At 37.3% G+C, this 288,358-nt stretch overlaps 9 protein-coding genes and 1 long non-coding RNA gene across 16 annotated transcripts; 5 read left to right on the top strand and 5 right to left on the bottom strand.

Moving 5' to 3' along the window:
- The first annotated feature begins 407 nt into the window (after positions 1-407).
- On the top strand, positions 408-18,130 carry lck (LCK proto-oncogene, Src family tyrosine kinase). Its single transcript, XM_081393773.1, has 13 exons — positions 408-678; positions 3,654-3,757; positions 5,660-5,723; positions 5,809-5,899; positions 6,045-6,146; positions 6,666-6,769; positions 7,102-7,251; positions 7,389-7,541; positions 9,707-9,886; positions 13,778-13,854; positions 16,365-16,518; positions 16,661-16,792; positions 16,880-18,130. The coding sequence occupies exons 2-13, from the start codon at positions 3,659-3,661 to the stop codon at positions 17,083-17,085; spliced, it is 1,512 nt and encodes a 503-aa protein (XP_081249899.1). The 5' UTR covers positions 408-678; positions 3,654-3,658; the 3' UTR covers positions 17,086-18,130.
- Positions 18,131-18,603: 473 nt separating this feature from the next.
- tmem54a (transmembrane protein 54a) lies at positions 18,604-28,067 on the bottom strand. Of its 3 annotated transcripts, none has more exons than XM_081393777.1 (6): positions 27,623-27,958; positions 21,037-21,233; positions 20,764-20,823; positions 20,397-20,588; positions 19,239-19,373; positions 18,604-19,088 (listed from the first exon to the last, which is right to left on the bottom strand). In XM_081393777.1, the coding sequence occupies exons 1-6, from the start codon at positions 27,672-27,674 to the stop codon at positions 18,978-18,980; spliced, it is 747 nt and encodes a 248-aa protein (XP_081249903.1). In that variant the 5' UTR covers positions 27,675-27,958; the 3' UTR covers positions 18,604-18,977. The 3 variants fall into 3 exon arrangements, with proteins under 3 accessions (XP_081249903.1, XP_081249904.1, XP_081249905.1); XM_081393778.1 differs by having other exon boundaries at positions 18,620-19,088; positions 27,541-28,067; XM_081393779.1 differs by having other exon boundaries at positions 18,620-19,088; positions 21,037-21,217; positions 27,623-27,716.
- LOC308707371 lies at positions 23,659-25,775 on the top strand. Its single transcript, XR_014032163.1, has 4 exons — positions 23,659-23,730; positions 24,209-24,265; positions 24,722-24,796; positions 24,876-25,775. It is a non-coding gene; the product is annotated as an uncharacterized lncRNA (long non-coding RNA).
- On the top strand, positions 28,059-30,729 carry zpcx (zona pellucida protein C). The gene is made up of 6 exons (XM_081393771.1): positions 28,059-28,494; positions 28,569-28,740; positions 28,823-28,919; positions 29,002-29,087; positions 29,177-29,259; positions 29,662-30,729. The coding sequence occupies exons 1-6, from the start codon at positions 28,203-28,205 to the stop codon at positions 30,609-30,611; spliced, it is 1,680 nt and encodes a 559-aa protein (XP_081249897.1). The 5' UTR covers positions 28,059-28,202; the 3' UTR covers positions 30,612-30,729.
- Positions 30,730-31,553: 824 nt separating this feature from the next.
- On the top strand, positions 31,554-45,948 carry pabpc4 (poly(A) binding protein, cytoplasmic 4 (inducible form)). Of its 2 annotated transcripts, none has more exons than XM_081393767.1 (14): positions 31,554-32,221; positions 37,272-37,465; positions 37,790-37,905; positions 38,284-38,423; positions 38,506-38,600; positions 38,801-38,938; positions 39,046-39,141; positions 40,364-40,633; positions 41,356-41,569; positions 41,953-42,086; positions 43,075-43,165; positions 43,366-43,496; positions 45,339-45,440; positions 45,564-45,948. In XM_081393767.1, the coding sequence occupies exons 1-13, from the start codon at positions 32,026-32,028 to the stop codon at positions 45,435-45,437; spliced, it is 1,914 nt and encodes a 637-aa protein (XP_081249893.1). In that variant the 5' UTR covers positions 31,554-32,025; the 3' UTR covers positions 45,438-45,440; positions 45,564-45,948. The 2 variants fall into 2 exon arrangements, with proteins under 2 accessions (XP_081249893.1, XP_081249892.1); XM_081393766.1 differs by having other exon boundaries at positions 31,643-32,221; positions 41,356-41,554.
- Positions 45,949-48,187: 2,239 nt separating this feature from the next.
- Positions 48,188-54,247, top strand: ppie (peptidylprolyl isomerase E (cyclophilin E)). The gene is made up of 10 exons (XM_081393741.1): positions 48,188-48,291; positions 48,511-48,609; positions 48,714-48,757; positions 49,021-49,047; positions 49,157-49,238; positions 49,357-49,460; positions 49,639-49,762; positions 51,821-52,006; positions 53,436-53,578; positions 54,061-54,247. The coding sequence occupies exons 1-10, from the start codon at positions 48,261-48,263 to the stop codon at positions 54,127-54,129; spliced, it is 909 nt and encodes a 302-aa protein (XP_081249867.1). The 5' UTR covers positions 48,188-48,260; the 3' UTR covers positions 54,130-54,247.
- A 2,460-nt stretch (positions 54,248-56,707) lies between these two features.
- On the bottom strand, positions 56,708-63,195 carry kbtbd11 (kelch repeat and BTB (POZ) domain containing 11). 2 transcript variants are annotated; one of them, XR_014032215.1, is made up of 3 exons: positions 62,874-63,195; positions 57,135-62,161; positions 56,908-56,982 (listed from the first exon to the last, which is right to left on the bottom strand). XR_014032215.1 is itself a non-coding variant. In XM_081394420.1 (2 exons), the coding sequence occupies exon 2, from the start codon at positions 61,849-61,851 to the stop codon at positions 59,722-59,724; it is 2,130 nt and encodes a 709-aa protein (XP_081250546.1). In that variant the 5' UTR covers positions 61,852-62,161; positions 62,874-63,195; the 3' UTR covers positions 56,708-59,721. The 2 variants fall into 2 exon arrangements, 1 of the variants encoding a protein (XP_081250546.1); XM_081394420.1 differs by having other exon boundaries at positions 56,708-62,161.
- A 1,031-nt stretch (positions 63,196-64,226) lies between these two features.
- arhgef10 (Rho guanine nucleotide exchange factor (GEF) 10) lies at positions 64,227-114,664 on the bottom strand. 2 transcript variants are annotated; one of them, XM_081394038.1, is made up of 30 exons: positions 114,475-114,664; positions 106,094-106,195; positions 100,620-100,994; positions 99,505-99,798; positions 98,565-98,601; positions 98,274-98,362; positions 97,951-98,007; positions 97,064-97,251; positions 95,585-95,701; positions 94,741-94,852; positions 94,506-94,615; positions 93,662-93,739; positions 93,327-93,506; positions 92,853-92,969; positions 91,282-91,374; positions 90,860-91,030; positions 89,160-89,305; positions 88,806-88,996; positions 84,719-84,834; positions 84,495-84,622; positions 82,673-82,773; positions 82,217-82,338; positions 82,050-82,136; positions 81,354-81,565; positions 81,078-81,235; positions 78,484-78,626; positions 77,284-77,458; positions 67,107-67,229; positions 65,499-66,001; positions 64,227-65,387 (listed from the first exon to the last, which is right to left on the bottom strand). In XM_081394038.1, exons 2-29 carry the CDS (start codon positions 106,128-106,130, stop codon positions 65,523-65,525), a joined length of 4,236 nt encoding a protein of 1,411 aa, XP_081250164.1. In that variant the 5' UTR covers positions 106,131-106,195; positions 114,475-114,664; the 3' UTR covers positions 64,227-65,387; positions 65,499-65,522. The 2 variants fall into 2 exon arrangements, with proteins under 2 accessions (XP_081250164.1, XP_081250165.1); XM_081394039.1 differs by lacking the exon at positions 99,505-99,798.
- Positions 114,665-117,529: 2,865 nt separating this feature from the next.
- On the bottom strand, positions 117,530-122,033 carry cln8 (CLN8 transmembrane ER and ERGIC protein). Of its 2 annotated transcripts, none has more exons than XM_081394280.1 (4): positions 121,813-122,033; positions 121,255-121,486; positions 120,775-121,134; positions 117,530-119,671 (listed from the first exon to the last, which is right to left on the bottom strand). In XM_081394280.1, the coding sequence occupies exons 2-4, from the start codon at positions 121,441-121,443 to the stop codon at positions 119,351-119,353; spliced, it is 870 nt and encodes a 289-aa protein (XP_081250406.1). In that variant the 5' UTR covers positions 121,444-121,486; positions 121,813-122,033; the 3' UTR covers positions 117,530-119,350. The 2 variants fall into 2 exon arrangements, with proteins under 2 accessions (XP_081250406.1, XP_081250407.1); XM_081394281.1 differs by having other exon boundaries at positions 119,090-119,671; positions 121,255-121,431; positions 121,813-121,990.
- Positions 122,034-125,097: 3,064 nt separating this feature from the next.
- On the bottom strand, positions 125,098-179,229 carry dlgap2a (discs, large homolog-associated protein 2a; the record flags this gene model as incomplete). The annotated part of the gene is given in 14 exon segments (XM_081348000.1): positions 125,098-126,348; positions 127,933-128,085; positions 130,156-130,247; positions 131,607-132,061; positions 132,204-132,289; positions 142,263-142,501; positions 143,829-143,993; positions 145,982-146,041; positions 154,113-154,332; positions 155,135-155,274; positions 155,277-155,290; positions 157,202-157,270; positions 163,231-163,424; positions 178,165-179,229. Coding segments are annotated over 14 exon segments (3,153 nt in total). The 3' UTR covers positions 125,098-126,147.
- Between the last annotated feature and the right edge of the window lie 109,129 nt (positions 179,230-288,358).

The following is a 288,358-nucleotide window of genomic DNA, read 5'->3' on the forward strand; positions in this document are numbered from 1 at the left end:
ATTAGGCCTACTCTGTAACAGAGCAAATGATGTTTGATTCAAAGTGAATCAGAGGCTTGATTTTTGTGTGTGCAAATGGGCACAAAGGCTGCTTAGAATAGCAATGTACGTAACACTTTTAAGCATGAGTATTCAAATGTTACGTTTTGTGGCTCTATTTAGAGTACAAGTACAAGCCAAAAACCCATGAGTGCCGTTAACATTTCCACTCTTTGACATAATGGCGCGACAAAACCAGGTGACAAGTGGAGTCCTGACCCAGAATCCTTCACTCCAATGACACCAGCTGCTCAGAGTAGTGTGCACCTGCTTCAAAAAATGTTAAATATCAGCTCAAACACCTCAACGACAGGAAGCTCTATCATCAGCTTGCTCTGCACCACTGTGGTGTGTGTGCGTGTGCGTGTGTGTGAGAGAGCAAGAGTGATGCTTTCACAAATTATGTGCCTTTGTTAAGGTGGGAAGTCAAACTCTGACGTGACTTACACAACTTGACACTTCAGCAGCACATGTCATCGAAGCACGCCGAAGATTTACAGATCTCGTTGTTTTGTTCGTAATCTTGGTTAAGATGCTCTGTGGAAAAATGTGTTCTTCGTAAAATATAAAGCTAAAGACATGGCAATGCCTGCTGAACTGGCCCATCACTGATATCAGCATCTTCTGTCAACAGAAAAGGTGAGTTTTACACTTGAGTCATCAATATATTGCATCATATTATAAGTTCACAATACTCATATGTATTGATTTTTAAACTTAAATGGTTTGCCGCAATCAGTTTCCTCAATCGGTTTGAGTTGAGTTAACTTGTTGGGTTTTACAGTGTAGCGGGTTGCTACTTTTTCTTCACTTAAATCGAGGCCCAGATGAATTTGAATGAGTACAGGTTATCAGACCGGTAGGCTTCTCTCGGGCAATCATTGAATGATTTATTGGATGAGACTTTTTTCAAGGTAAACCTAAAGCCTGAGACAGACTGAGATAGATGGGGCAGATTATACTACTTTAAAAATCATTTTATAAGGCTTGAAATATAAGAAAAAAAAAGAAAAGAAATCAAAAAGAGTTTGAGATGAGCTCATAATATTTGCTAATATATTTGATATTTTAATTTCTCAAAAAAAATGCAGCAGAACACTCAGTGAATTAATAATGTAAAATTTAAATGCAGGTATAAAATGTTACTATTCTGAAGCAGAAAAGTAGAGAACTGCACAGTTCAAATCGAAATTTCTAGAACACGTTTGCGCTGTCGGCTGCTTAGCGATTAAAAATTGTTAAATTTGTTATTTAATTTGCAAAGTAATTCACAAAGGAAATATGCCATAGTGATAATATAATGTATGTCATCACTGGTTGTGTTGTTTTCGTATTCGACCTAAAGGTCAGTCAAGAAAAATCGCATGATTTAAATTAAAATTTTGATTTCATCACTAGGGGTGATTTTGGATGGGGTTTTCACATAATATTATAACAGTAAAATAGAAAATGGCGGCATTTTTTCATTTTTTTTATGAAAATGGGATTTTCAAAAATGCTGGGGAAGCGATTATAAGAAGGGAAATCCCTGCCTTCCTACTAGGTAAAGGCAGTTACTTTAAATTTTCATTTACAAATTACATTCTTGCCATATTCCTAATCCAAATCAAACTATCATGATGTTTATGTTAAGATCATTTATTCATTTATTTATTTAGGGTAAGTGTCAGTCATAAAATAGTAGCTACACTACAATAGTAGCAGGAGAACCGCTAAAACATTGAGGTAAAATAAAATAACATAAAAACAACAGCTCTGTATATAATAAAGAAGGCAAAATCCCCCCAAAATTTTGGCTTAACTTTGACTGTTTGGTGTGAATCAGTGAAGTTTATCCCTCATGTCTCAACCTCTTGACCTCTGTTTACTCTCCAGTATAATGCTGAGACAGTGCACAGTGATATGTGAAAAACTTGTGATTGGGATTCCAGAGGTATTTGATATCTTTGACTTTATTATCGATTTATAAAACAACATTGGACCGCACTGACTATCCCTTTAAGTGATTAGGAACACCTATGTCATACAAACTATTAACTATGTTTGGTTCTTCATAAAGCAATCTGAACCCAAAACATTTGAGCGCTGCATCTCTCGAGACTCATTTGCACTGATACTGGTCGGGTCAGCTACAGGCCGGAGGTCAGCGGAAAGTCTTGTCTCTGTTTAGAGATCCTGCTTTGATTTGGGCTGTTCTCTCAAACAGTCCCAGGAGCTCACAGTGTTCAGTTTGACCCAGAGGGTTGAGCTTTTCCTGACCCAACAACAGTTTCTCACGGGTCCAAAGCCCACAGAGACATACACATTTGTGTTAGCACATGAACTCTGATTATTTGTCTGTTTAATGGAAATGAAAATGCTTTTGGGCTTGTGTGTTTACATATGGATAAACTACATCGCTGCAGTCTTACAAACACTTATGTACATGGATTTTTCAATGAATGTTCTATATTCGTAATGCAAAACACATAATGTTCAAGACAAGTGAAAAATACACCCAAATCGTTCACTAAGAAAACTGTCTGAAACTTATGTGTCTGAGTTGGAAAAAGGGTCTAGAATTCATTAAGAGGATTAACCTCCTTTACAGATCTGGTCCAGAACTTTGTGTTAAAACAGACAGCTTAACCCACGGACACAAAGAAATGGTAAAATATATAAACCGAATGGTTTTTGCTCTATTTTTTTCTGATAAAACAGGAAATACACTCTCCATTAATTCCCTCTTTGTTTTAAAGTGAGCAGTCCTACACATTATTTAATGTAACAACAGTAATTAAACTTAAAGAGAAAGCATGCCAACACTATAAAAAATGGCTGTGAAATCTACAGTTATTTACTGTAGATTTCACAGTAACATTACTGTATAAGATTTTTACAGTAGAATATTGTAAAGTTTACATCAGAGTGATACAGTATTTAAATTGTACAGAGAGAAACTGAATTTACAGTGATTAGCTGTTATCTACTGTTTATAGTACTGTATTGCATACAATACATAAAAAAACAGTGCTTAACTGTTTTTTGTATGTAAATGCAATTGAAATCACAGTATTTATTTTTTTCTTCTACAGTAAAACACTCAATACTGTAAATACAACTAAAATCACAGTGTTTAATTGTTTTTTATTTTACAGTGAATACACAAAATACTGTTAATGTAAGTACAGTACCCTTACTGTAAAACATATTCACAGTAACTTACTGGCAACAATTAGCCAGTAAGTTACTGTAAATACAACTAAAATCACAGTATTTAATTGTTTTTGATTTCACAGTGTATACATAAAATACTGTAAATGGAAGTACAGTACCCTTACTGTAAAAAGTATTCACAGTAACTTACTGGCTAATTGTTGCCATTAAGTTACTGTAAATTTTACGGTATTTTTTTTTACAGTGAACAAATAAAAAATATACACACAATAAATTTCAAAACATATTTATTTATTACCCATTTGTTTATTTAGCCACTACCCTGATTTTGTTTGCCAGAAGCTAGATCGATGCACTTATTGCATTTACGAATGTATATCCATGAATTTATTTAGGCTATATTACAGTCAGAATTATGATAGTTGTCATCTTCATCTTCCGTTTTCTCTCATTTTTAGTAAATATGGGGAACTGCGGCTCTTTTGATCCTGATGACGAATTCTCCTACCATCCAGATGAATGGTGTGATCAATGTAACTGTCCAAAGCCTCCAGTCAGTCAGGTACGTCTGTGTCTGCTAAAGAGAATATTATGGCACAGTTAACTACAATTCTTCTTTTTATCTTTTCACGTGAAATTTATATCAATAACCACTAAGTTAGATTATAATTTGGGTTAAACAGACGCTCGCGAAAAGAAATTGTAACCATAGCAACTCTTGGCTCTAGGATCCGTTTCAAAGTGGAAGGGAAAAAGTCTCGGCAGGTATAGCGACAAAGCCTACTGTGCTTTCCTTGTTTTCCACAATATTATAGATTTACACGTCACAAAAACACTATATTAAAAATTATATTTGCCATCATCTCCCATTCACCGCTATAGAAGTTTACACAAAATGGTGATTTCCGCTTCTGAGAACCTCGGAAATGTGAGAAGGGTCTATTCAGTGGTTTGTTATCTAAACCTATGTAAGATCGTTTACGGTTAGCCAGCTGTGCTAGTGTCGTTAAGAGATATTTAGCTTGAAGAACCAAGATCTCTGGACCCCACAAAAATTCTGGTAGGAATCCCCATGGGAGTCATTGAATAATTCACAAACTGAGCATTAGAAAAAATGTTTTTCAATTGATATATTGTTTCGGAATTGTAAGACTGTTAAGAGCAGGCAGGCTGTAATGTGAGACAGTGACAGAAGTCACTAAATATGTAGGGAGACGAGAGAGAAAGGAAGTGGTGGAGCCGTTCTCGACACTAAAGACATGCATTACAAATTTCTGTGGTTTATAACATAAGGCAAAACACAACAATGTCTCACAAAGTGCTACACAAAGCATTTTTGAAAAATGCCTTTAGCTGAAAGTGAAATTAAATATGTGTGTTTTCAGGTGATCTTTCAATATGAAACGGCAAGATGTTTAATTTAGTTGAGTCAAAAAAAAATTTGGAAAAAGATTTATGATACTGATAAACGACGACCTTTGGTTTGAGAAGGGGAGAAGATGAAAGTCCTAAATGCGGAAGCAAGGCCTATGTTAACAGACTGACAATCTCAGTAGATCTTCTAAACATGGTTAAATATGGTTGACCACTGACCCACACTCTTAAAACTGGTGTGATAAAAATAACTCAACCTGGGTTATTTTTTAACACATCTGTGTCTACGGCAACACATTTTGTTTTACTTTTAACTCAAGCAATTTGTCAGGGGATATCTTAATCTGAAATTGCCTGATGTTTAATTTAGTGTAGTTAAAAAATGTGGATAATTACTTATTTCATTTAATTTCTGATTAAATTAGGCTCGAATACACATTCTTTGTGGCTAAAACACTTAATTAAAATTTTGAATTAATTGTATCTGTTCCTTCTGTGGTCTGTCTGCGATGATGTGACTCTTTGTTTAGATGGGTCAACCCATTAAGGGTTACATAATTTGAGGGAAATGTGCCTTTGTGTTGGTTATCAATTGGAGACTAAAACTTCTAGCTATAAATCTGAGACACATTTCCTCGTGATTTGTTTTTAGATATTAAAGAGAACAACACATGTTGTTATTGCATAATGAGAATGACGGAATGTTTACTTATACTGTGGTAGTTGTTTCATAGGCTGTGAGAGAAGTAAATGAGAACATCTCCACCCTGTTTAAAGGGAAGTGGCTTTGTTTGGTTTATGACATTATTAAATTATTGACATTAATGAAAGGATCCAGATATTGAGTTTTGATATCATAAAGAGCTCATAAGGGAAATTGCTAATCATAATCAAATAACTAAAACTGCTATCCCTCAGTACATATACATACATATATATATAATATAATGATTACAATTCTAAAAACACAAATATTAAATAAGCTTTAAAAAAAGTACTTAGGGATAGCAGTTTTAGTATTTAGTTTTAACAGTTAATATTATTATTATTATTATTTTTGACATTGTGCTCTGTTCTCTCTCTCACACAGAACTTTGATCCTCTGATTCCGTATCCATCCCAGTACACGCCTCCACCATCATCTCCTCTTCCAGGTGAGATGATACGTTACACCTGTCCTACATTTTTCACTTTAATGTGTGTTTCAGATAGCTCACTCTTGTCATCTTTGTATTCCAGAAAACATAGTGGTAGCCGTATACAAATATGAGCCATGCCACAGTGACGACCTTGGGTTTGAGAAAGGGGAGAAGATGAAAATCCTAAATGCGTAAGCAAAGCCTATGTTGACACTCTGTGCCAAATTATCTAACATTGTTGACTTCTGGGTTTTTGAGAAGTTGAAATGAACTAAATGTTTCCCTGTTTAAATTTGTATGTGCTTAAAACACTGTCTGTATATGTGTGTTTCTTAGCGATGATCCTGAATGGTACATGGCAGAGTCTCTGTTTACCGGGCAGAAGGGATACATACCACAGAATTTTGTAGCAAAACTGAACAGTATTGAGACAGAACCGTAAGTAATGTAACGTTTAATTGCATTCGGAGCGCACACACATGTATACCCAAACAAATCCACAAATACTCATGTATATCCAAACATATCCACACAATCACAATTAAATGTATGCAGATCAGCTGCTGTGGGTTTTGAAAAGAAAAGTTCAAATCAACTTCCCCCACAATGAGATTTGGGAAATGACGTCCAAAACTGTGGCTGAAAGGTGATTCATTCAGGGTATCCCTTGTCGCTTATGACAGATCATTTACGGGGTGTCAGTAATGGAAAGAGAAGAAAAAAAATACTCCCACAATTCACACAAGTTTCTGAGCATCACTATGCTAAACCACTCCAGTACTTGCTGATGCCACATTTCTGCGTATGTTCAGTGTCTCTCTTCTGAGCGTGGATGAATTCTGAGAGAAACGCCCCAACCCTGTAACTTCAGAACAATTTAAACTCAAAATAAATGATCCAAATGAGATACTTAATGAGCCAAAGCTCTAATAAAATGACAATAATGTTGTGTTGCAGGTGGTTCTTTAAAAATCTCTCCAGGAACGACGCCATGAGGCAATTACTGGCCCCTGGTAACACGCAGGGCTCCTTCCTCATCAGAGAGAGTGAGACCAACCCAGGTGTGAAACAACTCATTGCTTCTCACACAACAACAAAAACACACACAAAAGCATGAGGCCACATCAGACCGTGCCACAATCCCATAGTCCTGATACCAAGACACATGACTAAATAAAATAGTAAATAAAATAATAATAATTTTAAATATTTAAACAAGTTATTGTGTCAGGAAACTTTTTAGGATAATTCAAGGGTGAATTTTAGAACATTTTCTACATGTCATTAACTGTAAAATGCCTCCGGTCTAGAAATTCTCAGTGTTGTGAAAGTAGATGTGTGACTGTACGTGCACTTGGCAGCCTCTGATTGTCTTCTTGTTCTGGTGCCTCAGGTAGTTTTTCCCTATCTGTGCGAGACCTTGACCAAACACAGGGCGACATCATCAAGCACTACAGAATCCGCAACCTGGACGCAGGCGGATTCTACATCACCACCAAGATCTCCTTCACTTCCCTCTCAGAGCTGGTCAAACATTATTCACGTATGTTTGGGTGTTCATATGTGCTTTAGACAAATTGCTTGTCAGGTTATTTATAAAAGACTTAAGACAAGTTCAATCAGGCTGTTTATAAGAGCTCAAATGAAGTGTTTGAGATTTGTTTATCTTTCTCTGTGCAGGAGAGGCTGATGGACTATGCACCCGCCTGGTGAAACCGTGTCAGACCCGAGCCCCTCAGAAGCCCTGGTGGCAGGATGAGTGGGAAGTTCCCCGTGAGTCTCTCAATCTAGAGCGCAGGCTGGGGCAGGGGCAGTTTGGAGAAGTATGGATGGGTAAGAAGCTTTTTACTTCCTATTTCTCAACAACTGAATTGAGTATTTTTACAGTGGGGATTAATGGTAATCGATTTAGTTACTTTCTTGATGAATAAACAAAGCATATTTTCACATATTTTTATGGACATTGAGACCATGTCAGACCACTTGGAACACCAGTATAAGAATACCCCCACCCCCACCCCAAAAAAATGCATTTCAGCATCCAGGTGCCTGGCCAGGTCTGTCTGTGCTTGTCTGGAAATGTTTGTGAGTGTGAGCAAACATTGTGAATTGGACCATCATAAAAGGGTATTGATAAACATGCATCTACAGGCTAAAGAGTATGTGCTGCTCTTTGAGTGTCTCAGCAACCGCCGGGCATATCATAACTGTAAATACAGTAAGCTTGTTGAAACGTTTGACAAATGTTCAGCATTGAAGTCAGTCAGAGCACTGTAAATTGGCAGATTCAGCATTTTGGTCTCACTCATCCTGTGATCTAAGACATTCATACTCATTCGTAACTCATTCGGCATTCGTAACTCACCTTGAATAACTTTTAAAGATGAATTTTGGGTGAAATTAACACATTTGTGGTAGCTATTGTATTTATCTATCTAGAACAGAGATTCTTAACCGTTTAGACCATTTTTTGTGTTGGACAAAATTCATAGCCCCGCCATATAGGCTAAGATATTTTCCTTATTTCTGATGTAATTATGACAAAGCTGCTTGTTTTCCAAACAGAAACTGGTAGTATTAATACAGTATGTTATAATACGTCATAAAACGAAAGTTCTTTTCTTCTCAATTGTGACGTATATCTGAGTGAAATAAACAAGAATAAATGTAGGGCGGGGCTTGATTTTGTCCAGTGAGAATTGATTGGTTTGTTGTGGTTTGCTATAGCTGTGATCTCATGAGTGACAAGTTGTCTTGGGGCCAGTCGCTTAAACAGTCACTAAGTTAAGACTGTGTCTGATGAACTAGCAATTAGTTAGGGCTAATCAGTCTTTCTTTTCGGATTCAAATTAGACCAATCTATCTTTTAATGTAATTGACCAGTCTTGAAGAAAAAAATGAGAAGACATTTGGTTCTCAGTGGTTCTCAACCAATGGGCCTGATCAGTTGAGAACTGATCTAGAATTATTAATTATGATACACATTTTTGTTAGTTACCAACAGGATGCTTCAGTTTTGTATACGGCCTACACTCTTTATGTTCATATGTCGAGATTTAAATGTGTCCAGTCTTCAAACATAAACAAACTACAGCAGTGAAATCATGCTTGTCTTGTGTTGACCCTAAAAATAGAACTATGGAAGTCACATCAATGCTTGAGTTTTTACCACTTCCTGTCCCTGGTTGCCATAGCAACTGACTTGTTATCATCACTGCCTGTCAGCTCCGTGACCACGAGAGCCCGCACCATAGCTCCCATTTTGTTTTTTTGTTTTTTGCAGTGAATGACTTTCTTTATTCAAATGAAAGAACTGTTCCGTGTAATGGGCCGTTCTGTTCATTAAACCTCAGTTATTTTCGTTGGTGAGATAACATCACACAAATCAAGCCCATAGAAATAAAGTCAACCGGTTATCAAGCAGTCAGACAATGTGAAGCCAAAGAAACTCAGTGAAGGAAAACATTGTGAATTTCTCACACAGCAAATTCTTTACAAACATCCTTGTGCAAAAACACTCTCATGATAAGGAAGTAGCAGTAGTTTTCACATGGCCACTTATTTCTAAATTATTTTAGAAGTATGTGATCCAAACAGAAAGATTAAATACAGACCTTAATGAAATAGTTTGTTTCAAGTAAATCATTCTTGGTGATTTACATTACACATTACACTTCTACATGTTTATTTTTGAGAATCAGATTATTGAGCCTAAAAGGGATAGTTCAAACACACAAAAAATAAAATTCTATCATAATTTACTCACCCTCATGTTCCAAAACAATATGACTGTTCTTCTGTGGAAAACAAAAGAAGAAATTTTGAGATTGTTTTTTGTCCATTTACAATGGAAATCAATGGGCATGGTTGGCAACATTTTTCTTTTGTGTCATACAGGTTTGAAACAACATGAGAAACTTGATGACTTGATTTTCATATGGGTGAACTACCCCTTTAAAATAAGACATAAATCATTTATTCTCTCTCTCCTTTTATAGGGCTGTATAACAACAACCGTCGAGTGGCTATCAAGAGTCTCAAGCCAGGTACCATGTCCATGAGTGCTTTCCTGGCTGAAGCAAACCTGATGAAGACCCTGCAGCACCCTCGACTGGTGCGACTTTTCGCTGTGGTTACACAGGAGCCCATTTATATCATCACAGAGTACATGGAGAACGGTGAGACACACAGATGCACTTACACACTCGTTCAAACAAAGGAGGGGAAAGTTCAATGAAATGACAAATCCTTCATAGCACTAAATGATTCATCCCTGCATTTCACCTGAACGAGCTTTACAAAACACAGACACTCTCATTGAGTGACTTCCGTTTAAATTTTCATCAGGTTTTCATGATCTAACAAGTCTGAGGAGTATCAGGGCCGTGAGCACTGTCTGAGCGTTGTTTGAGTGTGTTAAAACCCACAGCAGTTCAACAGTTGTGTCCGCTCTATGAAAACAAAGCTTTCTCACGGCTTTGAAGATACTGGCATCTCAAAATGCGTCCCTCAGTCACCTGAATGACTGTTTTTGAATGAGTATTTTTGAGGGGCAACTTTTTTCAGTCTCTTTCATTGACCGCAGTGTTTTTACATCTACAAACATGTGGTCTGCCTCTTTTTCTTATATGGATGAATGCACAGCCAGTGTTGGGGAAAGTTACTTTGAAAAGTAATGCATTACAATATTGTGGTACTCCTTTAAAAAGTAACTAATTGCGTTACTTAGTTACTTTTTTTAGAAAAGTAATGCGTTACGTTACTTTTGCATAACTTTTTTTCTCACCTGGGCTGGGCTTGTTTTTTTATAACAACATTTTTATATTGTTGGGCAAATGTAAAGACCCTTTCACACCAAAAGTGGAATAATAAGCCCCAGGCTGAAGGAAATGTAAATTCACGCGTGTACAGTAGAGGGCGCAGCTCAAGTAAACCTTTCAGCTGTGCTGCCATTCTGGATAATAGAAGAATAGGATGCAGGAGAAAAAAAGTTTTTCTTATACTTACCTACTTACTTAGATTAAAATGTATTGTCATTTTTGCTTCAGGTTTTACCTGAATCATCGAAGGTCTGAAGCAAGTACATTGGTCAATAAATTTAGATTAAATGCATAAAAAAAGTATGTTTTATTTAAAATATTTAGTTATTGGAGGTTCGCATAGTATTCTGATTCTGCACTGATTGTATTCATTTTGAGGAATACTGAGTTTTTGTGCAAGTGAGATTTAGTCACATTTAGTCTAGAACTACAATAACCATCATGTTTACACACAACGCCACTGCACTTCAGTTAATTTACCACTTTATTTACAAAATATTAATCTTAAACGGGCGTTGGACATATTTTATAAAGAAAGAACTAACCCTTCAATATTTTTTTGGGAAACCATGATACATTTTTTGGGGATTATCATTTGTAACAATGTAAAAGTTTCAGTCCATTTAATTTGATTCTTGCTAAATAAAAAATCACCTTTGAACAGTAGCTAGTGTGAATTTTCAAGATTAAGAAGGGACAGGGACCAAAAGTAAAATTTACAGATAATCTCAAACTTACAGTAAAACTCAACCTCTAATCTAATTATTTGGGGGGACATGTCCCCGTCAAGGTGGTTGTTACGGCCCTGATGTTTATTCCTTCATAATGCCAGTCATTGTTCACTAAGCGGTTCTGACGTCTCTCGTAACACTCTTGTAAATAGCATGCATGCAGAGCTTGTGTTTCATATCTGGCATTCCCACCTTGAGTGTTCTATCTAGAACATAAAATGACCCACTTCAGTTTTGTAGAACGCATGTCCAATTCCTTGTGTTTTGTGTCACATCATTCTATTTTAGTTTACTCAGGTCTGATGCACATTTGAGAAATTTTTATTTCTTCAAAACATTTTTAAACAATTTTCCATCCCTGTTACCACTCCTTTCTTCAATATTAGTTCACCCAAAATTGAAAATTCTGTCATCATTCACTTAGCCTTGTTCATAACCAATATGACCTTCTTTCTTCTGTAGAGCACCAAAGATGTTTAACAGAATGTTTATGCTGCTTTTTTCTGTTGTCAAGCTCAAAAAAGGCATAAAACCACTTCAAATGAAATGGAAAATGTTGCACAAGTCCTAAGGACTACTTTTATGGTGCTTTTAGAATCTTTCTGTCATTTTTGGAGCTTGACAGACGTTGGTTTCCATTCGCTTTCACTATACTGAGAAGTGCAGCGTGAACCTTCCTCAAAATGTCTCCTTCAGAGAGAGAAATGTGTTCCACTAAAGAAAGAAAACCATGCAGGTTTAAAGCACCATGATGAGTTTTTAAGTCTAGGTGAACCATTTCTTTAAACTAAAGGCTTGAGATGCTATAATATTGTTTGGTTCCCTTTTATTTTTGCGATATCTCCTGAGAAACCTTTAATCATGAGAAGCAAATGCGCCCTTACAGCAGTTTGTCTCAGTCAGAGGAGCTAAAGATCTTTATAGCTGTTGCGTTATGTTTCTCTAACTACTAATGCATAATAAAACCCTCATACAAACACAGCATCTCACTGCAACCTACTTAGAACAATGCACAGCACCATCAAAACAGGCCTCACATAGGGTCACAGTTATAGCGTGAATTCCATCACATTAAAAAGAGACAGAGAGCGAGGCAGAAAGCAGACGGACAGAGAAAGTGAGAGAGCGAGCGAGAGAGAGAGAGAGAGGAAAGGGCAGATACAATGTGAGGTATAGAAAGAAAGTCTTTGTTCCATAGGCTAGTATCGGGAATGCTTTCTAATTCAGAGCCAACCCAGAAACTCACTACAACAAATCAGACTCATAAATGGCAACCATGGTCACAGGTGTTCACAGAAAAGACATCCACACCCTATCTTTTCTCTTTTTAACGCAACAATAGCACCTTGGGTCGTCATCACGAGCGTATCGCGATGCACGGTATTCCATATGTAACCCAGTATGTATTGTTTGTTGGTCTCATTGCCCTAAGAGGACTGTTGAGCCTCCAGAATGTCATATTGACGCCGACAGTAACAAAAGACTCTTAAGAGGAACAGCCACGTTACTACAACGTCAGCGAGCTGATGGCAGAGCTCGTGAATGCTCCCGCTTTGTGTTCCCTCTTAAAGGAAGCTGATGGAACACTATGCTCAGCTTGTAAACCTCCCAATTCTTTGTTTGGAATCCATGTGATGTGTTTAAAAGTCCAATTGTTGTCTGTGTTGTTATTTTAAAGAAGAGGTTGATATGCCCCTTTTCCACCCCTCTGTCATTTTAACAATGGAGACAATGACAGAATGATTCAAAAACACTGGAACTTCATCTAAACTTAACCCACGACCTTGAATTTTACACCCTAATGCGATCTGAGATCAAAGGAATGTGTACGGCGCATGATATTAGAGTTCCTAACGGGGCATTTTCCGCTGCACCTTTGTGGGAATTTCCTTCAGGGTCAGTCAGTTCTTCTTTTTCCAACACAGCCTGTCGTCTCAAAAGCAACAACTTTGGCCTTTAACATTAAACGTCTCAGCGACTGATCCAAACTGGCTACACTAATTTCCTGCTGTTGTTATGTTCTAGTTCTTGGATCTAATCTGAGTGCCGTTGTTTTCGCTTCTCGGTAACTTTAAGAAGAGCTTACAGAACGTTTTAAGCACCAAAATAACAGCATTCATCCATCTGCTGTTTCCTTTTGCCTTTGAACTAAAATGACTGATGGCGAGAGCGTGCTTCCGGTAACATTCAGTTGTGGTAAAAGCGTGTTTAAAAAAAGGCTGCTGAAGACAAGACAGAAGACTTACGAACTATAAATAAAATGTGTAAAAAGATCGAAGCTTTTTTGAAACATTTAACCTTCTATTCAGACTATTGCAGTGCATGCCGGGAGTGGAAAATACCCTGGTCAATCTCACTAGCGCCAACTAGTGTCTAGGTTTCATAGTTTCAAGCCAATTTAGTTATTCAAGCACATTTAACATTTTTTGGTTTACGGTGCAAAGTCACTAAATTCTGTCATAGCTTGTTTTGCTGTATATAAAATATATGTATGTTAAAATGTCGTGTTGACTTTTAGGCAGCCTGGTGGATTTTTTGAAGACTCCAGAAGGATGTAATTTAACCATCAATGCGCTGATCGACATGTCCGCCCAGGTAGGCTGACCATATCATTTTTGGTGGGGGTGGGGGTGTCAATACTGCGCTCAAAACATCAGGGGTGAGACATTTGTGCCCCACAGGAAACAAACTGTCCCAACTTTCTACTTATTACAAACTCAAGTCTACATTTCAGACTCTTGTATAGTCCGTTTATAACTCATTCCTCTATTTCACCGGTCTCTAAGCTGGTGACGTCAGCATTACTCAGCAGCTGTTCTGCTTCCTAATCTTATGGTTAACAATGAGCACGACTGTGTGTGCTGGAGCAAGTCTAGACTTTTTAATACAACAACTACCCACACCAATCTATAAACCGACTAGATGAACAGACAATATAATGTGTTCACGTATACTGTAGAAAATAAATTCTTACTTTACATTTACATTCACCGGGCAAACATACAGTTCTTTGACTGTTTGCAGGGAAATATTGTACACATAGATTGTGAGGACCTGATTTAGGTCACAGTAATTCAGTAATTAATGACACCCCATACTTAATTGAGAATATCTAATTACTATGGGAACAGTTCTGGCTGGAACGGTATGTAGAATCTGATAATCTGAGTCCATGAACTATTGACATGCAGACTGTAATTTTCTTAGTAGAGTTTTCGCTTTGATTCAGCTCTGGGTTTACTCCTAGAATTGACTGATTGGGTTAAAAATTAGGCTATCAGATGGTCATGATCACTCATGGTATGAATGTCTTTAATAGTGTCTCATGCGCTCAGTGTGTAAGTGATTGGAGTGTGAAGATGAGAAAACACTGACGTTTTTGAGCAGTGTTGGAGGTCAGAGGTTCACAGGGATCATGTGACACGGGATAGATGTTAGGAGATGGACTCTCTCTTTCTTGGTAATGTGAAGAAACGATGGTATCGTTTTTCAAGATATTCAATGAAATTTTGGCGGAGAAAGGATAAGGGAAAGTGAGAGATGGAATGTTTTAAAGCATTAAAAATAGACGTTTTGCTTTAGGGATCAGCTTAGATGCCGTGTGATATTTTTCAGCTATTCTTCTCCATAAAGTGAATGAGATCATTTAGGGCTTTTAAAAGGTCCTGGCGAAATGACTACTTATATACTTACATGCCTCTTATCAACACACAGACACAGACATGCCCGCATTTATGCAAAACTGTCAGGCACTTTCACATTAAACCAACAGGTTTTTGACGGTCTATGTAACACTTCCTTGAACAAGCATGCACATGGTGTCATAGTGCAACATCCTCTATAAAAAAAACAGTACGGCATTGCAACAAATGCAAAATCACACTATCATCATGCATCATTCACCCATAACGCATCTGCACACACACACACACACGATAGTGTCTGGCCACTATCACAGATCACAGTCTAATTTTATGTGAAAGAGTTTTAGAGCATGGCAGGAACACCAAAGAGCTGATCTGGGAGAACCATTGTCCTTCCCTCTCATTCTGCGCATCTGGGTCAGAAATAGCAGACCTCTGAGAAGCTCAGCAGCCATCACTGTTCTGAGATCAGTCAAGACTTGAGCTAGCTTAAACATGGGGAAAATAAGAAAGATGATGCACCAGGCATCAGGAAGTATAGCAGCAAACCAACCTTCTGAATGAAACCTATGGGTTTGTGCTGGGTGGAGTGGAGCAGTGGAGGTTAAAAGTCAAATCAAAGGAAGTTAAAGCAAAACCCTCCCTGTTTCAGGAACTGACCTCTGTCTGTCTGTGCAACGTGCGTTATGTTCGGAATTAAATACTTGCCTACTGTGTACGGTTTTGTAAAAATAGTATGTGAAACTTTTATGCTACAATAAACTGTTATAGAATGCAATATTGTTGTCACTTGACCATGTTGTTGCACATTCCATCATTTACAAAAAAAAAAAAAAAAGGAATTTAATACTTTTATTCAGCAAGAATGTGTTAAACTGATCAAAAGTGAGATTAAAGGCACTTATAATTTTTTTTACAAAAGATTTCCATTTCAAATAAATGCTGTTCTATTGAACGTTGTTTATCAAAGAATCGTATATCACGGCTGCTATCAAATCAGCTTTGTCATCACAGGAATAACTGACATTTAAAAAACATTAATACAAAAAAAACTGTTGTTTTGAATTGTAATAATTAACAGCATTACTGATTTTATTGTATTTTTGTATAAAATGAATGCAGCCTTGGTGAGGGGGGTAATTAAAATAAAATGTTTTACAGTCATTTGACTTTTCTAAAATAATGATTCAAGGAGGAGATATAAAACATTTTTTAGCAAATATTAATTGCAGTTTTTTTTATTCTGGAAATAGAAGGTCAAGTAAAGCACAGCGCATTGTGAGATACAGCATCTAGTGCAGTATTCTCTATTATATAAACCAAATGTCGTATGTCATCTTAGTATTTCATGAATACTTTGCATGTTATACATAAACACTGCAGAAATAATTGCATGGTAGTATGCTATTCTAAACATAGCCATAAATCACACACTTATTAACACTTTACTGCTCCCTGCAGGTCGCAGAGGGAATGGCTTACATTGAGCAGAAGAACTATATCCATAGAGACCTGAGAGCTGCCAACATTTTGGTGTCTGATGAGCTCATTTGCAAGATCGCTGACTTTGGCCTCGCCCGCCTCATCGAAAATAATGAATACACTGCCAGAGAGGGTAAGGTAGCATCAGCTGACCATGCTTTGTTCTGTCAATTTACCTTAGGATTACATCACCACAGTATCTCCGTATATGCGAGAAAGTCTGGCTGCTAAACTTTAAAAGACACCTAAAAATATGCCTTTTAAAAATCACACAGGTGCAAAGTTTCCTATCAAATGGACTGCACCTGAGGCCATAAACTACGGCACCTTTTCGATCAAATCGGATGTCTGGTCGTTTGGGGTACTGCTGACAGAGATTGTTACTTATGGAAGAATCCCATACCCAGGTAACAAACCAGCTCAATGTGCTTCCTGTTTGACCTCATTTTGCCATATCTCAGAATTTCTTTTCACTGTTACTCCTGATCTTTCAGGGATGACAAACCCAGAGGTGATCGCAAACCTTGAGAGAGGGTACCGCATGCCTTGCCCCGATAACTGCCCAGAGGCTCTCTATAACGTCATGAAACACTGCTGGACAGAGAGCCCAGACAACCGGCCCACCTTTGAGTACCTGCGCAGTGTTCTAGAGGACTTTTTCACCGCCACAGAGAGACAGTACCAGGAGCAGCCCTGCTGAAAAGATTCATCTTATGAACAGCAGAATTTGAAAAAAAATGACAGCCCATGGGGTCACATTAAAGACTCAATGTTGTTAATGAAATATTTCAAAATACAGTTTTAAGTGTAGTAAAAAGACAAAAGAAACAGACATTTTGATGAGAATAAGCCAATGATTAACAGTGAAAATGAAAATTGGGTCATTAATTACCAGACTTTCGTTCATCTTTGGAACACAAATGAAGACCTTTTTGATGAAATCTGAGCAATTTCTGTCTCACAGTTGACAGCTTTGATGCTTCAAAAAGATCATAAAATGAATCCATGTGAATTAAGTGGTTTAGTCCAAATTTTCTGAAGACACTCGATCGCTTTATGAACAGATTGAATTTAGGCTTTTATTTCACATATAAACATTGATCAGCGAACAAAAACAGAAGCTCAACCAAACCTGATTGACATGCGAGCTTATGTGGAAGCTCAAACGTGCTGCGTAACACGAGAATGAATCTCATTGGTTGTTGCTGAAGCTCAAACGTGCTTCTTAACACGAGAATGAATCTCATTGGTTCTTGCTGAAGCTCAAACGTGCTGTGTAACACGAGAATGAACCTCATCGGTTCTTCTCACACGTCAAGTGAACATGCTTGAGCTTCCGTTTACCACAAATGATATGTGAATAAAAGCCTAAATTCAATCTGTTTATCATATAAAACAATTTTCTCTCTTCAGAAAATTTTGGACTAAACCGCTCAATTCATATGGAGTCATTTTATGATCTCTTTATGAACTTTTTGTAGCTGTCAATGGAGGGACAGAAATCAAAATGTTTGGGTGAACTATACCTTTTAACATGGATTTGTGGAAAAACTTTGGCTACAATTCATCAGTTGTAAGTGTGCTCTCAATGCATGAGTTAATGTCCTGCTTTGTGTTCACCCTTTGAGCTTTTAGCATTTCTGCTTTCTGTGCATTCTGCTATTTTACTTGTCTTTTTTTTTTTATAAATAACTGCATCATGAACTACTGAACCAGTAAAACAGTCCAAGAGATAAATTGGCCTCATGCTGTCTCGTTTCATCTATTTAGACAACTGTTTTACAGATTCACTGACCGCTGCTTGTTTTATTTAACCGACTTAAAGTGAAATTTCTATTAGTTTCATTCTCGACCTCACAACTTTGATGTTAACAGGTTATCAAAAGGTCATAGGAAAATCTAGAGTGGGTCAAGATCAAGCATCAACAACCCAACAATTCTTACCAGGGCTGCGTTTCCCAAAAGCATAAGTTTATCGTAGAGATCATTGGCGGTAATTGTTCTACTATCAACTTAGGCTTACGATGCTTTTAGGAAACGCAGCCAGGCTAAAAATTAAACCAAGGAACATCACTTCCTAAGCATGGCCAATTATATTCCTATGAAACAACAGAGCCACACAGCCTTTGAAGAAAAAAAAAAAAAACTGTTTTTAAATATAAATATGTAGTAGTTTTAGAATATAAAATAGTTTTATAAATATTTATCAAAAATTATAGACTGTCCAAGCAATTCAGTTTTGAATAGAAAAGTCTTTTTTTAATATAAATGTAACGAGGAAACCCATCAGTGCAGAAAATGTAACATTAAACACGCACATCAAACAGACAAACATGTTCATGAGGTTAATATATAAAACATGCACTTTACAATAGTACTTGGTCACGCAGTCTGACCCTTTAAGACTGAACAATAACACTCATCATTAGTGCTTCATTAGATGCCGGAGCACCGCCTCCCTTCACCTGCTAGCCACTTCAGTGAGAAACACACTTTTATGTTTTATGTGCATTGGCACTTGGTATTTCTTGGTCCACTGTCATGCAGCGTTTTTGAAAAGCATGTATTGTTCATGTAATGTTTACTTTTGAATTACAGTTCACTCGTCTCCACAGCAAGTAGGTCATGTTGTTCTGCTGGGTCCACCTCATTTGGATCATCTACTGGTGGCAGTGAGGTTTCTTCTGGCAGCTGGACACGCACCTAAACCCCAACATTTACATTACATTCAAAGAACACAAAGGTTTATCAAGTTTAATGTGGAGCTGGCATGCAAAATTGCTCTTAAAACAATCTGTAACCCAAAATGATTTCATATCGAAGTCTTGATTACACACATATAGTTCTATTTACCCTTTTATTGACAGCTCTTCTCCACGGGCAGCGCATCCGGAGGAACGACGTGCAGGCCAAGAAACAGCGGCAGGAGAACACAACCTCCACCACTGACATCAGAATCAATGGAAACCATAGGATTAATGTAGTACCCTGGAGAGAGAAATATATTTTAAATATACTGTTTTAAATATTGTAAATATATATTGTCTTCATTTGTTTTTTTTAGGAGTTCCTTTCATTTGCTTATTTTGCATTATGTCCCATGGGGTTCCAACACCATTTTACCAATGAATTTCCATGACTTTTGCATGACATTTTTATGCATTTGTGAATAGATTTTTGTAGCAATTTTAGCCAAATATTTAGAGCTGAGAATAAATATTTTTTTCAATTTTAAAATTCCATGCCGAAACCTAAGGCCTTATTTATAAAGTCGTCCATAGAATCATCCTAAATGTTAGCATATGTAAGGGATAATGTACATCCAGCCGGTTATCATCTCAGAATAAACCCAGACAGGTTGATCAGGACCCCGACGTGAAGCGGATGCAAGTTTTGATGATGTGGCGATGCCACAGTTCTTCTAGATTTAGACTGTCTCAGTTTTTTCTGTTTCTGTTTTTACTTGATGACTGTGAGATCAGATCTCCGTGTGGAGCACAGGCTGTTGACAGACTCCTTGTGCATACAAAAATCTCACTGGATTAATGGTAAAAGGAATGTTTGGTAATGTAAACTGACATTTCCTACTGATTCACTACAGCAAAAGATATAAATAACTGGCTTAAAAACTTTTTTTTTTTGGTGTAAATACTAACGTTTTTATTTTAATTAACGATGTTGTAATATTTTAATACTGGTATATGAGTGCAAAAGGTTTATACACATGCACTTAAGTTGGCGTACACATTAGAACATTTGCACATTTGTTTTTACCTTTATGCCTTTGTTCCTCACTTTTAACATAGGATCAAATTCAGGATAAAATCTGATCGTACATGAGTTTTATAATATATTTATTTTGCTTTGCTTTAGTGGCTTGAGATGCATTCAAGTCACCAAAACAGTTGCACACTAAAACATAGAAAAACTCTTAAAAAAGGCATTTATTAGACTCATATCAGTCATTTGCATTACACAAGGACTCATCAGACTGCAGATAAATTGACTTACATAGATGCGTGTGGGGTCAAAGGGGCATTCATCTGTGATGCTGTACAAATTTATTATGGCAGACTGGTTGCAGTGGGCAAACAGAGTCTCCCCATCCAGATATATGACCCTCACTGTAGCAACACTGATTCCCACTGCAGAGGCGGCACCCAAAAGAATAGCCAGGACACTCATAACTAGTAGAAACCAACTCTGCAGCAAAGATAGAATGTGTTCAGAAATAAATAATACATGAATACTCCATTTTGTTCTATAGAAAGACACTTTTTGAAGTGGCAGCAAATAAACCTCATGTAGCAAAAAGACATAAATAACAAATGTGATCATAACAAAAAGGACAGCACTGAGTGTGGGTATGTGTACTCACCAGCAGCTGGTTTTTCTTGTTTTTTGAGAGAACAATAGCTGAAATTCCACCAATGATTGCCTGCAGGTTATAACATGGTCAGATGTATGAATTACAGTGTGGATTCATTCAGTGCAAGGGGTTAGTTTAAAGTTTCAACTAACACACCTGGTTATGCCTCATCTACCACATCACTGGCAACTGGATAATGATCACAAACAAAATCTAATGTCCATAACAGAAATGTGGAGATAATAAGCAAGCAATAGGTTACAGTTTTGAGGACAGACATACCATGAGTCCTGCCACAAGAGCAATGACATTGGAGATGGGATAGACGAGTTTCCGGTTCCAAATGAACACACTTATGTGTCGGAGCACAGCTCCGTGTACCAGTGCCCCCAATAAGAAGTTCACATGACCAACTAGCACCAGTCCCAAACCCATCTTCATCAGGATCTTGTCATCCTTCAGACTGCCACAACAAAGACCTAAAGCAAACACACACAACATCAAGGAACCATAAACACAGAAACAGCAGGACATTGATGATAAAGGACCAGACAACAAATCATCATTTAAATTAAATGTCAAGGAACTTTGTGCACCATGAAATCCAGATTAATTTGAGACTACACTTTTCATGTGCCATGCCCATGACTTCACTAAAAAGCAAATAACTGTGATGAAATAACTGTCAGACTCAGATGTAATGGAGATTCCCACACCTGAATTCCCATGACTTGTGCATGACACTTCCAAGCATTTGTGATTACTGGATTTTTAAAAATCAGAGTAATTGTAGACAATTGATTAAATATTTTAAACCAGTAAATGAATGAAGGAAATAATAAATTAATTAAATATTTTTATTAAATAATATTAAATATATTTATCACAATTTACAGCTGTATTGTACACTTTCAACCAGGTCATAATTTAGATTTTTAGGAGATAATTTAGGAGAATAATACTATTAAATCATCACAGTAATGGTTAAATCGACATTTACTCCACCTCATGTTGTTCCTTTTATGGCACAATAAAAAAAAAATCATCATTAACATGTTAAATGCAATATCAATGGTGATTGAAAAAGTCAATCATCAAAAGGGACGCAAACCCATCATTAGTGACACCGCAATGTTTACGAACAAGCAAAGATGCGTTACGATTATCAGATTTTACTGCTGAATAAAATGTTATTGACAAGCGGTCTTTAGGCTTTTTTCTAGAAGAGGAGCTGTACTTGCAATATGACTGGAAATCGAAAGAGTTTGGATCGGTTTTGGAGTTTGCATAGAATGTGATTTGAGTCAGCGTAAATGTCTGTTTTTAAGGCTCCAGAAGGCTTGACGTGTGGACATGAATATGCAGGGCCGGATCTAGACATTTGGAGGCCCTAGGCAAAATTCATGTTGGAGGCCCCCCCCACCCCCAATAAAACACACTTGAAACAAATATGATTCCTAACCTTTTTATTTATACAACATTTAACTTTAAATTTAGTATATTTTTACTTACACAGTACATAAGTTTGGACAAATTACTATTTGTAATGTTTTTGAAAGAAGTCTATAAATCCTCATCAAGCCTGGATTTATTTGATCAAAAATACAGAAAAATAATATAGTGAAATATTATTACAATTTAAAATAATGGTTTTCTATTTTACTAGGCTATACTTTAAAATATATTTCTGTGATGCAAAGCTGAATTTAGTGTCACGTGATCCTTCAGAAAACTGATTTATTATCAAATGTTAGAAATGGTGCTTAATATTTATTTTATAACATGTGATACTTTTTTTCATGATTCTTTGATTATTAAAAAGTTCTTTTAAAAAAGTCTTCAATATCACTTTTATAAATTTAACACATCCTTGCTGAATATTCCTGTTTTTTTTCTGTATTTTTGATCAAATAAATGCAGGCTTGTAGCATAATAATAAACTTCTTTCAAAAACATTAAAAATAGTAATGGGTCCAGACTTGTTACTGCACTGTAAAAACTAAAGGAGCCTCAAGTATCCTGTTGGATACTCAAGGAACTTCAAAATGTAATTTAGGTGCCTCAAAGCTCTTTTTCCTATAGAAGGGTAACTGGAGGAGCATTGACAATCTTTGAGGTTCTTGCTGGAACTTATGGGATCCTTTAAGCACTTTGTATTTACTTCAGAGGTTCTGGAGTCACCTTTTCATTACTATGAGACCTCGAAGTGCTTTGGGGGAAAATAGAGGAACTTGAATGCGATAGAAGGGTTATTGGAAGATCTTTTAACATTTAAGTGGTTCCTGGAAGATCTCTTAAGTTAAAGCCAGCATCTGGAGGAACCCAATGGTTCAATGAGGCCTGAATTAGATTATTATTCTATTATTATTATTATTAGGCCTATCCTATTATTATTATTATTATTATAGGCTACTTAAGTTTGATTCAGTATACATACCCAGGTGAAAAAGACGTACTATTAAATGTATTAAAAATGTACTTGAGTGTGTTTTTAGTAGACCTACATTACAAATATACTTTAATGCATTTTTATTATTATTATTATAGGCAAGTTTGATTCAGGATACATACCCAGGTGAAAAAGATGTACTATTAAATGTATTAAAAATGTACTTGAGTGTGTTTTTAGTAGACCTACAATACAAATATACTTTAATGCATTTTTAATACATTTAACAGTAACCTAGTCTTTTTCACTTGGGTAGCTTACTTATATTTAGTATAGGCCTATTTTATTAAGTCATTTAAACCTTAAACAACAACACTAAATAATAATAATAATATATGAAGAAGAAGAAGCAGGAGGAGAGAAGTTTTATTCAGTCACGAAACTGCTGCTATTCCTCTGCTGTCGTCGCTTCAGTGATCCTCGCGCTGCTCGCGCGCAACAAAGCTCAGCTGATCGACGTCATCGGTTTGAAAGTAACGGCTCCTCTCATCAAAGCTTCCGCCGTTTGTTCGGCTCTCCATTACAAGGTTTGTAAACTCGCCAAATAAATATAAATACAGAGTCTACTCACTATATATTTAAACACACACATATATATATATAAACTAAATTTATTATACATTACTACGTTTTTACAGTGTTTACCACTCGTTTATTGCACAGTATCTGGTTTTAGCCGCGATGCTAACTAACTACGTTGATCTAATGAACAAATGGAAATTATTGACTTATTGTCTTAGATTGATTTAGTCATTCAATTCAACATATTTTGTACAACTGTCTTCAAATTGCTGATATAGCCTAACTAATTTAGAAAATTCTCTGATTCTTGGCGTTTGTTATGAATAACAAAAACAGGTTATAGTTTGCTCTGTTTTTGTTTAGCCTAACGTCAACTTTACTTACTACAGGTGCCCTCATTCTCTCGAATACCATTTTAAAGCCATTTACTGGTCAATAAATATTATGTTGTGAATAATCAGCTTTGTTCTTTTGTTTCCCCAGAACAACCATTACATTTCTAAAATAATCTGAACATTTCAGTGGCAACATTGAATTACAGTAAGTTACCTGAACCACATGCAGTACTTTATTACTATGAACTTTCTCTGTGTGCAATTGTATTGTTTGACTGTGTACTTGTGTTTTTTTAATCAGTTACTCTCTGAAAATATTTTCTCATGATCTCAAATCTCATTCATGTTACTCAGAAAAATAATATCACAGGTTTGATTCACAAAAAATGCTATAGACATTTTAACTCTGAATTATAACTTCAAGTTTAGTCTTTTTCGACAAAAAAAAAGGAAAAAGCTATTAGGCTTCAGAAGACTTGCAACACAACCCATAACACATGAGTTGTGAACTCATTGATTATTTTTAGGATCTTTTCTGGGACATTTTTGGAGCTTAACCATTTTTACATAAATTGTTGCATTGAATTGAACTAGACAAGTGTACATAAGAATGGTTTCATGAATGATTTACACATTTGTTTTCTTCTTGTGTTTCATGCAGTGAAATTGAATGGTGACTGGGGTTGCATTATGCCTGAGATCTGCTTTTGGTTTCCACAGACAGAGAGTCAAACAGGTTTGGAACGTCACAATTATTTAAATTTCACAACTATCACTTTAATAACATTACTAACAGTAAATTTTGTACTTTGCAGGGATCTCAGTAAGCTGAAATACAAGTTTGATCAAGAATAAAAATCCTCCTGTAGACCTGAAAATCATTGAAGTGCCTGGACCATCCACCAGAAAAGAAGAAAAACAAACGGAAAACGATGCTGTACCTTTTCACTTTTCTAACTCGTTAAGTATCTCATACCAACTTGGTCCCATAGTGACATTTTTGACCACAAACGAAATTGCTGATCGTGTGGATTCTTAGTGAAATGACTGGAATTCACCAGTGAACATTCACAGAACAACAGATCATTTTACTGCACCTTAACTCTGTTTCCGGGTCGAAGCCTCTACTTCCTCTATCTTGTTTCATGAGAATACTCAACAACCATTTATGAACACTGTTGATTCAAGTCACACATTTAAGATTTTCAAAAGCCATAGTGTACATTACAGTCTCCAGTCTAACGGCATCCCAGACTTAAACATTTTATGATTCAAAATAGCTGAATAACTAACCATCAGAGATTTCAGTATAGAGATAAAGGTTACAGCACAATGAGTGTATATTAGCACTGTTGTTTGTTTTTGGCATCTGATAGAGCTTTTGGACTTGGAAACAGTGATGTCAGACTTACCATCGGACTGAAACACAAATGTTTTAAAGTTAAGTATGATGGACATTTTTAATTAGTTCAAATGTAATTTTATTTACATTGATTTATTTCGTGGAACATATGTGTTTCCATGCATTTTGTTGAGATGTCTTTTCTTGTTTATCTATTGTATATACATGGTTGATTATTCATGTTGCTTATGTATTATACTATTTTTTTGTGTATTCATTGATATTAATCTGTAGTTAGCTTTTTTCCCCATGTGCATGGAAGTGTATGTATAAAAATGAATATCAAATATGTAATAAACAATTCTTATTTTGTATTTGGTTCAATTTGTTTATTATAATAGATGTCAAAGGTAACCATAGTAACAACATGAAATTAAATGTAAAAAAAAAAATGAAATTTGGTTCCTGGAGGCACCCAAAGTGGTTCCACACAGTGCCTAATATAAGAGTTCCTCAGGAAACCTGTGTGGTTCCTCAGAGAACCGCCCCTTTTTAAAGGGTGCCTAGAGGATCTACAGACGGTTCCGCCGGTGTGGCAAAGTGAAGAACCCCAAAAGGTTCCTCCAGGCACCTTTAATTTTTACAGTGTGGTAGCCTATCAAACTTTATCTAAGCTAATCTCTTTTTTGTTTAATGAAGATGTTATTGTTCTTGTTGTTATTTTGCTGTTTTATTCAGTTTATTCACAGTTCCAGAATACAACTTCAGTAGATGAACATGAACGTGCTTTTATAATTTGTCTGCGTTATGGGCAGGATTTTTCCCTCCCATTTAATCAATAATGACTGCAGATATTGTCATATTATTAATATCAGTAATATGTTATTATGTATTGCATTGCTACCTTAAATATGCTATACACAAATCAAGTGGAAGAGAAAGACACGATCGCTACTGAGCAGGAAAAAAAATCTAAACTAATATTCGTATAGGCTATGATGTCAGGGTATTATCTAATCATCAGCATCAGAATATAGAAGATAGACCCATATGAGATCCTTTATTTGAAACATTTAAAAATGTTGCAGTGTGTTGGTTTTTTAACTTTGAATACAAACGTCTTGTCTTTTACTTTTGTAGCTTTTTTACTAGTCAGCTCTGGACGCGATGTTATTCACTGATTGTACGCGCAAATTCAAAGCGTCGCGTCTGGGCACGTTAATGACGCTCGCGCTCTTTTAAACTCACAAAGCGGTGAATGATTTTTCCAGAAATGACGCTGATCTACAGTAGCCCACAAGTTTATATTTAAAATACATTGCAATCACACCAAAATCGATGACCTGCATTACGAGCTGTGCTTCTTTGCGTGCCTATTTCTGCTTTTGCTTCGCACTCGCAGCACCTGATGGATGCGTTCGTTGACCGCCTCTGATCGCCTCTGACGTCTCCTCGGACTAAACTGGCTGGCGCCTCTATACAGTCATGGGCTGGCGTTAATGTGACGTAATGTAACAGTCTATGGTTAAGATAAACATCGTTACTATTTTTAGTTGATTAATAGGCTACATTTTGAAATAAATTGTAGATAGGACATTTAGGCTAAATTTTTTTTTTTTTTGTCCCTCTGTCTGGGCCCCATCCCGCCAATCGGGCCCTAGGCACGTGCCTAGTTTGCCTTTGCGTTAATCCGGCTCTGTGAATATGGACTACGTCTATAGTGTTTTTGCTCCACATTTTCAGTTAATATTAACTGTTATTGTATGGAAAATATAGGCTATTATGTATTGTGCTCCACAGAAGTCCTAGGACAAAGTCCAACTAGTTTGGAAGGACTAGGGTGAGTAAATGAAGACGAATGAATTTTCATTTTCTGTCAAGAGCATTTATAATAACACAAAACAAATCAAATCTATAAAAAGACATCAGGTCCGAAATAAACAGTAAATCCTTTATGTTGTAGGCAACATTAGTTGAAATGCCGGCCATTACTAAACTCGTAACATTCAGCGAGAGAGCGCTGCGTTGATATATTATCAAGATAGACATGACCACACCCAACGTTCGCGAGCCTGTTCATACTCCCACCTCATGAAATGAAACGAACACTTTACTTGTGTAAATGATGCCCAACTCACCCGAATTCACCATCCTGGAGTCCTTCTTTCAGACGAAGTCATAATTAAAGGTTTAACATGTTCAAGGATCTTCTCCTCTTACCGTGCCTCTCAGGCTGTGTTCCTTCTTCCCGTTCACCTGCGTGTGCGTGCATGGCCACTCCCTCTCCGCGCGCTCACCTGATGCTGGCCGCCCTGCAGGTGTCGCTGTAACCTACATGGAGTTTATAGCGTCTCCAATGCGAGCACTGTGATGTCATTAGATTAATTTAGCCTATGTGAATCAGAATTGCCATATAATATATATGTAATAGTCTTGGTGGGTTTGCTGGATCTATTAACTTTTTTTTTAAACAATGAAAATAAGGTTTAGTTTTAATTTATGAATAGCAAAATTGGTATTTACTTCTGAAAATGCTGTCCAGTTTATTAAAAAATCAAATAAACAAAAGATTTAATAAGAAAAATAAAGAAGCCCAATCAGTAGCCAGCAATGATGAGCTGATGAGGTAAACCTGAACACCTGGACTTGATAAGCTGACTCTCATTCATGCATTAACCTGCACATTGTAATCCACCTCTCAGCTTCAATTTAAAGGAAGGCAAGACAAGGAAGACAAGGAAAGTGGCTGTGTAAATTACTCTGTATTGGTTCTCTCTCAGATCAAAACTGAAGGATTGGGATGGCGGTGGATTTTGTTGTCTTCTGTTGCGCTATAGCGTGTCTAGCGCTGCCAGTTACATCTAACGGGAATGATTTTAATGGCCGCATTTCAGCATACTCACCGGGAATGATAAATGATGTCTGGCATGTTTCTGACTTTCCTGGCATTGCTGAAGATGGACCTTTCTTGGATGGTTTTCCTCAGCCTCAGCCTCACACTTTTGATGGGTTTGCATCTGGTTTCCCAATGCCATATGATATACTGGGTCTACTGGAGAGAAGAAATGGTTTTTCATTAAGGATCATGAACTGTATGTTATCAAAATGATCTTAATCCTATTAGGTGTAGTTAGTGTCTTACTGTCTAATATTTGTTTTGCTTTAGCATCTTGGAATGATCCAGCAGATACTAACGTGTTCTACAAAGGAGAGCAGTTGCATCTACAGGTGTCTGCCTCGCCTGCCCCTGGTCAACAGCTTTATATCCAGTCCTGCCATGCTTCCTCCTCCCCAAACCCTGCTGTGAAACCTGAAGTTGCCCTTATCATTAACAAAGGGTAGATCAACTCAACAAATGCTGTTTTCTCTACATTTTACTTCTGAAATAATTTAGCCTTCCTTTTTTTTTTTGTTTACCAGCTGTGTGGCCTCCAAAGAGTCTTTGGTGAAGTTTGTGTTGCGACGTAGTGATGTAGTCAATTTGGTTGTTCGTACGTCTAGTTTAAAGTTTTCTGAGGTGAGTTTATTCCCAGTTAGGATTATTACAATCCTACAAACTGACAATAGCTTGCTCTGTAATGCTCTCCTGTTTGCTTTAGATTTATCTTCACTGCGGAGTCTATCTTTCTGATGTGGGTCTGACATCGGTCACTAAATTCTGCAATTACAACAAGCTCAAATCAAGGTAGGTTTGAATCCGATCTTGCTCTTATTTGGGCTCTGACCTTTGTCCTAATAGGCTTTTGGAACTTAAAAAAACCCTCCTGTTTTCAGATGGGTTGACCTGGGTGGCCAAACCTCCATATGTGATTGTTGTGGGAAAAGGTGCAGAAGTTTGGAGCATGCAGAACTTCTTGGTTAGTTGGAACTCAAATGAACAAAGTACCCATGTCCAGGCTCAAGATTAAGGATAGCCTGCTGAGAGGTTCAAGCCAGTTAACCATACTATTGCTTGCCATTTTGGTTAAATGTTACATTATGTTGATCTTTTAAAAAAAAGTCATATTGGCTCACAGTGCGTCAATGTGAAGATTCAACTCCTAGTTGATACTACATTTAAGTAAAGTTAATGCATTTAAAAAAAACTGGTTCATGTGACCAAAGAAACTTGGTGTTCCCAATATTTCTGGCAAATGAGAAATGAAACCGCTCATTCACCAATTATTAGAGCTGCTGGACCAACTGAAAAAAATGCTTGCTTAGCCCTGTACGTTTTGCTTTGAAATGAACCTCCACACTCTCTTTTACTGTTTCTCTAGACCTGCGTGCAGTAGTAAGCACCGGCCCCCTGATTATTAAGGATCAGCCATCTGCACCACAGGCCACATCACTGTCAGACTACAGTGCTACAAAGTCCAGCCCTACAGCCGAAAACTTGTCTGATAAAAGATTGATCATGGCAGGTGCCTCTTTCTCCGGGAGCTCAATGCAAAACATTGGTGACGTCTCCCCCTGGCCTGTTCAGCCTAGCTTTGGAGGAGGTTTGGTTCTAATCAGCCAGGGACAGGGAGGGGATTTCTCAATGTGGCTACCAGACATCATGGAGCTTGAGTTGCCACCAGTGGTGCAAGTGGGAATTGGTTATCCAGAAAACCATGCTGTTGATGTAACCCTTCAAAGTGACGAACCCTTTAGAAAGCTGAAACCAGATGAAAGCACTGAGATGAGTCAGACGGTTGCTGTGAATGAAGGAAAAGCTAAAGTAGAAGCTGTGGATTTGCATGATGTTGCAGAAGACCGATTGGGTATGTGGCATCTTAAAGACGTTGCCCACTTGCATGCGATTGAGGGAAACCCTGTTGTGACAGAAGTACATCACCTAGTGCAGCCTCAACTGAATCTTGAATTTGACTTTCCTTCTAATGACAACTCCCTGGTCAACCCTACATCAGATAAGCTCTCTGAGAGTGCTGAGGATAAGGGTAAAGTTATTTTCAGACAGGCTGAGATGGTCTTTAAAAGCTCTAAAGGAGACAAATTATTGGAGCCAGTTCTCTACTCTAAACTAAGTCTGAAACAAGCTGCAGATGGGTCCAGTTCTCTCAATTATGAAGAACAGAAACGGCCTAGCATGAGCAAACAGGACAAGACTCTGCAATTAGAGAAGAATGGTGAGAAAAGAGAAAAGGATGAGCGGGTGGAGGACTCCTCTCAAATTAAAGGTCTAGTTTCATCCCTATTAGATCAACTGCGGTCAATGGACTGGTGATTATGATCTTATTAAAGATGCATCAGTGACCTGTGTTTTGCCTTTGTGTGAAATGATTCCAATGTATTTACTGAAATTTCAACCAAAATAAAGCTGTTTTTCATTCAAATTTTCCTTTGTCATTTAATAACTACCTGGATTTCAGGGCAATTTATTTAGGGTTTTACATGAAATTTGGTAGGGGGGAAAGTAACTTAAAATTGGTTAACATAAAGATGTCTTGTAATGTGCCTTTTTTATATAGCCTAGTGACCTGCAGCTTTTCACATTGCTCTTCAGATGTTCAGCAAACACTGAAGGTTAGTGCTTCTAATGGTTATGTTTATAATCTTGACATACTGATCATAAAGGACAAATTCTGTTCTACAATCTAGATTACCCTCTCAAGTTCACGGAGTAGACCAACGTCAGTACATTTTATTTTGATTCCACTTCTCAGTAATTTCCAATGCTTAAGTGCAAAACAGCCATGCTGTACTTTAATTTTAACCTTGGAAGTACTTTTCCTATAGTCTTTGTTTTGTCAATGTATTTACTATTGACAAAACCAATGACATGTAAATTATCGGGACAGATATTTTTTTAAGCTGCAAATTTGAGTTAATGTAAAAACATGTTATGACTTATCACGTTCTTTACATGAAATATATAAACAACTGTAAATGTCATGGTAAACAGTCTACCTGGTGAACTTGGTTTTCTTTTTCTGATTTGCAAATATGCTGAACTTTAGCATAAAATATCAGGTCAGAGAATATGCCATTTATGTGGGAGTTAATTATTTATAAGTCTTTATGATTCAATGAATGTTTGTCAGTATTTTGAGGATGACTCGTGTTCATGTAAAAGAAACCTTGTGCTGTAGACTGCAACACCCAGATGTCGCTGTTGGATGTTCCTTGTTGAATGTAGGCTACTGTCATGTTACACCGCATGCTCGGTGCGCGTGTTTTTTCTGTTATCCAGAGTGCGACCCTGGCTGCTATTTCCTCCGCTCGAGCTATAAAGTGCCCGTGCGTTTCCCACGCACCCTCTTTCCCCGGCCACCACACCGTGAGTGTATAACTCACTGTTCTTCAGTACCTTTAAAAAAGAAAAAAAAAGAAACATAAAAAATACAAAATACCAAAAACCTCAAAAAATAACTACTTTAAAACAACTTTTTTTTTAAAAGGGCAAACTTTTTTTTTTTAAAGACAAGGTCTCCAACTACCCGGACGATTTCTGAAGCCAGTTCCTCGCGACCGGACTCCATATGCTGTAGCTGTCAGTAATACCGACATCGTTTATCTGGAGAGTAGCGTAAAAGTTTAATAGACTAATTTGTCCCTCTGGTTCTAGGACACTCTTTACGCACTGTCATTTCAGCACTAGACAAAACACACGAGCTCAAAGGCTTGAACGACACCGAGATATGAACGCAGCGACCGCGGGGAGTTATCCGATGGCTTCTCTCTATGTGGGCGACCTGCACCCTGATATCACGGAGGCTATGCTGTATGAGAAATTCAGTCCGGCCGGCCCGGTGCTGTCCATCCGCGTGTGTCGGGATATGATCACGCGGCGCTCGCTGGGCTATGCCTACGTCAACTTCCAGCAGCCTGCGGACGGTAAGACATGAAAGACGGCGCCCTGTCGTCCTGGGTGACTTTAAACGTGATGCACAGGGCTGTCAGAGTAACGGGAATAATGTGACATGCTTCGTGCGTAAATGTAGGGACACTGGAGGTGATATGTAGCGTGTGTGCGGGCGAGCTATCTCGATCTCCTGTGTGCTGCTGTCACATGTATTTCTGAGATACCCACAGCACGCTGTTCTTCCCTGCTATAACCATCTTTAACAAATTAAAGAGATCGCTTTATTCTCCTAATATGGCCTATTGTGTGAAAGTCAGGGTTTAGTGACTGCACTGTCACACCGCATTAGCCTATGTCCAGCCATTATGGCAAGCTGCTTTAACATTTTCCTTTAAACGAATTAGTAGGCTATCTTTTTATTATTATTAAGTAATTAACACTAGATTTAGTTTGATTTCTGTTTTCAAAAATGGTCTTGAATCCATTCAATCTGTCACATATTCAGATATAACGTGTTCATACTAGTCACCATTTAGTGACAAGAACCTATTTCATTGTTATTATTAGTAGGCCTAATAGTTTTGCCATTGAAATCTATGGGGATCAGTGGTTCAGAAATCAACTAATTACTTCTGACAAGTTGCAAATATATTCCAGTTGTTGCTGATACATATTCCAGTTTAACTATCCTTAAGATACTAGTACTTTTTTCTTAGTTACTAGTTACTATACCAATAGTTACAACTATCTATTCCAATTTTATGTAGTATTATTTAATATTTTACTCTCTAGTACTATTTAAAAGAGTAAAAGCAAAATGCTAGCAATTATTTCTCAGTTATAATATTTATAGACTAATATAATTTTAAGACTAATAGTATGTTAAAAGTAAAAAATAAAGTACTAGCACTTATTTCTTAGTTACTAGTATCCCAATATACAATAGTTATGACTCTACATTTTCTGTAGCTCAAGAGCATGGCGCTAGCAATACCAAGGTCATAGGTTTGATTCCCAGGGAATGCATGAACCAATAAATGTGTACCTTCAATGCGATGTAAGGTCGCTTTGGATAAAACCATCTGCCGAATGTTAATCTATTCCATTTTTATTCATAAATAGCCTATAGTAACATTAAATAGATGTTAAGATGTTGCTGAAATTAACCAAGGAAGATTTTGTTGCCATTATCACACTTGGTTTGCTCACTCTGGGATTTGTAAGGCACTCACATTATGCGTTGTGAAAAGCACCATACAAATAAAACTCAATTGCTTTTAAAGGAGCAAATATTAAATAGAGCTACAGGCTGTATCATTTCCCTTGTCCTGATTTAATATCATCACTTCGATATAAGTACGTGATACAAAGTTTAAATATGCAGCATGGCATGTATGTATGTATCATTTAAGCTGGGCACCCTGTGAAGGACTGATATTTTGTTCTGTTGAGCTTGCCTTGCCTAGCATGTCCATTCCTGGAAAACATCAAGTTCCAGAGAAAAACATTCAAACATTCTGTTGAAAATCTTCCTTAAAATATTGGCAAAATTGTGAAAATTTTAATGGAAAAGCTCAAGACTCTCTATAATAAGGCTTAATTATAGTCTATAATCGGAATAAAGAACTAGAATAGAATTGAATGTACTGGTTGACCCATATAGTCAAAGTGGCCTAAATCTACCATAAACCTTGATATGAGACATTCTACACAGAAGCAAACATGAACATTAGGATACCTCCATTTTTTAGTTATCTGACAAATACTGGAGGAACATTGCTAGTGTGTGTGTGTGTGTGTGTGTGTGTGTGTGTGTGAGCCCACATTTTGCAACCTGGCATGACCTATTTGTGCTATTTAAAGTGTCAGGAGGGGATAATACCATTGTGGAGCACCTTCAGCTTTATTTCAGAATCTAATGATTCAAAGAAGACAAGAATAAGTGTTAACTGGCCATTTTTGTTCATTCCTACATTTCAACTTACCTGCACAGTTTTACAACTTTTGAATAACATATATGTTTAGTTTTTTTCATTCCTTTCTGAGTTAATAGTCTTCAGGGTAAAACATTTGATTGTTCAATCAGCTCAAATTATGCAATACATAATGAGTGAATGTACATTACTGTTCAAAAGTTTGGGGTCGGTATGTTTTTTGTAAGGTTTTTGAAAGAAGTCTCTTATGCTCTCCAAGGCAGCATTTATTTGATCAAAAATTAAATAAAAACACTAATACTGTAAAAAATGATTACAATTTAAAAAACCTGTATTGTATTTTATTATATTTTAAAAATGTAATTTATTTAACAGATTGGTAGTTTGCTGGATCTGAAATGTGTGCTATTAAATGCTCGATTCTGTCCTCTTCTTTCACAGCAGAAAGGTTAAAAGGTCAGAGTTGAACTCACTCACCTTCATTTAGAAACTCAGAATGGCAACTGATAGTAAACATGTTTACATATAAGAGACAAAAAACAGTTTGTGATCACTGCAGGATGCACATCTAGAATTCAGGACTTGAGATTGTATTGCGCATGTTTTTGCACAGTGTTTCAGTGCAATAGTATATTGCAACATGCTTGGCAAATGTGCTCAAGCATATGGTTCGGTTTTCAGCATGTAACAGCTGCATTTGTAAACAGTTGCCGGCACTGGTAAGCTTCAGCCACACACATTCCAGTGTCTCAGCCCCATCAATGGACACAGAGCCTTGAACACATGCTGCCTGCCAGCACATTGCTCAAAGGACCCAAACTGCTAAATATAGAGCCAGTGAGGGCTGCCTTCACTGTGCCTGTCTTTTCTGAGGGGTGCTTTGAAGAAACAAGCAGACAGGCAAATTTATGGGACAGCCACACCATGTTTCTGCTTATTCTGTTTTCTCCAACGATGAAAGCTTACTACTATTACTTTGACAACAATATGCTGTAAATGCATGTGCATCCTAACTAATAATTCTAATCCTCATAAAATATAACAACGTTTTGCTTGATACCAACAAATCACTACATTGGTGGTAAAAAAAGTTTGTGTGTCCTGTGCTATGTTGGCTGGAAGTTGTTATTTGCTCGCTCTCTCTCTCTCTCTCTCTCTCTCTCTCTCTCTCTCTCTCTCTCTCTCTCTCTCTCTCTCTCTCTCTCTCTCTCTCTCTCTCTCTCTCTCTCTCTCTCTCTTCTCTCTCTCTCTCTCTCTCTCTCTCTCTCTCTCTCTCTCTCTCTCTCTCTCTCTCTCTCTCTCTCTCTCTCTCTCTCTCTCTCTCTCTCTCTCTCTCTCTCTCTCTCTCTCTCTCTCTCTCTCTCTCTCTCTCTCTCTCTCTCTCTCTCTCTCTCTCTCTCTCTCTCTCTCTCTCTCTCTCTCTCTCTCTCTCTCTCTCTCTCTCTCTCTCTCTCTCTCTCTCTCTCTCTCTCTCTCTCTCTCTCTCTCTCTCTCTCTCTCTCTCTCTCTCTCTCTCTCTCTCTCTCTCTCTCTCTCTCTCTCTCTCTCTCTCTCTCTGGATGATCCCACCAGCCCTGAGCTCCATGTTCAATACAATTACACTGCAAACTGCTGAGTGCAGCAGACACAAGGCTGCTCCATTTTGTCACCAGACATTTTTAGTGCTTAGTGTGTGTGTATGCTGGGGGGAGGGCTATGAGGAACAGAAAGAGAGAGAAAGAGAGAAACAGATCATAATGCATTACAATAGGTGACAGGTCCCTCAGAGTTTCATATGCCATCAATTTGATAGAAAAACAGACAAAAACTGACAAACCTTAAACCTGACATTCATGTTTCACATGACTTTTCCAGACGTGTATATTTAAATTTATATTTAGTCCACATTGTGTATTAAATATAAAGAAATGTCTATGAATGTTAAAGATCTGTAAAAATGTTTTACATATTTAAACGTTTTTTTTTTCTGTGACATTTTATTTATGCCTTAAAATAGCTTGAATGTTACTCTATACCCTTACTTCATTTAGTATACGCGGATCCATGAATATGCAAATCAGCCCTGCCTACACTCAATCACTCACACCAGCACAGAGATCCACTTGGTCAGCTTTACTGTAGTAGACGCTGCACAATGGCAACTTGAAATACTGGTTTAATTCACCCATATATGTTTGAACCAGAAACTGATTCAGAAGAAGAAATGGAAGAGTGAATTATACAGGCTCATACACAAGTCGATGTATCAGAATGGTAATGCGTTTTATGTAACTGTATGCTCTCTACAACGTCGGACACATAACATCAATTAATATGATTAGCCTTTTGCTTGACTACGTTATTAAACAGCTAATAATGTGTTGCTAATGTTACACGTTACTGTTCGCCATCTCAGAGTCAGCATCCTCACAAACGCTTTGAACAACTTAGAACATCAGTGGAGAAAGGCATATAGTTTATCATAACATTGTAATATACATCACATAATTCACTCGCTATATTGCTAAATGTACCCGATTTTTGATATCAACAGAAAGGTATACCAGGATAACCTGGCTTCTCTCGAGACTCCTGCTTCGCAGTCATAGGTAATGATATGCTAAAGCCCTCCGGTACGTTGATGTGATTGGTTACAAGGTGGTTTGTAACGTAAGAAACACCGGCAATTTCAAATCATGTTTCAAACTGTCATTTTTTTCACTGCAGTTTTAAGGTGAAAATACTCAGCAATGGTGTTGACTTTGCACATGGTTTGTCTTAAAACATATTAAAAACACCATATAGACCATATTAAAAACTTGAGTTTAGTAACCTATTTGAGTCGATGTGATAAAATAAGGAAATTTTTATACTTTAAAATTAACAGATCTTATCATCCTAAAATATCTGGGCAGTAGCACCTCAACAGTCCTGTAATTATTAGATAACAGTGAGGCTCTTTATGATATGCTAGCATTAGCAAAGTCTCAGCTAACAAGCTTCAAGCTTGTTTGAAGTGGTTACTATGTTTGAGTATCTCAACATATACCAATTCAAAGACTTTTGCTGGTTAAGACATGTCTTAATCCTCTAGTAATTGTTTGTAATTTAAGTGCTAAGGTAGAGACCATGCAGAGATGTCTTATGTCTCATGTTTTTTTGGTTTCAGCGGAGAGAGCTTTAGACACAATGAACTTCGATGTGGTTAAAGGAAAACCAATCAGAATCATGTGGTCACAAAGGGATCCATCCCTTAGGAAATCCGGGGTTGGAAATGTCTTCATCAAAAATCTGGACAAGTCCATTGACAACAAGGCCCTGTATGATACCTTCTCTGCTTTCGGAAACATCCTGTCCTGCAAGGTGAGTAGTGACTTTTATATTTTTGAAAGCTGTAAAAAAATAATTGATACATTAAAGGTACACTATGCAACTTTTGGCCCTCTTATAAACAAAACTGCATGCATGGAAGAACATTGTTTTGGTTGTGCTTCGGCTCTGCGTGACTGTGTGGATATAAAATGAATACTAGGCTTAAGAGATATAGCCATTTTAGATGGAAAGGATCTAAAGCTGACTAGCTGAAGACGTTACTGTAGCTATACCCATTGAGAAGCTGTGTAGATCAGCTGTATAAGAAAAGACTCTCTGATTCTTGAGGTTGTCTCATCCCATGTCTGTTTACAGGTGGTGTGCGACGAGAATGGATCTAAGGGCTACGCCTTTGTGCATTTTGAAACTCAGGACGCAGCCGACCGTGCCATCGAGAAGATGAACGGCATGCTGCTGAACGACCGCAAGGTGTGAGTGTCTGAGCATGAGTCATGTGACAGGAAGGATGGTCATTGGTTTGTAGATTGACCAGGATGATATGTAGTTGTCAATTACAGATGTTCCAGAGAGGAACTCTAAGTGAAAGTTTGCTGACCAATCAGAGCCAAAGGATCAGAATCATTTACTCAAATTCATGTTGATCCAAAACTGAGTGACTTTCTTATTTCTGTGGAACACTAAAGAAGATATTTCGAAAAAAGTTTTTTTGCCTGTGCAGTGTTTAAATTTAAAGTCAGATTTGTCCCTGCTGCAGCTGTTTCTTGTCTGTGGTTGGTCCGCAGCTGTCGGTCTGAGATTGTATTGCATTTCTGTATCAGTCACATTTCTGTCTCCATTGTTATTTGTAGGTTTGTGGGCCGTTTCAAGTCCAGGAAGGAGAGGGAAGCAGAGATGGGCGCCAAAGCCAAAGAGTTCACCAATGTTTACATCAAGAACTTCGGCGACGACATGGATGATGAGAGACTGAAGGAGCTCTTTGATAAATACGGTGAGTTTGAGAGTATAAAGGGGTTGTGGTGGTAGTCTTGAGACCTATAATTTTTCTCTGAAGATTTTGTTTCTACCTGCAGGTAAAACACTGAGTGTTAAGGTCATGACTGACCCCACAGGGAAATCTCGCGGATTTGGGTTTGTTAGCTACGAGATGCATGAGGATGCTAACAAGGTACAGTGAATTTGTATTATGATTTGCTGATAATGCTAATCAGCTGAAGCTAAAACATGTTTAAAATTAGCATTAGTGTAAATGACTATATTGATACACTGACATTTTCATTGAACTGGGAGATTGGCTAGATGGATGGATGGATGGACTGACAGTTAAGCAGATGAACAGAAAGGTGATTGACTGTGATGCTGTTTCAGGCTGTGGAAGAGATGAACGGTACAGAGCTTAACGGCAAGACAGTGTTTGTTGGCCGAGCACAGAAAAAGATGGAGAGACAAGCAGAACTCAAGAGAAAGTTTGAACAGCTCAAACAGGAAAGAATCAGCAGATATCAGGTAAATGAATTGCTGTGTTTTGTCTTTGTGTGTGCGCTTGTGTTTAGTTTAGTAATAAAAAAACTATTCATTTTGATCAATTCATTTTGATATATTTGTGTTTGCAGGGTGTAAACTTGTATATAAAGAATCTTGATGACACCATTGATGATGAGAAACTGCGTAAAGAGTTCTCTCCTTTCGGCTCCATTACCAGTACCAAGGTGGGTCAAAAGTCTATTTCTTAGAGATGCACCGGTCAACCAGCCAGGGACCGGAATCAGACGATTTTCCGCATGATCCGTTTTGTTGTCAGCGGCACGGGCAATAACGTCAACTGCTCGTTCTCGCTCTCTTTTCTCCGACGGTGAAGTGATACACACCCGCCTCCTCTCACTCACTCGTCTCATTCGCACTGGTTAAATAGTGCTTGTATAGAGCGCATCATTTTACTAATTCCCTCAGGTTTCGCACTCACACCAAAAACACATGCACCACTGATCTATATAAGTAGAGCACACATAAGCCGCCTCTCAGTCTCAAGCAACTTTTGAGTCATAAGTACCAAAATGAGTGGCTTACTGTGCTTAAACGGTCAAATACACACAAAATTATGTCAAAATGCCTGTCTTGGCGAGTATTCAGTTAAACACAGTCCGTTTTGGAACCTAGTAATTAGTTGTGATTGTAACTTACTGTAATGCAAGTTACAGTAACAGTATATTGGATCCGTGCAGTAGCTCTTAAAGTGACAGCAGCCTAATAAACCTGCTGCTGTCTGTCATGTTAATCAAAGAACAAAAGACTAAGAGAATCACTCTCTGCTCTTGAAGTTTTGTAACTAACTGTAAGCATTGATCTGTATCTAATTTTTACAACAAAGATTATCTAATGTTATTTTACATTTGATTCCTAATTTCTGTAGTATTTCATACCTGAATATACTGTATACCCAGCTGAAAAACTTAAAACTTTATTTCATATTTCTCTTTATTTTATTGCATTTATTTGTGCTGTTGTTTTAAATGTGTTTATTTGTTCTTATTTTATTAGTATTTTTACTATGAAAATAAAATTTTGATCACTGATCCAATTCAGTAAATATTTTTTTCTGGCTGCAAAGGATAGAATATTATAAAATGTTTCTACTAGAAGATGTAGTAATGTGTCCATTAGTTATATACAACACCAGTAGGACTGGGTCAAAATCCAACTGAAATCATTGAATTTCTCCATTTCACCCAGCACCAAAAACTAATACCTTTGCAGTCTATTACATGGCCACAAACAATGTGTTAAAGTACCTATTTTATATTTACATTTTAGACACTTAGGTGCTAGAAAGGGGTTGAATTATGCAGTATTCTGCTTTATGAGATTTATATTTTTGGTTTAAACTGTTCTCTGATGGAGGTGAGATCTTATACAATGTACATCTTGCTGTAGGTGATGTTGGAGGACGGCAGGTCCAAAGGTTTTGGCTTTGTGTGTTTCTCCTCACCTGAGGAGGCCACAAAGGCTGTGACAGAGATGAATGGGCGTATTGTGGGCTCCAAACCACTGTACGTGGCCCTGGCCCAACGTAAAGAAGAACGCAAAGCTCATTTGACCAACCAGTACATGCAGCGCATCGCTGGCATGAGAGCCATGCCCGCCAACGCCATCATCAACCAGTTCCAACCTGCCGGTGGTTACTTCATGCCAGCTGTGCCTCAGGTGGGTGAGCTACAAAAGTCTGAGATGATAATAAAATCTGGGATTTAATTCCATTTAAACCTGGAAAAATGAAATGGTATTATGATACATTTTTATTTTATTTTTTTTTCCGATATTTTCATTATTTTTACACAACCTCACTGTATATTATGGAATGTCAATTTCTGTCAAACAAGAAAAAAGTCATAATTAAAACTTCTATGTCAAAATTATAATAAAAAAATATATAATTTTTTTTGGAAATACAAAATTCTGAAATAAAAAGTAAAAAAATTATATAATATATTATATTATAAATATATAATAAAAATTAAAAGAATGAACTCCAAATTATGACAAGAAAAGTAATAATTATGACAAAAATAAATTTTACCTCATTATTTTATCTCATAATTATGTCCTTTTGTCATAATTTTGACTTTTTATGTCATAACTATGAGTTAGCATATCAAAGTTTTGAATTTTATCTCATAATTTCAACATATAGGTTATAATTATGATTCACCAAAACACATTATTTTCTTATGTGTCCGAAATGGACTTATTATATATATAACGTAGTATTATAGTATACTTCATAGTATATTATACATATAGAGATAATAAATACATTTACGAGGGCTCTAAATTAGTAAAATGTTCAATTAAAAGATTTATAATCTCTCTGATTATTTTTTATTTTTTTTTCAAATGCATCTAATGAATTCTATTATGCTTCACAGGCCCAGAACAGAACAACATACTACGCACCAAACCAGCTGACCCAGATTCGTCCGAACCCTCGCTGGCAGCAGCAGGGTGGCAGAGGTCAGGGTGGCTTCCAGGGCATGCCCGGCTCCTTGCGCCAGCCAGGGCCCCGTGCCAACATTCGCCACCTGGCACCCAATGCATCCGGCCAAGGCCCACGCGGGATCCCCACAGGTGCACAGAGAGTGGGTGAGAAAACCCACCCACTAATGATGTGATGCCCTATAATGGCAAACTTTGACCTGTTTTACAGACCCAGAGGCCTGAAAAGTTTCTCTGTATCATCTCACATTAAATTTTTAAGAGTTGCATAGTTGGTTGAAGGTGTCAGAGATTATAATTCAGGTTTTAGTTTATTTTAATGTTTCATAATAATAATAACAATAATAAATAATGTATAATATATCTGTTGGCTTTAGTTCATATTTAACTGATCATTATGTAATTCCCTTGAATAACACCACAAACTACACATTTAATGATTACAAGTGTGTTTGGTGTTCATTCTGTCCTGATCATAGCTTTAATACTCATTTCCTCTTCCCACTTGCCCTCTTCCTATTTCCCACTAGGAGGCACTGGCCAACCAATGGGTCCTCGCCCTGCCATGGGGGTGACGACCCCACGTGCCATGCCCCCATACAAGTACGCCACCACCATACGAAACACTCAGCCTCAGGTAGTGCAGCCCATTACACTGCAACAGGTAATATATGCTGATAGATGTAAATAAAAACTACACCAAATATTCACAAATACAAAGCTAATTCTAGCTTATTTAGTAATAAATTAGCTTCGCTATTGAATAGCTACATTATATTTCTCAGCAAGGAGGAGGTTACATCGCTATTTTGAAGTAATTAAATTCACAGCTTAGAGACGCAGACACAGGTACGAATCTCTCTCTCTCTCTCTCTCTCTCTCTCTCTCTCTCTCTCTCTCTCTCTCTCTCTCTCTCTCTCTCTCTCTCTCTCTCTCTCGATAATTATTCAAATGAATGCTACAGTTCATTCATTCAAATAAATGTAATCTTACTACTTTATCTCTGTGTCTGATTCAAAGCGGGCAGAATTCTAGATCTAACGAGCCGTAACTGACAAAAATAACTGTAAATTTTACCCTTCCGGTCAAATATTGTGCTGCAAACATTAATAACAGCTTTAAGTTGTCAGTACTGGCAAATGAGCATGGTATAAGCGGGATAATCCACTCTTCGCATCGGGCGGTTCTTTGCCTCCACGTCGTACATTAAAATAGTTTAATGCACAGCTAGCCATGGATTATCCCTTACATATTTAGCAGTATCAGTTGGTAACTTGGTATTGGATATATATCTGATATATCTATAATATATATACTGTATGTCTGTCAAAATTTAATTGTGCTAAATTTTTTCATTAAGGTTACCTTTGCTATCATCCATTTAAAGTTATTAATCTTTAAAAACACCGTTAAATGTAATATTTATCAAATCTTAAAATTAATTGGGGTTTTTTTTCATAATGTACATTATTATGTAATGCCTAATTCATTTAAAACTGTTGCATTTTAAATGATTGATTTTATTTTTATTTGTTTATACAGAATTGTATGAATTTTTAAACTGGCCATTTGTCAGTTATTGGCCAGAATGTGAAAATTATTATTGGCTTCGACAAACACAATAATATTTTGCGGTTTATTGTCTTGGTCAGGCACAGCCAGCAGTTCATGTGCAGGGTCAGGAGCCTCTCACTGCCTCCATGTTAGCTGCCGCCCCTCCTCAGGAACAGAAACAGATGCTTGGTGAGATGAGGAGGCTGTAAGCACGTTCAGCCTTTCTAAACATATCTTTACACTCTCAAGGACGTTTTTTGGGCATGCCTAATGAGTATTTTTGGGCAGCCTATTGAGTATTAATTACTTGCTTATTTTACTCTTCCCTGTAACCATCTCAAACTGTTTATTTTCTGTCTTGCGTGTGCCTGTTCTGTTTTTCCCTTTAGGTGAGCGATTGTTCCCTCTCATCCAGGCAATGCACCCCAGTCTAGCCGGGAAGATCACAGGAATGCTGCTTGAGATCGACAACTCTGAGCTGCTCCACATGCTGGAGTCCCACGAGTCTCTGCGCTCCAAGGTGACAGTCGTTAACTATGATAAAAGCCTCCAGCAACCGACACTAGCTCTGCTGTTATGTGCAGTAATGGGAAAAGTCACAAGCTTTTAACAATGCAAAGCATATTGACTGAACCAGGGACATAATATGCATTCATTTATTAAGATTTATGCCTTGCCTAGCACAGACTAGAGATGTAATCTATATATAATAATGGCGTTTTATCAGTTAAAAGATAAGTTCACCAAAAAAATTCTGTCATTAGTTACTCACCCTCATGTCGTCCCAAACCCGTAAGACTTTCGTTCATCCTCGAAACACAAATGAAGGTATATTTAATGAAATCTGAGATTTATGTCCCTCCATTGACAGTCTACGCAACAACCACTTTGACGTTCATAAAGAGATCATAAAACTAATCCATATGAATTGAATAAATGAAATTTTCTGAAGAGACACAATCGCTTTACAGTATATGATGAACAGATTGAATTTAGGCTTTTATTCACATATAAACATTAATCAGTGAACATAAACAGAAGCTCAACCGAACCTGCTTGACATGCATGAACAAACCTCTTGCAGAAGCTCAAACGTGCTGTGTAACACGAGAATGAACTTCATTGTTTCTTGAAGCTCAAACGTGCTGTGTAACACGAGAATGAACCTAATTGGTTCTTGCAGAAGCTCAAACGTGCTGCGTAAGACGAGAATGAATCTCATTGGTTCTTGCAGAAGCTCAAATGTGCTGCGTAAGACGAGAATGAATCTCATTGGTTCTTGCAGAAGCTCAAACGTGCTGTGTAACACAAGAATGAACCTCATTAATGAGGTATTTTCATGATTTGTTATCACAACTTTTAATCTTTTGTCAAATCAACTTAGATAATTAATGTGGTTCAGATAACATATATTTTGAGGTTCTATTTATTAAACCATAATCTTTTGTCAAATCAACTTAGATAATGCGGTTCAGATAACATATATTTTGAGTTTCTATTTATTAAACCAATCTCTTTGTTGCATTAACTCAATTTTTTAATTTCAATGAACTCAAAATTTTAAGGCAACCAGGTAACTTACATTTTAAAAAAAATTGAGTTCATTGAAATTAAAAAATTGCGTTAATGCAACAAAGAGATTGGTTTAATAAATAAATAGAAACTCAAAATATATGTTATCTGAACCACATTATCTAAGTTGATTTGACAAAAGATTATGGTTTAATAAATAGCTGCGTAACACGAGAATGAACCTCATTGGTTCTTGAAGCTCAAACGTGCTGCGTAACAAAAGAATGAATCTCATTGGTTCTTGCAGAAGCTCAAACGTGCTGTGTAACACGAGAACGAACCTCATTGGTTCTTGCTGAAGCTCAAACGTGCTGTGTAACACGAGAACGAACCTCATTGGTTCTTGCTGAAGCTCAAACGTGCTGTGTAACACGAGAATGAACCTCATTGGTTCTTGCATGTCAAGTGAACATGCTTGAGCTTCCGTTTACCACAAATTATGTGTGAGTTGAATGTTTATATGTGAATTAAAGCCTAAATTCAATCTGTTCATTTAAAATCGATCGTGTCTCTTCAGAAAATTTGGACTAAACCGCTCAATTCATATGGATTAGTTTTACAATCTCTTTATGAACTTTTTTAAAGCACCAAAGTGTCAGTTAGACTGTCAATGGAGGAACAGAAATCTCTCAGATTTCATTAAAACTATCTTCATCTGTGTTCTGAGGATGTACGAAAGTTTTACGGCAACATGAGGGTGAGTAAATGATGGCAGAATTTTATGAGAGCCATGAATCTCTGTGGTTAAGATGGCGAGGGCATTGCAGGACTGATTTGTTTGTGCTGTCAGGTGGAGGAGGCTGTTGCAGTTCTTCAGGCTCATCAGGCCAAGAAAGACGCGACACAGAAAGTGGGAGTCACTGCTGTGACCGCAGCTGCAACATCCTGACGAGTAACTTTTATTATTATCAGTAGTATTATAATGACTGTGCTTATAATGGCTAGGCTATTTCTCTGTTTGTTTAAAATTATTCTGAAAAAGTAAATTGTTTTAATTTGAAATTGTTTTCTGTAGGGTGAAGCTGAAAGACTGAAGAGAGATCATCCCTGTCTGGTGTCGTCTGGTGGCAACCAATAGGAACACAAAAAAGAAAACATGAAAAAAAAAAGAAAAATACAAAATAATACTTGAACATAAAGAAAACAATTTTGTTGCAGGGTTAATATTTTTTACCTCTGTGATGATTTTTATCACCTAAAGTTAATAAAAAAAAAAAAAGTCAATTCTGTGAGGGAAGAGCCTCTGTATTGTGGCCAGGACTGACTTTTTCTATGAGGAAGTGGAAGCTTGGTTCTTCTGTGAGATGTGTGTTTGCTGGTTTGATTGGACCTCACTTGTCCCATGACAATAACCCGAGTGGTGTGGCACTCTAAATAAAGGAATGACTATTTAAAATGAACTATGCTGTGTTCTTCATTTTTATTTACTTAGCAAAGACAAAGGCCATGTTACAGACACTTTTTATCCCAATTGACTTGCGGTAGGACCTTTAGAGGTTAAATGTTCTGCTCAAGGACCCAATAGAGCTGGCAAGTCCCGACCATCCGTAAAACCCCAAGTGGACCTCTAGGTTGAAAAATCGTCAATGCAAGTGAATGGGAGAAAATTATTATTTTCTGGTCCCGTTTGAATTGTGCCATGAATGTGAACATATGTTGTCTGTGAATTTTTTATATAATTTTGCTGGCACAACTGGCCGATGGATTGGAGAAGGAGAGGAAGCGGAAAAGAACCAAGGCCCAATACAAAGGCCCCCGCTTCATTGGCTTCCTCAGGCCTGGGGAGAAGGCAGGCAATGAGGACAGATGTTTAGGGATCCTAGGTACAGCAAAGGACTGGGAGATGAGAGTTGACCTCGGAAGGCAACTCAAGTTTCCGGAGGAGATTACCGTAACCAACCTCCGACCAGACATTGTGCTCTGGTCCCAGGCAACAAGGCAGATTGCCCTAATAGAGCTGACGGTACCCTGGGAGGAAAGGATCGAGGAGGCACATGAACGCAAGCTAGGGAAGTATCAGTCCCTCATTTCTGACAGCCAGCAGAGGGGTTGGAGAGCCTGGAATCTACCAGTGGAGGTGGGTTGCAGGGGGTTCCCAGGACAGTCACTTTGGAGGGCATTGGGGACTCTTGGGGTTAGAGGGGCAACTCGCAAGGATCTGGTGAATAATATATCAAAGCAGGCAGAGGCAGCATCCAGGTGGCTGTGGTTGAAGAGGAGTGAGCGGTGGCTAAACCAGGCTGGCAGAGAGGGTGGGGGTCAGAGCTGAGTGGTGAAGTCCTGAATGACTGAGGGAGCAGATCCAGGACGCTGGTTTTGCTGTCAAGCCCCATTGAGGTGTCGTGGGCTAGTTGATGAAACACCGGTGAAGTGGGGTGCCCACTTGAAAACCCAGTGAAGCCAACAGGTCTGAACCATGCAGCTCTGCCCTCAGTTGAAAACGTCTGAGGGGAGCGACTTCTATGCTAGCCACCCACATAAGGAGCAGGACGTAACTCCTGCCAAGTGAGGTGGCTGCGATATACCCTATCGTTTAAAGACATTCATGTTACGAGTTTGACAGTATATGGTATGATTCTTCGGCTAGCAGTTGTGGAAAATACATAAGGAGAAAGACTACATGTCGCCTATGTGACGTCACCCCATAAAGTTGACTTACCCGTGGTTTTCGCCAACCTCAACAATTTTGTCCTCTCCCTGAAAGAAGGCGGTGAAGTGCACCAAAGACACGCAGCCATGTTTAGCGGGATTCGTGAGCTAGTGTCCGTGTTCGAGTGGTGGTGACGTTTCAAACGCGTCGAAAGCAGCGAAGAGTTGTAGTCCACAAAGTGCTCTCACACAAAGTCTAACCGTATCAAACTTCTACCCGCTAAATTGTAGCATTCTTTACACGAAAAGTTATATAAAAAATTCACAGACAACATATGTTCACATTCATGGCACCAGAAAATAATTATTTTCTCCCATTCACTTGCATTGACGATTTTTCAACCTAGAGGTCCAGTGGGGTTAGCAGAAGGGACGGGACTTACCAGCTCAGAAATGTAAATAAACATTACATTTCACCTTTACCTGGGACTACTCACATGACCAAAGCCATTTACTGTAACTCCAGTTTGCCTCCTTCTGAAAGTTGATGTCAAACTACTGTAAAATTATATCCATAGAGCTACCATATTTAATGGTTCTGTCAATTATATAATTATATCAATAATCAATGAATGCATATAATTAATGCATATAAGTTAATTCATGCATATAAATTAATGCATATAAGTAGGCAATATCAATTATATGCATTATCAAGATATAAATCATGATCACAAAACATGTAAACATCATCCAATTTAAGTAACAAATTGATTCACATAAAAAATAAATAAATTAGAGAATTGTTACATAAATAAAAACTAAGCTTTTTGGACTCTGTGGTTTACCAACTTTTACATTAGTGACTGGTAAATATTTTTTAAATAAAAACGTTTTACTTTTATATGGTATGTAGTTTGTTTCACAGAGCGAGCCAATGAGTAATATATATATGTTTCCACTTAGCTAAGAAAATTCAAGTAAAAAACTAACTAACTAAAAAAAGTAAAGCTGTTAATCCAGAGTTGAACCCTATGTTATTTTGTCCTCCGCATCACTAGAGGGCGAGACAACGACCCGCAGTGGCGAACAAAACAGTCAAAAGTCAGAGGTTACAAGCAAGATGGCGTCCAGCAAACGTGTTCTTTATGTTGGTAAGAAAAGCATCAAAATTATAATCAAAATAACAAACCCTTCGTTCTTACATTGCGCTAGTTCAACCCTGCAGCCTCGTGCATGTTTAGGAATGCGATTCCGGTTATCAGCTGTAGCCAGGAAAGGGGCAAAAGATGAAATATCAGCTTGAATTGCGCGGTCAATGAGTTTTTAACATGAAATATTAAAATAAGTGGTATATGTTTTGTTTATCTCAGGGGGTCTCGCGGAGGAGGTGGATGAGAAAGTGCTGCACGCGGCATTCATTCCCTTCGGTGACATCACGGATATACAGATCCCGTTAGATTATGAGACGGGTAACTAACACACATAAATCAAAATACACTCCCATCATTATAAAAATAAAAAGTTTTATGACTTGAAAATATCGCACATCATGTTTGACTCTTTTTGTCCACAGAGAAACACAGGGGCTTTGCATTCATCGAGTTTGAGCTGGCAGAGGTGAATACGTGCTAAATCTGTCTTCACTTAAGAACACATCCTCGACTCAATCAAAATAAGATGGAAAATATTAAGCATTGGAATAACTTGTATCTTTTATTATTAATTCATTCTGGTTCACTTTTGTAACCAATGTTGCTTCTCATAGTGTACACAAGTCACCCATACATGACTGGTTTGTTTGCCTCTACAAAAGAAAAAAAAAAGGATGCTTAAATACACCAATAATTCACTTTCTCAAACTTCTGTCTGCTTTTTCCCAGGATGCAGCTGCTGCCATTGATAATATGGTGAGTTAATGAACCACTCATTTCTGTAGTCTCAGAAAACCTGATGTATGTCAGTTTTCCTCAGAGCTGGAAGTCTAGGTTAATATCTATTCGACTTCGTGTCCTGCAGAATGAGTCGGAGCTGTTTGGGAGAACCATCAGGGTGAACATCGCCAAACCCATGAGAATTAAAGAGGGCTCCTCTCGACCAGGTGAGATTTTTTTATTGCAATGGGTTGCTATGATAAACTCTCACTCATTATGCTGTTAACTTATTTCTTGCATGTCCTTGAAACACAAATCTGAATTCCATTGCTGCTCTGCTCATAGTGTGGTCTGAAGATGACTGGTTGAAGAAGTTCTCAGGGAAGACTGTTGAGGAGAGTGAGGAAGCGGAGTCAGCTGCGGAATCAGCCACTACAAACACTCAGGAGGTGGGAATGTTGTAATAACATTGTTTGGTTATAGTATGTAATGATATTAAATGTCTTGCATGCCATATTTGTATAAGTTTATATACATTTTTGCTCAGTGTTGTATGATCTGTATAGATTTTACATTCTGATATTTATCATTAATGTTTTCTGATTGGTATTTTGTGTTTCTGAACAGGGAGAGCCTCCAGCGAAAAAAGGCAGAACTAACCCTCAGGTCTACATGGACATCAAGATTGGCAACAAACCTGCAGGCCGACTGCGCTTCCTTCTACGAGCAGACGTTGTGCCTATGACTGCAGGTCAGACTCTGTAAATTATCTTTAGAGGTTCCAATTTTAAAATGCATTGTGAACAATTCAGCCATGCATATTTCATTTGAAATTTTTGGGCCTGATGTTTTTTAATCAATTTAAAAACTGGTGAAATGACAGACTCTGGTGACGTATACTGAACTTCTCCAATCATTTAGTCCACATAAACTCCACCTGTTTCTTACAATTGACTTTAAGCTTGCTTTCAGATCTGCCTCCATCAACAATCGATGGACAGAGCCAAATACTTTTTTCCGTTTTCGATAAGTTGTTGCATGGTCCAGGACATCACAGCACATTATAGTGATGCGCGTATCTGCGAACGCTAAGGATAATCCGCGAGTAATAAAAACATTCCTTACATCCAAACTTTCCTTGCTTACCACCTAATCTGGTATGGGAAGATTTTCTTATGATTAATAGTTTTCAAAAGGCACTTATTTCCAGGATTTATTGTCAGCTTTTTGACTTATTGATGATTGCTCTATTGCTAACTTAAAGTGCCTGGGAACATGAGTTGGGTTAAAGGTCCCGTTGCATGCGATTCCATGTTTCAAACTTTAGTTAGTGTGTAATGTTGCTGTTAGAGCATAAATAATATCTGTAAAATTATAAAGCTCAAAGTTCAATGCCAAGCGAGATATTTTATTTAACAGAAGTTGACTACAAAAAACGGCTCGATTGGACTACACCCCTCTACATCCTGCATTAGTGACATCACCAGAACCGTTTCTTGACTAACCTCCGCCCACAGGAATGCTCCCTCAACTCTACTGGCTACTTGCGCACTTCTTATAACTTAGCCTACTGTGTTTACTCAGCTCTTACGGTGATTTTCTGAAGTAAAACTGACGCTTCATCTTTTGTGTGATGTACAATAAACTTTATTAAACTCATCAGTACATGTTTGATCATCATTCAGACAGCAGACTTGTAGGCTATTAATAAATAATGGATACATAGCCTACAAGCAGATGACAAATACGTTATAATAACCGTAATTAAACTACTAAACCATACCTGTTTCATCTCTATACAGCAATCTGACTCTGTAGGCATTATTGTCCGACTCGAAATGAACGCCGTTACTGAGAGTTTCTGATATTATCATCATTCCGTGAGATGAATTTGTCCTGACAGACTGAGCACGAGCTCATGAAGCTCCGCCCCCTGTGTCGTCCAGCAGCACCTCATTTGCATTTAAAGGGGACACACTGAAACGGCTCGTTTTTCTGAGCCCCAAAAAATGTCAATTTAAACATGCTGTAAAAAATGATCTGTTGGGTATTTTGAGCTCAAACTTCACATACACACTCTGGGGACATCAGAGACTTATTTTACATCTTGTGAAAAGGGGCATAGAACGGGACCTTTAAGAGTTTGTGAATGCTATTAATAGAATCCGTTCAAGCTCAATATGTGCACAGCTTGGGCTCATACAGTTTAAAATACTGCATAGGGTTCATTATTCCAAAGCTTGGTTCTTTGCAATTTACTTCAACGTTGATGACAGTGTTGTGCTAGCCTACATGTCACATGTCACCCTGTAATGTGAGTCATATGTTGTTATTTTTTTTATGTCCAATGCTTCATAACTATTGAAACTATTTTGAGACTGTCCAAAAAATTTTAAATCAAGATTGATGTCTGCCCTACTACTGCATTCTTTGGGGTTCTTAAAGTTTGGGCTCTGTTTTCATCAAAACAGTTAGATATACGTGCCTTCACTTCTTTATTGGCTTGATGGTGTTTTTTTTTTGGAAGTCCACCAAGCCTCTGGGTATTTCACAATGGCTTGTTGAATGATATGTTTTTTTTTAAACCAGAAAAGATAAGATGTTCTCAGTATGCCAGCTGAGGTTCTTCCCATGATAAATGGCAACACTTTAGAACATGTTCACTCCCTTCAAACTTTGCCTGTTGCCGCCCCCCTCCCAAATTGACATTAGAACTGATCTGCGCATCTCTGTCACATTAGCAGTTTGCCAATTAAATGTTTGGTGCTTTGCTGAAAAGAGAAACTTCTGTTTTGTTTTTGTTCTGCAGAAAATTTCCGCTGTCTGTGCACACACGAGAAGGGCTTTGGATTCAAGGGCAGCAGTTTCCACAGAATCATCCCTCAGTTTATGTGCCAGGGTGGAGATTTCACCAATCACAATGGCACTGGGGGGAAATCCATATATGGAGGCAAGTTTGAGGATGAGAACTTTGTCCTCAAGCACACTGAACCAGGTGAGATGAGTCCTCAGCTTGAGAGAAGTTAGATGTGTGTGTGTGTGTGTGTGTGTGTGTGTGTGTGTGTGCTTTGAAAGTTTTTTTCTGTCTTTATTCACAAAAGCCTTTGAGAACCAATTGCTGTCTCACACATAATCTGTTTGCCCATGTTAAAGGAGAACTCCGGTCAATTTTAACATTAAGCTAATTTTTTTTGTAAATTTGGAGTGCTGTCAATACAGAGAACAACGACAAAAATCGGTGTTGCCTACACCGTGTTATCCTCTTTTTAAAATTTGCACCCTGTTGACTTCAATGGGGCAAGTACTAAACCTGCTTTTAGCCTCTTAACATCCTTGATGTGTCATTACAAGTGCCCAGCCATGTGAGTGATACCTTCAGAGTGATCACGGTGAATCTGACTGCAGTAGATGTGAAAGATATTAATAAAAATGAAGTTAATTCAGCCAGCGCTTATACCTGTATTTATTTCCTGTTTTCGAGTCACAAGTCCATAGTAGTCGATTGTCGAGTTCTCCACTCTTGCTTAGTTACCTATGAACACGCGCGTGAATTGGACAATTGACTACTATGGACTTCGACCGAAAACAGGAAATAAATACAGGTATGAGCACTGGCCGAATTAACTTTAATTTTTATTCATATCTTTCACATCTACTGCAGTCAGATTCACCGTGATCACTCTGAAGGAATCACTCACATGACCCGTGCACTTGTAATGACACATCAAGGATGTTAAGAGGCTAAAAGCAGGTTTAAAACTTGCCCCATTGAAGTCAACAGGGTGCAAATTTTAAAAAGAGGATAACACGGTGTAGGCAACACCGATTTTTGTCGTTGTTCTCTGTACTGACAGCACTCCAAATTGACAAAAAAATTAACTCAATGTTAAAATTGACCGGAGTTCTCCTTTAACTGGTTAAACTTATAGCATTCACATTGAAGGATTGGTGCGGTGCAGTGATCGTTTCCTCACAATCTGTTTTTTTTTTTTGTGCTTCACATGCTGAATTAAAGTTTATATAGCGCTTGGTTCATGGTCAAAATGAACATGAATTGACATGAAAATGTAGGCTAGTAATTTTACCATAAATGCATACAAGTAAAGTAACCTACTATTTTTTTATAATGGGTGGCAATTTCATTGGTTATTGGTGTGGATTGTAAATTAGTTTATAATGTTTGTGATACTAAAGTTTCCCGTAAGAGAAGTAACTTGTTTAAAAGTTTAGCCTCACGCTTGAACATCTCAACATACAAGTCTATATAGAAATAATAAATTGATTCTAACAGTGAAGCACACTGCAAACACGTCTCGCGTGAAAGCTCAATGAGTGTGTAATGCATACATAATGCAAATGGATCATGTGAATGTTCAGGATATTTGTTGATGTTGATCTCCTGTTCTCTGACTATGCACTCATAGGTCAGCTGTCGATGGCAAACTCTGGTCCCAATACTAACGGCTCTCAGTTCTTCATAACTGTTGATAAGACAGACTGGCTGGATGGCAAACATGTGGTATTCGGAGAACTTGTAGAAGGCATGGACGTACTCCGGGCCATGGAGGTAAGATGAGGGAGATTGGATTTGCAATCGCTTATGACTTGACTATTAAAAAGTTGGTAGTCAGTAAGATTAAATGTTTTTGAAAGACGTTTCTTATGCTTTCTGAGGCTGCTTTTTTTTTAAATGAAAAATACAGTAAAAGCTTTAATATTGTGAAATATAATTTACAATAACTGTTTTCTATTATAAAATGTAATTTGTAATGTAAAATGTGATGGCAAAGCTGAAAAACATTTTTGATCCTTCAGAAATCATTCTAATATGCTTGTTTAGTGCTTAAGAAACATTTCTTAATGTTATCAAAAACTGATGTTTTTTTTCAGGATTTTTTGACGAATAGAAAGTTCAATAGAACAGCATTAATTTGAAATAATCTTTTGTAACATTATACATTCTTTACTGTCACTTTTGATCAAAAGGAATTTAAAATGCTTTTTACATTTTTTAATTTTAATTACTTTGTATCTGTACTGTTTCCTCAGGCTCAGGGATCAAAAGATGGCAAAACCAAACAGAAAGTCATCATTTCTAATTGTGGAGAGTATGTGTGAGATCAACATAATGTGTGTGTCTGTCTGTCTGTGTGTTTGGGAGTGAGAGAGTGTAAAGAAAAGCTGTTCATTTTTTTTGTAGTACTTTGTAAATATCTAAATAAAACTTTTATACATATCCTTGTGATTTTTGTCCTGCTAATTATTGGCCTTTATACTACAGGGCCGTTGAATGCTTGAATCTGATTGGTTGAAGAACGTTCTAAGGTGTGCATTATTTTCAGGGAAACGCACGGCTAAAGTAGTTCCAGGCAGGTCTTGACCGCATTACAGTTCCATATCACTTCGCGTAGTTAACGGTAATAACGGAAAATAGGATACAATTCATAATAAGAAAAAAACATGCAGCCCCATGCGCTTGATCTGCAATTTTCAATGTCTAGCTTCACAATCAATGGAAACATGCAGTTTAATTTTAATAAATAAAGTATATAGTCCTATCTATATTATAATCAATAGAAAATTCAACTGAATATAGGCTAAATAAATGGATAGTACTGCAGTACGGATTTTTATTGCAGATAATAACAAATAAATAATTATTGATAGGCCTACTTGTTAAAATGGCTTTGTGTTTAATTTATTTGGCTATAGTCTACTGTCATCTGTCAATGAAAAAAAAGAAGAATGGACGAATTAATTAAAACGAATTAAATTAATAAATAAATAATAATATTGACGCAAATGCTTTTCTGTCTCATTATTGCTCTCTCTAATCACTGCATTAATAACTGGGGACACACTTTAAGGCCGGTTATGAATGTAATTTGATACGTATGACTGATCATGTCCAAACGCGTGTTCAGCGCGTTCAGTCTGTGTTCAAAGTCGGTGTTTAAAATCTGCTGCAGTCGATGAAAACAGTCAGAGAATGTGTCAGCTAGTCATGTGTCCCCAGCATTAGTCTGCTATCAGTGGCTCAAACCTCCGTTACTAACTCTAAAATGACGTTTTGGAATTAGCAACGGAGGCATTGGACTAGATGCGTAAGAAATTAGTCCTACATACAAGAGCGTTTTAATGACAAAAACTTTACAAACGTCTTGAAATACATAATCTGAACAATGTTTCGAGGTGTGGTAACTGTAGTATAAGCGGAATAATTGACTTCAGGCCGTTGAATTATTAGAAAAATAATGCACACCCGAGGTGAACGGCCACTCCGCTTCGCGTCGTGACCGCATTACCACCTCGGGTGTGCATTATTTTTCTAATAATTCAACGGCCTGTCGTCAATTATTCCTTACGTATTTAAAGCTGGGGTAAGCGATATTTAAAAGAACTCTTGGACATTTGAATAAGAAACGGCTGAAGACGCATCATTTTCGACAGCACTTTATCCAGTAATACTAACACTTTCTCTTCTATTCTATTCTACATGTACTACGTTGGATTAAACTGTGAAGGGTCATAGCACTTGCATATTGTTGTCCTACGGTTAGTTTAACTGCTTCTATTGTTCTCATTTGTAAGTCGCTTTGGATAAAAGCGTCTGCTAATTGAATAAATGTAAATGTACCCAAACAAACACACCCCTCTCTAAATTGCTCCGTCTCCAATTTTAACCGCTCTGCTCCGAGTCTGTCTCGAACCCCGATCGCCGCATGCGAGGTGAGTGCACTAACAATGACGCTAAACACCAGCATGCAGATCGTGGTGGGGCTGCACCTGGGCGGGGCGACACCTGTCACTTACTCTGATTGGCTCCATCGTCTTTCACAGGCATACACAATAGAAAGTGTGTTCATTGTTTGTGTAGAAAGGAGTGTAAAACTGGAAAATCTGTACAGTTTCACAAAGCCTTCATTAAAATGCACAGAAGAAAACAAAAACATCCTGTAACTCGCAATGTCCCTGAAATTGTTTTGGTAACAAACTTTAAGGTCTTTGGGCGAAAGCCACCCCACAACATTTAAAAAATAATAATAATTGGTTGATTATCCACAGCAGGAGGGTCAGGGTCTTTAGGTAGAGGAATGAATTATGAATTAGGCTTAATCATTTATGGCATTTTGGTTATTTCATATCATTAGTATGAGAATAGAAATTAAATCGTTATCAGTAACATGACAAGACATAGGCCTACCGAGTTACAGAAGGTTTTAAGTTGTATGATAATTAAATGACACTGCAATAGGCTAATGTGACGAAATCGAGAACTTTTTATCTGTAATATTATTTATAGTAGTATTTATAATGATTTGGAAATATTACTGACTCCATCCTCTAGATGGCAGCAGTGCTTCAGGAAAACCACTGCAGTAATGACACACCCAACAACAGTAGAGCAGTTGACCGTATGATCAGATCTCTCTACAAAGAATATTTCATTTGAATTATTATTAGCATGGTGAATAATGGTTGAGGACCTGAGTTATTGACACTAGGTTTGTGTGTTCACTCCTATTAAGGAATGACTCTTCTGTCCATTTATTAGCATAGCGCACTTCACCTCAGGTCAACACTTCCCATAAAGTGTAACAGCTGAATTGAACATGTTCTGCTTCCTTAGATCCCAGAGCTGCGTTTATATATTTTTAAAAACTTGGTGAAAAATGATCACAGCTAAAATAATGAACCAGGAAACCAAAAGACATTTTATTGCAACACAGAAACTTTAGTTTGTGAGATATTAAATTGACATAGAGACACTAAAAAGCCATCAAGCCATTTGTTTTAAAAGCATATTAGCTTTAAACACATCAGCAACTCAGCAAGCAATGCCCCCCCCACACCCCCCCCCCCCCTTGTGACACTTTGGTTGCCTTGCCAAAAGCATCTTGATTTCAGCTGAATATCTGAAGAGTTTTCCAGTTACACAATATAAAAAAAAACTAGATCACAGGTTCTCAACTCTGACCCTCGAGGTCCACTTTCCTGCAGAGTTTAACGCCAACCTTGATCAAACCCTCCGGCCTATAACTTTTTAGTAATCCTGAATAGCTTGATTAGGGTAGGAACAAAACTCTGCAGGAAAGTGGACTTTGAGGATCAGAGCTGAGAACCCCTGATTTAAAGCTGCAGGCCGTAGTTTTTCCTCTTTGTCGCCATTTCTGTTCGAAATCTGCAATTGCAGTTATTCGCGGAATTATCAACTTTAGGTGGGTTGTGCCTCGGCACGGCACAGCGCGGATGAATCCAACGTTTTGAGGAGAATGTGCGGCTGTCAGTCACCGCACCGTTGTGGATACTGTCATTCGCAATCACAGATTCTACTTTTTGGAAGTATGACCAACATAAGAATTTTCACCGGAAAATGTCATCTGAACAAGTAACATCCACTTTTGTTCTGACCAACTAAGGGAAAAAAAGCATTGCAGTAAATCGCACTGGTTAAATATAACGATCGCTTATGTCTTACCTGTTTAAAAAAGCTGTCTCTGCGTCCTTTTGAACCCCTTCACGCCAGTTCACGCCACCTTTCAAAAGCCCTACCGATATTTATCTGTGTTTTCGCACGGGCCGGTTGCAGTCTCTTTTTTTCTGTAGCAACTCCGAAGTCCGAAGTCTTTTGCATTTTACAACGGATAGATCTCCAGTTGTCACTGGTGATTGTCGTTTGAACCTTTCTGGATCCACCATCAAACTGATAAGTTTAATTATATCAAGTGCTGTGAGAAAAGGCTATAAATCTCCACCTCCAACATCCTCGCACGCAATATAGCCTATACTAGCCGGGAAACCTTCTTTATGTGTACTTATGTGACGTAATGACGCAAAGACATGCTCGAATTTCCCACGGAAATCCACCAGTACCACTGGAATTAAAAACATTATTACAAGCTTACTGTTATGAACCGAGCTAAGGCAAGCAGATAGTTTTGAACACTGGCTGTTTATGTACTTGCTCCAAATTTTATTTTGGATAATTTTTAACCCAAAAAAGTTACGGACTGCAGCTTTAAATACTTAAAAAGTAAACAGTTGGAGAGCATTTATGGATAATTTGTCAGTGACTTTGAGATGTTTACTGGAATGATTTTGTCTGTATTTGTTCAGCTTTGTTAAAAGTGATTAAAGCACATAGGGTTGAGTAAGAAAAAAAAGTGAGCAAAACATTCACATTCAAGTGCATAATCATACCAACATTCATGTTCATAATTCAAATCCCCTTAAGATTTTTTCAACAGAATTGCACTACAGAAACATTTGTAAATCCACAACCTCGAACCATTATTCATCTCATTTCCTCCAGAAATGTCTGTTCAGAAATGTCTAGGGAAATACTGAAGCGTGAACAATTATATCTCAGTAAAATACTCCTGGATGCTGAATATCACAATGTGTCTACACTGAATGCAACATCCAAGTTATAAATTACACTATGATGCCTCATCACATGCTATGGACACAATATGAATGTTTTGTTTTGTGATAGTGTCTGTCTCTCATGGGTTCAGCCTGAATTCATCAAATACAATCCCAATCTGATAAATACAAATACTCCCTTCTGCTCAAGATTTCGACCAAGTGTGTTTCTCAGGGATAAATGTTAATGTAATTGTAGTCTTCATTAACAGCAGGCTTAACTGCAGTATGATTCTAAATTCATTAATGATTTATACATATCGCATACAGAAAATGTATTTCTAATGAGAATGTAATTTATCTTAATGTTCGTCTGCTGCTAAATCTTAACTGTTATCTTTGGCAATGATTCAGAAACAAGGAACAGACACTAATTTTTTATTTTTTTTTGCCTTCTGGACTTTCCTTAATGAAAGTGTTAAAATATCACCCAGAAGAGTCTCAGGAGTAAAAAGCCACTGTGCGCACTGTAATGCAAATACACAGGGTTGAATTTTAAAGTAATATTTGAGTAGCAGCAGTTACAGAAGTCAAGTGCTCTGTGCTCTTAATGTTTCCCTAATGATACTCTAATGTTAGTAAAGGTTATGGCTTCTCCTTCAGCTGCTTTAGGATGTTTTGCTTATTGACCCTGGCTGTAGCAAAGTTCTATAATTAAGAGCTTTTTTTATGTGGTTCAAAAATCTATTTGCATAGAACCTGTTGGTAGGAAACAGGGTCGCATTATTACACCATGTGCTTCAGTTGTTCATTTGTGCTATTCATTGCCATTTTAAGGCTAATTCATTTCACACTATACGAGACGCCGACCAACAGCAACAGAAACATTTGTTGGGTTTAGTCGGTTTTTAGTAGGTTTAAGTTGAGTGTGTCAGGTTGAGGAATGTCTGGTGATTGTTGGCATTGGTCAGCCTCTGTTGGTGCAGTATGAACTAGCCTTTATACAAATGGATGTTTTAGTTTTTTTGCAAATTCCTGTGGCAAAGTTCATTCTAAATAACTATCCAATACCAATTGCACAAAACAAATGAAGGATAAGACTGCACAAATGAGCTATAAATGTACGACTTTCTTTGTCTCCCAAAGTTGGAGTGGGGCTATGATTTTAAGGCGCCAAACATACATTTGTTTTTCTTACCATGCAAAGAAACACATTCCAGTTTCAAGCACTACGTGCTGGCTCCTTGAACTTCTCTGGAGACGATGTTTAATCTATAAATATTGACCAGGCATTCTCTTTCTCAAGCGACTCCGAAGGGTCATCGGAGGGATGAAATATCCTACTCATGCAATTCTTCCACCTCTCTCAGGCAAACTGAGAATGAAAGGGAATAAGATCCCTTTGGCCTCCACAGGTGCTTTTAGAGACTCGTCTTTGAATCGACCTCCATCCTCTTCCACAACAAACTGAAGAGTCTGAGATTTATTCACACAGTAGATGCAATTATCGATGACAGCGCATCGAAATGGCAGCATGCAGCCCTGCTGCTGGGAGGCACAGTCATGCCACATCTTCACAATGGTGTTGTATTTAAAGACGCTGATGCCCTGTTCGCGGTTAACGTCGAATCGGTAGATGAAGCTCTTGAGAGCCACCATGTCTGTGGATTTTTTCCTGCTGTTGTTGTACGGACACTCCTGCCATTCGTCTCTCTTGGGGTCGTATTTCAGCAACCGATAGAAAAGAGACCCTCCCGATACATACAGCTCACCGTTACACGTAGTGGCTTCATGAGCCACTGCAAATGCCCCTTTAGGTAGAGGAGCCACCGCCGTCCAGCGGTCCATTCGAGGGTCATACTTCTCCACCGTGAAAAGACATTCACCGCCAATGGCATACAGGTTCCCATCCATGGAGACAAGCTTGAGTTGCGATCGTGCTTGGTTCAAGGGTCGGACTTCGCTCCAGCGGTCTGTGATGGGATTGTAGCAGAACACTTTGTCTGAGACTTTGCTTTTCTCCCCAGTTCCCCTGATCCCGCCGGCCACAAATAAGTAGTTGTACATGGTACAGATACCACAGCCCCTTGTGTTGATGTCGTCCGGCATGACGGTCAGGGTGTGCCAGTCCTTACTGCTCGTGTTGTAGTAGTAGATCATGTGATTGTCCTCAAACGACGTGATGGAGAGGGGACTCTGGGGACGGCTGCTGTTTCTGCTGGGCGGTCTACTTCCTACACGTTCAAACACATCGTTAAGTTCCGCCACCATCAGGCACTTGCGGCTCTCCATCCGTTTGCGCAGGATGAGATCTCTCTCTGAGCCTGTGAGGCGCCCGTAGACCGCTGGATCTCTCAGGACCTGGAGATAGTTATCGCTCATGAATCGATAGGCGGTTTCTTTCAGTTCATTTAGTCGCTGCTTTTTGGCGATAGTTAGGATTTCGTAGCAGTTCTCAGGTGTGATCTGTGTGGATATGGTATCAATAGCAGCCTGTACCGCACAGGGCATCTGCAGGATCTTTGCCCCTGTGATGACATCCACAACATTGTCTTTGCTTACGTTCATCTGGGAGGTGTAAACATAATCTACAAGCACCAATAAAGTCTTGTAGCTCATTCCTTTTACCTTCAGGATGTCTCTAGAAAGCCTGGCTTTAAAATAATCACTTTTCTCAGCTAACACTGATTTGTGTGCTTGTATTTTCTGTCCGCCCACCTCTATGACTAAATTCGGCTCTTCTTTTGCAGAGAGAGCTTCTCTTACAGCAGATCCACTCTGCTTTAGCCCTTGGCTTGATTCCAGCCCAGTCTGTCCAAATGATGTTCTGTTGCGGGTCTGATCTGCTTCTGCAGAGGAACTTATAAAGCATCCCAGGGTTTTCTCAAGTGACCTCGTTTCCTGGGAGCTTGAATAGGAATGATTTCTGTCTTCTGTGAAGGAGACATTTTTAATGTCAAACTGACTCCGAACAACCTCCCCATCTCTTAGGGCTTTGGATAATTTGTCAATTTCCTCCTTGTTCTCTGGTCTGAAGCACAGAGAGGGTGTCAAACTGCAAGATACCTTTGTTCCATTCGTTTCTTCTCTAATATTCCCTTGACTTGAAGCTTGACTAATATTTCTCAAACTGAGGTCTAGATTTTGTGCTCTTCTTGAGTCCAGAGACTGAATGTGCTCTTGAAATCCACTGTCGCTAGATACAGTGTCTTGTGCGTATTCGGCACCTGTTATAGCACCGTAGTGTCCCAAGCTCCTGTTGTCAGTCAAACCTCCTGATTCAGACGTATTCCAAGTACCCTGGAGATCCTGCAGTATTTCCATGCTGGGGATACCTGTTTTCCCCATAGATGGGACATTGTTGTTGTTCCCTTCAGTGGGGATTGGTGGTTCTGGAGAGTCAGGGTTTGCAGCGTGAAATATAACGTCTGCTTGTACTGTGAACATGTTTCTGTCTTGCAGAGTGTTGTTCATCTTTCTGTAGTTGCGGCACACTGTCACTGTCACATTTAGTGCTTTCAGAGCAATAAGAACAACTTAATTTGTCAGAAGTTTCTCCTTTGCCGACTGTAGAGCTAAATTAATCCCAATGAACCTCATGAATGACTGGCAGATCCTAATTATTGGGGTAATGATATTTCAGAGACAGCATTGCTAGGAATGTCCTAGTCAGACAGGTTTTATGTTTGTTCCATCAGAGTACATTTCACCCAAGTATACAAGAAAAATAAATAAAGTTTTCTTATATTGAGAGAAGATTGTGTTCTCAGCTCTGGGTCCAAACCTTCCAAGAAAAGAAAACAATGTTATTAATTTACATAATTACAAACATATAACCACAATTTATATTCCTAAAAAGGAACTATCTTGTAATGTAAAAAAAATGGTAAATATAAAATGAAACATATCTTCTTTTGGGGGGAAGCCTCCTATTTATTTCTTCTAACAAGGCAAATTATCTGTCTGCTGCAATGACAGTAACATATATCGTAAGCATGACTTAATAAGATACTGTTCAAATACTCCTCGCAGATCAACACCAAAACGCTAAGACACTATAATGCGCACGCGCACTATTCGCAAACCTACTAACAGCTTTAAGGATTAAATCTTAAAGACGTCGAGAAACAGAGAGATTCATTAGTACCTTAAGTTAATATTCTGTCATTAAATAGTCGTTACATGACCTGTTTTATAGATTTGATAAACATGTGCAAATAGAGAAATTATTGATCGCGCCAAGAAAAAGGTGAGGCAGTTTCAGACAAATAAAGTAATTCTTGAAATAATAATATTGAATACATTATAAATTGTTCAATATACAAGGCCCTAGAACCCCAGTACGTGATAATTGGCAGCATTTCTTTGAGCAATTCCTTACACAAAGCGCTATGCAAGTCAGTGACTGTCTATCCAAATGCACCGCGCTGCAGGGAGTCTAACGTTAGACATTTGTCTGAGATTGTCTTGAGTTTTTCTAAATGTAGACCACTTACCCATTCACGTGAATGTACTATCCATCCCATAATGTAATAAAACGTTTACAGTTCAGCAAGAACTTATCCTACTCGACCAACTGTATGCGTCTGAAAGCCTCGACTGGAGAATCGGCGTCCACAAAATATCATTATTTATGCGGATGAAGCGAAATATATCCCACAGAAGCCATCCCGAGCTCCGGATCTGATCGACACCACCTCTCTACCCTCGGAGTGCTTTGCAGTATTTGGATTTTACTGTTAACTGAGAGGTAGTTATTGATCTAAACCACACCCCCGTTTGTGTTCACCCTCTATACATCAGCTGCTGATCAAATCCGCGGTAAGCGCGCGACGTTCCTATAGTCTCGACGCGACGCGCGCGGCCAAATGAAGGATGTTGCGCAACGGTCTACGGGAACTCCCAGCAGCGCGAAGAGCATTTGAACGTTTATTGCATAAAAAATACGGACGTGCCAAAGCTTTTTAGAAGTTTCATTGAACGTTTTAAACACCATTATGCTGCAATAAAATGTAGTGGTTTTCTTAAGCAGAGAAACTGGCCCAATCCGTAATGACAGTGTTTTGTAAAAAAAAAAAAAAAGTCACCATATATTCTATATAAAAAAGGCCACAAAATAGGAAAATTTGTCATTTCAGGCTTTAAATTGTCTAGAACAGATTGACTTGATCTGGCCTTCTCAAATGTGGTGAAGTTTTATGGGCGCATTATAGAGGAGAGGATCATTACTCTCCATCCTGATATTATGGGCTGCACTGCTCTTCAAAAGAGTTACTATGGTAACCACTCAGAGAGAGCAACACATCAGAGTTAAGACTGTCTGTCAGCCTGACAGCACATGGTCATACTGAGATGTCACTATTAGCCCTCTAAATACACACATCAGCTGTTTTCAGTCTGAGGGGACTCACAAATATCCCTGAGCCCGCAAAGGCTGAAAGCATCACATATATATAAGTGTGGCATCCTGTGAGAGAGGAAGTGGAAGGACAGCCTCCTGCAGAACAACTAAATCTCACCCTTTTTTTTTTTAGGGAGGATGCCTATTGCTTTCATAGCATTTTGAGGACTTTGTATCTCAAACATCAGAAGTTTCATCCACGTAGATATCAGATCAAATATTCTTACAAACACTGAAATATCAGCAATTTTCCTTTCTGTTAAAAAACTGTAAATACAAGTTTAAGAACTCATTTACTTAGGCATTTTGCAAAATGATTACTTTTAGGGGTTGTCTTGATCATTTTTCCATTGTGCAAAAATCTGTATTTCATATAAATATTAAAATTCTCACCAAGTGCATAGATCCAAGAATATCGAAGCATCCAATAGTAATCAACCATCACAGTCAAGGGATAAACATTACTTTTTTTTAATTTCCCTTTTAGGCAGACACCTTGCAAAATGAATATTTGAAGACCATTTTCTCTGAAACATTTGCACTGGGAATATGAATGGGGAAAAAAACACAACCATACATTTTCATCTTTTTTAAATAAGTTCTTTCCTTCCGTCCTTCTTTCCATGTCCAGGTCAATTTTACCCATTTTACAGGTCAAATTTACACTCTAAAATCAGTGTTGTTATTGGTAAAGTGCATTTCATAGAAATCCATCCAACTCCTCTTTCAACCTCTATTCTTCTTGGGTCATTCCCTTATGTGTGAGCTGGCAGTTATAGTCCATCAAAAGGGAAAAGGAAATAAAAGCAAGTGGAAAACAAAACAAAAATAAAATAAACATGGTTATCTAGTACACTTGCACAGATATACAAAGAATGTTGGTTAAAACAATGGTATATATTTGTTAAGTCAGAAATACATATCACAATGTGTCAATATAAAGCTTTTCCATTACTTTAAATATCGAGAAGCATAAACCTTAAATTAGAATTATGGAGGAACGCCATTTCTCTTTTAACCGGTAACAGTCGACACCAACTTCACTTTAGCACCCAAAAGAATCTCTGGCCCGCCAGAGAAACCCATACAAGTCATTCAGTCACAGGTTGTAGGCAATCACAGAGGCCAATCTGAAGGCCATGAAACCTCAGATGAGCTGCTGATGCAGCCAGTGTTTTAAGCCCTCTTTTACAAGCACCATTCTAGTGTTGAGATGCTTTTCACAAAACGTCTTCAAGAAAAACAACTAAAATGAAATGAATAGCTGAACAGATGCAGGTAAGAGTGTTTAAAATGAGACAAATTAAACTGTTATGCTAAAGCATGGCTAGATTTTTTTTTGTTGCAAAATGTAATTATTTAACAGTTAGACCTGAATATTTTCACACTGCAGTGGTACTGACATATTTTCACGAATGTATCTTTTAATTTAGGCGAATGCGCCAAGTGGTAAAACACATTTCTCTGATGCATGGCCGAGTACTTGGTAGTTCAGCTCATTCCTGGAACACAATCTTTTTCCCTTCATTCATGAATCTTTTTTTCCCTGTCAGCCCATGACTGAAAGCAAGGTCGGTCTACGGAGCTGCTCTCTCTGACATGCAATGCCCTGGAAGGAAGACACACACAGTAAAAGCATCATTAGAAAAGTGAAAGAAAGAAAAGATTGATGGATACTGGTGTTTGTGCAGCTGCATCCAAACTAAACACTGATCCTCACCGTTGACACCTCCATCTTTCTCCCTCACACGTTGGGCAGTGGTATTTGCCACACCATAATGGTGGACACCATCTCCTCGTGCTTAGACTGTTTTGTTTTTCTGTTGATTCTGCGGTGTCCCAGCCCTCCAGACACCACCAACAATGAGCTCACATTCGCTCTCTCAGTCTGCTTGGCCTTCTGGAAGTGCGCTGGCTCGTTCAGCAGGTCATATATCGCCCCGTCTTCTGGCCCGTGCTCTAAAGAGCCCTGAGACAGAGCCAGAGACCCACATGAGGAGGACAGGGAGTCCTGGAGAACTGGAGCATGTGAGGGAGAGCTCAGCCCAGAGCGGTTTTCGTCGAGTTGGGTTCCCTGCACCTCCTGGGCCCCAGGCTGGCATTGGCTGGGTGTGCTGGAGGTAAGAGTTGCCATGGTTGCTTGGGAGACGTTACACACTGCTGTTGCCATGGTGAGGAACTTGACTGGGCCATGGTGAGCATGAAAAGAGACCATTCCTCGACCTGGAGCGAGAGATTCAAACATGACAAATCCGTTAAAAAAAAGTATTCTCAAGCAGAATAAAATGAAAAAATTAAAAATTGAAATGCCAGAAGGCAAAAACATGTAGTAAAATATATTTCTCTTCATAAAAACAAAATATATATGTTTTTGATTTTTAGTAATGACATAATACGCAAATTTTAATGTTTTAAAAAACAGATGTCAATAAAAGTATTCACTTAGTATAATTTATATTCTATTATCGTATTTATTAATATTTTAAAACATTTTATTTAGCTTTAATTTATTTTACTACAGCTAGTTGTCAAACTTCATTTAAATAAATGAAAACTATTTTTAATAGTTTTAGTTAACAGTAACAATACTGGTCATAAACTGCATGAAAAATGGAAGTGGTTATCAAAAGCTGAGGCAGAAGGTAATTTCATTGTTGGGTGTGGTTTGTTCCTGAACTTGTGCTGAGCTGCAGTTTTAGTAAAACTAAAGTACTACAGACTAGTAAAATTACTACCCAGAGGGCACTGAGTAGCCAACAAACATCTGCTGTTTACACAATTCCACAGCTATGCATTAAAAACGGTTTTAATGAATTTCTAAATGCACTGCCAGATGCCAACAGACTCTTTGTCAGGTTTTGTCTGATCAGTGTGTTGCCATGTTGGCATCTGTCGGAGCTTGTTTTCACCAATTGAACACGATGAATCGGCACTTGCCGGGTCTGGGCATTTCTGAGAAATGACGTACTGTAATCTCGGTGATTGTCTGCATTTGTCTGTGCGGTGTGAATTGGCCTTAAAGGGATAGCGCACCCTAAAATTAAAATTAAGTCATCATTTACTCACCTTGGTGTTTTTCTAATGCAGTATGATGTTCTTTCTTTTATGGACCACAAAAGGAGATTTTTTTTTAAATGTCTCGCTCGTCCATATAATGCCAGTAAAAGGCATTTATTTATTTTTTTTATTCTCCTTTTGCAGTCCATAAAAGAAAGAAGGGCATACGGCATTAGAACAACACCAGGGTGAGTAAACGATGACTTCATTTTTCATTTTAGGGTGAACTATCCCTTTAAGTCCTACAAATGGCAGAATGAATTAAACCCACCTGTAACTTTTGGGATGCCCTGTAGTCTGGGCACAGACAGGGCCACTGTAACCCCGAGATTTGTCCCCACTAACAGCAGACCGTGACTGACTAACAGACTGCTCACAGAGACTCTATGCTGTCCTGAAGGTGGAAACACACATGTGATAAAGAATTATTTTATGACTTGCACTGCTACCTAAATCAGAGAAAGTGCATACTACTAAACACTTGTGGCAAGCATTCATGACTAGAGGTACTTGGTGAAATATTCACTCAGTGGAATAATAACATCATCCACACATGCTAGGCTGTGTGGGTAGGAACACGACAGCATGTGTGGGTAGGTTACTATGGGGATGATGCTGAACAGCAGTTGGTTTCCGAGGAAACCTGACACTATGCTCTTAGAAATGAGAGAAAGGTCTCATTAGAAAGAGAAGAATGACAAATGCTTAGATAATTGGTTAAACAAACAACTCTAAATCTGTCAAACACAATGAACATGTACATAAACTGGAATAATTTCAATGAAATAAAAATGATCAAAAGTTCTATTTTCCATAAAATAGCTACTGAAGTCCAGTCCAGTCACAATCTGGTGAATGATATTAAATCTATTTCAAAATAATTTGGTGATTAGCCAAAAGCAATTCAATGTTTAACTCTATTAATGTCTTTCAGCCATTTCTGACCCATTATCGGTAAAGAACATGAAATAAATTGACGCTGAGAAAAATATCTAAATAAATACCATAAAAGCAAATCTGTAATTTTTTATTAATTAAATAGTTCCAAAGTTGGTTGGATGGATGGAAATATAATATTTAATATAACCTTTGGGACCGGTTGAATTCATGAAGTTATGAGGGACAATTAAGCGATAAAGGGATTTTATACACTAGACAGAAATATAATGTGCTTGCAAAGAATGAATGGCATCAGATACAGATAAGTTCACTTATTACACATGAGCAAACACAACTGCAGGCAAAAAGGAACAACATATAACTTGACCCTGACTATACTCTCACACTGATCTGTGGGTTAACCATCCTCCAAACACCTGACTGGACAGAACCAGACTGCAGGATTGAAAAGTCAGAGAACAATGTCCTATTCAGCTGTTCCAGTGCTCACTGACTCGTTTGGAAAGGGTTGGCTCATATTTCTGAGCATCGCAGATCATTACATTAGTCATGGAAACTGCTCTAATAGGTGCTGTTACTAAACAATTGAGGAATGAATGAGTTTGCAAAAACATTACTCTGCACAGTTTTGAAGTTTTTAAAAATATATTTTTTTACTGCATGTCCTGAATATTAGCAGGCCAAATCTGTCACAAATAAACTTTTCAAGGGCCACCTTGTCAACAACTGTTCAGTCCACCTAATGGCTGATGGAGAAAGACCTAATTAGCTTAATAGACTATGCCAATATGCATAAAATCAACCAGTTTTATTTGAGAGTGCTTAAAGGGATAGTTCACCCAAAAATGAAAATTCTGCCATCATTTACTCACCTTCATGTTGTTCCAAACCTGTATGAGTTTCTTTCTTTTGTTGAACACAAAAGACGATATTTTAAAGAATGTTGGTAGCCACTGACTTCCATATAATTTATTTTTTCCTTCTCTGGAAGTCAATGGCCACCATCAACTATCTGTTTACCAACATTCTTCAAAATATCTTATTTTGTGTTCAACAGAAGAAAGAAATTCATACAGGTCTGGAACAATAAGTGAGTAAGTGATTTTCATTTTTGGGTGCACTATCCCTTTAACTAATTGCAAATTACAAAAAAGAGGGTCCTTTTTGTTTATAAAATGAGCCTGCGGAGCATTCTTCTCAACTGGCTGCTGTGGTGTAGCTCCACATCTCCAACATCCAAGAATAGATTTATCTACGGGCTGCGTGTGTATCTGCAGTCTGACCTTCTGAAGAGGGACAAGAAAGACATGTACATGGAATTGAACTGGATAAGGTCTCATCCTATTCAACCTCAATATAATAATAATAATAATAAAAAAATCATGATAATGTTAATAAGAAGTGTCATTATTATTGTTATTATAACAATGATGATCATTTAGAAGATTGTGTTATTGTAATATAAATGACTGTAGTTGTCTTAATGTTTAATCTAACTCAGGCTGTTGTGATCAGTTAATCGTCTGCTGGTTTTAGCTGATGTCTTTGTATCACCATCAAAACACTGACACACCACTATAAATCATGTCAAGAACAATCAAAAATGATTTGTCAATTATCAATTATGGGGGTAGATCTAATAAACAACATGAAAAAAAGACTCCCTGTAACCTATTTTTTAAAATAACATTTAAACAAATGAAATCATAATAACCAGTAGCAACATGGCAGAATTTAATAAGCAGGATGTTAATAATCTAACAGGATGGCAGACAATCTGAAATTGTGAATTTTTTTCTGACACTGGGAGAAAAACAAAATAATCTGTCCACGCATTAAAGGGTTAGTTCACCCAAAAATGAAAATTATGTCATTAATGACTCACCCTCATGTCGTTCCAAGCCCGTAAGACCTCCATTCATCTTCGGAACACAGTTTAAGATATTTTAGATTTAGTCCAAGAGCTTTCTGTTCCTCCATTGAAAGTCAATGGACGGCATACTGTCCATGTCCAGATAGGCAATAAAGACATCATCAAAGTAGTCCATGTGACATCAGTGGCTCAATCTTAAGTTTATCAAGTGACGAGAATACTTTTTGTGTGCAAAAAGTAAACAAAAATAACAACTTTATTCCACTATTCATTTCCTTCTTTCTGGGCCTCGAGTGAGTTCACGTAGTGTTTTTGCGTAGCGCGTCTGTGTTGTACGTCACACGCATCACACATGACCAGCGTCGGCCAATAGTGAGCCTACGTGTGACGTACAACATAGACGCACTGCGCAAAAACACTACGTGCAATAGCTCGAGGCCCACAGAGAAGGAAATGAATAGTGGAATAAAGTCGTTATTTTTGTTTACTTTTTGCACACAAAAAGTATTCTCGTCGCTTTATAAACTTAAGATTGAGCCACTGATGTCACATGGACTACTTTGATGATGTCTTTATTGCCTTTCTGGACATGGACAGTATGCCGTCCATTGACTTTCAATGGAGGAACAGAAAGCTCTCGGACTAAATCTAAAATATCTTAAACTGTGTTCCGAAGATGAACGGAGGTCTTACGGGCTTGGAACGACATAAGGGTGAGTCATTATTGACATAATTTTCATTTTTGGGTGAACTAACCCTTTAACCACTAAAGGGGCTAAAAGAGTTTCTAAACCAAAATCCTTTCAATTAAAAAATGAAACACATCATCCATACACAATTTATGTGATAACGAAGATCTCTTTGAACCCCAAGAGTCAATGCAGCTGTTTTTGTGGTGGCTGCTTTGTTTGTGCCATTACTGCACACATGAGTGAGTATTTAGGTCAGAAGAGACAAAGCCATCGGAGACAAAGACCACTGTCTGTACCCTCACACACAAACACACACACACTGATATCAGTCTCATTAATTTTCACGAATGTCACAATATGCATTTCAAGATTTTCAATCCACGCTTAATAGAGGATGACTGTTCTGCATCTCAGACTAAGATTAGGATGATAAATTGACACAAAGAGCTTTGCTACATTCCTAATATAATAGGCAAACAACAAATCTTTTACCAGTCGTACGGTTATATCCATTACCAGACGAAGGGATCACGACCACGTCTGCTAGCCATTTCAGCAAATGTTACATAAGACAGCATAATACAGCCAAGGCGACGTGTGACCGTCTCCATCTCTACAAGGTCAGGACACAACACAAAGGAATTATGCAACAAAGCCCTCATCCTAAAATCTGCTCTTGCTTTACTGAACACAAATCGAACTAAAAAGGGTTTTTAGGTTCCCTCTGTCTGAGTTAACTGCTAGCCATGCAAAATGACTGTATTCAGCTGTACTGAAGTGAAACTACAGAAACATGATACAGCAAATTTCTCTCCTTTTGTAATACACACGTGAAGGAAATAAATGTTTAACAGCAAGGTATTTTTTAGTTTGAGTGTTGAGACTGAATGACTTAACTATAGTGTCAGTTTCACTCAGCAGCAATAGATGTTTCTTTTAAGGCGATTCAAACTTCACCTCATTCCACTGATGAGCCACTAAACTGCCAACAGAATGATAGAAGATACCCTAAAATCCCAAAGAAAACCTCAGAAACAAGTAAAGACACAACACGGCACAGGAGACAACCAGCAGAGCCTTTCATGAGCGAAATCCTGCCCTGACAAATAAGCCCCTGAGCTTAAGGAATAGCCGGGCATGATCCGACACACTCAGCACAACCAAGCTGAAGGATTCTGGTGCTGGAATTTAAAAGACAATATCCTGTATTTTAGATACTCAACCAGTACCATTCAAAAAAGTTGCTTGAGTTTAGTCAGATTTTTCCATTCAAAACCCAGTCTGATGTATTCAATGATGCCATATGTCATTATAGAGCAATCCTGATAGTAATCAATGCTTTTTTGTGTATACCTTGAATAAAATGATTTTAAAAATAACCAAATAAAGCTTGATGGATAGTTTGTAGGCACTTCGAATAACATATTTCTGCAGGGATTTACAGTAATCTGGCAGGTTCAGATCCGCCCAGGTGTTTAAATGAGCCTTTCAAAGCCATTAACTGTTAGTCACCAAATCTAGGAAGTTTTCATTGTAACAACAATAGGCAAGGAAATATGCCAACAGATCACAGAAATCTGACCAATCAGATCGAAGGAAACTTCAGCAAGACTCATCTTGTCCAGAGTGTTAATGATAAGAATCAGGAAGTGTGAATTCACATTAATGATACTAAATGCTAAAAGAAATGGCTCAAATAACCTTTATGGACTATTTTATTGAACTATTAAGTAGTTATATGAAAACTATTAACCTATTAAACTAAAATATTAAGGGTCCTAATTATCACTTGAATGAACATGTTAAAATACATGACTTTAATGCACTGCTGCAAGTTGCAGTGAATCAGTTTCAGGAAACTACAGTTGTGGTTTCTACAGAGACACACCCTTTTTCTCTCACACAGGAAGTCCTTCTTGTGGCTGATGTCTCCATGAAGACAGTTTCCTGTGTGGCAAACTGCTGCATGAGTTCATGGTGAGGGACTGCTGAACTCTCCTCGACCCAACCACATTTTCCTTCAAACACTTGATCTTAGGGGAAAAAATCCTCCCAATCCAAACAAAACACTGTGAAAGAGCTGATAAAGCAGTTTCCTCTTCTAATGAAGGTCAGGATGAATATTATTAGCACGAACCGTTCTAAACAAATCCCTGATGTATCAAATAGTGGATAAGAAAAACATTGTTCTACAGCTATACAGGAGCATGACATCTAAAAGAGGCCTTTTGCAATGTTCCTAACTTCCTGCTGAACATACGATAAGGAGTGGGGATCATTATTATTAGTGCTGTAATATCGATTTATCGCGATTAATTGCGTCATAAAAGTAGAGCCCGACCGATATATCGGCGGGCCGATATTATCGGCCGATATTAGGCATTTTCCAAACTATCGGTATCGGCATTTATAATGGCCGATAAATGAATATTTAAAAAATAAAATAAAAGCGGACGAAACACCCTTCAACCATGTTATGAGTGTTGGCGCTGCATAGTTTGTCCACCAGAGGGCACTATACAAGGAAGATCGCTAACATCAATGAGCTTGGAAATCACAACGAACTTATTATAAAGTAATGATTACTGTATTTATAACTAGCATATCTGTAGTTCCAGTCTCTGCATTGTAAAATGTAAGTTAGGCACGCGAGGAGTGAACATTTAGACATAGAGAAAAAGTATCAAACATAGCCTGTGCATAAAAGTTAGCTTTTCTTTTACACGTGTGTGAAAGTGTGCGTTGCTGACTTCGTTTAGCCGCAGCATTAACGAGTCACATAATGTATTTAGTGAAGATTTTAGAAGGCAGGCAGCAAATGATGATTGAAAATGGTTTGTTGTAGCTTGATGGAATAGATGGATAGAATTAAAAGAGTGCAGGTAAAGGGATAAGCAAGTTGACATTGTAATTATAAGGTAGCTTATAACATTGACATTTGGCAGACGCTTTTATCAAAAGCGACTTACATTGCATTTCAAGGTACACATTTATAATCTTATCAGTTCTTCACCCCCCCCAACACACACACACACACACAATTATTACATAATTGAATTATTAGTCAATATTAATAATAATAGTTTACTTTTTTTGTTCAAAGGACTTTAAGTTTCATATTCTTAAGTTTGTATTTTTATACATTATATTTATCAGAACTTTAATATATTCTGTTCTGTTGTGACAATAAAACAAACAAGTTTATTTTTAAACTGCATTATCATATTATTTTAGTAAGGCTGAGGACTCTTAAATAACGACAAATAACTAATGTTAGGGAAATCTGTTGATGTTTTGTTACGCGTTTCTGGATTTTTTTTTTTTAATATATAAAAATCCTTTATCGGTCGGGCTCTACATAAAAGTTTTTGTTTATATAATACACACACACACACACACACACACTATATAAACAAAAACATTTATGTTAGATGCGATTAATCAAGATTAATTGATTTGAAAGCATATTAATTATTATTACTACTAAATAAAAATATTAAACAAAATAAGAACTATTACTATTGTGTTTCCTTGTAAAATAACAACAACAAAAAAATCAAGTATTTAAGAAAAATAATATAATATTTTTATTTTACAGTACAGCTGTAAGTCTTAATTTCTTAATTTTTTATCAGTTATTTTGGTGGAAAACTGCAGGAAGCCCTTAAAGCGTGATTTTTGTTGACAACGGCAAGTTTCCGCATTGTTCTGTATTGAAATGTATTAGAAGTTATTTTGAACAACGTTCCCTTTTTTGGATGAACTCACAGCACTAAAGACATTAATGATTAAAGTTCAGTCAACTACCCTGCTGACCAATCAATTTGCATAAAAATAACAGACTGCTTTCAGAGAGCCTGAAGAGTTTGCCGTCATTTATTTAAATTCCCCAAAGTAACAGTTACGAATAATGATTCAATCAATTTCCAGGTCTAAAACATTATACATACATTAGACATAAAGAGAAAACAAGATACAACATGTTCAGTGAGGAACCCCCAACACACAGTCAGAGAGTGCCTGGACTCTCCAGTCACTATGGAGATTTAAATAAAGCTCCTTTATTCAGCTCTGGAGAATAAAGAAACAGCTCTCTTCTTAACAGAGCACGTGCACTGAGTGATTCAAACCCCATCTATACATTTAATGCTTCTGATTCAATTACCAGATAAGCTGTCATGTTAAAACACACCTCTACATCTCTCAATTCTAAATTTCTCAATTCTAAAAGATGATAAAGTCAGATGATGTTACAGTGCACATGTGCCAGAAAAAACACAATATCACTCCAGTGTGCCATTTCCATTTTCTACTATTGTGTTAAATATTTCAGATGAACCTGCCCCCTAAATGGTACATGAAAATGATATAAGTGACCAAAACTAATGCTGTTTAATCAAACGTCTGACTATGCAAGACTAAGTTCTCTTTGACTGCATTTTACCAATCACTCAAGAGAAGACATTTCAACAGAGATTACAGATTACAGATTACAGCTTCAGTCCTAAACCCAGCTGGTGTTAAAGTGGCCACCGTGCCTGCTGCCTGACTGACATGCGACTGACACTGGGGGTTATTTTGGGAATATTTGGTGAGGATTATTAAAGCCCGATGTGGACTTTTTAAATCACTGAGATCTGAACAGTCAAACATAACGACACACACATGCATACAAGCATTAAAGCTATTACGAAGCTACCATAAAAACCAGAAAGACAGAGAAAAAAAAAGCAATGCTGAGGTCTTCTCAGTGTACTGCTCTTTGAATGGCTTCCTGAACACGTTGACTTGTGTTGAGCTACACAAACGGCCCATTCAGAACTACTAATGAAAATGAAACAAAACCAAATGCTGGAAGAGATCCAAACAACACAACGAGTAGAAATGTGAAATACTGCCACACTAAGGAAAGTCCACCTCTGATTTCCCCTAAAAAGCCTAACTGCAAATAAGGTGTGAAAATCTACATGCTTTTTGTAGAAGGGCAAAAAACACTTTTTATAACATTGTTATTGTAGGGAAAACAAAATCAGACCAACATGACCTCATTGGAGTAAGAGAACGAACAAAATCTGGTTTTAAAATGTTATACAAGAGGTTACTCAATGTTCTGTGATTCTAGAGGAGATGCTGTAATTGACCTCCACATGAAAGAAAATCACATGGGAAAGAAACACACCCACTCATGATGTCATGTTATGATGTAAACACAGAGCTGTAAATCAGCAGAGACACCTGTAATCTGCCTCTGTCTGGGGACTACAAATGACAGGGAGCTGCCTCTGAGTCTGAGGGCTAATCTTTGTGAATCATAGTGTAGAAGGCAATCATTTTAAACTGATATAATTTGTATTTCCAGTTGAGGAAACAAGAAGTTAAGCGTTGAATTATCACTTCTACTGGTCATCCCTAAAGGGATAGTTCACCCAAAAATGAAAATTGTCATCATTTACTCACCTCATGCTGTTCCAAACCCATAAGACTTTAGTTCATCTTCGGAACACAAATGAAGACATTTCTGTCCCTCCATTGAAAGTCTGATTACCCAAAAGTCTGATGCTTTAAAATGTTCATATAGAGAGAAAATATAATAAATACTTATGAATTAGGGCTGCACGATTAATTGCAATTTACATGAAATCGCACTTAAACCGATTTGGCTTATCGCGATTATGAAAATGCAAAGGCTGCGATTATTTTTTATGCGCAGCTTGTCATTAATGCATGGCTCTGTAAACGCTGCTCCATCTAAAACCACTGTGAGTTTGAGTCACTTATAACGTGCATTTGAAAAAGCAAAATCTGTCAAACATCTCTCCAAACATGAGAAGCATTTATGAACCTCTTGTCCAACAACAGACAACATTTAATAACATGCTTTACTCCAAACTCACTTCATAACGTCAGTTGGGCATCCTTCTGTGAGATGATGTGTCTTCTTACACAGAATAAGGCAGTCGTGTGTTTATTAGTCATGTTTAATCAAAGAGTTTCAATCTTCTGTTTATTCAGCTACAGCGATAGGGCTTTCCTGGAATGACGTGCGTTATCATACTTCTGCAGCGGGGAATATTTGGTGTGTTTGCGTGAGAGCGCCCTCTGCTCTTCAGATGGAGCAGCATTTACTACCGATCAGCCGCACTGCACTAAGCTGCGCATAAAATAATCGCAGCCTTTGCCAAATCGCATGGGGTTTCATTGCGATTAATCGTGAATCAAGTGGCTTATTCCAAGTCTTCTGAAGAGACACGATCATGATGTATGATGAAGGAATTTAAGTTACTTAAAAACTGCTGTGCCGTTTTTATGAATATTTTGAGGTGTGAGTTTTGGGTGAAAGACCTTCAAATGGAAAGACAGAAATCTCTCAGATTTCTTTAAAAATACTGTATCTTCATTTGAGTTCTGGAGATGAACAAAAGTCTTATGGGTTTGAAACAACATGAGGGTGTGTAAATGATGACAGAATCATTTTTCATCATCTCTTTAAGACCTTGTGTAACCCCTCCTGTTCTACTAGCACCACCTGGGATTTAAACCAAGGTTTCCGGCATGGGAGACGGCCGTGCTAACAAGGACACTAAAGACCACAGATTCTAGTGTTAGTCGCTAGTGCGCCTCTTGAGGCCAGGGGAAGGAGGTTTGCCCGCGCAACCTTTACTAACTGGCCTCCATTACACTCACCCCCCTAAACCTCACTCCCATCTGGGTCACGGCACCTAAGTTACCCCTCTGGTTCTACTCGCATCACACCGAGCAGGATTTGAACCGGCGTTTCTAGCATGGGAAGCGGGTGCGCTGACAAGGATGCTAAAAGACATCAGCCACTAGCCTCAGTTGATAGTGAGCCTCAAGGCCAGGGGAGTGAGGTTTACACACAACTCTTACTAGCTGGCCTCCGTTACACTTGGAATATGTATAGGTGAATATTTACAGCACCATCTGTTATGGGTGAGTTTTTCTGTTGACATATCGCACTATACCTGGGAGTACGTTGTTGACGGCTGTGGTTATGTTGATGTCTTGCAGGTGGTCGAGAGTTTCGGTGTGGAAGAGTCGGAGAGTGGAGCCACTGCTAAAGGATATCCAGATCCCCACACCAGCCACCACCATATGGGACACGATCATTCCCTCTTCTTGATGGGCTTCAAACTGACGCTGTCAACACACATACACACAGTTTTTATAAATAAGCATTTAAACTCAAACTTACTTTTATACACCAGATTCTGGACTGGGCTGGAAAACACTGGCCTGACTTTGCTTGGCTTCATTTTTGGAAAAGTCTGCCTGTGTAACCTACTCATCTGACGAATGAGGTAACCAAAAAAAAGGTCCAGAGAAGGAAAAGCTGATTCTGATCTGACCCACTTCAGGACGACATTTAGATTCTCATATACTAACTACAGCTTGACGTATTTGCTGGAGCAAACAAATTAACAGGGAACTGCAATGGGAAATTTAACAGGGTTTGTGGAATGCAAATCCCACAAGCACATCAGAACCACAACATTATTAGACTGGAAAAAAAGAGAAACAATCTGGCTCATGCATTTCTGCATATCAAAATCTGTGCTTTTCATCTCATTAAAGATGATCTGAAATTTCACTTTCTAATTGCATCACTGATTCATATTTCTTTCCAGCACACCTCGCACATATTCGTCCCTCACTCTCTTCCATTTGAGCCAGTCATTTGACAGTAAGCAGAGCTGTTGAAGGCTAATGAGCTTAGTGATGTTGGCTGGATAACAGGTCAGTGTGTCAGTGTCTGCGTGTAGGACAGAGAAGACATATTCTGAGATCACAGCAGGCCTCTCTGTCCCCATGTACTGTGAGAGTGAATGAAGAAAGAAAGAGTTCTCTCTCTCATAAGAGAAATTGCATATCTGTTAGTAGCATCACAGCTTTAGGTCATAAAAATATAGACCCACACATATCTTCAAATATGCAAATAATAGCCTTTTGCCATTCAGAACCTTTTTTCTTATGTTGACTTTTTTTGACTGGTGTTTCCAGTAAAATATGCCTAACAGAATGAAGTCCTACAGATATTTGGATTTTATAGTAAGAAAGGGATTATGGTGGACTGTACCACTGTTTGCTGAACAAATACTTGGTCGTCTAAGTAGAAACGCTGATCAAAACAGGTGTGCAGAAATGTGTGTAAAGTGCTGTACTACCTCCACAGTGTGTGTCTGTGTGCTGATGATGAAGATCTGCCCTCCTGATGAGGCCCAGACGTGTTCACCGACCACCAGCAGGGCTTTAACCGGCAACACTCCCAACTTCAGCACACGGGCCCCTGATTCGACCCAGGAACCGTCTGTGAGGGCGAGAAAAGACATGAAAACAATCTGAATCTCAGATATTACTGTTTATAAATGCAAAGAGAAGATAAGGGCTTGTGAACATTGGATGTGAGAGATTTTGTGTGAGAAAGAAATCAGGTTAAAGGTTACAGTGATGTTTGACACACAAAGGGTAGGTCAGATACTACATCCTGTGTTCCTCACCCACACTGTGTGTGTGGGTTTCCTGCAGAAATATAATGACCTCACGGCATTCAGAGAGCAGAATGGAGGCGTGTTGAGTGTTTGTTTAATTCACAAAGGCACGACTGAAGAGAGACCTAACAATCATTGAGGAGAAAGAACTCCTCTCACAGTAGAAATACTAGTACCACTTTTCCATAAAAATTGTGTTGGATCATCTTTTTTTGGAGCTGGTACCTGTGAACCTCTTTATTTTGAGACACATTCTGACATCCAAAGTAAGCTGATTCAGCAGCACATGCTGCTTTTAATGCAATAGACTGAAGTGTAAATATACAATGGATAATATAATGCCAATCAATTAACTCATAGGATATTTATAAGTTAAATAATTTTTATTAAAGACAGATGGAAGAAAAGTGGCTACAGTCGCTGTGCAATGTGACACTATCATTCAAAAGTTTGTGTTTTTTAAAAAAAGCGTTTTTAAAAGAAAAAGGATTCTCACAGCCTACATTTATTTGATCAAAAAGTAATACAGTAAAACAGTAATATTAAACATGTTTGATATCATTTACACTGACCCATAATAATCTCCACAAATCACTGATAGCCAGCATCTGTTTCTGCCTGTATCATCCCACCCTCCAGCGTATTTGAGTGGATCTTTATTCAGCTTGTTTGCCTCAAGAGAGTTACATAACACCAGCGCCTACACAGCATTCCCGCTCTGTCTCTTGCTCTGATTCAAATACACTTGTGATGAGAAGTGATGTAAGAGGAAAAGAAGTGTTTTAATGAGGACATATATTTTACTGATCAAATGCCTAGTCATTCTGTATTCAGCTGAATTAGTGAAATGTAAACAAAGACACAAAACACAACCTTCATAATCAACCTTCATACTGCCGGATGAAAATATCATTGTGTAACTATGTTCATCTGAAACTGTACTGCATTTCCGAAATGACTCATCCTGTGAGTATTACTAAACATTAAGTATTACATTACATTAGTTATTATTACATTATGTGAATGTTAAAGAGCACACTAAAAAGCACACTATTTTTATATGCAGTGTTTTTGTACAAATTAGCAGTTTTTATACATGCTGATTTGGTGTTCAAGAAACATTTCTCCTTATTATCAATGTTGAAAACAGTTTTAATATTGCTTAATTAGTTGCTTAATATTTTTTGTGGAAACCGATAAAAATTTGTAGGATTCTTTGATGAATAGAAAGTTCAAAGGAACAGCATTTATTTGAAATATAAATGTCTTGTAAAGTAACATTATAAGAAAATGTCTTTACCGTCACTTTTGATCAATTTACTGTAATGCGACTGCTGAATATACTGTATATACTGTAATAATACATGTGTTCCAACAGTGTTAACCTCATTTGTAACTGTTTTCACCACAGTAAAAATTGTATGATAAATAAGTTATGACAACATAAGTTATCACACAGTTTTACAAGATTCAACTATTTTTTAAGTCAATTTAATTTAATTTAAGTTGAAATGACTTACATTTTTAAGTACAATCAACTTGGATGTTTAAGGCAGCAACTTTCCTTTTTTTTTACAATAGAACAAAAGTAATGGGCAATAATGAATTATGAATAATGCAAATTACTCAATATTAACTTCTAGTTTTATAGTGTTGTATAAGAGTTACATCACACTCAAAATCATATATATATATATATATATATATATATATAAATAATATACAAATCATTTTTTATATATAAAAAAACACTGTTCATTGTAAGTTATATGGCTAATCCTAAAACAACAGCATCATTACCAAGAGTATTACACAGTAACCTAAAAATATGTATTAAATATCTGTGTCTCTGGCAGCAGAGAACTGGAGTGAGAGTGAAATGGAATATGAGCTTTCCAGAGAGAAAAACAGCTGTGGAAAGAATTAATGAGAGATGGGGTAAAATATTTTTAAACGTCTCGCTTTCCTTGAGAACTTTCCAGAGCACTCCCCGCTGACACCAACTTATATCAGCATGAATTCTGAAGGCTGGTTTGTTATTTTCTGGTTATTTAATGGCATAGCCATGCTGTTAACCAGCTAAACTTAGCTTTGGCTGGTTGATCAAGAAAGCCTTGCTGGTTAAGCTAGTCAAGAAGCACACCAGCAACCCATACTGGGTTTTTTACTTTTCCTAATGCCCCAAAAAAGAAAGCATTCAACCAAATTTTCGGCATTCATACCCCTTATCAAGATTCATACAGCAATCACAGCAGAAAGAAACTCCTTACCATCTGCCCTGGAGAAGACGACCAGAGAACCGCTGACCAGGCCTGCATACAGACACCCACTCTTGTACACTAGACATGTGACGCTGGACTTATCAGGGGAGAAGAAGTGCTGCAGACGAACCTTCTTAGCACGTTGACTGCTCTTATACACAGATATACTAAAAAGAAAACATAATTTTATCAGGTTAATAGACTGAGCATCACAAGACAACGGGGGGCATCACACCTCCTCTTCATCTATATGGTGTTTGTGGATGTTTTCGATGATGTACACACCTGCCTTCCTCCATGCCCAAGCACACAGTCGGTGTGTCATTGGCTTTCCGATCCTCAGGCTTTCCCTCTCCGTTTTCCACGGGCTCATCCAGAGGCACAAACGTCATGCAGAGAATACGCGACTCCACATTAAAACACTCTGTCACTTTGGGATTTGAGTTCTGCAACGCCACAATGGAGACCTGACCCATGTGATTGGTGCAGCTGGCCACCTGAAAAGAAAGAGAAGATGATTTCAGAATCTACACCCCAGTAAAAACTATTCATTTTCCTGCTGAACTGCTAAACAAAACTGATATGAGTACTAAAGTCTGAGGCTTTTTCCAGAGGCAAAATAAAAAAAAATCTCAGATTGATGGGATATTTAAAGGAGTGCAGCTCATCACTGTAGGCTCTTACGGTCTTAGAAAAGGGAATGTTTTACGACCCTCTATACACAAAACTACAGCATAAAAGCCTTTAATGCAACCTTGCACTCTCACTGCCCACACAGAACAGTGTTTAACGAAGCTTTCAGACTTCAAAACTTCTTTAAAAATAATTGAAAAAAACTTTCAGGTCAAGTACAATTTGGCAACAAACATATACACACACCAGACTGACATATTTGCTCCATAGTGGACTCTAATAAGGAAGCTGGACTGATTTAATATACAAGAATTTGATGTTTAGACTGTAAATTGTCTCCCGACTCACCCACACACATCCATGACCCATAACAGGCAGATCCGCAGTGCTGTCAGTGTTCACGTGAGGCTCTGGGTTGTGAACTGCACACTCCACCTAACACAAATACACATTGGTTTCATTTAAACCATTTTGTTATAATGAGCAATAATGCTAATGTAGACATTGTATGTCACCTTGAACTCCTGTAGTTTGGACATGACCACAGCCATCTGTCTGAGTAAGAGAGGATGGTTCTGCTTCCTCATTTGATTACCATCATCTTCAGCACAAAACCAGCCTTGGATGTTGTCTTCCTCTGTACAAAAACATTACATTAGTGAAGCATTCCTCAGATTCTACAAACCAATGATATTCCCATATGTGTCCTCCAGTTGCCAGTATTATAATCCATTTGTCTGCACTGAACTTTCAGTTCTGGCTCGGCTGAGCGATGATTCACACTCTGAACAATATGAATCCAGATGGCAAAATTTTTTAAGTATTTTACGAACACGTTTATTTAGAAAATATGTTGGGAACATCATATTAAGATATGTTTAAATGTATTTTCAGATGTTTTTAAAGCAGTTTTTAGGGCTTTTAAGCGTAAAAGACAAAGACAGAATACAGAGACAGGAAATGACACGTACGTAGAGCCAATTTAGCCATCTGCAGATTACTGATCCAAGCTTGCTTGATGGATGGACTGAAAGTGTTAAAGACCGCAGTGAAGAACGTGGGTCTACCGTACCTGAAAAGTGAAAATCACAAACAAAGTTCAGATTTTTCTCAGGAAAAGCTTTCACAATAGAAACAATACATGTTTGTCTAGATTCACAGGACATGCATTAGGCGGTATACAAATCTCCTGGGTAGTCTAAATATTTCAGCATGGATTCAGCTGGTCAGACAGCTGGAGAAACAGACAGGGTCCCTTCTGGTTTATAAGGTAACATTGCAGGATATGATTTAACAATTGGCCAGATTCAATACTAAATCAACAGAACACAGAATTTATAACTTTTCCATATTTTTAAATTGGCAATGAATTTATATTTCAATGACTTTCGAAGAGTCTTTTTAACCGTCTACACAACTTCATAGTGTAGATATAAATAATAGATAACGACCAGAAGCATAAGAGTGAGGTCATGTAATCCAGTCAGACCACTCCCACCACAAACTCAAAAGAAAAAAAGTCAACTGCATATATTTTCCAGCAGTCACAGTGTGTGATAGAGATTTATGTTATCAGAGAGATTAGTTTGACAGCTGGGAGTCTAAAGATACTCCTATAATCCAGACACTAAAATCCAAGCATACAGTGACAAATAATCGGTGTGTGCGTATGTTTGTGACAACTGCACACTACAAAGCCTCTGATCCACAGGAGGAGGATAATAACAGCACAATATTTCTTTGGGGTCTGATTAGGGATTTGAGGTCATTCTTAAAGTCACATGAGACATGGAAGTTTGATCATTTAAAAGCCTGAGTTCCACGGTTTTAAGAAGTGAATTAAGAAGCCTAAATAAATCTGTTTTGGCATATGTGTGCACCCTAATTAATAATAATAATAATAAAAATGCCCCCTAAAATTAACATATGCACATGATAATGCTCACTATTAAAAACATTAATACTTTAATTTGTGTCTTGTATGCATAAATTCAGCAATGCAGAAACCAATAGATCCCAATAAATACTAAATACATTAAAACTTAAAATTCAGCAATATTACTTATTTGACTGCAGTGACACTATTGAATGAGTCACACTAACTGAACTGAGCTGGATGATGACATCACTGTTACTCCAGAGCTGCTTTATAGCAGAATTGAACTCATTTCATAATTGATGTACTTTACACAGTTATTGATGGAAATAAATCAACCCTGAACTGATTTCAACTGAATAATGACTGTTTATTATTGTCTTTTTAGAGCTGCTTTACAGCAGAATTGAATTCTGTTTACATCATTGAATCCTCATTTTCCTGTTTATCACTGTAAAGCTGGTTTGAAACAATCTAAATATAAAGCACTATATAAATAAACCTGACTTGACTTAAAATACATTTGTTATTTTAAATAATAATTTTTTCATGTTTTAATAAGAATAAGAATAATTCATTACATTTATATAGCGCTTTTCACTTCACTCAAACACTTCACATGGAAGGGGGGTAACTTCACATGGAAGTAAAGGGGGGCACTTCACATGGAAGTAAAATTCAACTTTGCCATCACAAGAAACAAATTACATTATAAAAATATATTAAAATAGAAAACAGTTATTTAAAAATTGTAATAACATTTCACATCATTACTGTTTTGACTGTATTTTTAATCAAGTAAATGCAGCCTTGGTGAATATAAGAGACTTCTTTCGTGAACGTTTAAAATAAAAAATGTATAAACGCCAAACTTTTGGACGGTAGTGTATTAAGGGTCAAGCTGAGGTCACACATACTTGTCTTGCTTCCCTGGTAACTGTAGTTGTATCCTACAGCGATCAGCTGCACGAATCTCCTCTTCTTTCTTTAAAATTAGTCGCTGGAGACCTGAAACCCAATCCTGAGCAACTGTCCCATTAACATTCTGGAGAGAGAGAGAGAGTGAGTGTGTTAAATTGACATAAGTGGCAAGAACTGCGTGCATCCTGGTTTCAGCAAAACAGTGAAATGAACACCTCACCTGATAGTTCCCCTTCAGACTGCTGATCATGGTAGAGATCTGGTTCACCAAACTCAGGTCATGGATCAGGTTCTGTAGGTCCTGGTACAGCTGCCCTGGACCCATATACAATTTATCTGCAAATGAGACAAAGCCGATTGAAGTTAAAGTCAAAGTAGTATTAATCATCATCTGAGGATTTTATCCAGCTTATAAAATATCACCATCACAGTACTATTTGTTTAGTTTGGCTCCATTTTCTACTTTACTAGCTTTGAGCATTACAGTTGAAACTGATTCATATTATACAGCGAATCATTAAACACTTGTTCAAATTAGAGTCATAAAGACTGTCCTGTGTGGATCTGACTATCTCCCAAATTTTGTCCCATACAATAGACTGCTTTGTGCTGCTCTGCTCTTTCAAGATAGAGAGAGAGAGAGAGAGAGAGAGAGAGAGAGACAGAAATGTTGAGTAGAGTAAAATGGGAGTCTCACATATACACAAATTTTCTAAAGTAAATAAAAAACATTTGTAAGCATTTTTAAGTAACTGAAGTGACATGTTCGCTAATATGCATATCAAAATAATGTTGCCATTAGACAGTGTTCTATGAAGACCATCTAAATGAGTCCAATAATGTCTGGCAGTACATCAGCATGCAGGAGGACAAACATAACAACAAGTTGCTTTAGCATGGATACACTAAAGAAACATGAGACATGAGGCTCAGGAGGCAGGGGCAGCCATAGACTCTGTGTCAATATAAGAACACACACAATCTGTATTTGGCTGCGTTTGTGCGTTTACGTTTGTTCAGAAGTGTCAGGCTCAGCAAGTATACAACATTTATCCTTTGAAGAGGTGCTTAAAGATGTGTGGGGGGAAAAGGATGTTTTATTCTCCCTAATGTCAAAGTTTTCTAAAACTAAATCCTTGTGCTCAAAAAACATAAACTAAAACCAAACCTTTCTGAAAATTGCTTTCAGTAAACTGAAATAAAGAAATATTAGACGAAAAACCTAAACTTAAAAAAATGACTAATAATAAAACATCAATTCTATATAAAAATATAAAAAACTAAGAAGATAAGATTACTAAACTTAAACTAAAATGAAAATGAAAACTGAAAATATAAAAATAAAAGCTAATTCAAAATATTAATATATAAATAATTCTAAAATAACATTGACAAAGACTAAGGCGGTACTTCAGCACTTAATTCAGTCTTACATACTAACGAACTTAACTAGAAAACTAGACAGAACATTTAAACATTTTCAATTTGAAAAAAGTTTCTGCAAAATGAATACATGTAAAATGGTGCTCTGGAACTTCTCTGAAACTTTTTCACAGAGTTTCCAACAGTGACATCACTCTTGGCAGCTTTATTCTCCATGGTTAATTAGAATAGGAAAAGTAAAACGAGAGAGAATAAAGAAAGAAAGGGGCTGGGAATGCAAGAGCTCTTGATTCAGTGCTCTAGTTTGAATCAGAGCAGAATGTGTTTTCAGTAACCATAGAGACAACACCAGTCTTTTTCGACCACGCTGAAAATCTTCCAACATTAGAGGAACGGCACAGAGTGTTCGGTGCGTTTCATCTGTCTAAAACTGTAAAAGTGAAACTAGCATTCAGATGAGAATTACAGAACTGAATTACTTCTACAGTGTGGGTTTTTTGCATAATGTCTTGTAAAATCCCACCGGAGTCCCTTCTTTTGTCACCTCAGCTGTGCTGAATAGAGCAGACGCAGTGAAACAGGAAAAACAGTCTTTCCTCTTTTGTTCAGTTTCATGAGTCAGTGTGACCTGTTTCCTTCAAACCACAAAAACAGAGCAGACTGCCTCCGAGGAGAGAAAAGACGTCCTCAGCGGCGCATGATTTTGAAAAGAATTGTTGTGTCATTAGGGGTCGAGCACTGAAGGGTTGTTTTATTATTATTCTGCGTTTTCTGCATTGGAGTCTATAACAGCTCCCCCAAAAATACATCTCTGTAAATCAGGACAACTTTATGAATATTCAGCATGCATTGCATTAAACCCCATATTTACAGATGCGCTGGAACAGCAGGGGGTGAGACAGCAGCCATTTTTAAAACAACTCTGTCTGAAATCCCCGAGGAAACAGGCAATTTACTAAAACAGACGACTTCTAGCTGACTAGCACAGCACTAGCGCTAGCTAGGCGAACACTAACTCAAAGAATCCTGTTTTGCTAGGTATAATGAGGAGAAATGTTGTGTATAACATCCCTTCTTTAAGCAGAAAGCTTTTGAGTTGTCTCTATTATCTTTTCCTCTCCCTATCCCCATCTCTCTCTTTCCCGTTCTCCTGACATTTTCCATCAATAATTCATTTTTAAGATCTAACATTAAAAGCCAGACTTCGATGACGATTTTGTCAGATGTGACACTGTCTGGAAAGCACAGTAAACAGTGTCTAACACCAGTGTTTTCAGTGTCATATTTTCCATGGAAACTTTATCTGGATGTGTCAGAAATCTGACCATGTATTTTTCGGAATAATTGTGAGGTTTTTTAAATGTCACATCTCATGCACGTTTAAAAATAACACGAGTGTATTGTTGCTTAAGGGTGGTGCAGAATGGATATCTCTCTGAGCACTTCCTTCTATTGCTTCAACCACTTGGCTATGTTAAGTTGTTTGATTATTTTTGAATCAAGGAGACATTTATATCCAAAACAACTTCCAGCACACAACAGCGACAGCGATATTTCATCTGGAAAGCCTCATTTAAGGACACAGTCGGTGGTCTTGGTGGTGATCTCTGTAGTAGATGGACCATAAGCTCTGTAGTTTATGGCCAACCCTTACGGAACAAAAATATATGGGAATATACTGCAAAATCTAATGCGATATATTACATAATACATGAAACTAATGCTTATATTTTTCAATATACTGCAATATATGCATTGACCAAATATTTATAAATGAATAGCATTACATGTAATATTCACAAAGTTTTATCCTTTAATGTGTACATATATTGCACATACATGTTCCCATATAAATGTGAATGCATGTTCACACACACATACATATATATATATATATATATATATATATATATATATATATATATATATATATATATATATATATATATATATATATATATATATACACACACACACATTCAAGGAAAGAGTTACAACAGATTTCTAGTTCCCAGCATGCTTTGCTTCTGACTGTTAAAGGAGAGCAAATGTTAAAATGTGTTATTTAATGTGTTTTGCTCAATATTAATATACGGGGAATCTGTTAAATCTGTTAGTGTTTAATGCTCTATTATTTTAATTAAAAATGTTTTCTGGTATGTCTGAGTTTTTGGGGTTACCATTGTCCTAAAGAGTAGAACCTGTGGTGAAGTTGACGATTGGCCGAAGACCATTACGACTGTAATTACTATATTTTAATAATAATGGTTGTGCACTCCTCAGCACAGTGATAGTCTCTTGGTTAAATCCTTTAGCACATGCAGGTGTGCTTGTGCTTTTGACAGCTAGCTTGAACATATGAAACATTTATAATGTAGATAATTAAAAAATATAAAAAATATAATACATTATATATTTGTCTATATATTTGTGATTATGTAGCATGAATACATATATCTGCAGTGTTACACATGCAGTCCCATATCTGATCACGTATATATCTATATATTATGAAGTGGATCACTGAATATAAAATTAGATACATTATGATATATTAGTAAATATATTGTCACATATTTTTCAATTAATGAAAGGCGGCAATTCCTTATGTATTATTCAATATATTGTAATATATTAACACAATATATTATTCTGTATATTTTCAAATATACCGTTAAACCATTTAATATTGATCATTCATATATGGGAAATATATTTTCATTCTGCAAGGGCAGCAAGTGCTTGAATGTGAAAAAGTTGAGTTTTTAACCCAGAACCTGAACCACCATTTGACCTTGACCTCCAGTAATACCTGAAAATAACTCTTTGCACCCAGATTCAGACAGATTTTTAGTTACTACGGAAATCTGGCGCAGAGTAGATGTTTTTGAATACATGTTTTTGTGTGTATAACAAGAACTTACTAGGTTTAGCATTGATGACGACTTTATCTCCTGAGTGCAAGGGGGGAAATCTGGAGTCGCCCATCTCTTCGCTGGAGCCAAACTCCACGACCTCCACAAAACTCAAAGGCACACTCCACTTGAGCAGGAAGCGCTGTCCTGAGGGAACACCTTCACCTCCAGCTCCCACACTCACACCATCCTGAGAGGGGCTGGAGGAGAGAAACACTGGTTTACTCAGATGGAGATGGAGGAGGGATTTGTGTGGAGGAAGAAGGTTTAACTCTAAATATCCAGGATTAGATGTTTTCTGAGTGATGCTGTGCTGAACAGTTTAGACTGACAGTAATTGCAGATAATGTGTAATGGTCATACCGCTGGTTGGGGGTGGCACACATGAGAACATCATTCAGAAGAAAGACTCGGCGTTCTTTAGTCTTAATGATCTCCCCACGATCATTATAAACTGTTTCCACCACATCATCAGAACAAATCAGATAACGACTGCCGCTGCTTAGCAGCTGAGAGAGAGAGAGAGAGAGAGAGAGAGAGAGAGAGAGAGAGAGAGAGAGAGAGAGAGAGAGATGAATGGAGAGAGAAGCAGAAACAGCAATAAAAGGGTTGAGCTGGGGATTAAATATTTAAGGGTCCTACTTTGTCACAGTCACTCATCAGATGATCCTGACCACACACATATTTGTCCAATATGGACTGCGGGATGATTTGAGGGGAATAAAATGGACAGTAAAATATGCTAAATACACCTACTTATTATTTCATTATGAAATATTCAAAACAGGCCACAGAAGTGTTTTAATCTATTTGCAACAGAACCTTTCTATTTTTTTTCTACTTTCAATTTTTATGAATTCATGCTTAGCTTAAGAAAAAATATTCCCCCCACCACTGAGTGATTATTAGATATGACACATCAATACAGATTCAGAGGTGTCAGAATTTAACTAAGAAGCGGGCTTGTAAATAAATTGAGCCATTCACTGTATTGTTTTAGGCTTAACTTTCTTCATGTTTGGCTTCAAATGGCTTATTGAAGCTAAAATTATTCAGCGAACAGAGATACATGTTTTCAGTATTATTGTTTGATTAATATTCCCATTTACCAATTTTTTAACAATGTTTTTGAAAGAGGTATTTTATGGCTGCATTTATTTGATCGAAATTACAGTAAAACAGTAATACTGTGAAATATATTAAAATAATATTTTAAAATAAGTAATTTAATCATACAATGGCAAAGCTGACTTTTCAGTGTCTCTTCAGTGTCACATGATCCTTCAGAAATCAGTTGTGCTGCTTAATATCTTTGCAGAAACCCTGATAATATTTTAAGGATTCTTTGATGAATAGAAGTTCAAAAGAAAAGCATTTATTTGAAAATTAAACCTACCTTTTCAAACATTATAAATGTTTTAATCTCAATTAATGTCAATTAATGCACTCTGAATAAAAGTATTAATTTCCTTAAAAATAATTAATTAAGTATTATTAATTTTCTTATTAAAAATTAATAAAAAAAACTTGCTGTTGAAATGTATTTAATCTAAAATAGTCTGGTATATGACATATCTTTTTGTTTTACTCCAGTGTTGGTTCTTGAAGCTGCTGGTTAATAGTTGATTAAAGCCTTTATTAGCTTTAGGAGAGCATGTGTCATGTATGTGCTCCTCATGGGTATACTATAGTTTAACATGCCATCTAAAATCCAAAATGCGTTTCATACCATGTTAGATGGAAATTAAACTTACTGTAAGTATATTTAGAGAATAAAAAACACCTATCCATCCACAAGAAAGAGCAAGCAGTCAAAGAGTGCAAAGTTAAGCAAAATATATCAGAGCCCCAGATGGTGTGGACTGTTCAAGCTGGTTCTGTTTACAGTATTGGCTCAGTACTGACTTCATATGAGTGACAGCAGGGCTCAAACACACTCTAGGTTTAACTGCGCTGTGTGAAACTCCCAAATGTCAAATGACATATTTGACTAAGCACCCACACATTCATACAACGGGTTTGAGGTGTACAACTGTGATCAATCAGCAGAGGGGGTGCAGTACCTTGTTGAGGTAATGTTCATTCATAGCCTTAGCAATGTGTCTGATCTCACAGCGCTGGTCGGCTTCTCTTTTCCTCTCGTTTAATTTTTCGGCAAGCGTTTCCAGTTCAGTGAGAGCCATCTGAAGTGGAAGACGATCGGGATGGCCCACTGGTGTGTTTTTTAACATGTCCTACAAAGAGACGCAGAAAATTACAACAAGAGAAAAATGGAGTGAATGAAAACCTAATCGTCAATGAAAGTTTTGCCTTTTATGCGAGTTCATGAACTACATGAAAGCGACTCTTGATGTGATGTGGATGAGAAAGAAAGAGGCGCCCTCTTCAGGAGATGTCAAGATATTTTTTTGCAATGAGTGTAACTGGAGCACGTGTAATTTCTTAATATTAACAGTACTGAAAGAGCATGTGAGGTAAGACGCACTTGCAGCAGCAGTATAAACTGAGGGAACCGTTGAATAGGCTTCATCATCAGTCCATAGAGGGTCAGATGGTCTTTGTTAGTCTCCTGACGGTGCTGTGAACATAACACAAACAGCATGAGTAATCTTGGAGCTTCTTCTGCTTACCAAAGCTGCACTTATTTGATCAAAAATACAGTAAAAACAGAAATATTGCGAATTATTATTCTTATTATTTCAAATAACTGCTTTTCTATTTGAATATATTTCAAAATGTAATTTATTCCTGTGATGCAAAGCTGAATTTTCAGCATCATTACTCCAGTCTTCAGTGTCACATGATCCTTCAGAAATCATTCGAATATGCGGATTTGTTGCTGAGGTAACATTTCTTATATTATTATCAATTGTGAAAAAAATTGTGCCACTTAAAGGAGAACTCCGGTCAATTTTAACATTGAGCTCATTTTTTTGTAAATTTGGAGTGCTGTCAATACAGAGAACAACGACAAAAATCGGTGTTGCCTACACTGTGTTATCCTCTTTTTAAAATTTGCACCCTGTTGACTTCAATGGGGCAAGTTTTAAACCTGCTTTTAGCCTCTTTACATCCTTGAGGTGTCATTACAAGTGCACAGCTAATGTGAGTGATTCCTCCAGCGCACATCCCTGTATTTTCTTCCTGTTTTCGGTCGAAGTCCAAAGTAATCGATTGTCGAGTTCACGCATAGGTTTAGTTACCTATGATCACGCGCGTGAACTCGACAATCGATTACTATGGACTTCGACCGAAAACAGGAAGAAAATACTGGTATGTGCGCTGGCTGAAATAACATAATTTTAATTAATATCTTTCACATCTACTGCAGTCAGATTCACCCGTGCTCACTCTGAAGGAATCACTCACATGACCTGTGTACTTGTAATGACACATCAAGGATGTAAAGAGGCTAAAAGCAGGTTTAAAACTTGCCCCATTGAAGTCAACAGGGTGCAAATTTTAAAAAGAGGATAACACAGTGTAGGCAACACCGATTTTTGTCGTTGTTCTCTGTATTGACAGCACTCCAAATTTACAAAAAAATGAGCTCATTTTTAAAATTGACCGGAGTTCTCCTTTAATACATTTGTGGGAAAGGTGAAGCATTTTTTCAAGATTCTTCGATGAATTAAGTTATTTCTTAAATTTTTTATAACAATGTAAATGCTTTTACTATCACTTTTAATCAATTTAACGCATCCTTGCCAAATTTTTACTTTTTGATCACATTGATTTATTGTTTAAAGGAACAATATTACATTTACACGGAGTAGTTGTTATTTTTGCAATCCAGTCAAACACTGCCGGCACCCACTTTTGATGAGCATTTGACCTGAATGTGTAAATTCACCATTGAGATCATCATCATATTTTGCCATCATATTGGACGATTTTGGATATTTATTTTAATTCGGCCTGTTTTAGGATTTAGATCATCATCTTAATAAGGGTTAAAACTTATTATTGTGAATTACATAACAGAAAAATGCAAAACTGTTTGACATGTAATTACTGCACCACAGGAACATTCTGGACTCTTTTGGGATGTCTAACCTTGAGAAAGTCGAGGAAACAGGGCTTAGATGCACACGCCTTCCGCACCACTCCCATCGCCAAGCTGAAGTTATTCACATACTCACTGTAAGCGTCCAACACCATAGACTTAGAAAACTGCAGAAGAGACAGAGGTGACGGCACAAATATAAGAGTGGAAACCATGATACTTTTAAATGGGATAATTTCTCTCATGAACTATAGGTTTTTTACTGTTGAAGATTACTTTGAGACACACATAACCTCACAACAGATGGTTAAGGGTGGAGAAGGTTTGTACATGTAAAAAACATAAAAGTTTAGGATTTAAGACTTTACAGGCATGATGTTCAAGCAGTTTTTTTCGCTTAGAAATAGACGCATTAAAACTCTTAAACTCTAAAACTTGAAAAAGTAACTGAATCTTCAAGATGATCAGTGCTGTGTATGTCCTCCCACAACAAATCAATTAAATCACAAAATCAGATATCTCACCGACGCTACAAACACATCTCCGATCATCTCTAGCTCGTCCCAGTCAGACACACGACTGGCCAGCGCCATCTGGAACAGGGCATGGCACTGCAAGATCTCCCGAATCCGATAAAACACCACCTTAAGCTTGCGGTCGCTCAGTAACCGAGGCTCAATCTCTACCAGTGGTTTCTCATATTGCTGTTTTGTGCAAAGAATTTTTTTTTTTACATAATTGGATGATGAGTATGTGCAGACAGTCAAATGACAAAAGGTTTAAAATTATAATGCATTTAATAACAAATTCTCCACTGCAATGTAAAGCAGCACAGGTAAAACAGACAAAAATAGTAAACCTCTAAAATTCTCTTCAGAGCTTCCAGATAGTTCTTCTCACTCTCTAGAATCATCTCCAGAATGCATCTCCTCATCACCTGTTCATGCACACAGAAAAACAAATGTACAAGGGCACTTCAGTCACACTCAGAAAATGTATGAACGTCTGCACATTAAATAACAAAACATAAAGACCAACTGGCTTTTAAAAAAAAAGAAATATGGCACAAACACTTTTTAAGCAAAACCTAAACTTTAAGCAGAAGGATTACTTCATTCACTACTGATGGCGTCTGTATGATGTTTTTAATGTTTTGCAAAGAAGCTGCATTTAATTGAGCAAAAATACTGTAAAAAACAATAATATTTTGAAATGTTATTACAATTAAAAATAGCTGTTTTCTGTTTTAATACATTTTAAAATGTAATTTATTCCTGTGATTGAAAAGCCGTAATTTTAGCAGCCATTACTCCAATATGCTGATTTGGTGCTTAAGAAACATTTCTTATTATTATCAATGTTGAAAACTGCGTTGTGCTGCTTAATATTGGAATAGTATGTGGATAATAATATGTGGAATGTGATATTTTGTTCAGGATTATCTGAAAAAGTGGAAAGAATGGCATTTATTTGAAACAGAAATCTTTTATAATAATGTAAAAGTCTTTACTGTCACTTTTGATCAATCGAACGCATCCTTATTGAATAAAAGTATTAATAGTAAATAAAATCCTTACTGACCCCAAACTTTTGTTTGTACATAGTATGTATACTACTACACACACACACACACACACACACACACACACACACACACTCAAACACACACACTTTTAAGTTGGTTAAAAGTTGGTAAAAAGTACCTGGTGTTGAGAAAGCCCATCAGGTGCGGGTCTCAGCACTGGGTCAACATTAAAACACTCCACCTCTATGAACAGATCTGACTCTTCATCAAAACAGCTGGGTTTCTTCTCTGAGGAAAGAATGATGAAAGAATGATGGATTCATCAAATAAATTAAACAGAAGAAGCATATTAATCAAGATGACAATCCTCTGTGAATTCATTACATTGGAGGTTGTATTATTTGTGCTCTTACCATAACAGAGAGATCTGGTGCGGATGAAAGATCGTCCCTTTCTCACCGCGGCTTTGGTTTTTTGCAGACCATCTTTAGTTCCATCTTTAGCTGCTTTTACAAGCCGCTGCATCTGTAGCACATGCAACATCATTTAGGAGTGAGCTCACAAAATCTGTGCAGAAAAATGTACACAGTGTAATGTTTATTGAATAAGATGGAGGTTTTGTGCAGAAAACCCGGACGCAAAAGTGGAGCAACTCTTTAGTGAATTCACCCCTGATATTTCATATCAATTTGATAGGAATTAACAAGATGAACCCATCACCATGGAGAAGAACTATCCAACTTGAACATAGGATCTCAAAAACAACACAAAAACATGCATCCTAACTAAATTATGTTGTGAATAAACACACAATGAAAAGATCGACACAGACACCACATGGGTAAAATGAGAGATGAGGGAACATGAAGTCTGATGGATAAATAAGAGAAACAACAACTGCAACTGCAAATCCGTGCATGCAGAACTCAACAACAGATTTTTTCTGATTCAAAGTCCCTTTATTCAAATATTTAATAAATGTTGTGCCCTGCTGTGGCAGTCACTGAGGAAAAAAAAAAAATCATATACCAACAATTTTAAACAGAATGACATGCGAAGCCACATATGAAGTGAGGATGAATGAGGTCAAAATGTGTACAACATTCAGTTTCCACAGATGACAACAGCTATATCTATGGAGATGCAAACAGATGTTTAGTGAGGATGACGGAGGTCAGAGGAAGCCCACCACCAGCACAGAGAAGAAAGAGCACCTCTAGAGACGTCAGGCTAACATACACGCTCTTGTTCTTTTACCTTCTGCTCGTGTTTGTGTTTGAGCTGCTGTAGCTCTACTGTTCCCACTGTGTTTGCCATGAGATCTCGCATCTTTCTCTCATAGTGCTCTTTCAAACGCGTCAGATCTTCAGACAGCTGAACAGGGGGCAGAGAACGAGTTACTGCATAACTCCATCATTCCCTTGTTTGATTTAGAAACTCACTCCGTTAATATTCTTAATGTCTATGTGGCATGCTATTGTTTACCATACAAAATAACAGGGGTGCACTGACAATAAAATTCCATAATATTTCAATAATAATTTGACAATTATTTCTATAATAATTTTTTCCCCCTGTTATGGGTCGATGACCATTATTAAAAATACTATTAAAAACACTACCATAAAAAACAAATAAAATAAATAAATAAACAAACATCAAAAGAATCAAATTAATTCTGAAATAAATGTAAAAAAACTATGTATTTTAAGTAGTGCTATCAAATCAATTAATCCTGATTAATAGCATCTAACAAAAGTTTGTGTATATATATATATTATATATTTGTGTGTGCATGCTTGTCTGTGTATGTACATATACACACATGCTATATATACACACACGCTATATATATACACACACACACACACACACACACATTTGCAAACATAGGTGTGCACACACATATAATATAAAATAATATATAATATAAAGACACACACATTATATATATAAAAAAATTATTTATATATTTATATATATATATATATATATATATATATATATATATATATATATATATATATATATATATATATATATATATATATAAGGTGTGTGTACTATATATACACACACATATATTATATAAACAAAAACTTTTGTTAGATTCAATTAATCACAATTAATCGAATTGACAGAGCATTCATTTTAAGTAATATTAAGTATAAAATTGTAACATAAGAAAAAACTTTTGTTGGTTGCAAACAATGGCATGCCAGACATATGATTCATAAATATTACATATGATTCTAAATATTAAAATCTTTGTATATTCCTTTAAAAGAATTTCATTTTGGGCGCTTCCTAACAATGAATCTTAGACCTTACACACACGCAGACACATACACACTCTTAAACTCTTACAAATCCCTCTCTCAAAAAAGGTTTCAAATGATCTGACTCTAAATTTGTTCTGCCAGTTCAAAAATAAACCAATTCCCTGGCCAGACTTTGAAATAAACACATACAGACACTCACTCAAAACAACCTCATCTACTAAATCAGCGCCTACACATACAAACAAAACCAAAACCATTATGGGCAGATTAAAGACTTTTCTCATTGTTTTTAAATATTAGTGTGGGCAAATGTTAAAAAAAACAATGATCCAGACATCAGATCTGACTACACTGACACAATGTTCACACCAAAGAAACAGCTGCATTTTATACTACAGAGAAAAAAAGAAGAAGAGAGAAAGGAGAGTGAGACAGTGGTAGTGTAAATACACACATGTGTTTTCTTGCTGGGTGCACGGCCCCTGACGAAGGCGTCTGGGAGACCGTTCTCTCCATGTCCGTTCTCTGTGTCACTGGCTTCCTCATAGCTCTCAAACTCACTGGAGCTCCAGCCGTTGTCCAGCGAGCTGCTGCCGCCCTCCTCCCCGAACTCAACATCATCATAGATCATCTCATCTGGGTCTGACATGCACACAGTTTTCACATTTTACACAAAAAACAGTTCAAATTCATTCCCTCATGACTGTCATCAATATAACAGCAGAGCTGTCAGTCACATGACAATGTCTTATTGCTGAGAGGGCAAATTTTACTCTCAGTTTTCATTTCACTCACATTTTTCATAGCCAGGCTGCAGGGGTGGGGGATTTACAGATACAATTCTGGATCTATCAACTAATCTGAATTTGAATATAATTATTACTAATTGTAGTTATTAAAAAGAATATGCAGGCCAAAACAGATACAAATACTGTATATGCTATGTGGTGTGGAAACACAACATGAACGTATTGTAAACCAATAATATAATTACTGTAAACAGTAATAGTAATATATCAGTATAACTATTATATTACAGTAACACACACACAACAGACACACACACAGACACACACACAAACACCACACACACACACACACACACACACACACACACACACACACACACACACACACACACACACACACACACACACACACACACACACACACACACACACACACACACACACACACACACACACACACACACACACACACACACACCCCTATTAGGCTGTACATGCACTGCATTTTGGCTGTTAGCTGATAGGTTAATTAATATCTGAACAAATGCATCACACAGTAAGTTAAGATAAAGAAAATGACCAGATACTAAACCTGTAGTGGATCCAGAGTTTTCTCTCGGCACATCATCATAAATCACTTCATCTGGACCTAAAACAAACAGAAACATGTAAACAAACACACATGGCTTGCAATTTCATATGTACAACCAAGCCAAAACAGCACAGTGGGCATTAATATGCGTCAATGAATCCACTGAAAAAGGCTGAGCAGTTCTTCAGAGAGAAGGAAGGAAATGTCTGAGACTCTCTACAGTAACAGGAAACACAGCTGAACATGGCAAACAAGCCTTCATTCATACATTCACAATCTAAATCCAAGCATTTTATTAGCCTAGCAAAATGCTTAGTACTTACTCTCCATCCAGGCTGTGTTTGCTGGGTCTGATACCCACTTAGTAAGAGCATCTTCCTCTCTGATGACTGGACACTCTTCACTAAAAACACTGGACAAAACATTTGGAATTGGTATATATTTAATACAAACTTCCCTTCAAATTTCTATATTTGTTTGCATCCCAGTATTGACAACAACACACAAATACAGAAAAAAAAGTAGTTCATATTCAAGATGTTTCATACAACATTAATATGCATCAGATATCTTAGTAAAGCAGTACTACACTGCATCTGTGCGGTCTCACTCACCTGTCCACTGGGGTATTTCCAGCTCCCACCACAGTCACTGCAGGACACATCAAAACAGTTCATGCATTATCAGATACATTCAACTGCGTCTCAAAAATGTTCAAATCGGATCAAGTTTACAGCTTGAAAAACATTACACCACAAGGGGACAGTAATGTGTTACTGAGAGTCTCCTATAAAATTCAAGCCAATACTTTTGTTTTTCTCCCTCTCATCTCTACATACACTAGCAGTTTGGACACACTTGCCTGAATATATAATTCTCATAACTCTAAAAACTTTAAAACTAAAAGGATAAAGCTTAAATGGTTGGAATTATAATTATCAATTGTGCATACATATGAATTTAAAATGGTAATAAAAGACTCACACAAACACAGTATATTGTATATACATTATATACAGTGTTATTATATATATATATATATATATATATATATATATATATATATATATATATATATATATATATATATATATTTTTTTTTTTTAACCAGATACTAATTATGTCTGCCAAGAATGGTTTTGTGAAATATGTATACATTTGAGAATGGCTCTCCAACTGTTTGCTTATTATGCTACTGAGGTTCGTTTATTATAATAGAGGTTTATATATATATATATATATATACACATTTGGCACTGCATTACTTTCTTCATCATCATTTCATTTGAGAATGCACATGTAGAAGTTAAGTTAACATTTAGGCCACTTTAGAGAAAAAAAAAAACAGGAAACTTTATCGCAGCCAAAGCCACAGCTAAATTTATCCCCAACTTCCTCATGGCAAAACTTCAGAAAAAGAAGAGACAGAGAGCATGAAACAAGACAGAAAGTGAAAAGAGAGAGGATATGTATGGTGAGTGAACCCCTATTCCAACCAGACCAGCAGAGAGAATAAATCAAAGGGTAACAAATGAGAACAATCTCTCTTTTTACCATCTTCATCCATAGAGAAGTGTCGGATGATAACTGGGGTTGTGTAGGTTGGCCGGATCGCCGGCACATTTGAGGGCGTTGCATAACCACAGGGCACTGGCACTGAATACCCAGAGGGCAACCCTGGGCTACTGGGTACATCCTGAATGTCTCTTTCACTCTCATTGGCTGGGGGAGAGGAGGGAGGGCCGCTCTGCTCTGACAGCAGCTGCTGCTGCATAGGGGCGATGTCAATCACAGAGTAGGGGCTGACTTTGGACACAGAGGTGGGAACCACACTGGCACCTCTGCTCTCTATTGATCAGAAAGTACAGGGACTTGTCAAGAAAGTTTGTAGGAGAGCAGGACATCTCACGTGTTATTGGTTTAGAGTTTAAGCAGCTATTCTAGTGAATTATCTTTGTCCATTTATATTATCTTAGGTGGGAAGGATTCATGATACAAATAAATAACTCAAGATTATATCTACATTAACCGTCAGAAAGAAAGAGAAAGACTGAAGGAAAGAAAGAGACAGATGTAACCTCAGAAACCGTGCAAGCATTTACAAAACAAATAGCAATTTGATGCAATGAGCGACCACCCAAACGGCTGTCGATTTGATTTCCAGTCAGTAATACACATAGACATCATTGCAGAGGGCAATCAATAACTGTACACAATATACTTTTTTTTTTTTTGATTTTCCAGACAGCCAATAGTTCATTGCATAAATCTCATTGTAGTCGATACTAGAGTTTTTAATGGCAAGGACACACAAATATGATGATAAGAACTCTTCTCATTATATATATATATATATATAAAAAAACATATTTTCATGTAAAGAAAACCCATTTATACTGTGTGAGAAAAATATTGTTTAATATTTTGCGGAAGATAAAATAAAATAATTGTTTCCAAAATTAAATTGTTATTGTATTAAAGCAAATTGTTAAAAATACTATCTGGAAAATAAGTACTTTTTTGAAGCGTATCTGAGATAAAACGTATCACTTTTTTTTTTTATCATAATCTTGCGATTTCTTAGCAGTCGTTAGAAAGCAGAATTAACATATACATTTTTAATAAATCTCAGATAAAAATCATAATTTTAGTATCCACTGTACACTCACCGTCCTGCTGTCTGTGTGCAGCAGCTCCTGTAGCGCCCTCTAGTGCTGGTGGAGGGTCTCTGTCTTGGCCTTCTGCTGCATTGTGACAGAGCTCTATGGGAGGAGGAGGTAGATCACCCTGTGGGAAGGGTTCATGAGACAAAGGGCTGTTATTAGTGAGGCAGTTCTGGGGTGGAGGGGGCAGATCAGCCTCTGCAGTGAGTAAGTTCTCTGGGTATGGACTTGTTCCATTCATGGGTGCGTCTCTGGCTGCTGATGAGCAGGGTGGAGGCACGGAGATTCCCTCAGGGTGAGGGGGTGGCCGATCCGCCTCGGGGACTTCATTACTACTGCTGTCAAACTCAAACCTCTCACCTTCATCTACGTCATCCAACACTAAAGAGAGACAGAGAGACAGATACATGATACATACATACATACATATATATATACATATATATATATACACATATATATATACACATACACATACACATACATATACACACACATACACACACATACACACACACATACATACACATACATACACATACATACATACACACATACATACACACATACATACACATACATACATATATACATATATATACACATATATATACATATATATATGATTTCTTTTTTTTATATTTCGTAATAGCAATACTTCATTATCTAAAATATATTATACACTCTGAACTTGTGGTCACATGAAAATATGTAGTTTTGCACATTTCTACTAGGAGAGCACCACTAAAACAGACAAATGATAAGTTAGAAATGGCCCAGCAAAGTCTGTGAATGGAGTATTTTGTGGTTGAGGTTTGTTCCCACCCTCCTCTTTGCCCACCCAGGGTTCACACAGACACATGTTCAGACTTCTGAGAGCAAACTCTAATTTTAGGGTATGTACAAGAACCCTCTGCTCAAACTGGCTCTCAAAGTCAGAGTTACACATGGCACAAAGTTGTAAGGGAACAGAGAAGAATAAAAAAAAAAAAAATCAAACACCAAAACTGACTACAGTAAGCACATTTATGCTGAAAGGAAAAGGGGTCAAAACATCACACTGCTTATTTTCCACAGGTTTGAAGTGATAAAGAGAAAACATGTCTACTGGGAGCAGAGGACAAAAGAACAAGGTCTTACTAATGTGGTTTGGTTTGTATATTACAGGCTAGCTATGACAAAAAAGAAAATGCTAACACTAAATTTAAAGAAGGGGTAGTCCAAACTTTGTCCTGTAGGGTTACTGTCCTGCAAAGTTTAGCTCCAACACCTGCCTGATGTTTCTAGTATGCCAATAGACCTTGATTAACTGGTTCAGGTGTGTTTAAATGGGGTTTGAGCTGAACTCTGCAGGACAGTGGCCCTCCAGGAGCAGGATTGGACAACCCTGATTTAAAGGGATAGTTCAACCAAAAATGGCCAAAAAATCTTTCTTTGTGTTCATCTGAAGAAAGAAAGTCATACACATCTGGAACAGCATGAGGGTAATCAAATGATGAGAAAATTTTAATTTTTGGGTGAAGTATCCCATTAAATCGTGGTCTGTTCTTCACACAACTATTGATTTGGTAGTTGAATGAACTACTTTTTTTACACTATAATTCTTGTCCTTCTGTGCAAGATGAAAAAGTCACAGGTTTGGAACAACATGGAGCTGAGCAAATGGCAGAATTTTAATTTTTTCCTTCTGTCTTTAATGATTCTACATCAGAAACTCATTGGCAGCTTTACAGTACAGATGAAAGATGTGCAAGGTAGAAAGAAGGGAGGGCTGATGAATAAGAGAAGAGACCGGGAGGGAGATTTATGGGGTGAGGCTATTATGAAGCAAGCACTTGGCAGTTCATGGATTCTCTTGACCCAGTGACTCACTCTTCAGAAATGTGAGTAATGTGAGAGTTCTTTTCCTCCATTCAGCTCTGGACCCCCTGTCCAATCGCAGCCTCCCTCACAGGGCTGAAGCACACACAGTGACCATTATACTACACTACAGTAATTAAGCCTGTTACAGTTTATTTACAAAACAAGACAGTATCCGGACAGTAAGATCTCTCAACCACTGAAATTCATTACATGGAGTCTTAAATAATGTTTGTTTTTCCTCTCACAGGGATAATGTGAGGAGTGGTAAAACTGAAAGACTCTGGAACACTGCCCAGGAAACCATGTTTCCGCTGACGGAAACAGTTATCTCTTTAAGTCGATAAATCCACCGTGGCGCGCTGGTAAGAGTTTGTTCACTGGAATAGCAGAGATTCCAAACATAGTGAAAACATGTCGTCCTCCCACTTCAGGCTGCAAAGTCCAAAAACAAACGACAGACCAATTTCCTTCGCTGACTTCCATAAGCTAAGCATTTCTCAGTCTAAACCACTTAAAGCCAGGTGCACACGTCTCGCTTTATTGCCATCTTCTGAGAAAAGCTTCGTGGAGCACAATTTGTGAATACATTCTCTTTCCATAATGCAATAAAACATGTCAAATAAAAACTTATTTTACATTAGTTATTGCTCTTTATAATGTTATTTCGGGAGCTCATGTTTTGATAAGGAGAGTTTTTTTCAACATTTGTGTTGTTTAAAGTGTTACATTTTACATTATTTTGTTGTATACACTACCATTCAAAAGTTTGGTGTCAGTTATTTTTTAAGAATTACTTTTACTTAGCAAGGAGACATTAAATTGATCAAAAGTGACAGTTAAGACATTTATAATGTACCAAAAGATTTGTATTTCAAATAAATGTTGTTCTATTAAACTTTCTATTCGTCAAATTATTCTGAAAAAAAAGTGTCATGGCTTAGACAAAATTATTATGCAGCACAACTGTTTTCAATATTGATAATAATATGAAATGTTTCTTGAGCACCAAATCAGCATATTAGAATGATTTCTGAGCAATGTGGCACTGATGATAGAAACAAAAAGAAAACACTTTCATAATACTGTTTTAAGTGTATTTTTAATCAAATAAAATTAGCCTTGGTGAGCTTCTTTAAAAAAAAAAAATGTAAAAAAAAAACACCAAACTTTTGATCAGTACGTTACATACAATTATATTTTATTATATTATATAAAGTTTAATTCTACACAATATCCTAAAACAAAAAATGTTGTGGAAATGCAAACTTGCTTCCACCCAGGATCTCAAGGGAATCATATCGTACAATCTGACAAGCAACAATTTTGTACAATAAAACTGTACAGTGTGAACCCATCTTAAAGTAGTTTGGTTTACCACTGTTACTTGTTGACAGATGAGATGGCATCTTTATTCAGTGTGAGCTAGTAGGAGCGTCGTCCCTGCATGCCTTACAGCTACACATGACAGTCGGCATGCAAACAAAAACATGTATCTCCATCTCCATGTATCCATTAACATGACATTCAGTAATGTGAATGAACAATTTACAACTAAACAATCTGACTCCATGTTAAAACAGCATCAAAACTGCGACCTTTGACCCCCAAGTATCGCACATTACAGTACGACGCTGAGCACCTGGTATGGGAGTACAGGTCAGAGCAGGCCACAGCCACATCTTTAAATCCCTGAGAGGAAAGGTCAAAGGTTAAGAGTTTAGGAAAGGGGGAGGGACTTCAGATGAGTTAGCTTTCTTCTTTTGGACTTAAAGGGTTAGTTCACCCCAAAATGAAAATTCTTTTATGAATTACTCACCCTCATGTCGTTCCAAACTCATAAGACCTTTGGTCCTTGTGACTCCAGTGGTTTAACCTTAATCTTATGAAGCTAGGATAGCAACTTGACGAATTTCTTCTCTTCTTTTGATCAGTCTCCTACACGGTTGACGTAGTAAACACACTGCAGCGCTTCCGGGTTCTACGTCAGAATGCAGACTTTGTATCGGCCAGTTCCTGTGTCAGCATCACACGCATGTGTCGTGGTGCTCACGTGAACAGAACCCAGAAGCGCTGCACTGTGGTTACAACGTAAACAGCGTAGGAGACTGGCACAGAAGAGAAGAAATTCTTGCATATTCTCGTTGCTTCATAACATTAAGATTGAACCACTGGAGTCACATGGACTATTTTAACGATGTCTTTACTACCTTTCTGGGCCTTGAAAGTGGTCGTTGCGTTGTTGTCAATGGAGAGCTCAGAAAGCTCTCGGATTTCATCAAAAATATCTTAATTTATGTTCTGAAGATGAACAAAGGTTCTTACGAGTCTGGAAAGACATGAGGGTGAGTAATTAATGACCGAATTTTCATTTTTGGGTGAACTAGCCTTTTAACTGTGTAATGGGAAATGAGAAAGAATCACTGAGGCATGAACAGAGAGATTTGAAAGTGGCTTTATCAGCTCTCAGTGTTAATGAATGGAGTAAGAGAGAGATAAAGCACGAGGGAGTTTCCGTATATTCCCAAAAACATGACCGACGGTGAATATTCATGCAGTAAGAGCTTTAAAATAATGTGGAATGTGTGCAGTTTTAGTTTAAACTTTAACATTAGCTTATCGACTTAAATGGGTCTCATTCCTTACGATGCAGATTATTCAGTTGCTGTTTTGGAAAGGATCTGCTGACAAAAATGAACCTTATGGTTAAAAGGGCTTATGGTTTTAAACTGTTATACTGAATAGCGGCAGACAGATATATCACATTTTACGGAAATATTATCTCTCTTAATTTATCGATAGACAGCGCTGAGAATGCCAGTGCCGGAGTGCAGACGCACAGGACCTCCATTCTCTTCCTATAAATTATTAGACAAAACTTTAAAAAATAGAGAAATTAAATGGTCTAATACTTTCTCATATACTGTCGGCGTTTAGCAAATAAGAATTTTTAGTATTTAAACAAGTCTTTAAAGACTGAATACATATTTAGTTCATTAATTTATTCATTATCATTTTTAGTAAATCTAAATAATTTAAATTCAAAGTTTAAAATCAAACTTCCTCACATCAATGTGTGTAGACTATTGCACAACGAAAATTACCTCATAGAATCAAAGTGTACAAGTTGTGAATAGGTATGTACGAAGACATACAGATCTGGAATGATATGAGGGAGCAAATGACAATAATTTTCAACAATCCCTTTAATTACAGCACTACTTTAATTAGTTAAACTAATATTTCGCTCTTCTGTCATTCTCTCTGCATCAAGACACAGTCTCTGTTTTCTGGCTGCTTTTTTCACCTCCCCTGCATTCGTTCTGGCGTTCCTCCACTCTTCAACCCACACGCTTAGTGGCTGAGCCATGGAATGTGTTTACACTGTTCATTCTCTTCTCCTCTCCTCTCTACCCTTCAGGCTCCTATAAGCATGACATTCCTGTGCATTCGACACAGTGAGAGTGAATATGACCATGATACTCGTCAGTAAAACCCCTGCAGCTTTTAGATGCTTTGACAAAAATTGCCATTCACATTTTTGTGCCAGAAACACACGGTCCTCTTGTCAAAGTAAACAGTCTGTGTGCTGAGAGCTGTGAGAGGACGGATCTGCTTACGGTCTGGTGGAGGAGGGGGGAAATCCTCCACGTCCATGCTGAACACGCTCTTCTGAGACACACAGATGATCAGGGAGAGATCCTTCGCTAACTTTAACAAACCTACAGGAACAGAGAGACAGCGGTTAGCCACAGAGACAGAGTTCACCCACACAAACACACACAAGAATGACCTCATAGCTTAAAGCAATAGCTCATCCAAAATGACACTTATGCTATTATTTACCCATCCTCCTTATGTTTGTTTCAAACTCATATGATGTTGTACTAGGAACACAAAAAAAGTGTGTTATGCAGCACTTTGCATACAATGGCAGTAGTTCATTGTGATGATCAGGGGCCATCAAGCTCCAAAAGGACAGAAAAAGCACCATAAAAGTTGGCATCATTTGATTTATTTGAATATTTAAATTTATATAAACATTATAAATGGGAGACACTGGGAATCATTCACTAATAATTGCGTACACTATTCGCATTTTCTTTTTTCGTTTTCTTTTTAATAATTTCCTTCTTTTAAAGAGTCTTTTTTCTTCATTGTGATATCAGGACACTTTTTACTTCCGTGACATTTTATGCCACCCAAAAATATCAAATTGAATTTTAATTCAAAAATTACAAACATTAAAACAAATAATAAAAGACTCATCCTGACACAGAAACAATGGGTCAACCAATGGTGTCAGTGAGGGGCGGGACTATCTGTTTTACTAAACAATAACTTTAACCCTAAGCGGAGTGTTTGGAGAAACCTGAATGGAAACAGTATTTTTTTTTTTCATTTGGTGCACAATTACACACGCATCAGCTTTAAATTTCCAAGTTAACAAAAAAACAGCTTTAAGTTTATAAATACAAAATTAGCATACCTACCAAATTTAAATAGTTTTATTAAATGAATCTGATCTTAACTGTGCTGATAACTCGGAGCAAATCATCTCAATCTCCTCACAATCCACCAAACCATCACATCTGCTCTGACTTACCTCAGTCCTATTCAACCCTGATGACTCTCATAAGCTTAACCTTCAGTCCACAATCACTCAAAATCTGGCCTCTGTTTGTTCATTTTGCACTGATATAACTTCTGTTATCATTGCAGAACACTACACCACCAGAACATACTGGGCTAAAAATTTCTCCCCACCCTGTCAGCGAGCGACACAGTATGTCAAAGTCAGATATGTAATCAAGTGTACCATGACATTGAAGTGGCAGTTCGTCACTGTTGGCCCACTTATTACATCCAAACTGGAAACGCACGCACATGCACAGACATGAGTGACTCCGGACAATCTGTGACAGGGAGGGATAGAAAAACCCTTTATCTTTTTCTGCAGCTCTCTCTCTCTCACACACACACACACACACACACACACACACACACACACACACACACACACACACACACACACACACACACACACACACACACACACACACACACACACGCGCAACAGTGCTTTCCTCTCAGCTGTGTTTTCAGACGAGGGTCAGTGGAACAGTGAAGTCATTCTGTGGAATAGAGGAGTTTCTCATGAGGCTCATGTGTGTGCGACAATGAAGGTCAGCGAGAGACGAGGCGGACCGACTGACGCACGACTATTATCACACACAATAAGATCCTGGCACAGACACGCAAGCTGTTCTCTCGTTATCACAGTACTTTCTACACATAACGACTCACGAGTCACTAACAAACATGACGAGAAGAAAATCTGTTTTGCTGACAGTCATTGTAATCATTTGGAATGACAGCAAAACTACAAGTGACAGCCCAAATTGTTTAGCAGCATTTGGATTCAAGTATTTTTCCCCAATCAATTACTAAATAAAAACAAAAAATTATGTAAACAAACATGTGTATATGATATATATTGTAATGCATCTAATTGAATTTTGATTAATTGGCCACAATTTACAGTAAATACTTTTCCTAACTTTCTGTTCATCTAAGAATCCTGAAAAAAAAAAAATGTATCACAGTTTTACACAAAAAAATATTAACAAGCAAAACGATTTCAACTTTGATATTAAGAAGAATTGTTCTTATTCTTGAGCAAATCAGCATATTAGAATGATTTCTGAAGAATCATGTGACACTGAAGACTGGAGTAATGATGCTGAAAATTCAGGTTTGCTATCATAATTTTTTTTAATTTAATTAAAAATACTGTAATACTGTAAGATGACTTCTTACCTACCAACTTTTGAACTGTAGTACACAAACACACACACACACACACAGCTTCAATGCAGTGGCATATACCATGTATTAAACTCAGAACTCATTGTAACTCAAGGTTATGAAAGTCATTTTCTCTATGGAGAAGATTAAAGACATTTTTTACTTCCAGAACTTGTGCACTATAAGAGCAGATCCTCATGACACAGTCTGTTAATGAGCGGGAAAAAAAGCCAGGATGGTGACTGCTTGTTTAGTCTACACACTCTTTGAAGCTTATCTTTTTCTCTCTCACCCCACAGACTCCATATGCCATAACAACGAAGAAAAGAGATAAGAACAGATGTCTGCCTAACTTTGAGTGGGAAAATCAGACAGAAGTGCAAGTATTCTGCATGTTAACTTGTTAGCAACAACTATTTCAACCATCTAAGACTTTGATAAAAACTCTGTAGTGTAAAAAATTTGTCCCCTGATATCAAATACTTAGATCTGACAAAACTAATCTTTATAGACATTTGGGAATGTCTTTGAATAAAATTGATAAATAAGGAAAAACAATTAAAAAAATAATTGTTTTTTTTTAATAGTGACCTGTAGTGTTTATAATTTATTACTTTCTTATTAAAACTATAGAAATGTATAGTATAATATAACGTAATCATAATATGACTAGATAAAGGCGTGTGAAACAATTCATGATATACTGTATTTTGAGGGAAGAGAGCAAACACACACACTGGGTTTTCATGTTTTAAACATATACACATATTTATTTTTATACTGTACAAACTGTATATTCTATTTCCTAACCCTAAACACAACCCTCACAGAAAACGTTCTGCATTTTTACATAAAAAAAATAACATTTAGTATTTATAAGCTGTTTTCCTCATAGGGAGCAAACAATTTCTCCAAGTTCAAAAATTTCAGGTATTACGCCCCACAACACAGGGTTTACCTGGACCACACAACCACACACAACCAACAGGAAACAGAGCTATGACAGAATGTGTGAAGCTTGAAATAACAACACACCTGTGCAGAACAACACAAGAATCAGAGCCGTGTGTGCAGAAACACTAATTTATGGATCAACCTTAACAAAGCACATTTGCCTTCAGAGCATTATGACACCATGACAATATATCACTTAAATGACAGGTAGTTAACAAGAGGGAGCTTTAAATGACAAGTTTCAGAGGTCTGTGGCTTAGGAAAAGGCTGTGAGGGGAGATAAATTCAATCCTACATGACAGTCTCAAGCTTTATTTCTCTGTTCTGATGACACAACAGACAGTAAGTTTTGCAGACCACACTACTAAACAAACTCACAACCACACCGCTGGTGTGAAACTATAAACACTCAAACAGCGTTCATTATAGGAATCATAAGGATATTAATAACTGTCTGAATTTTTACTTCAAATATTACCCTGAAAATGTTTTTACAAAACACATAAGATCAATTGTTTTTACTGGGCTTGTGCAATGTGCATGAAACATCCAGAGAGTTGGGAGTGTCAGCATTGACCATGATGAGCTGATCAATGTTTAGTTTGAGCTTGACTTCAGGGTGTGTAATTGTGCAGGGCAAGGGAAAAAACCGTGCTCTTGAAATGTGGCTTCAGGGTTTCTGCCAGTCTGCTGCTTCCTGTATCACTTCAGACATGTCTGAGAGAATGAAGTCAGTTTGTTAGTGTAATACACACCGATATGCCTCATTGCGCACATTTACCTTCATTTTTAACACAAATCTATGGAATGTGTGAGTCCAAACCATCAGAATTCATCTTATGATGCCACACAAATTTAATTCATAAACAAAGTCAAAATTTAAGTCATCGTTCACTGATAATCTTCTCCTACACCAGACGTGAGCTGCATGACACGACGCAACTAAATATAATAGAACCCATTATAATCAGTTATGCCATCCACACTGGATGCGAAATGACGCAACATGACAGGACAAATTCCTGACAGTGAACTGATGCTCCGTTCTTTTCTGACGTACTCCAAGCGCTGTGTTACTTCTGACAGGAAGGACAAATTAATTTGCAACGGTCGGTTTGCCACGTCCAGTATGGACAGTTTCTAATTCTTGCAGAACTGGGAACCGCTGCAATGGGAACAAGGCAACTGGATGTGTACTAATGATTCGGAGCGATTTTGTGAACAAAGCACAGACCCAAAAGAACAACTTTTGCATAATGTTCTTTTGTTTTTACAGAAAAAAGAAAGTTATACCACAACATAAAGGTGAGCGAATAATGAAGGAATTTGGGTTTTTGGGGTGAACTTCAACATTAGCAAACAACTGATACTTAAAATCTCTATGTAGTGAAAGTAGCAGCAGCTATTCTCTTCGACATTGTGACGTACCATATAGCCTATTAAACGGATTATCAAAAAAAAAAAAACATCAACCCATCAATTGTTGATTGGACAGATAGATCAAAATCAGACCAGAGAGAAGTCACCGAAAGATCCAGTTATGAAGTTTTGATTAAAAATTATTATTATGGCTTATTGGAGCCTTGTGGTGCTTCAGCCGACCCGAGTTCGAGTCCCGACTCGAGGTCTTTTCCCAATCCTGTTCCCCTCTCTCCTCCCATTGCTTCCGGTCTCCTTTATCCAATAAAGGAAAAAGGCCAAAAATAAATAATAAACTAAATTACGGGATCAAAAAATAAATAAAAAAGGAAACATACACGGATGAATGTAAACAATAAGATTAAAAACATGCATGTAGAAAATAGAATGAATTTCCATTTCATTTGAACTTTAAGGAATGACTGCTAACGGTATGTAAACATCTCACATATCACATTATCACAATAAATGCCTTAAAGTCTTACCATTGAGTCTGCAAATATGTCAGGGTCAAAAGTTTAATTCACAGTTAGAATTCCTGACAGAAGTACACTTTACAAACCACTAAATAATGACTTGGAAAAGCAAACGCTACATTCCATCCATCTATTTTCTCCTATAAACCAGCTTGAAATGTGTTAAATACGGACCTGTAAAGCAAACTCTGCGAGCTCAAGCAAACACACCCAATGAGAACACACACACAGGCAGGTCAAAGCCAGTCTAAAATCCTGCTGGAGTAGACATTAAAGACAGAGGATGAGGAGGCGAGAAATTAAAGGGATAGTTCACTCAAAAATTTTCACAAATGAAAACGATATTTTGAAGAATGTCAGTAACCAGACAGTTGACGGAAGCCATTGACTTCCATAGTAGGAAAAAAAAAATACTATGGAAGTCAATGGCTACCATCAACTGTCTGGTTACCAGCAACATTCTTTAAAATATCTTCTTTTGTGTTCAACAGAAGAAACTCATACAGGGATGCGTTTCACAAAGCCAACAATATGGTCGCAAGTTCTGTCGTTACCAATAGAGTTCAATGGAAATTGCGATCATAGTTGGTTAACAATGCTTTTGGGAAACGCACACCAGGTTTGGAACAACATGAGGGTGAGTAAATGATGACAGAATGTTAATATTTGGGTGAAATATCCCTTTAAATTTGATGAAGTCTAACATAACACATCCATGATATACTGTTATCTGCGTCACCATGTTAACAAAATAACTGCAAATCAGATTATGAAGGCTAAATAATGTTTAGATTCTAAGTTCACATACAACTTTTATGTATCATTATTTACTCATCATCAAGTCATTCCAAAACTGTATGACTTCTGTGGAACACAAAAGAAGATATTTAGAAAAGTTTCTCATTTTTGTTGTTTTTTTTGTCAATAGAATGAAAGGCTCCACTGTTTTGGGCTCCACTGACTTTCATTATCTGGAAAAAAACCCCCACAAAATTCCACAAAATAAGAAAGTCATATAGGTTTGGAACAACATGAGAGTAAGTAAATGATGATCGAATTTTTATTTTTGAGAACTATCCCTTTAAAAGTTTCAGAGAAGGCAAGTCCGTAGTGCTTAACTGAATGAACTTTGAGAAGCTGCATCCCTCCTGGCATGTTTGGCATCTCTGTGGATTCTCAGCGGATTTAAGTAATCCTTCACAGAACACACAAGCACATAGATGGACACGGGAGATCTAACAATTAACAAACATGGATCCCAAGTGTACTGCTTGACCACAATGTTAGATCACCCAACAAAACACCATCTGCCCTGACCCCAATGAATATGGAAGCAAACTAAGAGTTTTTTCCCTCTAATTTCTGTCTCCTTCTCCCACTGTTTCAAGTCCCCCCATCATAAATTCCATTTTCCTTGCAGATTCCTGAAGGAAACTGTGCCACTCATTTGTTCCTAAAGAGCACACTTCTCTGCACATGTGTAAGCACTACTAGAGAACAACTCAAAGAAATGTTGATTGGCTGCAAACAAATGTTCGTTTGGATGTGGATTGAACCAACATTCAGCAAGCTTGAAAACCAAGCTAGTAATCCACAGTCTTTATTTACGGAGCAGATCACCGTGGGAGGAGAAGCCCCCTGCTCCAGTGGTGTGGCTATTTGCTAAGCAAATTGCCTGCAATCTGAGCAAATCCTGTCCTCTCCTGCGCTCTGATGCAAAGTGAGTCGGACAAGCATGGAGCCAAACAATGCAGTCGCACATGAGAGGGCTCTTCCCCCGTATCACACACACTCATCTAGGAAAAGGCCAGAGGGCCTCAGATTCCTGAAAGCACTGCAGCTCCCAGGGAAGGAAATTATGCCATAAAACTGAGAGGAAGTGGAAAAGTTTGACTAATTAAAAAGAGCATTCCTTAAATGTTTCCAAACATTTGATCCATGTTTAATGGGAGGTGTGAAGATTCTGAACTGAATAACACACTGTGTGCATGAGAGCTCAGATCTTTAGAAAGGCCCTTTACTTGGGAACTGTTCGGCAACCTTCTCTCCAACAGCCACACTCTAGTAAAGAATGCCAATATTGTGAAGGACGAAAACTTCCAAAAATGTCAAGAATGAGTAGTCAAACTGAATTTATGTTTTCATACTGAAAGACACTATGATAAGCATCTGTGGTATTAATTTTTATTTTTGGAAAAGTAAATTGATTGTTGTATTCTAGCAGGGGTTTTTTTTTGAGCAATTGATTTCAAGATTTTTTTCAGATTTTTTCCAATTATTTCTTTAAAAATACGGTGCACTCAGTCAGTTCACTCGTCTACATTTGACAGGTTCTAATTTATCCCAGTATCAGCAACCATTAGTGTGGATGCATCTAGTGTGTGTGTACTAACAAAGCTGTGGGCTATATTTTTCTATTTTGTTTCATTTCATCTGCATTTTCTTATTTTCTATATAATAGATGTCATTGGATTCTAACAGATCTTTATATGGTTCGTTTGATATTGTTTCATTGCTCCAGAAGTTGTCTTGTTTGGACATTTGGACTCATTCTGTTCAAATGACTTCTATAAAGTAAATATAGGAGTATTATTTCTGATTTCTGTACGTGATGTCAACATTTCGGGGACCAAGAGGAGGAACCCCCTCCATTCAAAATAAAAATAAAAAAATTCTAGAGGACTGATATGATTGGAGTCTTCATCTTACATAAGTGTAAATCATATTAGTCACATTTCTCAAAAGTTTGGTTAATTTTTTAACTTTTTAAAATCACTACATGCGCCTTTAAATCACTACAAAAGTCATAACTGGAACGATTCCTAATCATGAAAAGAATCCAAGACCACATTAGAATATTTTTTTCCTAACTTTTCCAGGCTTGTAAAATCACAACTTTATAATTCACTGATATTTCCAAGATGTCTTTGAACGTGCATCAGCATCACTGTACAACACGTTTTAGATTAGATTAACGTTACACGATCACCAGGTATCAGGCGGTTCTTGTGAAAGCTCGATGTTTACTGAATTGTATAGATTTTTAATATAATCTAACATGACTTTGCGGAGTTGTCACTTGCCACGTAAAGCAGAATCCAACAGGAAAAGCGCAGCCGCCCCATCAGGCGCAGATGTTGAACACTTCTCAGTTTATGTTATTAAAAAGATCTGATCACTGCGACAGCGCTCGGACAATAAGCTTCATTGCAGGGTGAAATCTGCACAAAGGTAAATCAGCATCACGCTGAATTTACGCGTTACAAATTACAAACTTATTTCACACATAACAGACTTTCAGTGGAAGTGTTTGGAAATTTCATACGCATGCTTTACCTACTCACCATCTTTCTGGATCTTTGAAGTAAATTAAGTTTAAATCCCGTCTATGGTGCGCAACACCGGTAAGTTGCAGAACAGACCCAACTTCGTAAATATTCACTGTATCATTTTTAAAGACAGTAGGCAACTTTTCCACTGCTTTTCCCAAACGCGAGCCTACCGCTCCATGTCTCCGCCCTCCACTCCGTCCTCATTGGTGGAGCCTTTTGTTGCCCGGTCTCTCATTGGTTTCAAGACACGTCAGTCAACTTTCCTGCGTTTCTCCGTGTGGATGGACACACGCGTTCCAATGTGTGTCACGTGATGCGTGTGAACTGAACCGCTCCGTTGCACCTTCTGCTTCACTCACATCCAGAGTCCCAAATTAATAAGTATAAATGAACGCATTTGCTGGGAAAAATCTTACAGTGATTGTTGTAATAAATAGGTGAAATAAACACAGATTAAATGCAGGATCACCGCATTTCACATAATTACTCGTTTTCCAAGCGCCTAATGAAAAAAAATTATAATCAAATCATGATTATTTTGAAGTAGGTGGTGAAATGACTCTAAATACAAAAACACACTAAGTTGTTTCATTCAGTAGTAGGCTATAATATTATTCGGTTATCTTGCTCTAGCTCCGAAATCACACAATTTTTTTAAATAATTTGCTGGCAAAAATATATTTCGTGCTAGTAGATCCCTTTCACAAATGTCCAAAGTTACATAAATACAGTTTGGCAAATATTTGCAGTGTTTTTGCGGTGCTGTACTGCAGCCTAGTGGTCACACACAAACTGCTGTATGCTTTCAAACTTTAGTTAGTGCCGAGTTGGGATCAGTGTTTACCACTCATCATACCCTTATTTTTACGTTAAAATTTGCATTAAATTGCTGATCCTAATTCGGTGTTGTTTCCTAGGTATATTTGTTGGCTAGCCTATAGTTCAGCTGCCCTTTTTTCATTTCAATTTGTGTGGGGATTACATTTCTGAATTAAATGAAATAATAATAATAATAATAATAATAATAATAATTTATGTAGTAAATAATAATAATCATTTGAACAAAACGAACAATTTGAAAGTTTAAAAAAATGTTTTGACACAAGTAGCCGAATTAAAGGGATAGTTCACCCATAAATAAAAATTCTGTCATCATTTATTCACCCTCAAGTTGTTCCAAACCTGTATAAATGTCTTTGTTCTGCTGCACACAAAGGAAGATATTTTGAAGAATGTTTGTAACCAAACTGTTGTGGGGCACCATTGACTTCCATAGTATTTTTTTTTTTTTTTCATACTATGGAAGTCAATGGTGCCCCACCACAACTCTTTGGTTGCCCATTCTTCAAAATTTATTTTGTGTTCAGCAGAAGAAAGAAACTCAAACAGGTTTGGAACAACTTGAGGGTGAGTAAATGATGACGGAATTTTCTTTCTTTTTTGGGGGTGAATTATCCCTTTAAGGGTGATTGGACTTTGAAACAGGAAGTTGACCCTGAAATGCATTAAAGGGATAGTTCACTTTGAAATTAATTTTTGATATGTTTTAGCTTACCTCAAGGGCATCCAAGATGTAGGTGTCTTTGTTTCCGCAGTAGTTTCAATTTTGATATTTTTAGGTCAAACCGTTCTTGTCTGTCAGTCATATAATGCAGGTCGATGGTCACTGTCTCAAAACACAAGCACAGAGTCCAAATTAAAACAATTCCCCATCGTCCAAATGAAACAATTCCCCATCATAAGTACACATTGATGGCCTAAGACACGAAACGAGCGGTTTGTGTGAGAAAACGAACAGTATTTATATCGTTTTTAGCTCTTGAAAACAGCACACGTCCAAATGGTCTGACGGCGCGGGCGGGTATAGATATATTCATAGATGTCGCCTTGGCTACGGTTTCGTTCCAATGAACTGCAGTAGCGAAGGCGACATCTAGTGTATACATCTATACCCGCATAGATATATACACTAGATGTCGCTTTGCTACGGTTTCGTTCCAATGAACTGCAGTAGCCAAGGCGAAATCTACGTATACATCTATACCCGCATGTGGCCGTCAGACCATTTGGACGTGTGCTGTTTTCAAGAGGTAAAAACGATATAAATACTGTTCGTTTTCTCACACAAACCGCTCGTTTTGTGTCTTAGGCCATCAATGTGTACTTATGATGGGGAATTGTTTCATTTGGACGATGGGGAATTGTTTTAATTTGGACTCTGTGCTTGTGTTTTGAGACAGTGACCACAGACCTGCATTATATGACTGACAGACAAGAACGGTTTGACCTAAAAATATCAAAATTGAAACTACTGCGGAAAAAAAGACACCTACATCTTGGATGCCCTTGAGGTAAGCTAAAACATATCAAAAATTAATTTCAAAGTGAACTATCCCTTTAAGTGACATTGACACACACACAAAAAAAGTTTTCATAAGGTCATAAAATGGTCATAACTATTTGACACAAACCTTTGATGGAAACATGAATATGATGCACTACAGCAACAAAAATAACCAGTTTGGTCGATGGAACTAAAAAGGTTTGTGACCGCATTATGAAAACTAGCAAAAGCTTGTCATTTTCCTTACTTCATGCATTTCAGGGTCAACGTACTGTTTGATGCCGACCCGTCCACCTACATGAAGTCACAAATGAGGGCATCCCATTTTGGCTCAGTTTACATAAAAGGGTATGTCACACATCCTTTCATTATAATAACTGGTTTCCCGGTCAAATGGATGGATAGCATCTTCAGTTTTACAGAAATGTATCGTGTGTTGGGGCTGATGTTTCTAATTTATGGAAAGAAGCCTCAAACAAGACGGAAATTCTGTCACAGACACCCTTGATTCACACTAATGAAATGGAATCCAAAACTATTCTTTGAATCTTTGATAATTAATTGTACAGCTGATAAAACACTGTGGATCATTCACTAAAGTCTAAAGTTAGTAAGTGCAATCGAGTCGCACCTGCTGCATTGAACAGTAAAGTTTTAAAATGGACAACACTTCTGCAAGGCAACAAAAAGTTTCTATAGTGAGAAAACAACATTTTTTGGGGTAAAACTTTTATTAGTTCTTTTTTTTAAACAATAAATCCTAAGAGCATCAACAGCTTATGAGCTTTGAATCTTGAATTTTAAACCTATTTTTTAATTAAAACAAATGCATTTCAACAGAAATGTGCACCCAATATAACACTGATTAATATTTAAATATACAACAGATTTCCAGTCAACATACTATAGTCAATTGTGGAAACACAGGCAGTAGTTCGTTGTCACAGTTTAAGATTTTTGAAATTTAGATTTTGAAATGAACTATGAAAAGTAACAAGAATTTACATATAAATAATCAAGCATGACTTTGGTATGCATTGTGAATTCATGAATTCATTTGGGGGTTTGTGCATCACCCTCACAACACCCTGAGCTGATACAGAGGTCAAGCACTGTTTTTTTCCTTCATTCATATCATGGCAGTAGCATTGTATGCATACATGCTCATACATTTGACACTATGATGTTTTGCCTTGTCTGTTGCATTTGCTTGAAATATGCTGTATGCCATTAATGTGAATCTTCTGCTTTTTTTGCTCTTTAGCGCCTTCTAAAGAAACAAAAAATAAGACAAAAAAGGAAGTATCAACTAGTTTAACCAAAAACATATAATACACTGAGAAACTCTACACCAATATCTAGTCCTCAAAATGAAATAAAACTCTTTTCCATCCCTTATCCTTCCCTGGTACGTACGTACACATACATTCCTTCCTTCAAAGATAATTCAGTCAGTCAGAACAAACCCTATTTATGGAGAACACAAAGAGTTTAGTCAAACATCCACAAATGCTCACTAAAGGCAGCCTACAGCCATTGAACAACACCACTGCACTCTCTGAAAGAAAAATCCTTAGAAAAACAAAAAACAAACAAAAAAAAAAGGTCTGATGGCTTTAAACTGAAGTTTCCAAAGCAAATACTGAGTGACGTTTAGTGAAGTAGAGAGTGGTTGAGTTGACAGATCATGTTTGGTCATGATGCAGTTACGATTTTCTTCATCATAAGACAATGAATTTCTGGGAGTAACAAATACGTTACAAAACAAAAATCACCTGTACTGCACCTACTGCCAATGTACAAAGAGATAAGAGACTCAAACAGCCCCTCCCAAAACACTCAAACACACGTACAGTAAAAGGCTTTTTCAGGACGCCCAACTCAACTCAAACAGGAAGTTGCAAGTTGCATGAAACGGATCTCGTGATATTTACAGGCACATAGAAGTATCCCTGAAACATGCATCAGAATTGTAATACTTTTTTTAAAGCTTTTTAAATAGTTAATAATAAATAAAATAATAAAAAAAAAAAATTAATTGTCATGATTTTCTCACCTTCATGTTGTTGTTACAAACCTGTATGACTTTCTTTGTTCTGTAAAACACAAAAGATGACATGACACAAGGCTTTTTGGTCCATAAACTAAAAGTCCACTTGAGGTGTTGTTTTGGACCCCATTGACTTTCATTGTACAGACAAAAAGAGTTCCACAGAAGAAAGCAAGTCATCCAGGTTTGGAACGACATGGCGTCGATATAATGATGACAGAATTTTCATTTTTGGGTGAACTAATCCTTTAAATATAGAAACTTTACCAACCTGTGTGCTCACAGTGTAAGTGGTAACTAGCTCACTGTAAGTACACTTACAGTGTAGTTGTAAGTTGTAGTAGTTAGTGCTAAACCTAAAGCTCTTAAACAATACACACTAAAAGCAACACAACTGCACAAAATTGCCTAATATCTCTCTGCTCCCATCTGACGTTTATAGCTGCAGTCTTCCTCAGATTGTATTTCCCATAAGGCCTTGATCTTGGCAGTAATCAGCTGGCATGGGGTTTGTGTCGTGCCTGGTCTTGGATTGGTCTGTTCTCTGGTGTGGGCATGTTGTCAAAGTTCCAGTCCACAGGATTGAGAAGCTGCAGGGTTTTCTTATGCATCCAAATGGGGTTGAGGAAGAACGTGAGCAGGAAGAGGCCCATGAAGAACTGAAATCTCTGAACCAGAGGGATGTGTGTGTTCATCTCCTCCCAGTGATTCCAACATACCAACCACATGTAGTAGGACAGAACCATCCGGCAGTGGAACATGTGAATCATTATCCACTGGTTAGCTTTCCAGAACAGAGTTCTGGACCAGCCCGCCTTAGCAAAGAAGAGAAGGAATGTGAGAATTCATTTATAACCAAGTTCAAAACAGGGTCTTATTAATTAAAATGTGGTTTATTCATAATTAGCTTCACAGGGGGAATATCTGAATCACTGAGCTTGATGAAATGATGAAAATTGTCATCATTTACTCACCCTCACACCTGTATGCCTTTCTTTCTTTTGTGGAACATAAAAGAAGATATTTTGTAGAAAGTTTCATTAATTTTTGTCCATACAATGAAAGTCAACAGGGTCCAAAACAACTTTTATTGTATGGATTTTTTCATTATTATTATTTTTCTAAATATCTTTTGTTTTTTTAAATCCACAAAAAACAAATGAATAACAACATGAAGGTAAGTAAATGACTGAATTTTCTTTTTTGGGTGAACTATCCCTTTAAGTCACTCAGCAAGAGTGTCTTCAAACTGTTGATCCATCAAGACAACAGTTGACTTGAAAAAGAAAACTTATAGATAATATACTATCCCTTGCACCAATGAAGAGAATGCAGTGCATATTTATGTTACGAGTCCAGAGACTCGGTCTAGACATTTTTTCTTTAAAAGTCAATTTTCTTTTAACTTCTTCGCCGTCTTTTTAGAATGCTGTCACGCATGAGACTCTGTAAGACCCAAGCGATAAGTTCACAGCTGTTCACACCATCACAGCTTTCCTGAAGACATTGATTAGCTTGTTCAGGTGTTTGATTAAACTCTGCAGGACTGAAGTTGCCCATCCCTTGTCTAGCACCTACAACACCTCAAATGGCTAAAACTTATCAGCGAAAAAAAGAGAAAAAGTTCCTCTTTCTAAGAACAGTGTACAAATATTGCAGAACTATAAAAGTGTTCTCAGCGACCAAGCATGATAAATTGTTGAGTAGAGGAAGAAAAACATGTTTCCCTCCAGACCAAAATAGAAGTGAAACTGCCCAACAGGTGAGAAAGCAGAGGCGTTTCATAAGATCACTACAGTCTTCAGACAAACAGTTTACTTGCTTCTTTGCTCACAAAAATGTTCCCTGCACAAACTGCACTAAATCTCACAAACTGATTTTCAAGAAAAAACATTTTCTCTTGACTGTTGCATCTCACCTTAAGCAGCATCCAGGAGATGCAGGTGAAGGGTGTGCTCATCTCCATCAGCAGGGTTACCATAGGCAAGAAATGACCCAGCCTGTCCCACACAACCGCCCCAAAAAACCCTGACAGGGCAAAGAAGTGGTGCATAGCTAACGGCAGATCGAAGGACCGGAACGCCACGTTTGACCCATGAAGGGCCACATTTTCAAACAGAAAAAAGCCAGTAGCGGACAGCACGTTGAACCATGACCAGTCCTCCTGTCCGAGAATCTTATCAGAGAAGACAGCAGAGTCCTCCATGAGCGCTCGAAGCCCTGCCACCATGCTTTGGATGCCAAACACAGCCCGTGTCGCAGCTAGATCCCAGAAGACCTTGAAGCAAAGATCAAGATTGTAATGTTAGGAAAATAATCCAAATGGCAGAATATCATATCAACAAAAACTGAATCTTTTATGAAAAGCCAACCATTACATTAACATATTAACGGGCACCTTTTCTTTGGCTGACAATGAGCGGAAGGTGTGAAACAGCAGTTTAGACAGGATGTGACAGAGGATGAAGATGAAGGTGTAGAAGATGAAGCTCAGGCAGATGATTTTCAGTCGAATGTCCATGGAGGAGTAGTCCATGCTTAAGTTGTGACCCGAGGACAGTATTAAGTTATCTGGCTGGGAAGACATTGCTCAGATTTCACAGTCAGTTCCTATGGAACCAATTACTAGTCTAGAAAGAGAAAAACAATAATTCCATTATACAGACACACCCTCTGTCCCATTTATCTGCATTACTCACTAAGAGAAAATGCTCTGCCCTTTACTGCCGTATGAAACCAAATCTTGACCTTAAACACAATGTGGAGTAAAAAGTAGATGGTGGAGACTAAACATCATTCATATGTTCAGTCTGCTCTCAGATGATGTTCAGTCTGCTCTCAGATGTAACGTTATGCTTTCTACAGCTCATTTGCTAACTAAACATCTTTTCGACGTTACAAGTTTCTGCTTAACGTTAGTTTGTTGTTTTTAAAAGTGTGTTGTCTTTGTTCTTACCTCTTGTAGACGTAATAATGCCCAATAAACTCATTCTTTCCTGCGTATGAAAGAGTTAAACTAATAATGTTTTCTTTTGACACGAGCTCGACAATAACATTGTTCACATTCCTTCACCGGCGTTCTCCCATACTGTCTGCTTCTTCACATTCAAACGCCCCATAGACCGATAGACCTCACGTGACACCATCTAGTCACATGACTATAAACGCTGCTCTGTCGCCGTCTGCTGACAGGAAAAAGCAGAAATAGAAATGCGATTTTTAATAATTTATTTTATTTTCCAGTATGAATTAGGCTACCCATAAACATTCAAGGATTTTTTTCTTCTAGAAACATTAAATTAATAAATGTTAAATTAAAGTGTCACTTACGTATGTTTCATTTTGACGTATGTTTCATTTTGAACTTTAAATTTAAATACTTTCCCCAATTTTAAATATATTTACATATATAGTTAATACATTAAAATTAATATTTCAATATTTATTTTTATTAAGTAAAACAAATTACGGTGGAAATTGTGTAGTGCTGTATTGCAAATCTCTTTGATGGATGTATTGCTTTGAACTTGTTTAATTAATGTGTTTAGTCAGATTAGATTTTTATTTATTTGTTTATTTTTACTCAGATCAGGGTTTAAATTAGTGATAATTTTGATGTTTTGTCAAAACCGGTAATAAAACAACTCAATTAGACAATTCTGTTAGGAAAAGTTAAAATCATTGTGTTGATAATGTTTTGTTGTGTTAGAGTAATTCAGTTAATTCAAGACAATGCACATAACTCATTTCCTTCAAAAATTTAATGACTGAATTATTTACAATGTATGATCATAGCAATAATCAAGTCATGAAAAGAAACACAAATAATCCAGATGACCAAGAACAAAAAGTCAAATTCGTAACACAAATTAATAACACAATTTAAACATTTCATGAATACATACAAAATAAAATAAACTGATAAATGTAACAATAAACAACATTCAAAAAAGGGATTTGGAAAAGCAATGAAGCAGAAAAACACACATTCAGCATCAGAATGGTGCATGCCACCCAAAGAAACTCAACTCAACCAATAAGGAAGAGCAGAAAAAAAGTTTTGCTTCAACAAAGGATCAATTATGTATTTATATATTATATATATATATATATAACTATTTATATAATTCTGTACAAATAATGAATATTTGGTATTATATTCACCCTTCATATAGATATGATATACAGTTTAATAAATTAAAATATTCTCAGCTAAACAACTACCTTTTTCATTTGTTATTTTCACTAAGATTTTATAATCTTTTCACATTCTGAGATCCAGGATTAGTCCAGTCCCAAGAAGAAGAAACCAAGAACTGGGGCATCTCAGTCCGCGCCGGTACCAAAGGCCCGTTGGCTGTTTTTCAAATACTGTGGTTCGGAGGGTAAATCATTTTGAATGAATCATTTCTTTTTGATAAATACTGACATACTGTATGATTTAGATGGAAATAAATGAAGCAAATGTACAAATGAGTAGCGTAAATGTACGTGAGGTTAAACAAGATGACCACCCAGTGCAACCCTGTTGAGGAAAATATGGCCATCATACAAACAAATCAACATTTGATAATTGACTCCACTGTTTTAAAAGGTGAGGAAGTGAGCATTTATTCTTCCAGGTGGTTTATTAAAGGTCGGCTCACCATAACGCTTTCAGACTGTCATGATGAAACATGGGGAAGATGGTGTGTGTGAGGATCCATAAACAGCAGAAGCTGTTCTAACATGTGGCACATAAGCATATTTGGCATATAAACACTGCCTGCATTATTGGCATGTTTGCATATTGATAATTGAGCAGGTTAATCAGAAAGGACAGCTGCCACACTGCAGGACCGGATAATCAACCATAATTACTCCTGATATAGAGAAAAAAAGTGAAATAATGAAATATCATATAATCAGGATGAACAAACAATGACCAACTATATCTTAAGCAAACTTTAACAAAGATTAATAAATGCTGCAAAATATATAGCTCATTGTCAGCTCATGTTAGTTAATGCATTAACTAATGTTAACAAATGAGACCTCATTTTAAAGTGTAACCCATCGGTTTAGAGTGTATTTCAACAGTCTTGACTAGTTTGTAAGGCCAGGAAAGCGTCAGCAATGACCTTTGGATTTCTGTAAACGCCTAGGGCCACGAGTCACACTACAAAGCCGTAATTTGTTTCAAATAATGACTAGCAAAATAATCAATCAAAACTTTTGTTGGTGTAAAATGAGAGCTAGTACACTGTAGCGTGACTTTAGATGCAATTTACAACTGAAACGTTGTGTTTTGGCTCACGTTTCGACAAAGAAAATAAGTCATCTTCCTCGATTACAAGCCTCTCTTGGATGAAATGCTGTAATTGTGTTTGAACTATGACTTAAAGCAGAAAAGTACAGAGCGCAGAGAAATTAAAAGAAAATATTTGCTCCTAAAGGAAAGCTCTTCTCAAGGTCATCTCGTGAAGGAAATTGAGAATATAAAGCTACAAGGAATTCGTGTGGAAGTTATCGAACTAATCTCCTCTAATCTTTGGCCTCTTCGCCTTTTATGACGCCAAGGCAAAAACCACAGAAAGTGGGGGAAATAGTTTGACATTTGAAATGAAATGTGACCGTGCTTGATAGACAGTCCATTTCTGTAATGATATGTTGTGGATAAAATATGGCAATTAAAATGAAAATCTCAGGAACAGAAAGTGGGTATCTTTAGTGATATATTCTGAATGAAACCTACATTTTAAAACAAATTCATTGATTGTATAACAATCCAAAGCAGCATTGACCTTCGGTTTTGATCATCTAATGTAATCAACCATCCTCCTGTGTACTGAAGTCACCTGTTCGGACAAATGCCATCAAATAGACTCAAGAACGGTTCTACTTTGATTATAGAGTTAAATTGAACTTATCATTCTGCACACTCTCACAGATGTGTGGTATTTGGACCGCAGGCAGTCTAATAGATAAAACATATATCACCAACCGCCAAGCCATCTAGATAATTATGGGACACCCGACATCTCTTTCAACCGAGACAGAATCATTGATTCTCTGTCAAGACATACAGAAAGGACATAAAAATAAGTTTTTTTTTTGCGCAGAACATGGGTCAGATGCTTGATAACAGCATATGGAGAGAAAAATGGTTCAGTAAAAATAAATGCAAACTGATGAATGACCATGTGAGGCATGAAAACATTCAGAGACCTGAAACGATAAATCGATAGTCTCACAAAACCTTGCAATTCAACTGCAACAATATCTTTTAGAACTTCATTTCCCTTGGAAATACATACAAACATACATTTAGAAGAAGAGAGTGCAAAAATGCATTTTTGAACCTTTACATTGTTGAATTTAGGGTTTAAGCAATTGCACCCAAAATCCTACAGTAATTCCTCTAGAATGACATAAACCATAAACATCAAATATGTAGTAGTGTGACAGCTAAATATTATATATCAGTAAGTAGGAGAATAATAAAAACTAATCTCTAATCTCTCTGACAGTGTAAACCCTCAGGCTGAGATTTAAGTTTGCCCATAACAGTGTGACCACCAACAATGTTTTTTAAAAGGCTGTGATCGTGACTGTCCGCTCTGGCCTACGGCTTCAGTCTAAAATGTATGATTGAGGTATTTCAGCACTGGCACTTACATAAATGCTCACAAGAGAGTTCGTGAGAAAAATACTATGAACTTCACTGGGAAGAGAGAAAAAAACAAAAGAAAAAAAAAAAAAGAAATACAAAGATAAAGAGAGAGAGAGAAATGAAATGTAACCATGGAAATATAAAGCTACAAAACTTGAATGGATGGAACCAGATGGAACTGGACCTAAAGACTTTTCTTCAGGTTTCTTCATTTAATGAAAATAAATCTATTGTTTAGATTTGAGGCGTAAAAATGCCATTTTTTCCATTTTGAAAGTGCTAAATGAATGTCATAAAGACAAAGGGATCATCAGATTGGACTTGATATTCCGCTGTGATTAAAACTTAAATCTAAAGTTTTGCTTTATCAAGCAATGTCATTTTCACGTGGGTCTACAATTGCGATATGTTGTGCAATATGTTTATTTTGGTGAAGTATGTTTCCCTAAAAAGGATAAACTTCACATGGATGTTTTAGGCAGTTCTGAAACAAGTTACAAAACCCTTTTGACACTTTTGACAGGTACGAAACCCTTGTTTCTTTTGATTCGCTTGATGAATGTTTTGTGATAGTTCGAACTGGCTCTGTTACTGAGAATGATGATGATGGTGGTATTATAAAGGTGTTCCCTGTGACTCTCAGAGCCGTGTTTGGGCCTCCGGTATATAGATCTCGATGCTGTCGGCCCGCTCTGATGCTGAGTTTTGGCGGAATGAAGCTGCGCGTTTGGCCGCCATTAGGCGTCGTCGTGCCTCCAGTCTCTGACGATCAGGGAGATCCAAAGATTTTTCCCTCGTCACACTCTTACGCAATGTTCTCTTTGGTACTGGCGGCGGGAGCTGGAACAACAACAAATAATATCCGAACACAAGATATGAATGTACAAATAAATGTGTGTCAGGTAATATCTGCAGCAGACTAGAGATATAGATACATTACATATTTGATTGAATTAATAAACTATACACTACTGTTCAAAAGTTTGCACCAAGACTGCAAACTGAAATATTGTGGGGGGGTTTTACCCTTTAAAACAACTGTTTTCTATTTTAATATATTTTAAAATGTAATCTATTCCTATGATGGCAAAGCTGAATTACTGAAAACAGTTGCGCTCCTTAAAGGGATAGTTCACCCTAAAATGAAAATCAAGTCATCGTTTACTCACCCTGGTGTTGTTCTAATGCCATATTCCTTTATTTATTTTTCAGACCACAAAATGAGAATTTTTTTTTAATTTCCTTCTCGTACTCGTCCATATAATGGTAGTTAATAGAGTCAGTGCTGCAGGGATGACATCAAAACCTGGAATACTAATTCGCCAGTGGTTTCCTCTTATCAAGTTACCTATTAGAAACTTTTTTTTTTTTTTTTATAAACATAACTTCAAAATTTGTGCTTTCAATATGGGTGTGTGTAATTTACGTTTTAGAGCATAAGTATCATCAAGTTATGTTCACCATAGACCTTATTTTACTCATAAATTGAAAAACCCATTGGAACATTTTTAGGGGACCAGGGGTGAATTGTTCTTCCGGGTTTTGACTGTAGTGCTAATAGAGTCTAACGAACGCATAGCCGTTCACAGAAGACTAAAAACAGAAAACTTTTAATGCATTCTGGCCGTTCATTTACACGACAATAGCGTTTTGATGGCCTGAGAACACAAACTTTGAAAAAAGGTTTTAAAGTGCACATTTTTGAAAACCAGTTTTGAAAGCGATGGCGTTATCATCTCTGAATCTGTGAAAATGGTGACGGCGCGTTTGAATACGTATGTGCGTGGGCGCGTAGTCTTTCTTAACAAAATGACATTGCCAATTACTTGTCTGGGATGCATAATACAGCATACAGTTTTATTTAATAAATATTCACTTTAATTTTGAACCCTGATCGTCTTCATCTTCATTGGACTTTAATATAGCGTTACAATCATATACCCCTTAGAACACTTGGAATATATGAGATGTGTAGCATCGGACCATTTTGTGATACTTTTGTGTCTTTTTTAAAAGCTTGATGCTGGTCGCTAGTCACTGCCATTATATGGACGAGTGTGAGTGGAACATTGTTTTTTAATTTCTCCTATTGTGTTCTGAAAAAGAAAGAACATCATACTGCATTTAAACAACACTAGAGTGAGTAAATGATGACTTAATTCTAATTTTAGGGTGAACTACCCATTTAATATATTTTTTTGGAAACTCAGGATTCTTTGATGACTAGAAAGCTAAAAAAAAAACAGCATCTTGGGATAGATTTTTTGTAACATAAATAATTAATGTAAATATGAAAAAATCTTACTGACCCCATACTTTTGAACAGTAGTATCTGTGCCAATAAAAAATCTTTTATCAGTACAATCAGAAGCATGAAATTAGGTTTGATGACCATCAAAAGTCCTTTAACCAATCAGTTCTCACCTTCTTCACAGGACTCTCAATTAGCCTCCAATCGTTGGACTTGATCTTCTGCAGCTCATTGAATTTGGAGGTAACATCATCGATGGAGAGCTGCAGCAGGTCCCAGAACCCGGCCAGGTCCTGAGAGGTGGGCCGAGGCATGGCACTGGGGTCCTGCAACAAAAAGTTGACAAAAGTTGACACAAACATATTTGTTCAAATTCATGCTAAAAATTGTTAAATATACTAATAAATAATTGTGAAGTTAAACACATTCATTTGTTTGAGTTTAAACATTATTGGGGACGACTGAACATGAAAAGAGAAAATTTGTATGCCGAACTGATTGTCACAGAAGGTAACGGAAAGCCAAGAGAGCGTCGTCATCCAGATGATGTCATCTGTCGGAAAAAGCCGAACTCAGCTCGCCAAATTTCTATCAGGTGCGCTTGTAATTAGAGCACATTAAACGGCAAACACGAGCAAAGCAGTCGTCAGTGAGAGTGCTTGTCCTGTGGTTTTATCCAGCTTATCATTATGAGGAAAAACTTTGTGACTGAAAAGTTATGAGGTATGGGTAAATGAGTACGACAGGAATTGGATGCACATCAGTGATTAATCAACCCGAGACGCTGCTGGTAGGAAGACTGTTAGAAGTTCAATTCATTTATATTCAGATAAATGCAATCCTGTGTGTTGTTTATAGTGTTTACATGTTTAGACATTTTGCTTTGAGTATGATAAGGCTGCATTAGAGTGCATACGGTTCATATATGAATTTAAAGGTCTGTTAAATGTATATATTGTGTTAATGCATATGGTGTCAAATGTTTGATTGTAATTAGGAATTGTATTATTTATTTATTTTTCTTTTTTTTTTCTTTAAAGGTTATCAACCTAATTTGAACTTGAAAAGGAGTGATTGTTTCAAGACTAATCTAACTGCAAACAAAGTTCATCTGTTCAACTCTATTGTGATATGAATGAAATCAACAGACTGCAAATCAAGATTGTAACAACTTTATTGAAGAGAAAGTAAAAGCCATTTTGAGATGATTCCTGTGTCCGTGGTTGACTAAGTCCTTTTACAAGTTAGAGGCAGAACTGATGTGTGAAATCCAAAGAGTAACTTGACAATAATAATAAACTGAAACATACTTTTTCAAATAAAAAAATTACCAAATAGTTTTCCTTCTCCATTTGCTGATGGAGTTTGCATGAGTGAACTGCATAATGACATTTTTATAAATGTCTCAGGTTATAAATGTATAAACAAAAGCATTTGGCAAATACATAAAGAAAACTAATTTAAATGCTTTATTAAATGCCATTTAAACATGGCATTTATCAAATTATTACGTACTGTTTTGTAAAATGTTATTTTTAATATGAATTTTAAAAAATGTAACATGGTAATTTAATTATTTGCATTTTTATTTACAATTAAATGCATTGATAATAGATTTCTTCATTTTAAATTTGTAACACTTTAGATCACTTGTTGCTTATTAGCATGCATATTACTTGTATATTGGCTGTTTATTAGTATTTATAAGCACATATTAATGCCTCATTCTGCATGACCATATTCTATATCCCTTAACCCTACCCCATACCTAAACAACCACTACAGCAACTACCTTACTTACCATCAATCTATTATAAGTTTATTGAGGGAAAATAGTGAATATGTGTTCCATAATCTAAAGTGTTTCCTTTACTTTTAAGTGGCACATCTAATCCTCCACAGATTGCACAGCTTTATAATGTGTACAGATTTCAGGGCGGAAAACTGTAAGAGCTTGAAGTCAAGCTGAAATGTTACCACTTTTATTTGATGCATTGACTAAATTTTTTTATCATTTGTTGTTATTTCATAAATCTGTATGTGGCCTAAACAACCACTGTGAGTGTATGCCACTGAATAGAGTATTTTATTCAGGAGAATTTAGGTTGTTTTCTAAAACATCGCTCTACTTTGTATACCACAGTACTTGGTCATTTATGTTCTCTGCATGCCTGGCTCAGATCAGCTGATGTGCCGCTGTGTATCATATCTAATAAATATGACAGCAGAACAAAAGGCCGTCAAGTACACCACAATTACTCCAGCACAGACAGCCCCTGTGGAAGTGCAGTGGTGCGTCGTGGGAAGAGCTGCCGTGAGTACAAAGCGCAGCACAATAACATAAATAGAACACAAACTCATGTACAAATTGGCATATGTGCACTGATGTTACTTACTAGGTTCTGCTGGCAAAGCCAATAAAATTGCTGGAATTTCTGGGACATCAAGAGCTGTGCGCTTCCTACAGCACTCCGGATCTTCCCCAGGACTAATACACAAACAGGGAAAGAGAGATAAATATTTAATAATCATGAGAGCTATTGAAAATCTCACACATTTATACAGTTATTAATAGATTTCATAAAGTGTCTGACTACACTCATATACCGGCGAACTTGCACATGATCATGCATATGGTTTCTGCTAGAAAGCAGAAAATGTGTAATCTGTAAGTCTTCATGAAGGCAAACAATACATGTACACAACTGTTCAAAAGTTAAGGGTCAGTAAGATTTGATAGATAATACTTGTATTTAGCAGGGATGCATTAAATTGAATAAAACTGACAGTAAAGACATTTATAGTGTTATAAAAGATTTCTATTTCAATGCTGTTCTTCAGAGTCCTAATTTTTTTTATCATGGTTTACATAAAATATTAAGCAGCACAACTGCAATGTTTCTCGAGCACCAAATCAGCATATTAGAATGATTTGAGTAATGATGCTGAAAATTCAGCTTTGCCATCAAAGGAATAAATTACATTTTAAACTATATTGAAATAGTTTTTATCTAAAAAAAAATTAACATATATTTTTTTTACAAAATAAGCCAATCTTGGTTGGCATAAGAGACGTTTTTCAAAAACATTTAACAAAAACTGACCACAAACTTCTGAAAGACAGTGTACTACATTTGCTGTTTTCAAGTTTAAGTGCTGTAGGTAACAAGAAAGTTGTTGCTTATGGAGAAATTGTACTTAACACCCAATTAAATGGTCTTCATGGATTTTAAACCAGCTTAACCTAGTTTGTTGGTGTTAGCTGGTCTCGCAGTCTTGGGTGCTTTTCAGCTGGTCAGGCTGGGAGACCGGTTGGCCGACCAGCAAAACACAAACTGGAAAGCCATGTTAAACCATCTGAGATCAGTAAACCAGCTTTTTCAACAGGGTCAAAGTACAATGGGAACATGACAGATGCAGTGTGTAGTAATTGTGACTGCCAAGAAGCAAGCTCTTCTTCAAATTCAATAATCTGAAAGTATGTGAATACTCTCATAAACTCCACAACACAAGTGATTCACACTTTCACACTCATACTCCAATGCATTCTTACACATTGATTTCTGTGCATTGTCTCTCTCAGTCTGTTGTTCAGAGTCTCAGCGCTGCTCTGAGCTCTTTGCCATGGAAACTTGACAGATGTTGACAGAAATAATTGCTCACATGGCAGCACTCTCAGTGTGAGGTTCTAATAACCTGGAGCTCTGCAAAATCGTTTCATGGTTAAATGTGACACTTCTTTGGATTCATACCTGACACTTTGAAACCTGGAGCCAAGCTCTCCACCAAACAAATATTATAATATAAAGATTTAACGGCTCATGAAATCGGGGCTCTGTTAACTCACTTTCCTCTGACATATCGTTCTCTTCCGCCTCTCCCTCCAGCTCTTTGCACCACCCCTCCATCTTTTTCGTCTCCGTGTGCAGCAGCTGCATGAACCAGCTTCCGTCCCTCCTGCATGAGGGCGATGCTCTTCCCGAATCCGAAGGTTGGGGCGGCGTCACTGTAACCGCCACGGTGGCGACAGGTTCCCGTGGCGAGGGTTCCAGCCAGGGCTCGGGGCTACGCTGGGGACTCGGAGGCTCCGTGGGGGTGCGGTAGTCCTCACGGTAGCTGAAGAGACCCTGGGTGCGGACGGTCCGTACGGCGCCGTACTGCGTAGGGGTGCTGGGCTCGCTGTGACGCTGGAAACCTCCGCCAAACTGAAGACCTTTATCCTCCATTAAAGGAAAACCCTCCAACTCCAGATCAGCCTGAACGGCGGCGGTGACACTGTTGGACCGCTTAAATCGGCCCTGTCTGTTTAAGAGAGAAAGATCTCAAATGAGACAGTGTTTCACACTCAGAGACAACAACATTTCACACTCAGCTAGTACTTCAGCAGATCGCACCTCACAAACCCTTCAGACATAGAGATAAAACAGATGTGCTCTGTATTTACCGTCTCTCGTCTTCCACTTGAATCCCAACAGACTGATACTCTCGAGAGCCTTTGCTTTCACACTCAGAATCAGTCGCTGCTTCCACCTACAATGACAAAACAGACCTTTAACTGATGATTATTGACCATGTTCATACTTATAATGCTTCATCACAAATTATTTGATTAGCATTACTATTGTGATCTATAAATTGTGTAGAATATGTTGCATCATAACGTTCCTCAAACTAGTATTTCAAAGTTTACATCAAATTTTTAATTCTGTATTTATAATTTAGTGTCGGACTTTTGCATCCCACTGTATGTGCACATGAATGGGATAGCCACTGATCCTAAAATTGTAAGTTCAGTCCCAAGTCACGAACCAGTGCAACCTGTTTATGCAAAAAATAACAGCTCAGTGTGATATACCAGGCTGAGTCTATAGAAACTTAGAGATAAAAACTGCACACCCACATAGTTTCAAGTCCACAAGTAGCTCAATAAATAATGCATAATGTGCTATCCAAACATTTCAAAAAGAGTAGGAGAGGCTCATTTTTAAATAATTGTATTCATTATGTAATCTGGCATAATAAATAAGAGGGTTTTAAACATTGATTTAGTGAAAAATTCTCTTTCAAGTACAAAAAAATGCCCCATGCCCAGTCAAGAGCCACTGAGGAAGCTGGTGGAAACTCAAGCCAGGAGGTAATAAACTATGAGAAATGCATTTAACTCTCTAGAAACTTAGAGTGACTGTTTTGGAGTGAGAGTTGTTTAGTCAAGTGAACCGTAGGTCCAAACAACTGCAGCACAGACAGAATATTTGAAATAATTGTGTCTGTGTGTGTGTGTAAATATACATTTACAGTACGCTATATATTGCCTATGTAAGGATGCATTAAATTGAGACTAAAGACTTTTAAATTGATACAAAAAAGGCCAATTTCAAATAAATGCTGTTCTTTAGAACTTTCTATTCATAAAATATGACTGTATCATGTTTTTCACAAAAAAACGTTTCCAAAAATACTAAGCAGCGCAACTGTTTTTGACACTAATCATAAGAAATGTTTCTTAAGCACCAAATCAGCATATTAGAGTGATTTCTGAAGGATCATGTGACACTGAAAATTCAACTTGTTATTTTAAAATTGCAATATTTAGGGCCCAAGCCCTGAAAGGGCGGAGGCCCTATTGTTTTCGTAAGGATTATTTTTTTTTTTTTTCTTCATTATTTTTTTTTTTGCCTTTTTGCCACTTTTGGGGCCCTTAACATGCTCAAAAACTCTTGAAATTTTGCACACACGTCAGAACCCGCGGCCATCAGGGCCGGGCTGAAGCTGGTACCGGGGCGTGGCAGGGGGGCTCGACAGCGCCCCCTGGAATGGGGTCCGAAAACTTGGTCCATAAATCAAACACGCTTGCATGTAATAATATGAAACTCAGTACACATATAGATCTCATCGGGCCGAACAACTTTCGTGCTCTAAGTTTTACAAAAGCCCAACAGGAAGTCGGTTATTATACGTTGTTTGGAAAACGCATACAATGGAATGTGAAATACTCCTCCTAGGGATTTCATCCGATCGCCACCAAACTCGGTGAGAATAAAGTCAAGACATTGAGGATGAATTCTTGCGAACGGATTTTTGATATCTCAAACGGTTTGGCCGTGGCGAGGAAACAAATTTATGGCGAATAATGGGACACAGGAAGTGTGTTATAACTTCTGCATACATTAACTGATCTTGATGAAACTTCAGCAGTGTGTTTGTTGTAAGAGGCCGATCACATGGATGTGACTATTGTGAGTCAAAGTTATAGCGCCACCAACTTGCAGCAGGAAGTGTGTCACTTTCAAAATTCTTTGAATTCACCCTCTTAATTTTACCCGATTTGCTTCAAACTTTATGTGTATAATGTAGACACACGGCAGATGTAGACCTGTGAAAGAATTATTGATATCTTAGATACTGTTGCCGTGGCAACGCATCAAACTTTAATATTCTTTTCGGATGCGTTTGAGACTCTTAGCATGCTTGAAATTGGATGAAACTCGACAGATACATCACATTTATTAGCCAGTAGACATGTGAAAAGTTTCAGAAACGGGCGTGGCAGGGGGGCTCAACAGCGCCCCCTTGAACGGGGTCTGAAAACTTGGTCCATATATCAAACACGCTTGCATGAATTAATATGAAACTCGGTACACATATAGATCTCATCGGGCCGAACAACTTTCCCTCTGTCAAGTTTCACGCCAGCCCAACAGGAAGTCGGCTATTATGGGTTGTTTGGAAAACGCTTGCTGTGGAATGTGAACTACTCCTCCTAGAAAATTCATCCCATCCCCACCAAACTCGGTGTGCATGAAGTCAAGACATTGAGGATGCTAAATTGCGGACGGATTTTTGATATCTCAAACGGTTTGGCCGTGGCAAGGAAACGAATTTATGGCGAATAAGGGACACAGGAAGTGTGTTATAACTTCAGCATACATTATCTGATCTTGATGAAACTTCAGCAGTGTGTTCGTTGTAAGAGGCCGAACACAAGGATGTGACTATTGTGAGTCAAAGTTATAGCGCCACCAACTGGCAGCAGGAAGTGTGTCACTTTCAAAATGCTTTGAAATCACCCTCTTATTTTTACCCGATTTGCTTCAAACTTTATGTGTATAATGTAAACACACGGCAGATGTAGACCTGTGAAAGGATTTTTGATATCTTTAATACTGTTGTCGTGGCAACGCATCAAACTTTAATATTGTTTTTTGATGCTTTTGAGACTCTTAACATACTTGAAATTGAATGAAACTCGACAGACACATCACACTTATTAGCCCGTAGACTTGTGCAAAGTTTCAGAAACGGGCGTGGTGAGGGGCTCAGTAGCGCCACCTTTAGTCATAAATGGGGGGGGGTTAGTTTTATCAACAGCAACAAAACTTGGTATGTGTATTGTTCTCATCAAGACGGACAACTTTCTAATTTACATTAACGATCTCTGACCAACAGGAAAAGAGATATTTTGGTTTGAATGTGGATTTTCTGAAGAATTTTCTCTCCCTCTCTCTGTGTCTCTGTGTGTGTGAGGGGAGGGGGGGATTTGACTATTGCTTTTATATTGTTAATCAAGGTTTCAGGGGCTTTTGGGGTCCTTAACGTGCTCAAAAACTCTTGAAACTTTACACACAGGTCAGAACCCACGGCCATCAGTGCCGGGCTGAAGCTGGTACCCGGGCGTGGCAGGGGGCTCAACAGCGCCCCCTTGAACACGGTCTGAAAACTTGGTCCATATGTCAAACACACTTGCATGAATTAATATGAAACTCGGTACACATATAGATCTCATCGGGCCGAACAACTTCCGCAGTCTAAGTTATTAGCTCCGCCCAACAGGAAGTCAGCTATTATGGGTTGTTTGGAAAACGCTTGCTGTGGAATGTGAACTACTCCTCCTAGAGAATTCATCCAATCGCCACCAAACTCGGTGTGCATGAAGTCAAGACATTGAGGATGCTAAATTGCGGACGGATTTTTGATATCTCGAACGGTTTGGCCGTGGCGAGGAAACAAATTTATGGCGAGAAAAGAGAAACACGAAGTGTTATAACTTCTGCATACATTAACTGATCTTGATGAAACTTCAGCAGTGTGTTCATGGTAAGAGGCCGGTCAGATGGATGTAACTATTGTGAGTCAAAGTTATAGCGCCACCAACTGGTAGCAGGAAGTGTGTCACTTTCAAAATGCTTTTATCAAAAGTGGGGGGGTTACTTTTACCCACAGTTACAAAAATCAGTACGCATATTGGTCTCATCGAGCCGGACAACTTTCTAATTTACAGTCATTAGCTCCGAGCAACAGGAAGTCAGATATTTTGGTTTGAATGTGGATTTTTTGGATATGTCAGACTCTGAGTTTTTAGTTACTCCTCCTAAGTGGTTTATTTTATTCACACCAAACTTTTTCAACATGATAAAAAATACATTCAAGATTATATATATATATATATATATATATATATAAATATAGCTGCGAGCAGCGATGAAGGGCCAAAGCCGGCGGCACCGCCACCCCGGTGCCTTTAGGTAACTAAAGGCATCGGGGTTGCGGTGCCACCGGCTTGGGCCCGTAATCGCTGCTCGCAGCTATATTTCACAATTGTATTTTGACCAAATGCAGCCTTTGGTGAGCAGAAGAAACACTCTTACCAATCCCAAACATTTGAGCAGTAGTATGTATTATTGATTTTATTTTAAATAAGTAAGCAGTTATATCTAACAATTATCACTAAATGACAATTAAAATGATCTGTAGGCAGTTATAATACATTCCTGAGATGGTAAATACGTTGAATTAGCTAAAAAGACATTCTGTAATAACTTGAATAACTGTAATAACAAACTGAAGGTCAATCTTTCAGGTATCTCAAAAATGTTGCTTAGAAGTGTCTGTCACTACTAAGAACATCAGACCATCTGAAGAAAGTGTGACTCACACAAGCGCTGGAGAAGGACAGGAAGGGAAGGGTGACCTCACAATCAGAGAACAAGATGATTCACATCACAGATCAGACAAATCAGCTGTCCCTGATCTAACGGTCTGACCACTGAGAACGTCAAAAAGCAGGAAGGTTGAGCACAGGAATTCTGTTTGAGTGAGTCAGACTGTCAGGCATGAAAGAACGAGGGTCAGGGTATGAGGTTTCTTCAGACACAATTCACTCCATAGGGATTACGGCTAGGTGAGCAGTGCTTCCCTCCACTGTTTGATAATGTGTGAGGTAGAGCACACTGTGGTCTCGGTTGCTTCATAGATACAAAACTGTATTTTGGACTGCAGCACTCTGGAGTGTCACTTCATTCATTGTGTCACATTTAAACAAATCTCAAAACTGGTGTGGTAAATGTGCAAAGGGTTGACAGTAACCAGGGGCTGTCAGTGTCAAAGTAAAAAAGGACAAAAAAGCACCATAAAAGCAGTTCATATGACTCATGCACTATATTCAAAGTCTTCTGAAGTCATTTGATAACTTTATGTGAGGAAGAAAATGACAAGAAAGCAATTGTGGGGCTTCAGGTGACTTGGAATCAGTGTTAATCTTGTCGATAAACAAGTAAAGTTGCGATGTAACAGAAGTAGCGACAGATCTTTTCATCCATATTGTGATGTAGATCTGAGTAAAACGGCTTATCAAAAAAAAATAATAATAATAATCCATCAGTTGTTGATTGGATGGAGGCAGTTGCTCCATGGGTTGACCCTGGAAGAGCTGTTAGTGAGGCCAGCAGGGGGTGCCGGGGACACTATACTGTACCAAGCATAGTCCTACGGAAGAGACATTAAACCCAGGTCCTGGCTCTCTGTGGTCATTAAAAATCCTATGGCACTTCTCGTAAAGAGTAGGGGTGAAAACCCTGTTCTCTGGCTGCTGTCGCATCATCCAAGTGGATGCTACACACTGGTGGTGGTTGAGGAGAGACACCCTCATTTGACTGTAAAATGCTTTGGGTGAACAGTAAAGTGCTATATAAATGCCTCATTCATTAAATAGTCAACTACTGTATAATTAGATGCCATTTTTGTCAGAATAAAACGGCCTAAAATGAATAAATATGTCGAAGACATTTGGACAAAATCTAAAGGCTATTTTCATCAAAAGTTAATGTACAAAAAGCGATTTACTTTTGATGCTCCACCAAAAAGTAAAAGTATGGATTTGTCGTGACAAGAGGCTGAGTAAATAATGGCTCAGTTTTCATTATTGGGTGATATATTCCTTTACTAAACGATAGGAATGAGTCAACGCAAAGTGAATTTTGAATAAATTGAATGATTTCCAGCTAGGAAGGAATGATTTCAAACTAGGAATCAGGAAATAGTGGATTATCATCAGTAGACTGGCCGGGGAAATGAGTTTCAGTCAGGCAGGATAAAAAAGGGAGATGACAACTGACGTCTGCTTGCTTTTCTTTTCCTGTAGATCTGACCACTTTCATGACACAATCCAACACAGCTCACAAACTACAACCCCTCTGCATACCAGAAAGGATACACCAAGACTTTCCTCTCTGCACAATCTGAAAAATATTCACATAATACTGACGTTTAGTGTGGTATTTCTAAATTCTACACCAGTCTATCACGTGTCGTTCAACTAAACAGGTATCATACCCCAAAATCACACCATTGGTTGATCAAATTTTACTATGTCAAGTCAAAAGTGCCTTAGAGACACTGTGTTTACAGTCTTCACAGAAATCAACCGATGAATGGCTTACTTAGATTTGTCTCCGTACATTAAGTTAGAATGTCAAATTACACACATCACATTCTCACTTATATGACGTGCAGTTTAAAGGAGCATATTGACCAGTGTACTCCCAACATAACCAGGATTCAAGTTTAAAGCTTGGCAAGTGCCATGTTTAATTAAAGATTGGTTTTGGAGAGAAAAAAATTGGTAAATAAACCACAGGCTGGTCACTTTATTAGAAAATGCAACATGATGCATGATTAAATCCAGACGTATTAAATCAACTCAAATCAAAGGCAACATAAGCTTTTAGGTTTGTAATTTAACTATTTTCGTGGTGAGAAACTGCTAAAAAAAAACTATAAATGTACTTTGTTGTTCTCCAGAACTATGTGGGACATTCCTCGAATTAAAAAAACAGCTGTTTTTGTAACAGATTTTGTTTCAATGGCCCTGTCCCAAATAGCACACTTCATGTGCACTTGCGGTCTTGTGAATTTACAATGGCCGCCACGTATTCATGTATGTTAAGTCCACAAGACTGAAGGGTATCTCGCGTTTGTCATTTTAGGTTTCAGAAGGGTGCTTTCGAGCGCCCCCTTTGCCAATATGCGCCTTCGATACGCACTTTTCCAGAGCCCACGAAACCCGCAGACTTCGAAAGTGTGGACTCGAAGGAAGATCGCGAGGGCTAAGTGTTCCATTTGGGACAGGGCCATTGAACAACAGAGACTGGCTCATCTTGTGCAGTGAGTGACAGAGACTTGTGCTGTATATGCAAGGAAAACAGCTAAATAATTGCAGTCTGGCGGGCAAACATTTTTTTTATAAAAATAATAATGCAAAATTCTGTTTCATGCTCAGTAATAAATATTTATGGACTCAATTCACCCCCATTGGCAGTTAATTGTGCTCCCTCTACGCATAACCTCTAGGGGGCAGTGTGGACAATGAATGGAGAACAGATGCACCAAAAGGCTGAGGGAGGCAAACCCATTTAACATTATTAGGACATGATCTCAACACAGATATTCACAAGGCAAAGTCAGATAACTGCTGGCGAGAGACAGCAAGAGAGAATGGGAGGGAGGACGAAAGAGATAGAGATGGGGAAATAGGGAGATTAAGGGAAGAAGAGAGAGGGAGAGCCCATTCACTGAAGCCTGAGTTGAATGTTAATTAATGGATTGCGGTATGATGACTCACAGGAAGCTATTTTTAGCATGACAACACAGACTGGAGGTGTATGGGTTTGTATATACTTCAGGGTTTGGACTTCAAAATAACCTACATTGCTTTGGTTAGGTAAGATTCAGTTTGCATGAGTGCTTGTGGGTTACATTTATCATTAGTCAGCACATTCAAGAATATTTTGCTCACAACAGACAGACGGGAGCTCAAAACAGCAGAGAAGTGGTAAGAAAAGGCAGCTTTCTATTCAGACCAGTTAAAGCTGAAATCACTGCGAAGAACTGCAAAAAAGAAACAAACAAAAAACAATGACTGTCTGCAAACAGGTTTTCCAAACACCCTCCATTTCCCATTGGTCAACAAAATGGGGAGCCCCGCCCCCAAAACTCATGCTATTGGTTAAGCCAATATTGCTGTTGTCGGGCTGAGAGAAATGTTTCAAGACCACCTATAGACTTCTCAATGAAATTAACCTATGAATTATGAAGGACTAAAAATGACAGAACGAAAAATAAATAAATAAATAAATAAAAGTAGAAATAAATAAATAAATGCAGAAATAATAGTAAAAATAAATACATTTTGGTAATATAAATGGCTATTTCTGTATTTTTACATGTATTTATTTATTTATTTATGCATTTCTATATGTATTTATTTATGTATTTATACATTTATTTATATATTTATGTATTTATATATTTATTTATTTATATATTTATATATGCATTTATTTATATATTTATTTATTCCTACATTTAATTATTTCTGTATTTCCACATTTCTACATTTATTTATTTCTGTATTTCCACATTTCTACATTTATTTATTTCTGTATTTCCACATTTCTACATTTATTTATTTCTGTATTTCCACATTTCTACATTCATTTATTAAGCCACGCCCCCAAACGCGATGAGCCAATCACAGTACGCATAGCTAACCCAATACACTTGGACATTCTCTGCTTCCTCGTCCACTGCAATGCATTGCAGTTATCAGTTTTCATTCGTTTTTATGGTTTTTCTTGTCATTTTGGCTTTTAAACAGCGTGTGTGTGTGATTTTGGTTGGGTGACAGTTGTAGGTTACAGTTTGACAAGAGTTTACAGTTTGACAAAAGCACAATGTTGTGTTTTACACAAATATAAGTAGGCTAAACACTTTGCAGTTTTAATGATGTCCTGTATGAACAAAATGACGGAGTATGTTTTTATGTTTCCACTGTTCGATCGCGCCCGTGCCTCTCTCTGACACACACACACACACACACACACACATTCCAGCAATGCAATCTTGACATCGCAGCCTGTTCATTATTCTGCGCTCCCACCAAACGCGAATAGAGCGTCAAATTCGCGCGTATCCGCGTCTAGTTCGACGCTTGAACATTTTGAATCCAAAGCGAATAGGACACGCGTATAAAGCGAGCGTTTGAAGCGAAATAGCACCAAACTATAACGTTTACACTGTGAACTGTAAATCTTTGTTCTGGAGCTGAAGCTTATCGGCCTTCTCAACAATAAAATTATTAATATAACCCTCCAATGCATATTTAAGGCCCTTTTGGTGACATCGAGATGATATATAATCTTTCTGTCTCCAAAAAATCATCAATTGCCTCCTGTGAAATGTCTCCTACTGTGACAGCTGCTGTTACCGAATGTTGACTGAGTGAGTGGAGGGGGCGTGGTTAGCCATTGGTCAATTAGCATACATGCGCAGGGAAAAATAAATGTAGATATGTGGAAATACAGAAATAAATAAATGTAGAAATGTGGAAATACATAAATAAATAAATGTAGAAATGTGGAAATACAGAAATAAATAAATGTAGAAATGTGGAAATACAGAAATAAATAAATGTAGGAATAAATAAATGTATAAATAAATACATACATATATAAATATATAAATAAATATATAAATACATAAATATATAAATAAATGTATAAATACATAAATAAATACATATAGAAATGCATAAATAAATAAATAAATACATGTAAAAATACAGAAATAGCCATTTATATTACCAAAATGTATTTATTTTACTATTATTTCTGCATTTATTTATTTATTTCTACTTTTATTTATTTATTTATTTATTTTTCGTTCTGTCATTTTTAGTCCTTCATAATGAATGGCTTACCTGTGGTTGTCTGAATATTAAACAGGGAAAAGATAAAGCTTTTATAATGTATATAATATATAAACAATGTATATATATATATGAAAAATGATTCACTGAAAAATGATAATTCCAATGAAAAATGAAAGTTCCAAACCTGTATGACTTGTCTACTCTACTCTACTACATCTACACTGTGTCTACTCCGGACGTGAGCGGCACAATGCGACGAGACAAAAGACTATCAAACCCATTATAATCAGTGATGCTGTCTACACCGGATGCGACGCAGCGCAACAAATCCCCGACAGTAAACTGATGCCTCGTTCTATGTATGACGTACCCCAAGCACTCGCAATACTTCTCATAGGAAGGACAAATGGATTTGAAACAGTCGCTTTGTCGTGTCAGTTTTACTTTCTTCTGTGGAACACAAAAGAAGATATTTTGAAAATGTCTTCTTTTTTTTGATGCAGGATCTTCACACTTCACCTGTATTCCTATTGAAGACCTTGGTGTTTTTAGGTACTCTTCCGCCCTGGACACCAGCACAGCTTTATCACAGGTCATTACTGAGCTGTGGCTGTCTGTGGAGGGGTGTCTCTTTCCTGCCATCGCCATGGCAGCCGCTTCCATGGCAATAGTGACGGCCTTGGCGCTGTCCAGACTGTCAGTGGAGTTATAAAGTGCTCGACCCAAACTCAGACTCAACCCATCAGAACCCCAGAGGCCTGTGGGATAAGCATAAAGAGAAGATGGTGTTATTTTGAGGACATATAAAGAGACAGTGGGGTTGTGAATGATGCAATGTTCAGAATTAAAGGAAAATGTCTTAAAAATGAAAGAAATATATTAGTGAAAAAAAATTATACCTTTATTGCGTATCAACGTGACTTTAGTATGAAGGAAATCGCTTACTAGCCTTTACATAAAATTTTACAACTTCTTACCTGGACAACATAAAGGCTAAAAACCTAAAATGATAAGAACATTACAGCTCAAATTTTAATGTAAGTAATTTTATTAAATGATAAAGCTTCACAGTTTCCCAAAATTTGCCTTTTTGCTTTATATATTACAAATGCCTCACTATAACCAACTATAGCCATGTTTTTTTTTTTTTTTTTTAAAGCAAGGGGTGGGTGGAATTGTTTTGTGTGGCGATCAACATTACACCACTAATGCTGTCGATTGAGCTTAACTTGTATTTCTATCATGGCAACTCTCAGAGAGATTGGCATGGTAATGGTAATGGATATGGTAATGTTAATGTATTTGGTCTTGGTGGTATAGATCTGCCACACTGCTGCTGCTGCAGAGGAAGTACTGAGACTTGCTACTGCCAATACTTTCACAAACATGCCGCTGTGTGAGCATGTAAGATACATGAAATAACCACCGCAGCAGATCTATACAGGTGGAGCTGGGGAAGGTGGAGGGTTTCTGAAAGCACGCTGCAGACTTGAAAACACTACCCGTATTTGAATGTTGAGCCACAGCTCATTGGCCGCTGATGCAACAGCAACCAATCAGCTGCGCTATGTAGATAACGATGTGATCCCTACCAAATTAGTTAAGGACCTATCAGCCTGCGCCATCTAGAGTTTCATGCCAGGTTGGTATTAAACCTGGACTTCCCTCATTGTTTGCATAGTCAGAAGTATGATAAACGCATGTATTATATAGTTGTTATAATACAGAGTTGTTATTGTCAAGTCAAGTCATCTTCATTTATATAGCGCTTTTAACAATGTAGATTGTTTCAATTGTTATTGTAAACTAAAACTATTAAAATTTGTATTCAGGTAACTGAAATAAAGCTAAAATAAAATATTAGATGAAAAACTTAAAAAAACCCATAAAAATAGAAATGCTGCCTTGGCAACAAAATTAAATAAATTTAAGTTGAAGTACTAAAAATACAATTTAAAAAAATTAAAAGCTATGTAAGATTTTTATTAAATGAATAGAAAAAACATAAAATCACACAACAAAATTACTAAAAATTAAAATTAAAGCTGATAATAAAAAAAATAAAAAACTAATAAATAATACTACAATAGCACTGTCCACCTCTGGCCAGCTGTCCCTCGTGGTAGGCATCCTGCGTGGACTCTGTGCTGCTCTGCGCTGTGATGGAGATGAGGGGTTTCGAGGTGGAACGAGGGGGCACGGGTGGAGGGGTCCTCTTATAGGTGGGTGTACTGGGTGTGTAGGTGACCGCTGTTAGAGGGAGAGGTTTAAAGTCAAATATCTCCTGTATATCAACATGATGGTACCAAATATTCAAGATCGGAGGTAGACCAAATATAAAACTTTAAGAAACGGCCAACACCAAATTAATCGGCAATATTCTGAATATTGAACATATTGTAGTACAAAAATCTTTAGCGCTGATAACTCATTCAAAATGAAGAAATTGTGTCATAAATGAGCCTACTGACTTAATTATAGCTAGTTATATAATAATTATAAAAAAAACTCCCTCTTCATTAATGGGAGAAAAACAGTGAGAAATGGCACTCTGATTACTCTTGTAAACAGAATGTGAACCCTGCCATGCGTTCTGATGAGCAAAAGGTTATCCACAAATCTTTTTCTGCTCTAATCCACACAGCTGGACCAGGCAGATAAATGGATCTTTGATTTGGATGTGTCCTCTAATTGAGTTAAGTGTTTCGAGGAGAAAATGAAATATGCGCAACCATTCAAAAGTTTGGGGTCAGTATGTTTTTGTTTTCCTTTCTTTCTTTTTTTTTTTTAAAGAAATTGACAGAAAAGACATTTAAAATGTATTCATCAAAGAATCCTGAACAAAATGTATTAAACCCTGCTAAACCACGTCTCATCAGATCAGCCAGCTTTAAAAACTCACAGAAAGGTCATGTGAACAACTGAATCAGAAAGACTGCTTGAATGAAAGAGAGATAAGGAGAGATTGAAAGAGAAAGATGGATCGTAACAAAGTGGTAGTGGAAGAGAGAGCGAGGGAGCGAGAGCGAGAGAGAGAGAGAGAGAGAGAGAGAGAGAGAGAGAGAGAGAGAGAGAGAGAGAGCAAGAGAGAGAGAGAGAGAGCGAGAGAGTTTGAAGGGCCGAGAATGAATGAGAAAGGAGGAGAAGGAGGGAGCGGAGTGATTCAGCAGCACTGGTACAAAAATAGATGTTACAGGCAAACAAATAACGCAACAGGGACTCATAACTCTCTCTGTGCTGCCTGTTTTATCAAATGAGCTAAGAGTGATGACACCGTGCTTCACACTGACTAAACTAGTGATTACAAGGTTGCAAAAGAACAGTGTTAAAGTTAGTGACACTCATCTTGTTTTAAGTTCGATGCACTCAAGAATCATTAGACAGCTGTAAATGGTGAAATTTAGGCATGAGAGACCTGACCAATCACAATTCAGTATCCAAATAGATGTGAAGAAATTAAACCAATCACAATTCTGTATGCAAATACCACAGCGACATCACTGTCAGTTAGAATATGAATGCTGAACATTCTTATCAATAGTTTGTAGAGTGCAACAGTCGGGTCCCGGAAGGAAAAATTCCATAATTATAATTTTTTTGGACAGTGGATTTTTTGTTTTTGTTTTAAAGCCATCAGTCCGAAATAAAAAAAATAATAATAATTGATTGATTATTAAATGATTCCTGGTGAAAAACTATATAACCCACGATCCTGCAAGAAAATCCACCAGAAATTTTCCACCAATCAGAGAACTGAGACAAACAAATCTTGCCAAAATAATTCTTCATGGAAGTATGTGGGAACACTCCCAAGAATTAGTTATTTTGGCACTGTGAATGGCATAGTCTATCTTTATGCTCCTAAACTACTAAAATATTAGTATAAACATTAATTGTTTCTTTACATAATCAACATCTTTAAATCAAATTTTTTTATATTTATCCAAGGTTTATATCATTCACAATAATTCATGGGATTATAAGTCTTTCCCTCATTAAAGACTTTTTTTCATTTAATTTTTGCTTCAAATTTACGTTTGTAATGCTGTGATTCACCTCTTAGCTGGTTAGTTTGGTTTGTGGCTTATAACTCTTAACAAAGGCTGTTTTAAAATTCAGAATAGGCACAATGATATACAGTATTTAATTATGTTGATGCAGGAACTTGAACATGAACCCTATTGAAGGATGAATATGCTGAGTTAAAGCTATAATGTAAAGATGAGTGGTGTCTGTACCTGGTGGCTGTTGGGAAGGACGGTCGACACTGCCTGAAGAAGGGAGATGGAACTGAATTCCTATAAGCAAACATACACATAAACCTTTTGAAGCCAGACCACACTCACACACAGACATACAGACACAAACATACAGTACACACATACATACATACATACATACATATGACATTTTGAGCTCAGTACACATACATTAAAACTGAATTTTGCATCATGGGATTTGATTTAAACAGAGGTAGTTTACAGTTAGAAAATAAAAATTAATAACAAAACACCTGATGAAAAGTGATCATCTTTTGAATAATAATAATAATAAAAATCTTCCACTGTGTATTTAAGAGACCACATACAGTACATCAGACCCAAAACCAAAACCCCAAAAAAAAAGTCACTTCAACCTAAACTAAACATCTGTTTTAGTCAGAAAGCTAAAAAGTTTAGAAATGAAATCATAATGTTGAAACTGAATGCTGCAATCTCATGAAAACTGCATGAGTTCAGTGCTGCTTCCAGAACCTTCTGATCACTTGTTCTTTTGTGTAATGTCACATTGAATTATTTGCAATGACATCTAAAGTGTTACTGCTTGTGGTAATTTGATCAGCTATAAACTTGTCTACCTGTAGGGCCTTTATTATAGGAAATTAATATTATTATTACATCAGATCAAGTAGTATAATAAGGCTTACAAACAAAAGGATGCGTACATGTGAGAACTGAGCAGAGAGAGGTACTGTAGCTTACAACAAAGTGTTTAAAAACACCCCTGGTTCAGAGTCCACTATGCAACGGCCTAAAACAGTTGATGTTCTGATGTAAAAGTTCATGTTTTATTATTTAATGAAATTAATAACATTCACTTAGTTACAGATCATCATGATTGCAGACATTTAAGTTGATCTCAGAAAAACCAACAATCAGCTGACAGAAGTGAAGATACAGAGAGATAAAGAGGCTCGTTTTCACATGGTTTTTCAGGCTTCAAGATCTCTGTGGTTAATATTCGAAACCTTAAAGTCCAGGTGGTTTCATTCTGAAATTTTGAAGCCATTAAGAAAGAGAAAGAAAAAAATCACAGTGGCACAACAATATTGAGGCTGGGTGGTTAAAAGCCCACATTCATGAGCCAGACAAGGCACACAATGCACAAGCAGCCAATGAAATGTGCAGTACCAGGAAACCCCTCAAAGAAACACTGCTTTTACTACACTTAAATGACCCATAAGGCTCTGTCAGGTATTTCCAACCCACTGAAAAGACTTGCAATGACTTAATATAGTGGGGATGGGACCAATGAGCATCTTAATGTGTTTATTTGTTTTGCTACAGTCAGTTTTGTCCTGCACTTTAAGCACCTGTGGGTCTGTTCTAGATATGTACTGTATGTAAAACCCACTTTTATTACTTAAGATATAGCTCTCCAGCACAGCAGAGGGCAATGTGTGGACAATGCTTAAAATAAGGCCTGAGAGCTCCGGTATGAATAAAGGAAGACCTGTTAGCAATGGCTAAATCCCAATACGCATGCTAATTGTACGATATAGTATATAAGATAAAGATTAGTGTCCACTGAATCACAAAATTGCATACTATTTCTAGTGAATGTTCAAAATATGCATCTGCCTGTGCTTGTAGGTTAATATTTCCCACAACCTCTTGCGTTACACAAGAAAATCGTGGTCGCCACTCTCTGATGCTGTATTAAGACCATTTTATGACCATACTGTATACATAGTTGTGGTATGCGAACTGGGAATTAGCCAAGATTTCCATTCTAACATTGAATATTTACAGATTAAAGATATGTTGCCAAATTTAATTTGTAGGGAAACACATTTAAAGTCTTTATAAGCTTTTAAAACCACCCAATATTTGCACTGTTCTCAAAACTCACTGTAAATGTCTGTCAGTTGGCTGGCTGACTAACAAAAAGCAGAGAGCCCTGAAAGTCCAGGCTTTAAATAAATAAACAAGCAAATAAATTTAAACATAATTAGATGCATTAGCTACAACCACTTGATTAAAAAATACTTTTCACTACTACTAATAATGTAAAACTGCAATCTCAACTACATTAACTGCTTCAAGAACTACTTCAGTTTTAGTATGACTCTGTCATACTAATTAGATGTAAACTGTTGCTAATAATTAGAATGCTAATAATTTATCACTGTATCCGGCTTCAAAATTTCCTCTGATTGTCAGATACAAGGTCATTGCATTACATTTGTCGATACAAACAAAATCTTAATTGGTAGAGATTGCCTTTTGTATTTTCTTCAGTACCCTGATATTCCCTCGCATACATGTACATAATATTCTTAATAATACAAACAGACTGCTGATTTGACATTAATAGCTTCAGTCACCATATCGGCACAAATAAACTGGCATCTTGTTTTAAAGATGGGGAGCTCTCATGGCAGTTAATGAGAGCTGCGTGTGTCATGTTATTCATATTTGCAGGAAAGATCACTGGATACAATAGGCTGTACATTTAATATAATACACGGAATCACTTGGGAATATATTATATGTGGAAATAATAAGGACGCACAGTATTTTGTGTCTCATTTATAATAATAGGTGTGGATTTGCAAGATTAGCATCGATTTGTAAGATAATTAATTTTGTTTAAAAGGTTACAACTAACGGTACAAGTATACCAGTTACCTCAAAGTGCGCGTTTATACCACAGGTCTTCATTCCTTACCCATATGCAATTCTGTGGTCTGCAGATCTATATCCCATTTTTACACATCCCATGTTCATTTCATCCCAGCAGATTAACGGAGCGTCAAACATCAGTAACCAAATTCCTTAAATGTAATTCACCTTAAGAAATATCCATTTAATATTAATATCTGATATATTTCCACATATTATGAATATGCCCAGAAAGAGAATCCAAAAATATCACATTCAACATGTCCTATTTCCCACCAGATCTCTATAAGATTTGAGCAAAAACAAAGAAAAAAAAAGAAAAGAAACAGTAGTCACTTTCACAGAGTTTCGTAACATAGACGTTGTATCTTTGAAAATTTCACAGTACTAATCTGTCCTCCACTTTAACAGTGAGACTTTGGCTCTGAAGACATTGAGTAAAATGGAATAAAGGATGCCATCATTCACACCAGAGAAACAACCACTATATTACATTCAGAGAACAAAAAGATTATTAAAATCCTTAAGATGTATACAAGCGATATGCAGTTGTTTCAGGTCTTTGGTCGACATCCACTTTATACTCTGTTTTGTTCCATCTGAAAAAGTATTCTCCCTACCCCCCATCCTCTCAGAGCATGACCAAGGAACAAATTTCTGGTTTAACCGGGACCAGTTCATACAGAGATTTATTTTACAGTTTACTCTGTATTTCTAAAGTTCATTGGAGAGAGAGTCTTGACTGGAAATCTTCATTCTCTGCCAAAAAACAATCACAGTATTTACTAAAATACATTTCAGTCTCTGTAAAGCCAGAGAGTGTCCCTGGAGAGGAGTGAAGTTCAAGGTGACTCACCAGTTTTGCAGTATAAATAGGTGCTGAATATCTGAAGTACACTAATGCAGTCCCACTGCTGTCATCAGACATATTTTAGCTACAACCCCTCTCATGACTTCATCCATGCCTTAATTGTAACAATGTCTTATCCCTTCTACTTTTTCCCTTTTAACACTCTACTTCGCATTCTCTCTTATATAATCACACACACATTGGGGGAGACAGACCTGTAAACATCTTGCTACATAACCTAACAGTCTTACATTCTGTCTATAAATATTATATATGATTTTCTATTGCACACCCCGTGTAGCTCCATGCACTTTTTGGTGAGCTCAGAGTGACAGTGACATATAAGACATCACTGAATTGTTTGAGTATTTCTTGTGGTAAATTTCCATACTGGCACTCCGTGACATTGGCTGCCGGCCACGTGCTTTCCGCTGCCATCGAATCCATAGGAAATCCCTACCGGATAGTGAATGAGAAGGGCTGCTTATGGCTGCTGTTCCCTTTGGTGACCCATTATCACTTGTTTCGCTCTTAGATACGTCTAAAGCTGACTGGAGCTCCAACAGGGATAAATTGAAGGGGTGCACAGTCGCTGGGTCTATGGTAGCAAGTCCAGGTGGATTCAGCTCATGTGACGTTGGTTCATCCATGCTAGTGACTTCGGGATCAAACGTATCTGACTCAACTGAGCACAGAACGGCAGAGTAGAGAGTCTCAGACTCCAGGTGAGCTGATTCCACAGTGTCTGGATGTATTGGGAAATTTATCATCGGGTAAGGAGAATCAACATTCTGGCCTTCTTCTTCTTCAGAGTAGGACTCTGGGATGTTAATGGCACTACCTTCTTCAGCAAAAACCATGAATGTTTCCTTTTTGGACCACAACACAAGAGCCTGAGTGTCTAGTTCATGTGCAGCTGGCTTTTGACAAGTAGGAAAATGAGGTTCAGGACTTGTTGGGTTTGATATGTCAGACTCTGTTCGGGATTCAGGCTCTGGAGTGGCAGGTTGGAGATAAATGGTGTCCAGTAGTTCTGGAAAGGGTGGTTCTTGTTCTGCAGACTCACAGGAATATTCATAGACAGTTTCTGGGGTTGGAGGATTTGGCAGAGCCAGATCTACAGGACCTGGGCTTTGAGAGCCAGAAACATTGAGCTCAAGAGATTCTAAACTTGGCCATTTTAAGTCATGAAGATTCATAGAATCTGGGGTCATTGGACTCAGGACAACAGAGTCCAATTCTAGTGATGTGAAGTCCATAGGTTCTTCGTCTGTATGACTCAACAATAATGGTTGCATGGATTCTAGAACTGACTGTTCCTGTGTAGACGTGCTACCAAGGTCCATTGTATATGGACCAGGTTGTTCCGGAGATTCTTGAGAGGGCCGATCAAGAGATTCTTGGGGTGGAGAGCCAGTATCATCCGGATCCAGTTTAGGCCACTGCAAACTGGCCAGGTTCACTAGTTCTACATTTGTGAAGTCTAAAACAATGGATTCCACATGCTCAGGAGTTGATGACTTCGTAAAGCAATACGGTTCTACCTCTGGCACTGGTTCTGGGGGATCTGGAGGAGTCATTGAGTCCGAATCTAGATCAGGCCAACAAAGTGACGCCACATCAATAGGATCTGGAGGGGTAAGATTAGCAAAAGTAGGGTCATCAATCTCTGCTAATTCAGAGTTGGGGTCAGTTTGAAAAAATGGTGAAGAGGCCGAGACGTGCAGGACATTTTTATCTGCAGGTTCTGAGGGAGACATGGAAAAAACATTGGGATCAACTGGTGAGGGGCAGTTAACCGCTGCATCTGCCGTGTTCTGTCGCACCAGTGTCTTGCTTCCTGCCTGGGTGCTGACAGACACTTGAGGAGCAGCTGTCTGGGTTTCTCTTACCCAGCTCGGTGACCAGGTGCTGTAATGTTGCGTAAAGGTGGAAAAGTTCATGTTAAAGGCTCTGAGCTCTGTGCACAGATCCTTTCTGAGATCGGCTAACTCCTTACGCATGGCTGACACATCATCCCTCCACTGCTGGCTGATGGCCAGGGCTAGATCTGCCGTTTCCTGGACACTTGACTGAACAGGGCGCGGCCTGATGGGTGCACTCTTTTTCAGCGGGGGTAACGAGGGAGACGTGGTGGGTGAGCTATTACCATAAAGGGTGCTGGATTCATCTCCTCTCCCACGGAAGCCTGTATCCCCACAGGCCATGGAGGTTAAGTCTGGCCCCTCGCTGAGTAAATTGTCCTCATTAAGCAAACCAGTGCCCTCCAGCACATCATTTCCCTCTGGAAGAAAAATATAAAAATGCCAGTGTATATAATGTGCCCAGTGGTGAGGCCAGCTGGGGATTTGTGCTGTTTGCAGGCTCCATTTAGAGCCAAACAACCAAACATGTGTGAGCCAAAATCAGTTTCAGGCCAGATCAGGGTTAAATCTTTTTTGTGTGAATGATGTTATCACACAGGTCAGATAAAATTGTTAACAGTCCATTGCAGGGATATGGGAATTAATTATTTATAAGAAAAAGAGAAGTATGTACACACTTTAAATGGAAGGGCTTTGTAAAATTGTACAATTTGTTTTGAGGTTTGCTCAGTATGCAACAAACGCAATCTCAACTCCCTGTTTTTAGGTGACGGGAGCTAGTTATTGTGAGTTATTGTGATCACGCTAGCAAACAGATCCCATTTTGACTCACAGCTCTGTTATTACTCTGCCTTCTCACTCCATACGTTATTTGCATATTCATCTCTCAAAGCACAAAACAGAGAACTGAAGCCTGAGGACACCTGCAGGGGATAATAACAACGGCATCTCATAGAGCATTACCAGGTCCCTCTGACAGAGCAGGTCTGTGCTTTGTGCCTTGAAAGGAGGCAATTGCGAGCAAAAGCTTTCCGTTTCTTTTTTTTGTTGTGTGTGTGTGTCTCAACAAAGCAGGTATGAACCCTATTGAACATGAGCGGTCCACTGACCAGGTCTTTACTGGGGGAATCATTGTCTTCAACCGGTACCTCGACACACAAACAGCCAAATTCAAACAAAAAATTAGCTCATTGCTTTATCAATAGTTTAACACATGCAATTTTTGTGATCAGTGATTGTATTCTTTGAAATATTCCTTGCCCAGTCACTGTTGCAAAATATATATGAGACTTCTTATAATGGATTTAGTCAAATTAAGCTCAAAATCAGGTGTTTTTAAAGAGATTCCCTTTGTGAGAAAGCCAATATTGCTCGTTATACTGCAAGCATATTTCAGTGAGAAGGCAGTGCAAAAAAAGGCTAGAGCATATTTACTACATATTTTCTGTCAAAAAATTTTGGCCTTAATTCACAATAACACTTAATTATATTTATTTAGGAGGCTTGTTTCACCACTGACCCTTAAACCGCCTGAAAACTCAAACGCTCAAGCACGGCTTCAGTTGCGGACCCTGTGGGAGAGAGAACTCAAAACTGATACGTTTAAAACCAGCTTCCACAGCCGGAAGAGAAAGTGAGAGGGAAAGAGAGAGAGAAAGGTAGAGACTAGGAGATGTGCGAGAGTGAGAAACAGAAAGCCCACAGAGTGACAATCATCCGACTGAGAAACATTTTGGGATCGCAATACACACCACCTTGTGTCTCCATCATTGTTTTTCACCCCCTCCCTGTCTGTTAGCCAAGAGTCAACTGAGGCAGAAAATAGGACAAGGTAGAGATCCAAATTGAAAATCTTGAGAGACAAAACACACAGTGGAAGAATAAAAAAGGTCATATCTTAATTTGGACACAATATTACAAAAAAAAAAAATTGGATGTTTCACTTTTCACCATTTTATTTTTTTGCCACAATATTTGGGGATTGAATTCAATAGGGTTCATATTCTTATGCTCTGAGGCACACCAGCACTTACCTCTGGGTTTTGAAGCCTTACACAAAACAATCACTCTGCAGCAAGCAGTTCACATGCATGCATGCCATGCTACATGTATGTAAAACGATGCATTCATTCAGAAATAACCATTTGAACAGCTTTCCCACTGATCTGAATCTAACTGGGAAACACCATACTCTTCAATGCTTTCATAGGGTTCAACATTTACGCTCTTAATAATTAAGTCATGCAAATTTTATATTCATGAAATTCATGAAATTATGTAATCACTGAGCTAAACGCTTTTGTTTTCAAACTGACATTTTCTTAATTAAATTGCTCATTCATCGTTTTGAAGGTTACAATTGTATTACCAGAAACTGTATTCATAAAAACTGATTTAGGTATGCCTTAAAGCTTTTAAGATCAGAATCAGACTATGTAAAATCAAGTTACTTATCAGTTGGCCATTAACTTTAATAGGACATGTGAGTCAAATTGTAAATAGCAAAAGAACCGTCAATTGTAATATATATATATATATATATATATATATATATATATATATATATATATATATATAGCATTCACAGCTTTTGAACTATTTTGGTATTGTTAAAGGCAAACCTAAGTCACTGAATACAGTAAGTAAGTTATCTGGAATACTGCTACTGCCACAACTCCTGCTTTGAGACAAACACAAGCCGAGACCAGACAAAGGTGTGCATGGTTATCCACAAGGAAAGCCCACTTACCTGTGGTGGACCTGATGGTGGAGGTTACAGTTGATGATGTCATGGAGGGGACGCAGTCATCGTCCTGTGAGAATCCAGCCTGGATGGCTCGCAGGTAACTGTGGCTGCGTGTCCTGAAACAGCCCGGCAAGTCCAAAGCATCCATTGCCTGAGACTCCACCTCGCTGAACACGGATTCACACACCGACTCAAACTGTCCATTAACCTCGGTCTCGCTCACCTGCAGAAACAGAAAAACCGAGTCAATACATCTCAGCATGTTTCTTCTAACCATCCACCCTTACTTTTTTCATCTGGCTGCTTTCTTCCATTTCCATGGCTTTATTTGCTGTTAGGCCTATATTTATCCCTCAGTCCCAGTGTTCAGTCTAATCTTATCTAAACAGGACTGTACAGTACGTGAGATAAAAATTGTGATATTGTCACGGCAGAATCTCTGCAGATCAAACATTAAGTCTTCCTGCAGAAGACGGAGGAAATGAAATGCTTTCTTTAAATCCTTCCCATTCCTGAGCAATAACTGGTTAGATCGACTTGAAAAATCTGAGATGAGCATCTTTGTGATAAAGCGATATATCTAGTCAAGCTGAACTTGCCTGATAGGATTCTTACTAGCCATCAGATTCCCATTTAGCAATCTCTAAAATCCAAGATTGCCATCAAGTTCCATTGAAAGGGAATTATCCTCTAATGACCACAGCAAGCCACTGATGGTGCTTAGAAATCCAGAGCGAGCGAGCGTGTGTGCAAAATGAGGGTCCAAAGAAATAAAAATCATGTTGTAAGACCTCAAGACAAATCAATACAACCCACATTACTTTACTTTCAGAGAGATTAAGATGTTAGAGGCTGATAAATCTGGCTATTTAGAAACAGACAAACACGATAACACTATATTGTATATAAATGGGAAAATGGGGCCTAAATCCTCCGTAAGTGTTGTATTTTTCTGCACTGTTGACGAGTGTGAAAAACCCTAGATTACTTTAAGCTATGTGAAGCCGAGCAGATGTGACTCTCACCTGGCTGACTTGGCTGACGCAACTGGCCTGGCTCAGGGTGCTGACCGCTCTCATGTAGCTCTGGTTCCTGGAGCGGAACTTCGGCGAGTTGTAGTTGGGAGATGGTTCCAGTGTGATGCTGGGATGGATTTCCCTAGAGGAAGATGGTAGCTTTGACTATGCAGTGAGACATGCAGTGAAGATGACAATGAAAGGAAGAGAAGGTAATAAAAAAGAAAGTGAATTATATACTCTATCTATCTATCTATCTATCTATCTATCTATCTATCTATCTATCTATCTATCTATCTATCTATCTATCTATCTATCTATCTATCTATCTATCTATCTATCTATCTATCTATCTATCTTATCATCTAATAATCTATCTATCTATCTATCTATCTATCTATCTATCTATCTATCTATCTATCTATCTATCTATCTATCTATCTATCTATCTATCTATCTATCTATCTATCTATCTATCTATCTATCTTATCATCTAATAACAACTAAGGATTACTACATAAAGGATCATGTAACAACTTTTACATTATTTATCTATTTCATTTACAGCCATCCTCTCGTTCTGATTCAATGCAAACTAAAAATGGCATTTCGATTGGCTGTGCTGAAGCATCCAATCAATGCAGGAAAATTAAGCACAATGCAAATTAGAGGCTACTTACAGTTTTTCTCAGTCGCTTTGGTGCATTTCTCACATCACTATTTACATTTGCACAACAGTTAGTTCAACCTCCACAACATTTAGTCATTTGTGCACATCATAGTAGCAGTTTCTCATTCCTTCCAACAAATTGCAAATGCTTTTGGACATGCATCAATTGCTTTCATACAACTCTCTGCTGTTTTATAACATTATCATTTGCTTATGTCATGTCAGTCAAAATTAACTATACTTGTGAATGCTGAATAGTCATTCCATATAAAACTAATAGTCCTCATTTCATTGCTTGAGTCATTACATACAAAAATTTTGAACTAGTTGTCAAAATCTGTAATTTAAAAAAAAAAAAAAAAAAAAATCCTGCAAAAGTCTCCTAAATTGAACAATTTGCAATTGAGCAAGAGATGATATTCGCTGTGATGTAGATTACTGTAAATTATGTGACCAGACAGAGAGGAACGTCTGGATGTGCATGAATGATTACAGTCCTATGTATGTTGTATGTTCAGTTCCAATACAGTATATAGGCCTACTGCAATATTGCGTACAGTTGTGCACAGCTCTACCCAAAGGGAGTTTATGTTTGTTGTAAATAATGGTGTATTTTTTCTTTTGCACAATGCTGTGAACAAATTAGAATTGCAAAGAGCATATGCAGTAAAAATGTGAAACATACATATTCAGTGTCTTGTACTCAGTTACCTCATAAATACAGTAATGTTTAACTTTACTGTATCTTTTCAAATGGCTGTGCAAATAGTATTTAGTGCTGTATTGAGCATTTTCAGGTAGTGTCACCAAGATCTGACTTTTATCATTGGAAAACGTTTACAGAGTAAACTGTCGTAATGAAAACATGACTAAGCCATTTGACTATCTTGTTCATAAACGATGGTGTCAGGACTTTTTATTTTGATGACAGTGACACTTTCATTGACATAAATACTTGCTTTTGAGGAATGGGCTATCCATTTTGAGCAAGTGACACGCTTTTGCAGGTTATCAACTAGGTTTTGCAGTTTGCACTAATTGTTTTGAGAACTGCATTAACTGTTGTGCAAATGTAAATAGTGTTATGAGAAATGCACCAAAGCGACTGAGAAAAACTGTAATGAGCCACTGTACCTGTGCAATACTCAATACTACCAAGAAAAAAGACAACATCACATGACTCCCCAAAAGAGAAAGACAGAGGAAAGGAAAAAAAGAGTAATGCTATTTCACAAAAGTTACTCAAAATACCTTTAAAGAGATTTTATAAAGAGTTATAAAATTAGTTTTGAGTTGTCTTTACTGAATAACTTGTATTTAATGACTTTTATTGTCTAAGCATGCATCAAAGTCTACACTAACTTTGCAAGTTTTGAGCAGCTAAGTGTGTGTCTGCTCATATTCACCTTAAATCTGCTGTGATATTGGTGAGGTATTTGACCATGTCCCGGCTTGACTTGTCCAAACGGTACGAGCTGTGAACAGAGGTGAAATACTTTTAAGGGTTGAAAGAAGGATTGAATGACACACCAACAAGTTGATTAGAAAATCTAAATGGTGAAAGTAACAGTTACAAACTCTGGTTGTGTCTGTCGGAGTTTGGGATTAGTTAAATAATCTTTCCCGCACAATTCACACTGCAGCTATTCCCCTCTAGGAATATAATCACACTTTCTCCCACTCTCTCTCAACTCCAATCTCCTGAGATCTGCAGAAATGTGCACACAAACACATTCCTGAACCCTCAGTGTAGATCGTGGTGACATTTCTGCTGTGAGATTCTGCTGGGCAAGTAAGAAACCGACCACACAAGCAAAGCTCAGATGATTACCATTCAGCTATTGTTTAGTTGCTGGAGAGCCAACAGACAAAAGCAAGGCTCATTCGAATCTGAGATCTTTGTAAGACAAGATGGTTGGAGTGTTTGCTGATGAAGTTACAGAGCGTGAAGAGACTCTTCAGGACGCAGGGACGGATTTGATGCTGCTGTTGGTGATGCTTGAGCTCTGAGCTCTAAAAATCAATACAATCAATGTGTCTCCCTCGGTTTGCACGGTGTGAGTCCTTCTCTGCTGCTGCGGGGGACATTTCTAAGGCTCTGCCTCATGCTGTAACTACAACACACTCTGAACCTCCACAGTTAAACTGCAGAGGGCAGATGTTCAGCATGTGTAAGCTCATCTCTGCAGGGAGTTTCATTAGAGCTGTATCACGTATTAAGTTATTTTGAATCTTTTTTAAAAAGAAAAGAAAAACACAATGAACTTTTCTCAATGTTCCCAGCAGGTTGTTAAAAATCTAAGCATATTAAAAATATACTGGGAGATTGCAAAGGACTCTAAAGCAGTTATGAGTGGGTTGCACTCATTTCATGGTCCTGTATTGAACTGATGATCTTAACACTGATTGGTGATGAGCTCAGTGTATCTCTTCATTTTGCTGAGCTTCTGCTAGCTGTGTGTCGTCAGCACCCTCTTACAGTCTTCCTATATTCTCTGGGGATTTCCAACAGCGGGTCTCGGCCACGCAGAGATAAATTATGCTGTTTTAAGTGATCAGCTTGCATGCACTCTAAAAGCTTAGCATGCTTTGATATGTTGTCACTGCATCATGAGATCCCTTGCCCTGCCAAATCTGCACTGTTCCATCAGAATGTTCTGCTGTCCTTTCCTTAGTGGAAAATGCAGCATTCGATCTGTTCCAAAACATAGTGAGCCAACCTCCAGCATTTTACTGTTTGTAAGACTGCAAAGTTGTTCTAAAAGGATTGGCTAAAGATATTGCAACATTTTATACCTTTTAAAATGGAAAAACAAAAACAAATTCTAAATACAACTTTTATAATTAAAAACATTAAAAAAAAAGGCAAATCAAGGCTCCAAAAATATAGAAATATATTGACAGACTCTGTATATTTTTGGAGCCGTGGTGTGCCGACTTTTATTTATGTGTTTACTATAATTAATAACATAACAGAGACAATATTGGGTAAATATATATAGGGTACAACAGGGCTAAAGGCGCAACGGGGTATTCTCTTTTAAACCCCAAACCTCTTTTAAATTCTGCTCAGTACTTTTCTTTTGTACTTTTTGTACATTTAGTACTTCTCAGTACTAACCGCTTTTGATTTTGTCTTAAATTTGGCTGATTCTTGACACGATCGCTAACAGCAATGCAAAGTTGATTGTGCGCTAATTTGATCTAATGTCAACCATTGTTGTCAAAACTGATGTTTTTAAAAATGTTTTAAAAAGATTTATGTAACAAATGAGAAGTGATAAAAAATATTGTCTATATCTTGTTAAAGGAACACTCCACCGTTTTTTTGAAATAGGGTTTATTCACCTTCTTTCCTACATTTAGATAGGTGGGCAAATGCATTTTTGTCTCAGTGCATGCATTGTTTAAGTTTGACAGGGTCGGCGCTAGCTTAGCATAGCATAATGAATGGAATCCTTTGTTGCCAGCTAGCATGTCCTGAGTAAAAGTAATATAAAAAAAAAAAAAAACGCACCTAATTACTTCTTGTGGCCTGCGTATTCACAACGAGTACAAATAGCGATGCAGATTAACACTAGGCGATTTCCTAGGCAGATATTGACTTATATATTAAGGACTATATTAGGGGGAAGCACAGGCGAAGCACTGCTACTTGGGAGTGATATCTCTGCGCCCAAGCAGCAGTGCTTCACCTGTGCTTCCCCCTAATATAGTCCCAAGTCAATATCTGCCTAGGAAATCGCCTAGTGTTAACCTGCATCGCTATTTGTACTCGTTGTGAATACGCAGGCCACAAGAAGTAATTAGGTGTTTTTTTTTTTTTTATATATTACTTTTACTCAGGACATGCTAGCTGGCAACAAAGGATTCCATTCATTATGCTAAGCTAAGCTAGCGCCGACCCTGTCAAACTTAAACAATGCATGCACTGAGACAAAAATGCATTTGCCCACCTATATAAATGTAGGAAAGAAGGTGAATAAGCCCTATTTCAAAAAACGGTGGAGTGTTCCTTTAATGTTTTTTTTTTTCTTCAGTTTTGTTCAAGGTAATTAAAGCAACAGTTTTTCAATAATGGAAGAATATGTAAAAGTATGGTATTTGGGGTAAAAGGCACCCCTGCTGTTGGGGCTAAAAGCACAACAATTAATACGATAATAAATAGCTGCCTGACTTTTCCTTTGGTTGACATAACATGGTAAGATTCAGATGGTAAATATATATCAAATTGGGTGTCCGCCTTAGAGATAATCACTATATTTATAATGAAATCATCGTATTTAAAAATATGATATTAATAATTTCATGTGAATAAAATATCATCTGTATTTTCTACTACTGTAAAGCTTTATTAAATTATTGAGAGCATGCTTTCAGAATCTTTTTTTTAAATAATTTTGTTTCTGTATTATTTAAAATGAACTTATTTTAATGACAGTATATTTTCTGTACAAAAATTAATTCTTTAATTTATCAAAATAAACCAAAAATAGTACAAAGCTAAAGTGATTGTTTTGAACAAGTAACTTAGACATTATTAATGCTAAAGCTGGATTTTCTTTGTCACTTGATCCTTCAGAAATGATTCTAATATTCTGAATAAGTGCTCAAAAACATTTTGTATTATAACTGTTTGTAGACAAACTTCAAAGGCAGCGTAAAGTTTTAATGATCTACAAAAAAATAGAGAGAGCTTTGGTGATAACTAAGCGAATATTTAATAACTATAACAGTAATTTCACGCTAGAAATTACATCAAAAGTGGGACAAATATAGGTAAAAAATGTACATTTACACAAACTGACCACCAACCGCATATTGTCAGATGCCATATTTATTTTTTAGCTGAACTGTCACGGGATTGAATGCTCAGGATTGTGGGATATCAAAGGCAGCAAATGATTCATCTACGCTGTTTTCAAAAATCCATTAGATAAAGGTATCTCAGTAGACAGGATACCTTGAATAGAGCGACCACTGGATTTAGACCTGCCTTATTGCCGTCCTACCTCTGTATTCGGACGCAGCCATTGAGTTTTCAGCGTATCAGTAATCTACAATCAGTAAGGGCAATCAGAAATGCTTAAGCATGCATCACACAAGATGGAAGATCAACAAGAGCATATTTAGGCAGATTTCTGGCCTACAACATCATCCTGCACATGTTGTTTAGAGCTGATCAGATGGCCTGTTGAATCTTAAGCTTGTCTTCTCAAGTCTGATTTTCATAACAGAAAGCAACAGTGGGTGACTCATTTCCTCTAGATTCAATAGCTCAGTTTGAATAGACAAAAAGTGCCAGAACACGGCCCAACATTAGGTTGTTTGTGCAGAATCATTTCTTGAGTGACTGCTGAGACGTGGATCAAAGGATCTCCAAAGGAATGAGCATTAATTTTAGATCACAGTGAACTCACACTAAACTAACAGAATGAGAGTTTAACAAAATGATATCACAGTGGTCTCATATGGTGAACTCACAGCATGAGTGCACTGTGAACTCACATTGTGATCACAGTATGAGTGTATCCCGTAAGTTCACAGTTTGAGCACATAGTGAGTGGGCTGTGACCTCACATTGTGACCACATCAGTATCCTGGGAACTCATGGTGAGATCACTGTGTGATTAAATGGTTGACTGGGTTGGCTTTCCGCTGCGCATGAAGAAAGTTTTACGGATAAATATATTCTTCTTGGTAGAGATTACATTTTAACACGTTTAAACATAAATCACAGTCACGCACTTAAAGTCCCCCTGTGGTAAAAATCCAGCTTTTAATGTTGTGGTGTTTTAAATAAGCTTTAAGACAAAATTCATGTCAACACCATTGCTGAGTATTTTCTCCTTAAAACTGCAGTGAACCAAAGACAGTCTCAAAAACACAGTTTTGAAATCGCTGGTGTTTCTGACGTCACAAACTACCTTGAAACCAATCAGGTCAACGTGTGATCGTCAATGACTGGATCTATGAGCTGGTGCGAGTGAGTGGAGGCGGGGCTAATTTGCATATGCATAGAACCGCATATACTAAATGAGGCAAGGGTGTAGAGTTACATTCAAGCTATTTTAAGGCATGAAGAAAAGGAAAAAACTTTTGTAAACTTTTCGTCAAAGATGAGTTTTAAGGGATAAAATTATTGGGGGACTTTAAGACAGATTTGAACACTTTTTATACTTAGATCGAATCATCTTACCCATAAAGATATTAATTGCTTTTTTTCTTAAAATGGCAACAAAAAAACAGCTCTCTGGAGAATGAATGAGGTCTACTTTTATTAAAGGGCCTGTGAAATTCTTAAAAGTAGCCAGTGCTAATAATTTCTTACCTGAATGTGACGCTAACTTACAGTGTAGCTAGAAATAATTGGACACATCTTTATGTGGAATCCCTGCCGCCTTACAATCTTAATACTGTATAAATATACTTTTTCATGAAACATTATGAATGCACTGTTCCATAATACATGATGAATGCACTGTTCCATGCACCTACTCAAGGGAAGAGCTCATTTGATGTGCTACACTCTCTTTCATTAGATGTACTTTGAGAGAGGCAGTCTTGCCAAATTTATAACATCATGTTTCAGAGCTCTGCATAATGGTGTACAGCCCCTGTAATACAGAGCAGAAAATAATCCTCACGTCTGGGGGAGAACAAAGGCACCAGGTGGTATTGTGCGAGAGAGCGAGTGCAGTGTAACAGGAATATCCCAAATTCAATGCTGGCAGAAAATGGTACAATATCTGGAATGTTTACAAAAACTAGGATAAAAATATTCAAAACTTTAACTTCTTTGTGTGCTTGAAATGTATACACATGAAACAAAATGAATGTGACTTTTTTTGTTAGCAGATATTACTTTTTTTAAAGTATATTTAGCATCTGGCATTCAAAATTCAGTGCCTGACATGACCAGCAGACTGTAGAAGGCTCTTGCCTTAGTCAGAGATGTCTGACTCACACTTGCTTTCTATAATAAACAGGATTGCTTTTTGATATGAAGAACGCAGATGCAGAGAGTTCAGTTGCAGCAGGTGTCAGTGTGTACTGAATCACTTTCAGCAGCTTATATGATTATATGCGTGTTTGTCATCTTAATTGCTTCAATTTTTCACTCAAATGTACTGGTATTGCTAAATGCCGGTTTCAAGAGGTAAACCAGCCTGTCCTGTTTTCATACCGAGAGAGTCTATAATGTTCAATCTGTGATGTGACTGCAAATCTTTCATGATGGCTCATAAAAACTCATTTGCATATTCAACAAAAAGGATCTCACATGTCGCAGAATGTGGGCCTCTGTGATTTGGGATGAATAACTGGTTAATGATTGCATGCCTGTTTTCTGCTTTATGACTTTGTGCATGAATCACTCTAATCTCTGATTAGATGGGCTTTCTAATGAGATTCATGGGCTGATCAAAGTTCCTACCTCTGGTCTGAAAGTTGTCTCTGCAGCACGGATTTGACGAGCGCGTCGGGTCGCACGCTCTTCTGCGGGGAGTTTTTAGGGCTGCCGTCAGAGTCTCCGCTGTCCTGATCGCCCATGGCTTTAACATAACTGCTGCTCCGCATCCTTCTGCATGGGATCTCCTCATCTCTCCCTCCCCATTCATCCTGAGGGACCTGTGCGTACACACATACTGTTTTTATATAACAGATATATAATTATAAGTTATTAAAGCATAGACACACCTACCCCACATACATATATATGGTCACAAAATACTGCATGTTGGACAGAAGGATAAGAAAGATAGCGTTGTTAGAAAATCTGTTCCCTAGTACCTCTGTTCACCTACTATTTGTTAAGAAAAAAACCTTTCTTGTTTTTGACCCTTTTCTGTCAAGGCTCGGGTTTGATCGCTCTTTTTGTTCTCTTTTCTCAGCGCTCAGCTGATCGCATTCTGCAAATAGCCTGTTTGCCCCCTGGAAATCTCTGTTCTTGGACAGTTCTCCTGGTTTTGACCATCTGACCTGGTTCTGGTTTTGGAGTCTGGGTTATCAGTACACTGCTGGCCTGCTTGGACTGTCTTGCCATTCTGATTATCAGCCTGATCTAAACTGTGAGCTTGGATAGGCCTCTTGTTTGATCTCTCTGTTCGTCTGACCTTGACTCTCGCCTCACGATTGGATAATATATATGCTGATGGACTGATCTGGATTTCGACCCCAGCCTGTTTGACTTTCCCTTTGCCCACAGCCCAGAGTTGGTTCTGAGAACTTTAAGTGAAAATGGAGCATCTTAAAAAGTAGATATGTCTGTTTACGAAGCAGTCAGCAAGACCAAGAACAGCATATGCAGTAAACGGCCGGATGCTCATTAAAACAGAGTCCAACACAATTCATTGCCAACACCGCTTACATGGTGACATTGTCACGACTGTTATCCATCACCTATACTGGCTGACATTTAATTCTTGGCACTTTCCCCAAGAACATCTTCACAGAAACCACTTATCACAGACTATCTTTACATGTGGACAGTGACTGAGTAATATTACCATTGTTGTCATGATCTCTCTTCTGGTGAATGGACATGTCTCATTGAGATCTGATAAGTGACTGAACGATCACATGTCACAAACAAGGCACTGACATATTTATGATGTGTCATTCTTTCACACTAGCAGAGAACAATTTTGTCACCTAGCAACCGTTCTCATCCTCATTACCTTCATAACACTACTTTACATTAATACTCTGAAAACATCCTCTCAGACCAACACATCTCCACATTTTTATAGGCCAAGAGATGAATTCATTATAAAATAGTGACACAAGAACTCTACAGTGCTCTAACAGGAATAGTTTTTACTCCTGTTGTTCAAAACTCTTTTTTCAGTGGAACATAAAAGGATCTGTAAGAACTGTGCTGGTCATTCTTTTCCATGTCACTACATTGAACGGAGACCGGAGATTTCAAAGCTTTCAAAAGGAACCCAAAATCACCATAAAAGTGATCCATATGACATTCCAAGTAATTCTATAGGTTTGAATAAAAAGCAATCTTAAATTTAATTTGCTATTCAATGAAGATCTTCTTGGAACATTCATAAAAGTTCAAACAATTTATTCTTCTTACACTACTAATCAAAAGTTTGGGGTAAGAAATTAATACTTGTGACATGCAGGGCAGGTAGCGTGACTGATAATGAGCGTCACCTGCGCGCCGCACCTGCCTCGTATCTCTCACAGAGGAGCTACGGAAGCATAAAAGGACAGTCGACAGTGAGGGACGAAAGAGGACCAGGCCTGTACTTTACATTACGTTTTGTTTATGTGTGTGCAGCAGTCGTCCATGAGGGGCTGTCGCTTTTACTTTCATTTTGTTGTTTGTTTATTTTGGAATTAATTAAAGTATGTGAAATGTTCGCCGGTTCCCACCTCCTTCTTCCCTTATCAACATACCTTTTTACAAGACTCTTTTTTGGTGCTGTTCTTTTGAACTTTCTATTCATCAAATAATCCTGAACTGTTTACAACATTAATAATAAGAATAAATGTTTCTTGAGCAACATATATATACAGTGAGGAAAATAAGTATTTGAACACCCTGCTATTTTGCAAGTTCACCCACTTGGAAATCATGGAGGGGTCTGAAATTGTCATTGTAGGTGCATGTCCACTGTGAGAGACATAATCTAAAAAAAAAAAATCCAGAAATCACAATATATTATTTTTTAACTATTTATTTGTATGATACAGCTGCAAATAAGTATTTGAACACCTGTCTATCAGCTAGAATTCTGACCCTCAAATACCTGTTATTCTGCCTTTAAAATGTCCACCTCCACTACATTTATTATCCTAAATTAGATGCACCTGTTTGAGGTCGTTAGCTGCATAAAGACACCTGTCCACTCCATACAATCAGTAAGAATCCAACTACTAACATGGCCAAGACCAAAGAGCTGTCCAAAGACACTAGAGACAAAATTGTACACCTCCACAAGGCTGGAAAGGGCTATGGGGAAATTGCCAAGCAGCTTGGTGAAAAAAGGTCCACTGTTGGAGCAATCATTATAAAATGGAAGAAGCTAAACATGACTGTCAATCTCCCTCGGACTGGGGCTCCATGCAAGATCTCACCTCGTGGGGTCTCAATGATCCTAAGAAAGGTGAGAAATCAGCCCAGAACTACACGGGAGGAGCTGGTCAATGACCTGAAAAGAGCTGGGACCACCGTTTCCAAGGTTACTGTTGGTAATACACTAAGACGTTATGGTTTGAAATCATGCATGGCTAGGAAGGTTCCCCTGCTTAAACCAGCACATGTCAAGGCCGTCTTAAGTTTGCCAATGACCATTTGGATGATCCAGAGGAGTAATGGGAGAAAGTCATGTGGTAAGATGAGACCAAAATAGAACTTTTTGGTCATAATTCCACTAAACGTGTTTGGAGGAAGAAGAATGATGAGTACCATCCCAAGAACACCATCCCTACTGTGAAGCATGGGGGTGGTAGCATCATGCTTTGGGGGTGTTTTTCTGAACATGGGACAGGGCGACTGCACTGTATTAAGGAGAGGATGACCGGGGCCATGTATTGTGAGATTTTGGCGAACAACCTCCTTCCCTCAGTTAGAGCATTGAAGATGGGTCGAGGCTGGGTCTGACCCGAAGCACACAGCCAGGATAACCAAGGAGTGGCTCTGTAAGAAGCATATCAAGGTTCTGGCGTAGCCTAGCCAGTCTCCAGACCTAAACCCAACAGAGAATCTTTGGAGGGAGCTCAAACTCCGTGTTTCTCAGCGACAGCCCAGAAACCTGACTGATCTAGAGAAGATCTGTGTGGAGGAGTGGGCCAAAATCCCTCCTGCAGTGTGTGCAAACCTGGTGAAAAACTACGGGAAACGTTTGACCTCTGTAATTGCAAACAAAGGCTACTGTACCAAATATTAACATTGATTTTCTCAGGTGTTCAAATACTTATTTGCAGCTGTATCATACAAATAAATAGTTAAAAAATCATACATTGTGATTTCTGGATTTTTTTTTATTTTTTTATTATGTCTCTCACAGTGGACATGCACCTACGATGACAATTTCAGACCCCTCCAAGATTTCTAAGTGGGAGAACTTGCAAAATAGCAGGGTGTTCAAATACTTATTTTCCTCACTGTAACAATATATATATTCAGATAGAAAACAGTTATTTTAAATTGTTATAATACTGTATTTCACAATATTACTGTTTTTACTGTGTACAATCAAATAAATGCAGCATAAGAGCCTTTCAAAAACATTAAAAAACAGTTTACTGAATCACTGATCTGGTCACAGTGGTTAACAGCTCACTGGAGGTGATGATTATTATCGACTTAAATTTTGGTCGACAAGCACAATTCTTAAAAATGTTCTTTTCTACTACAGAAAGAAAGTTGCATTGCAAATCAGGTTTATTGGCAAAATTTACAGACTTTCAGCTGTTTGCAATGAACAAATCAAAATAGCTCAACACAACAAATGTTTCAAGTGGTTTCCCCAAATTCTATTGAAAATGCCCACTTTTAATGACTTCTGCAGTCTCAAAATAATTCAACCCCTTCATGGCAAGCATCTTTAGTACTTAGTAGAACACCCTTTTTTTGTTATGACATGTTATGACTACTTCAATGAATCCATCTTGCCTTCCACATACTGCAGGTTTCCAGTGCCAGAGGATGCAAAGCAGCCACAGAGCATCACTGAGCCCCATCATGCTTAACTGTAGACAGTGTTCTTTTCAGCATATATCCAGACATACCACTGATCCATAGGGCCGAAACGTTCCAGTCTTGTTTCATCGCTCCACAGATCACAGAATCCCAAAACTTATGTGTATTATTTATATGATTTTGAGCAAATTGGAGCCGACTTTTCTTGTGTCAGCTCTTGGGTCAGTAGTGGTGCACGTCTTGGAGTTCTGATATGCGTTTAGTACACGCCTTACTGTGTAAGCTGAAACCTCAGTGCCTGTTGCCACCAAGTCTTGCTGCAGGTCTTTTGCAGTCACTTAAGGGTTTTTCTGAACCTGCCTTCTCAGAAAACCGGTTGCAGCAGTTGATAGCTTCCTTTTTCTACCCCGTCCAGGAAGTGTAACCACTGTTGCTTAACGTGCAAACAATGCTTCCAACGATGTCTATAGGAACATTTAGTGCCTTTGCTATCTTTTTGTATCCTGTTCCTTGTTTCGGAAAGGCAATGATATCTTCTCTTAACTTTTTGGACCATTCTTTTGACTTCTGGCCATATTTCTAACATGCAGTCAAACGTGACACTCAACAAACCTAGCCAGTTCAGATATTTCATGTGTTCTAGCTCAAGCACACCTGGTGCAATTAATGAAGCCCTTGATTAGTTGCATTAGGTGAGCTTGAGACAACACCTGTTTTGAGGATTTGTGCTGTTTTGAGGGATTCTATTCAGGGGGGTTAATAATTTTAAGACTGCAGAAGTCATTAAAAGTTGCATTTTCAGTTGAATTTGGGGAAACCACTTGAAACATTTGTTGTGTCAAGCTATTTCCATTACTTTTGTTTGATTTGTTTATTGCAAACAGCTGAAAGTCTGAAAATCTTGCCAATAGAACTGATTTGCAATAGGGGTTGAATAATTTTGATTACAACTGTATGACATTTAAAATAAAACAGCTTTATTAACTCTGTGACTGTGTGTCCTTTTACCAAAACCTTTTGTTTATCAGCCAGCCTCTCGTCCTGGTCACAGGGGCACATTTCAATGGCCTTGTGGTCTTTAGCATTCTGCAAGAAGAATTATTCTGATCCAGGAGTCAATGAAAATTAGTAAATGTCACAGACACCCTTGTACACACACCCACACACATAATCCATAGAAGTCTTTAGGTTAATTAAGTCTTGAAGGAGATTGATATTTTTAGACATTTAATTAACCAAAAACGCCAGAGGACAGACACAATCTGTGGTGTAAAACTCTTGATAAATCACTGAGATTTGAGTCCCGCTCCCCCAGTATGGATGGCCCGTATGACCAGGGCTGTAAACAGTGTGACATATAGGCTATGTCGCACGTGCCATGAAAAAATGCGATGAATAAATTTGCCACAGCAGCATGTGTGCGATACAGTTTTGCATGTATGTGAGACAGAGCCGTTTGTTGTGTGCTTGTTTGTGTGCACGATTAACCGAAATAGCGATTTGGCTTAGTGTTATCATGGAATTGCAAAGGCAGTGATTTTTGATTAAATATATGCACCGCGTGTTTCATGGTGAAGTTCAGTACTGGTAAGGGCAGATTGATTGGTAAATGCTGCTCCTTCTCTACAAGTTTCTGTCACACATGCATCTGAAAAGCAACACGCACCAAACATCTTTCCAAACTTATACTTGTACAAACTGTTTTCCAACACAAGATAAAATGTAATGACATGTTTTTACTGCAAACTCACTTCATAACGTCGAGTGTTTGAAATAACTTCCTTTTTTGATCTGACATGGCTTCATATCATAGAATGAGGCAAAAATGATCTAATTTTATAGTACTCTTTACAGTGATGAAGTCTATGTTGATTAGCATTGAATTATAAATATACTTTATTCTTATGAAAGTACCAGAGATGCCTAAAACAACATAGATAAACCATATTGTTGCAATCGTATGTTTATTGTCTTCATGTTTCATCAGTCAAAATGTATCTGCGTTTTATTCTGCTACAGCGATATTTGGATGCCTTTGTCCATTTAAGGGGTTTCCTGAAACATCATAAGCTTTATGACTTCTATGAGTATTCTATTCGGCTACCAGTATGAAAGAAACAGACTGCTCACAGTCACACCATCCCTATTTATAGAACAGGAGTAAAACAGGAGTTTTTTTCTCTCAGTGGATACTTTCCTGTCAAAAATTAAGAAATTACTATCACAGATTTTTGTCATTATAATTTATAATAAAAAAAATAGACCTTTCTAATGAAGAGGTATTTAAAGTGCTCAACCAAAACGGATGGATGTATTTGGATTGTGATTATTGATATTGGCCAATAATATTGTTTACTTAATGTTAAGCAAGATGTGTTATGTTCCTGCAGACAGTATGCCATTTTTGACAAATAAAATGTCTGTCTGAAGATATTTCTTATTAAGTTTTGTATTTGTTGTGCCCTGTATGGAACATTGTCCTTTGTCAGTCACATGCCTGTTCATGTGATGAACTGCACTACTTGTGGTTGCTTTCAGAGATGGTAATAAACATTTTATAATTGTGCTACAATTGTGTGGCCTGTGCTACAAAACGTTTTCTGTAGCACCAATTCTATATGCAAAAAAATGTAAAAGTTAAAGTACAGCCCTACGTATGACCATACAGACCTGCGTATGACTTGTACCATGTGACAGGAAAAATTTCGTTTTTATTATTAATGCTATTATTATATAATTTTAAGATATTGCTACACTGAAACCAGATTACTTAATTTGTTTAAGATTAAGATTATGAATTTGTTATGATTAAACTTATAATTCTGTCAGGTCCATTAAGTCAAGAACACACAGACAATAAAAATAATTTAAGAATTTTTATTGAATAGATCGCAAACAAGTTGATGTTCCTGAATTGAAATTTGGCGGTATGGCTCTGTTCAGGGAGTCCTCTGACCTTTCATGAGCACCATGAAATAGCAGAGAGTCAGAGGACAGCAGCAGCATAGGGAACGCTCACAGTTTAGGACTGTGAGAGCTAAAATATCCCCCTGTGAACAGAGCAGGCAACATGACATAAAGCAAATGGCACGTTATGCATAAGGAGGAGCTGGGGAGGTGGCGGGCAGCAGAAGCGAGCAGCAAGCATGTATGATCAAACTGAATGTGCTTTAAATAGGGCGCCTTGTTTGAGCTTGGCCATTGAGCAGCAAGGGGAGTTAACGAGCTAATGCAGCTCAGCTGGAGCAGATCAGCTGACAGGACAGTGTTGTTAGCAAATAGCATTAGCAGCATCTTGACTACCTGGCCTGCCAGAACTGACGCTGACGCTCAATTTATTCTTAATATATATCAAGACCCAAATAAAAAGATTAAGTTTCATTTGTAAAGTACTTAATTTACTGGATAGCATAAATACTAAATACTACTGAATTTCCAGGAAAAAAACAGCATATTATATATATTTTTTTAATTATTTGAAGATACTCCAGTATATATACTACTGTGGCCAGTAAGATTTAAAAAAAATTTTTTTATACTTGTAGTCAGCAAAGACACATTAACCGGAAGTCATTTAAATTGTAAAAAAAAATATATATATATATATATATATATATATTTTATAATATTTTATATAATATTTTATAATATTATAATATATATATTTATATATATATATATATATATATATATATATATATATATATATATATATATATATATATATATATATTTTCCTCCAATCAAATGAATGTTTCTTGAACAACAAAGCAGCATAAATTATTACAATGATATGAAAGATCGATATGGAAGATCATGTGACACTGAAGACTGGAGTAGTTCAGCTTTGCCATAGGAATAAACTACATTTTAAATTATATTTAAATAGAAAACAGATGATCACATTTTTTTACCAAATAAAAGCAGCATAAGAAACTTATTTCAAAAACATAAAAAAAATGACTGACCACAAACTCATACTCAAACTACAATAATATTTCCCTTATAAGACATTTAAATCACAAAATACTAAATATTGCAGTGGTGAAACAACATAATTAAATTCAGAGAAGCACTGAATGTTAATGCATGGGATTGAATTCCTTTTTTGCTCTAATTCAGTTTAAGCCATTTCAACAAGTTCAATATTAAAGCTAATTTACGTGTTTGCTTACGTGTTTGTTTTTTGAACAAGTGTATCTGATTATCGTGTCTGAAAGATCAAACATGTTTAAGCTCATTCAGGGGACAAACAGCAACACAAATAGCATCTGCTGTCACCAACATTCCTTAACCCATCTACACACACACACACACACACACACACACACACACACACACACACACACACACACACACACACACACACTCCAGCTTTTCCTGACCTCTTTAGTTGTCTGACTCTCACAATTTATTGAGTTGTTGTCGAGACAGAGTCTCTTTGAGTCTCTCTTTGTCTGTGTATGTGTGTGTGTGTGTGTGTGGCTCCTGCTGGCTTGTAAACAGTCTTATTAATTGGTTATTAGATTCACCTCTACTGACCTATCAGAAAATCTATTAAAATACAATCCTCTCTTCTTTAGAGGCAGTTGAAGAATACAGAGAGTGAAGGAACAAGGTGGAATAATGTCATAATGAGAAGAGTAAACTATGCGTCAAAGTTTAAAAGGGTTTGCGGTTAGACGCTGCAAGGCTTAGTTCAAGTTTATGCACAAATGCGAACTTCACGTCAGATTCATAGTTCATGCAAGCAAATGGCAAGCACGGACATTATGCATGCTCAGATAAAGGTGTATTCTCGTCACAAAGGACTTGAAAGGTCGTAAGGAAGATTCAAAGACTTTTCCCCTTTCTCGCAGCATGCAGCCAACGAGTTTTCACGGTGAATTTGGAGAAAAGTCATAAATCATATTCCAGAGGGGCCAGTGTCACCCCTCTAGACACGCCCCTTATGTTATTATGAGCAATTTCAATGTTTTACATGATTTACAATGTTTCCACATATAGGAATACAATCAAAAATTACATGTGAAAAACCATGTCAGAATTATTGTTGTTTCAAGTTAGTTCTTTATATTCAATATATGATGTAGGCTATTGTGCACTGCTGCAATTTATATAAAAACACATTATCATTGTGAATGCTTATTTTAGTAGGAACGACTTTTTTTTTTACAAGCAATCCATCTAATTTGTGGTTTTCAAAAGTTATTGCCAGTTACACAGCCAAACAACAATGTTAAGGAATCCAACCAATATTACAGCAACTTGAATATTAATATATTATTAATAATATATTATTAATATAAAAGTTTGAGGTCAGTAAGATTTTTCATGTTTTTGAAAGAAGTCTTTATTTGATAAAAAAGCTGTAAAAATTACAATTTAAAATAACTTATTTCTTATTGCTATCAATGTTGAAAACAGTTGTGCTAATTAACAAAAATGTGAATTAAGAGTATGCAGTATATATGAATGGGTCATTATTTATTAGGATACATAGCTAAGGATATCAACATGGTGGTAGCTGATATCACCATAAAAGTCATACTGAAATATTTAAAATGAATACAGCTGACAGTGAAATCAGTTGCTACGCTTACATGTATTTTAATAATCCGTTTGTAATCCGACTGAGAGTTCATAGGGAATGAAAAGCCTTAATGTAAACACCTCATTAGGGAATAATCCGATTCCGATTAAGCTTGAAAGAGGTGGTGCAGATCTGTCAGCAAATGATCTAAGGAAAAACACTTTTTCAACCAACAATAATCAGGCAACTTAATTTTTTTTAAGTTATTTGATATAAATATAAATAGGATGTTAGGTAGTTACATTCAAAATCTATGTGAACCCACTCAATTTTAGGGGCCAGTGTGAATGTTCATAACATTCAAACAGAGCGCAACTGGAACTGCTATCCATCGATGATTCTGTCCACAATGAACTGCTGTCCTCCTCATAAAATGATTGATGATTTATGTAAGAAGTGTTGAAACGTGGAGGAAACCCTTGCCAAAAGTCATCTCATAAGCAATTTAGCATTGATTTTTATCCAAATCACAATCTCAGCTAATGATTGAATCTACTCACGACATGCAAACCATGATGAACACACACCAAAAATAGCTGCTTTATTGCTATCGTTCGGCTGGCAGTGTTCAGGACACGGGGCTATCAGAGTGAAGGGGCGAACGTCCCTCCCGGAGAGTTTGCGTCACAGCTGGCTGCATCGATAACAGCAGCCAAAAATAGCACCAGCGTGATAGACGGTGCAGGCTATTTTTGTTGGGGTCGAGAGAAACTATTAAATGCCTGACCCAGAGATGCATCACAGTCACAGTTTCTGTCCCCTTTCTGCAGGCTGATGTTTAATCCATTTCGGCATATTTGAAATACAAACACACTTAAGCTAATTGGTGTGCTAAGAAAGACAGATGGGAAGAGTTGTTTTCATCCCTCAGTGAAAGTCCACATTTTTGTCACAGATGCATTTGAGCTGAAATTAGAATTAGGAATGATTACTGATGAAAACCAATTAGCTTTTTTGAAAAATGAATGAATGATGAAAGTTTTCCACTTTTGCTAAAAGAAAAATGTGTCTTTTGTCAAAGTTTTGAGCATTTTGCATATTGTGTGACCTGTAAAGGTACAATTTATATGAACTGGTTGCTGTCAATCAATCAACCATCTCCATAACAAGCTTAACCAAAATGGCATTGACAAATTGGACATATGGACACAAGAAGTATATCCAGATGAAGGGTGGGCACAATTTCTGCACACTAATCAACAGACTTTCTGTTTTTTACCATCACAACCTACACAACTATTAACCTCACTGACCAATGAAAGTATCAGCATAAAAGTAGCAGATTCACTTCAGGATAATATCAGGCACGTTAATCTTCTATCACTGCCATTGTTGACAAAAAAAAAAAAAAAAAATGCATAGGATATAGACTCCTTTGGGAGTTTACTCAATGGGACCTGAATCACATCTCCACAAACCTCCAAACCGTAAGACTAAAAATATTGATTTAGGTTCTTTCTGGGAACTCTGGATTCTTTCTTTCCCTGAGGAAACACTCAGATCCATCCATTCATTAATTATCTCAATGGGGCCATAAGCCTCACTGCTTCTGCTGTGCTATTGCATAAGTCCAGGACTGGTAGATTCTGCTGTGTCAGCAGATGTTTACTGAGGGTTTTTCATTGTTCCTGCTGATCTAACTGCTTGAGTCAGACCCCTGCAACACTAACTAGTTCTGACAGACCAGCATATGTTGTGTTTTGGATGCTGGTCTCTCAACCTGGTTACATAAATCTACATCGGTCAACTATCTGCACCAGCTACAGGCAAATTGCTGGTCTACCAGATAAACCACCACTAGCAAGCACAGACTAACTGGAACAGCATGGAAATTCATCCTGTTTCAGTCCCAAAATATGTGTTTGCAAAGACTTTTTGATGACTTTTCACAGTCTTTTTAAAGGTTGCATAAATGCAATCCAATAATCAATCTTAACTATATTAGACTACAATACTAAACAGTTTGAAAACACACTGATATTAATTCATTAATATTTCGAATTTAAGAATACTATTGATAAAATTCATTCATAAAAAAAAAAAATCACTTATTAGATTAATTTCAGACTCTGAATTATACTGGTTGTTCGGTATGTTTTAAACTCACTAAAAATAACTCATTAGAATCATTAGTTCAGAAATCAGACTACACTGGTTGTGCTGTATGTTTTTGATCCACTAAAAGGAACTGGCACATATAAGAATCATTTGTTAAGGAATCCAATATTTTGGACAGTAGATTCAGAAGGGGTGCTGCTGAATAAGAAGTGCAGGAGATTATTCTGTCAGCTTTGGCAGAACATGGCATGAATTTGGCATGTGCGAGAACCATTAACACAATCAAGTCTGGCATACAACACCAGACAAAAAGACTGTCCTTTCACATTGATTTAAAATTACATGGTCAAAAAAATTATCATCATGCATGAATTAATCGTTCACAATTAGGTCAATGTCATGAGTTTAGAAAATAGGGTGAATTTTCATTTTACTGTCAACTTAAAAAAAATGGAACCAGTTTTGAATAAGAATAAAGCATTATCCTAATTTAAAGGAGGTTTTTACTTAAAAAAATCTTTAAGATAGAGTTTTAATTTGTACATGTATGGGCCAACCATGATGTAATAAAAAGAATGACACCTTGACTGTCCACCACGGTTGCCTCTAACAGCCTGCTGTAGGCTCAACTGTGTGGAGGAGTCGGGCCCGAATCGGCGCGAAAATTCACAAAATGTGACGTCATGCGCGTTCTTGTCTACTTGGGCTTACATCCGTACGGCATGGCAGCCATTATTAGTAAGCAGCGGCAATCGGTAGTGTTTTCAAATGGTGTTTTCTTACCTCAAACATTATGCTGGTGAATCTCGATGAGCCGTCAGTGGTTGCTACGGCAACCCTGGTTGATTTGGTCGTGCTCTATGAGCGACGCGTGTGTGCACCGAGAACGAGCATGAGACTGGCTGCAGTTCCTCTAACGGCCACTGGTGTCAGTAACCGTTAGAAATTTTAGAACCTACGCAATGCTCCTTTAAAGTGAGGCTGAAACAAGTCAAATTCTAACATGAGACGAATTAACTACTAAAGCATTATCACTGTCCTCTTTAAAGGTACACTGTTGTGTTTTTAAGTATTTTATTAGCTAAAATCAATGTCTTTATTCATAAATATGTCCTCATTGGTATAAAATTACCAGACTTATCTGACTTATCCTCGTAAGTGAAGAATTTCTTATCTTTATATCCATGGAGGCTTCCATGTCATTCCGCCATCTTGAAAAACTATAATAGCAGAGAGGGACAAAAAGCACTAGCCTACCTCAACGCATTTTCATTCAGAGCCAGCGTGACTGAAACCAGCTGAAACGGACAAGGAGATCAGTGAGAGGCGCTTGTCACTGCCCCGGCAAATTTGAAAGGCTGCACTGACTGCACCGTACTTTATAATGCAGGACCATAGTTATTTTGAGCCACAGGAGAAGGAATCCTCGTCGCCAAAAAAGCAAAAAATCTCATTTAAAAGGAAATGTGACCAGCGAATTAAAAAAACGAGGGTAAATATCGGGATAGCTTTTCCCAGGTAGAAAGAGCTAATGAAGGAGAAAGACTTTGAAAGGGACGCTGAAGTTGCCTGCTTTCTTCTCGACAGGTAAGTCAATGTTACGGTCTAAATTACAAGCTTTTTTTCATTGCCTGGTTGTGTAATTCATTATATAGGCAGCATAACAGTAGAACATGTATAGTAAACCTCGATGAAGTGCTATTGGAAGATATGTTGTCATAGCTTCTTGGTACATAACGGCTACCGTAGTTGTAACACACATTTGAAAAGGCGAGGCGCTAGAGAGCACTATTCGTTTGAATGCAAAATACAATTTCACCGCTAGATGGGAGAAATTCCTACACAGTGTATCTTTAAAGTAGATCTAGCACTATTAAAACAGCATGGGCATGTACTAAAACACAATAATGGACAAGCAATTTCCAGAAGTATTCGCATAGTAGCTGTACTCTACTGTGACAGATATGTGATTCATTTCAGCAATTTTGGAAACGGATTGCATTTTGCTACAATGCTAACCTGTGACAATCCAGCATCCATACATAGGATAAACAGGCCTAATTGAACAAATGAACTAGAAAACAACAAGAAGCTATTTACAGTGGTCTGACAACACCATGAATAATGAATCCTGACGAAATGTGATGCATTCGGAAAATCACGCATTTGCACAGAAAGATCAATGCTAATCAATATGACTCATTGTTTGCAATAATTCTGTACATAAACAACAGGAACAAACTGGTCTATTCAGAGTGATAGACCAATAAATCTGCCTCTCAATTTAGCACATTAGCACCTCACAACAACAACAACACACACACACACACACATGCACGCACACTTCAATCAGGCTATATTCTCCATCAGCGAAAACAAACATATTCCCATCTATGTAACAACCCTTTCAGTGGACTATTACTTTTGACTCTGCTGGGAACCCTCTGAATGCTAAACAACAATCTACAGGCACCAATAAGCCATGGATCAGAAAGCAGCCACACAGAGGTTTGTTTTAAAAACGAATAGCATTACTCCCCACACGGATGCAAACACTGAAACTGATCTTAGAGCAGTGGTTCTCATACTCCAAGGGGCCCCCATTGTTCACTTCAATATTCAAATGCTTCTTCCAGGTGTTTCCATGATTCTTCAAGGTGTTTATCATTTTTTTCTGAATAAAAATTAAGGACACATTTTTTTTATCACAATATAAAATATGTTTGTACTTGGCAAAAATGTATGCTCATAAATAAAAATGGCCATGGAGATGTTATTAATGCATGATTTTTCTAGGTTTGGAATCAGGCTACATTTTATAATTAGGCTACCTTATTCAGTATATCCAGGTTTTTCTAGATTTTGGGAATCCTGGTTCTTCAAGGAAAAAAAGTTTTTGTGGAGGTGAATTTAAAATAAAAAAATGCCTTGCGTTTTAGTTGTTGTACTTTACTTAAATTTAAATTTATTGAGGCCCCCTTGGAAGTTTGCTGAGGTCCCATGGTTGAGAACCACTGTCCTTACCAGCAGTCACATCTTCATGCAAGAGATCTCACCTGCAAATAATGACAAGGCCTCATGGAGGACTTCAGATCTTGAGGCATGGTCGGTTTCTCTAAGTTTAGGGAAGATTTGCGATAGGCTTCTTTAGCCTGGCTGACAGTTAGCGTCGACCAAGAGCTGCGCTTCATAAATTTGCCCTCCGGGGCCATAGCGATACTCTCGCATGCCGAACATTTTACGTCGTTGTTGCTTTTGGAGGTCTTGAGAGAAAGGTCGCCAAAGTGCCCATGGTCTGGGTAACAGTGAGTAATATGATCTCCGTGGTGCCGACTCATGATGCTGGGAGTCCGGTAGGTGCTGTCGCTGTCCAAGTTGTCATCAGAACTCCACCAGCCAGCTATCCCTGAGCGTTGCTTGGAGTCTGACTTGCGTTCCTTGCTCTTACTCCGTTTGCTGTGTTTGTGATTTCCATGGTGATGTCCGTGATGGTGGTGGTGGTGATGTCCGCTGTCTGAGCGAGAGTCTCCCTTGGTGCCATTCATCTTAGAAGACCCCTCGAGTGAGTGGGATTTGGTGAAGAGCTTCTGGACGGAGTGCACCAGGTGGCGGATGCGCCCAGGACTCTCGTTGCGCTGCTCGCTGCTCGTGGTGGTGGCGGACGTGCGCTGGTACTGCAGCGTGTGGAAACCGTCTCTATGAATTGGCAGCTGCTTCTCAAATTGGTCGAGGAGGTTCGCGGGAATACGGTTCATCTTCCCGGACCCGCCGCCCCCACTGACACCGACCCCTCCACCGCCGTTGCCACCGTGAGAAGTGGAGCCGTCATCCCGCGAGCTGTCGTGGTGTGAACTGTAGTGCATTCTGGGAAAGGTGCTGCTGGAAACGTGGTCAGATGCCATGGAAACGGGCATCACCATGCACTCTGAGTGGATGGAGCTGCGGGGCGAGCAGCGGTGCGGATCCAGAGGGAAGCTCTCGGTCGGACTGAGCAGGTAGGGAGAGCGAGGGTCGGGGCCGACATGGTGCAAGTGATCAAGGGACTGATCGCAGTCTGGCAGCCCACAGGTGTGTCCTGATGTGAAGGTGAGCTGAGGACGGCCGCTTGATAAACCTTTCATATTCCTAGGAGGGGAGGGGTAGCTGTCTTCATCGAAGTACGGCGGTGGAGACCATGAATCTAGCTGATCTATGAAAGACAAAGAGAGGAAAAGATAAGAGAGAGTGAGTGAGTGTGGCATTCAGCATCAGTTTAGAACTTGTTCAACCTTTCTGCAAACTAAATTCCGGGACGTTTCCCCATGGGCATGTAGGAAGCACTAATAGATGTTTGCAAAACAGTGTGGTGGGATTCAAACAAGCTGTTAACTAAATCACTGAGTTTTCCTGAATTCAAGAGATCCTCTTGAACCTCTGTACAGTCATGGAAAACCCAACACTTTAATGAATGGAATGAAATCAAGTTGTCTGGACAAAAGCACGTCCCATAGCCCTCCGCCGATCCTCCCCATCTGGTCCTGCCAGGCCTTACAAGGACAGAGTTGCAAGCCTTGCCATTTATCCAATGCAAAGTAAAATAATAGCCTATCATTTCAGAACCGCTGGGCCATCCGTCAAAGCCGGCTCCGGAGAGAGAGGGAGCACTTTGAGGTGCTTCAGCGGTTGTCCTTGAGAGACATTGCTCAGAGATTAAAACCACATTCACTGTGATCTTTCATCACAGTCACATATGGGCAGCTTGCCGCTATCTTCATCAGAGCTAAAGCTCAGAGATGCTGTTTTTCACATCCAGCCATTTGCCCTTTCTGACACGACTATTTCATGCTGCTGGATCATATGTCATTTCACACAGGTGATTAATGGGAATTTTCATGTGGTGAAAATACAGGGTAATGCATATTAAAATAAAGGTCATTTTTCAATTGATGAAGAAAAAAATACTGTCACAGAACACGTTAGGTTTAATTAGTTTTACTTGTTAAATTCATTCTGTTTGAATCTCTGGGATATTTGTAACAATTTTAAAGTTTTATTTTGTATCAGAGTGAAAAAACATAATTTGGCAAATATTCACATTATGTGCAAGTATGCTTATGTAATGCATTTAACCTCCTATTTTATCTACATAGGTATTAAACCTGTTTAAAAAAAACAAAGCAAGCCAAATTATCCCTGGTAATGTTCTATTAAGTGTTACAAGCTGGTACAGACTTCTTGATGACCACAAGAGTCAAACATGGTAACAGTATCATGGTCAGTACATAGTCAGACAGAAGATTATTTCCCTTAAAGGAGAAGTTCACTTTTAAAATGAAAATCCTGTCATCATATAATCACCCTCATGTTTTTTCAAACCTGTATGAATTTCTTTCTTCTGCTGAACAGAAAGGAAGATATTTAGAAGATTATCAGTAACCAGACAGTTTTTGGGTCCCATTGACTTCCATAGTATTTTTTTTCCTACTATGGAAGTCATTGGGACCCAAAAACTGTCTGGTTACTGATAATCTTCTAAATATCTTCTTTTCTGTTCATCAGAAGAAAGAAATTCATACAGGTTTGAAACAACATGAGGGTGAGTATATGATGACAGAATTTTCATTTTAAAAGTGAACTTCTCCTTTAATTTGTAGTGTTACATTCATGTGGGTTGTGCCATGGCCAACTGAATATTACTCACTTTATCTCAATAACTTCACTCATACAACATAAATTAATCATACTGTAGCTGATTATAAACTGAATTTCTACAATGGAATCGATAGCTGAAAGATTTCAGGGTCAGTACATGCCCAAGACAGCTGCAATATCAGCCAGTGCAACACAAAATTACTGAGTGTTCACTTACATCTCTCTTGAAACATCCATCGACAAGTCAAGAATACACTACCTTTTAAAAGTTTAAAGAAATAATACTTTTATTCAGCAAGAATGCTTTAAATTGGTCAAAAGTGACGTAAAAGACATTCATAATGATACAAAAAATTATATTCATCATATAATCACATAAAAACATATAATCCTGAAAAAAAAACGTACCAACCCCAAAAGTTTGAACAGTAGTGTATTTCTAACAAACACACAGACTCCAGAAAAGAAGAACGTACGCATATCTGATTCACACTGGCAGCAAGGAACTGGGTCCAAGACAAAAGCAAAAGCATCTTGGTGTGAATTTGGAAAGCAACCAATTCAAAAATTCTCCCTTGTGTTTAATTAGAGCACAAACAGAGTACTGACCCGGAGATCTTTAGCTCAGGTCAGCACACACCATAATGATGCCCAAGTCCATCTTGATTGAAGAGGACCTGAAGGAGAATGTCAAGTTTGTTTATTCTGAGTGTGTGAAAGAATATTCTAGAGTGATAGCGAATCACAAAGAGGCACTTCATTAAAATTAAACTTTGTGAGAGGCTGAACAACACAGAGAATCGCATTAAAGCAAAGCCAGAACAAACAGTTCTATTTGGATCAACATCTGTAAACACCAGCCAATACAGCCGCTTGATTACATTCTTCCAAAGGTTAAAAGCAAAGAACCTTCAAGGAATCAGATTTGTTCATCAGAAAATCGAAGCAATGTGACTGTGTCCTTAACTCCCAGAAGGCTCTGTAATAAACCACACTGTTACATTTCTGAATCTGAGGGGACGGATAAAACTGACAGGACCAGAATGGTTCTGGTCTCATTGGAGATGTAATAGTCTTGCAGCAGCCTGTTGTTGGTTATTTCTCCTTCATCCAAATCCAACTCAACTGCAGTGAAATATCTGGAGACAACAACAGAGAAGCACAGATTGCAGACTGAAATTAACAAAGCACAAAGTCCATGCCAAAGGGAGTGAATCTCTCCAACAACAACAACAAAAAAACCTGCCTTGAACGCCTCGTCTGTAGTCCTGCTATTATTTCCATAATGTAGCTATGTCACCATGTAACCCATTTTGCATAATACATTACCGCCTATTGACTATTTACTGTAAAAAAATAATAATAGTTGAGATAACTTAAAAAAATAAGGCAACCTATTGCATTCAACTTTTTAAGTTATTTCTAATTTTTACGTCATTTCTAACAAACTAATTTGCTCCAGTTAAAGTCAACTTTAAATCTTTTGTTCATGAAATGACTGATCTTAAAATTTCTTGTCAAGGCACCTAAAAATGTTTAGCAATGCATGCACCTATAATCATTGTTTTTTCATCGCCGTGTTTTATTTTTAAGGTTAGCTACACAATATGAACATCATTTGCCTCTTAAACTAGAGGAATACATTTTACCCATTTCATTCTGCAGGCAAATAAATTGCATAAGTTGCAATAAGAAGCAAGCACACATAGCCTACCTCAACACACAAATCTCAAACATGGTGATGATCAAAAATTGCAATTCAGTAAAAATATGAACTCTGAACCATATGACAGCTAAATAAAGGTGTAGTTGTAAGGCTGTCGAGGAAATGCTGTTTTTGAAACACATCATTGCATGGACTTGGAATGTAAGAGAGGTATAAAATAAAAAAATATATATTGTGAAATGTTGCACATGTGACGGTGGTTCTGATTTGGGCAAAACTGACGTAATAGTGCCTCCAGAGATGAAACATTACGGTTATGGTAAAGTGCAGTGTAAAGTAAAGTGCGTTACATATCCGATATATATGTATATATAGTATGTGTGTGTATTTATTGCCTGGTTAGCTAAATGTAAATAATCTATAACAACCTACATCTACACATCTATTACAACAAAACACAGATTTAACTCACAAACTTAAAGAGCAATAACAGTAAGTTACTTGGTTGACTGTAAGTGAAGTCACATATGACCATAAGTAGACTGTTAATGCTGTAACCCTGAGTGAGTGAGCAGAGTTCTGACTCATCACTGACTTATCCGTGAACCAATCTGACCGATTCGTTAAAAGGAACTGGCTCGAAAGATTCATTCATTCGTGAATCGGACTACAGGGGTCACGCTGCATGTTTGTTGCTTGGTGAGTAAGAACCAGTTCTCGATTTTCAATTGTATAAATGAAACAACAGGGTATTTACCAGGGTAACTTTGAAAATAAGGCCTTATTCTTGCCCATGTATTCTGATATGGGCCTTCCTGTGATGGCTGGAGAGGGCTCTTGATCTCAGTACGGGTTCAGAGGAGGTCATCAGAGGCTCTAGATGTTTGTGTGAGTGTTATGGCACTGCTCGCCGGTGCTCTACAGCCTCAAGCATTTCCTGTCACCTCATCTCATGATTTCAGTATTCTTACCCTGGACGGTCCCTGCTGAATAAATACGGCTTACTGCAGCATCCTGCTTACTAACAGCATGAGTGCAATCAGCCACAGGCGCCTTCGCATCTCTCCCTCGTTCTCTTTCTCTTGTCTCTCTGCAGGGGGCAGCAGGTAGAAGCTTTATTTTGCTGACTCTGTCGCTACAGCAGCGCTAGTGAAGATAAATGATCCATCCACCACATTAACACTAGAGAAAGGACCTGATGGAACTGTTAAAACCGCACAGCCACGACAACAGCCCTGACAAAACAAGTGAGCTCCCTATAGACTACATAGGGACCATTCTTGCCATCAAGGATCCTCATAAGTGAACCCACTACACTCACAACTGATTTAAATGGATTTAGATGTTAGCAGCGTAAGTAATAACATGAGCATACAAATACATAACACTATTGTGTAAAGTAATATTTTTCTACATTTTTGACAAACTTTTCCAGAATTAAAAAATATGCATATGTATTTTTTAGTGTTGAAAAGAAAAAGGTTTATATATATAGGTATATTTATGTCTGCCATCATCTCAGACCTTATTACAATGCATTCTGGGATTACATGCAATGCTGCTTTAGAATTTGCCTAAAATTAGGTATCTTAAGAGGCAGAATAATTATGTGTAAGAAACCATATGAATGCAGGAGATATCTCTCTTTTGTCACTCCAGCATGCTTCATTAAGCAGAATGTTCCCACAATGCCCTACGTTGTTCCAGCTTGACAATTAATCCTCCAATTAATCACCCCCCTCAAAAGTGATTGCCACAGCAGTCCTTTTCTTGCGTCTCAAACAATCTCACTTCATATGAACTCACTTTTAGAGAGCAAGGACATCATTTTCTCCTGCCCAGGAGAGTGAGAGATTCCTAGAGTCTGATAAGCCCAGTGAGTTCCTGTTAAATGCTTATCGTTAAGGAGTGAATTAGCAATACTGGGACGAGGGCTATTATCTGTGCCTGGTTCTGCTCAGAGTGGTAAAACATGCCTATTACAGCAGACTAAAGACAAATATTTGGGAAATAGACAGGTTTATGGACTATAAAAATTCTAGAACATTTGAAAGCACCATTTGTAAAAATGAACAAATCAATGCTCACTTAAGGGGCGTTACACTGATACTGATTTTCAGTGACAAAGCAACAAGAAGTCAGTCGTTTTCAATGAAAGCTGATTTCTGTCAACATTTGTGACTGCTGGGTACTGACATATGCTGTTATTTGAGATTAACAAGTAAGCAAATCAGCAAATTATGCAATTAATTTGATTAATTTTAATCGATTAACAGATTAAACCTTAATTAAAATGTTACAAATATACTTTTAATTAGGACTGTTATTCAGTTGCTGAATAAATACTGAAAAACATTAAAATGTGTCTTTGTAAAATTCTGGGAGGTGAAATGTGTTTCATAAATCATGACGTTTCAACCCGTAGCTGGTGGGTCCACACAATGCAAACACAGAAATACACGGAAAGAACACAAAAAAGTTTGCTATAGGAAATCATTCAGGAGTAACTAATGTATGTGACATTCAAAGGCAGACTCCCAGGCAAATATTTAACCCTTGTGCATCAATTTAAAAAAGTTACTCATAGGTCCAAAGAGGACAAAAATGTCCATGTCAAAAAACGGTCATAAAAAGTTGAAGCTTGGGAGCACAGACTTAACTTTGGTATCATTTTAAAGAATACCCTTGCCAGATTATTGCTGATGTTAAATTTTTTTTATAAGTAAATCCAAAAAAAGTTATATAGGTTTAAGTTTATGAAAATTATTTATGAATATTATTTTATATAAAATATATATTTTATGAAACAAGTTGAACTCTAAAACGGCTATCAAAGCCATAAATCTAAATAAGTTGTGTTCCAAATTTGAGGTTGATATCTCAAAAAATGAGCTTACAGTAAGATTTTGTTTGGGCGCAGTACCAAACTGTCCCCATTGGATCCCAGCAAAACTCCTCTGGTCACACAGTGATTGGCTTTGTTATTTGCAGTTGAGTTTTTCTCTCTCAATACTACAAACACACACATGCACACAAACACCTTTTTTTTTTTTTTATAACACACATACCAACCACACTCTGACATCCATACCAACACACCCACACAATTATCATTGCATAATTTATCCAACTGGCTCTATAATAGCTCAAAATTCATGCAGTTAACAGTAACCAAAAAACAAAAACTTACTCATAGGTCCAAAAGGGACAAAAATGTCCAAGTCAAAAAACTCTCATAAAAATGTTATGCTTGGGAGCAAATACTTAAGTTTGGTCTCATTTTAAAGAAGACCCTTGGCAGATTGTTGTTGAAGTGAAAAAAGTGAAAAACGTGCAACCAAATTTTTTTTATAGAAGTTTAAGTTTATGAAAAATATTTATGAACATTATAATCAATATTTTATATAAAATATATATAAGTATTTTGTGTAACTAGTGCAACATTTTTTTTTTCAAATGAAATGGGGGTGAAATAGTAAAATTACAATAAAAATAGACACCTGTGCCAAAATTAATGCAGTTAACATAAAAAAATAAAAAAAACTTACTCATAGGTCCAAAAGGGACAAAAATGTCCAAGTCAAAAAACTCTCATAAAAATGTTATGCTTGGGAGCAAATACATAAGTTTGGTCTCATTTTAAAGAAGACCCTTGGCAGATTGTTGTTGAAGTGAAAAAATTGAAAAAAAGTGCAACCAAAAAAATGTTATAGAAGTTTAAGTTTATGAAAAATATTTATGAACATTATAATCAATATTTTATATAAAATATATATTTTATGAAACATTTGGAACTCTAAAACTGATATAAATTCAAAGCCATAAATCTAAACAGGTTGTGTTCCGAATTTGAGGATGATATCTCAAAAAATGAGCTTTCAGTAAGATTTTGTTTGGGCGCAGTACCAGACTTTCCCCATTGGATGCCAGCAAAACTCCACTGGTGAACACAGTGATTGAATTTTCGATTTGCAGTTGAGTTTTTCTCTCTCAAATATTACAAGCACACACATGCACACAAACACATTTTTTTTATATAACACACATACCAACCACACTTAGACATCCATACCAACAAACCCACACAATTATCGTTGCATAATTTATCCAGTTGGCTCTATAATATGCCGAAGCAGAAAACAGGAATAAAGCGAGTATTTGCTTTATAGGCCTAACCTGAAAAAATGGCACCATCTGATAAAAAATGGTTAAAATGTCAATTTTGAAGCCTTGCCAACAGAATGAAAGCCTATTAAAAAAGATTGCATCATTTTATAGTTAAACGGCACAGGGATTAAAAAACGCAGTTTTAATGGGTTTCAATGGGGACATTTTTGTCCTTAAGGTCCTAAGAGGAAGTATTTTGTGTAACTAGTGCAAAATAGATTTTTTAAAGAAAATGATGATGAAATAGTAAAATTCCAATAAAAATACACACCCGTGCCAAATTTTATGCAGTTAGCATTAACACAGGCAAAGTGATCCAAAAAACAAAACTGAAAAAGCCAAAAATGTCCTCAAGGATGCACAAGGGTTAAAGGTAAAAAAAAAGAAAACTGCACAAAAAAATTTGCAGTTGCCACAGTAACCAGTACATAAAGTGTCTTCAGCTGTGTCATGTGACAGAAACGGTTTCAGATCTTTGCAGAAATGCCGTCACTTCATTAAGTATTAATGATACAAAGGTAGTGAAGTCAGAACCCAAAAGAGGGATGTTTTACAGAGCCATGCACCTATTGTACAATATTTCACATTTTTAAACCTAAAAAGTCAAAAACTTGCAAATTCTGCTTATCTCAGCTCTTCAGCAAAGTTATTTACCGTATCACATTAAAAAAAGCAGACAATCACATCACTAGCATCAAAGTTGGGGATGACCCTAAGGATTTCACCAAGTAACCATCATATATCAGGCGTACTACGTGCCCCAAACCAGATCCAACTAGTTATGACTTCATTCTCAATATTAATTGGAATGGAAATCCACCACTTAAATTGCAAACATATCTAAAACTTGCAAGAAAATAATGTACATTCTTGAAACTTAAAGCTGGTTAAAAGCAGCTTGCTATACCTTTCCAGGACCATGGACAGCGCCTCATCATTTAAGCTTGATTTCATTACAACCACTGCAACTACTGTACTTTAAAAGCTCTATTGTAATCATTTAGAGTTTAATGAGAACAATGCAATGTGAATCTAATGTAATGCATCTAATATCTATAACCAAACTAATAAGAGATCAAGCAGAGAGGTAGCCTAGAAATCTAGACGCACCCTAGCAGCAGCAAAATGTATTTTGCAGCCAGGGTAGTCTAGCAACTCTCCGTTGACTTTCGGAGCTGTAAAAACCTAAATTGGGTCAGGCCAATCTTATTATTGTGTATAGAGTAGGCGGGGCGGGCTTAACATAATGACGACAGAGTTGCGACGGTTCCCTGCTACTTGAAAACAAAGAATGGCGGCTGCTGCTGGAGAACAGTCTTTCGAATCAGCTTTGGCCGCGACTCTGGAGGACTTGGAGTTAAGTTTTCTTTGAGAAAAGAGCAAAGAACGGCACTTAAGTCATTCTTAAAAAAGGAAGATGTGTTCGTAGTTTTGCCGGCCAGATTCAAAAGTTGAATCTATCAACTAACGTTAGCTCCGCTGTTGGGAAAACGCTCTGGTTGGTTGAAGCGCTGTCCTATTGCGTGCAGAGTGAATTTGAAAGACAGCCGTTTATCCCGCCCCTCGGATTGAGCCGTGTCTATGGTGAGTTGCCAGACCTAACATCTTGATGTAGGTCTGGCTTGCCAGGCTAGCAGACCAACATCCCTGGTCTCACTCAGATGATCTGACATCTCAAAATATCTAAATACCTACAAAATGCCTACACTACAATTAAAAATTATTAAAACAAATGGTACCTCTGAATGAATGTCAGTTTAAAAAGAAGATACAAATGCAGACGCATAAACAAAGGTACGCAAGCAAACAACATGCATACCAACAAACAAGGGTACACATAAGCAACCAGTAAAAAGTAAACACACACAAGCACACTATAATAGAGTTTATATTTGTACCTGGAGGAAATGTGAAATCTTGTTAGATTAAGTGCCGTGTCTATTTTACTGCCTGTTTACTGACACAGAGATCAAGGCAACACAATTGACCTTAACCTTAGGACACACTAAACCAATCACAACAAAGAGAATTTACACATTAAACCAATCAGGGCAAAAGCAAATAAATACTAAACTTACAAAAGCAAAGAGACTCTGCAGCACACAACAAACACAGAACGCAAACTCTTCTCGATCTAAGCTGTGTAAAGCAAGGGACTGTCAGTGCGCAAACTGAATTTATCTGTGTAATTTTAGATTGCTAGATCCAGCAACCTTTTCATAAAGGCTCCCAAAGGGTAAAAACAACCACCATAACCCAGAACTGATGATTCACTAAGCACTTTGGGGCAACCTTATGACGCTTCTCTTTAAAATAAATCTTTAATTCATTATTTATTAAAACACACACTCGCACACACACACACACACACACACACACACACACACACACACACACACACACACACACACATTTATTAAACATCCGTGTTGCACACACTCTCTGAAGCTAATGTACTGGTTTTATCTGAGGATGCTGTGCTTCTTTCAAAGGAAGCTGTCATAACATTGTACTGCTTGCTCTACAACAACAGTTTCACAGTATTTTTAAGGGGGCTGAAGATAAGAGCAGAATCCACTTTTGCTCAGCTTCAGTGACAATATTTCTTCAACTTCTTATAAGAGAAGTCTTTAACAAAGTTTGCGGTAGCTTTATTTTACAGTCCCATTTTGCATTAACATACTATGTACTTATTGTAGTAATGACACTAGATACTAAACCTGAACCTACCCCCAAACCTTAACTTAACCCATGTAGTTACCATGTAGGCCCAAAAATATTTTTATCACATTCATCTAATCTTTCCTAACGATCCGCTAGCTGCCTGCCCCATAAGCATGCCGTCAAAAAAAAGCGTCTCTGTAGGCAGCCTAGGCTCTGAGATCTGCACACAAAAACAAATGGTTTAGCCAAACACTCAAAACCAAAACAAATAGTGTTCCAACCAATCAACGACAGGGGGAGGGTGTTGTGAGGTTTTGAGCCAACTTTTTCTTCAGCTCTGACTTCGCGTGCAGCCGTGCACGAGCACAAAACCTCACAACACCCTCCCCCTGTCGGTGATTGGTTGGAACACTATTTGTTTTGGTTTTGAGTGTTTGGCTAAACCATTTGTTTTTGTGTGCAGATCTCAGAGCCTAGGCTGCCTACAGAGACGCGTTTTTTTTAGAGCTAACGGATTGTTAGGAAAGATTAGATGAATGTGATAAAAATATTTTTGCGCCTGAAATCACTGATACCACCTTTAAGCTAAACAAATGCAATTTTAAATACAATATTAAAGGAGACATATCATGCTTTTAAATCGTTCCTTTTAACATATAAATCATACATTTGTAGTCTATATAAAGCAGAACTGCAATGCTTGGGTCTGAATTCCTCATTATTATAGCTCCACAGGCCCCCTTTTTACCCCTTTTCTGGTGTGCGTCTGACATCAACTCGTTTTGGTGCGGTCTCTTTAAATACAATTGAGACACATCATACCCCGCCCCCTTTCCAGTTTGTAGAGGTTCAACTCCACCCCGTTCGGCCATTTTTGTAGTTTAATAGCAGAGATACGATTATAGCGGCACAGAAACTTTTTATTCACACGTTATTAACAAAATGTCAACAACGGAAGACTTGTCCAGCCAGCCTTACATGTTCGAGCCAGAGTCCGGAGCCGGAGCGAGATGAAAATGAAGACGACGAACCTGCAGAAGAACGTCTTCATATGGATGTATCGCAATGGTGTGTTACTTACTGTATTTACACATGAAACTTTGGTCTTCCGACCTTTTACCACCGTGTCGATTTATTTTGATTAATATGTGCGAGGGAGAGAGAGCAAGACAGCGTCTAGTATGGAGAAGGTTTACACTTTCGCCAGGGTCTGAAGAGAGAGAGTGAACGCGCGCGCGACCGGGTCTCTCTCTCTCTGCTCGTTCTTTCAGTTAAACATGCGCACTGTCATAAGCGCGGCAGTTCATCTACATTAGACGGTGTAATGAAGCGTATGGGTTACTACATCCAACAACCGAACATTTTAACTTACCCTCTCGTTACTTCTGCATCTTTTAGCTTGGACTACAAAATTGCAGCGAGAAATAATAATGGCGGATCGCTCGAAGTGTTGGGCTGGAAGTCAATGTCCTTATTTGGCAGTTCCGCTGCAAATACTGTGACGTGATTGTTCACAAAACGTCATAGATAACAGAAAAATCTGAACAGGTTGAAAAAATGACCAAAACAGAATATAAAGATATCAACGAAGCACCTGAAGAGAATAATTTCAACTTTTCTGTACTTCTAAACACTCCAAATATACAACAAAATGCATTTAAGGGCTAAAAAAGTGGATTTAGCATGATATGTCCCCTTTAATTTAATAAGTTCAGCTAAACATTTCACTGTCCCTTCCACATAGAAATGTATTAAAGGTGCACTATGCAGGATTTTCAAATAAAGTATAGACAAAATAATGCCTCATGGTCCACTAGAAGTGTGTGGTGGTGTTTGTGTCTACAGAGACACTGCCCTGTTCCTGTATGTTCTTATTTTCTTCTTGCATTCCTGTGTTCGGGATGTTTCTGGGTTGCAGTGGATGTGTAGCCCCAGCGAATAACGACACATGGCGCAGGCGATGGGTGAGACTTTTTCGTCTGGAAGCACCTCTAAAAGTTATCGTGCCTCAACACGAAAACAGTTCACTAATGTTGCTATTGCTTTATTGACAGCTATCTGTAACTTGACAGATTACTAGGCATTGTAATTCAGTTTTTATAATGATACGTAATTATTTTTTATTAGCGAGCTAGACTGACTGTAATTTGCAAGTGAGTTTAATCATCTTTATTACACTTCTTTAGTTCTTGTTTGCTTTGTGCCATGTTAGTTTCCATAGTTACCCTCATCTGTTATCATGGCTACTCATTGCCTACACCTTAGCCCTTTGTTACTTTGTGAATATAATTCCCAGTGTTTCTTCTGTTCGGTGTTTGGTGTTGTCCTAGGTGGATGTAATCTGCGCTCTGTTTAGTTCTGTTCATTTTGTGTTTGGAATCTCCTGTTTGTTACCTGGATTTACTTTTATTGTTTTGTTTTATTAACTCTTTCCCGCCAGCATTGTTTAAAAAAAGTTGCCAGCCACTGCCAGCGTTTTTGATCATTTTCACAAAAATTTCATGGCCACCAGAAAATTTAGTCAAATGAATATCTGAACATGCAATATATCAAACGAGAGAACAGACCCTCAGATTTTAAACAAAAAACCTCACTGAAAAAAATGATTCGTTGAATTTACTAAAAAAAATTATCGTAAGTGGTTGCACACAATTGATTTTAGCTACATTGAAATAAATGCATTAAGTTGAACTAAAATGTATTAAGTTCAACTTAATGCATTTGTTTAAATGTAGCTAATATCAATTGTGTGCAACCACTTACGATAATTTTTTTTAGTAAATTCAACGAATCATTTTTTTCAGTGCTGTTTTATTCTAGCATCACCCATTCTTTTTATCAACACTTGAATGAGGTTTTCATAAAAACAATGTTTTGAGCAAAAAGCAGAGAAAATCAGAGTAGATCGGATTCAGAAAGATGATCAAAACGTAGACGGAGTAGATCGAGTCCATCACCCCCCCTAATGCTTACACAGTAGCTAATCCTGGGTCGACATTTCATTCAGTAACATTACGCAGTTTTGATTTATATGCTGTTTAATGTTGATGATTGCATTATTTTACATATTCTTATGATTACATAGGATAACGCTAATTTCTGCATCATCTTTGCATGTGTTTTGATCAGGAGATTCAGTACTCTTTCAGATGATGTGATAGCGCCCCCTACCGTATAACAGTGAAAACACGGAAAGCCGGAAAATTCTGTCAATGGAGGGGAAAGAGTTAATAAATAAGTCACTGCATTTAGATCCTCCTTTCTGTAATTTCTGGACTGCCTCATAACAATCTTTAGTCATCAAACTATTAGCGTAACTGTTATTTGATATAGCTACACAAAAAAATGCTATTTATGCATGATAAACACAATAATATTAAAAAAATTTGCAAATTAGCTTATCACTCATCTTCCCGCAGGTATAAGTCGTTTGGGCTGCGTCCTGATTTTGACGAGTTAGATGCTTTCCTGGGCCAACATATTTTGTTGGTCCTGGAACAACGAATATCCCTACTCCTAAACCTATAAGTTATCCCAAAAATCAGAGGGAAATGATAGGTGTTTAACACTGCAATTGACCCTGTTTGTAAGCCTAAACTTGACATAAACTGTAAAGTTGTCCCTCAAATCTGATTGGTTGACTGGAATGTCGTTCCAGGATCAAGAACGATGTTGATCCAGGAACATGTTGCACTTGTTGAAATCAGGTTCTGCTATGCAACTGATCAGGGGAGAAGGCTTGCACTTCTCACTTCGCACTTACAAACAGTAACTGAAAATCCGGCATAATGCACCTTTAAGCAAGTGCAAGTACATGACTCTCTACATCACTAATAATTATTTTGATGGCATAGCATTATAAGTAATATAAGTGTGTGAATACATCAATATGGTACTTTATTTGTGTTATTATAGGCCAGGCTTAAAATGCAACACTCAATTTCACAAAATATGTAATGGGGGTCACTGCTCTTTGGCTCTTCTCACCAAGGGATCCTTGAAAAGCTTGACAAGGGTAAAGACCCTGTATTATAAATTTAGTGTGGTTCAGTTGATAATTGACATGCTCGAGTGACCGTGACTCTAGACGCCCCCACTCATGATACTCAATGCAGACATGCATTTGTCCTGTGCACTCTGTCATTAGCTATCAGTTCGAATGAAGGCCAAATGAAAGGTAAAGGCTGATGAGAGCATTCTCTCACAGAATGAGAGTCACTATAATGAGGCAGCATCACACATTTGCATCTCTTCTGATTCAGGGTGAGTTTAGTAATTACAAAACATCTGCTGCCTTCTACCAGGCTGATTGAAGTCTCTCTGATGTCTTTTTTCACCCTCATTTGCATTTGTAACACCAAGGCCAACTGGGAGTCTGATGATGACCTCACTTCCTGTCAAATTATGATTGCCCTTCAAAGTTGTTACTGTCCTTTAATAGATTTTTTAGTTTTAGCTGGGCGTGAAGACATTTTTCGAAAGAAATTACTGTTTTTATTCAGCAAGGACGCATTAAATTGATCAAAAGTGACAGTAAAGACATTTATAATTTTACAAAAGATTTGTATTTCAAATTAATTCTGTTCTTTTGAACTTTCTATTCCCCCCCCCCCCAAATGGAAATAATGTCACAGTATCCACAAAAATATTAAGCAGCGCAACTGTTCTCAACATGACTTAAACATCAAATCAGCATTTGAGAATGATTTCTGAAATATTGTGTGACACTGAAGACTGGAGTAATGACGCTGGAAATTCAGCTTTGCCATCACAGGAATAAATGGCATTTGTTATAAATATAAGAATATTTCACAATTTTATACTTTTTACAGTATTTTTGATCAAATAAATGCAGCCTTGGTGAGCAAGAGACTGAAAAACATGAAACATTCTTACAGACCCCCGAATTGTATCTAGGGCCTATCTACCAACGCATACATCCACTTTCAAAAGTCATACAGGGGTGCGTTTCCCGAACAACGACGTAACTCGCTGCTTAACTACCATAGTACGATGCATCGTTGAAGAAATCAACTAGCTAGTCACGACTGTTTCCCGAATCCGTACTGTCGCAAAGTGGTCGTTCAACCACGTTATTTTATGACGTCACGCTCGTGGTGGAGTAATAACTTCTTTTAATGAATCTGTTTGAGATTGAATTAACGCTAGATGTTTTGCTATAAATTACAGACATGGCATCTGAGGACTATTTCTAATTTATTAGGGCCCAAGCCCTGAAAGGGCGAAGGCCCTATTGTTTTCGGTAGGATTATTATTATTATTATTATTAGGGCCCAAGCCCTGAAAGGGCGAAGGCCCTATTGTTTCCGTAAGGATTATTAGGGCCCAAGCCCTGAAAGGGCGAAGGCCCTATTGTTTTCGTAAGGATTATTAGGGCCCAAGCCCTGAAAGGGCGAAGGCCCTATTGTTTCCGCAAGGATTATTTTTTTTTTTTTTCTTTTTTTTCTTCATTATTTTTTTTTTTGCCTTTTTGCCACTTTTGGGGCCCTTAACATGCTCAAAAACTCTTGAAATTTTGCACACACGTCAGAACCTGCGGCCATCAGGGCCGGGCTGAAGCTGGTACTGGGGCGTGGCAGGGGGGCTCGACAGCGCCCCCTGGAATGGGGTCCGAAAACTTGGTCCATAAATCAAACACGCTTGCATGTAATAATATGAAACTCAGTACACATATAGATCTCATCGGGCCGAACAACTTTCGTGCTCTAAGTTTTACAAAAGCCCAACAGGAAGTCGGTTATTATACGTTGTTTGGAAAACGCATACAATGGAAGGTGAAATACTCCTCCTAGGGATTTCATCCGATCGCCACCAAACTCGGTGAGAATAAAGTCAAGACATTGAGGATGAATTCTTGCGAACGGATTTTTGATATCTCGAACGGTTTGGCCGTGGCGAGGAAACGAATTTATGGCGAATAATGGGACACAGGAAGTGTGTTATAACTTCTGCATACATTAACTGATCTTGATGAAACTTCAACAGTGTGTTCGTTGTAAGAGGCCGATCACATGGATGTGACTATTGTGAGTCAAAGTTATAGCGCCACCAACTGGCAGCAGGAAGTGTGTCACTTTCAAAATGCTTTGAAGTTACCCTCTTAATTTCACCCGATTTGCTTCAAACTTTATGTGTATAATGTAAACACAGGGCAGATGTAGACCTGTGAAAGGATTATTGATATCTTAGATACTGTTGCCGTGGCAACGCATCAAGTTTTAATATTCTTTTCGGATGCGTTTGAGACTCTTAACATGCTTGAAATTGGATGAAACTCGACAGACACATAACACTTATTAGCCAGTAGACATGTGAAAAGTTTCAGAAACGGGCGTGGCAGGGGGGCTCAACAGCGCCCTCTTGAACAGGGTCTGAAAACTTGGTCCATATATCAAACACGCTTGCATGAAATAATATGAAACTCGGTACACATATAGATTTCGTCGGGCCGAACAACTTTCCCTCTGACAAGTTTCACGCCAGCCCAACAGGAAGTCAGCTATTATGGGTTGTTTGGAAAACGCTTGCTGTGGAATGTGATGTACTCCTCCTAGAGAATTCATTCAATCACCTCCAAACTCAGTCAGCATGAAGTAAAGACATTGAGGATGCTAAATTGCGGACGGATTTTTGATATCTTGAACGGTTTGGCCGTGGTGAGGAAACGAATTTATGGCGAGAAAAGAGAGACACGAAGTGTTATAACTTCTGCATACATCAACTGATCTTGATGAAACTTCAGCAGTGTGTTCGTGGTAAGAGGCCGATCAGATGGATGTGACTATTGTGAGTCAAAGTTATAGCGCCACCAACTGGCAGCAGGAAGTGTGTCACTTTCAACATGCTTTTGACAAAAGTGGGGGGGTTAGTTTTAAATACAGTAAAAAAAAAATGTTTTTATATTGTTCTCATCAAGCCGGACAACTTTCTAATTTACATTCATTAGCTCAGAGCAAAAGGAAGTCAGATATTTTGGTCTGAATGTGGATTTTTTTGCAAAATCAGCCTATGAATTTTTAGCCACTCCTCTTAAACTATTTATTTAATTCCCACCAAACTTTTTCAACATGATGAAAATACATTAAATATGCTAAATTGTGAACGGATAATAAATATCTCAAACGGTTTTGCTATGGCGAAGGATTAAAGTAATGTCCAAAAAGGAAAAACTAAAAGCCTCAAATTTTCTAAAAATGTAATTATATACCATTTATTTCTATATAAAAGTATACAAACATCACAACTAAACATTTTATTATTTTTTTTCAATTTAAGAATGAATTTTAAGTTTAAAAACTGCCAGAATGGTTGTTTAGTCTAAATAATACATAAATAAAGTCAAACATAGTGCTATACTGCCCTCTTGTGTTCAAAATCAGGTAGGCCTATTCAGGGCTTGACATTAACTTTTTTGCTCACTAGCCAATGTGGCTAGTGGTTTTCCAAAGTTACTAGCCACACAGCATTTTTACTAGCCACATTTTTGTTGTTGTGAAATTACCTGATAAAAGTTGACCATGGCGTGCTAAAATGTACTTGAACTAGATTTACAACCCTTTTAAATGTAAAACCACTGTATACACCCAAATCAAGACTACATAAATATATAACAATACAGGTCATTATAATTAGCTCTGATAAGGTTGTGTGTAAAGCTCCTTTTTTTAAATAAAACCATGTATTGTGTATTATGTAGCCACATTGCTCCACCGGCATACGACATAACTCCAGCAGGTTCTTTGCTGTCGGTCACTAGCGACAATACTCATTAGGGCTGTGAAAATTGCTCAAAAATGACCTTTGAATATTCCCTCTAAAAAAAAAAACATAGCTTATAGGCCTATTCGAACTATTCGAACATCTGGTTGCGCATTTTGTCAATGACGCGCATTAAGTCAATAACAGGACAAATTAATACAAAGAGACATAACTACTTGTATAGGTAGTTTATTTAAGTTTAAACATATTTGACAACGTATTACCTACACGAAAACAAGTAAATCAACTAATAAGACCGCAGACCTCACTCACTCTCGCTCGCAGGCACTCTTTCTCTCTCTCGCCCTCACCCTCAACACCAAACGCGAATAGAGCATCTGGCGCGAGTGTAAAGACGCGTTTACGCGCGTCTGGAGGTCTTGCGGTGCGAATGAGGCGTCACGCGCTCTGTGCATAACAGTTTAAAAATGAACAACAATAAGCGAATGTTGAGAGCTGATCAATAGTTTTATGCAAGCAATTTAAGGTCGCGACTCTTATATAGCAGGCTTCATACAGTGATTGAAACAAATATTATTAACATTGATTGAAGTTTTACAGTATAAATAATTGACATTGAATGCTCCGAGCGAGCTGTGCTGTGGTAAACATGGAACTTTTCCTTGACATGAAACGGTAAATAATCAAACCAGTGGAAGCCTGCAGTGCATGAAACTGCTGTATCTAACCTACCTTATTCATGCAATATCTATTCAGTCAGTACAGTAGCCTACACTTCACTAATGTTTCTGTTTAACGTTAAATAAAATGACCCCTCAGGCAGCGCGCCCACTCGCAAAGCAGACAGCCGCGCCTCTGCTACCGCGGGCGTTTTTCCACATTCGAATATTAATTTTCACCTTCGAAATTCTGTTTTTTTTTTTAACTATTTGAATATATATTCGAATTTAGAATATTCGTTGACAGCCCTATGGGAGTTGTAGTGTCACACTTATTTTCAGATGCCTTTTGAAATGACTACAATTATTCAACCCGCCAAAGTGGCTAGTTGGAGTGACTGTGTTACCCGCCACGAGCAAAATCCACCCGCATTTGGCGGGTTGGCGGGTGTTAATGTCAAGCCCTGGGCCTATTATATCTATATATAAATATACTAGGTATGTGACGGTGAGAATATTTTACCACCGGTTAACTGACGTGTGACACCGCTGGGGGCTTTTTAATCGCTAACTTAAAAACTAAAGTAAAATATGTTCGTCCGCACTGACATTTATATTGGTTGAGCGAGCGTTTCAAATGAATTCCTATGGAAGTAGGAATTAACTGAAAAACGTTCACTCTGTTCTGCTCGTTCCTCGCCGTGGACGTGCACCGTTATGAATGCCCGTGCAGCCATGAGCATTTTAGTTTCATTTTAAAATTAGCACCTTTCGGGGGGTGGATTGCTTGAAATTATTTTACAAAAGCACAATTTTGTGTTTTATTGCAACTGTACACAAATATAAGTTAACACTTTGCAGTTTGAATGTCGTCCTGTATAATGATGGAGTATGTTTTTATGTGTCTACTGTTCAATCGCGCCCACGCCACACACACACACACACACACACACACACACGGTTTACTATCTTTGTGGGTACTCTCCATGGACTTAATGGTTTTTATACTGTACAAACTGTATATTCTATCTCCTCACACTAACCCTACCCCTAAACCTACCTATCCCATAAAACTTTCTGCATTTTTACATTTCCAAAAAAACTCATTCTGTATGATTTATAATCTTGTTTACCCATGGGGACCTCTATTTAGGTCCCCACTGTGACACGAGTCCCCATGAGTCTGTGTGCATTCAGGTTAAAGTCCCCACCGGGATAGAAAAACATGAACACACACACACACACACACTCCAGCATTACAATCTTGACATCGCAGCCTGTTCATTATAGCCTTAATAAAATATAATAATAAAATAGTCAACCTAACATATAAAAATTACACTGCTCTAAATAGTCAGTAGTACAATTCGTACATTCACAGTAAGCACCGCTCGCTCCACTGTGATGTTTCCAAGCAAATTTTTGCGCATGTGAAGAGGATGATTTTTTCCATCAATATTGGAACACGAGTGAAGAACAAAGCCTATAATAAAGAATAGTTTAGCATCCAAATACATCGCAAATGTTGAAACATTTTGATTCTGATGAGGGTTACGTGAGCCCAACACTGCTTACTTTCATTTTTACTTTTACATTAAATTTAAAGGATTTGTTGTGGAATATTTTGAGTGTATCATAAAATCTGAATAAAAAAATAATAATAATAAAAAAATAAAAAAAATGAATGAATGAATGAATAAATAAATAAATATATATATGTATGTGTATATATATATATATATATATATATATAGCTGCGAGCAGCGATAAAGGGCCAAAGCCGGCGGCACCGCCACCCTAAAGGCACCGGGGTTGCGGTGCCACCGGCTTGGGCCCGTAATCGCTGCTCGCAGCTATATATTTTTTTTTTTTTCTTCATTTTTTTTTTTTTTGCCTTTTTGCCACTTTTGGGGCCCTTAACATGCTCAAAAACTCTTGAAATTTTGCACACACGTCAGAACCTGCGGCCATCAGGGCCGGGCTGAAGCTGGTACCGGGGCGTGGCAGGGGGGCTCGACAGCGCCCCCTGGAATGGGGTCCGAAAACTTGGTCCATAAATCAAACACGCTTGCATGTAATAATATGAAACTCAGTACACATATAGATCTCATCGGGCCGAACAACTTTCGTGCTCTAAGTTTTACAAAAGCCCAACAGGAAGTTGGTTATTATACGTTGTTTGGAAAACGCATACAATGGAATGTGAAATACTCCTCCTAGGGATTTCATCCGATCGCCACCAAACTCGGTGAGAATAAAGTCAAGACATTGAGGATCAATTCTTGCGAACAGATTTTTGATATCTCGAACGGTTTGGCCGTGGCGAGGAAACGAATTTATGGCGAATAATGGGACACAGGAAGTGTGTTATAACTTCTGCATACATTGACTGATCTTGATGAAACTTCAGCAGTGTATTCGTTGTAAGAGGCCGATCACATGGATGTGACTATTGTGAGTCAAAGTTATAGCGCCACCAACTGGCAGCAGGAAGTGTGTCACTTTCAAAATGCTTTGAAGTCACCCTCTTACTTTTACCCGATTTGCTTCAAATTTTATGTGTATAATGTAAACACACGGCAGATGTAGACCTGTGAAAGGATTATTGATATCTTAGATACTGTTGCCGTGGCAACGCATCAAATTTTAATATTCTTTTCGGATGCGTTTGAGACTCTTAGCATGCTTGAAATTGGATGAAACTCGACAGACACATAACACTTATTAGCCAGTAGACATGTGAAAAGATTCAGAAACGGGCGTGGCAGGGGGGCTCAACAGCGCCCTTTTGAACAGGGTCTGAAAACTTGGTCCATATATCAAACACGCTTGCATGAATTAATATGAAACTCGGTACACATATAGATTTCATCGGGCCGAACAACTTTCCCTCTGTCAAGTTTCACACCAGCCCAACAGGAAGTCGGCTATTATGGGTTGTTTGGAAAACGCTTGCTGTGGAATGTGATGTACTCCTCCTAGAGAATTCATTCAATCACCTCCAAACTCAGTCAGCATGAAGTCAAGACATTGAGAATGCTAAATTGCGGACGGATTTTTGATATCTCGAACGGTTTGGCCATGGCGAGGAAACAAATTTATGGCGAGAAAAGAGAGGAGACGAAGTGTTATAACTTCTGCATACATTAACTGATCTTGATGAAACTTTAGCAGTATGTTCGTGGTAAGAGGCCGATCAGATGGATGTAACTATTGTGAGTCAAAGTTATAGCGCCACCAACTGGCAGCAGGAAGTGTGTCACTTTCAACATGCGTTTGACAAAAGTGGGTGGGTTAGTTTTACCAACAGTTACAAAAATCAGTATATATATTGGTCTCACCGAGCCGGACAACTTTCTAATTTACAGTTATTAGCTCCGAGCAAAAGGAAGTCAGATATTTTGGTTTGAATGTGGATTTTTTGGATATTTCAGACTCTGAGTTTTTGAGCTACTCTTCCTAACGGTTTTATTTTATTCACACCAAACTTTTTCAAAATGATAAAGATACATTAAAGATGCTAAATTGTGAACGGATATTAAACATCTCAAACGGTTTTGCTATAGTGAGGGACTAAAGTAAAGTAACACTTAAAGCCTCATCTTCTAAAAATGTAATTAAACACCATTTATTTCTATATAAAAGTATAAAAATGTCACAACTAAACCCATTTTATTCTTTTTTTTTCAATTTAATAAATATTTATGTTTAAAAATAGTAATTGTACTATTTACTCCCATAAAAGTCAAGTCATACATAGGGCTATACTGCCCTCTTGTGTTCAAAATCAGGTAGGCCTATTGTATCTACATAAAAATATACTAGGTATGTGACGGTGAGAATATTTTACCACCGGTTAATCGACGTGTGACACCGCTGGAGGCTTTTGAATCGCCAACTTAAAAACGAAAGTAAAATATGTTCGTCCACACTGACATTGATAGTGGTTGAGCGAGCGTTTCAAATGAATTCCTATGGAAGTAGGAATTAACTGAAAAACGTTCACTCTGTTCTGCTCGTTCCTCGCCGTGGATGCGCACCGTTATGAATGCCCGTGCAGCCATGAGCATTTTAGTTTAATTTTAAAATTAGCGCCTTTCGGGGGTTGATTGCTTGAAATTATTTTACAAAAGCACAATGTTGTGTTTTATTGCAACTGTACACAAATATAAGTTAACACTTTGCAGTTTGAATGTCGTCCTGTATAATGACGGAGTATGTTTTTATGTGTCCACTGTTCAATCGCGCCCACACCACACACACACACCCACCCACACACACACGGTTTACTATCTTTGTGGGGACTCTCCATAGATTTAATGATTTTTATACTGTACAAACTGTATATTTTATCTCCTTACACTAACCCTACCCCTAAACCTACCCATCACTGAAAACTTTCTGCATTTTTACATTTCCAAAAAAAACTCATTCTGTATGATTTATAAGCTTGTTTACCCATGGGGACCTCTATTTAGGTCCCCACTGTGACACGAGTCCCCATGAGTCTGTGTGCATTCAGGTTGAAGTCCCCACCGGGATAGAAAAACATGAACACACATACACACACACACACACACACACACACACACACACACACACACACACACACACACACACACACACACACACAAACACACATTCCAGCATTGCAATCTTGACATCGCAGCCTGTTCATTATAGCCTTAATAAAATATAATAATAAAATAGTTAACCTAACATATAAAAATTACACTGCTCTAAATAGTCAGTAGTACAATTCGTACATTCACAGTAAGCACCGCTCCACTGTGATGTTTCAAGCACATTTTTGCGCGTGTGAAGAGGATGATTTTTTCTGTCGATATTGGAACACGAGTGAAGAACAAAGCCTATAATAAAGAATAGTTTAGCATCCAAATACATCGCAAATGCTGAAACATTTTGATTCTAATGAGAGGGTTACGTAAGCCCAACAGTGCTTACTTTCGTTTTAATTTTTACATTAAATTTAAAAGATTTGTTGTGGGATATTTTGAGTGTATCATAAAATCAGAATAAGCTAATAAGGTTTCTGTCTTATATATATATATATATATATATATATATATATATATATATATATATATATATATATATATATATATATATATATAAAATATATATATAAATATAGCTGCGAGCAGCGATGAAGGGCCAAAGCCGGTGGCACCGCCACCCCGGTGCCTTTATGTAACTAAAGGCACCAGGGTGGCGGTGCCACCGGCTTGGGCCCGTAATCGCTGCTCGCAGCTATATTTTTTTTTTTTCTTCATTATTTTTTTTTTTGCCTTTTTGACACTTTTGGGGCCCTTAACATGCTCAAAAACTCTTGAAATTTTGCACACACGTCAGAACCCGCGGCCATCAGGGCCGGGCTGAAGCTGGTACTGGGGCGTGGCAGGGGGGCTCGACGGCGCCCCCTGGAATGGGGTCCGAAAACTTGGTCCATAAATCAAACACGCTTGCATGTAATAATATGAAACTCAGTACACATATAGATCTCATCGGGCCGAACAACTTTCGTGCTCTAAGTTTTACAAAAGCCCAACAGGAAGTCGGTTATTATACGTTGTTTGGAAAACGCATACAATGGAATGTGAAATACTCCTCCTAGGGATTTCATCCGATCGCCACCAAACTCGGTGAGAATAAAGTCAAGACATTGAGGATGAATTCTTGCGAACAGATTTTTGATATCTCGAACGGTTTGGCCGTGGCGAGGAAACTAATTTATGGCGAATAATGGGACACAGGAAGTGTGTTATAACTTCTGCATACATTATCTGATCTTGATGAAACTTCAGCAGTGTATTCGTTGTAAGAGGCCGATCACATGGATGTGACTATTGTGAGTCAAAGTTATAGCGCCACCAACTGGCAGCAGGAAGTGTGTCACTTTCAAAATGCTTTGAAGTCCCCCTCTTACTTTTACCCGATTTGCTTCAAACTTTATGTGTATAATGTAAACACACGGCAGATGTAGACCTGTGAAAGGATTATTGATATCTTAGATACTGTTGCCGTGGCAACGCATCAAATTTTAATATTCTTTTCGGATGCGTTTGAAACTCTTAGCATGCTTGAAATTGGATGAAACTCGACAGACACATAACACTTATTAGCCAGTAGACATGTCAAAAATGTTTCAGAAACGGGCGTGGCAGGGGGGCTCAACGGCCCCCCCTTAAACGGGGTCTGAAAACTTGGCCCATATATCAAACACGCTTGCATGAATTAATATGAAATTCGGTACACATATAGATCTCATCGGGCCAAACAACTTTTCCCCCGTCAAGTTTTACACCAGCCCAACAGGAAGTCGGCTATTATGGGTTGTTTGGAGAACGCTTGCTGTGGAATGTGAAATACTCCTCCTAGAAAATTCATCCCATCCCCACCAAACTCGGTGTGCATGAAGTCAAGACTTTGAGGATGCAAAATTGCGGACGGATTTTTGATATCTCGAACGGTTTGGCCGTGGCGAGGAAACGAATTTATGGCGAGAAAAGAGAGACACGAAGTGTTATAACTTCTGCACACATTAACTGATCTTGATGAAACTTCAGTAGTGTGTTCGTGGTAAGAGGCCAGTCAGATGGATGTAACTATTGTGAGTCAAAGTTATAGCGCCACCAACTGGCAACAATAACTGTGACACTTTCAAAATGCTTTTGGCAAAATGGGGGGTTACTTTTACCCACAGTTACAAAAATCAGTACATATATTGGTCTCATCGAGCCGGACAAGTTTCTATTTTACAGTCATTAGCTCTGACCAACAGGAAGTCAGATATTTTGGTTTGAATGTGAATTTATTTGCAAAATCGGCCTCTGAATTTTATATATATATATATATTTTAAAGTGACAAGACAGAGAATATTACTTGTCCGACATGTATTATGATGTATTACGACACTTGTTCCAAATGTTTTACATTACATTTATATATATAAATATATATATATATATATATATATATATATATAAAAATATAGCTGCGAGCAGCGATGGAGGGCCCAAGCCGGTGACACCGCCACCCGGTGCCTTTAGTGCAACTAAATGCACCAGGGTGGCGGTGCCACCGGCTTGGGCCCGCAATCGCTGCTCGCAGCTATATTTATTATTATTATTATTATTTTGTCAACCTTTCGGCCACTTTTGGGGCCCTTAACATGCTCGAAAACTCTTGAAATTTTGCACACAGGTCAGAACCCGCGGCCATCGATAGCGCCCCCTGGAACGGGATCCGAACACTTGTCCATAAATCAGACACGCTTGCATGTAATAATATGAAACTCGGTACACATATAGAACTCATCGGGCCGAACAACTTTCGTGCTCTAAGTTTTACGCCAGCCCAACAGGAAGTCGGCTATTTAGGGTTGTTTGGAAACGCATGCTGTGGAATTTAATGTACTCCTCCTAGGGAATTCATCGATTCGCCTCCAAACTCGGTGTGCATGAAGTCAAGACATTGAGGATGCTAAATTGCGGACGGATTTTTGATATCTCGAACGGTTTGGCCGTGGCGAGGAAACGAATTTATGGCGAAAAAATTAAACAGGAAGTGTGTTATAACTTCTGCATACATTAACTGATCTTGATGAAACTTCAGCAGTGTGTTCGTTGTAAGCAAGCGGCAACCTCCCCGTCTCTCTCTTGAAACCAACACGGAAGTGAGTTAAACTGCAATTCATTGACTGGCCGCTTGGCCTGGCTGCAGAAGTGAGTCAAATCTGTATCTCCCTCATGTTAAAATTACCAACTTTACAGCAGAAAAAAATATGTTTACAGCCTGGATCTCTATGTGGCTTTGGTCTATACAGCAAATTGTGTCCTTCATAACAACTGTGAGGGGGGTGAATTATTTTATAACTCGTCCGTTTAGTTGATTAATATTTAAATTTAAGGGTGTGGCCAGTGGCCACTTGAGTGACAGATGGATTGCCGCTGTCAGTGCTAGCCGTTTGTCTGCTGTTACTAGCCGTCACTTCACCTCAGCAATGTTAGCTGCTGAACTTGCCATCTCTGCTGTGTTTGTGCTTTTTTTCGGGATTATTTCATACAATTTAATACTTGGGTACAAAGCCCACGTCTTTGGATTTCGTCGTTATCGTTCGAGACAACAACCAGCGCTGTATTTCAGTTGTTTTCCTCCGTGAACCTGTACTAATGGATGTCTGACAATTTCGTTGCTTTTGGGGGTTTTCAAATTTAAAACGTCAATACATGCTCGTTCGTTCTGCTCTCACGGAACAGATGGATTATAATATGCTTATGTACCGTCAGATGAAATCATGCGGGCGTCAGCGCTTTCTCCGTCCATGCAATAAATGCACATGAATGAGCGCGGATTTTCTAGCGCATTTACTTGCTCTTCAAAGGCAATATATCTATGGTTTAACCCATTTGAGAGACGGCCAAAATCAGAATCTAAAATGGACTGAATAAGCTCTCTACGAACTTGAGTGATGCCGCGCTGACGGACCATGAAAGAGTGACGGACATGTATGCACATAAATCACTGTCACACACAAACACTCTCGAAGTAATACACAGTCTCACTTGTAGCCATGTCTTTTAACTATTATAATATTTCGAAGGGCAAAAATAGGAACGTTTAATTGGCTTTACATCATCAGCTAACTCGATCACGTCGAGCTAGGTGATTTCAGATAGCCAGGCTCCTCAGCTCCACTCACGCCCCGCCTGTTTGCCTATTTTCTGTTATCCGGGAGTGACGCAAGGCCAAGATGGCGACGGCCGGCTCCGCCCACTTTAGGCTTCAAAAATGCTCTTCAGAAACCTACGGGTGACGTCACGGACACTACGTCCATATTTTTTTACAGTCTATGGTTGTAAGAGGCCGATCGCACAGATGTGACTATTGTGAGTCAAAGTTATAGCGCCACCAACAGGCAGCAGGAAGTACATCACTATTAAAATGCTTTGAAATCACTGTCTTATTTTTACCAGATTTGCTTCAAACTTTATGTGTACAATGTAGACACACGGCAGATGTAAACCTGTGAAAGGATTATTGATATCTTAGATACTGTTGCCGTGGCAACGCATCAAACTTTAATATTCTTTTTTTATGCTTTTGAGACTCTTAACATACTTGAAATTGTATGAAACTCGACAGACACATCACATTTATTATCCAGTAGACATGTGCAAAGTTTCAGAAACGGGCGTGGTGAGGGGCTCAGTAGCGCCACCTTTAGTCATAAGTGGGGGTGTTAGTTTTATCAACAGCAACAAAACTTGGTATGTGTATTGTTCTCATCAAGACGGACAACTTTCTAATTTACATGAACCATCTCTGACCAACAGGAAGAGAGATATTTTGGTTTGAATGTGGATTTTCTGAAGAATTTTCTCTCCCTCTCTGTGTCTGTGTGTGTGAGAGGGGAGGGGGGGATTTGACTATTGCTTTTATATTGTTAATCAAGGTTTCAGGGGCTTTTGGGGTCCTTAACGTGCTCAAAAACTCTTGAAACTTTGCACACAGGTCAGAACCCACGGCCATCAGGGCCGGGCTGAAGCTGGGACCCGGGCGTGGCTGGGGGGCTCAACAGCGCCCCCTTGAACGGGGTTCTAAAACTTGATCCATATATCAAACACGCTCGCATGAATTAATATGAAACTCGGTACACATATAGATCTCATCGGGCCGAACAACTTTACCCCGGTCAAGTTTTACGCCAGCCCAACAGGAAGTCGGCTATTATGGGTTGTTTGGAAAATGCTTGCTGTGGAATGTGAAATACTCCTCCTAGAAAATTCACCGTGCCCCCTTCAAACTCGGTGTGGATGTAGTCAAGACATTGAGGATGCTAAATTGCGGACGGATTTTTGATATCTCGAACGGTTTGGCTGTGGCGAGGAATCGAATTTATGGCGAGAAAAGAGAAACACGGAAGTGGAATAACTTCTGCATACATTAACTGATCTTGATGAAACTTCAGCAGTGTGTTCGTGGTAAGAGGCCGATCAGATGGATGTAGCTATTGTGAGTCAAAGTTATAGCGCCACCAACTGGCAGCAGGAAGTGTGTCACTTTCAACATGCTTTTGACAAAAGTGGGGGGGTTAGTTTTAACTACAGTAAAGAAAAAATAGTTTGTATATTGTTCTCATCAAGCCGGACAACTTTCTAATTTACATTCAATAGCTCTGGCCATCAGGAAGTCAGATATTTTGGTCTGAATGTGGATTTTTTTGCAAAATCAGCCTCTGAATTTTTAGCCACTCCTCTTAAACTATTTATTTTATTCGTACCAAACTTTTTCAACATGATGAAACTACATTAAATATGCTAAATTGTGAATGGATAATAAATATCTCAAACGGTTTTGCTATGGCGAGGGATTAAATAATGTCCAAAAAGGAAACACTAAAAATCTTCTAAAAATGTAATTATATACCATTTATTTCTATATAAAAGTATACAAATATCACAACTAAACCCATTTTATTCTGTTTTTGCAATTCAAGAAGAATGAAAAAGTTAAAACAGGCTATTTAGTGCTATTTGGTTCAACAAAAAAGCAAACATAGGGCTATACTGCCCTCTTGTGTCCAAAAGGACATCAAAATAGTATATAAAACTTTTTACCAGGTAGGCCAATATTGTATTTAAATATACATGTATTAGGTATGTGTCTGAGGATATTTTCCCACCGGTTAATCGACGTGTGACACTAGTGGGTGCTTTTAAATCGCTAATATAATAGTGTAAGAAAAATAATGATAATGTTGCACACACAAATCACACACATGTGGGAAAGAATGATGCTTTTAAACAACACTAAACCGCCATTAGGTGTCGCCAGGCATCCATCTTAATAAGCGAGTCATTGATTCATTCGTTCAAACGATTCGTTCGAATGAGTCGATCATGATTAAGACAGATGTTTATGGATTGATCATTCAATCTTTGAGTCAACCGATTCGTTAAAAATGCTGAATCGTTCAGTTATGAGAAAACACGTGATGCGTGATGGTTCTGCCGTGATCTTTGTTTAACTATTTTCGCTGCTGAAACACAGAGGTGGGTAGTAACGAAGTACATTTACTTCGTTACATTTACTTGAGTACTTTTTTAGAAAAATTGTACTTTTAAGAGTAGATTTGAATGTGGGTACTTATTACTTTTACTCGAGTACATTTCTAATGAAAAAACTGTACTTTTACTTCGTTACATTGGGCGACGTTCCTCTCGTTACTTTATTTTAATGCAATATGTGTTGTTAAATGCGTAGTTTATTCCAAGCGCGCTGTATCTTTTTTCTGGACTTGAGCGATGCTCAATTCACAAATGAATGACTCTTTTGAGTCGATTCTGTTCAAAGACTTCATCAAACAAGTTGGCAGATCTGTCTAAATCGGTTCGCGAATCAGTTTGAATGATCTGTTCAGTTCCTGCACGCACTGAATCATCTGAAGCCCTTTCAATTCACACTCGACTCGGAGTCGTAACAGGAAGATTTAAGCACATCAAGAGCGTTAGATGAAGTGGCAGTGGACCTACAGTAGCTACTAGCTACAGTCAAGTGAGAGCAAATCTTCAAATGCATCAACTTTTTGCCAGCGATGAAGATCTTTATATATCTTTATATATCTTCATATATATATATCTTATATATATATATATATATATATATATATATATATATATATATATATATATATGAGGCCTATATGATCCGAAGTAACTAGTTACTCACTACTTGAGTAGTTTTTTCATTGGATACTTTTTTACTCTTACTCAAGTAACTATTAAGATTATTACTTTTACTTTTACATTGAGTAAATATTTCTATAAGTACTTGTACTTTTACTTGAGTACAGTTTTTGGGTACTCTACCCACCTCTGCTGAAACAGAACAAAAACAGTCAACATTGCATCTAAAATGTAAGTGACTTAATTGTAACTGTTTATTAACCTGTTGTATGAAATCTAGGGGTGGGAGAAAAAATTTATTCTTAGATGCATCGCGATGCGGACGTGGACGATTCTGAATCGATTCACAAATGTCAAAAAATCGATTCTCTAAAAAAATATTTTTCTAATAACGTAATATTGACGGAAGGCAAAAGGCGGAACTCTAAGCGGACGTGCGTGCAGTCTGTGGCGCGCACATAACAGAGAAGTTTCTTCTGCTCACCAAGGCTGCATTTATTTGATTAAAAATACAAACAAAAACAGTAATATTGTAAAATATTATTCCAATTTAAAACAGCTGCTTTCTATTTTAATATATTACTGTTATTTATTCCTGTGATCAAAGCTGAGTTTTCAGCATCCAGCATTCCAGTCGTCACTGTCACATGATCCTTCAGAAATTATTCTAATATGATGATTGATACTCAAGAAACATTCATTATTATTTTAAATGTCGAAAACAGTTGTGTACAGTCTTTGATGAATAGAAAGTTCAAAAGAACAGCATTTATCTGAAATCTAAAGCTTTTGTAACGTTAAACACTACCGCTCAAAAGTTTTGGGTTAGTAATAATTAAAATTTTATTTTTTGGGGAAATAAATAAAATAAATCAGTACTTTTATTTATGAAGGATGAGTTAAACTGATCAACAGTTACAGTAAAGACATTTATAATGTTAAAAATATATATATTTAAAATATATGCTGTTCTTTTGAACTTTACATTCATCAAAGCATTTAAAAAAAAAAAAAAAATCTGTACACAACTGTTTTCAACATTGAAAATAATAAAGAATATTTATTGAGCATCAATCATCATATTAGTATGATTTCTGAAGGATCATGTGACACTGAAGACTGGAGTAATGATGCTGAAAACTCAATTTTGATCACAGAAATTAATTACTATGTAAAATATTTAAAAATTGAAAACAGCTGTTTTAAATTGGAATAATATTTCACAATATTACTGTTTTTGTTTGTATTTTTAATCAATAAATGCAGCCTTGGTGAGCAGAAGAGACTTCTCCTAAAAACATTAAAAATCTTACTGACCCCAAACTTTTGAACAATAATATATATATATATATATACATATATATGTATGTGTGTGTATGTATGTATGTATATATATATATATATATATATATATATATATATATATATATATATATATATATATATATATATATATATATATATATATATATATATATATATAAAAATATAGCTGCGAGCAGCGATGGAGGGCCAAAGCCGGCGGTACCGCCACCCCGGTGCCTTTAGGTAACTAAAGGCACCGGGGTTGCGGTGCCACCGGCTTGGGCCCGTAATCGCTGCTCGCAGCTATATTTATATATATATATATATTTTTTTTTTTTTTTTTTATTTCCAGATTCAATCATAGGCTCGTTCTTACATAGTAGCCTAGAGCACGTTCGCACATGCGCACTCTTCAAAAACGGTGTTTTAAATCTCTTGACAAACTAAAAGACTTAAATGACATTTGTATGTATTCTAAATAAAAGACACAGGTTGCACTGAATGTCAGCTTGCTTATTTTGCTCAACATAAGGATTTATTTAGTCCACATGTCATGCAAACTAGAAACTATGCTTCTAACCGCAGGTCGAGAGCTGTCGTTCCAACACAACTTTGCGAATGTTCGCTAGAACGATGGTTTCGGGAAACACTGACTCGTTGAACTATGCTGATAACGACGGAACTTGCGAACATAGTTGGCTAACGATGCTTTTGGGAAACGCACCCCAGGATGACATTTTATATAGTTATAACTAATGACTAGAAATCAATTTACATTTATTTAAGCTAAGAAAAAAGAAATGTATTTAACTTAAAAGGTATATATTTTTAAATATGTACATCAGATAGATCTGATTACTAGATGCTACTCAAAAACATCTCATTCATCAAAACTTCTGGAATACAGGAATAGATTTAAGGATGTAGTACCACAGAAACATTTATTACAAATTACTGGTGGTGTACTTGAATTATCAGAAAATATATTAAGCACGACTCCCTCCACAGTCAATCTAATGCAATTTAATACTTAATTATGTTTGGCCTGTCATATTTGATGCTGGATGAATCTGGGTGAACACTGGCAGCAGTGAGAGACAGACCCGCTACAGCTCATCCGCTCAGGGTAGCTCTCTTATCAAACATAGAGCCTCATAAATGGAAAGCCCTGAATCTGTGAAGCCCTGATAGTGCAGACAGAATGGATGCAGATGCCATAAGAAGAGGAAGAAATGGTTGCTAACAAATCAAAGTACAGCATTTGAGCCCATACAGACAATAAAACATTGCTTCATCTTCCTCCATAAGAAGCATATGATTGTATTGGCTTTGCAATTATTGATTACAGTTTCTGGTTTTATTTATTGACTGTGTGTGTTCCTGCTGATGACTTAATCTCTCAAAGATGGCTTGTGGTTGAGGTCCTGCAGAGGTCACATGACACACACAAAGGACCTTTGTATCAGACAATGAACACACACACACATACAGACACACAAATAAAGCTTTACATGTCACACACACACTGAAGGGTCTGGTCTGTTGTTACCGCTGGACATTTTCTGCGCTCAGCACACTTAGTCTTTGATAATCGCCTAGCTGACAGCAAAACGCTAAAAGCAAAATGCAGAGGTCAAATAAAGGGGGAACTCAAATACACACTGATAAACTCACAAGTGCTAAATTTAAAAGCATTGAAGTCCAGTCCAGTAAGACTGTGAAATATCTTAGAACACGGATGATAAAATAAAATGTGGATTGTCCCTTTTTACCACTTATTTTGTATAAAAAGGACCAACAAATAGTGAATAAAAATGTAAAACATAAAAAATAACCAGGAAAGTACAAACCGACTTTCTTTGTTCCCTCCCAAGAGGTAGTTCACTAAAGTTTTAAAATGTGAGTCTGAGCATGCAGATAACTGGAGCAATTTGAAAGGGGGAAAAAAGAAAATGCAGATGCATATAGGTACATATCAAGTTACAAATTCTGGTCAACACCGAAAAGCTGATAATTATTGTCATGTTATGGCCAATAGCCAGTTAAATGGCTGACTTTAAAACATTTTACCATTTTGATAATTAAATAAAAAAATAAACAAAAAACAATTGTGTTGAATGCTACATGTGAATTTATGCATCACAACATTATTAAATACAACATGAAAAATGGATATTTATTTTGAGATTTGCTAAAGATTACTAATCAAAATTATGTGTTTTTAAAGATTAACTTTAAGAGTGTTAGATGACATAAAATTTGATCTAAATGTAAAAATAGAGAAAATAAACATGCACAATTAAATATATAATATCTACCAACACCAGTAAATAAATAAAAAACTAATGGCTGTTAATCACTGATGTATTGCGCATCCATGCATTTGTTAATGAGAATCATTTTAATTTGACTACCAATTATTGAGGCTCTGGAGAACTAGAGACTAGAAAAGAAACTAGCTGAAAGAAGCGAATCGAGAGAGATCAGGATAAAGAGCAGTGACCTTTATGAGCAATGAGAAGTATTTTTCCTTTTATCCAAGTGACTTAGTCCGCCTGTAATACAGAGCCGGTCCTCTTGGAGCAACCCAAGGTTAACTGCCTTGCTTAGGGGCACAGTGGGGGTACAGTATCTCATGAATCTCCCCTTATGGGGACTGAACCTACAACCTTTGGTTTATATGCCTACATCTTTAACTTTAAAGCCATAGAAATGTGTGTGTTTTTAAGAACCTCTTGCCAATGTAAAAAAAAAAAAAAAAAAAAGATTGTAATTTTAACTGTACAAGAGTGTAAAAATGCGACAGTAAAAACCTGTTAATTGGTAAATAGTGAGTTCCTATACTATGTATGGGAAAAAAATTTAATAGATCTAAACTTACATTTCATGCAATTTTACAGTAAAATACTGTTAAAAGAACAAATCTTTTCCAACACAAATTCCCAGTGTGATCTTTCACATTTTTAGATTTAATAATTATGTTTCTTAGTCTTTTCTAATCAGTTGGGTACATTAGGGGTTTGGGTTACATCTTATGTTGTTTAATTAATGTTGATTGCATTATTTGAATGTCTTGTGTGTGTTTTCAGGATGATGTTTTGTTTCTGTGTACATGACTGTGCAGCTTCTATATATTAGTATTAAATTCAGCTTCTGGAAATGCTACTTGTGATGAACATTAATTCATCATGTGGTTTTCTCTTTACCATCAGTATTATCAGTATTATTATGGTAGCCTAGATGTCATGTTGGTATAAGTAAAACAGATTTTATTCGCATTGTGGGCTTTTTAATTCAGCAGAAAAGACTTTTAATTTGTTGTTTAATTTGTTTTTTATTTTACAGATTGTTCTGTAAATATGTTAAAATTTTTACTGTATTTTTTTTATAGAATTATTCTGGCAAACACAGCTGCCAGTTTTATTTTATTTTTATTTAATAAAAACGACGGAATTTGTTATACAGTGTATAGGTAACCACCTACTGCACTTTTCTTCCCTGCACATCTCTGGTAAGGGTTGAAATAACTATATGTTTAGAAATGACAGGTCAAAATTGGTTCTGTGTGCACCCAATTGTTGAGACGTGTCTCTCAAGAGAAATTAAAAAACAAAGTTTATTCCAAGTCAAGAGGAAGTGATGCATGGGCATAAAAGTCTGTCTGTATGGGTGAGTGCAGACTGTTGGACATCATCGCTCAAATAAACCTATGCAACAGTTTTCACATGTCCCAACTATTTCCAAAACTCTCCAACATATTAAGTACAATATAAGCATGCCGATAAGGTACAATAAGGTACCTTATAATATTACTCCTATCTTCAGTGTCACATGATCCTTCAGAAATCATTCTAATATGCTGATTTGATGCTCAATAAACATTTCTTATTATTATCAATGTTGAAATAGAATGTGCCCATTCAAAGAACTTACAGACACCGAACTTTTGAACGGTTGTATGTGTATATATACACTATATTTATTCTGCACTATGAAAACCTACATCATTCAATCACTAAAATAAGTGATATAGGCAAAAGTTATAAAGAGTTATGAATTTTGAGCATGCCACTAAAGTTGCCCCTGGAGCTGAAATCATTGTTGCAGTACTTGATGGAGGTATGAGCTGAGCTGTATGGGTTTGTCCTGCAGCCTGGACTTAGAGGAATTGGCTCTCCATATCTGAATATCTAAAGTAGGACTGTGTGATTCCCATTGGGCTCCTATAAAAGCACAAGCTTCCTGTGCTCATCAACAGCTGTGTGTATGTAATTTCAAACATATATTTAATTCAACAGATTAATTAAAAAACAAACAAGTAATTCATGTCACAATGTGCAAGTTCTCAGGAAATACAAAAAAATAGCAGATGTTTTTTTCCACCCCCATTTTGTCAACTGGTGTTGTCAGGCTATAGAAAAACATAACAAACACCAAAAATAAACTGATTATGGGTTTCAAGAACGTCCTTATGCCATTTTAATTGTGTATGGCCAATTGTTAGTCATTGTGTTAGTCATTTTACACATTAATTAACTGAGATCATTTTTCCGCCTCCCTTTCTCTCCTTGATGAACATGATTGACATTAAAGAATATGCTATTTGCAGTCAGCAATGACAAGTTCACTCCATGAGCAAAAGTGATCAATAACAGGGGGTTTATTGAGATAAAATTAGAAGTATTCAGCTGGTCATGATCTTAACATGAGATCTCCATCTAAAATATATTAGTTTACTGATATGACAGGAGTCTTAATCTCATGTGAGAGAGAGTACATCATTTTAGACATTTTTTTAAAGGACTATTATTTTTTAAACAACACTTAGTTATACAGGAAAAAAGAAAAAAAATAATGTCACTGCAAAGAAGAATAAAATGTGTATCCAATTAAGGCTAAATCAAAAATCACTGCTTCTGTCTTGCAAGTTAGAACCAGTGCTATTCGACAAACAGATTTTTTAATGTTGACCGCTATAGTGTCTTTAACCTGCTGTCAACATTTAAAACATGTCCCATCAGGCTTCGCTCCTTTGTGGGTAACAAATGTCATTTGGATGGTGGCCCTTGTGTGACATTTGTCACAGCGGCACCTCTGCACTGATTGCATTGGGGATCCCAGAACTGCCATGATCCAATCCCAAGACTTCATCTCTACAGCTCTGAAAATTACACCAGTAGAAAACCCTTAAGGGGAAAGTAAACATGTTTATGTGAGCTTATAATGATGTTCTATTAACAAAGTTCGGGAGGAGCACGTTCAGATTATCTAGCCAATCAGTGCGAGAGGAGGCTTATATATAGAGCCGACACAGCTCTGTTCAATCACAGTTTTTCCACCCCAACTCCTCACTCTCGATTTTTCCTATCCAAATACGCATATTTTATACTGATTACAGTATATGTTAGTGTGAACTACAAAAATAACCACACACACACACACACATACATATATATAAACAAATGTTTAATTTATAGAAAGTATAGTTTTAATAGTTATTTTTAATTTATATTTAATTTATATCTATATGCACACAATACTGGTGTTGCATCTTATAATTTCAAAATTTCAGCAGTGAATGTTTCAGAAGGAACCATTGATGCTGCATGACTCTTAGAACCGACATAGCATCAACTTTCTCTCTACAACACGTCACCTTCAGTTGGCCTCAAAAGCAAACCTCAATCCATTCATGCAGGCATGTCAGCCAGCAGCGGAGGGGTTGAGAGATCGATGTTTGAGATGCATCTGTAATCTTCGTCTCACCGTGTGGGACAGATATGTCTCAGCAGAGTACAGAGCTGGATAGATTCAATTACAGGAGCAGCACTGAGGAAAAACAGCTGTCTGGCTAGTACGGCCCAAATCTGGTTAAAACCCATTAGACGGCACAACTGGAAAGGTCAATGATAGCATCAGAGAATGTTTCCTCTCTCTGACAGAGAAAAATGCATCATAGGAAGTGGTGTTGTCACGATACTGGAATTTCCAACTACGATACGATACCTTGAAAAATATCATTATTCGATACCATTTTCGATACTATGGGGAAAACTGCCATATATTCTGTCAAACAGATAATTTGTTGTTATCTCATTATTTTTTTGATAATTTGGTAAATTTTGTTGCAACAAACAGCTTACACACAGAACAGTGAGGCTTTATTTGAATCACTTAACTAAATTTACAAAAAAAAAGACAAGTAAACAGACAGTAATAAAGTAAGAAAATTAAATAAATTGTGAATGTTAGCACAAATAAATAAAATAAGCACGGATCCAATGGAATGTTACAAAACCGACTGTATTTACCTGAATACTCTGCAAGACAGGCCTTTTGACATAATTTTGTGTGTATTTGACCGTTTAAGCGCATTTGGCCACGAAAAGTCAATATGATACTTGCGAGCTGTTTGAGAGACAACTGTATGTGAGTACCATTTATACTGTATAGTTCATTGGAGCGCGCGCTTTTGGTGTGAGGGCGAAACTCTAAACAAGTCATGAACAGTTCATTTTTGAAAATTAAATAAAATTAGTTTAAAGATGCACCAATATTCAAATTCTGTCCCAAAACCAATTATACTTTGTACTTTGCCAAAATAAATTAAAAACAAAACTCTAAAAAAAAAAACAATCATTTTAAATGTTACTGTTCAAGTGAATTTAGGCATCACGCTATTATAATATACAGTATGGAAAATGGATATTCATTTGCTAAAGATATAAAAACATCTGCCAATTATGTATTGAGAATCCCTTGTTGCACTGATCTAATACAACGCTTCCCAAAGAGCGTAATCTCTGATCTTAGAGGTTTCATGAGGGCATTCCTAAACAAGACAACTGACAATCCCTTGGTGTATAAGGTACATGTAGTAATGGAGTACCGGTGGGCAAAAAACTAAATCAAATCTCAAGGAAATAGAGAGAGCTTGAAGCAAGTGAAAGCAAAGCGTGGTTGATGTCGCATGCACAAGCCACTGGCATCTCAGACTGCTGTAGGAACTCTGCCACTTTATTGTCCTTTATGGCAAAGACCTATATTTTCAAACAAAAATGGACAAAAAAATATATATTGCTAATACATTAAATATATATATATTTAATAATATAAAATAAAATTATATATATTTTAAAAAATGAATACATTTAAACTGAACAAAATGTTTGTTTGTTTTTTTACTACAATTTAAATTATTGTCCCTTGATTGTTCCAGAAAAGTTGGGCCATTTTGTAAAATGGAATAAAATCAAGATTCTGTGATTTTTTTTTTCATTTTATTTAAACATTATTTAACTGACAAAAGTACAAACAAAAGATTTTCAATATTTTCACTGACCAACTTAATTGTATTTTGCAAATATAAACAAATTTTGACTTAAATGGCTACAAAACACTCCAAAAAGGTTGGGACAGAGGCATGTTTACCACTTTGTCACAGCACCTTTTAATGATTACACTTTTTAATCATTTGTAAATTGACGATACTACTGTAATTCTTGCAGTTTTGCAAGTAGCATTTTTGCCCAATCATGCCTGATACAAGACAGCTGCTCAACAGTCTGTGGTCATCGTTGTCTGATTCTCCTTTCCATGATGGGCCATCCAGTACATTTTCAATAACCGACAGATCTGGACTGCAGGCTGGCCATTCAAGCACATCCACTCTATTGTGTAGATTGTCTAAGAAACCCCTCTGTTGTAGCTTGTGCAGAATGAGGCCTGGTATTGTCTTCCTTCCCAGGCAAGATGTAATCTTGATGGCAGTATATATCTCTGTACAATTCCAATATACGTCTCCACGTCAGTGGTACCTTCACACATAGTCACCCATACCGCTTGCACTGATGCACCCCCATACCATGACAGCTTTTGCTCCTATCACTGATGAAAGTCTAGATGGTCCTCGTCTTTAAGACTGAGAACTCGATGTCCGTTTTTTTCAAAAACAAGCTGAAATGTGGGCTCCTCTTGACCACAGCACACATTTCCACGATCTTTTAGACCATCTGAGATGAGCTTGGGCCCAGTGAACTTGGTGACATCTCTGCATAGAATTGATGTATAGCCCTCTCCTTGCGTAACAGAGATTCAAGTTGCATATCTTGATGCAGCGGCAGACTGTGTTAAGTAACAACGGTTTTCCAAAGAACTCCAGAGCCCATGAGGCTATATTTAACATAGTGGCATGATGGTTTCTCATGCAATGCCGTCTAAGGGCTTGAAGGTCACACACATTCAACAGAGGTCTCCTGGCTTGCCCTATACAGACTAAGATTTCTCTAGATTCCCTGAATCTTTTCACAATATTATGTATGTTAAATGGTGAAGAGAGACCTAAATACTTTGCAGTCTTGCATTGAGAAGTGTGATTTTTGAATTGTTTGACAATTCTCTTATGACATTTGGCACAAATTGGTGATCAGTGAACCATCTTTGCTTGTAAAGACTGAGCCTTTGGTGGATGCTCCTTTTATACCCAAACACGATACCCTCACCCATTACCAATTCACCTGCAATTGTGGACTGTTTCTAAACAGTTTAACTTGGTTATTCTGCAGATCTTTTCACTTTTATTTTGCCTCTGCCCCAACTTTTTTGGACTGTGTTGCAGCCATCAAAACGTGTTTATATTTACAAAATACAAATAAGTTGATTGAGTACAATTAAGTTGACATTTTTCTTTGTACTTTTGTCAGTTAAAGGGGTGGTTGATTTTGATTTCACTTTTCTAACTTTAGTTAGTGTGTAATGTTGCTGTTTGAGCATAAACAACATCTGCAAAGTTATAATGCTCAAAGTTCAAAGCAAAGGGAGAGATTTGCTTTTAAAGAAATTGCTTTTTAAGGACTACAACAAACGGCTGGTAGAGACTACACAACATTCCTCCCGGGTTAGTGACATCACCAATCCTTGAATTTACATAAACCCCCGCCCCCTGAACACGATTTATAGATTATCAAGACAGAACATGCTAATCAATGACTAGAAGATAACTACAGATCAGCTACATAAATTCATCAACTAACCATTCAGAAATGTCCTGTTGCATTCTACATGTTGTCACCTCTTATTGAGTCCCTCCATCATTTACTCCGGTGACATCATCTGACTCCAGTTTGAACATAAAAGGCAAAAAGTTTTTGACATTTTCAGTGCAGGTCTGTGTGAGGTAAAATGACACAAGCTGTTGAAGCTCCACCCTCTGTGCTGGGAGCAGCAGCTCATTTGCTTTTAAAGGAACAGACACAAAACAGTGCGTTTTTGCTCACCCTCAAAAAGTGACAACTTTAACATGATATATAAAATTATCTGTAGGGAATTTTGAGCTAAAACTTCACATACACACTCTGGGGACATCAAAGACATTTTACATCTTGTGAAAAGGGCATCATACCACCCCTTTAAATAAAGGTTAACAAATACCACATTCTTGATTTTATTGCATTTTACAAAATGTCCCAATGTTTCTGGAAATTAGATTATATTTTGGCATTTGAAGTTTTAAACAAACTATATTTTCAAAAAATATATTTGATTAAGCCATGTCGTTTATAGCATTTATTTTGTCCAGAAAAACAAAAACAAAATGTATGTATGGAGTAATAGGTCTTGTGGAATACTAGTACAAAAAAGTACCACAAATGTAAAATAGCCTGATAATATTATGCACATTTCAGCACCTGACTACATTGTGCTGCTATTTAGCACAGTTCTGCAGTTCAGACAGTGTGATATAAAGCATGAAAGCTAAGGTAACATTTAGGGGTGTAATAATGCATTAATGGATCGAAGCAGTACATTTAACAAGCCAGTCCTATTAAGAACATAAATGCAAATGTGTTTTCAATTCAAATGAATAAAAAAAGTTCAGTTTAGCAGTTTTTAAAAAGTTAATAATGTGCTCAAAACAAGAGGTCAGAGTGGCTGTAGTGCATTACATATACCTTTTTCACCTAAGAGAGACTTTCAGTGACATTTTACAGAGGTGACTTTGCTTCTACTCAGCTCTGTTTTGCACCTTTAATGATCTGTGAATGTTCTCTACCGCTACTGAATTCACATCCCTATTCCAGAGAAACTCCAATCTTCTCATTTTCATTCTCTTTGTGCTTTATGTGTAATGCATGGGAACTTTCTGACTCTAAAACTGCAGGAAATGAATGCAAGTTGGACATAAGGTGAACCTACAATACAATATGACATACTTTGTGTACTGTATGCACATTGCACAATATTAAAATTGATATTCAAACACATCTCTCTCTCTGACCTTACACAGTCATGCTGTGACATTCATGCATCTACGCAGATATATTTGCAAGTTAGTTCTAGTTTTAAGGACTATTCTAAACAAACAGAAAGAAATGTAAGCAACCACACCTTCTCATCATATATTGTTTGATGGTAGCAACAGCATTTATCAGGTGCATCTAAACTTTCTATATCTCGTTATGATTCATATACTGCAATCACTTTGCATTGCCTACTATAATATCTATACATTTCAGATTTTCTGTAATTTGCCAAACATTCCTTCAAATCTTTTAAATATCCATTATTCATATTTTTACTCATTGTCTACTTGATTTTACATGGATCAGTAAGACTGCTCAACAGGAGTGCATAGATTGAGAGATTTTCCAGAGACAAAGCACTATGCAGTTAAAAGCTGGTACAGAACATAAACCTCTTAAATAGATTAGTAAAAGTCAAGGTTTGCTGTAAAAGCTATAAAACTGGCCTATAAGACAAAACTCACTCTATGAGCACATGAGTTTATGGTCAGATGTATCCCTGAACTTGATTTTAGTCCCCAGTTGGTATTAGGCAGACATCTTGTCCATCTCCCCTCTAATCAATGTAAATGGATTTTTAAAATTAAAAATCTATGCTGCCCAATTCAGTGTGAGTTGATGTATCTCCCCACAGAGGGACTGTGCATTAGTGCATAATACCATTACAGACAGCTGTGGGGCAAGAACAGACTGGTGGGACCTGCTTAGATATCGTGTGAGGACAGGGCAGAAACCAGACCACTATCCGCCTCCTTATTATGGCATGATGACTAACGAGAATGCCAGATTTGATCCTCATCACTGGGGTTTATGGGGTTTCACTGAGTTATGACAAGACACTAATGTCCATACTGCCTACTGTCCACTGAAGAAGACTGGACATTTGACAGTCTACACTCTCAGAAAAAAAGGATTAGTTTGGTTCTACTGTATATAGAAACCTATACATTTTAAAGAAGCCTTTATGGCAAAAAGGTTCTATTTAAGGTTCTTTTTAATGTTTAATGGGTTATTTCAATCTTTTCTAGTGATATCGTGTTCACAAGCTTTTTAATTCATAGAAATTATTTGAAACAAATGAATTAAAACTAAATCTGTAAAATCTGTCATAGGCCATGTATTAAAACAGTCACACATTTCATTCCTGAATGAATCAATGTTTTGTACAAATCGGATGAGCCAATGATTTAAAGGTCCCGTTGCATGCGATTCCATGTTTGTGTAATGTTGCTGTTAGAGCATAAATAATATCTGTAAAATTATAAAGCTCAAAGTTCAATGCCAAGCGAGATATTTTATTTAACAGAAGTTGACTACAAAAAACGGCTCGATTGGACTACACCCCTCTACATCCTGCATTAGTGACATCACCAGAACCGTTTCTTGACTAACCTCCGCCCATAGGAATGCTCCCTCAACTCTACTGGCTACTTGCGCACTTCTTATAACTTAGCCTACTGTGTTTAATCAGCTCTTACGGTGATTTTCTGAAGTAAAACTGACGCTTCATCTTTTGTGTGATGTACAATAAACTTTATTAAACTCATCAGTACATGTTTGATCATCATTCAGACAGCAGACTTGTAGGCTATTAATAAATAATGGATACATAGCCTACAAGCAGATGACAAATACGTTATAATAACCGTAATTAAACTACTAAACCATACCTGTTTCATCTCTATACAGCAATCTGACTCTGTAGGCATTATTGTCCGACTCGAAATGAACGCCGTTACTGAGAGTTTCTGATATTATCATCATTCCGTGAGATGAATTTTTCCTGACAGACTGAGCACGAGCTCATGAAGCTCCGCCCCCTGTGTCGTCCAGCAGCACCTCATTTGCATTTAAAGGGGACACACTGAAACGGCTCGTTTTTCTGAGCCCCAAAAAATGTCAATTTAAACATGCTGTAAAAAATGATCTGTTGGGTATTTTGAGCTCAAACTTCACATACACACTCTGGGGACATCAGAGACTTATTTTACATCTTGTGAAAAGGGGCATAGAACGGGACCTTTAAAGAAGCGCTATGCAGTTTTGGCAATTTCTTTGCTGTTTTATCGCTTTTTGCTCGCAGGTTTCTCTATAGAGCTCCCCCTACAGCTTCGGAATAGATATTTGATTCATACAGACATTCTCTGACTCGCCCCCCTCCCATCTTCTCCCTCAAGTCATGTGCATTTGTTTTCAAAGAAGCCGGCGAACGCACAGAGCCATGTCCACTGAGGTATGTGTGATACACAGAAGGCTAGCATGTGTGCAGTGCCGTAAAGCAATTCGTTACATCGCGAGATCTGATATCACGCGATACTTCCTGACGCTGAGCCCAAAGTTGCAAGGGTGTTTTTTCTGCTCAAAAGGCGCTAGGGGGGTGCGAGAAGACCACCATTCAACCCGAAAACAGTCATATAACCATTCCAATGACTCCGAAGTTGTTCAGTTAAGGTAAAAAAACCTGCATAGTTCGCCTTTCGCCGCTAGAGGTCGCTTATTCAAAACAATAACAAAGGTTTAGCTTGATGACGCCATGAATGAGCATGGAATCATGAACCTCCATAGTCGATAAAAAGCAATCTGATGGGACTCACGGCAGAAAATGACACGTCAGCCTCGAGTCCCATGGAGGAGCTTCAGAAGGATATAAGAAGGAATGATGGCAGTGAAGGGTCGAGAGAGAGGACCAGGTATGGGACATTTTACGTTGCTGTTTTTATTATGCTTATATGCCGTAGTTGTATGCTTTTGATATGTTGTTTGTCTATTGCAATTAAAGTTATGTTTAATGTTTAATGCAGAATGCTGCCTCCTTCTTCCCTGAACTTGAAATTTGTTCCAGTTACGCTAGACCACTTAAATTCACATTATTTTAACTCATTCTAATGAAATAGCTATGAGTGCTGAATTACTCATACAGGTCAATTTATTCGACAAATTAAAATTGTTTGGTAATACAGCACTGTTTTACTTGGTCAAAAGAATAATACTAAAATACATTAGAGTGTGTTGAAAGTCATGTTATAACGTTACTCTGTGCGTTAGCTTGGTGGCTGGTATGATACACTTGTTGCATATTGCAGTAAGCTAGATCGATAGAATATCATACTAATAAAAGATAGATGACTTGTGTTGCTAATTGGGGTGCAGATCATTTTAAAATATATTGTACGGTGGAGAAAATGCTGTATTACTGTTACTAGCTCTTTTTGATTATGCCATGTTATCTTAGGCATGGTACATACATGTTACTCACAGTAAATAAAAGAAAACAAGAGATTCAAACAATAAGACTAACCGTGTTGCGCTAGTATATAACAATGACTAGATTTCTGCCAATAAAGTTATCCAAACAGTTGCTTACCTGTCTAATAAAACACATAATCTATTAAAGCATCTCTGGTGTTTCCATGGTTTTTACGAAAGTAGGACCGGAAATCAAGTGTAACGCAGATCCGACATCATTGACAAGTGACGCAATGACATGGGCCGTTACACTAGTTAAAATTGTGAATTTATCTGGATTTAAACAATGTTGGAAACATTTGGGATAATATAAGTACACAATTGAACAAAATATATAACACTGTGCTAGTGGTTTTGGGATATTTTAATGCAAAATGTTTAGATATTGTGCCTTTAAAACAGTCCTGTTTCAATTCTGAATGAATAAATGTTTTGTACAATCTGTTGAGCAAATGATTCAATGACTTACTCATTAAACACGTTTCACACATGAAAAGTGACGTTTCATTGTTGTTGCATGAATTGGTAAAATAAATGACTTATGAAAACATTTGTCACCACCTACAGGTGTAACAGGTATAGAAATTATACTGTTAAAGGTGCTATAAGCGATCTCACGCGTTTTTTAGGCCAAAACATTTTTTTTCACATACCGCAAACATCTCCTCACTATCTGCTCGCTGCATGTCCCCTGAACACACTGTAAAAAAACACGGTCTCTGCAGACACCACAGGCTCCACAAACTGCAGCAAAAACAAACTGAGCAACAAACAGAGCGACCCGCAGCACGAAACATAACAAACTGTTCCAGCCAATAACCGACCAGAATGATGTGGGGGTGGGGTTCGGGGGGTTAGTGCGCGGATGAGGAGGAGGGAGGGTCTAGCTAGCTTCCGTTTTGTTTGATAATAATTCAAACATCAACAAGAGGTTACGCCAACCGAGATCGCTTATAGCACCTTTAAATGTATGTAATGTTAAGCACATATACCTGATGTAGCTGCCTGATCAAAATAAGTGCTTTCCCCCTTTAATTGTTGTGATGTCATGAGCCAACATAATTTCCTGTTCTGTCTTTTTCTTTCCCTTTTGCATTGTAACTGAATGTTTTTTTTCTGATAATCTCATTTAATCCTTATTGTAATTATTGCTTCATGTCTGTATTTTTACCCCAATTCATGTGTATAAGGCTATTTTACTCACATGTGTGAATATTTTTGTCATTTTACCCTTTTTTAGTTATATTTTTGTCTTCTGCTGAATATGTGAAAATGAGAGCACATGGTGACAAGTGCACATCACATTTATTTTATAGAGAATGTTAAGGGCAATTTATTTAAAGAGGCTGCTTATTTGTTCTTTTATACCAGGTATGTTTTCTGTTTTCTCTTTCCTTTTTGTCCCTTTTGCATTGTAACTGAATGGGAGACAGAACGTTAAGGGCAATTCATTCAAAGAGGCTGTTTATTTGTTCTTTTATATCAGGAATAAAAGATCCAGTGAAACTGCCACCTGCTGTCCCGTGTCTAACTCCACAAATCTACACAACACAGAAAAAATGTATCATAAATGGTGTCGCTGGCCGCACATCACGCTTGACATTGTGAGCCACCAGTTACATGTGGTGCCGTGACCCATATGGGAGTGAGGTTTGGGGAGTGAGTGTAACTGTCATAGGCCAGTTAGAGCTGTGTATGTAAACCTCACTCCCCTGATCTCAAGAGGCACTATAGCGACTGACGCTAGAGACTGCGTTCTTTAGCCTCCTTGTAAGAGCGCCCGCCGACCACGGTTCGAATCCTGCTTCGAGTGGGTTGAGTAGGACCAGTTACACAGGCACAACCTGCAAAAAGAGTCTAAAAAATCCCAACCAGATAGAGGATCACGGTCCGGGTCTGGACCCTGACGAGACATAACCACAACAGTAGCACAATTTTGACCAATTCTACAGTTTAAATTGAGCATCGCATCAAAACAACAGAGCGGTACTCACCACAAGCGCTCAGAGTCATTTATGGTAATGATCCTTCGGTGCTATATTCTCTAATATTTTTATCAAGAGCCAAACAAGCTTCATTCAAGCCCTCTCCGTTCCATGCACGTTATTGCTTCTCTCTCTTGCCACATTAAAAGATGCAGATGACGGGGTTTTTTAACAGTATCAAAAACACAGTGAACCGCAAAACAGATTAGCCTAATACTTTTGATAAAACACTGCAGAAAATGAGAATGCACTAAATACAAATATTTTTATCTGTCATACATACAGTATATGACCGGCCAAGTAAACAAGTTTTTTGACGACTTTTTTTTTTTTCCATCTACAGCACATTTAGCATTAGGCTATTAATCAGCATTTTAAGAGCATTTCATAATAAACAATATTATAATTGGGAAAAGTATTTGTACAGTAGATGGCAAGGAAAGACAATTTAAACTTTAAAATAACTAACTTTGTTTTCTGCTCATGATTATAAAAATAGAGTACTTTAAACTTTAATTGAATACCACACATACACCGCAATGCTAATTAAATTAACTGTTGTAAAAAAGGTTTTTGATCATACTAAACAGTTAATATTAGTTTTCATTGCATTTAATGTCTGTGTTTGCATTATACTCTATGTTCTTTTTTTAAAGACAGAGAAGTCCATATCGGGAAGAAGTTAGTGTCAAGTCTTGAGTGCCATCTTGTTTTCCTGCCAATAAATTCAATAAAGGGCCCTGTGGTTCACGCGCACAGAGAGTGTGAACCAGCTCTGGAGCTGGGTCAGGATAAAAACCTTGTTTACAGTGAAGACACACGTCTCCCCTGGCAACACAGCGGGCAAGAATTCTGCCAGCACAACAAAAAAGCAAAGTGATGAGACACTTAAAGATCTCATACATTAAAAAGAAGAAAAAAGTAAGAGGAAAAGGGAATCTTTTATGGCTTTAATTGAGCTCTCTCTCACACACACACAAACCCACGACGCCACACAACCCTTCCTTCTGCGTACTTGCTTCTCAATATTCTAAAATCACTCAAGCAGAAGGATCTGTGAAATCTAGTTGGACTCTTGTGAATCGATTTCAAACATGATGCTCAGTGAAGTGAATAAACATTTTCCATACAGACATTAGCTGATGCTTCTCTCTCATACTGTATTTGATCACTGTCATGTAACAAAGGAAAACAATTTCCATCAGAGAACATTAAATAACTACAGCGAGAACCAGAAACATGTTCATTTGAATATTTAATTATTATGTAGCAGGTTTAATTTCCTTTCTGATTGCTCTCTGCAGTTTATTAGAAAGCACTCTGGTAACAGTAATGCTTAATGAACTACGATGAACTAACCTTGATCATTCAACAGCACAGCACTTCTAATGTTCAAGTTCACGTTCAAATTCAACAAGGTTATATACAAGAGAGTGGTCAGGAATGAGGGATGAAAATGTAATCAGAGTCTGTCATTCTACTTGGAATGTGGTGTGCAATTTAATGCAGAAACAATAAAGTAATAGGCTCTGTATACTTTCGATTGATATTACTAAATAAATATGAAAATGTCTGTGGTGTTGTCAACTATAATACTTTGACTACATAATGAGGCTGGGTTGGTTTTTGCTGCATAACTGGATGAACAAATGGCACAAAGAAAACGGATACAGTTTGACCCAGATTAAGGTCGGACTCGGATCGATAGCAAAACATTGGCTGTGATACAATACCAGCCTTTGTATCAATACTAAATCGGTCAAGTGATAGTAAAGACAAATGATATTACAAATGTTAAAACAATTCAAATAAATGCTGTTCTTTGAAACCTTTTATAAATCAAAGAATCCTAAAAAAGTACAGTATCGCAGTTTACACAAAAAGATTAGGCAGAAGACGCTTTTATCACGATCCCCAGCTGGAGTTCCCTTGTTGTTTGCCTGTGTTTTGACCTTTGCCTGTTTTTTGGATTACAATTGTGGATTACCCTTTTAATAAATACTGTATTTGGATCCTCAACGCTTCTGTAATACCAGAATTTTCATTTTTGGGTGAACTAGGGCCTAGGCTATCCCTAACGTCAACATTTATGCTTAATCTGTGCCAATGCTCACCAGAATGTAAGATACAGTATAGAGCTAAATGTTAATACTGCTAATGTTGACTGTGCTTAGGTTTGTTCAGGTACCAAAATATGCAAAATTCTGAAACGTACTACTGAACATAGCACATCTGCAGTGATAGATTTCTTCCAGCTGTTTAACTCTGACCAACGCAGGCTCTATGCCTCCAAAACGTCTCTGCTGCCACTTGGATAAAAAGCAGGTTTTGATGACTGTTTGGATTAAGATGTTGTTGCCTCTAGCTTGGCAAACTGTCATCCTGTATCTCACTCTCTATATGCTTTTAGAATAATTATCCAACTCTTCTTCAATATCATCTTTTACACTTTCCCTCCCTCTTTCTTGAGAGGCTGTTAAGGGCAAATATTCACAATTATTATGATTTTATAGTAATGATATATAAAACTACAACATAACTTATTAAAAAATATGCAATATTCCACATTCAAATGTTTTAGTAAAATAAAGGTAGGTAAATGCAATTTAAATGCAATTTATTATCAGGTTTTATTATATTGGTGCCCTTTATTTAAAGCCATATCAGGCCAACAAAAGAATTTATAAAATACTGATACATTTTACAAAATACAAGCCCCATTTCCAACCTCCGACGCTGTATACTTTATTTACTGAGATGAAGCCACATAATTTACTTGTAAATGGCTGTCAATGTTTCTTAGCAGTTTTTTAAGTAAAAACACTTTGGTCACACTTTACAGTAGTTTAATTCTCACTATTAACTATTACTTTTGCCTCAATAAACTCCTCTTATTAATAGTTAGTAAGGGAGTTGTTAAGTTTAGGTATCGGGTAAAATGTAGATGTAGAATATGGTCGTGCAGAATAAGGAATTATGTGCTTAATTAGCAATAAACAGCAAATATGCACGCTAATAAGCAACTAGTGAGAATTGGACATTAAACTAAAGTGTAACCAAAACTTTTTCTTATTAGAAAATATTTTTTCAGTCTTTGTTGTTATGTCATATTATATAATTTTGCCTATTTTTGTAAAGCACAAATGAAAAGGTGCATTACAAATAAAATGTATTACTATTAGGGGTGTGCCATATCATACCGTCCACGATAATACCGGTATAAATTTTTACATGATAAAAAAGTGTCATATCGCGATATCACTGATATGGCGCATTACGTTCCAGCACGCACAAGAACAACACCTGTCTGAGCGCGAGAGCAGCAAGTCAGCCTCCAATGACGATTTAGTACCTAAAAAGGAGCTACTTCAAAAGTATTTTAATAATTCCCGCAGGTCTACCACTTATAATGCGGGAAATTCCCCCGCAAACACTGATTTTACCAACCGGGTGAGTGTTCAGCGGTGCCGCGTCTTCTCTCTCTCGCTCTCAAAATGGGTTGCACAAGTCAAGCGTCAATACCACACTCTTGGGTTTAGCAGTCAGGACATGACGTAATCTTTTGTCACTTGCATCGTAACTAAAGTTTAGCATTTTCACTTCTTTTTAAGTCTCATCAGTTTAAACATTTGCGATTTTAAACTACTCTCGCGCGCTCTCTGAGAGATGTTTACTCTGCGTGCATACATACAGTAAAGCCGTCTCACAAACAGCTCGCGAGTAACAATAGTTCTGTTTCGCGGATTAAATCGCTTTAACGGGGGAAAAAACACGCAAAATTGTGTAAAAATTCCGGTCATGGTTAGTGTATTCGTAAACAGTCGGTTATGTCTGAAATAACCATAAAACGCGTGTGACAGACAGTATAACAGTAATGGATCCGGGCACTAGCTCTAAAAGTGACAGCAGCCATATGTGTCTGTCATTAATGTTGTCGTCAAAACAACAAAAGATAGATTTCATTGTAAGGAATCAGAATTAATAGCCTATGTATTTAATTTAGTCAGGACTCAGGACTAGTGTTATTTTACATTTGATTACCTTATTCAGTTTCTGTAGTATTTCTGAATGTTAGATGGACCTACTCAAAAACTTTTATCTTTATTTGTATCTTTATTATTTTGTAAATATTTTTTGCTACTTTTTTAATTTAATTCAAAGATTGAAATCAAGCTTCCTTGTGTTGTGTAAACTTTTAAAAACAAAATTACCAAATTGTAAAAACACAATGAGTGAGCAAACATTTTGGTGAGATAAATGTAATAATAATAAAAAAAATCTACATTTTTTTTTATATCGTCATAAATATCATTATCGCAAATATTCTTGAAATATCGTGATATAATTTTGAGGCTATATCGCCCACCCCTAATTACTATTATTATTATTAGCCAAATTATGGAAGTTTGCGTTTAAAAAAGGTCAACGGCCTGCATTGACACCATATGAGAACTGAACTGAGCTGGACAATGACATCACGGTTTTCTCCAGAGCTTTATCACAACAAAAATGAACCATCACTGAACTTACTTAAGATGGACTGTGACACTATTTTCTTCTAGAAACAAACTTTGTTTGTAAAGAAAACAAACTTTCACTGTAAAGCTGCTTTGAAACAATCTGTAATGTAAAAAGCGCTTTTATCTCACAATTCAGAAGTTTTTTCTCACAACTGGAAGTTTACATCTCGCCCATCCATCCATCCATCCATCTTCTACCGCTTATCCGGGGCCGGGTCGCGGGGGCAGCAGTCTAAGCAGGGATGCCCAGACTTCCCTCTCCCTAGACACTTCCTCCAGCTCTTCCGGGGGGACACCGAGGCGTTCCCAGGCCAGCCGGGAGACATAGTCTCTCCAGCGTGTCCTAGGTCTTCCCCGGGGTCTCCTCCCGGTGGGACATGCCCGGAACACCTTCCCGGGAAGGCGTCCAGGAGGCATCCGGAAAAGATGCCCGAGCCACCTCAACTGACCCCTCTCGATGTGGAGGAGCAGCGGCTCTAATCTGAGCTCCTCCCGAGTGACCGAGCTTCTCACCCTATCTCTAAGGGATCGCCCAGCCACCCTGCGGAGAAAGCTCATTTCGGCCGCTTGTATCCGGGATCTTGTCCTTTCGGTCATGACCCACAGCTCATGACCATAGGTCGTTTACATCTCGCAATCTGACTTTTTTTTCTCATAACTGCATGATATAAACTTGCAATTGTGAGTTATAAAGCTAACAATGGCAAGTTATAATGTCAATGCAAAGTCAATTGCATGATAAGACCAGAGAAACAAGCGTGCAGCCATCTTTAGAATATTGTCAGTGAACTTCTGTTTTTGAGGTAGCTTTGTATTTCTATGGCATCGCTGAGGAATTAGCTGGTGAAGTGGATTTACTTATTGAAGAGTTAATGAAAGTTATCACGAGCATTGTAATGTTTGAAGAAGATGTCTTAATAAATATCAGTAGACAGGGAAGATTTTAAAATGAGCAGTTCATTCATTTGATAATTGAAATGGACAATTCATGTTTGGTTATATTGATGGTATTGGTTCAATGTATAGTTTGTTATTGTTTTTATTTGTATTTTATGGGTTGTGTGAGCTTTGTATTTAAGGCTTTTATGTATTCATTTATTGTTTTACTGTACAGCACTTTGTGTCCACTTTGGATTTTAAAGTGCTCTATAAATAAATTTTGATTGATTGATTGATTAGTGCATAAAATTGCAGTGGAAATAAAATCAAGTACAGCGCTGAAAAGGAGCGGGGCTACATAAGGTCTGTACATAGATGAGAGTCACGAGACTGGACAAAACACAAAAGAAACAAGAAGACTTAAATACAAGGAACAAACAAAGGGAACTAATAAGGACACAGCTGAACAGAATGACTAATTAAATGAGTAACCAAGGAGACAAACTAGTGGCGGGAAACTGAGAACAAACGAGACAGGAAACTGATGAATGCAAACTAAAAGTGTAATGAATGTAAATTCCATGTCGCCTAACTGAACATTTGTTTAATAGCTAGTTTATATCTTGCAATCCTGACTTTCTTTCTCACACTTGCGAATTTATCTCTCAATTCTGAGAATTATTTTTATTTTTATTTTTTTAATTAGAGATTAAAAGTCACAATTATCTTTTCAATTGTTTTATTCCTTGGCGGAAACAAGCTTCCATAAATAATAACGAGAAGGCACCGCTAATAAAGTTAGGCAGATAGCACACGTACATCACAGAGACGTCTATTTGATGTGCGTGTTTACGTCTGGAAGACGTATTTTTAAGAGTGTTTGCTCATCTGCAATACGTCTACAGGACGTTTCCTGTCAGATGTCAAATAGACGTTTAGAAGATGTCTTTAAGATGTAATGATTTAGAATGATTTAACAGATGCTTTCCATGTGAAGTGATCTTTAACAGACATTTTGCAGACGTACGTGTGCTATCTGGGAAGTGTGCGCACATATGCATGTCTAAAATCCACAATGAATTCTGTACTCTGTATTTGAGTCCTTGATACGGTTACGTTTACACACAGACACAGTATGGTTATTTACGGAAGGGGCTAACTGCATTCTATAACCGAACTCACACCTACATTTTCAGGCTCACAACCGCAGTCTTGGAAAACCCACTCTGTATGAACGGAAGTCTGGACAAATATACAGTCGGAGTGTAGGCTATGCTATGACGTTACTTTTTTACGCTGCACAAACGCCGTGTGTTGCATGTTTTCGTGTGTGATTTCGGTAACTTACAGTGATGGCGAAATGAGCTGTGTGTCATCATAAGGTTTTAGATCCAGTTACTGTTGTACACAGGAGCTGCTCCCGTCAGTTTTGTGTTCTATGCGCGACTCAAATGTTCTGTTCTCCACCCGGATATAAAAGCTGCTGTCGCTTAATGAAGATTTGACGGATGAACTTGGGGTAGGGCTGAACGATAATGGTTAAATCTTTACGGTCTGACGGTTAAACTGATAATCATTATTTTGCTCACATTATAACCGCGGTTAATCATATCATAGCCTATAGACCACAAAGAACAAAATACTCGTCGTTGTGTTTTTTTCTGGTAAAACCTTTAAAAAGCTTATTCTCTCAAAAGCTAAAATGTGAGAAAGTGAAATTTTGAATATTATTTTCCAATAAATAACTTTTGCTATGTATTGTAGCACAGAGGTTGCATAAGTGCATTAATTCACCATCCATGATCGAAAAAAGAAAACCATTAATCATTTAAAAAAAAAATCTCAGTTTTATTACTGTGTCTGATCTTAGCAGATAAATATGTAGGCCTATGACAATGTATAGCAGATAAATATGTGTGGAATATGGTGAATAAATGGTGAGTAAAGAAATATTACTCTTAGTGAAACCTAACACAGCTAAATCATAATCACTGTCATATTTCAACACCTCAATCACTAAAACAAATCCAGCACTTATTCACATTAAAACAACATGCAAAACACAAAGTCTGAATAAGGAACTTCAGGTCAGATCAAAGGGAAGCACAGGATGATATAAAAAAAATTGAAAAAGAAAGAAAGAAAGGAAAGTGATGAGTAAATGGAAGCAGATTAGCAGGACTTCTGTTCAATTTGTTTGTGAATCAGTCACGTTAGCAGCGGTGAAGCAGTTCTACTGAAGCACAGCCAGCTGTGATGATGCAAGCAGCGAGGAATCACAACACAATTGACCGCCAGCGGCTCAGCATCATGATGAATTTAAGCATTTAAGCATAAAAAGTGCATGTGCTTTCTGAACTCCCCACCGTGCCATTAGAGCCCACAAACATAGTCTGGGTTAAGTGTTAACTACCACACACACAGTTCTGGAGATGAGGAACACACTCACCTTCGGTCTCACCACACAATGTGCACTGTGACTCTACAGAATAAAAAAAAAAAGAGAGAGAGAGTGAACTTTGTGCAAACTCTTACATACCCAGAGTGATATGCTGATGGCATTATAGTGTGAGGACAATCTCCTTGATGAACAAACCCTTAAAATTCAATTTTTTCATGATTGGGTGTCTTCGACTAAGCACTTTTAAAGTATCCAAGGGGTTGATTTATTTTTAGAGCTTGGTTTTAAATTTAAACCATTAGCAATATAGAGCACACTCAGAATCTGATATCATATCTTTATATAAATTAAATACATAACCCAAATTACTTTATAAATAAATGCATATTTTTGAAGTTTTTCAAATGTCCAAATACATCATAAAAATATAAATTATTAAAACTATGATAATTTGAACAGTAAAATAATCACTTTTAATAAAAAAAATAAATTAGTAAATTAGTGTGAGATTTGAGACCATATGTGAAGAAAATAAAATATACTGTATAGCATATGCACATAACTGCATATACTGTATTTCAGTGGACAAAATGAATAAAACTAGAGAGAGAAAAAGTGTGTTTACCAAGACTGTTTTAAGTGCCCATAGCTGAAATAATAAACAAACACCCAATTATTCATACACTAAGCAAGCAATATTCCATTAAATAATCAGTTAGTCTCGCCTGCGTTAGGAAATCTCAGGATTTCCCTACTATTAAATCAGTCTGCATTCTTAAATGTATTCTCTTACCAGTGAAGTATTTTGGTAAAATCTAAAATGTGTGGCCTCAATGTGCAAAATCACAAACAAATATTTTTGGGTTCAATTACAATCTACTTTCTGAACACTAAATACACAGGCTTGCACACACAAACACATTTTTGCAGCCGAAATGCAAACAAAACATAACTAAAGCAAAACTCCAATATAAATGCATGCAATTTACAATATATGCAAAAGAACATTACAGTCTTTTCTTAAAAAATTTAAAGATTCTTAGCTACATAAATATATAAAATATATATTTTTTTTCCTTTCAAGAAAACAACTCTATTCATCTGTAAAACATGGGCTCTTCAAAAGAGTATGCCATAAAAAATGAAACACTATACAAATTCTGTCATGTAGCCTCTCAATTAAATTAAAAAGAACCACTATAGTATAAAAGACCTTGCGGCGCTACAGCAGAGATTTAAATAGTCATTCTGCTGTGTTGAATAGATGATTCAGTGAGTACAGTATATGATTAGTATTCATTCTATAGTCTATTTAAGCCATATCCCCATGCGTTAATTCAGAAACAACTGACATTTGTTCATAATCATGTTGAGAGATGTGAACAGGCAACAAACTCAACAGACCAATCTTCTCATCAAGTGACTTGTGTTTCTGGCAGACTCCAAATATATACAATCCAGTCCAAACGTCATAAATGATGCCTAAACTGGGGACATGATTTAGTATCATTCCAAACACAAATGCCCAAAACGTACTTTGGCCAATGCAGTGAAAATCCATTTATTCCTTTCTGGGCCTTTATTGGCATGATGATGACTGGAGCTTTTAATTCCTGAAGTTATTAAACTCCCTCTCTGAAAGTGAACCAATACAACCTCAGTCTATACAGTGACACCACATAGGGTGAATTCAGGTTGATTGGGACACTTTTTCCCAGTCATCTCAATGGCAAAAAGTGTTCCACACAACCTGAATTCACCCTATTTGCCATGTTACTCCTCCACATTTTGAAAGAAGTTTAATTAGGACTTAACAGTAGCTAGAATTGGATGCCAAAATAACATGCGCGAACTGGCTTAGCGTTTCAGTTCATTCCACAATGAAGCATTCCACAATTAACACCAGTATTTGCATATTAGCCTTGTGAGCTCACACTCTCTGCTTTAGTTGGCGTAGTGTTATAAGTGGGAGTGTCAGTGGTGATAATTAGCTTTTCTGTTCTGGTCTTTTTTCACAGGCACATGCCCGAGTGTTAATGCCCGATTATATCATTATAGAACGATTCTAAATACTATTTTTTGTGAACTCCAAATCTCATTTGATGAGGTCATGAGAAACAAAATGATTAACATGAGCAGAATCATGTACAGAGATAAATGAGTCAGCCTATAGTTAATAGAGGTCAGTTCAAAGATGATCAGTGCAGATACAATATATTGACAAGCTTCCTGGCTTGTGTAAACACACAGAAACGCACATACGTACGCCTGTTACTCTATTTAGATTACTATTGATTTCAGTTTCTGCACTCCAAAATAATCCCTCTTGTGCTTGGCTAACTGCTCCTGCAGGAGCTGACAAAGCACTTCTGTACTTTCAGATAGCATCAGACTTTATGAAGACTGTTAGCACTCAGTCTATCATAAGCACTCTGCTTGTAAGAGCTCTCGTTCCCCAAGAGTAAAACAGATAACAACATACCAAGTGTGCAATAGGATGAGAGAATATACGGCATTCAGACTAACAGCACATGTATTAAAGGGGTCATATAATGACATTTTTGTACAAGCCAGTATGATTCTTTAGGGTCTAAATTAAAAGTTTGTAATTTACTTTAATTAAAAATTCTCATTAGTATTGTAAGAAAACACTAATTTTACATGGCAAAAACAGCTGTTTTCAGCACGCCGTTTCAGTGCATGTGTCTTTAAATGATAATGAGCTTTGCTCACCCCGCCCCTCTGCTCTGTGCATGCACCGTTGGTAACACAATAACACAGTAACCATAACGCGTTGTTCATTATAAACGTGGGATTATGAATTATATTGAGAACGTCGTACATAGAAAACATGCCGTAATGTACCCTGAGTGTAAACCTTAGCCGCATTCATCGTGAAGCGTGCTAGCGATTTGAAAAGTTTAATATAAATATTAATATAAAAGGTTAATAAAACGTTACACTCACTTCAGTTCTTCTGGAGGTGCAGCAGGAACACGAATAGTTGGTACCTATCCTTTTTTCAGGAGCAGCTTATTAGCAAATCCAGCTCTATACTGACCCAAGTTTGTAAAGCAGTCTGGTGTGTGAAATGATTCGCGCAAACATGAAAGCATTGATGTTGATCGTGGAGAATATTCCCTTCGAAAAAAAAAACTCAGCCACAGCGGTTCTGATTTAGGAACATCTTTGGATGTTGGATTTAGGACTGCTTTGTTCATTATTACATCCAAGAACAGAACACCACAATCGCTTAGACGCCATTCTGCTCATAGACAGTGCTCCAACGTATCAACAATGACGCGCGGACTATGATGACAGACAGCTCGCTCACGAGCGAGGGCGGGTCTGTGTTGAAACGCTGCTGTCAATCAACAATCGTGGGAGGGGCTTCGATTTTGTGACGTCACAAAATCGAACGGCTTGATTTGAGATGGGGGAAACATATAAGGAGATATACAATTATTAACATATAAACACACGTTTCAGTACAATCAACTTGTAAAAGTGCATGTACCATTATATGACCCCTTTAACAATTTTTTTACTTTAATACTTTTTAGACAAAATATTGCCATTACCTTGTCAAATTTTGCTCTGGCAACAATAATAGTTCCAAACATAGCCACGGTGAAATTAACAGTCGCACATCAAACAGCACAGTGGTGTTTTGTTCCTGAATAAATCCATTCAGTGGCTGCATCCAAAACCGCATACTCTCTTGAGTAAGTACTTGTTTTGTCATTCCTTCACTACCACTAAAAAAAGTATGTTCTATATAGAAGGAATGTGTGTACTATGAATGTAGTCTGGACATACAACATTCACCATGTTATCATTTTCATTTGAATCATTTGAATCTCGCCAGTAGAAGTAGGTCATCCGGGTACTTTTTGCCTATTCTTTTATGAGGACTGTGAATACTTCTTTTGTCACATCGGCCTACTGTTTTTCACCTACTAAAACAGTAGTAGGGAAGTATGCAATTTTTGGATGCACCCAGTGACTCTTGAATGAATCATCATTGTTGCATGAATCGGTTGAGTGAATAAGTCAATGACTCACTCATAACTTGTTTTGTTTCTGAATGAATCAAGTGTTTTGAACGTAACCTGCAGAAAGTCACTTACAGTAATCTACAGTGTTAATGTATCTAGTTATATGCCACCCTTTCTTTCATCTCACATGATGAATTAATTTAATCCCAAATTAATTAACCCTGTCTAGGTTTATTTTGCGATCATCAGCTGGATTATCCCTTACTGCAAAGTTTTAATTTTAAAGTACACCTGCATTTCTGCTCTAGCTGCAGACTCAGAAGCACAAACATCTCATATTTACCTCAGTATTTCCTCTGGGGCAAAATATTCTAAATCAGCATGAAGACCCAACGTTAAGGATCCTAGTGGTGCCATTATCTGCTAGTCTGCAAGAGTAAATCATTCAAGGCACCTCATAATACAGATCGATTTCAGAAGACCCAGTGTTCAGTAAGGCCGATCTCAGTATGGGACTACATTTAGAAAAATCGAAAGAGCAGTTTTGATAAAGCTGTCAACTAATTGACACAACAAGGGACATTCTGTCATATCATTACACCACTAGAGCTCCGGACAGAGGACTTGCCAGTTTCTTCAAGAGGGCGAAGCTGGAAAATCTGTACATCGGCTCTTAGCCTTTAACAGTGTTTTAACAGAGCTTATCTTTTTTCTCCATGCATGTACAGTTATCTTAGTCTCTTTCATCGTTACTGAGCTGCTCTTAGCAGATTAACAGTTGAACATTATGCATTCAAATGGTACTTTTTCAGATTTATGGCACTATTTTATCCTTGAGAAAATACTGAAAAAATGTGTTTCTTCACAAACTTTGTCTCAGAGGTTGTTTTTTAATTTTTTTATTGTATAACATTTTAATAGGAATTTAATCAAATAAATTATAACTATTATTCAATATTTTTATTTTTATCAAGCGTAGCGTCAGTTCTGGCAGGTCATGTTAGTCAAGCTCGCATCAGCTGACTCTCAGCTGATCCACGTCTACCTATAGGAATACGACTCCTATCACAGCATCTACAGTAAGCTCCTTCAGTATTATCAACATCTATCGCGTGATTCGCGTTTCTCCGGAGCTAATTACCCTCCTCCATCCCCAGCTCCTCCTCTCTTCAGTCAGGATTTGGCATTCTGATTCCCCTCTGAATAAGACTAAATTCTCAGATATGTTGTACATTAAAACATTGAATTAATGATATCTACAATACATTCATGTTGGTTCTGTTCTGTTTACCCTAAGGGGTAAATCGTATTTGATGATAGTGGTCCTGACAGAAGTAATATGAAGGTCACATAAAAACTTTTACCATGTTTTCAGCATTTACTTATGCTATTCTTCAAATGTCCTTTGAAGTAAAAATCAACATAATTTTTTTGTGCACCATTTGCAATCAAACTGTAATTTTGTCAAATTATTAGTGTACAAATATTATGCAATTTTGTGCTTATTATGTGTAATGTTAGCTATGCATTAGGAAGACAAAGCAACATGCCATTTTATTCCCATTTTTTTTTAAATGTCATTAACATCACAGAAAGCTGTTAAACACAATACATCATTTAAGATGTTTCAGTTACTCTATTTATTAAAGCTCTAATAATACAACAGACCATTAACCAATGTAAAATAATCAAATGAAAAACAGATAAAAAAAAATATGACAAATGAGATAAACCACACAAAGTAAAACAAATTTGATGAAACAGGTGTGATAATAATGACATTGTTGTAACAATATTCATGACATTGTGTGAAAAAAGGACCAAAATAACAGATACAATAACACTGAAAACTAAAGAGATTGGGTAAAGTGTTGTGGCGAGCAGGACGAGGCCGTGAGGGATACGAGACAAAACAAAGTATGAACCTCATCTCTTACATTAGAGCAGACATGAGTTCTTGACTGGGCTGTTCCTCTTTTCCATTAACCATTTAAAACATGGTGCGACAAGTACAGAACAAAATCATTACCTCTCACAGAAGACAGAACTACTAAAGTTCTAAAATTGAGAAGTGTGAGCTTGTGTATTTTGAAAGTGTGAAGGAAGGGTGTTAGACTGTTGATTATTTTTTGTTCTTTTATATTTTTTTTCCACGCTCTCAGAGGCACAGAACAGACTTGTCATAAATTAACATTCAGCATCTTAAAATAAACTTGGAAAGATCACATAATACACAGAAGAGCACACACAGACAGCAAAACGGTTAATGTTCCTTGCATATGACCTTTAGTGTACCCTAAATGTAAACATAATCAAGTGTTGTTATCTACCATACAGGTCTCATGCATTTTGGTATTTGAATTAGTTTAAAAGCTTCAAGCATTACCCCAATCTCCATTTAATCTCATTTGAAGGGTATCCAGCAAAGTAAATGTTGTTTTAGATGATGCTGAAGATTCTCCACATTTCTTTAAAAGCTGTTCAGTAATGGACCTGTTTTCCATCAAACCTCTTTGATATTGTAACAAGCCTGAGATTGGCAGAAATGTAAATGCCTGAAAAGGAAAACATTAAAAATGCCCCTTACAAAAAATGTACTGTCATAGTACCATTGTACATTGCACTCCTATACTTTAATGCCGACTGATTAATGACTGATTTAATATACCATGATATGCAAAGGTACTTCAAAGAATACCATGGTACTGCATTATAGAGGCATTCAAATGCCTGTGCCTTTAAACAGAATATGTTATCAGGTAGGTTGCTATAACATATCGACTTGAACTAACCTCCTTAGAAAAGTTCTCTTTGATCTGTTGCCGTAATTATCATTATAGAAGCTGCATATAAACAAATATGCATACTTCCGTACCATATAGTAACTGATTACATGTAATCTGGATTCCGTAATCAGATAAAAAAAAAAATTAGTACTTGTGATTAGATTAGATTACATTTTAAAATACCTGACTACAGTTACTTTTTTATTGATTGCATGATTACCTATTATTCTCACAAAGGAATTATTAATCGATTCCCCCTACTACTTCTTTTTTATCTTTTATATTTTCCTTTTTTTTTTTGAAGTCTACTACTTATATGTGTTCAGAAGGTCTTCCGGGTTTGTGGAATTGCACACACAGACCAGCCACTAGTTATGTGTCTATCACTAAAAACTGAGACCCACACAGTATTTGATCACTGGATTTACTGAAATCATTTCACTTTTAAGAAGTGTTTTCTTAACATTGCATATCTAATCAACTCCTGATGAACACATTAATTGTCATTTGAGTTATCACTCAGTGAGTCATTTAACCTTGTATTGCTTTCTTTAGAAGGCTTTTGTATTTCAAACACACATAATTGTATACAGCGGGGGAAATAAGTATTGAACACGTCATTATTTTTCTCAGTAAATATATTTCCAAAGGTGCTATTAACATGAAATTTTCACCAGATGTTGGTAACAACCCAAAGTAAGCCATACATACAAAGAAACAAACAAAAATAAGTTCAGAAATTAAGTTATGTGTAATAATGTGAAATGACACAGGGGAAAAGTATTGAACACATGAAGAAAGGGAGGTGCAAAAAGGCATGGAAAGCCAAGACAACTGCTGAAAACTTACAGTAATTAAAAAGCAATCCAGCCCCCTGTCAGTGGAAATTAATAACAGCTGGTTCAGTCCCAAATGATGGCCTACAAAAAGGTTTCATTGCCAAGGTGTCACACAAGACACATCTCATGATGGGTAAAAGCAAAGAGCTGTCTCAAGACCATCGCAACCTAATTGTTGCAAAACACAATGATGGCATTGGTTATAGGCGCCATTCTAAGCTTCTGAATGGTCCAGTGAGCACTTTTGGGGCCATAATACGAAAGTGGAAAGACAATAATTTCACCATAATTTTGCCTCGACCAGTGCTCCTCGCAAGATTTCTGACAGAGGAGTGAAAAGAATAATCAGAGGAGTTGTCCAAGAGCCAACACCAAGTTGTATGATGTTTTTAGGGTAATGTGCACTGCCATTTCTCCTCCAAATATGGTGTGTATTATGGTATCCAAACAGTTCAATTTTGCTCTCATGTGACCATACTATATTCTCCCAGTATTTCACTGGCTTTTCCAAATGTTGTGCAGCAAACTTTAAATGAGCTTCAACATGCTTTTTTTCAGTAATGGAGTCTTGCGTGGTGAGCGTGCATACAGGCCATGGCGGTGGAGTACATTACTTACTGTTTTCTTTGAGACAACAGTACCTGCTATCTGCAGGTCTTTTTGAAGCTCTCCACAAGTGATCCTTGGCTCTTGGACAACTCTTCTGATTATTCTTTTCACTCCTCTATCAGAAATCTTGCGAGGAGCACTGGTCGAGGCAAATTTATGGTAAAATTATTGTCTTTCCACTTCTGTATTATGGTCCCAAAAGTGCTCACTGGACCATTCAGAAGCTTAGAATGGCGCCTATAACCAATGCCATCATTATGTTTTGCAACAATTAGGTTGCGAAGGTCTTGAGACAGCTCTTTGCTTTTAACCATCATGAGATGTGTCTTGTGTGACACCTTGGCAATGAGACCTTTTTGTAGGCCATCATTTGGGACTGAACCAGCTGTTATTAATTTGCACGGACAGGGGGCTGGATTGCTTTTTAATTACTGTAAGTTTTCAGCAGTTGTCTTGGCTTTCCATGCCTTTTTGCATCTCCCTTTCTTCATGTGTTCAATACTTTTTCCCAGTGTCATTTCACATTATTACACATAACTTAATTTCTGAACTATTTTTGTTTGTTACTTTGTATGTATGGCTTCCTTGGGTTGTTACCAACATCTGGTGAAAATTTCATGTCAATGGCACCTTTGGAAATATATTTACTGAGAAAAATGATGACGTGTTCAATACTTATTTCCCCCGCTGTACATTTTTGTCAGCTGAACTTCTTTGACCTATTACATTTACTTGAAGTACCCCTGAGATTTTAATTTAATAAGTTAGGTCAATAATAATATTAAACCAATAAAAATGTGTAATGTAATAGATTGTTACTAACTACAATTTTTGTCACGTCATTTGGAATCAGTAACCGACTACAATGTGTAAGTATTCTACCCAGCACTGGCGAAAAACAGTATGTATAAACGGTAGTTTGTCCAAATTCACAGTATTCATAAAAAAGTAGGCAAAAAGTACCCGCATTACGAAAAACAGTATATGAAAATAGTATGTCCAAATTCACAGTATTCATGAAACAATAAGCAAAACCCAGATTACCTACCGCCTTTACCTCTGAAGAGAATCTGCATTCAATGGATACTGTCCAACTGAATGGCAGTGAAGCAACTGACGCTGTAGGCAATATCGTATTGTAATATTGCTAAAAATGTGATAATCCAAAAGAGTAAAATAAGCATATTTATTGAGTGAGTTTCCCCCAAAAAGCCAAACTTTAGAAAAAACATGAGACGTGTAATGTGTTAAGAAAAATCGATCTAATCAACAGAATATTCTTATTACATACACACAGAACATGGTTAATAACAGTTGCAAATGAAGTACTTATTCAAAAGAAGTACCTCTTCAGAGAGAATGCGATTTCGGAATCAATTAAATAGAAAATGCCACTTGCATTTACATTATAAACGAAACATGTTAATAGATAAATATAAAACTTTGACGCCACAGGAGTAGACCGAAATTGCTGTAATCAACACTTTTATCAATTAGTTACCTACAGTATATCAGCTGTAATCGTAATCTCGTTTATTTATTAACCGTGCAGCCCTATTGTGTGGTGAGTAAATGAAGTGCAGCTGTAGTCCTGAGAAATTCTGTGAGCTTTGAGGACTGATGAAATTCTTCACGGATGAACACCCTCATGTATTATAAGAGAATCTTTCATGAAGCGTTTGTTCTGCGGCCTCTCCTTTCCACAGCCCTTAATGATGTTCTCTCACTGCACTCCTCCTCTCTTCTCTTCCTGTGGCCTTCCCTTTCTCTCATTTTTCTCACTATCTCTATTTCGCCCCTTTCTTCTTTACTTCCTTGCTCCCTCTCTCTTTCATTCTTTCTCTCTGTTTTCATGAATAGGCTCACTGAGGCGTCAAGTGCAGGACTAGGTCTGTACAGACCTCAAAGACAGGAAGAGAGAGATGACAGATGAGGAAGAGGAGAGTGAGAGAGTTTGGGTTGACATGAAGGGTCATTGCAGTGCTTTCCTCTGAACTGTGAACATTCAGTGCTGATGGCAATGACAAAAGTGGCATAGTTCATAATGCTATATGAACACCTGGAAAGGAGATTTCTTGTTTCGAGATTATCTCCAAACTGGCTCCTTGCATTTGTCAGTCGATCAGTGGTGCTATTGTAAAGACGTGAAGGACAATTAATGACTAAATTATTTTATTAGAATCCATTGTAATTAACGGCAAGTTAGGTTTTGGGGTTTTTTATTGAAAACTGAAATCTCTATAAATGATTCCATAATTTGTATTTTTCTAAAAGGATAGTTCCAAAAATAAAAAATAAAGATATTTTGAAGAATGTTTCAACTGTTGTTGTCCATACAATGAAAGACAGTGGGATTGTCCATTGTATTGGAAGATTTTCCCCTAAATATATAGAAATGAAAACAGGCTTGGAATGACGCAAGAATGAGTAAATAATTGCAAAATTTTCAGTTTTGGGTGAATTATCCCTTTGACTGGGAATTATGGAGAATTGTTTACTCACCCTCATGTTGTTCCTGAGAAATATACTGGCCGATCTTAATGCAAAGGTATCCATGAGATTATTATTTTTAGCGCAATTTTCCACAGGACAAAATTGCGCTTGTTAACTCATGATTTCTGTTCTGTGCGTCTGTGCGCACCAATCTTGCACTTCTATCTACTCCTCAACCAGACCACCTAGAGACTTCGGGTTTTCGGCATTATGTTAAGGAAGGTCTAATCTTGGGAACGCACAAAAAAAATCCAGGAAAAGATTTACTATCTCTTAGTGTTGTGATCCCATGAGGTGAGAAAATTGCGCTAAAACACTCACCGAGTTTTTATTACTTGTTTTTTTTTAAATCAACTAACGTAAAAAAATGATTGAGTCAGATCTTTTCAATTAATCATTTGATCTGATTCACCAAACCAAGTTCTTGAGTTTGACTCAGTAACTCACTGCAATTTTAAAGTTAACAGCTCATCGTGGAACAACATGAGGGTGAATAAACGATGAAAGCATTTTCATTTTCAGATGAACTATCCATAAAAGTTTGGACTCCATACTTGTTCACCATTACACATAACGTAAAATAACATATGCTATCGATGGCTGGTACAAACCAACTCGGTTACGATTCCCCAAAATATAGGCACTCTGTACTGATATCTAAATGTCACATGTAACCGACTGGGCTTAACTCGCAATGAGTCAAAGTGGTGAGAGAAAAACCTAACAGATAATGACAATGTGGAATGCCATCTGTGCAGTGCCTCCTTGAGCTGCTGGTGTTGCATCAGACGTGCTTTACAGGTGAGACATTACTAACAGAATGTACAGCAAGAGCACCGCCTGGCAAATCAACTGCTGCCATGGATACAGGGACTTCTGCAATCTCAGACAGACAGTTAGCTAAGACTGGCATTTATATGATTCCCTAGTATGGTTTCATTAGTAGAGAGACAGAGGGAGAGAGAGCAGATGTTTGTGCACAGTGAAATGTGACTTACTGTCAAACCTGCTATCAGTCTCTCATTCCCCCCTTAGTGTTCTGAGCTGGAGTTCTGGTCCACTCACACACTCAGACAGCTGCAGGCGTGTGTGTGTGCCGGCTTAATGCCTGTCATTTATTTAATAAGTTGCTGGTGATTATGAGACAGACCCGGGAGAAATCTGACAGGGACGAGGGTGCTGTTCTTCCTCGAACCCTAAAGTTACAGGAACACTCCAGAGGAATAAAGACACACATCTTCCTGCTCTGGACTCGTGTGTGCTTGTGACTGTGTGGTAGATATAAAATGAAACAGGGTGCATAAGAAAAGGAGAGAAAGATGGAAGGATGATGAGAAAACGATGCAGAAAATTGAGAGGTCTTATTCCTTTCCTGTTCCTGCAGTTATTTACTTGTTAAGTAGCCATGTATATGTGGGATAATGCAGTCAGTCGGTCACTGTTGCAAAATAAATTCATTAATGGTGATACAAGGCCGCATGAACTTGGCAAGGGTTTTTTTTCATTAAGATCGCTAAGATATATACTTTACATGCTGTATATACAACAAACAAATGCTGCTTTCACATAGGCTACTTCATTTCTTTTCAATGGAATCAGAGACATCTTATGATGACTCAAAATAACTTACTGTAGTAAAAAGGCTTTTAGTGCTATATTATGAACAGTATTCATTTCAATATATGTTGAGAATAAAACCTTAAATGGATAGAAGCAAAGGAATCCCAAGTCCAAAAACTGAAAACATTGATCGGAAGAACAAGGAACTGATATGAGATACAAAGAGCTGGATAAAAGCTTAAAATAAAGGAAAAAGTTACAATATAGCTAAATATGTTAGATAGTCCATGGAAAAAGTACACTGTAAAAAAAAAAAAAAAGAAATCAATAATGTTGATAACATATATGATCAGGGGTGCGTTCTCCGATAACGTTGTCTCTTAGCGCGCTACGAAGACTCAAAAGGTACACCTTAACTACAGGTATACCTTTCCTACGTGTGTTCTCCGAACTATACCTTAGGATGTTGCTTAAGGTAAACCTTCTTAAGTTCGACCTTAGCAGGCGCTGTCCATGGTGGAGGCGCTGAATAGGTTGATATCGATGCCTCGATGAACGATTGTGCGCTCTTTCCTTCACAGCGGTATAGGTAAAGTATTGAGAAAACAATGTTCTTTATAAAGAAGCGTTTTAGAAATAGTACAACTGCATTTATCGGGGTTCATTGAAATATGTACATGCAGAAATAAATATGAGTATGTGTTTATAATTTAGCAAGTGTGCAATCCCAAACCCTCACGGCCATAAGTGTGTTAATGTTCTCCACAACGTATGCTGATTATCCACCAGCCATGTAGTTGACATACACTAACTGGCTCCGCGGACGGCGCCGTCTTTGATTTAAAACAAGTAGCCTACTCGCTGTCTTGCTGCCATAGCTATAAAGTTTGTGTAAACTCATCTTTCTTTATATAGACTCCTAAGCCTTTTCTGTCAAATGGTTCGCCAGCTGATGTGCCTTAGGATAGTAATTAAAAAAGCTAACAACCATTAGTGTATGGAAACTTTATTAATGAAAACACTTCCATACACTGAGTGTAGGCTATAACAACTTAAGTATTTTATGTGTAAAATTTTAAAGTAAAGTAAAAATGTAATTTTAATACTAAATCAGATTTTATATTAAATGTTCATCTAATATTGTCTATGTGTAATTAAACTGCGATGTAAAAAAGCTTTTTGCGTAGTGGTGGCCACTAGCGGTATGAATCGTCAGCAGCGATAAGGTATAGCTAAGAGCGCTCCAGACCAACCTTACGAACGTATGACTTACAGAAGGTATACTTAACTAAGAAGGTTTCGGGAACCACGTATTAACGATAAGGTAGGCTACTTCTTAAGGTACAACTTAACAACGACGTAGCGTTAAGGTAGTTTCGGAGAACACACCCCAGTAAGTTATGACAACATATGTTTTTACATTGCTTTAACTCATCAAAATAAGTTAAGCAATTTTCAACTTTTTATATAATTATAGCCTACAAGATTCAACTCAGTTTTTAAGTCAGTTTAATGCATGTTAAGTTGAAATGACTTAAACATCAAAGTAGATTGTGTATAATTTTTTTACAGTGTAACTTATTGCAGATTAATAATAATACACTACCGTTCAAACATTTGGGGCCAGTATAGATTTTTTTAAATGTTTAAGAACAACAGTAATGTTGTAAAATGTTTACTACAATTATTACTACAGTCTTCAGTGTCACATGATCCTTCAGAAATCATTGTAATACACTGATTTGGTGCGCAAGAAACATTTCTTATTATCAATTCAGAAAACAGTTGTGCAGGAAACTGTGATACAATTTTTTTCAAGTTCAAAAAGACATTAATTTGAAGTAGAAATGTTTGTATCATTATACATGTGTCTTTACTGTTGCTTTTGATCAATTTAACCCTCTGGTGCCGTTCAAAAATGTTTACTTTTTTCAGAATGGTACGAGACTTGGTAAAGGTTTTGGGACTTGTGTTCACACAAAAAAATCATGGACATGATTCGAAAAGGGCAAATGGTCCTGAAAAAAATAGTCACACATGTATTGTTCGCATCAAAAAATGGCCGCATTGGAAATGAATGTTGGTGAATTTCATCTATTGGAAACCTTTGGTACTGCGCACAAACTTATTCTTACTGAAAGCAATTTTTTTGAGATATCAAACTCAAATTTGGAAAACAGCTTGTTTAGATTTATGGCTTTGATTTTCTCACAGGTTTAGAGTAAAACGTGTTTTGGAAAATATATATTTCATATAAAAATGTAATATATATATTTTTCATAACAATAAATGTGTTGGGAATTCCATGTCCATCCTCAAAAAGTGAATAAATGGATTACAACTACAGCATTAATGTACTTTAGTACCATAAAATCTGCTAAAAATACAAAATATTAAATAAAAAAACATTATCAAACTAAATATAGTACAATCATTTCATTGAAATAAAATAAAAAATCAGTCATTTTTGACTGACAAGTGAGCAGTAGGCTACTAGAGGGTTAATGCATCTTTGGTGAAAAAAGTATTCATTTAATTATTGTTGCTAGCCAGACTGTTACATTGGTATGGACTGTTTAGTCTTACAAGTAATACAAAATAATTTTGGATAAAATCAATATTTCATATCCATGTATGTATTATAAGCAGCTACAGTACGTAATGGTATAGCATACTGTTAAGACTGTACCTCGTTTCTTACAAATTTCATGTGCCCTAAGGAAGAATGCAAAGAAATGTCCCAAAAATGTCAATTACCTCCATTAAATATGCAGCACCTCTGTTAAGGCAGCATTAACAGCAGGATTTCTTCGAGAAAAAGTCAAAAAACAATCCTCCATCTGCTCACATACTTTCCCTCTCCAAACGCTGTCCACTCATTCAAAGACTCGCAGTAATGATTAATTGGCAGAACGCACTAGACTTTCAGCTAATGCACCTGCTACCCCTGACTGTATCAGAAAGAGAGAACAGCGGGCACCAGATGTGAAGCCTACGTCCAACCTCAACACACAGCATCATTTCAGACTGACCCACTTTCAGTTTTTAACTGTAATTGCTGCTTGGAAAAATTAATCACATCCAAAGATGTCATAAATAATTCTTATTATTTGCTGAGAGAGAGAATGTGTCTAAAACCCCAACATCTAAACTGATCTGAACGTTCCCTCACTATGTATTAATTGTAAACGAAAGGAAAGCCATTGAAGAAACTGTGAATCAAACATAATTGTTTAGTGATGTTCAGTTGCCAAGCAACAACTCCTACATGCATCAACACTGTACCAATGACAATCTGAATGGAGAACTACAGAAAATGAAGAAACTGTTAGGAAGTGCAGGATTCTTGTAGAGAAAATGTATTAAACAAAATCAATATCATAATAAAATTTCTAAAGTTATCAATCTCATTCTCAGCTATTTAATGGAACAGTTTAATGGAAAAGTAAAAATTTTCTCACCTTCATGTCATTCCATGCCAGTAGGCCTATTCTGTTATTGTGTTACACATAAAGAATTTTGAAAAAATGTACAAAATTGCAAATGGAGAAAATTGTCAGTGAAATATCTGTTCCTCACTTAAAGCTACAGTTTCACATGGCTTAAAATATTCTCTTGTGAAAGAATGACAGAAATGTTGTCTGAACCGTTTAATGTAATGTCAGCAAGTTAGTTCACTGTTAAAGGAATAGTTCAGCAAAAAAATGAAAATGTAAGTGTTCGGCTGAAAGAAGAAAGTCATATACATCTAGGATGACTTGAGGGTGAGAAAATTATGGGATGTTTTTCATTTTTGAGTGAACCATTCCTTTAACTGCATATAAATGCATGTGGAATTGTACATAGTATACTTGCAGGTTTGTATTTGTTCTCAGGGGAGTTTTATTATTTTATTTTTGAGAATCTCTCAACCATCACTAATTGCACCCTCCACTGAGCCTTTCTGCAGCTTTTAAGCAAGAAAACATCACAGGCATCACAAGTTTCCAGAAAACAGGCCAGAGGCAGATGATGGGGGATGCTGTGTGTGTTCTCCTCACAAATCTCAATTGATCAGCCTTATGCTTGAATTTTGTTCTCTGTCTATGTTCAGAACTCATCTGAACAAGTATGGAGTCAATATAATGCCACATAGTTTTCCAAAAGAATAAAGTATCACAAAAGAAAAAAAAATTCTCTGCGTTTCTCTTCATGGCGCTGTTTTAACGTGGGGGTGGAGTCAAAAAACCCTGCGAAGCCACGTCATCATCAGGAGACGCAGATCGCAACAGTTCAAGTCACCATGGCAGAGCAAAGGCATGCAGGTGGATTCCAGGTATGTACAGTTGATTGTTTCCCTTTATTTCACTAACATCAAAACGTGCATTGTTTTTTTGTTTTTTAACTAAATGCGAGTAGTATTAACAGCGTTTGCCAAAGTTTAATTGCTGGTGACGGTCTTTTCATCACGGTTGCTGTGTCATGCACAGGTGTACAGGAATGGTGACTTGCCGTGAAGGCCTTATTGTGCCCTTTATTACCTGCTGTCACGTCTCGGCTCCTTTATCCTGAACTCAGATGCCGCTGACTACTCAGATCGCTCTTTGTGTATTTTGTTAAATGGTGTAATTGTTGTTGTCTACATTAAATGTTATTGATGGGTTGTTCTTTGAGCTTTTGTATAGTCTCTTCTTATTTTTAATAAAATATATATTTTTCTGTATCCACGTCTCCCGCCGATTCACTGTGAACTAATCTGTGTTGCCTTAATAGGAAATTTAATTTAGTATTGTCCCTGGCAAGATTCTCTAGCTGTCAATCTTCAATCCCTCCATGTATCACCACATATACACTCACCTAAAGGATTATTAGGAACACCATACTAATACTGTGTTTGACCCCCTTTCGCCTTCAGAACTGCCTTAATTCTACGTGGCATTGATTCAGGTGCTGAAAGCATTCTTTAGAAATGTTGGCCCATATTGATAGGATAGCATCTTGCAGTTGATGGAGATTTGTGGGATGCACATCCAGGGCACGAAGCTCCCGTTCCACCACATCCCAAAGATGCTCTATTGGGTTGAGATCTGGTGACTGTGGGGGCCATTTTAGTACAGTGAACTCATTGTCATGTTCAAGAAACCAATTTGAAATGATTTGAGCTTTGTGACATGGTGCATTATCCTGCTGGAAGTAGCCATCAGAGGATGGGTACATGGTGGTCATAAAGGGATGGACATGGTCAGAAACAATGCTCAGGTAGGCCGTGGCATTTAAATGATGCCCAATTGGCACTAAGGGGCCTAAAGTGTGCCAAGAAAACATCCCCCACACCATTACACCACCACCACCAGCCTGCACAGTGGTAACAAGGCATGATGGATCCATGTTCTCATTCTGTTTACGCCAAATTCTGACTCTACCATCTGAATGTCTCAACAGAAATCGAGACTCATCAGACCAGGCAACATTTTTCCAGTCTTCAACTGTCCAATTTTGGTGAGCTCGTGCAAATTGTAGCCTCTTTTTCCTATTTGTAGTGGAGATGAGTGATACCCGGTGGGGTCTTCTGCTGTTGTAGCCCATCCGCCTCAAGGTTGTGCGTGTTGTGGCTTCACAAATGCTTTGCTGCATACCTCGGTTGTAACGAGTGGTTATTTCAGTCAAAGTTGCTCTTCTATCAGCTTGAATCAGTCGGCCCATTCTCCTCTGACCTCTAGCATCAACAAGGCATTTTCGCCCACAGGACTGCCGCATACTGGATGTTTTTCCCTTTTCACACCATTCTTTGTAAACCCTAGAAATGGTTGTGCGTGAAAATCCCAGTAACTGAGCAGATTGTGAAATACTCAGACCGGCCCGTTTGGCACCAACAACCATGCCACGCTCAAAATGGCTTAAATCACCTTTCTTTCCCATTCTGACATTCAGTTTGGAGTTCAGGAGATTGTCTTGACCAGGGCCACACCCCTAAATGCATTGAAGCAACTGCCATGTGATTGGTTGATTAGATAATTGCATTAATGAGAAATTGAACAGGTGTTCCTAATAATCCTTTAGGTGAGTGTACATTTCACAACTAATTGAAGACACTGTTATTTTGTAGGTTATAACCAGGGTTGAATTGGGACGAATGGTAATGGCGAGACTGCTCTCCAAACTCCGGTGTGCAGTGAGTCGCCAGCCGCTGGACTTAGATTACTTGCAATTTATATGCAGTCATGAACTTCTTTTCATTACATCCATCCATAATCAAATTACAATCCCAGACGGGCTCCTTAATGAACTATCCAACTTAAAAAACAGTGGAGAGGCAAGTGGAAAACAACAGTGTACCCATAACTGCCCTTGAAGTGCAATTTGGAGTGAAGGGACCTCCTGAAGGGACTTTGTAGTGTAAGAATATCATAATCAATAAAAGTAAACAAAGTAATCAATCAACAGCATAAAAGCGGATATCTAGCAGATGCAAACTTTTTCCAACATGTTCACGACCGCTTAACTGATCCCTAACTTCTTAAACTTTGGCAAACGGCGTTAATACTACTCGCATTTATAAAAAAAACAAAAAAAAAACAATGCACATTTTAATGTTAGTGAAATAAAGGGAAACAATCAACTGTACATACCTGGAATCCACCTGCATGCCTCTGCTCTGCCATGGTGACTTGAACTGTTGCAATCTGCGTCTCCTGATGAAGACGTGGCTTCGTGGGGTTTTTTGACTCCACCCCCACATTAAAACAGCGCAGTGAAGAGAAACGCAGAGAAAAGTGAAGCGCAAAGGAAAAACGGTATTGCGAGCACACACTTGACTGAAACGCAGAATAAAAGCAGCGTTGCAAATAACTTAGTAGGTGCGAGAATGGAAAATATGTTGCAGAACTTTATTTTATTTTGCAATTCTTTATTTTTGTTTGCAAAACTTATTTTTTTCTCTCAATACTTTTTTCCCCCTTTGCCATTCTTTATTTTTGTAAGCAACACATTTTTTTTTTGCTCAATACTTTATTTTTGTTTTGCAAAACTTTATTTTCTTTTGCGATACTTTATTCTTTTGCAAAACTATGTGGCATTATATTGACTCCATAGACAAGGACCTGAGCTTCGGATGTCATTCGAATTTAGCAGGGCGTCAATAAAGAGCTCTAAAGTGCTCTCTCACCTAATAACAGACTCTATGTTAAACAAGGGTAGAACAGCCATCTGAGACTCTCTCAGTCCTTAGTAGCCTAGCAACCAACGCCAACACAGTTTGCCATTCAGACCAATGTGTACAGCTTATGGAAGTCCTTAAGTCATTCGTAGGTGAGGGGAACTGTGTCTCATTACCTCAGGCGAAGAACGAAGTGTAACCTGAAAGTATGTTTGTGCAAGTGCTTACCTTTCACATGAATGGGTCAAGATGCAAACAGAATAAACCAACAAAAAAAGTGTTAAGATGAACGTTTCTGATCTAGTTGCCATGGTGATGTTCAGAGCTGAGGTGTTCCTGAATGTTAAGCATCTCCCATTGCATATGCTAATTTAATATGATAACACACAAATGCTATATGCTAATCCTCAAAAGAAGCCTCGCAGACCTGATCTGAATCCTGCATGTTTAATAAAAGATCTCTTCATCTTCTCAGATCACTGTTTGTGCCAAACATCTTCATGCCTGAGGGAGCTGGACCTGAGCCAGAGGTTAAATTCAACCTGTGTTAGGCTGCCATTACAAGAAACATTAAAGTGAAGTTCAGCTAACAGCCAGCGGCAACTGGATTTGCACAGCACTTTACAGCTCCATCACACAATTCAGCAGAGATCCACAGTGCAGCAAAGCTGGAGAAGCTTCAAGGAGGGATTTGCCAGGAAAGGAGATGGTTTTATCTGGTATACTGTGCAAGAAAGATAAGCTCAATGTATATTGCACATTTAAGGATACTGTATATACATACAATATACTGTAGTATATGCACAGCTGTTTGGCTCAAACTGTTCTGAGTAAAACATCATTGATGGAGGCATGGCAATGAATCAAAAATGTAAACCAATCAGAAACACCAATCCAGAGCTGTCACACTGGTTTTCAAGGTCAAGGTTTTGCTTGTTAGCACGGCCCAATCTTCAGGGTTGTGCAAAATTCAGAATTGGAAGAAATTACTCTTTTTCACATCTTGATTTAGAATGTGAATGTAACAAAGTTGGATTCCAGAAGTAAAAATCCCATTTATTTTTGTCCATAGGGGACTTGATTTTTTACAATAATTTATAAACCTTTAAAGCCAGACCTTCTGCGAGCTCTGAGGTTGGTAATCAAAAGTATATGGTTTTGTTGAAGCCATCAGCCCACATTATTTAAGCTTCATTTTTAAATAATCATGCTGAACAGTGAAGTTCTGGTGAAAAACTACACTACCCATGATTCAGCAAAGAAGTCTCCACCAGAATTAAAACTCAGCAAAATAATTTTTTGTGCCCGTCCAATCCCACGGAGCACTCCCCATGCTATGTAAGCATATTTAGCATTTATATGCATATTTTGCAATAAACATAAATTGTGATGTTGTTTTTTTAATTAAATTATGTCATTCTCAATGCTTTGTGGGATTGTAGTTCTGTCCCTCATTAAAGCCTTTAATTGCACAAGGTGCTTCTCATTTCTTATGTGATTCCTCGCTTCCTAACTCCAACTTAGGATGTGAGGACAGGATGCAAGGAAAGAAAATGAGAATGGAAGAATTGAAGGAAAGCTTATTAGAACATTGGAATATTCTTGATCACTCAAGCACTTGATCACTTGTCCGTGTTTTAAAAGTTCAGTAATTTAAGAAAATCATAATAAATATTAATAAAGCAGGATGCCCAGTTGAAATATTTGAGATGTATGGTTTATTTAAATTTCACATGTAAAAAATAGATTTTTTTAAATTATTGTGACAGATGTGAAGGGAAGGAGAATTTATACATGCGTCAGCTTTTTCGACAAGAAAGATTTCGCTATAGGACCCTTGCATCCTTGCTTATAGCTCCTCTGGAAGCTTCCTCACTCCTCGTTCCTCATCAAGGTGCAACTAGAGAATTGATATGTCTTTCGAGATGACTTACTTTGGTTTCCGAATCCCAGGCTCGAGGACGGAGGAACGAGGAAACAAGGAAGGATCCATTTGAATATTGAGAAGTACCCACGGTCTAGTACCTTTGTCTTTTTGTCAGATTTTCCAAATACCTTTTTTGTTTCAAATTAAAGTTTGCAATGCTAACACTGAATGCTTTAGTAAATCTGGCCCACATGGTACTGGACATATTACAAAAGAGTTGTGAACTAGCACTGAGAGAGCTGCAAACCCAGCGCACACACAGCTCTGTGTTGTGGGTGTCTCCCGCTGTCTGTACAGATGTTCAACAGGCTGATATCAGTGAGCCCTGTGTGGATACAAAGCTACTCAAGTGCAGTGAGCCATACATTCCTCTAGTTGACCTTAATCCACCCGCCTGCTTAAACACACGTGGGTATGTAAAGATCAAATACCTACGTATATGCTTTCTAACAAGCCCAAGTGCATAAGTACAGTACATATAGCATATTGACTGGTGGCTCACAGAAATATATACAGTATAGGAAAAATAAATAAATATATACAGTATGTGCATATATACATGAATATTGCACAGGTGCAATGTACATACTTTGTTAATGTTGAAAAGAAGCCCATTTTTTAAATGTTGAAAAGAAAGCCACACACACACATGGCTTCTTTTCACCATTAAAAAAAACTTTTCAAAATTCATGATCTCGTTCCCAAATTTTCTCCCCATTATTTCCTTTCCTCTTTTACACTTTCCTATACATAGAAGCGCCAAAACACTATTTCGTAACAGAATTTTCCACCTAGAAATCAACATTATTTACTCACCTTTATGTTATTCTAAACCCATCCCATACTGACTTTTTTTTTTTGGAAAAAATATTGTGAAGTTCTTTCCATAGAATCACATTTCTATGTGATCAGAACTGTCAAGCCCAAAAAAACTAAAACAAAACAAAAACACTATACAAGTTTGATAAAAGTAGCGACTTCAGATTTGAATTTGTATGGTGCTTGCAATTCGTATGGCGCATGCAATTCCAACAATTCCTAAAGCATTTCTACCTGGAGTGTGTTCAATGGTAAAACTTAAGGTCGTGAGTAAATAACAGAATTTTCATTTCTGGGCGAACTATTCCCTTGATAATAGTCTTAACTATTAACATAATGTAACAGATTAAGCATGCATTATACTTGTGACACATATAAAAGAACCTCACCAAAAACAATGGCGTAAAACTTTCTGATCTACCTCTGTGCTATGATATTAGCTGCAAACCTGTTAAGTGTAACAGCATCCATTAGCCTGGGTCCTGCAGTGGTTCTGGTAGAACAGGCAGCATCTGTGTGTGCTCAGACACATCCAAGAGGACATGGAGAGATTAGCAGTCTTTGCTCTGCCATGATTAGTGCTAACAGCCATGCGGCAGCACACAAGCCTAGCATCTGTTCCTTACAACAGCACTCCATTCAGCTTCAGCTGGATTCATTAAAAGGGGGTTTCTTCATCGTTTACTCTGGCCTGAGCATCAAAAGCTTTTCTGGAAGCCTGATTCAACTATGACAACTATGGCTTTCTGCAGACCATATCACTTGGTCATAACATGATTTAAAGCCCTTCTCAGTGGGAGTGGAGGAGAAAACAAATGGAGTCAAGGTATCTTTTCAAAGAGCATTTGGTGCAGTTTGAGCCTGGTGACTGATATTCATTTTCCATTTGAAAGGATAAAAGTGTCATATCAAACTACTTAAAAAAAAGAGCAGAACAGGATTATTGACATCCAGGGGCCCCAAACAGTGACATGTTTCCATCACAGTTTTACAGAATCACTAGTAAAATCATAATAATGTTTTTTTTTTTTTTGATTATAGTTTTATAGGTAGGGATGCGCTTATATTACAATTCAGATAATTATAATTTCTTGCTATGACCAATAACTAATAAATGGCTGATATTAAAATTCTATAATTTTGATAAATAATTGAAATATACCAAAACCAAACATTTTTAATATTTGCTAAATATTACATATAAAAGTATGTGATTTCATCTAAGTGAGCATTAGATGATGGCAATCTAAATTGAAAAAAAATGTTGTGTGAATATTTAAATATTCCATATGATCTGATAGACCAACAGACAGACAGAGATAGATAGATAAAATAAATATTGCCTATAACCAATATGGTACCAAAATATAATGTAGTTCAAGCTCTCTTTGAGAAAAAGTTCCTTGTTCTACACATTACAGTCTTGATGGAAGATAATATCGTCAATTTACTTAATATCAAACATTATACTATATGAAATATCACAAAATATTTTGATGAAACAGCTTTGTTGATTAGAAAGACTATGCAGTTTCACACATCTGTTATGAACGTTGTTTCAGCTGGTTCTTCCTGCAACGACTGACGCAGCATTTTTTCACAGTGGCTTTCTTACATTCTCAATTAAGACTCCAAGGAGGTTTCTCACTGCACCAAACTCATATCAGCTCAAACAGCTCCTCGGGGAGCTCATGCCACCCTCCCAGTGGCCACATGTTATGGAAGGCATAAAACTGTAAAGGCTAAAAACTTGTAAACTCATCTGCCTGGCTGTCTTCTGCCTTTCATGTTCACAAATTCAACTTATGTTCATGGTAGATGCTTTCTTATAAAAAGTGAAGCACAAGAAAGAAGTGCAAGTAGTTAAAAACACAGCTGGGAATTTTCACAACTTTATTTAGTTGCGTCAATTAAGGTATTTCAGATAAAAAAACCTGCATCTTAATAATATATTAGTAAATTAAGTTACCAACTATTTTAAAAAAAATTCACCTCCTTTCTATATAAATTTGACACATGTAGATGTAAAAATGGCTTATATCAAAAAGATCATAATTATATTCAATTTAGGCATCATATCATAATGTACATGAAAATTATCAGTATGTTTTAGATTTGCTAAAGATGACATTTTACAGTGTCATTAAATTATTAGCAATTAAAGACTGACTTTTAAGCACTGATTATAAACAGATACTATTTGCTAATATGGTAACAATATATTTTACATCAAAATATTCAACCAAAACTACTGTATACAAGTACTAAGACAGAGTTATCATATCACGGAATATCATTATGTACACAGCAGTGAGAAAATTGCAGTGCTGTTAGAGGAATTTGGCAGACCCATAAATAGGCTATTTTAGTAGGTCAGTAAGTTCAACTTGAAAATTTAAGCCTGCTTTTAACTGTCATTGTCTGATTAGTGTTCTGAAATGTAACCAGAGCACAGCAAATCCATCATTCCTGTTTTTGACAGAGAAGGAGATTAGAGGAGAGGTGGGATGTGTCACAAAATTTGTGGTTTTTAAATTGCAAATGCTACGTGCTGAATTGCCTTTTGCATATGAAAAAAACAACAAGAAAACAAGTTTTCTCTCAATGCAAGAACTTCCTTAAGTTGTGACACGTTTATCTCCAACAGAGCTGAAAGCAGTGAGATATTTTCCCCCCTCATTTGAAGGGACATGGAGAAGAAGCGTGTCAAATTATATCAACATCCTATTGTGCCTGTTACCAGTACAAACTTTTCCCTAGTCACACAACCATCCAGAAGACAGAACGGCCCACAGCCGGGTCACACACACATCAATAAAATCAGCATCTGAAAAGAGGTCAAAATAAGCTTGACTTGATAATCAGAAATGACTTTAACCCACCCGCATCCATGACACCGTCAACCGTTTGCTGAAACCTTATGTGAAGCATTTCTGAACAGCTCAGGCTGATTTATTGGCATAATCAGCAGTGTTACAAATGACACATGCACTAAACTATAGAGTTAATCACTCTATCATGCATTCCCGAGGATCTAACATGATCTATTTGGCCCTTGCAAGGTCAACAGAAAGCTGTCATCCGCAGAGCCCCAGAGCCCTAATAAATGTCTCAATTTATCAGTCTTCGGCGTAACTGTGTGGGTGTGTATGTGCTCTCTGAAAAGGCTGCAAGCTGCTGCTTCTCTGCGTCCGTTAGTATTTGCCTGTTTCATAAACATGGCCATGTGGCTCTCGCTGTGCTGCTGCTGCCCCACGCGGCAAACCACTCAGCCTCTTATTTCCCAGCATGCATCTGGCAGCCGTCACAAACTATCTCAGTGAGGGGGGCTCGGAGTGAGATGCCAGAATGCGAGCCAACTTGCTTGTCCTCCTGACTTTCACAAGGAGATACATTTATATATTTATGCTGTTAAACTCTTAGCACACAAATACATAACACTGGTTCAAAAGTGTCTGTGTGTGACGATAATAACTGAGATGACGATGATGACTTCTCAGATGAAGACAAATTTGTAAACTGTCATAGCGTGCCTGGATTAAGAAAGAGACAGCAGTTCTCAACAACTGTAATAAAAAATAAAACAAAATATTTCATGTTTATGTGCACAGAAACGGTTCTCACACAAAATGTATATACATAAATCACACATAAATGTATTGATAATACACGACACACACATAGATTTATTCAAATGTCGATTAACCCGATTTATTCTAAATGATGAAGCACGCGGCTGCGGTTAATTTGCATAACACATGGCCAAATTCTTCTATATCTGCCCATAAGGGTTTTCAGCACAACCTGTACAGTCATTCATCACTCTTAAAAGAAAATCTTTACACTCGTGCCCCAACGAACACTCTTTACATAAGCCTGGAGTAGAAGTGAGCGCTGTCCCATCCCAGATTGAGCTGTAAAGGACATCATTTTTGAGAAAAGATATATTGTAGAGTCACTTAATCATTCAGTTTTTAAAAATAATAATGTCATTATAATAGCATACATTTCTGCTTAATACATTAAATTCAATTGTTTGCGGTTTTAGTTGGCTGGCTCTAAATTTTAGGGGTTGATAAGAGGTAAGATCAAAAGTTTCACGCTCACCAAGCGTGAGCTTAATTTAATTTGAATAATAATTAAAAAAGAGTAATATTGTGAAATAATATTACAAATTAAATTTCTTCAAGATTTATTAATGAGTAGAAAGCAAAACACCTTATATACTGTATATATTCAAATCCCTTCAAAATAAAGTTCAAGTTATAGGGAAAACTTAATAAAGTACAACTTAAATGTTAAAGGAGAACTCCGGTCAATTTTAACATTGAGCTCATTTTATTGTACATTTGGAGTGCTGTCAATACAGAGAACAACTACAAAAATCGGTGTTGCCTACACCGAGTTATTCTATTTTTAAAATTTGCACCCTGTTGACTTCAATAGGGCAAGTACTAAACCTGCTTTTAGGCTCTTAACATCCTTGATGTGTCATTACAAGTGCACAGAAAATGTGAGTGATTCCTTCTGAGTGAACACGAGTGGATCTGACTGCAGTAGATGTAAAAGATATGTATAAAAATGATGCTATTTAAGCCAGCGCAAATACCTGTTTACATCCTGTTTTTCGGTTGAAGTCCAAAGTAGTCGATTGCCGAGTTCACGCGCGTGATCATAGGTAACTAAACCTATGCGCGTGAACTCGGCAATCGACTACTTTGGACTTCAACCGAAAACAGGATGTAAACAGGTATTTGCGCTGGCTTAAATAACATCATTGCAAACTTACAGATGAGTCATGATTCGCACAAGGTCTTCCGCAAAAATACACTCATATGCACATTTAGTGAATGAGACCCAGTGAGAGTAAATCTATCGTAGCTGTTGAGGCATGTGTTGTCTCTGAAAAACAAATCAGAGCAGAATCAAATTTTAGATGCCCTGAGACAGATGACATGCGACAACAGAATAATTAGTCATGAGAGTAACTGCCTTGGGAAAAGCGGTAATTACAGAGAAAGACCAAAATATCCCCCAATGTGCGGGAAAACTACGTAAATATTTAAACAAAATAGATTTGTCAGTTTGACTAATTTAAAAAAAGGACTATACCTCAGTTTAGTTGGGCTCCTGCAGCCTTTATTGGGTGAAGGATATGTGTGGTGTCTGTCAGGAGTTAGTAAACAGCAATAAAGCACAAGAGACAGGAGTAGCGAACTTCATCCATCTTGTTTACTCATTTCATTCCACGCATCTAACACCACAGATGTCAGGCTATATCTAACACCACACAATAACCTACTTCAAAATAGTAGTCAAAAATGTACAATTCACTTACAAACACAACATTTTCCCCTTTTTAAAGGGGATGTCTAATGCTATTTCATGCATTATGAGTTATTTAAATTTTTAAAGAGTTAAAGAGCCAAATACACTCCTTCAGGATTCGTATAAGTTTCAGAAAGTTTTTTTTCGAGTATGGCCCTGTATGACGTCATAAAGGGTGGAATTCCTTGTTTGGGCACTTCCCCTGGAAGACCAGATGCACACATCAAGCAGAGCGAGAGCAAGAGTCACTAGAATGAATGAATGAATGAATGAATGAGGCATTTATATATATCGCTTTCATATGTACTACTGTATACCCAAAGCGCTGTACAATCATGTCAGGGGATCTCTCCTCAACCACCACCAGTGTGCAGCATCCACTTGGATGATGCGACGGCAGCCACAGTACAACGGCACCAGTGCGCTCACCACACACCACATATAGATGGAGAGGAGAGAGAGTGTTAGAGCCGAAAGTGCTTCGTTCGGGTTACGGAAGCCGTCGGCAGAGCTGTCCTTTTGTTTTTAGACCACGAAATCAGTGTGTTTTTGGTTGTGAGGGAAAGATAACCTTGTTCGGCTTCCCAAAGAACCAGCATTAGGGGAACAGTGGATACAGTTCGTTTTTCCGGGGCAGCAATGGAGTTGTGCAAGTGTGGATTTGCAGATCATTTGAAACTGAAAGATGGAGCGATAAAAGGTCACGGTCATGAGTCGGAATTGCAGGCGGTAAGTAACGTCAAATGTCTGTGTTTTGTTGGCAATTGGCGCGTAAGTGCATATAATGTAAACAACACAAACGTATAGTGAATCAAAAGTTATCCAGGGATAGTGTGTGACTCTTTAGCTCTGCCCACAGCACGCCTCCAGGAGCTTGGTTGTTTTCGGAAAGAATTGGTACAGTGTATCTGTCTTTAATAAATCTGATAAAGCTAATGTGTAGTGAGCAGTGTTCTCAGCTGGAGTTGTTGGTGTGCATGAAAATGCAGTGAGATGGAAAGTATTCCATGTCTTTCCATCACTAAGAATGTACCCACACTCAGTCTTTTGGCAACCCGGGAAAAGATCAATAAACTATCCGTGTCACTTAGGAACATGCAACGGTTTCCATACCCTCACTTTATCCCCCTCATGGAAACAAAGAGTGCGAGCAGTGCGCTTGGCATCGGTGTATTTTTTCATTTTGTGTTGCAGCTGCGTAACCCTTCGGCGAACACTCATGTCAGTTGGCGGGTGCACAGGAGCAGATGGCAAAATAGACAGCCTTGTGCACATTTGCCTGCCATACAGGAGCTGAAAGGGTGAAGTACCAGTTGCAGCATATGGAGTGGCACAGTACACCTGCAAAAAGTTAGTTACCACAGGTTTCCATGGCTTTTGTTGCTGGATGGCCATTTGGACAGTGTGCTTGAGCACAGAGTTGAACCTTTCTACAGCACCATTAGATGTAGGGTAGTAAAGAGAGGAACGTACAACATCAAGAACCTGAGTATCCATCACTGGCCTCCAATAGAGATCACAAAGGCGTTGTTTGGTTCTCACCTCTCCCTGAGGTCCTTCGTGCACTATGGAGACCAGCACAGATTGAAGAGCAGCAAGTGAAATCAGCCATGAGCCTCGGACGATAAAGTTCTAATCGCAGTTTATAGTATGGCAACATCTCAACGTCCAGTCCCTTGGGTGAAGGAGGCCAACCATTAGAAATCTGTGTACGAAGTTTGGTTAGAGCAGGACAAGAAGCACATGCAGCATCAGCAGAAGACAGAGAATTACAGGCAGCAGATAGAAAAGCAACAAACTCCTCATCAACAAGAACTGGAGCTACAGCATTATCTGCAGTAGAAGCAGGTAAGGGCAAACCTGACGGATAAACAGCAGGGGCATTTTAAATCGCCTTTGAAGATCCTCCTCTGAAACAGAATGACTTAAGAACAGCAGGTTGGTTTGTCGGAAGTGACACTTGTCTTCATTGAGCTGCAAGCCAGCAGCTTTTAGTCGTAGTAAGACCGCTTTAAGTGCTGTTTCATGCATGATGTGTCATGTCAGAGGATGATAATGTCGTCCAGGTAATTTTCAACCCCTGACAAGCCAGTCAGGATGATGGTCATCTTCTTCTGAAATGCTGCAGGCAATGAAGCAGAGAGAATGAATCTGTAAGGAACACGGAAAAATGGAACAGTCCGCCATGAGTAATAAAGGCTGTGAGGTCACGTGGGGTCAGTGCACTGAAAGATTGGCACAGGAGAAGCAAGCACAGGAAGAATATTAGGAGACAGGACTTGATTGTTTTCAGTCATCACATGCAGTGCAGATATTAGATCCCTCCCCATGAGTCGTGTCCCTTTGTCCACGATGAAGAACATCGCAGGAACTTAGTGGTCATGTAGGGAAACGTTCACTGACAAACATCCAGCCATTGGAATTTGGGTTTTTGGGTCTCAAGCCTTTGCAGATTCAAGCGGTTACAGATTCAATCTGGCTTGCTATCGTAACAGCTCTGTCCTTTGTGAGTCTTTCACGTATTAGTGGACTAAGCGCATTCTTTTCTAACTGATTGCAAATCATTTCATCAGTATTGGCAGCGAACTCACAACAAGCTCTCGCAAAGCAACAGCGTGCTGTAAAACGGTCTCGTGAGGCGCATGAAAGCGGTTATGGAAGGTGGAAAAAACTAAAAACTATACTAACGGTTACGTCCTGTGATGTATTTTGTACTGTTTTGTGGGCAGTCATGTGTTTTTGTTTTTCTCTGTTTTCTATGCTGCTGCTCTAACAGGAGCTGATTATTAGCTTTTGTTACTATGTTAGCTTTTGGCAAGGAGTAGGAATTCAATGCATCCTTATACGTCGTACCCATGTTAGGCAATGAGTAGAAAATCTGTTGTCTCTGTGCCAAGGCAGAAAAGCAGTACAGCTCGCCATCTTTCGTCCAGCCAGGCATGTCCTGTAGCATCAATAACCCATAGATAATTTTCAAATATTTTCAAATAAATGAAACGGCATAGCAGGCTCACCAGGGCAAAGCAGGTTAGCAACAGTTAGCTTCGTGACCAAAAAATGCCTAATCCTCGCTGCCAATTTGCAGTATCTGTCAGAAGTTAATAAGCAGCAAAAAGCACACGAGACAGGAGTAGCGAACTTCATCCATCTTGTTTACTCATTTCACTTCCGTTCTCCACACATCACTTCAAAATAGTAGTCAACAATGTACGATTCACTTATGAACACAATAATATGATTGTCTGCAAAACTGTGTGGGACGATTTTCTTTCTTGCTCTGAAGCATGTCAAATAACTATTTTCTTGCTACCTGAGTTTACACTGACAGAAGGGAAATTGTATTACAGCCAGATTCTAAATTTGACAAAGAACATTTCCAGGAAAAACTATGAGAGGGAAATGGCATTTACTTTATTCTTACTCTTGAGGTGTCAAACAGCAATCTTTCGTGCCTGAACACTTCAGTATACTGGAGGAAGTGTATATTACTGTGGTCTAAAATGCAGCTTATGTTCCAATATGGCTAGGGTCAGATTACCAGTATATGGCCAAGACCATTACAGCCACATCAATTGCTTTGACAGTGCTTCTATTGATATGGTGTTTTACTCCACTTTCAATATGTCTCACAAGTTTTATATATTATCAGCCAGTGTCTGTGTGTTAAAGACCGTTTGGAGTCCTTTGGGGCCATGAAAAAATTGTATCTACTGTAAATAGATTTTCAACTAACAATTGTGTGGTGTCTCTTAATAGAACATATGTTAGGGCCTCCACCATTAAATATATTGTATCGGTTACACTTTATTTTAAAGTGTCTTTGTTACAGTAAAATTATACATTTAAGTACTGAGTAATTATACTGTAATTAACTACATGTACTTATTTTAGGGTTAGGATTAGGGTTTGGTTAAAGGTTAGTTGCATGTGATTATGCATAAGATTTTGTTATTACTACAGCTACTACATGTAACGTGTAATAAGACGTGTAAAGTGTTACCATTATATCCATCGGCATGCCCAAATACTGTGTGCTATTAATGGACTCCAGATCATAATAAAAACGGTCTTTAGTGAACTGTAATTACAACAATTTAAGTGTAGCATTCTAAGCCAGCGGGCTAACGGTCAGATAATTGGTATATTATCAACTCATTAAGCTCAGAGCTTGTTAAACCCCATGAAATCGATTGACAAGCACAGATTTCCTTAATTTGTTGATGTATTTCCTATTGAAACAAGAAGTTGGGATGATACATCAAAGGAGAGGTATTTTCATAATAGAAATTAAGAATAAAAATACTAGAATTAAAATGCCATAACTGAGAAATCTTTTTAAATTCCAATACAATTCCTGAATTTGAATTTAATTTAAACTAGGGATGCACAGATGTATCGACCAATAATCAGTATCAGAAAGATACAGTACAACTTACAAAAATATCTCTCTCATGTTATCACTCAATCAGTGTTTCAGTCATGAAAAGACATCAATAAAACAGCTTGTGTACATGTCACTTAATGTTACATTTACCTCAAGAAAGTTATCAAGTGTTTAAAGTTTGTTAGTTAGTTAACTATAAAAAAACCACTAGATTATTAACGTTATTTACAAATGAATCAATACTGAATCAAATTGTGTGTAATACCGTAAACCATAATATTTTCAGAAATTGTTATCGTCTAAAGCGCAAGCATTGCAAATTCAATAGCTAATGGTAAAATAGCATTCCAAAATTTATATAAAAAATAATTCATACAGCACAAAAGCAAGATATTACAACCAAAATATCTGTATAAATTAGCAGATATCTTTCTGAATAATTGGATATTGCATCTGTTCAGAAATGTATCAGTGCATCCTTAATTTTAACTGAGGTAGCAAAAATGACTGGAATTTGAATGTAAGGAAGTAGAATGGAAATGAAAACTTCCAAAATCTTTAAAATTTGAAATTAAAAATCTAATTTTTAATAAGAAAAGCTAAGTTTATCAGGACTAACCTTGAATGTTGGCTTTAAAATGTTTTGTTTTAATGGATGGATGGATGGATGGATGATAAACAGATGCTGTGTGTGCTGGATGTGTGACCAATATTATTTGGTCTTCTTTCCTGGAACAGAAATATTGTACATTTTAAATTTGTATACTAATATGTGAAGTACACTAGTACATAGATGGCCAAAAAGCTAGACTAAAAATTGATTCAAAGGCTCTTTAGCATCAGCTGAAATACATCACAATGTATTATGTATTATGCTTGCTTGTTTTAATGACTGAAAGGTCTTTCTGAGGATAAAAGCAGTCACCTATGTGCTTTATCTATTTATACAATTACAACAGCAGCATATAACATCGAGTCGTGAGAGAGAAAGAAAAACTCAGAGAGAGAGAGAGCTCTTACACAGATTCATTTGAGAGTCGAAAAAGCACTCAGAATACATCAGAATAAGAATATATATAACAGCATGTTAAGTTCAGTGATTTTCCGACAGCCGTGCTTCTGTCATGAACAAACAAAATGTAGGGCAAATAAGCCCCCAAATCCATACTGATTCTGAAGTTCTGCTTATGGCATTGTTGCTACATTGCTACAAGTAACTTCCTTTAAAATACACTGCATGCCCTCGTCAATGCCCCATCATCCTTTACTCTCTGGGTGCTGTCTGGTGGATTCACAGTGTGCCAGTGAGAGTGTGGGGGGGCGTATAAGTGCCAGAGAATATCCCTCTGGTCCTCAGGGTGGGCAGCAATGAGAGTCTGAAAAATAAAACAGTAGAGGCCAAAGCCATCTATCATGTTTTATGAACTAAAGTCACTGTTTTGTCAAATGTTTCTTTTGTCGAATCAAGATACAATCATTTAAATGGCAACTGCCATGAAAACTTGATTCCAAACACATTTCATTTGTTTTGCATATTTTCTTCGACAGGATTACATTTATTCAAACATGCGCTACCGTTCAAAGGTTTGGGGGCGTTAATATTTGTTAATGTTTTTGACAGTCTCTAATACTCTCTAATACCTAACAAGGATCCATTTATTTGTATAAAAATGTATAATGGCAAAGCTGAATTTTCAGCATCATTACTCCAGTTTTCAGTGTCACATGATCCTTCAGAAATCATTCTAATGTGCTGATTTGCTGCTCAAGAAACATTTCTTATTGTTATTATCAATGGTAAAAATAGTAGAGCTGCTTAATAATTTTTGGAAACCGTGAAATAAGATTCTTTGAGGAATAGAAAGTTCATAAGAACAGCATTTATTTGAACTAGAAATCTTTTCTAACAATGAAAAAAAATCAATTTTGATCAATTTAATGTAACTTTGCTGCTACAATTAATAAAAAAAAAAACTATTGACCCCAAACTTTTGAATTATAGTAAATATTAAATAACTATGTCTGTCAAATGCATTATATTTAACTTATGATTAAGTGCATACACTGTATGTATCATTATATTTACAATTTTAGCGATATGCTCTTCACTGAAGTTTGAAAGCTTTTTTAAAAAAATACCAAAATTTGTCTAAAACGGGCCCATTGCGACTTACGACTCGTTTAGATGGAGCGCATCACATATTATCTATTACTATTTTTTACTTTATATAAGCTGCATTCATTGTGGTATTACATAATCAGGAACATCCTGCTAGTTTAAAATGTATTTTATTTAATCTTTTCTTTCTGGGTGAAAAGATATGCGAGGTCATGTCAAAGTGTTTTCAAGCTAATGCTAATGCTAATGCTACAGGGTGAATGAGAGATTTTCCTGCATCATTAGTCACCCCGTAGGACCGAGAGATTATACACAGAAAAACAAGCTCCTGTCTCTGCACACACACACACACACACACACCCACCCACACACATCTCTCTCCCTCTCTTCTCCAATGCGCGCAAGGATGTGTGACTTTCCCACCCACTCTTTCGTTCTGTCTCTCTGTCACCTCCTCTTCTCTCTGCATTGAAGAGAAAGAGTTTGGCTTGCAGCATCTCTCAGATGCACATACAGCACATGCTGATACACACACACATGCATCTAGAGAAACACACTCCTCTGCCCCGTTCATGCACACACCCACACACCAGTATGCGGTAAGTCCTAAGAAGTAGCATCGCGGCTCGGCACGTATGCAGAACCATGCGAGAATCGCAGACTCTGCTGCCTAGCTACATCTCCATGGCAACAAGAGCAGCACAGCCCTGTGTAGCACCGTCAAATAACAGGAATGTAATCTTCGCTAGAGAGAGAGAGTAAGAGAAAGTAAGATTTAAAAAAAAACTGAGATGTGTTTTTCCATTTCTGAGAGGAACAGAACTGATTACCCGATTTCTCTCATCTCTGAGTCATTGTGGGGGACAGACCTGTCCTAACCTATCCCCTCTTCCTCTCTTTTGCGCGCGCTTTCAAGCCCTCTCTTTCTTTTTCTCTATTCACAGTTTAACTCACTTTCTCGCAGCACAGTTACAGTAGAGTGACGTCCTTGAGGAGGCAGATTCCATCAATTCTAAGAGTGTTTTTAAACGGAGCCTCGAAAAGAGCTTTCTCAGATAACATTCTGCTCCCACAGCTCTCGTGTGCGTCAGAACTTCGACTCATCACCTGCTTTTGGTCAGAGTCTCTTCCTCCTCTCACCATTTCTGCAGAAGAAGTCTGCGGGAGTCTGAGCGTGTTTGAGCGCATTTCTTTTACACCATCAAAGCGTCCTGCTGTGCTTCTGTTGTCTTAGATGCTTGATTTTAAAGGGATAGTTCAGCCAAAAATGAAAATTCTGTCATCATTTACTCACCCTCATGTCATTCCAAACCTGTTTGACTTTCGTTTTTTCTGTGGAGCTTAAAAGGAAAAATGTTGATGAATGTACTTTTGCTCTCATTGCTAGGAAAGTGAATTGAGCCGCTGAGTTCCAAAATGGCAAAAAAAAGTACCATAAAGTTTCATAAAGAGACTAATTCTAACTTTATTTTAATTCTGCAAAATTAAATGTAATTATTCAAGGGATGCACAAATATTACAAATATGGTCAAAATCAATAAGCCAATTCTTATTTTCATGCTATGGCTGATAAATGATAAATGAACGATATTAAAACTTTATTTTGTCTAAATGAATTAAAAATAAAACATTAAACCGTAAATGCTACAAGTCAATTTAGCCATTCCAACATTATACTGTACAGTATGAAAAATGTATATTCATTTAGAGATGTGAGACACACTTATCCATTGAGCTTGAGGACACTGGGATGTGACGGAACAAACACTGTGTGTGTGTGTGTGTGTGTGTGTGTGTGTGTGTGTGTGTGTGTGTGTGTGTGTGTGTGTGTGTGTGTGTGTGTGTGTGTGTGTGTGTGTGTGTGTGTGTGTGTGTGTGTGTGTGTGTGTGTTTTTTTTAACCTACATTGTGGTGGTAGATTTACTATTTACCACAAGGATAGTAAAACCTGAAATCACCTACACTGTGGCGGCCAGCCAATGGTACCCATGACGGAAATGGATTAATAAACATATTAAATTATGCTTATTTGAAAATGTAAAAATGGTGAAAGTTTTCTGTGATGAGTAAGTTTAGGCGATAGAATATACAGTTTGTACAGTATAAAAATCATTATGTCTATGGAATGTCCCCATAAAACACGGAAACCCAACGTGTGTGTGGGTGTGTGTGTGTGTATGTGTACTAATACAATTTTGTATACAAGGTCTGCTAATCGCCATTAGGTACTAAATATACAACTAAATATATATTGTAATGTATACTAAATGCATTGGTAACAATAAAACAGCGAGTGGAAGTGGTGTATTTAAATAGTGAGACCAAAATATTTCAATACACATACCAGTGCAAAAAAATATATATACTTTTTCCTAATCAGTATTTTTTTTTTTATTGTTTTCCAGTAAAAATAACTAGCTAAACATCTTTAAAATAAGATGAAACTGTTTAAAAAATATGACAATTTGTGTAAGAAAATTGTACTTGGATGATACTTGTTTTCAAAGATTAGAATAATAATTGTATTAATATATTTAAGTATATTTTTCTTACTTGTTTTAGCTCACTAAATGTAGAAACCAAAAAGAAAATAATAATTAAATAATAAATCATTTTAAAGAGTGATTTTAAAATGTAAGATAATAAAAAATGTAAAGAATACAATTTTAAATAAAGTAAGTTTTTCTTGATTTAAAAACTTTTTTACTGGAAAACAACACAAAGAAAATTTCATACCCTATTTTAGGAGGTTCTTTTGCTTTTGTTGGCTTTAAAGGCCTATGGTAAAAGTGATATGGAACTGTTATACGGTCAAGACCTGCCTACTTTAGCTGTGCGTTTCCTTAAAAATAATTGCACACTTTAAAACATTTGTCAACCAATCAGATTCAAGCATTCAACAGCCCCATATTATAATAATCTATAATCACTATAAACACACACAATGCAGTTCAGAGTAATCCAGGAATGAAAACATTGATCTGTCTTTGCCACTTGATCAAATATATGAAACTCTCACTGAAACAAGTTTGAATTCCCCAGTCCTCATATCTATGTTTGAGTGACAGGACTACAGAGAGAATACAGAGCGTGTATATATGTGTGTGTGGGTGCGTGAGTGTGTGACACCTAAAGAGAGAGGAGAGGAGGGGGAATGCACTGCAGGAGCAAGTGTTTAGACCTGCAGTGATTCCTCTTTCATTCCCTCTCTGTCTCTCTGCTGATATATATGCTAGGACATTGACAGAAAGTGCAGTAAATTCTCTGAGGGCAATAGCCAGGAGCACACATACACACACACACACACACACACACAAACAGGCACACACACACACATACAATAAAAGTCCCGTTTGAGTGAGGTTCATCTCTGGTTATTAGCATAGATCCACTTAATGTGTCAGTAATAGGAGAAAAAGACTGGCTCATGAAATATCTCTCTTATTTTATACAAACTTACACACATAAACTCAAAGATGTGCTTCCCTGAGTCCATTCACCCACACACATGGATGAAGTCTTGCAGCCAGTATATTATGAATAAACTCCTCACCCACGGCTCAGAGTCTGTTACGTGACCCTGTAGAGGACGCCCCTCTTTCACGAGCAAAAACTGCTTATATAAAGTCACCAAACCCACTCCCAGAATGCCCCAGAATAGGCTCACGAGTCGAAACGCATCAGAATTTCCCATTCAAGACTGGCAGAAAGTGCAAGTATTCTACACTCAGACCAAAAGGGGTATGACAGGAACCTGTGGGAACAAAAAAAAGAAGCACTTCCTGCTGAAATAAATGTCATTCACACCACAAGTCCCGTTTCTGAACATCTAGCGTCCCAAACAAGCTGCCCACCAACCCTACAAGTCCCGAACCTGTTCCAAATGATTATCTCTTCAGAGCAAGCGCAAGTGTTTCGGAGGTCCTGGTTTCTGAACGTGAGATTAGATGAAGGGACTCGCGTCTGCCTACCTGTCAGGTGACGAATGAGTCCGTTTGGCTGTGTTCAACTCGATCACAGACAGGCACACGGTCATGGGTGTGGAGAGCTCTCACTCTTTCTGTTTGACTCACTGCAGTACGCTTGGCTCTTCTGTCACACACATAGTGTCGTCCTTTCCCCTCGATCCGTCCTCTTTCATTCAGGCACTCCAAGCATGATTTTAAAAAAATGTGAAGAAAAATAAAATAAAAAAAGGCAGGGAGGATGCAATGCCCTCCACAGAGAAGTAGCAGTTGGCTGAGCGAAGCGCTCTCTACTGCAGCACCACGCAGGAGACACACACACACACACACACACACACACACACACACACACACACACACTCCACACACGCTCTGACTGATCTACTGAAACACAGCCACAATGAAAACCTGGAGATGGAGTCTAGGAATGGTGGCCAAAATCTTTGGTTCTCGTTTAATATGATTTGGTTCCTCCCCTCCCATCTTTCTCTCTTTTAGAAAGCTCTATAATTTTATGCCCACTCAAGACATGTCTCACTCTTTCTTTTTGTTCTTAAATGTAACCGTCCCCTCTGAGAGCAAACCACAAGTGACATTGCTTCCATCCTAGTCCAAACATGGGCAACTTCCTAAAGTCGAGTGTCATGATAACATTCGGAAAGGGGGCGTTTTTAGGGAAGAGAGAAAGAGTTGGAGCCTGTATCTGTGCCACTGAACATGACAGAAAAACAGCTGAACGGAGACAGGCATTTAGACCAGATTTGGTGTCCAAGGGGGCAGTTTACAGTAGTGCGGCCGGAGGCATGAAGATGACATGAATCCATAAATTATGGCTCTGCCAATACAAATGATTAAGCAATGAATCACAATTGTATTTCTCGGCATTGATACTTTAGAAGAGACAATTGATTTTTTTTTCATTTATTAATGTGTGTATTCACATTTTCTATGGCTCAGTGAATGAAGATGCAGGCTGTCGATTCGAATGAAAGATTCTCAATGTAATTTATATTGTGAAAGAAACAGTTTTCAAGTAGTTTTGAACATTTTCTTTAAAAAGAAACACCATGGCGAGAAATATTTAACATTCTATTTCATGGCCACTAACAAAAAATTGTGACATTTAATTTGTGACATTGATCCATTGTACAAACAGTCAGATGTTCTTGCTTATATTGAGGCACAAGAACATTTTTATAAAATTATACTAGTTATACTATTATTTCAGTACCAGCTTGTATCATTAAGCTGATAATTATTTTCATGTTATGGCCGATATATTCTTGATATTAAATTCTTTATTATTCTGTATAAATAAATTTCAAAGAAAACACATAAAATGAAATTCTACATTTTTGTGTTCATATTTAAAAAATTTAAACAAATAAAGTGAATTTAGATATCACAATATTATAATATACAGTATGAAAAATAGATAAGATTTGCTAGAGATTACATTTAAGTGTGTTATTAAACTATTAGTGTTTTTAAAGATTAACTTTAAGTGAGCGTTAGATAATGGCAAAATAATCAAAATGTAAAAATATGGAAAATTAGCATGTAAAATGTATCAAATATATATATATTTTTTTAAATCACCTGATAGCCACTGGCCTAAATTTATCGTGCATCACTAACTTTGTGGAGGTCAATTAAATGATAATAGGTGAGGTGACATACCAGATTTATACAGATTCTGAGCCTTTCACTCAGTGTCACTCGTCATTATTATGATGATAATATAAATATTAATGCAAAACAATGAATATTCATTTAAAAATATAGGGATAATGGTTAGGACTAAATTTTCGGACCGGAATGTTGTTCCAGGATCAACAAAATAATATGTTGACCCAGGAAAGCATCTAACTCTGCAAACTCTGGACGTGCCCCCCCCCCCCCACCCACCCACACACACACACACACACACACACACACACACACACACACACACACACACACACACGCACACACACACACACACACACACACACACACACACACACACACACACACACACATTCCTCAAGGCTTCCTTTCATGATTAAAATTGAGTGACAGTTAAAGTGACTGACGTCCTGCCAATCCAGGCATGTGCTCGGGCCAAGAGACCAGCGTGTGCTGTTAACATGCAAATGTAGCGACCCAGGCCATATTTACAATCTGAATCTGCACTCTCTGCAGGCTTGACTTAGCACACTGATCCAAACTCATCCTGGGACTATAAATTATAACAGGAGGAAAAGCAGTAGATTATTTTGAGTATGTGGTGCATTTAAGAAATCAGAAAGATGACCTGAGTCACTACCAGACTTACTGATTAAACATCTAAATACATCAGTGATAACATTGTAATCATTGCTCTCTATCAGCTTCTTTGTTTATTCAATACGCATTGAAATATTTATTTAGAGCATCAACACTCATTAATAGTAAGGAGTTGTTGGACTCTGTATCAGGAGGTAGATAACAAGACCTCTACAGTTTTCACTACCATTGAAAGTGACTGAATTGTATCACTGCATTAAGTTGAACTCAATGTAACTTGTTGCTCATTAGAGTTCAGGTAGAATAGGAGAGCTTTTTGGTAGACCAGTGTTAGTAGAGGAGAGGTAGAGGACAGTTAGTAAAAAAATTGTCATTAGAAAAGCATTAGTAGAAGAGTGATAAGATAGTGTCTTACCAATTTTTCAGCTGATTTTTAATCTTAAAAACATTCACATAATTGTTTATTAATCAAAGGGTGTTGGTGCACGCAACTGTGTCTGTCAGCGGGTGAGCATTAACAACCCTGCCAACTCAATTCCCTGCTGAGTTAATGGCCCTCCCAATTCTGTTCACAGACTCTGAGAACAACCAACCAGTTCTGTGTGCAATTCAGAAGTGGATTGAGAATGAGGATTTTAATGTTTTAATTCAATTCCTGAATCTGAATTGTATTTGAATTGGCATAGCAAATCAGAACCAAAATAGAAACACAAACTTAAATTTAAAGGGATACTCCACTTTTTTTGGGAAATAGGCTCATTTTACAACTCCCCCAGAGTTAAACAGTTGAGTTTTACCGTTTTTGAATCCATTCAGCCGATCTCCGGTTCTGGCCGTACCACTTTTAGCATAGCTTAGCATACATCATTGAAGTGGACAAGACCATTAGCATTTCTCTCAAAAAAATTACCAAAGAGTTTTGATATTTTTCCTATTTAAAACTTGACTCTTCTGTAGTTACATCGTGCAATAAGACCGACGGAAAATATAAACTCTTTGGTCATTTTTTTGAGAGAAATGCTAATGGTCTTGTCCACTTCAATGATGTATGCTAAGCTATGCTAAAAGTGGTACTGCCAGAACCGGGGATCGGCTGAATGGATTCAAAAACGGTAAAACTCAACTGTTTAACTCTGGGGGAGTTGTAAAATGAGCCTATTTCCAAAAAAAGTAGAGTATCCCTTTAAAGGAGTAGAATAAGTGTAATTTTTAATAAGAAAAAGGAAAGTTTGTCGACAAACTTCGTACAATGGCTAGAAAGTCTTGTTTGAAAGTTTTGGTTTGAAAGTTTAGGCCTTATAGAAAGACAGGCAAGTTTATTACGAACATTTACCACTGGAAAATTGGCTTTCAATTAAACATAGCTGCCTATACAGTAAAAAGATGGGACATTTTTTTAAATTGGTGCTACCTGACTAGAAAAAAACAGAGAAAAAAGGCTGCTGTTTTCCTTTTTGCCAAATAGGAAGGAAAACTTCAACACCCATAATGCACTGGGCATGTTGCCATCAAAGGCCACTCCCAGCAGTCTGCTATGGATACGCTTACCAGAGTCAAATACCGCCTTGCTTTAGTAAGAAATAATACTTACCAAACTTTTAGTCTTAATGGTGTTGACTTGTATTGTTCCCCAGTGCAAGAATTCAAAGAGTAAACATTTAGTGGGAGTAAATTACTTTCGGTTTCCAGTGAAGGATTCAGCGCATTATAGGCAGTGGCTAAAGGCTGCAAAGAATCGTAAATACGGAGAGAAAGCCATGACAGAAAATCTGAAAAACATCTGTGATTGTTGTCAACATTTCAAACTGGATGACCATGGCCAAATGAAGGAAAAAACGTAAAGAAATTGCTGTTCTGTCAGTTTTGCCCAATCCCCTGGAGCAAAAATAAGCAATGATGGACAACCTCTCACTCATATGATCACAGCAATAGCAAACCACAACGATCTAATGACCCAATCAATTCCAGATGGACAAAATCAAGCCCTGCCCAACATTTTTGTCTGGTTAAAGAATCAATTTCACTTGGATATATATTCACAATAGGGAAGAAAATACTATCGCAACTTCCGTCTCATGTCGACTTAAAATTGAAAGCAAAAGCCAATTCTTAAATCGGAATTTTGTAAAACCTAGCAATCAAGATGGAATTCAAACTTCAACTTAAAGGCACATACCACAAACTCTATACATCTGTTGATCAATCATGGAATCATTTTGCTGGAGTTCATCTAAATTAATTGATCAATAAATCTGTCTGTTATCTTTTTCTCATTGTAGCTGGCAAGAGCTACAGTACATGAAACACTTTCTGTGGCAAGCCCCGAAGGGACAAATACACATCACACACCTTCACAAAGCAAAGTCACTCTATGAATTTTTCTACAATTGTTCACATTTGCATGCAGCTGCTCAAAGTTTCACATTGATTTTCTGCCAAAAATTGGAACATTGCAGTACATGACCAGGAATCTGTAAGAAATGTCAGCGACAACATTTGATTAGTCTGGCTTTGTTTTGATTTTTTTTTTTTTGCAAATGCATTTCAGCCTGAATGGTTTGGATTTCAAGTAGTTTTTTCATCATTCAGGACATGATGTCACTAACTTCACACAAAGTGACAGTGCATACAGTTGAGTCTGAATTCACTCATACATTGTGACAATATACTAAACAGTGAATGAGTATGCAAGTAGTTTCAGACAAAAAAATATGTATGAATACATACACACTAAATAATTTTAAAAAGAATGCAATGAACTAAAATTAAAATGAACTAAATTAATTATGCCCCCCTGACCGTACAAATTCCCTGTACTAATTTGCACTTACCAAGAACTAACAGAGCGGTTAACACAGAACACATCAAGATAGAAATTAGCATCAGCAAAAACAAATCAGTTTTCCATCCTTTTTTCCACAACAGCAAAAGTCTCTTAGCATCATATTGACGACACTTACACCATTATATAGAAACTGATTTAGATGCGTCAGATATTGATTTCATCAATTGAAAAATAACAGCACTGACAGTCAGTCCGACAGATCAGTTTTAAAACACAAATCAGATTTATGTGCAGTATGAACAAAGCCTTGGGCAAAGAATACCAGCTAAAAACCTAGCTTGTGGCTTTACTGTATAGTTTATTGGGAAGAATGGATGAATTAGGAAAATGAAACCCATTCGCTTTCTTTGATAATCACCCCTCGCCCTCAACCTTTTTCTTGGCTTGGTCTCCTGTGACAGTGTGGACCCCAGAAACAAACCTATGATAATTTACTGTACTTCCAACCTACTGTTGGTTAGCATTTCTCCCAGTCTTGTGGCATAGCAGCGTAAAGGGGATATTCCAGCAGAGAGGACAGAATAGTACGAACAATAGAAAATGGAGGCCTTAGGCACAATGACAAAGAGGAAAGAATGACTTCTCCACATGAACGAGCAAGCACAGAGACAGTAGCAATTCAGTTCGGCATGTTTTAATTTCAAGGTGTATTACCCTAAAGTTTAAAATTTAAAGCTTAATAACTCGTATGCATCTGTAAAGACATGCTAGCCGTGTGTAATATCCTGGACGGACACCATCTGCTCCTCCTGCCTCTGTGAAAATCTGAATGAACCTGAGGCCGTGACATGCCGATGTGCTAACCTCAACTCACCTCACTAGCGCATTATTACAGTATTTGTGTATCTGCCTAACCTTTTCAGGAGATTTGTAAACAATTCTCCTTTTTCAAATGGAAACGAAGCTCTCAGCTTCAATTATTTTTCCTATTCAAATAACAAAACTCTGCCAGCACCACATCGTATGCGGATAATTCACACGTGCCTCAAAGCGGACACGCAGTGATGTACAGTATAACTGCGACATCTGACTTCAAGGGCTAGTTTAACAGTTTTCCCACACACACAATATGTACGGGTTTAGCACTTGTAGTGCTACGAATACTGATTAGAACCAAAGAAGCTCTCTTTAAGTCTTACTTAAACACATTTATTTATTTATCTATTTATTTAATTAGGGAGATATCACTCTCTCTGCTGAAAGTCACCTTAATGAGAGGGATAAATTGAAATCCGTTCAAATTTTCTTCATGGTTAACAATGCAAGAAATTAGCGAATGCAATTACTTTCAAGCACAGTTTGATTACAGGGAAATAAATGGATACTGAATACCAACATATTCACAAATTCCTATCAGGAGGCCACCTAGCTCATTCACATCTGAAAGGCCTTCGCTATATCTCAAAACCCAATGAACATCAACAACAACAACAACAAAAAAATCAATACATGAAAATTATTGTGTTAAAGTCAATGATCCTGATTTCAGACGATGGTTTGAGGCTTTAGCTCACAAAGGGAGCTTAAGATTAATGAACATCCAACAGGATGGCTCCTCTGACTTCATTAGGGAGTCTGTGATGCAGCAAACGGCATCGTTTTATGATATTTACCCCCACATCTGGCGCCATGACAGCCTGATGGATTATGGTTAGTGTGTTTATCCTGACAGGGGACATTAAAACGAGAGTTTATTTGTTTATTTGGCACTGGTTTGAATCTTTTTATGTGTTTGCATATGGGATTGACAGGTCTAAGGAATCATATTATTCCAGTTCACTGCAGGACTTTTCACTCTAGCTCAGTGGTGCTCAGCCTTTTTGACTTGAAAGCCCTCCGTAATCCAACACAATATTCAAAGTACACAAATACATGCAAATATGCTATTATATTTCCGGTATTGCTGGCTGTAATTAGGACAAAGCTGCTTGTTTTCAAACTTTTTTATTGATATATTGAATCTATTAATGTGGTAAATTAATTTAAAACAGTAAATAAATTAACCATGATTTATTTTGTGATTCCAGAAGTTGTTCTGCAATCCAAAACTGTATGTTGTTCTTTAAAAACAATAGTTATTGAGGGAAAATAATAAGAAATACATTTATTTTTGTGTGTTCATTTTTAGCATTTTAATTTAGATTAGTGATAGGGTTTTTATATATATATATATATATATATATATATAAATTAATTAATTTAAATACTTTTTAAATCAATGTAAATAAAGTTTGCTGAGGCACACTAGTTAAGAACCACTGCTCTTGTTGTTTTTCTAAAGTATGGAGAAAAACTCCCAAACATCGGAACGCATGAAGAAGCCTTTGAAACATAAGGTTATGCAACTTACAGAATATGGAACCTACTGAGGATCCATTAAAATCAACAAAACCATTAAGTGTGAAATGAAAATATAAGGTTTCCGCTATTGCATCAGCACACAACTGAAAGGTTCCCCTTTGAAATCACTTCATATTCTAAACCCCTAGTTCCTAAAAGAAAAGAGCACTTTGTGTGTCTGCCCAGATAAAAAATTAAAGTGACTTCAGTGTATTCTTGTAAAATGTTCTTGAGTATATTGTTTTAGGACAGGATCCACACAAGACTGACATTTGATTGTAGTGAGGCAAACTCTCTAAAGTTCAGAGAGAGTACTGACCTTCAGAAGTCTGCTGTGGGAAAGAGGTACGTTGTTCGAATGCAAAGCAAGATACATCCTCAGTCTTGATCCTTCCTGCTTACATTTGTTCAAGCTTATTACTGCTTCTCTTGAATGATTCCAGGGATTATCGCTGAACTACACATGCCATGCATGGTTTCAAACACAGAAAAAAAAAAAATCATCTGCATTTAAATTCAACCAACGTAGTCAAGAATCTTCTCCAATTATTTGGCACCACCATCTGATTTTCTGTCACCTCGGAAGACAATAGACATTTCCATACTGACTCACTATCTAGGGGTCAACTAGGATGGAAAAAGTAATTATGTTAAAGTAATTGTAGATGATTGCTTTGAGGAATCCTCACACTTAGAAGGGCTCACGACTGAATAAAATGAAAAAAAATTGCAACAATAATTTAAAAGTTGTAGTCTGGACAATTTTGTTTATTTAAATGCGGTTTCGTCCAATATCATCTTGTGAAGTGCTGTTTATTACATCTTTACACAACAATAAAAGTTCTTTATTGGCATCTATGGTTCCATGAAGAACCTTTAACTTCCAAAAAAAAAAAGTTCTTTATAATGGAAAAGGTTCTTTAGATTATTAAAACGTTCTACACACTAAGAGGAAAATGGTTCTATTATTAACGGTTCACTGAAAAGTTCTTTCTGCATTTTTAAGAGTGTGTGTCAAAAAAGAACAGAGCGCGGGCTGTGATGCTTGATTCGTGACTCGTTATGAACTGGTTCTTTGTAATGATTCTGTCAAAGAGTCACAAAACATTCTCCCACTAGCACATGAGTTAGCGCTTTAAATTAGACTGTCAGAGAGTGAATTATTTAGAAGCATTAGTTCCTAACTGACTCCCTCACTGAATCGTGAATCATTTTTCTGTCCGATTCAAAATTATGTATTTAAAGATACATATTTTCAATAGTGGTCTGTTGCAATAAATGGTAATAAATGGCATTCAAATATTACACAACAAATTTTATCGGTCACCATTTAGCTTATAGGTCCAATCATAAGGTTGAATCAAAGAGAAAAAAAACTGTAAGGTAGGTGACATTTGATTCATAATCAACACAATATTAGACTTTTTCCAGACAGGCAGAAACAAACATTCTTGCAAAACACAGTGACATTTATAAATACAGTAGTGATATATTACAAACATACTAAAATCAAGATCACTATAATGACAGCATCAAATAGGAACTAATGTGCTTCTGAACAACCATCTTTATTCAGCAAATCTGTCAACTAAAAATAATTTGGCTCTCAAATGTTTACTTTATAGGAGCCAATGGCCCCCCAAATCATTTTCTAGTCTGGAATCCTGCTTAGATTCCTTTCGGCCTCTCCCTCTTCGTCATCTTCATCACCACCCACAATGTTTCAAAACACTGGTGACCTGTGTAACATATTGCTTTGCATCTGAAAGATCAAGCTTGGTTTCTATGACAACCGATACACAAATGGCCATGGTGATTGGTGATGTTATGCTGGTTATTATCTAGAGATTCAGGTTTGACTTTAAGCAGTTGTTGTAAAAAAATATATATATATATAAAAAAAGGAAAAAAGAATGAAAGTGAGTGCTGAACAGGTTTTAACGGGGATGATTAAAATGTAAAGACTTAGTTGTTGATTTAAGAACAATTCATTTACATTATTTTAAAAGGTGGACATAAGCATGGAAACATTTTGTATATGAATATGCTTACTTTCCATTACTTTGTTAGAGAACCCATTTTCCCTGAGAACAGTTCAAGTTCCACAATCCTCGCTGCCCTGAGGAGAGGAGAGCCCTTGGTCTATGAGAACCTTATTGAAAATATAAACCTTTAAAGTGATTTAATTATAGAGCTGTGATGGATCATTACGGATCCTCATTGTGTAATTTGGCATTAAACTGGTAAAACGAGTCTACAGCACCATCTATTGGTATTAATGGCCATAACAGGATATAGCAGCTGCCAATATTTTGCAGTCTATAAGCAAGACAGATCAGATCATTCCTCTGAGGGGCTCAGTTGTGCTTGTAGAATTCATGATACCCCCATGTCCTAATATTAGAAATAGCCTAAACACACATACAAACAATATCTAAACCTTTATTATTTATTAGTTTGAGACTGTTTTAATACATATTTGATTTAACAGAATAGGAAACTAAAATATGCATTAACCTCACTGATGAAACATCAGGAAAGAAACATACACTTAAAGTAGTCATTGAACCAAAATTGACAGATATGTCAAAAATAATACATTGTTGATTATTTTCCATGAAATCCCTTAATACTGTAATTCTAATTAATAAAACATTTCAGCTGAATCCTGTTACCTGTAATTTTGTTACAGTGAACTTCAAATTATTCCACTTAGCAGCATGAAAAACAAAGCAGTTATTTACACACTTTCTATGCCTTGTTAATTATAATGTTAGCACCGTAGCTTTTGCAAAAGTGTTTATTGGACGAAAGTCACAACATCTGGCCTTTTTAATTAATTGTGCTGCTCTAATTTACCGTATTTAGCCTATTTAACCTAGTTCAAATGTTTGGGGACAGTAAGATTTAAAAAAAAAAAAATTTTTTTTTTTTTGCTCACAAAGTCAGTAGACAGTAGAAGTGTAAAATTACACTTTAAAATTATAATATAAAAATAATAATAATAATTTAAAATAACTGTTTTCTATTCTAATATATTTGAAAATATATTCCTGTGATGCAAAGCTGAATTTTCAGCATCATTACTCCAGTCTCCATGTCACATGATACCTCAAAAATCATTCTAATATGCTGATTTTGGGTTCAAGTATTTCTTATTATTTCAATGTTGAAAACCCTTGTGCTGTTTAATTTTCATTTTATTTTTTGGAAATCATGATAAAAAATTTTCAGGATTCTTTGATGAACAGAAAATTCAAGAGAACAGCATTTATTTGAAATAGAGACTTTTGAAACATTATAAATGTCTTGACTAATTTATAACAACCTTGCTGAATAAACGTATAATTTTCTTTCAACAACAACAAAAAAATCTTCCCGACTGCAAACTTTTGGAACATTAGTGTATGTCATATCGTCACCTTCCTAAAATAATTGCCTTAGACATTTTTTGACAAAAATTATTATTTTTTGCATAAGTCATCTCCTCATAATGCTGGCCACCTAAAATCGGATCATGCAATTCTACCCCTGTAGTATAATAGCCTATGTCAAGAGTGTGACTTAGGCCGTTTTATTATGCCTAAGTCAAAAGACAATGAGACTTAGGCAATTTTACAAGCTTTTCAAGATGGCAGCTGCATCAAGAAGAACGAAAATCTACTCAACCTCTGAAGTTATTTTTCAGTTATTCTGAAAAAATGATTTACAGATATAAAATGGGTTAGAAATGTGAATTCAAGACTTTAAATTCCTAATTTCATCTTAAATTATTGTGTAAATTTCAATGTTCACCCATTAAACTATATAAGCTTTAGTTTACCATATTAAATGCTCATGTATTTTCACACATTGAAGAAGCCATATCACAGTCAAATTGTAGATGTCCTTTGTATAGTATGGGTGAAAGGAACTATATGTGCACATCTGTGTTTGTTTTTGTGCGTGGGTGCATGCGTCTCTCTGCGTGTGTGCATCTGTGTTTGTGTGTGTGCATCTGCTTGAAGTTTTGGCCGCAGCTGAAGTGGTCTATGGCGAGCAGTGACTGAAGTGGAATCCTGCGCTCTCCAGGCCCTACACCTTCTAATAACAGCCATCTGTCTTCATGACTGTCTGCTCATCAAGCTCAGGGGAAGGAGGAAGAGAGAAAAGAAGAGTTTGGGTGGATACACTTTCAGAAATTATACAAAGAAATATTTGTTCGATTTTTCTTCTTTATATTGGTCAGAGTAGAGAAAGGGCAAAAGATGTTTATAAATGATTAAACTATTTAATGTGCAACACTTAACAATAAGGATATTTTTCTGCAGGCACGTTTAGTTTAGCAGTTTACATTTTTTCTTTCCTTCCCATTATTCTCTCTGGCCCCACCATTTAAATAGTTTAAATAATTAAAAAAAAAATTATATATATTTTCCTTATATTATTATTATTATTAAATACAATAAATTATTAAATAAAAGTTGTAATAAATTACAAAGATTTTAAGTAAAGTTTTTAAGCAATTATAGCTATTAGAAGTGACAGCAATGATGGCTACAAATCCTTAGACAACCTTCAAGAATCATTTCCAAGTTCAACATATACACACCCATTCAAAAGTTTATATGTTTTTGTTTCGTTTTTTTGACATTGTTTCAAATAAATACTGTTTTTGAATTTTCCATTAATCAAATAATATCTTGCATCACGATATCCGCAAAAATTTCAAACAGCACAAAAGTTTTCATCATTGATAATAATAAGAAATGTTTCTAGAGCAGCAAACCAGCATAGATTGTCTCTGAAGGATCATGTGACACTGAAGACATTTGAAAAAAAAATAGAAAACTTGTAAAAATATTTCAACCTATTCATGTTTTTACTGTATTGTAAAAACTGTTTTGTGTTTTTTGATCAAATAAATTCAGCCCCAAACTCTGAAAGTGCATTTAGTGTCGTGACATGTTTAAATCAAAATAACTCACAATAACTTGGTTGGGCAAGACCCAAATCATTCTCACACTAGCCCCTAGTCATCAGTCATCCTTCCTTATTGATGTGACCTTAAGTTCTATAAACAGATCATGCTGATCCATTTATAAAACTTCTTACTGTAACCCCTAAACCTTCCAGACTGTCCTATGTTTCCCTAATTTACATATCCAACTAGAAACCAACAACATGTGATCCTTTATAATGGATTAGTAAATACGCACAACCGCGGTATTTCCCTTGTCTTCGGCGAACAGCTCTCGGGGGTCAGCAGTGCTGATGAGCTGTGTGATGGGGTCCTGAGCTCTCTGGCCATGCCGTTCAAGGTCAGATCAGGTCTGAGCGCTGACTCAGACAGGTCAAACACACAGCAGAACCATATCAAGCTCTCCACTATCTAATTTCCTGTGCAGCACAGTGATTTCCTTTCCCCCGCTTCCATTCTATCTCCTCCTCTCCCTCATGTTTGCGAACCATCCTATCCCCTCTGTGTAGGTGTGTGTGGTGCCACCCACATCCCCTCTCTGCATGTGTATTATCCATAGACGAATAATAAAATTTCATCACAAAAGAATAGTGTTGTCAAAAAATATCGATATTTCCATATGTATCAATACTGAAATATCTCTAATACTCCATTTATACAATGATACCAAACTGCGCGTTCTCACACTCTCTTCTTTCCGACACCGAACTGACAAATATCCCGTCACTCACTCGTCTCATTCGCTCCGTTTAAATAGTGCTTGTATTTCGCATTATTTTTTGTCATTCCCCCAGGTTTCGTGCTCACATCAAAAGCGCATGCACCACTGATCTATATAAGTGCGCTCTCATTACGCAGCCTCTCAAACAGCTCGCGAGTGCCAAATGTACCTCTTTTTCTTGGCTTATTGCGCTTAAACAGTCAAATACATACACAATTATGTAAAAAAATTCAGAATATATTCAGTATTGAGGTAAAAACAGGCGGTTTTGGAATGTAAATAGTTAAAAAATAAACCGCATGTTGTGTAACAGTATATTGGATCTGTGCAGCTCTTAAAGTGACAGCAGCCAAATAATCCTGCTGCTGTCTGTCAAGTTAAACATAGAGCAAAAGACAGAGAAAATAATTTGCTGCTCTTGACTGAATAGCTTTTGTAACTTTAATTGTAGTTACATTGAATTACTTACATTTCTGTAGTGTTTCTTACCTGAAAACTACTGTTAGACCTGACAAAACTTAAAGCCATGTTTATTTATTTCGTCTCTTTATTCTATTGTATTTATTTGTGCTATCATTTGCAATTTGTTTCTTAGTTCTTATTTTATTACTGACTGTTTACTTGTCTTTTTTGTGGAAATGTAGTTTTACAATTCAAATCAAGCCTGTGCTGTGCTTAAGCTATTACAACCAAATTACTCAAACTATCAAAAAATTATTAGACAATAATAAATTATCTGTATGGTGGTTTATATGGCCAGTGGTATCAAAAATGGTATCGAATATCAATATTTTTCAAGTTATCATATCAAGTTCCAGTATTGTGAAAAGACCACAAGAGAAGATGACACAGAAAGCGTACTTCACATTTTAAAGCACACACACTTTCGTTTGCTTTCATTTGCTGAGCACTGGCCACTCACTGCATATAGCGAGTGTCACTTCATGCACACCATTCTGTCTTCACCTCTTCACCTCAATATAATGCTCTCATCCTCCCATCATATCAAAGGAATCAACTACTCCACAGACAATGTACCTTTTCTCACCCCTCACTCTTCACTTTTTTCCCCTCTCGTTTCAATTTATTTACTCATTTTCTCATAAACTACTAACACCGGCTTTTGTAAGTTTGTAAGTGTACATTTCATCAATACACTGAATTAATTATTGATGTGATGTATATGCTACTGTACTACTACTAACAATTGACAAAATAAACTTTTAGCATATATATATATATATATATATATATATATATATATATATATATATATATATATATATATATATATATATATATATATATATATATATATATATATACATACACACATATACACATCCACCAGCTGGAGTGTCATTGATTTCCACCAGAGGACACTCCTTCCGTCTCGGTTATCTCACCATGGACTACACATCCCACAACCCATTGCCCGGATTCATTTTGCCTGATTACATACACCTGTGTCTCATTTTTCTTGTTAATCCTGGCTATATAAAATAATGCTGCGTTTCAATTCGCCTACTTATACTACGCCCTAAAAGTACTCTTTTTGTGAAGAAAAAGTGAATACTTTTGAGTGTGTAGCAGAAGAGTAGACAAGCTTTGGGACATACTATCACGTCATACAATTGCGTCTTTAACGGTTGCTCTCCGTCGCTTAGTTATATGCATCCTGTCACGCAAACTGACCTGTTAATCATCTTGTCAAAGATAAAATCCTTGACATTTCATTTCCTACCGTATCGGAGAGAAATGCAGAAGCACTCTGATCTGAAGGGTCTCGCGGGTCTTTCATACAGAGAACTCTCCTCATATTAATGCATAATGATGCATTTAAAAGTGAATGGCCAGACGGATCTTTATAAAAGTCCACATTGTTATTGCAGATGAAATATATCACGGATAACAATAAATAAATATTTTTCTATCAGGTTAAACTTTGATTAGTCACTCAAAACCTTTATCTAAACCTCTCACCGTCGGTCACGCATATCCGCCATGTTTTGTAGTTTTTTAACACTTTTAACTCGTGTTTGTAGTTCCTCCTCCAAAGCGCAATGGGCTGTTGTGGGCAATATTAGCCTTTTGAGTGAGCACGGATCCACACTTCTGGCATACTCTCTTCAACATACTATGCTTTGGGACACACTTATTTTAATCTCACAAACTGTTTAGGATGGATAGTATGAATATTGAGACGCAGGGCCCGTGTTTTCTATCATTCATTACAAATCTTGTTAAGTGTCACTGCATTTCTGAGTGTTATCCCGGTTCCCTGTGTCTTGGACCTAGTTTTATGTTTGCCCGTGGTTTTGACCTTATGCTTGTTTAAGGAATTATGATTATGGATTACCTTCAATAAAGCTCGTTTGGATATTCAACCTTAAGTATCGGGGCAGTTGGTGACAATACACACATTTAAAATGTACAGTTTTAACTCTTAAAATCGGTAAATCATGCAGCTCACATTCGGATAGTAATGACACAAACATACGTTTATATAGTACACACGCATGAATGTCAATGAATGTATAAAAAGGGTTGAAACACACATCATATGCACCAACTAACCCTTACACTATCAATGAAATAAGTGGCTCTGAAATATTCTGAATATATTTGTCTAATGCTCTAAATCCAAACTGAATGTCTAAAGTGCTGTGCGTTAAAACCATCACAATATTCATGATGTTGCTTCATTTTTTATGGAAATATAAAAAAAATCATAAATATATGAATATCCATTTTTATCATCCTGCCCTACTTTGGATGCATTTCAAGAGTGCCTTTACTGGAGGGGAAATGACCTTGGTCATTATTATATACAGGACAAATTTGTTTCTATAGCAATTTTCATTAGCAGGACTCCCACTACATGCTGATGAAACACTAACACTACATACTGATGTCCTAAAATCTGAATGACCATGTAATAGAGGGGAGAGGAAGCGAGGGGAGGGTTTTCTCTGTCGACTACAATCTTTATATCAGACAGACAGAGAGAGAGAGAGAGAGAGAGAGAGAGAGAGAGAGAGAGAGAGAGAGAGAGAGAGAGAGAGAGAGAGAGAGAGAGAGAGAGAGAGAGAGAGAGAGAGAGAGAGAGAGAGAGAGAGAGAGAGAGAGAGAGAGCACATAACCCCTACAGGGACTGAAAAATCAATACAAACACTCTTCTAAGAATGCAAAGCAGGGCCACACAAAAAGTTTTGTAGAACATCAGCAATTCCAAAAAAAAACTTTGCTTATAAACTTTGCACCTCTGCAGACTAATCAAA

The sequence above is a fragment of the Scardinius erythrophthalmus genome (genome assembly GCF_964197995.2).
Source record: "Scardinius erythrophthalmus genome assembly, chromosome: 19".
NCBI classification, from domain to species: domain Eukaryota; kingdom Metazoa; phylum Chordata; class Actinopteri; order Cypriniformes; family Leuciscidae; genus Scardinius; species Scardinius erythrophthalmus.

Bases quoted from the DNA above. Each gene is read 5' to 3' on its own strand.
- lck (XM_081393773.1), top strand. From the start codon at position 3,659: ATGGGGAACTGCGGCTCTTTTGATCCTGATGACGAATTCTCCTACCAT. The intron at 5,900-6,044 runs GTAAGCAAAGCC...TGTGTTTCTTAG, and splicing joins AAGATGAAAATCCTAAATGC to CGATGATCCTGAATGGTACA. The intron at 7,252-7,388 runs GTATGTTTGGGT...TTCTCTGTGCAG, and splicing joins GCTGGTCAAACATTATTCAC to GAGAGGCTGATGGACTATGC.
- tmem54a (XM_081393777.1), bottom strand. From the start codon at position 27,674: ATGCACGCACACGCAGGTGAACGGGAAGAAGGAACACAGCCTGAGAGG. The intron at 20,824-21,036 runs GTATGTCTGTCC...TATAACCTGCAG, and splicing joins CTCTTGTGGCAGGACTCATG to GCAATCATTGGTGGAATTTC. The intron at 19,089-19,238 runs GTAAATAGAACT...GTTGGGGTTTAG, and splicing joins GAAGAGCTGTCAATAAAAGG to GTGCGTGTCCAGCTGCCAGA.
- zpcx (XM_081393771.1), top strand. From the start codon at position 28,203: ATGGCGGTGGATTTTGTTGTCTTCTGTTGCGCTATAGCGTGTCTAGCG. The intron at 28,920-29,001 runs GTGAGTTTATTC...TGTTTGCTTTAG, and splicing joins CTAGTTTAAAGTTTTCTGAG to ATTTATCTTCACTGCGGAGT. The intron at 29,260-29,661 runs GTTAGTTGGAAC...CTGTTTCTCTAG, and splicing joins GGAGCATGCAGAACTTCTTG to ACCTGCGTGCAGTAGTAAGC.
- pabpc4 (XM_081393767.1), top strand. From the start codon at position 32,026: ATGAACGCAGCGACCGCGGGGAGTTATCCGATGGCTTCTCTCTATGTG. The intron at 38,939-39,045 runs GTAAATGAATTG...TTGTGTTTGCAG, and splicing joins AAAGAATCAGCAGATATCAG to GGTGTAAACTTGTATATAAA. The intron at 42,087-43,074 runs GTAATATATGCT...TGTCTTGGTCAG, and splicing joins AGCCCATTACACTGCAACAG to GCACAGCCAGCAGTTCATGT.
- ppie (XM_081393741.1), top strand. From the start codon at position 48,261: ATGGCGTCCAGCAAACGTGTTCTTTATGTTG. The intron at 48,292-48,510 runs GTAAGAAAAGCA...TGTTTATCTCAG, and splicing joins CAAACGTGTTCTTTATGTTG to GGGGTCTCGCGGAGGAGGTG. The intron at 48,610-48,713 runs GTAACTAACACA...TTTTGTCCACAG, and splicing joins CCCGTTAGATTATGAGACGG to AGAAACACAGGGGCTTTGCA.
- kbtbd11 (XM_081394420.1), bottom strand. From the start codon at position 61,851: ATGAACAACACTCTGCAAGACAGAAACATGTTCACAGTACAAGCAGAC.
- arhgef10 (XM_081394038.1), bottom strand. From the start codon at position 106,130: ATGGACGTGGAGGATTTCCCCCCTCCTCCACCAGACC. The intron at 92,970-93,326 runs GTGAGATATCTG...TCTCTTCTGCAG, and splicing joins GAGATGTGTTTGTAGCGTCG to TTTTCTAAGTCTATGGTGTT. The intron at 84,623-84,718 runs GTGAGGTGTTCA...CTCTCTCTCCAG, and splicing joins GTCTGAAGGGGAACTATCAG to AATGTTAATGGGACAGTTGC.
- cln8 (XM_081394280.1), bottom strand. From the start codon at position 121,443: ATGTCTTCCCAGCCAGATAACTTAATACTGTCCTCGGGTCACAACTTA. The intron at 121,135-121,254 runs GTGCCCGTTAAT...CTTTGCTTCAAG, and splicing joins CATTGTCAGCCAAAGAAAAG to GTCTTCTGGGATCTAGCTGC. The intron at 119,672-120,774 runs GTGAGATGCAAC...TTCTTTGCTAAG, and splicing joins TCTCCTGGATGCTGCTTAAG to GCGGGCTGGTCCAGAACTCT.